The sequence below is a fragment of the Lycium ferocissimum genome, chromosome 11 (assembly GCF_029784015.1).
Source record: "Lycium ferocissimum isolate CSIRO_LF1 chromosome 11, AGI_CSIRO_Lferr_CH_V1, whole genome shotgun sequence".
NCBI classification, from domain to species: Eukaryota; Viridiplantae; Streptophyta; class Magnoliopsida; order Solanales; family Solanaceae; genus Lycium; species Lycium ferocissimum.
Window position 1 is genome coordinate 31,922,152 of NC_081352.1, and position 218,113 is coordinate 32,140,264.

At 35.4% G+C, this 218,113-nt stretch overlaps 17 protein-coding genes, 6 long non-coding RNA genes, 1 other non-coding gene and 2 pseudogenes across 38 annotated transcripts; 13 read left to right on the top strand and 13 right to left on the bottom strand.

The window, feature by feature from the left end:
* Nucleotides 1-601: 601 nt before the first annotated feature.
* Nucleotides 602-4,722, top strand: LOC132035971 (two-pore potassium channel 5-like). Of its 5 annotated transcripts, none has more exons than XM_059426164.1 (3): nt 602-1,808; nt 3,525-3,721; nt 4,301-4,722. In XM_059426164.1, exons 1-2 carry the CDS (start codon nt 877-879, stop codon nt 3,670-3,672), a joined length of 1,080 nt encoding a protein of 359 aa, XP_059282147.1. In that variant the 5' UTR covers nt 602-876; the 3' UTR covers nt 3,673-3,721; nt 4,301-4,722. The 5 variants fall into 5 exon arrangements, with proteins under 5 accessions (XP_059282147.1, XP_059282149.1, XP_059282145.1 ...); XM_059426166.1 differs by having other exon boundaries at nt 4,354-4,722; XM_059426162.1 differs by lacking the exon at nt 4,301-4,722 and adding an exon at nt 4,085-4,291.
* A 20,664-nt stretch (nt 4,723-25,386) lies between these two features.
* Nucleotides 25,387-40,246, bottom strand: LOC132035819 (uncharacterized). The gene is made up of 8 exons (XM_059425959.1): nt 40,046-40,246; nt 39,754-39,970; nt 39,545-39,679; nt 38,994-39,216; nt 37,131-37,317; nt 27,285-27,469; nt 26,506-26,643; nt 25,387-25,706 (listed from the first exon to the last, which is right to left on the bottom strand). The coding sequence occupies exons 1-8, from the start codon at nt 40,119-40,121 to the stop codon at nt 25,578-25,580; spliced, it is 1,290 nt and encodes a 429-aa protein (XP_059281942.1). The 5' UTR covers nt 40,122-40,246; the 3' UTR covers nt 25,387-25,577.
* On the bottom strand, nt 31,681-35,257 carry LOC132035820 (uncharacterized). The gene is made up of 2 exons (XR_009409441.1): nt 34,716-35,257; nt 31,681-32,057 (listed from the first exon to the last, which is right to left on the bottom strand). It is a non-coding gene; the product is annotated as an uncharacterized LOC132035820 (long non-coding RNA).
* Nucleotides 40,247-43,371: 3,125 nt separating the features above from the next.
* Nucleotides 43,372-49,402, top strand: LOC132037922 (ent-kaurene synthase, chloroplastic). Of its 4 annotated transcripts, none has more exons than XM_059428574.1 (15): nt 43,372-43,408; nt 43,478-43,552; nt 43,625-43,671; nt 43,758-44,043; nt 44,115-44,295; nt 44,636-44,853; nt 44,937-45,057; nt 45,191-45,288; nt 45,379-45,593; nt 45,684-45,796; nt 45,896-45,994; nt 46,367-46,582; nt 46,676-46,817; nt 48,505-48,750; nt 48,842-49,402. In XM_059428574.1, exons 1-15 carry the CDS (start codon nt 43,387-43,389, stop codon nt 49,175-49,177), a joined length of 2,415 nt encoding a protein of 804 aa, XP_059284557.1. In that variant the 5' UTR covers nt 43,372-43,386; the 3' UTR covers nt 49,178-49,402. The 4 variants fall into 4 exon arrangements, with proteins under 4 accessions (XP_059284557.1, XP_059284560.1, XP_059284558.1 ...); XM_059428577.1 differs by having other exon boundaries at nt 45,204-45,288; nt 45,525-45,593; XM_059428575.1 differs by having other exon boundaries at nt 43,628-43,671.
* Nucleotides 49,403-49,591: 189 nt separating this feature from the next.
* LOC132037923 (putative cyclin-B3-1) lies at nt 49,592-64,734 on the bottom strand. Of its 2 annotated transcripts, none has more exons than XM_059428579.1 (26): nt 64,595-64,734; nt 64,484-64,523; nt 64,326-64,398; nt 63,523-63,580; nt 62,507-62,555; nt 62,329-62,422; nt 58,955-59,012; nt 56,438-56,495; nt 56,275-56,356; nt 55,783-55,815; nt 55,639-55,696; nt 55,227-55,284; nt 55,066-55,147; nt 54,922-54,954; nt 54,774-54,831; nt 54,612-54,660; nt 54,429-54,525; nt 52,665-52,722; nt 51,633-51,929; nt 51,426-51,539; nt 51,209-51,298; nt 50,955-51,116; nt 50,725-50,784; nt 50,393-50,491; nt 49,981-50,159; nt 49,592-49,899 (listed from the first exon to the last, which is right to left on the bottom strand). In XM_059428579.1, exons 1-26 carry the CDS (start codon nt 64,595-64,597, stop codon nt 49,767-49,769), a joined length of 2,175 nt encoding a protein of 724 aa, XP_059284562.1. In that variant the 5' UTR covers nt 64,598-64,734; the 3' UTR covers nt 49,592-49,766. The 2 variants fall into 2 exon arrangements, with proteins under 2 accessions (XP_059284562.1, XP_059284561.1); XM_059428578.1 differs by having other exon boundaries at nt 51,426-51,548; nt 64,595-64,733.
* On the top strand, nt 52,460-134,590 carry LOC132037924 (peroxisomal 2,4-dienoyl-CoA reductase [(3E)-enoyl-CoA-producing]). Of its 2 annotated transcripts, XM_059428581.1 has the most exons (6): nt 52,460-52,466; nt 129,063-129,246; nt 129,316-129,475; nt 133,052-133,221; nt 133,298-133,520; nt 134,139-134,590. In XM_059428581.1, the coding sequence occupies exons 2-6, from the start codon at nt 129,184-129,186 to the stop codon at nt 134,291-134,293; spliced, it is 771 nt and encodes a 256-aa protein (XP_059284564.1). In that variant the 5' UTR covers nt 52,460-52,466; nt 129,063-129,183; the 3' UTR covers nt 134,294-134,590. The 2 variants fall into 2 exon arrangements, with proteins under 2 accessions (XP_059284564.1, XP_059284563.1); XM_059428580.1 differs by lacking the exon at nt 52,460-52,466 and having other exon boundaries at nt 129,061-129,246.
* On the top strand, nt 76,436-79,179 carry LOC132038246 (zinc transporter 1-like; annotated as a pseudogene).
* Nucleotides 82,697-93,865, top strand: LOC132037308 (uncharacterized). Of its 2 annotated transcripts, none has more exons than XM_059427804.1 (11): nt 82,697-82,860; nt 82,940-83,001; nt 86,292-86,428; nt 88,567-88,625; nt 88,911-88,934; nt 90,882-90,964; nt 91,069-91,136; nt 91,303-91,352; nt 92,988-93,089; nt 93,302-93,361; nt 93,497-93,865. In XM_059427804.1, the coding sequence occupies exons 1-11, from the start codon at nt 82,858-82,860 to the stop codon at nt 93,629-93,631; spliced, it is 783 nt and encodes a 260-aa protein (XP_059283787.1). In that variant the 5' UTR covers nt 82,697-82,857; the 3' UTR covers nt 93,632-93,865. The 2 variants fall into 2 exon arrangements, with proteins under 2 accessions (XP_059283787.1, XP_059283788.1); XM_059427805.1 differs by having other exon boundaries at nt 82,698-82,860; nt 91,072-91,136.
* On the bottom strand, nt 94,680-96,637 carry LOC132037309 (glyceraldehyde-3-phosphate dehydrogenase GAPCP2, chloroplastic-like; annotated as a pseudogene).
* LOC132037310 (uncharacterized) lies at nt 97,622-98,886 on the bottom strand. Its single transcript, XR_009409831.1, has 3 exons — nt 98,153-98,886; nt 97,864-97,919; nt 97,622-97,772 (listed from the first exon to the last, which is right to left on the bottom strand). It is a non-coding gene; the product is annotated as an uncharacterized LOC132037310 (long non-coding RNA).
* LOC132037565 (uncharacterized) lies at nt 99,522-106,102 on the top strand. 3 transcript variants are annotated; one of them, XM_059428091.1, is made up of 13 exons: nt 99,522-99,674; nt 100,163-100,389; nt 100,772-100,822; nt 101,605-101,735; nt 101,857-101,973; nt 102,100-102,219; nt 103,587-103,651; nt 104,104-104,273; nt 104,635-104,688; nt 105,108-105,217; nt 105,502-105,615; nt 105,720-105,845; nt 105,917-106,102. In XM_059428091.1, the coding sequence occupies exons 2-13, from the start codon at nt 100,210-100,212 to the stop codon at nt 105,945-105,947; spliced, it is 1,269 nt and encodes a 422-aa protein (XP_059284074.1). In that variant the 5' UTR covers nt 99,522-99,674; nt 100,163-100,209; the 3' UTR covers nt 105,948-106,102. The 3 variants fall into 3 exon arrangements, with proteins under 3 accessions (XP_059284074.1, XP_059284077.1, XP_059284076.1); XM_059428094.1 differs by having other exon boundaries at nt 99,624-99,674; nt 100,185-100,389; XM_059428093.1 differs by lacking the exon at nt 99,522-99,674 and adding an exon at nt 99,755-100,044.
* LOC132035872 (uncharacterized) lies at nt 110,815-124,355 on the top strand. 2 transcript variants are annotated; one of them, XM_059426022.1, is made up of 10 exons: nt 110,815-110,944; nt 111,507-111,892; nt 111,996-114,214; nt 114,304-114,372; nt 115,247-115,399; nt 115,507-115,670; nt 115,824-115,971; nt 116,136-116,258; nt 117,261-117,348; nt 123,975-124,355. In XM_059426022.1, the coding sequence occupies exons 3-10, from the start codon at nt 112,019-112,021 to the stop codon at nt 124,163-124,165; spliced, it is 3,132 nt and encodes a 1,043-aa protein (XP_059282005.1). In that variant the 5' UTR covers nt 110,815-110,944; nt 111,507-111,892; nt 111,996-112,018; the 3' UTR covers nt 124,166-124,355. The 2 variants fall into 2 exon arrangements, with proteins under 2 accessions (XP_059282005.1, XP_059282004.1); XM_059426021.1 differs by having other exon boundaries at nt 111,507-114,214.
* Nucleotides 124,506-127,086, bottom strand: LOC132035873 (GRAS family protein RAD1-like). Its single transcript, XM_059426023.1, has one exon. It carries the CDS (start codon nt 126,519-126,521, stop codon nt 124,884-124,886), a length of 1,638 nt encoding a protein of 545 aa, XP_059282006.1. The 5' UTR covers nt 126,522-127,086; the 3' UTR covers nt 124,506-124,883.
* A 591-nt stretch (nt 134,591-135,181) lies between the features above and the next one.
* LOC132038247 (uncharacterized) lies at nt 135,182-138,560 on the bottom strand. The gene is made up of 8 exons (XM_059428937.1): nt 138,245-138,560; nt 137,877-137,936; nt 137,467-137,715; nt 137,119-137,195; nt 136,414-136,490; nt 136,062-136,194; nt 135,782-135,983; nt 135,182-135,678 (listed from the first exon to the last, which is right to left on the bottom strand). Exons 1-7 carry the CDS (start codon nt 138,558-138,560, stop codon nt 135,828-135,830), a joined length of 1,068 nt encoding a protein of 355 aa, XP_059284920.1. The 3' UTR covers nt 135,182-135,678; nt 135,782-135,827.
* A 2,485-nt stretch (nt 138,561-141,045) lies between these two features.
* LOC132037786 (phosphoglycerate kinase, chloroplastic) lies at nt 141,046-144,181 on the top strand. Its single transcript, XM_059428404.1, has 6 exons — nt 141,046-141,502; nt 141,887-141,964; nt 142,086-142,346; nt 142,477-142,794; nt 142,958-143,116; nt 143,746-144,181. The coding sequence occupies exons 1-6, from the start codon at nt 141,086-141,088 to the stop codon at nt 143,956-143,958; spliced, it is 1,446 nt and encodes a 481-aa protein (XP_059284387.1). The 5' UTR covers nt 141,046-141,085; the 3' UTR covers nt 143,959-144,181.
* Nucleotides 144,182-150,728: 6,547 nt separating this feature from the next.
* LOC132038001 (phosphoglycerate kinase, cytosolic) lies at nt 150,729-154,056 on the top strand. Its single transcript, XM_059428720.1, has 6 exons — nt 150,729-150,950; nt 152,143-152,220; nt 152,335-152,595; nt 152,782-153,099; nt 153,272-153,430; nt 153,574-154,056. The coding sequence occupies exons 1-6, from the start codon at nt 150,756-150,758 to the stop codon at nt 153,766-153,768; spliced, it is 1,206 nt and encodes a 401-aa protein (XP_059284703.1). The 5' UTR covers nt 150,729-150,755; the 3' UTR covers nt 153,769-154,056.
* Nucleotides 154,057-154,813: 757 nt separating this feature from the next.
* LOC132037289 (uncharacterized) lies at nt 154,814-157,183 on the top strand. Of its 2 annotated transcripts, none has more exons than XR_009409825.1 (3): nt 154,814-155,569; nt 155,678-155,752; nt 156,893-157,183. It is a non-coding gene; the product is annotated as an uncharacterized LOC132037289 (long non-coding RNA). The 2 variants fall into 2 exon arrangements; XR_009409826.1 differs by having other exon boundaries at nt 156,905-157,183.
* Nucleotides 157,184-157,257: 74 nt separating this feature from the next.
* Nucleotides 157,258-159,268, top strand: LOC132037290 (feruloyl CoA ortho-hydroxylase F6H1-3-like). The gene is made up of 2 exons (XM_059427783.1): nt 157,258-158,156; nt 158,639-159,268. Exons 1-2 carry the CDS (start codon nt 157,651-157,653, stop codon nt 159,210-159,212), a joined length of 1,080 nt encoding a protein of 359 aa, XP_059283766.1. The 5' UTR covers nt 157,258-157,650; the 3' UTR covers nt 159,213-159,268.
* A 13,339-nt stretch (nt 159,269-172,607) lies between these two features.
* TRNAR-CCG (transfer RNA arginine (anticodon CCG)) lies at nt 172,608-172,680 on the bottom strand. Its single transcript has one exon. It is a non-coding gene; the product is annotated as a tRNA-Arg (tRNA).
* Nucleotides 172,681-174,218: 1,538 nt separating this feature from the next.
* On the bottom strand, nt 174,219-181,149 carry LOC132036050 (thiosulfate/3-mercaptopyruvate sulfurtransferase 1, mitochondrial-like). The gene is made up of 12 exons (XM_059426277.1): nt 180,978-181,149; nt 180,224-180,412; nt 180,017-180,076; nt 179,713-179,775; nt 179,338-179,462; nt 179,095-179,257; nt 178,033-178,092; nt 175,820-175,878; nt 175,567-175,648; nt 175,207-175,270; nt 174,875-174,942; nt 174,219-174,754 (listed from the first exon to the last, which is right to left on the bottom strand). The coding sequence occupies exons 1-12, from the start codon at nt 181,065-181,067 to the stop codon at nt 174,653-174,655; spliced, it is 1,125 nt and encodes a 374-aa protein (XP_059282260.1). The 5' UTR covers nt 181,068-181,149; the 3' UTR covers nt 174,219-174,652.
* On the bottom strand, nt 176,558-178,023 carry LOC132036052 (uncharacterized). Its single transcript, XR_009409505.1, has 2 exons — nt 176,664-178,023; nt 176,558-176,605 (listed from the first exon to the last, which is right to left on the bottom strand). It is a non-coding gene; the product is annotated as an uncharacterized LOC132036052 (long non-coding RNA).
* Nucleotides 181,150-185,998: 4,849 nt separating the features above from the next.
* Nucleotides 185,999-188,239, bottom strand: LOC132035942 (transcription factor MYB58). Its single transcript, XM_059426121.1, has 3 exons — nt 188,037-188,239; nt 187,198-187,327; nt 185,999-187,077 (listed from the first exon to the last, which is right to left on the bottom strand). The coding sequence occupies exons 1-3, from the start codon at nt 188,173-188,175 to the stop codon at nt 186,495-186,497; spliced, it is 852 nt and encodes a 283-aa protein (XP_059282104.1). The 5' UTR covers nt 188,176-188,239; the 3' UTR covers nt 185,999-186,494.
* Nucleotides 188,240-191,766: 3,527 nt separating this feature from the next.
* Nucleotides 191,767-195,013, bottom strand: LOC132035943 (ubiquitin-NEDD8-like protein RUB2). Its single transcript, XM_059426122.1, has 3 exons — nt 194,809-195,013; nt 192,965-193,224; nt 191,767-192,048 (listed from the first exon to the last, which is right to left on the bottom strand). The coding sequence occupies exons 1-3, from the start codon at nt 194,899-194,901 to the stop codon at nt 191,937-191,939; spliced, it is 465 nt and encodes a 154-aa protein (XP_059282105.1). The 5' UTR covers nt 194,902-195,013; the 3' UTR covers nt 191,767-191,936.
* Nucleotides 192,366-193,173, top strand: LOC132035944 (uncharacterized). Its single transcript, XR_009409492.1, has 2 exons — nt 192,366-192,503; nt 192,742-193,173. It is a non-coding gene; the product is annotated as an uncharacterized LOC132035944 (long non-coding RNA).
* A 6,402-nt stretch (nt 195,014-201,415) lies between the features above and the next one.
* LOC132036953 (protein CURLY FLAG LEAF 2-like) lies at nt 201,416-202,983 on the top strand. Its single transcript, XM_059427370.1, has 2 exons — nt 201,416-201,702; nt 202,317-202,983. The coding sequence occupies exons 1-2, from the start codon at nt 201,529-201,531 to the stop codon at nt 202,809-202,811; spliced, it is 669 nt and encodes a 222-aa protein (XP_059283353.1). The 5' UTR covers nt 201,416-201,528; the 3' UTR covers nt 202,812-202,983.
* Nucleotides 202,984-213,910: 10,927 nt separating this feature from the next.
* LOC132037189 (uncharacterized) lies at nt 213,911-214,318 on the bottom strand. The gene is made up of 2 exons (XR_009409793.1): nt 214,174-214,318; nt 213,911-214,105 (listed from the first exon to the last, which is right to left on the bottom strand). It is a non-coding gene; the product is annotated as an uncharacterized LOC132037189 (long non-coding RNA).
* Between the last annotated feature and the right edge of the window lie 3,795 nt (nt 214,319-218,113).

A 218,113-nucleotide genomic window follows, 5' to 3' on the forward strand; every position in this document is an offset into this window, starting at 1 on the left:
CGGAAAGAGGGAAAAAAGGGCAGTCTTTTTACCATTTCCCAACTAAATTTTGATGGCTTTTTCCCCCTGAGGTAGGCTGGGCCCTCCCCCTTGCTTTGTTCCCCCAGGTTTTTTGAGACTTTTATATTTTGTTTTATCTTCAAGATTAATCTGCATGGTAGCCACATTGATCTTTACTTTTCTTTTCTATTTTTTCTTCAGTCTTATTTTTGTTGTTTTGTTTTTCTTGAAATCTTTTTTAGATTCAAAAGCCAGGTGGCTTTTTTTATTTGGTCAATTTCACCATGCCACTATGCATGTAGTTCATGGTACTAGACTTATTTGCATATATTGTGTGAGGTGCTTAATAGACACACTTTTATTAGGTTAGAGTGTTCAATAGGTACTAATCTTAGTTGAGGTGTTAAAATGAAAAATTCTAACAAGCTCAAGGGGTTGGCTATGTATTTGGCCTTATTATTATTATTTTTTTTTGCTGAACGTGGGACCCAAGATCCACTCGGCAAAATATGAAAGGGGATTCATACAAGTTTTGTTTTGTCTCGCACGTCATTGGTGCATTTCATACAAAATAAAATTTTCCGACAATAACTTATTGCCAACTACGACAGGCCCACTGGCCCAGCCACACCTCGTCCCCATGTTACAGAGTCTGGATATGCAATAATCAAAGTGACTAAACACAAAAACAACTTAAGAAAAGATCAAAGTGTGGTCTCCCAATTATCTTTCATCGAATTACCTATAACAAGTCTTCTTGATTGTGCCTTACTCAAATAGAATTTCTGAATCCAATCCAGTCAGCTAGCGTTGTTCGTCTATTTTCTCAATCCCTAATTACTTTTCTTTCTTCAATTTAGCATAGCAGAGTTCCTAATGGCTGCAGAATCAGCACTTCCAAGAGAGCCTATAACTGAATCAGCACGAGTAGAAGATGATGTCATGGTTGCTCCGTCTTCCACTTCAACTACTGCCTACAACTTACAGAAAAAATTCCGACGATCAAGAACTGCTCCTGCCATGGTGTCCATGAACGACCTACACACTCAATCTGTTTACTTTGGCCCTACTTCTTCTCTCGTCAGACAGGCCGCTTTTCTGCTCATTATTTACCTCTCTCTTGGTGTAGTCGTCTATTCCTTCAACCGTGACCACTTCTCTGGAGTTGAGACCCACCCTGTTGTTGACGCTTTTTACTTCTGTATCGTCACTATGTGTACCATTGGCTACGGTGATATTGCTCCAGTTACTCCTTTCACCAAACTCTTTGCTTGTCTCTTTGTGCTTGTGGGTTTTGGTTTCATCGACATTTTGCTTAGTGGGGTCGTCAATTACGTACTTGACTTGCAGGAGAACTTGATATTGACCGGCAGGCAACGACAATTAGCTAGCCACGTCGACCAGGGGCGTGGCGGATTTATGGATTGCATAGTCGATGTAGCCAAGGGAAGAATGAGAATCAGATTGAAAGTGGGTTTGGCTCTGGGTGCTGTGCTTTTGTGCATCGGGTTGGGGTCACTGGTGTTGTATTTCCAGGAGAATCTGGATTGGATAGATTCAGTTTACTTGTCGGTAATGTCTGTAACGACTGTTGGATATGGTGATAGGGCTTTCAAGACTCTGCCTGGAAGGTTGTTCGCTTCAATTTGGCTTTTATTTTCCACACTTGCGGTGGCACGGGCTTTCTTGTATTTGGCAGAGGCAAGGATTGACAAAAGGCACAGGAGAATTGCCAACTGGGTATTGCAGCGTGAAATCACCATTGAAGATCTGCTTGCCGCTGACCTTAACAACAATGGCTTCCTTAGGTAAACCATTAAATACTACTACTTCTTAGTTTTTTCTGTCAGAACCCCTGAACTTGACGCGTTTTATTCAAATTCCCTGATCCTAATTACCCTGGTACTTGACTTTTTTTTTTTATAATGGCTACCCCTCAAACAATAACTGCTCGTAATTACCCCCTATACTTGATTTTTCTATAATTCAAGTGATTTCAAATGAGTGTAAAAATGACATCCGCATCATATTAATCTGATTTGTAAAAAATCCCTTTTATATTTAGCCATTCCAGCGCCTATTCTCCTACCAATTTTTCTTTCTTTTACCATTTTTCTTTTGAGGGTAACGATTATATAAAAGCCAAAGTAGAGGGGTAGTTAGGACCAGTTTTTTTTTTTTTTTTGGTGGGGGTGGTTGTAGGGGTGGGGGGGGGGGGTTGGTGGTGTAACGATTATAGAAATGCCAAGGAAAAGAGGGTAATTAGGACCAAGTATAGTTTAAGGGGATATAAATAAAATGCGCTAAATTTAGGGGTCTTTAAGTATTCTGTCGTTTTTTCCTCTCTATTTCTTCCAACCCAAAATTCACAAAACAGTATGTTATTACTACAAATGCTGCCTTAACAGTAGTCTGCCATAAATTTGGTCACCTTTGAGTTTATCAACTCATTATTGACTTTTGTCTTCCCTCTGTCAGAACATAGGTGGGATTCTAGACTCAACAATTCATAAACACAGAAACAAAAAGGATGAGAAAATTATGTATCTTGAGTCATAATATTCTTGTGCATTGAGTGAGGACTTGAGATTAGTCATACTTGTTACTACATGTTATGTTAGAGCTTGTGTTCTGAGTTGAGCCTCAATCTTTACTCTCCTCCTCTCTTAATGTTTGTCTAATATGATGTAATACTACAAATTTGGTAAGAGTGGAGAGATGATCAGATCGGACACCTCTTTATGTAATGTTTCTCATGTCTCTTGATATGGCCAGTTCATCAATAGCCATCATAAATTATAAGCCAGTGAATCTTTCCTCTAGATTAAAAAGGGCAGCCCAGTGCACAAAGCATCCCGCGTTAGCAGGGTTCGGGGAAGGGTCGCACCCCAAGGGGTGTGATGTACCATTTTTCCCTCATATTAATTCTTAGTTCAATCACCCTCTTTCAAACTCGTGGTATAGAAACCTCAAGGATAACAGCCAGAGGGAGAAATAACAGTGTACTGATAGTGTGTTGGTTGTCAATGCTTATACTTCCCTTTTAGGTTCTGTCGTTAATTGGTTTGAAACTTAACCACTTAAAAAGAACATTGTGACTCTAAATTTTGGTAACTCTTTGATTTCTTCTTTCTACTTCCCGCAATAGCTCATTGCTGCAAATTAAATTTTGTTTTACTGTTTTACATTAACCATGACTAGGCCATACACCCTGACCTCCAAGGTTTCACTCCTTCATTGACTGATAGGCCACATCATTGGGGGCTACATAAATTTATAATCTTATTATCTGTCCTAATTTATGTGACAGTTATGTTTGTCATTTACATGTTCTATTAGTATTGTAGAAAGTATTGTAGAAAGAAACACTAAAATAGACATTGAGAAGTCATTTTCATTGAAAAAAGACACTTCCTTTAATAACCTAAAATTTTTAAATAAATTTGAATTTGAATATTTGGAGCATATAAAAGACAGTTTGGATGGAGGGATTTAAAAGCCTTTTCTTTTGCAATGCTACGCAGCAAATCAGAATATGTCATCTATAAGCTCAAGGAGATGGGAAAGATCAGTGAGAAAGATGTAATGCAGATATGCAATCAGTTCAACAAGCTTGACGAAAACAACTGTGGAAAGATAACATTACCCAGACTCCTGCAGAGTCATTTATAGCAAAAATTCTTTGGCCACCATGCAGTATCTGCTAATTTTCAAGAAAAAGGTTAGTTGTCACAAACGTCAGTTCACATTTTTCCTATTCGATTTTTCTTTTCTTGGACAGATTATATTTGTGTATGGTACATAAATTTGACCCCAAGGAAAAGGATGCGAACACCCCAAAGAAGGATTCTGAAAGATGTGGTTTGTCGAGGAAACTTTGTTGAAGCTACATGGGTTCCCAATTTCTGTTTTATAGGATAAGAGACTCTCAATGATGAACCCTCAAAGAGTATATATCATTATATTGTTCATACGAAAGAAAATTGTTCAAAATGCAAAAGCCAAGGGGAAGCTTAAACTAGAATAAGAAATTTTATTGCTTTAGCTATTACTTTTTGGTAATCCTTGTATGCTTTTGTTGTAGATTATACTAATATGAGAAGCAAGTAGAGGTTTCCTTTTATTGAAAGAAGCTATATGTCAAAAGATGATAAAGTGACTACTCAAGAATGCACCAAAAAGAAGCACCCATATGGGTTATGATTCCCGTTCAAGCATTCTCATTCAATGTCAATGCTACCTTATCTTTTTCTTTCAAAATTCCTTTCTTTCTACTAGTTCTTACACAAACAATTTGTAGGAAGCAAACGAAGTCTTTCCTTCTGACTATGAGGTCTCATGTTTAAATCCCAGCTGTGGAAAAGCACTAGGGATTTCTTCCCATATGTCTAAGCCTTAGTGAGCAGAGTTACCTGGTACCTGTGCTCAGGAGGTAGCAGGTGTGCAGTGAAATTTGTTGAGGTGCGCAAGTTGGTCCAAACACCACTATTATTTATTAAAAAAAAAAAGAGTAGATAGTTTCCTTATAAATTGGTTGGGTTGTCATGTCCTCTCGTCAAATGAATGTCAGCTGACTGACAACTTGAATGTTGTGGCAAATATTGCATTGGATATGCCCTCTTTTTCATGCTTGTTCTGATCTGTCTATTGAAACTTTTCTTTTAGGTGTAGGATATAACATAGCTGATTTTCAATAACATCTTGTCTCTTTTGCTGCTGGAATGTGGTTTGCCTTCTCATGCTGTAATTCTATTTTTCGCTTTCAAGTCTGGTTTTAAGGCGTTGGTTTTTTACGAGCCTACAGAAAGACTTTCCTTTCACCTCTTAATCAGGCTTCTCATGCTTCTATGTGTCCCCAAAATCATATGCTGTAAACTAATTATTTTCCAATCTGTAACTCTGAAAAGATAAAATAAGTTCATAGACACCTTAAAGTCCTCATTCAAAAGGGCTGGTCTGCGAGAGTTGAAAAATATACAATATTTCTACTTTCCTCGTGTGTTACTCCTGAATTCAAAAGTTTCTCCACTTTAGGCGTAAACATGTATTGTCTGGCACTATTCACCGGTTCTTTTGAAGATTCATAAAGTTACAGTAGATAATAGCTTTTTGCATGCTTTTGTTCGAGGACATAATCTGAACCTGTCCGAATCAAATGCATCACCTTTTTCTGTTTGAACTATGAATCTTTTGCGGTTTCAACTTGTATAACAATGAAATCTCTCCTTTTAAGGCAATCTAATACAGAAAAACTGGCTGTCTTACTTCTCTTCACTATTGTTTCTCTTCCTTTGTTATTAAGTGTATATTTATCTTGGCCCTTGATTGGATACACTCAAGTCACTAGGACAACAATAGTGAAACAGAAGATTATGCTAGTTTACAAGGACATTACTTGTATATTCACTTGTTCCAGAGAAACATAAACAGAAAAGTAACTGCCAAACATATAGTGGTTGATATTCACAGTATCCTGTCAGACGGGAAAGATGAGCGCACAACCACCAGTTTGGAGATAGCACAGACCGAGAGAAATCCATTCATCCCTGCGGGCTGTGTGATAGGACGCTGGCTTATGAAAGTCGGAGTCTATCCCTGTTGTACAGCCCCGCAATGTTCTCATGTATGTGTTTGTGTTGCTCTTCTCTTCATTTGGTTGGGTATATAAGAATAATAATAAATAGGGTGTATTAGTAATGTTGCCATTATTATTTATCGATTGTTTGGTTTGTTGTATTAAATGAATAGGGTGTATTAGAATAGAAATAACATTGGTATTGTTTTTTTTTTTTGGCATTGTTACTGTTAATGCCATGTTTTATTATGTATAAGAATAGTACTGAATAGGGCGTATAACTAATACCTACACGGGTTGAAAACATTACCTAACAAGGAATTAAAGGCCAAACCCATCGATAAACACTGCATGGTCTCTACTTGCTTCACAATGGCACAAGTGATAGCCTTCGTTCCATTTAGACATTAATTTGGGTGGGCCATTCCTATTAGACACTTTTTGCACCGTTATCAAGATAAAACCAACACCAAATCCGTCTCACGTGGATTAAGTGGCCAATTAAATTGTGCCGTACCATTTAAATTGTGTCAACTCAATTAAATCGCGCCAACTCATTTTAATTGTAAATTCACTAATTTGTAAATTGTGGAGTTTTGATCATTAAAAATTGAGGCTTTTGGGTGGTTGGATGTCTGGACAGTGCGCTTTTTTAGGCAAGTTGGTTTTGCTCATAATCTGGTGCAAAAAAGTGTCTAAGTTTTAATGAATAAGAATGACTATACCTTGTTTAAATGGATAAATTGGTCACTTTAGGCCGCGTCGTAGTGAAGAAGTGGATGACAGATTGCGCTGTCACGATGGGTTTGGCCGGAATTAAATAATACCAAAGCTAATGCCAGTTTTATTTTCTCTAATACCTCCTACCAAACGACCCCCAAGAGTTCACTAGAAGTACTTTACATATTCCGTCCCTTTAGGTGGGAAATGTTGGATTATGGATCTAGCTGGTTTTACCCCAATGAATCTGATAGTACGGTAAGTTCTTGTTCCTGTAACGTATGCATCTATGTAGGGTCTAATGTGATGTATGAATGTGCCTTCTAGCGATTAACATATTATTATGTTTGATTAATTAGTTTGCCGTTCGGTCCAGGACCTAGTAACTAGGCAGGCTAGGCAAGCTGTCCGCGCTCCCTGTATTTTATGAGATTGGATTCACAATAAGGTAAAATATAATTTACCAGGAATGGATGAGGCTGCTGCGATTAGGGGTGTACATGGACTGGGTTGGTTCGGATTTTTTAAACACCAAACCAAACCAATCGCGTCGGGTTTTTAAATTTATACACCAAATCAAACCAATAAAATTCGGATTTTTTAACTCGGTTTTAAGTTTTTTTTTCTTTTCTAATAGTCTTGATACAATACATATAACTTTTACTTCAAATATTTCTATCCTAGTAAGATACAACTATATAATTAAGGTGTTTTAAGAAAATAACACAAAAATGAAAAGAGTGATGACATTGTATTAAAATATTCAACAAAAACTAATAAAATCGGTTAAAATAAATATTGCTAATTAACAAGCTATAGAGAAAATAACCATAATCTAAAAATACTAAGTCATGCTAAAATAAGCACGGCTAATAAGTATTAATTACATGACAAAGAAAAAAACTTATGTTATGTATTTTCACTCTCTAAACTAATTATGCAAAACTAAAGAATAGATATCCAACATTATTGTCATTCCTAATGGTAAATTGAATTTCTTTGTTAGCGTTAGTGTTGGTAATTTCTTTTGCTTTGAACTTTATTTGAGTTACAAATATCCATGTGGATATAAAACTTATTGACATTCAAAATTCTAAGTTAAGGTTGAATAATATGATAATAGATAAAAAAAAAGTAAAAAATAAAAGAAATATTTATAAATTCCATTGCAAATAAATATTTTTATGTATAAAATATTTTAAAAATTGAATACATGTAATATCGGGTTGGTTTATTCGGTTTGACTTTTTAGTTAAAACCAAACCAATTATGATCGGAGTTTTTTTTTCAACATCAAGTCAAACCAAACCACTAGTCGGCTTTTTCTCGCTTGACTTCCCGGTTTATTGGTTTGGTGCGGTTTGTCGGTTTACTTTGTACACCCCTAGCTGCGATGCTTTAATGTTTGATTGGAACATTTGGTCTAAAAATGAAGAATACTGCAATGCAAATATAAGATGTTTATGGATTGCTAAAATCTAAGTCATTTTGATGTGCCACAAGATAAGGTTTATCCTGACTTTTAGATGAATATGCGACAGATAGGTTGCATGATGTTGAAAGAGTAAAATAGAGATGACTTAAATGCCTAATAGTCCTGGCATGCAGTTGTGGGTTCACCTTTTAGTAAAACCCAAAAGAATTGAACTGCATTAAGTTTTGTGGTTATCGAATGACTTAAAAATTGAGGTTAAACTGGAAAAACCCAAATAGAGTGATTTTGAAGAACAAGAATACTGCTGTTTTCACCATCTCAGCGGCAGAAGTTAATTCACTGAACTGCAAAGTTCATTTAGAGAGATTATAGATGAAAAACAAATCTAAGTCTAAGATAGCGTTGAAAGCATGGACGTTATCATCGGTTGAGGATATGATTATGCATGGACACAAATATAAAAAAGAAAAGAAAAATATAACAAATAACTGAAACCTATGAACTTTGGAAATTCTCAAAAACATAAAAGTTGCGGTGAGCGTGGATCGAACGCGCGATCTTCAGATCTTCAGTCCGACGCTCTCCCATCTGAGCTGTCCCCGCTTTATGAAAGGTTCTTGTTTTGAATTTAATTGCGTACATCCATTGGTATAATAATTATGCCATACAATATGACGGCACAGGGAAATATAGGACAAGCTTAAGCTACCCCTTTCTTAAAATTCTTTTCCATTTGCAGAGTATCATGGAATTGTTATCTACTGATCTTACTGATAGGAAATAGGCATATATACGCAGCGGAAGCAAACATCCAAAATCATATTCTTACATGTAAACTAGATAAACATAATCAAATACGAGATTGTAACACTAACCTTTTGAAAAGTTGCACAAGTCTTCAATAAGCGTCTGTTCTCCGTGTCTACGATCTTCTACCTATGCGTATCCTGAACTTATGAACGTAATACTTGAGTGGCAAGTATTCAGGCTAAAGAACAATAAAATCACTTAGGGTTTTATGGCTTTTTTTTTTGTATACGCACGTTTTTAGGGTAAACCCAAAAAACGTGTAGCCCTTTCCTAACCCACTAAGGATATTATTTTTTTTTCCTTTTATTTTCCTTGTTAGAATATTCGAGCACGGGACCATGAGATTTTAATAACGAGGCTTCCTATTGTGGTATTAATTCGGAATGTGAATGAATTAATCCTACCACAATAAATTACAATTTATTTCACTAGAAAACTGTAATTGCACTCCTTTGTTTAATTTCGAAATCATTCATTAAAAACTTATTTAACTCCCCATGTTAAGATTACAGACACCAATTAAATAAATTAAATTACTGACAATTTAACTCATCGACTAATTTAATCCTTTATACTTCCGCTTAACTTATTTCATGTGACGGATACAAAATTCACCTGCAGGGTTTTCACATGAAAACTTATAAGCATCCATAAAGGGGTATCATCAATCTCAAGGTCGAGACACGGATTCTATCAACTAATTGTTATTTCACAAATGCACTTTGCCATCATTCAATTTACCAGGAATACATTAACTCGCAGTTGAGCCGTACCTTTTAATAAATCAAAACAATGAACGAAGCACATTGATGATAACAATCATATCAAGATTAAGAGTATAAGAACATTTAATGAGCTAGAGAGGCAGTTTTATATATTCAGCACAAAACACTTATCTCTACTTTCAGTCGATCGTCAATACACACAAAAATGTCTTAGCATAAGAAGTTGGAACATAACCATTCCCATAATCAAGATAGATTATATTTTAATCTCATGCTACAATCATCAAGATACTTTGCCCAGTTTCATCTTTGATTGTGAACATTAACTTTATAACTTATAAGAACCGACGATTTAATCTTCCGCGCATGAGCTAAAACTCCATACACTAAATCGTCTACTATATAAGTAAAGGGCACACATGAACAAATGATCTATTTAAATTAAGACTTTATTGAATTGAATAAATAAATAAACAATTGTTCCAAAAGAAATAAAAAATAATACTATAATCAAACCGCATGGTTAATAGTATATCCTAACACTTACAATATCTAATACTTCCTAGAGGAATTTCGTGCCAAATCAAATTGCAGGATCAATCGGTTTTGCCCCATTACAGTTTTTTTTAAAACACAAGAAACCTTGAGAGGATCCTTTTCTTATATCCAAACTGTAAAGGATTATGTCTAACTATTTCCATTTCCCAGGGACCATTAGCGGTAATCTTTTGCCTGGAACTTTTGACGTATGATTAAATGCAACATATATTTTCTCCTTAGCAATATTATGACATACAAGGCTAGTCTGGCTTTTCATAACACGAGATAAGTAAATACCTCAAATTCTTAATTCTTCATCCTTTACTATTATTACAAAGCCTGCATTAATGTTTATTCCATCCTGCAGCCCATACAAACAACATGAAATCTGAACTCACGAGCGAGCAGCAAAAGACGTAGAGGACGACTAAACTAAACTCTTATTTGTATCTACTATATGTCAATAATTCATCCATAGTACATCATCAAATTCACCCCTTAACTTATCTCCTACTAGTACGCTCCGTTCTGTGTCCCCCGTAGTCATAGGCGCAACAAAGGGATGCCACGCCGGAGTTCCATTCTCATATCCGTTACACGTCACTCGTCGTAATCCACCCCCATCCAACTTCACCAAATATAAGTCACCGTACGGCTGGAACTGGTTCGGCACCGACACCGGTTCTGCTGTCATTCCGCTCAATTTGCCCGTGAACAGGAGCAACTCGCAGTCCTTACTAAAGCAGACATGATTTAAATCTCTCTTTATTCATTTCTTCAGATTCATCCTGCCCTGCCACATGGATCCTCCGGAGACCTGTGCCGTCCGGATGAATAACGTAGATGCTGAAGCAATTGATGTTATCCAGATTGTGCCTGTTGGAAGAAAATGCAATCAGCTTTCTGTCGGGTGACCAGCTTGGCATTGTATCAATCCATGGTCCTTCTGTTAGCTAACAGATTTCTCCCCCCCCCCCCCCCCCCTCTAGCTCTCCCTTAACAGCGTCCATAATATACAGATTTTTGCGCCCGGAACAGCCTAAACGGAATAAAACATGCTTCCGTCCGGCGAGCACGAAGGGAAGGCATTATTTCCAGTCTCCTCTTCCGTGAGAACTTTTATTTCTACTGAATTTCCCCGCAGTCGTCGTTATTAAGGTTTAATGAGTTGAATGAAACTCTTGCAATTTGGACTGTTGCTTTTACAGAGTCGAATACAAGTAGGGGTGGGCATGATACGATAGATACGGATTACCATACCGAAACCAAAATTTTTTATACCGCAGTTTTGGTGTTATGATATTGTTGGGGGTGTTGATGTGCCACGTAATTTCGGCACATTTGATGCTTTTTTACAGCGAGTTTTACTTGTTTTTCAAGCAAGTTTGGGTCATTCGATGTGTTTTGTCATGTTGCAGGTATTTAGTGCGTTTATGGCGAAAGTCAGGGAAAGTCGTGAAAAGAGCTTAAAAAGATGTGCAAAAATAGAAGTGACCAAAGTTGTGACTTTACGGAGCAAAAAGACGGCCCGTATATTATTTACGGCCGGTCAATTGTTAGAAAAATATTATTTTCTATTTAATATCTCAAAAATAAAAAGAATATTTTTAATGTTCTTATTGACTTTAATGCAAAAGACTTGATTCTATTTTATTAGCCTTAATGGCAGAATTCATGTTGAATAAATTTGCCATTGCCAAACGGTATTATTGTATTTAATTTGGTCACTTGATGACACTTTATGATATATAATTATATCTTGAATTCTATCCTAACGTTGCAATGGCAACAGATCATTATGATTTGCCATTATTGGCTTTTACTATATTATATTCAGAATATTGATTGTATTGTAGAAAACGTATTTTGACCATTTGAATGGCCTTCAGTCATCTTTATTCTATCCATAATATCAGGTTCCTATTTCAATCTATATATACTAAAAGTTGTTTTCATTAGTAGAAAAGAAAAAAACATAGGGAAAACTACTTCTTCTCATTTTGTATTGTTGGGTTTTTATGAGATAAATCTTTGTTAGATTCTGGCTCCTAGTTTTGTACTAGAAGAGCTTGTTGAATCCTGGGGATACACCCATACCGGGTGAAATATCCTTAAGGACAGTGCCATTGGCATGCCTCAAGCTACGAAGAATTCTCTACAATTGTTCGTGATCAAGTATTTTCTTCAAGCTTAGAATAAGTTCCTACAAGTGTTCGTGATGAAGGGAAGTCCCTACAAGTGTTCGTGAAAAAGAAAAGTCCCTACACGTGTTCGTGATGAAGTATTTTCCGTAAGATTTCCAACAATCTTAAGGATATTTCATGCTATGTTCTTACGAAAAATTAAAAGAAAATAACTTAGTACAATCTGTCTAAGTTACAGGTATGTTTCTGAATTATAGTATAATGGAAAATATATGATCTAAAAGTAAAGTAGTAATGATTTTGATATGATTAATTTATACTTTTATTTGAGACTTTTAAGTTGTGCTTGGATAGTAGTTTTAGTGATTATCTTCTCTAAGATTTAATATTGAATTGTGGAGCAGACTTCTAGTGTAAAAATTATAAGTGGGTTTAACATGATGTTCTACAAGTTTGAGATTTTGTGGTGAACATTTTTATATTGGATAATGTAGACTCTGAAATTAATCATGTTTTTTTTTGTCTTAGTCATTTGGGTCAACAAAATGCTGAATACAATGAATTTGTGTTGTTGTTATATTATTTTAGGTAGATCTTAAATAATGTCCAAGCCAGTTGTATATTTGTGGGTAATCTATATTTGAGGTGGCAAGATGAGTGCAAAGATATGTATAATAATATGCATCTATATGTTGTGATAATTTTTTGAAAAGTTGGCTTGAAATTGATGCTTATCTTCATAGATTAATTATGTTGCAAGAATTTGTAGACCTATCTTTGAGATCTGTGTTTGTATAAGTTGTGTTCTTTGCACATTGAAGAGATTTGATAAATTTAATTTAGGCTTTAAAATTATCTTGCTTGATGATTTGGATGAAGAAATGTTGAATTATGACAAATTTCTTTTCTACAAATGTGAGATATTTATATGGAAATTTTACTTTGGAAATTTTACTTTGTGTCAAATGATATGGTATTGATCAGATTACGCAACACTAATAAAGAAGGTTTTGATGGAGATAATTATTATTTTGTGTGTGACGAATTATGTCATCATATTCATCAATGTAGACAAGATTCGGAGAATGATAATCCCGCTAATTAAAAATAACTTTGGTTAAGCGGATGATATATTTATTGTAGTCATTTCTCGAGCGAATCTTGTGGCTAATGTAAGATATTGGGTGTTAGATGACTTTGATACTACTAATCATATTTGTGCAAGTAAAGTTAATTTTGAGTTCTACACTCAAGTTGAAGAAGAAGAAAAATGATTTACTTATGTTGGTGATTCAAGAACTACTCAAGTTCTTACAATAAAAAATAAAAAAAAATTAAAAAAAAAAAAAAAAAAAAACTACTTTTGAAAAATATTGGTGTTATCATTGGAGTGAATACTCTATTTGAAGATGATGAGGTTGTTTCCAAATTGTGGACAATAAGTATTGGAATTATGATTTATATGTGCTTACTATTTAAAAAAAAAATACTTTTAATATCGATACTTATTTTTCTCATATTGTTTTTCTTAAAAATATTTATTGATGATGACATATTGTGAGTATAGCTATTTGGGTGAGTTATCTTATTAGCTTGTTATTTATAAGATGAAATGTTTTATGAGAATTAGTAATACTACTTGTGAGGTTATGAAAGTATTGTTCCCCTATTTTAAATACTTTGAAAATGTGGGGGTTACGGTGTTATGAGGTATGAAAGTCCTTACTTTGAAATTTTTGAAATTATGGGGGTCATGATATCTTACTAGAGTTATTTTGAGAGAATGTTTTAAAAGTGATAATATTTCAGTTGGTCTTGTTATTCAAAATGTTTTTGAAAAAAATAAAATAAATTATGGTGTTATTTCTTTTCTCGGTACATGATTTTGAAAACAACCAACTGATGGATAAGTGTTATAGTGAATTAATATTTGATGTACTAGAGAGGATACAATGATGCTAAGTGGATCTCAAAATCCACTAGTGAGTATGTGTTTACCCTTTGTGGGGGTGTAATAATTAATATGAAAATAAGCCAAGTAGACCATAATGAAATATAAGTTTATGGTTTGAAGTTGGCTAGTGGTGAGGTTAAGATACTTCTTAGTGAGTATTGAGGTTGGAATAAAACCAACATGTATATATTGTGGTTGCCAAACAATATTAGTTGTGTGAGAAAATAATTTCTTAATAGCGCTATTGTGAGATGTGATAGTTTTTATAATTGTGTGAAGTCTGAGGTGAATTTGGCCGATTCACAAGACTAAAAGAAACATCGAGGGGAATGAGACTTTTGTCATTTGAGAAGATTAACAATGATGGTATCCCAACCTATGTGATTGGAGATTCCATGAATTAGGTTCATATAGGTAATAACAAGTCATTAGTTGATCAAAAGTGCACTATTAAACTATGTCCCTTCCTATGGTGTGTGAATATAGTGCAAATGCGCAAGACAAAGTGAGGTTGAGCTATAAACTCTTAATCCATTACCATATCCTTTATAAGTGGTGTATTCTTTCTGCGAGAATACACTTGATGGGTGGACCTATATATGAGTGTGGAGTGGTGCCGCTCCTATGAAATTGTGACGGATTTCTAGAGCACTCATGAATACCAGGACACGCGCATGGCCTCTTAGCGCAAAACCGTGATAACGACAAAGATTGTGCGAGTATGATGTGATAGAATAAGACCATGAGCTTACAAAAGAATTTTTGGTTCATAGAAGTTGTAAACTTCACCAACTATTCTATAAGTTTAATCTTATTTTATCTAGGTCTGGTTCATAGTCTACGAGACACCAGATTCGACGCATTGTACTCATATATGTAAACCCAACAAAACTTCTTATTTTATTTATTTTATTATTTTTGAGATATATGGGGGATTGTTAGAAAAATATTATTTTCTATTTAATATCTCAAAAATAAAAAGAATATTTTTAATGTTCTTATTGACTTTAATGCAAAAGACTTGATTCTATTTTATTAGCCTTAATGGCAGAATTCATGTTGAATAAATTTGCCATTGCCAAACGGTATTATTGTATTTAATTTGGTCACTTGATGACACTTTATGATATATAATTATATCTTGAATTCTATCCTAACGTTGCAATGGCAACAGATCATTATGATTTGCCATTATTGGCTTTTACTATATTATATTCAGAATATTGATTGTATTGTAGAAAACGTATTTTGACCATTTGAATGGCCTTCAGTCATCTTTATTCTATCCATAATATCAGGTTACTATTTCAATCTATATATACTAAAAGTTGTTTTCATTAGTAGAAAAGAAAAAACATAGGGAAAACTACTTCTTCTCATTTTGTATTGTTGGGTTTTTATGAGATAAATCTTTGTTAGATTACTCGGCTCCTAGTTTTGTACTAGAAGAGCTTGTTGAATCACTGGGGGATACACGCCATACCGGGTGAAATATCCTTAAGGACAGTGTCATTGGCATGCCTCAAGCTACGAAGAATTCTCTACAATTGTTCGTGATCAAGTATTTTCTTCAAGCTTAGAAGAAGTTCCTACAAGTGTTCGTGAAGAAGGGAAGTCCCTACAAGTGTTCGTGAAAAAGAAAAGTCCCTACACGTGTTCGTGATGAAGTATTTTCCGTAAGATTTCCAACAATTCTATCGTACATCGAAGAAGCTGCTATGTTGAGAAAGAATTCACGTCAGAAAAGTACGAACCATAGATGTTTTTCGGTCCGTAAATGCCACCATAAGTCAGCAACAGCAAGTCCCAAACTGAAGGAAGAATTTACAGTCCAGATCTACGGACCGTATAATATTTACGGTCCGTATGTTGATCCGACGGGGCCAGTTTTGGCACAATGTTTTCCACGACTTGGACCATTATAAATACCTAATGTAGGTTTTTGTAGGATTCTTGGTCAGATATCATTACTATTCTTCTTAGCATTGAATACTTCATAGTTTTTGGAGCTTTTTTGGAGAATAAGACAATTACTTTCATCCCATTTTAATCAATAGTAAGCATTATGAATTCGTTTATATTATGTTTTTTGTTTTTCAATATGAGTAGCTAAACTTAATACTAAGGTTGTGAACCCAATGATGAGTGTTCTGTGATTGGGAATTGGGATTGATATATGCATAATGGGTTGTTAGGGTTTACTTATTCTTTTTTCAATGTTAGTTGATGGTTGCAAACGTTAAGTGATAAACCTTGCTTTATTTGGGAAATAGGTTTGGGTTTGGTAAGAACAAGTAACAAGAACTCGAAACGTTAACGCTCATTTAATAAATTCACTTAGGAATAAGAGGAATTTACTTGGCACATATTAGCTGTTCTTCATATCAACTCTTTTATATTTGGGAAAATCATAAAGAGAAATGGTCCTTAACTATTGGGAAATATTAGGGATTCAATTAGAGGTTAAGTGCATTCTTATAACAATCCATTAGAAGTATATCAAGATCAAGACCCATAGCATTACACTTCATCTAAAAGGGGACACAACCTTGGTTTCTTTAATCCATTCTATTACAACCAAAGCAAAATAGTTAGTAAACAAGTAACCTTTTACAAACTTAATGGAATATGAAATTAGACCGCAAGAAAGTACTCAACTACATTAATAACCTTTTCACACCCAATTTCCTGTGGGATTCGACCCAACCTAGTTGGGTTATTATATTTGACAACGTCAGCGTTATGCCATTTATTAGGTGTAATTTGAGAGTATCATGAATTCATAGTACTCTTGATGTGCTCTGCAGCCGGGAAATGGTAGTGGTTATTATAGAGAAATCTGAACTGCAATTGTAATGATTGACAACGGCGACTAAGCGTAGGTAGGTGCGTTTGCCATGACGTTTGTTTTTTTGTTTTGTTTTGACCCAATGGGAAAGAAAAAGGTTCCTGTTACCGACAAAAGTTTTGTTGCTGGTTGTTACTCCAAAGTCCACGATGACACTCCAGCTTTTAGTAAAGTTGTTGGACCATTGTTCACGTATTATTAATACTAATAATTCAAGCCTATCTGCTCCTTTAGTTTTAGCATTACTACATTAACAGTAGCGGAATTGGATCCGATTTTACCTTTGTCTGCAGCGATGTATTAGTGCTTCTTACACCCGATTCTAAAGCAATATCAACGGAAGGCAAACAAAACCCACCAGCAGCGTCTTGGGCTTCACGCTTATGCTCAGGCAATCAACAAATGGTTGGATGTGGAGATATTTCACATCAGAAGCGGAGCTAAAATTTTTAGTTTAGGAGTTTTGGAGCACAATTATTTTTGCACTACGTTCTTGATAGATTATTTCTACATATTAAATAAAATTTTAACACAAATACAAAATTTAAGCCAAAGCTACCAGGTTCTGCCGACCCCGTAGCCAGTATTGTGGTTACACCCATCTCACCTACTCCCTCCGTCCTAATTTATGTGGCATCATTTAACTTGGCACGGGATTTAAGAAAGAAAGACTTCAAAATTATGGTCCAAAATAAGCATTAGATATTTGTGTGGTACGTAAATCTGTTTAATCTAAAAAGAGAACAGTTAAATTTGTTTGTGGTTTAAAGCATAGTAATTTGTTTTGTTATAAATGAATGAAATAAAGCCAATGATAATTATTAAATTGGTCGAGTAAAAGATATATATGATGGCAAAAAAGCAATAGTAGAATATAAACATCTAGTTAATTAATTACTTAACCAAACATTTATATTAACTAACTAATTCATTTAACGGGAAATTATAATAACTAACTACATCTTTTATGGGAAGTTACATTAATGATGTTCAAATCTAAACTAATTAGGAATTAACTATTACTATTTAACGTGTGCAAAAGGGATTAAACTAATGATTTCTCACCCCTAAACTAATTAACTAAGTTCAAATTTTGTTAACCAATTCACATTAACTATAATTAATAAATGCAAAACGGATTGAACTAATTAAGCTTTTTTTTTATTTTTGTAACTAACAACTAACATGCTGTATTAATCACCAGTGAAACATTACAAGTGCTTTAGCTCAGCTTAAGGACAGCTGGCTAATCTCAAAATAAAACAAACTTCCAAACTAGACCTAAGGAACACTGGGCAATTTTTCCATAGGAACAACTATCAAAGCTAAAATACAAAAGAATGAAGGAGATTACTGATTTCTTGCTTAGCTGTAACAGTACAGGAATAGGCAAGTTCTTTAGCAATGCTATCACAAGATCTTTTCTCTCCGCAAATATTCTTGGATTTCTTTCAATCAAGATGGCGTGAAAGTATTCAGTAAAGACCAGCTTGGAGATCGAGTCTAGCATTTTGGGATCTGCCTTTGGAGTTCTTTACAACCCAATTGATGTATTCTTCCCAAGTAGTCGTTGTACCAACATTTATCTGAATCCATTTTTAACATTCTACTCCCAGATCTTTTGCAAATAGACGATGAAGGAAAAGGTGGTATCCAGTTTCTAGCTGCAGTTGACATAGAGCACATGTAGGTGATAATTTTAGTCCCCACTTGAGTAATCTATCCATAGTTAAACGTCCTTCCATAAAAATGTAACCACATTGTGAATTTGGCTTTCGTTCTCGCATCGTTACTGAACATCAAACAATTCCAAGGTACACTTGGTTCTCCAAGGATGAGCAAATGATAGAATTGTTTGATCAAGCTCTGAGAAGAGGAGAGGGGAGAATGAACCAATTGCTCAACTAACTAGAGAATTAAGATTTTAACTACAGCTAAAAACTAACTAATTAACACTTGCTAATACAATTAAATTAATAATTGAACATAATTAACAATGTAATTAGTGCTTAAGTGATTTTAACTAGTTATTAATGATTATTTAATATTTTCTAATAAACAATTAACAAAGTTTGCATGTTCATCAATTGTTTCACGTAATTGCAATTAACTAAAAAAGGAATTATCAATTAACTAAAATAATGTAATAAATAATTAATAAGTAATAAGACAATTAACAAGTAATTAATAAATTATTTAACCAAATAAGGCCGAAGTGGCAGTCTAGGTAAACGAAGGAAAAAAATTGAAACTAAGGACAAAAAGATGGAAAAGGACAACTATTTCGGATATCGGGGGCTAATAAGCAAATAATCATGCTTTAGAGTAACATATATTAACCATTGAACGAGAAAATTTAGAAACAAAATACCTGATCAAAGATTCTTTTGGGTTTGATTTGAATCGAATCGTACGTCTTTTTTTCGAAATTCGAGCCTTGAATTTTGTTCCTTGGTTCGAACATACTGAGAATCTTGATTTTCCGGTATGAAGTAAAATTAATAATAAAAAGGGTAAATAATAAATTATAGGGATAATTTCAGATATTACGTTTACCTACCTTAATTTTGATTTTCTTGTAATCATTCTTTAAACCTATATATTATAAATATAAATTAAATATGAGTTGACAGATTTGCCTTTTCTTATAATACTAGACGGCTATACATCTAAAAATGCGTATTTTTAATAAACACTTTTGGATTATAGTGTATCTATGTGTATATAGTTGTGTTTGGATAGTGATAATATATGTATATTTTATATTGTTAATAAACATACATAGGTTTGTACTGTTTTTATGCATATAGATATATATACTATGTTCAAAACACGATTAATATAATATTGTAATTTGTGCTCTGTATCTAAAACTTTATTATATTAGTATTTTCTATGAATACAAAATCGGCAAAAATTTATTAATATTTTTTAAAAGAGAAGACTTGTTTAAAAGGAAACTATTTTCCTCTCTTTGAGATAAAACAAAAGCAATATTTAAGCATCAATTGATACTTTCAAAAATAATTCGATTAATTTAAAGGTCTAAAATACTTATTATTTTTTATCAAATTTTGATTTGGATAATTCTAATTCAAATTGTTAAATTAATTTTACATGTTTACAACGAAACAAAGTAGAAATTTGATTTTCTATTTAAACGAAGAACTACTATTTTTTTCATTTTTGGTAAATATTTCCGGTTTAGCTCATTTTACTTGTCATGTTGTTTTTTGCATAATTTTTTTAAGGAAACGTCAATTAAAATTATAATTTGACTAATTTACCTTATTCATTATTTAATCTCCATTTGATATTTTTTTTTTTATGACATTAATCTCTTTTCACATTTATTAGAGTAAGAATAAAAATGAAAAAGTAATTAAATTTTATCTTATTTTAAAATATAAATATTTTAAGTATATTTATTTTAGTAAACATACAATGAATGACATGGCGGAATAGCAAATACAACAGTTCAATAACTAGATTAGATATTGGGCTAATGTGGAAAAAGAAAGAAAATTGTATGATTTGGCTACTTAATCTTTTGAAGAAAAATAATAATATGGGGTCCATATTTTTTGTTGTCCAATAATTTCATTTGCTCCCACTAATAGGTTGATGCGCATGTGGCAATGAATCCATCATTATTGACTTAATGGGATACTTTGAAAATTACATGAATATTGTTTGATTTTTTAATATGGGATGCCCCCTTTTTTTTTGACATTATTAGTTTACCTTTTTTTTATGCATATATATATATAAATACTATGTTCAAAATACGATTAATATAACATTGTAGTTTGTGCTTCGTATCCAAAACTTTATTATATTAGTGTTTGCTATAAATACAAGGTCTACAAAAATTTATTAATACTTTTTAAAAGAGAAGACTTGTTTAAAAGGAAACTATTTTCTTCTCTTTGAGATAAAACAATAGCAATATTTAAGAATCAGTTAATACTTTCAATTTTAATTCGATTAATTTAAAGGTGTAAAATACTTATTATTTTTTATCAAATTTTGATATTCTAATTCAAATTGTTAAATTAATTTTACATGTTTACAACGAAACAAAGTAGAAATTTGATTTTCTATTTAAACGAAGAACTACTATTTTTTTATTTTTGGTAAATATTTTCGGTTTAGCTCATTTTACTTGTCATGTTATTTTTTGCATGATTTTTTTAAGGAAACGTCAATTAAAATTATAATTTGACTAATTTACCTTATTCATTATTTAATCTCCATTTGATATTTTTTTTCTTTTTTACGACATTAATCTCTTTTCACATTTATTAGAGTAAGAATAAAAATGAAAAAGTAATTAAATTTTATCTTATTTTAAAATATAAATATTTTAAGTATATTTATTTTAGTAAACATAACAAATGAATGACATGGCGGAATAGCAAATACAACAGTTCAATAACTAGATTAGATCTCAGGCTAATGTGGAAAAAGAAAGAAAATTGTATGATTTGGCTACTTAATCTTTTGAAGAAAAATAATAATATGGGGTCCATATTTTTTGTTGTACAATAATTTCATTTGCTCCCACTAATAGGTTGATGCGCATGTGGCAATGAATCCATCATTATTGACTTAATGGGATACTTTGAAAATTACATGAATATTGTTTGATTTTTTAATATGGGATGCCCCCTTTTTTTTTGACATTATTAGTTTGCACTGTTTTTATGCATATATATATAAATACTATGTTCAAAACACGATTAATATAACATTGTAGTTTGTGCTTCGTATCCAAAACTTTATTATATTAGTGTTTGCTATGAATACAAGGTCTACAAAAATTTATTAATACTTTTTAAAAGAGAAGACTTGTTTAAAAGGAAACTATTTTCTTCTCTTTGAGATAAAACAATAGCAATATTTAAGAATCGATTAATACTTTCAATTTTAATTCGATTAATTTAAAGGTGTAAAATACTTATTATTTTTTATCAAATTTTGATATTCTAATTCAAATTGTTAAATTAATTTTACGTGTTTACAACGAAACAAAGTAGAAATTTGATTTTCTATTTAAACGAAGAACTACTATTTTTTTTATTTTTGGTAAATATTTTCGGTTTAGCTCATTTTACTTGTCATGTTGTTTTTTGCATGATTTTTTTAAGGAAACGTCAATTAAAATTATAATTTGACTAATTTACCTTATTCATTATTTAATCTCCATTTGATATTATTTTTTCTTTTACGACATTAATCTCTTTTCACATTTATTAGAGTAAGAATAAAAATGAAAAAGTAATTTTTTCCCTTTTTTTTTTGATATTGCTTGATTTTGTTAATATAGGGTCCACTTTTTTTTTTGGCGAGTTTGGAGATGGTAGGTTCCACTTTTTTTTTTATACGGAAAAGGGCCTAAATTACCCTCCAACTATTAGAATTGGTGCAAAAATACCCTCCATCCACCTTTGAGCCCCCAAATACCCCTGTCATTTACCTTTGAGCTCCCAAATACCCCTGACATCCACCTATGGGGTCTAATATATCCTTATTTCTAACAGTCCCATGTTGATGCCCAATTTTATCCATCCTTTTGTCCAATTTACATTGTTAAGCTTCTATTTTAATATTAATTATATTTTTTTTATCACAACCTATAGTTAAATTTCTAGATGATCTCTATTACTAATATTATTATTATTAGTATTACTATTACTATTACTATTACTTCCCTCTACTTTTATTATCATTATGAAAATCTAGAAAATCTATTTGAAATTACTATATTCCCCAAATAAACGAAATGAATTTTTTCACCCATTTCCTAAAGTTTCTACCCAGCCCATAATCCCTTTCCAACTAAAAATCCCCAAAGGCATTAGGTTACCCCCAAAACCAAATATCCATAACTCATTGTTATTTACTCAAAATTCCTAAGACCCCGTCATCTCTAAATTTCCTTAAAATCAAACATTCCCCGATTCTCGTCGAAATCCCCCGGCTACAAAATTCCTTTCTTTGTGCCTTTTATATTCTTTCATTTATTCTAGTTTGATTTTCTCTTCTCTTCTCTTTTCAATTCCACTTTCTTTCCTTAATTCATTCACCTTAATTTCTTACTAGTAATCATAAAAATCATAGCTTAATATCCTCCTTAATTGCGAAATCGAAACTTTCCTCTTTTCATCTAATATGCCAAGAACAAAATGACAGAAGTTTGGACCCGAATCTATTCGAAAAATCCGTCCAAGTTCAAGATTATTATTAATAATAATAATTATAGTAATAATAAAAGTAATAATAGTAATAGAGATCATCAAGAAATTTGACTACAAGTTGTGATAAAAAAAATATAATTAATAATCTAATAAAATAGAAGCTTAACGAAGTAAATTGGATAAAAGGATGGACAAAATTGGGTATCAACATGGGGCTGTTAGAAAATAAGGGTATATTAGACCCCATAGATGGATGGCAGGAGTATTTGGGGGCTCAAAGGTGGATGACATGGATATTTGGGGGCTCAAAGGTGAATGAAGGGTATTTTTGCACCAATTCTAATAGTTCAAGGGTATTTTAGGCCCTTGTCCGTTTTTTATATTGCTTGGTATTTAGTATGGGCCCACTTTTTTTTTTTTTTTTTAATGGACGACGAAACCGGCTCTTCTATAAAGTAGTAAAAATTTCTCCCAATTAAATTAAATGAAAATTATCAAAATAACTTCACAAATTCTTTAAAGATGCACACTACACAAACGCGTTTGCTTATTTGCCATTCATTTGACTATGGACCAGTCTCTTTGCAATAAACAAATTAAATCAATTTCTTTTAAAAGATAACTCTCATCTTTATCTTTCCTTTACCAAACACTTACACCGTCGACTTTATTTTCCGACAACTCAACATTTTCCAGCGGGACCACCTTCAAATTGGAGGAGCAAATGGAATACCCGAAAGAAGAAGCTGATGAGAACGACTAAGAGGATTTTATAGGAATTTGTTGAAGTAGTCATTTGAATAGTGTTCATTAATTGGAAGAAACTAATATTATGGTACATCTAGAGTAGGGGTGTACATAGACCGAATTGGTTCGGATTTTTTAAATACTAAATTAAATCATTTGTGTCGAATTTTTAAATCTATAAACTAAACCAAATCAATAAAAGTCGAATTTTTCAATATCGATTTTTCTCGGGTATTTTTGGATTTTTTCGGGTTTCTCGAGTTTTTCATTGTATTTAATGAAAACACCATACAACAAAATCTGCTTGATAATTTGCAAACTTCCCCCTCAAAACTACTTTCTTTAGATACAAAATATTTTTTAAATCATTCAGGTCATTTGGATTAATATAATATCATATCATATAATAAACTTGAAGCACAAACTTGGCCAGTGGCCTTGTGAAGATTCAAAAAGTAACAACATTGATATGAGCTCTCTGCAACTACTCCCAAGAACTCAACATTTGGCCAAAACACCTTCTCAAGGTGCAGAATAATTTTATTCTCAATCTCTACACCTAGTTCATTGATGGTAGCCTCCTTCCATTCAGATAATCTGAGTTTAAACTTGATCTAATTCGATTTTAAAACACCAAGAGGAACAATAATAACTGGAGCCTTGCAGGGTTGCTGATTTGAGAGGAAAGAGAAGAGGGAAAAAAATGTAAAATGAGAAAGGAAAGGGATTTCTGATTTTAGGAGAAAATGTATTGTAGTCGCAGGGTTTTTTTGTTACATTATATATATTTTCATTTAGTTTTTTATTGGGCTTTACGTATTCTCTATATGGGCTTCAAATATGGATCATTTCACAAAATTAAGTCCAAATCTGAATGTAAAAATACAGAAATTATGAAAAGAAATTAAAAAGTATTACTAAATTACATTCTATTAAGTATTTTTATGTATAAAATAATTTAAAAGTAGTATACATATAACCGAGTCGGTTTGGGCTCGATTTGACTTTTTTTAGTTAAACCCAAACCAACCCTATAATGGTCGGTTATTTTTTTTTTCCAACACCAAACCAAATCAAACTAAGCCACTAGTCGAATTTTTTTTCCCGATTTGATTCGGCTTGTCGGTTTGATGCGATTTGATTTGTACAGCCCTAGATACATCAATGCTAATAACCATCCAAAGAAGCCGTAACCATGGAGCAGAAGCAATTTAAACAAATTACACTTACTCCTGTCGACTAAGTCCAGTAAGATTTTCCACTTGTTTAATCTCTACATCTCCAACTACGTTTTCCTGATGTGTCTTAAATTGGGATAGCTTAGTCTCTAGCCCAACTCGCACTACAACCAAGCCAACTAGGGAGATTACCCTCAAATGGCCTCAATGCACTTAGCCCAAAGTGTAAAGGAAGAACTTCCCTGACGCAATCACGTGTCCTCTGATGCGATGCCGGAATGCAGACAATGCCCAAAAGTAAGTACCTATTGGGAAATTTCAGAGTCCTCACATTTGCATTATCTGCTGTATACTAAAGAGAGTTTCAAGGCGACGATGTGCAAACTATTTATTTCGTTCATTTGGGGCTGTATCTTCGTTTACAATCCGATTAGCGGCAACCAACTTCAACCGTCAACAGGTAAAATAACTAAGAAAAGGTGAGGTGCCAAGGATGAAGAGGTTACGATATGAAGGGAGCCAATACAAATAGGACTAATGCGGAAAAGGGATAAACAAAAAAGAAACAAAAAGGAACGCATTTAATCTCTTTGGAACCGGTAGACCTTGAACTTGCCTAATTCTTTTAGGGATTCGATTAGTCCTAAAATTGATTCAGCCTGTCGTAAACAAGGGGTTTCATTCGATATACAGAACGACATCTACAGCACTCTAAGCAAGATATTCGTGAGATATGCTCCCTCGGGATAGGCAGGATCAATTGGATGGTCACTTGCTGCTCCTGCCTGACGTACAACAGTGATTTTCCTCCCAGCCATTGACGCAGCACCCTAAATGCAAGCAAATCAGAGAACACATCAATCAAGCTATGTTTCTTGAAGGACTGGATCAAGAAATTAATATACAGTTCACTTTGGAATTACAACAGAAAATTAACAGGTTCTCTTTTTGGAAAGAGGCTGCATTTAATTACGACAGAGATCAGATATGAGCTTTCTATAACAGAAAAATATCTCTGCTGCGGAATAGAAGTTTCATTTGGTGGATCAATGTCTTTAATGAGGTGTGTGTGTAGTTCTGTTATTTTACCTGAAAGGTGCTCATGCAGGCACACTTTGCACAATGAGAGAGGATGCTTCATTCAGTGACATGGTTATCAGTAATCTAATGGTCATCATCAAGGAAAACAGGCAGACCAAGAATTGTCAAAGTTGAAATTGACTCACTAAAACCTACTTTTTTTGAAACTGAATAAAAAAAAAAAATTGAAACTGAAAACCTACTGTTCCACTAGATGACATTGTATTTCAACAAAACTGTTAAGCAGACATTAAAATTCGGGGCATCAAATGGAATTTGGGTGCAAAAACTATGCAGTCACTGAATTTGGATCTCTCCTTCTTATAGCTTTGGTACTGCAAGTCTACAACCATAGTCATTCCTCCGAAAATAAAAACAAAATTGCAAATTTTAGGGGAGAAGAATTTCCAAAAACTTTTTTTTCAGAAATAGTTATTCAAAAACAAATTCTTTTGCCAGAAAACTATTCAAAACACTTTTTCATAGGTTCATCAAAAACTCAAATTGTATCTGATATATCTTAGTCCTTAAATAAAAAATCTAACTTGCCTGAAGAATGCGGAAGAACAGTCCACTTTGGGTCATAGCTCCAGAACATGAGCAGGTCATGAGGAGACCACCTCTTTTTGTCAACTGCATGGCCAAATAGTTCAAATTCCTATACATTCCAGACGCACTCTTTAAGACCTGGATTAAGTAACAGAAAAGTGAAAACCACTACAAAATGAAAGAGCTCTAAAACAAATAACATAATGTCATAGAGAAGCTTTTTCCTTCCAATTGGTTGGAATGCACATTGAGACGGAATAAAATTGATGAATCGAATACAACAGAGGGAAAATATGACTTGTCCTCGCAAATGAGGAAGTTAGGAACCAGGATGCTATTTCCAACTATATTCAGAAAGTACAGATGTTCTATGGCATCATTTCTCCTCTCACCATCTCATTGAGATTTTTTTTTTGCCTAGTTTCTTGGGAAGTGACTTACATGTCATATTCTATAATTTCATGAGTTACTTTAAAATAGTTAATGATTGCATGCACTGGTCCTCGATATACAAGTTGATCACCATTCTTTATTAGAAAAGTATTCTTCTAGTCCATTAGCCATGTGATCCAACAACCAATGCTTGAGCTACCACATAACTTTCCAAGACCAATGCGTTACATAATAATTCATTTACCAGAATCGAGAAATCGAGCAATGTCTAAACTCTACACAGCAAATGCAAATCTCTTTTAGAATCTGAATAGAGTTTTTATCACTAAGCTCTCAAGAAACAAGACATCAATACTGAAGTCCATATACAAAACATTTCAAATTACCTTTTTCCGAGGTGCCAATTTAGGAGGATCCAATATAACTATATCCCACGATTCATTTCTAGAAACAGCAGCTTTCATGAACTCAGTTGCGTCTTGCCGCAGAAAAGATATCCTTCCAGGATCCAGGCCATTTAATGCAACATTTTCCTTGGCAAGTTCCAACGCAGGCAATGATGTATCAACACCTTCAAACCAAGGAGTGGAATTAACTCATCATTAGACTAGAGCACCAGATGCAAACTTACAGAGTAGTACCAAGGTTAAAATTGTTACACCCCGTATCTTCGAAGAAGCATTTATCAAATTTGAAACATAAGTACGTTGAGTTATGGTTAAGTAAAACCACTTCGAAATATAAGCAAGCATTATCAAGTACATTTAATGAGTGAAGGATGTATATAAGGTATACCAGAAGGTTTTATAAGGAAATGAGTGGAAGAAATGGAGTAGTACGATTTTGGAGAAAGGATGGGTAAAGTTTCGCGTGAAAATTTTGGTCCAAATTGAGGGACGAATATCTCTTAGCATATGAAGTGTTTTGAAGTAAAACAAAAGCCTAAAATGAAGTTCGTCGAGTCTAGTTTCCAACGCAACAAACCGCTCGTCGATAGGACATCGGAGTAGAGAATTATGGACGTTACAAGTTTGGCTGACAGAGCAGAAACGCGTGCTACAGTACTGCTACAGTAACCGACTTGCTACAGTGAACCCGACCCGAATTTGACCCCTATATAAAGGGTAATAACCCCTTTTTTTCATCAGATTTGCCCAGAAAATTCCAGAAATTTGAAGAGAGAGAGTGAGGGAATCAAAAAGTGAGCAATTTTCAAGTAGCGGAGTAGTGGTTTAGGTCCGGGTAACGCATGGTTGTGATTCTAGTATTGTTTTGCGGTGGATTTTAGCGTGGATATTGAGGATATTGCTGTCTTAACAAGAAAAAAGGTATGAATCTTTCTCTTTTGGTATTATTTAAGGCTTATTCTCGGAGACAAGATCGTTAAATAATTGTGTAGTAAGTTGGTTAGTTATGGAAGTTGAAAAACAGCCTGTGGGCTGTTTTATGGTACATATTGGTGTTGGAAATGATGTTATTGATGTTGGTATTGTTGTTGTTGTTGTTGGTTGCTGAATTGAGATTCCAGGGCATATAAACAGGGAAGATGCTGTCCGATTTTCAGCAGGATATAAAATAGTTTGACTTGAAAGCTTAGCACAAATATACTACGATGAGTCTAACGATTGTGTGAATCCTCTTTAATGTAGACTTGCGAGCTCAGAAGAAAAAGTGTAGATAATTAGAGGCTGAACAGGTATGTTAAGGCTCGTCCCTTTTCTTTCAAAGGCATGATTCCTATGGTATGAGTCCATAAGTGTTTCCATAACCTTCTTGATTTCAAAAGCTAGAAGTTTATGACTCTTAAAGCTTCTTATGATGTTAAAAATGAGAATGTTTATGAGGATTACGTTGAGCATGATTTTATGCTTAAAGGTCTCAAATATGATTTCAACGATGATGTAAAAATGTTAAGCTATTTCATGATTTTCTCGATTAATTTCATTGTTGTTGATCTCACCTTACAAATTGTTCCTTCAAGGTGGGATAGAGCGAGAGTTTTTATTTGAACTCCTATGCATGCCACGAGTATAATATATGTATATAGCTATTTTGTAACATTACAGAGTTCTATTATTTCATTTTGATTATACACTGCACTCATTTTCATTCTCCATGTATATATAAGGCACAGTTGACAGGGGGTGACGCTGTGACCTTTGTTGTATATATATAAGGCACAGTTGACAGGGGGTGACGCTGTGACCTTTGTTGTGTGTATATATGGCACAGTTGACAGGGGTGACGCTGTGACCTTTGTTGTGTGTATATATATAGCACGATTGACGGGGGGTGACGTGTGGCCTTTTTGTTGTGATGTGTACATGTATGCACGCTTGACAAGGGTGACGCCGTGGCTCCTTGTTGTGATGTGTATATGTATGGCACGATGACGACGGGGTGACGTGTGTGGCCTTTGTTGTGATATTTCTATGGATATATGTGTTTCTTTGATATAGTCCATCGATGCATTTATTTTGCCCATTCATCGACATGTCTCAAATGTTTTCTAGGATTTTATGTACATGTTAATTTCATGCCTTACATACTCGGTGGCCATTCGTACCGACCCCTTTCTTCGGGGTCGCGTTTCGTGCCCGCGGTACGACACCTCGCCTTGGTGATCCTCCGGTTTAGGACTTCGGCTCGGTCGGGAGGGCTCTAGTGTTCCCGAGCTCGAGTCGTTTTGGTACGCATCCTTTGACATAGGCGTTGTTATACCCTGTAGAGTCCGTAGACATATGTGGGTTGCGTATATACGGTTTGATCAGCTATGCAGATGTAGTTCGTTTTGGATTTTCCAGTGCATAGTGGCAGCCTTATCGGCTTGCATATTTTGTTATGTTTGGTTAGTTGTGGCTTCTCAAGAAACAGGTTCTTTTTGATGTATGATATGATGAGTTTACAGCTTGCTGTTACAGATTGCCATATTGTTTCCAGTTTCGGTCTGATCATATCGAGCAGGTTCGTATACAGGTGTCCAGTTCGGGCATTGGTCATGGCCCATCGGTTTGGGTCGTGACAAAAATAGCACGTACAATCTAAACAGAGTTCTGATACAAGCCTGTGGAATAAAATAAATATAGCTTGCGTTCTTGAACGAGTCCACAAACTTACTGATTTGAACTATAGCAGTGAGAGTCTATCGTTCTTGCTTTCAATGACGGTGGAAATGTGATTTCGCTCAATGTGAAGTGCAAAGAATGAAACAAATGCATAGTGCGCATAAGAGAGAGCAGTGGGGAAGCGAGAAGCGAGGGTTTCTTTTAATTCTGTTAACTAAGAATTAGTTACTATATGGGTGTATTATCTTCCTGCATGTGAGAAAGAAAACAGAGAAAATAGCAAATGGAACAAGCCAAAATCTTTCTCTGCCTCTTTATTGCAACTTTAGAAGGTTTAGGGTTTTCTACACCGTTCATCAAATACTGATCTCAATTGTTAGACACGTGAGTTGGTCGAATGTCACATGGCTACAGCTTGGCATATTATCTCTGTTATCAATGTAAACAGAGAGGAAATGTGATTTAAGGCAGTGAAGAATCAAAACAGAAATCTCATTCTCTCTCAACTGACTCTGTTCTTCTTCTCAACTATCTCTCTAACTCTTACTCTCTCTTCCCTATTCTTCTCCTTCTAAAGACTGTTAAATCATTCATTATTGCTGCAATCACAGCCTTGACTTAGTTTCTTGGTTTAGATTAGCATTTTAAAATCCAATTTCTTGTACTTTGCACTTTATTTTTGTTGAGAACTACTATAGTTCTGTTGAATCAATTTATAGATTTATAGAAACTTTGCATTGTCCGGCATAAGTTCTGCCTTGTCCAGTATAACTTCTGTAGAAATGAAGTAATGATGGATAACCTAATTTCTACAGAACTATGCCGGACAAGGCATAGTTTCTTTTTTTGCCTTGCGAAATTAGGTCATAGATCCAATTTCTTTTTTTTTTTTCCGATGTCAAGGGTATTTTCGGCCACTTTTTTGTTACTTCAGTGCCGAAGGACAAAAATTAAAGACCAGCGATTTGAGGGGCAAAAATTAAAGACCACCCCAAGATAGGGGCATTCGCGCGAATTGCCCGAATTTGATGGGTCATTCGCACAAATGCCCTATTTCGGGGTGGTCTTTAATTTTTGCGCCGCAAATTTGTGGTCTTTAATCTTGCTCTTCAACACTTTTGGCGCAGCATAACTTAGATTTCGCTCGGCAAAATTTATGTTTAGCTTCGGCATGTGTATCGTAACATCCCACAAGTTATGTTGAACAAGGCAAAACTTTCAACAATCAACATAATGTGAGAAACGGCATAAGTTCAGATTTCGCTCTGCAAAGTTTGCATTGAGCTTCGGCATATGTATCATAGCATCCTACACAAGTTATGCCAGAAAAGACAAAACTTTCAACACTCAACATAATATGAAAAAAACTACATAACTTATGCCGCATAACTTAATTCCTACAGAACTTGTGGCAAGCGAGGCAAAAGTTCCATTTTTGAAGAAAAAAATGTTACAGAACTTATGTCCCTCTCAAAAATTCTGCCCAGTTGAGGTTAGTCTGTTACGAATGGTACCAAAGCCTCTTTCCCGGCAATGCTGCATTTAATGACCACGGTGGAGGTGTGCTTTTGTGGAACATTGTGATAACTGAGTGTTGTAAAATTGGGCGCCTGAGTAAGACCTTGGCGTTGTTTGAGAAAATTCCGGAGCAGAATACAGGGTCTTGGAAAAGAATGTGGTATCTTGGACAGATATGGTTCGTGGGTTAACAACAGTGTTATCAAAAGCGAAAAGCGCAAAAAAGCTCTAAGGTTAGCTGGGGCTTTAAGCGCAAAGCGCAAATAAAGCGTGGGCTTTAATGAAAAAAGGTGCAATGGTGCAAAATACAAATCTATATATGTTTAGTCCAAGACTAATAATAATAATAAGCATGAATAACAAATATATGGACAAAAGAATTGTAAAAATATTACGATAAAGTGAAATATGAATTATCTAGTGTCACCCCTTCAAGGGAGGCTCATTGGCAAGGAAAAGTATGTCTTAGAGCCTTGATGATGACACTGAAGCGCACATAAAGCGAGGCGAAGCGCTCAACATGGTTTGAGCCTCGCTTCAGGGCTTAAGCGCGCTTTAAGCGCACCTTTGACAACGCTGGTTAACAATAAATGGATTGCTAATGTGCCGTAGAATTATGGCACATTTGATGCCTTTTGACAAGAAGTTTTACTTGTTTTTAAGCAAGTGTCGTTTTGATGTGTTTTTGTGTATTTCAGGTAATTGGAGGTTTGAAGGACAAAAATAAGGAAATTGCATATACTGGCATAAAAAGTGGAGAAGTACGAACCGTACATATTTGTACGGGCCGTACTCTTGATCGTATAAAAGTGAGCAAAGGACCAGAGAGTTGAACTTGAAGAACTATGGATACGGTTAAGGAAATACGGACCGCATATATTTATACAGGTCGTATTCCGTTCGTATTTAGCAGAGGCAAGAAACAGACTCAAACTTTGATGATGAGGAATACGTTGAGTTTTACGGACCATATATGTTTATACGGGCCGTATCTTGGCTCGTATTTTGAAGAGTGGAAAACTAGAGGAAGATAGATACGGACTGTACTACAGAATACGGTCCATATAAGTTGCTCGTATATCTTGACCTAGCTGAGGAGTACAGTGATCGCATGTTGATATACGGTCCGTACTTAATTGTACAGACCATATCTTATGCCGTCAGGGGCAATTTTGTCAGTTTGTAATTCTGCGTTGTTTAGAACTTATAAATAGTTTGTCCTGGAGTTTTTTATGTACCATTCATTGTCAGACTTTATTCTTTGACTTCATAGCATTGAATACTTTATTGCTTATAAGCTTTTGAGACAGATTACAACTTCTTCATCTTTATTCAATACGTAAGCATTATGAATTCTTTAATATTTTGTTGTTCGTTCTTCAATATGAGTAGCTAAATTTAATCCTAAGGTCGTAAACCCAATAATGGGTGTTATGTGATTGGGAATTAGGATTGATATATGCATAATGGGTTGTTAGGGTTTACTTATTCTTCATTCTTCAATGCTAGTTGATGGTTGGCTGGTTGCAAACATTAGCCTACGCCATAAACCTTGCTTTATTTGGGAAAATAAGTTAGGGTTGGGCTAGAACAAGTAACAAGAGCTTGGGGCGTTAACCCTCGTTTAATAGATTCACTTAGAAATAAGAGGAATTTAATTAGGAATTCAATTAGAGGTTAAGTGCATTCGTACAACAGTCCATTAGAAGTATATCAAGATCAATACCCATAGCATACACTCCATCTAAAGGGGGACACAACCTTGATTTCTTTAATCCATTCTATTACAAGCAAAGCAAAATAGTTAGTAAACAAACAATCTTTTACAAACTCAACGGAATACAAAAATAGACCGCAAGAAAGTACTCAACTACATTAGTAACCTTTTCACACCCTATTCCCTGTGGGATTCGACCCCAACCTAGCTGGGTTACTATTTGACAACGTCCGCGTTACGTCATTTATTAGGTGTAATTTGAGCGTATCAATGGCCCGAAAAATCCACTATCAGTCGGATATGGTGGCGCTGATTTCGCTTGTTAGTAACTGAAGATTTTGTACCTTATTTAGACTTGTACTATGGTTAGTACTCCTCTACTATATAAAGGGGAGACCCCTTTTATTTTTGGCTGGTTCTGGGGACACGCACAAAACATATGAAGCAATATAATCTGATTCTAAGTGTTCATCAATCTCTCTAATAATTCTTCAATTGTTCATTCATTGACCACTGTAACACGAGCTCCGTTCCGAGGACCCGAGCTTAAGCAAAACTGGGGTACTAGAGCCAGGGAGGAAGATTCACGATAATATTTTGAACAATGGTCTCTATTCGAATGCAGCAGTTGCTAATGCTTTGCTTTATTTGTATGCAGGATATGGCTATATTGAGTCCACGAGCTTGGATTTCAGTGGACTGAAAGAGAAGGATATCCGTAAATGATATGTGATTATGTGGGGTTAGGCAATTCATGGACACAGTGATATAGCTCTGAGGTTTTGAAGACGTGAAACCCATTAAACTTTCTCTGGCTTACAGTTCCTTCAAGTACAGATTGAGCCAGGTGACCACCATTCTTGAGAAATCTCTTTATCGTTGAACTTCTATTTTCCCATCTTAATTCTTTCAGCTTCCATCCTCAAAGGAAATTCAATCAGGAAATATTTATCATTCAGCTCCTTAACCTTGACTTCTACCGGGATTCTCCATTTTTTATTGGCCCATTGTTGTATCTATGTGACATGGAGGCTTCTGCATATAATTCCTTAAGGAACCCACAAAACATCTGCAGTAATATTCTATCCTACTCCTTAAAGAGTTCGTTCCAATTCAAAACTGACTATGATCAAGCAAATCGTCTTTCACCACATTGATCTCATCTTTTGGCCAGTCTTCTATAGCTCCATTCACTATTAATCTTTCGTGGTTCATTTCTCTACTTCACCCTTTCTATAACAAACTTTCTGATTTTTTCAACAAAATCTCGCCCTCCAGCATTTTTACTAATCTCAGGGATAATGATCGTGGCTTTATTGTTGCCCTGCTGTTGCCAACTTCATGCACCTACATAGACCCAAAACATTAAGTCTATTGAATGTAACTCTGTTCATAAAATTCTGTCTTCTTTCTATGATTTCACTCCAGTTGTCACAGATTTCCACTACTTCAAAAGATTTTTCCCAGAGAAAACACAAACTCTACCCATACCTTTTTTGAAAAAAAAAAATGAAAACTCTCTCCATACTTTCTTATTAACTCACCACATCCGCCTTTCTCGTCACCGTAATGTAGGCTTAAGTTACTCAGTGACTGGTGATTAGTCCAGAACCAAGAAATTGTATAGAGTCAGATTAATAGCATCACAGACAAAATGGATAAGTATTAACAAGTAAAAGAATGAGGATTACGTAAAAGAGTGTTGGACAAAGAAAAGAGTACGAAAAACATGTTAGGAAATAGATTGTCGGAGTAATGTTACCGCCCGAGAGCACTATCGGAAGTGGGGAATTGGAAGGGAATCATAAAAGCTACACATTTCCCAAGAGAGAGAAAATAGACCCCATCGAGCATGGTTCTAAATGAAGAATGTCCAACACACTTGAATTAACACTAAAATATAAGGAAGGAGGTTACCTCCCTGTGAATTGGTGGTCGGACATTGATCAACATAAATGTACTAACTTTATGAGGCGTGGAGTTGAGCTTTGAAGCATTTGCTTGCAAACGGGAAATGGGCCAAAAAAACATAAATTCAAGACAACCTAATAAAAGGACTCTACAATAAAATCCAAAATATAGTAAACTTTTAGCCTTTTTTTGCATTTCAGAGTTTTGTTTATGATTACTTCTAATAATTGTAGGTAATAGTCATCTGTTCCTCCATTATAAAGTGACTGATCATCTGTGGCAGCTGTTCTTGACATTGAGGAAGGTGCAATGGGTAAAGCCAAGGAATACAATTGACCTGTTGAGGTGTTGGAATTCAGCAGGGAGCAAAGCAAGGAACAAGAAATGGTAGAAAGCCATTCCAGCTTCTATTTGGTGGACAGTGTGGAAAGAAATAAATGTGAGCTGTTTTGAGGGCAGCCAAAACTCTTTACAGAACATCAAGCTTAATTGTACTTTATCATTGCATCTCTGGTGTAAAGAATATCTTGTAGAGGAGTCTGAGTCAATATTAGAGTTTTTGGAATCCTTGTAAGTAGATACATTTTAGACTCATGGATCTTTTGTGCTGATGAATATACTGTTACCTTTCTCAAAAAAACAATTATAGGTAAGTCCTATAGACTGGTTGTTAGACCAACAACTTTGTATTGGGCAAAGTGTTGGTCAGCCAAAAATTCACACGTTCAAAAAATGAATGTAGCGGAGATGAGGATCCGACACGTACCAGTCAACATTTTTGAAGAGTCCGAGTAACTTAGGGGAGAGGTAATTAGACATGACATAACATGACATAACACGACACATATTCAGCTCACCGAGGACATGACCCTAGATAGGAAAGCATGGAAGTCGAGGATTAGGATAGAGGCTTAGTAGGTAAGTCGAGTGATTTCTCTCTTTCCCGTGGGAGAGCATGGTTCTAGCTTAAAGCACCTTGTTTGCTCCCTCTTCTACTTACTATTTTATTATGATTATTCTATTATTATCTTATTCTTCAATTGTATTATTATTGTTGTTTCTTTACTTGGGTTATCTTTACTATTTTCGTTGCCTAGAGAAGTAGTTCTCTATTGTATTTTCACTATAGCTTTTACTCTTGTATTTGTCAAACCTGTTCTTGAAAACGCTGTTCTTGAGCCGAGGATCTATCCCAAACAACCTCGCTACCTAACGCAAGGTAGGGGTAAGGTCTGCGTACACCCCACCCTTCCCAGACCTTATAATGTTACTTATTTATCTAGAAAAAGATTAGGTATTACAATTTTCATTTCTATGTTAAAGCATAAAACCAAGCAAAGAACAAAATCACTCAATTTTCACTTTATTGCGCCAAAGTTACTATAACTATTTTTTGTAATGAAAAAGTCAATCAACTTGACCTAATTATCACCAAAGTCACTAAACTATTTTTTGTGGCTTTGCGCATATTATCAGTAAGTTATTAGGAGTTAACAAAGCAGAGATGGTGACAATGGACAACTGGACAATTATCTGTATGATATCTAGACTAAATCAAGTGACTTTTTCTTTTACAAAAAAATTGTTTAGCGATTTCCGATGATATTTGGGCAACTATTGTGCAATAAAATAAACGTTGAGCGACCATCTCAGAAATTACCCCAATAATAGTACTCCCTCCATTTCAAAATGCTTGTCTTAGTTTCCTTTTTAGTCCGTTTCAAAAAGAATGTCTCTTTCCTTTTCTGGCAACTCTTAAATTCCAACTTTCCACATGGCATATTTGAGACCGCAAGATTAAAGAGCATTTTGGTACATTCTACATATCTTTAGTTAACAACCACAATATGAAAAAGTCTTCTTTACTTTCTTAGACTCTGTGCCAAGTCAAAACCAGACAAACATTTTGGAACAGAGGGAATAGTAGTTATTGTTGTTACCTTATTGCATGAGTTACACATGCAAAGTAGTAAATTAAATTTGCATATAAGAATTGACAAGACAATGGAAGTAATTAATACCGATAACATCCAAAGCACCACCATATGCTGCACTCAGAGAAAAACCTCCAGTATAGCAACATATGTCAAGAACTCTACGACCATCTGAAATGGTAGATAAGAAGGAACGGTTTTCACGTTGATCGGCATAAAAACCGGTCTTCTGGCCATCCAAGGATATCAAATATGAAATTTGATTCTCCATAACCTCAACCAGAAAAAAGATTAAACCCGTTAACAAATCTTTCAGCAGCATCGATTGATACTTAACAGGAAAGTTCATACAACAACTGAAAAAGGATATCCATATTGCAACCACTTCTTAAATTTTAAGGATATGATACTCTTAATTCTCAAACTCCTTTTTTTCCAGTGCGAGGCATAGCTCGCATATTAAATGCAGATATACAACAAATCATAGAGTCAGTCGCCAAACTATTGCAGAAGTTGTGATTAACTATCTCAACATCACTCTGATGGTCTTTGAATCCATCTCCGGATTGCACATTAACAAGCTCAAAAGCAAAATCTACCCAGTCAGTGCAGTTCCCAACCTAGAAGCTCTGGCAGAGATCTTAAGTTGCAAAACTGATTCTCTACCTACCACTTATCTGGGATTACCACTTGGGGCCAAGTCCAAGTCTATTGAGATCTGGAATGGAGTTATTGAAAGAATGGTGTATCTGGAAAAAAAAAATAGATGCTTTGATGGAAATCAACTCCTACCAGTTCTTTGAAAGGAAATTTCTTAGTTAGTTTGTTTAATTGGCATTTCCGTACTCCTCCAAACAGTGTTGATAACTTTTTGGATTTTGTTGGCTCCTTAGACTCTTATTTAGCAGAGCTTCTAAGGTAGCATAGGTTTTTGACTGTTTGCACAGTTTTTGCTCACCAATCTAGCTTCATGTAGATATATGTTGAAGATTTAGATTTATCTTTTTAACATTGCATCTGCTTGATGCCTATCTAATGTAATTTGTTTATCTTGACCCAAAAAGAAAAACTTTAGGCGCCTTCTTTCTTATGTTTTTAGCAACTTTTTCTTTTGTCCTTATTCTGGTTGTGGATTACCGAGTGACATGAATCAAATGCATTTTAACTGAGGTATTGTTAATTACTGAAATTTTCCAGGCCCAATATATCTTCTTAGAAGTATTTTGATCCTAGATGATTATATATTACAATATTTAATCTGTAAAATTTAGTTTTGGACTGAGTAGGCCACTTTAACAAGATAAGAGAGATTGCACATTATGTTTCAATAAAACTCAATACTTCACTTGACATTTTTATGAATATTTGTTAAATTTTTCTCCATCATATTATACTTTTAGATGCAAAATTCTTATCACATTAATTTTTTCCTCTTATTATGAAGTGTCCTGGTCCTCCACTAAATTCATGTTGGGTTTTTATATATGATTTTCTTATTCAAATTCATATATACTGATTTAAATTGGTTTTTTCATATTTAACCTATAATGTTTCTCATCAAATTCTTTCCATCAAATAATTTCATTATGATGCTATGGTATTAGTATTCAATCATATTTTGATTCTTTTCTTATGACCACACAAAGGCGGGCAAGTACAGAAGTAGCTTAATGAAAAGGAGGACTTGGATGCCTCCTTAACAACACAAGATACCCTCTGAAAGTCAAAGGTCGGATTTCACATTGTACTTTTGCAAATCCTAGCATCTAACGTTTATATGCTAACAGGATTTCATGTCAGATAGGATCATACTGCTTATCTTAGTTTTCCTATTACCTCCATGAGAGCAAAACAAATATTTTTATTGGTTTTAGGCTTTTCGCTCACAAAAAAAAAAAAAAAAAAAACTGATTTCTGAAAGGCACACATCCATATGAATATAGATCTCACCTTAACCATAGTTTGAGGTATGATTAGATCTGGTTTTTTCAAATCAGAAAGATCTAACCCTTCTTCCTTCAAGATTTCAACAGTTGGCCTCCAGCTTATCCTTTTGATATTATTTAATCTACTCAAACAATCCATTATCTGGTGCTGGTATGTCTGCACCCAAGCAGCTGATGAAGCTATTACAGCTAAATCTCCAAAGATATCAACAATAAGGCCTGATAGTCTGTCGTCGGATAATATTTGTAATAAGTAACTATCAAATTTCTTGCAATTGAAGTAACTGAATGACAATTCGAGCACGTAAGATAATTGAACTTATCATTGAAAATAATTCAAGACATTAACAACCTCCATATAAACTTGACATATGTATTTCTAACAGACATCATAAATTGCACATTTTGTCCTAAAAACAGCTACCTGCATCTAGCTGCATGCTCTGGCTCTATGAATTTTAAAAGTTGCACGAAGAGTGACTTATTAGTAACAATAAGGTCCATAAGTAAGAAGTAACAATTCAGTGTAAGGAGAGGGATGAAGGAAATGTATACCTATCTCCTTCGCTATTAACAAGACGATATGCATTTGTATGAGCAGAAGGAAGGCCTAGATTGTGACGCAACTCAACAGCAGCTGCAATTCTTGTTTCGAGTAGCTTTTCTGCATTAAGGGCACAAGAAGGGTCTCTGCATAGACCAATCAAGGTACGTGGTGAGTATATATACAGGAACAAAAAAGGAAGGAAGGGATAGTAATTAACTCGTCTTGTAGCTGCATGAGGCGGACACGGAACATAGATGTAGAATTGTAAAAACCCCAGCCAATTGGTTTCTCGGTGCCATCAGCAACGAGGACAATATCCCCAGTGATGGGTGGTGGTCTACCAATTACTCTATCAACAGCACCACTGTAAACCATCGGACTTCCATCCTTAAATAGTTGTGTCTTTCCCTTTTTAAGCACTACTTTTGCAACACCTATTTATTTAATCACATTATTAGATGCAACAATTGTATAAGTAAGGAACAGGCACATATTGCTCATTTACAGACCTGCGGAGTGGTTAGAGGCAAGGGTAGGGGTCGAGGGAGATAGAGACCTGAGCATGAGGCGTCCACTAACAAGCATAACGGCCCCTCGCTACCTGCTCACTCTCTTCTTTATCCAATACAAGGAATTGCACGGTTTGCCATTCAAATGGCCTGCTCTTTAATTGTTGTCCTTCAAAATCAATAGCTGGCATAAATGGTGTATATTATGATGCCTCTACCAACTCATTTGAAGGACAAATAGGCACACAAGTGCAAATGACCCTATCAAATATGGGCCCCCGACGCAATTAATTAAGGGTCATTTACACTTTTGCCTCTATTTTGTGTTAGTCTTCAATTTTTTCCCCTTTAAGATAAAGCGGGATATAAATTTATATTTTCTTCTCTTTTAAGCTTTAGTTTAATCTTAGCCCGCGAGTTAAAATTAACGGATGACAGAGAGCACATATAGAGCCCGTTTGGATTGGCTTATAAGTTGCCTATAAATTTTTTTTGTTTTTTTTGAGTGTTTATTTGGCTGTAAACAAAGTTTTTGTCTTAAAATAAGGTTCAAAAATTAATTGGGTTTGTTTGACTTAACTTATCTAAAGCGACTTATAAATTTATAAATTTGCTTTTTTGACTTAACTTATCTAAAGAACATTAGTTCTGCTTTTAATTATGTTTCGCTTTTTAAGCCCATCCAAACAGGCTCATAGTCAATTTGAGGGGAGCTATTTAGGATATAATCCAAGTTTATAAGTTTATGTCTTGAGTTTAAATATGAGGATGGAACTAGCATAAGTTCGAACTTCAATGACAATAACGTACTATTCTGTATGAGAAGGGGTTTAGGTTTTAATACAACCATTGTTTGAAACTATCTCCATTCTTGTGTTTATCTTTTATCCTTTGTATCTTAGTGTTTCTTTCCACATTTGATATTATATCACTTGTTTTATAAAGACAAGATTCAAAAGTCTTTCTTTCTTTCTTTCTTAAATTTCATGCTCAGTCAAACAATTTCATATAAATTGGGATGGAGGGAGTACCTTATATATACCGCGTAATTTTTTATCGAGTGTGTTCGAGTGATACCCTCCCGAGCCCTAGATCCGCTCCTGTGGACAAGTAAAAAATGGACAGAGGGAATATGCACTTTCCAAACATATAGATAATTAGATGTGCTCAAGCTTATGTTTCTCTCTGTTGTAATGGAGGTCTAAATCTGAATGGTTCAGACCTTAGACCATTAAGTGTATTTGTTTACAATAAGATTTAAGCACTTATTTGGTCTAAATAGATTTAAATCATTAAGATCTTGAACAAAGTCTTAATATCATTAAGAGGAGGTATTTTGTATGGATAATTTTTACCACTGACTCCACCCCACCCCCAACTCTACCCCCCCCCCTACCACCACCACCAACACCCCCAACCCCTTTACCCCCACCTACCCGCCACCCACCCCCAACCCTACCCCCCCTACACACTCACCACCAACACCACCCTAACCCCCTAACCCCACCACTACCTACCCTTTCCCCACAAACCACCCAACCCCCACCTTATTCACCACTCCCACCCTACCCCCCACCACCCCTAGCCCCTCATCCTCCAATACCCATCATCCACCTCAACCCCCCTCACTCACCACTAACACTAACCCCCAGCCTACAAACTAGCCTCCACCACCCAAACCCTACACATTCACCCCCACCCCACAAACCACCCTCCCACAACCCACCTACCTTATCGCCACCCTACCCCCAGACCCACAAAGACCACCACTACCTACCAACCCCCCTACCCCCTACTCCCAAAAAACCCACCCACCACCACTACAAACATTTTCATTATTGCTAGCAAACATAAATGTTTCATTTTTTTATTAAATAATAGTTTTATTTTATTAAATTTGTATTTATTATTTAATATTTAGTTACTTTTTCATTTGAATTGTATATGTATTATGTTTAAATAAATACATTATGCACATTCAGATGTTGAAAAATAAATAGTCTTAATCATTCAATATTCAGATCTAGAGACAACAACTTAATCATTCAGATGCGTATTTAAATTCAGACGTCTTAATCTTAATGAAAACAAATGAGGCTTGCAACTGTTTGGAAAGCCACCTGGTAATTGTAATTGGTGTAACTAGTAGGGTAGTAATTACACAACCTAATAATTATGCAGTATACTAATTATGAAGTCCTGTTTGTTTGTCATAACATAAGTACATTGTAATTATAAGTGTACTGTTTGATTGTACAAATGTAATTACATAGTTTGATTAAATTTTAGAAATTCAAAGTAGTCATCTTAAAAACTAATATTTGACAAACATGTGCATTTATAAATGCTATTAAATTAGGTATTTGAGTTACTTGTTGTTTCTTGAAAGTATACTAGTTAATGATATAGATGTAAATAATATTGTAAAAAATAATTGATATATATTTCTCAAATTTAATAATATTAAACTTTAATTAATTTATTAAAACTAATAGCAAACATTTTGCAAGAATATCATGGAGGGCATGTCTGAGAAAAAGATTAACATTTATAAATATCCACAATATTATTCAAATGTTTGATAAAAATAATAATCTATCAATTCTAAATGAAAAATGAATGGCATACACTGTGAAATAACAAGTCAATACTACTAAAGTAAATAATTTAGAACCGAAATTATAACACATATTCAAAAACCATTTTTAAAAAAATATAATACTCTTTGTCAAATTCCAATATAAGATAAAATAAACTCCAACAGAACTTAAATAGATATAATTCAAGAAAAGGCAAACATAAGTTTATAACCTCATTCCAACATAACTTAAATAGATATAATTCACTCGTTATTTCACAAGTTTGTTAATGACTAAATTTGAAACGAAATTGTAGTTTCAAAAACTATAATAATGACACACTTATATGCTAAATGAAGGAAAGGAGGAACAATCAGATGAAATAACAAGAAGTAACTATTGGAAGATGACAAGAAAGAAAGAACAGTGCCCATTGTTGATAGAATAGATAATAAAAATCCATTTGGTGGCCGAAATTATTGTTTTTACTTATGCGCAGTATATCACAAATACCGTTAAAAGAATTAATCAATATTTATTAATTCAAATTTCAATATATTGAGATTAAAGATAAATATATTTAAAAATAAAACAATTTAAAAAGTAAAAAAGGAAATTAAACAATAGAGATAAAAATAAATTAAAATAAAAACAAAAAGGAAAGAAAGACAAAATTAAACTTGTAATTACCCGCAATCACTTAATTTTGAGGTATGTGAGAAAGGGACCGGTTGTGTTGATCGGGGCAGGACAGCAAGAATCATGGCTGCCGCCTACCTTTCAGGTTTGCTCTCAACTCACGCTTCCCTTTCCTTTTACTTCCCCACTTAATTTTGGATTTATTTATTTACAGTTCTCAAACCTCATCATACGATTCATGAAACAAATACAAACTTGACCAACAAATTCAAAACTGCTACTCGCCTGGGTAAGTCCCACGACTACTGCAATTTCAATTTCAACTTTTCTCTCTCTCTCAATGTTCATTTCTTTGTTTTAGCAGCTTGCGTAGTTGATGCAGCTCCATCAACTGATTTTGCTCTTCAAGTATGATTCCCACTAATCTATCTTATGGACCTACCCAACACACACACACACTCTCTCTATGATTAATCTTGTAAAACTGAATGCAGTGCAATGAGGCGACCAAAGATAGAATCAGGAAACTGTTCAATAAAGTTGATTTTTCTGTTTCATCCTACGACACCGCGTGGGTCGCAATGGTCCCTTCTCCACAATCTGCTCAAGCCCCATGTTTCCCTGAGTGCCTACACTGGGTGTTGCAAAATCAACTGGAAGATGGATCATGGGGCCTTCCTCATCACCAACCCGCCTTACTTAAAGATGTTCTTTCGTCTACTTTGGCATGTGTGCTTGCCCTTAAAAGATGGGCTATTGGTGAAGAATTGATCACCCGCGGTATGGATTAGAATCTCCTTTACCTAAAACTTCCCTTTATGTTCGTCAAACTGAAGCTGTGCTTCTTGCAGGTTTACGTTTTATCGAGTTAAATTTTGCTTCCGCTACTGACAAGGACCAATATTCTCCTATTGGATTTAATGTCATATTCCCTGGCATGCTTGAATATGCTGAAAACTTATCTTTGATGCTTCATTTAGAATCAAAGGTCTTTAGTGAACTGCTTCATAAAAGGGATATCGAGCTCAGAAGGTATATTCTAGTCATTAAGATGTTCTAGAATTATGTCTAGTTTTCTATATGAGCTAAAAATGGTTTCTAGTTATATAAATCTGATGTAGCTTTTCTGTGTCTGGGCCTAGCTAAGCGTGTTAAAAATGTCGTGCAATTTGAGCGGGTAACTGAACTGTACAAACTTGCCAAAGAGATGGGTATCATATAGATTCTCCTGGCTAACCTACTATGCTTCAATGAGAAAATTAAAGTTCATCAAGAAAGAAAAGCAATTTTGAAGAAAACATTATTGCATTCTGATATTCATAGTGACCTCAGCTTATCCATATTTTCATTGAAGTTTCCTTCTTCATGTTAGATCGTATGACAGCAGCTCATTGGAGCTTAATGCTTACCTCGCTTATGTGTCAGAGGGAATGGGAAAACTTATAGACTGGAAAACGGTTATGAAATATCAGCGGAAGAATGGTTCACTGTTCAATTCACCATCTACTACAGCTGCTTCTCTTATTCGCCGTCATGATTCTGGTTGCCTTGATTACCTTCACTGTGCATTGAAAAAGTTTGGGAATGCTGGTAAAAGTTTTGCACATTTATTTATTTCTGAAAGTTAGCATGGCATGTTGAAGCAACTTATCTAATCTATATCTATCTTTCAGTTCCAACTATCTATCCAGTAAATATACATGCACGCCTTTGTATGGTCGATAATCTCAATAAACTAGGAATTTGTCGGCATTTTGCTGAGGAAATTCAGAATGTATTGGATGAAACGTATAGGTAACCTTCAAAACCACAAGTCCCCTTGGGCTTGTAGAACAAAATTAGTCCTGTTAAATTGACTCTCTCCAAGCCTACATATATGTAAGGTTTTATTTTTACAAGTCGTGACATTAGCCACAAAACAAAAAAGATGCTGGCTGCAGGGGGAGGAAGAAATCTTCACAAATGCTGCCACTTGTGCCATGGCATTCAGGATACTGCGCGGACATGGATATAATGTCACCTCTGGTACCTCACTTTCTTGTAATCATATCAGTTTGTTTCTTATAATATTTTTTGTTGTTCAAATAGTATTGACGAGTTAGGTGTGCATTATAGATCCTGTAGCTCAGTTTCTGGAGCAGGAGCAATGCAATGGACATTTGAATGATATATATACTATGTTGGATTTATATCAAGCATTAGAAATGATTATTGCTACAGATCAATCAGCTCCAAAGAAATTGACCTCATCATCCTTACAGTCATTGAGACAGAGGCTTTCAGGTGAGTTTTATCCTCCAAACAGATTCACCAGACGGATCCATGAACAGGTACTTACCATAAGTTGCATTGTGTTTAGCTCATACTATTGTTATTGTCTCTTTGAGCTAGGGCCAACTGCTACTGTTGCTTACTTTTAGGTGTATGATGTTCTTAAGTTTCCTTCTCATGCGAACATACAACGGGTAGCCAACAGGAGAAATATAGAGCACTGTGATGTAGATAATACAAGAGTCCTAAAAACTTCATATTGGTAACTTCTGTCAAATTTCTTGAGGACTGATTTTGTGATTTTTTGGTTATCATGTGCTCCTTTTCATCAATTACTCTTTTCATCCCATTTTGGGGACAGTTCATCAAATTTTGGCAACAAAGATTTCTTAACACTGGCTGTAGAAGACTTCAACTTTTGCCAATCTATTCACCGCAAAGAATTAAAACAGCTTGAGAGGTTTGTATCTCTTTGAACCTTGATCATCATTTGGAGCCAGTTATCCCTGACTTGTTTTATGATAGCTAGATCAGAGGTGGTATATTTGTTCAACAAAACTGAAAATCTTAAAGCACATACTACTTCTCCCAAATGTTGTTTCTTTTCCCTGTTTGACTTCTTCGCTTTCAACTTCTGTACTTGACAAAAATGGAAGTTGACTTCAACTCAAATGCAACCTTTGGCACATAGGTTTTCTGATTTTGTTTTCCTTATTGCTTGCCAGCGGATGGGTCTCTATCCTGTTGAAAAAGTTATGATATCAAAATGCGAAGAGCTTTCTTCGTGCTATAGCTTTCCTGATGTGCAGATAAAAGTGTTTTTTGATAACAGGTGGGTAATACAAAACAGATTGGACAAACTGTCGTTCGCCAGAGAGAAGTCTGCATACTGCTACTTTTCTGCTGCAGCCACAATTTTTCAACCTGAACTATCTGATGCCCGCTTGTCATGGGCCAAGAATGGTGTACTTACCACAGTGATTGATGATTTCTTTGATATTGGAGGTTCTATGGAAGAATTGAACAACCTAGTTCAGTTGTTTAAGAAGTACATGTTTCCGTTCATATTTTCTTTGTTCTTACTATTCCTTGGTGATTTCAGCTGTGTCTTCTTATTTAAATCCCTTCGTCTTTTTGGCAGGTGGGATGTAGATGTTAGCACTGACTGCTGTTCGGAGAAAGTAGGCATTATATTTTCGGCGCTTCACAGTACTATCCGTGAGATTGGAGACAAAACATTTAAGTGGCAAGCACGTAACGTGACAAGACACATAACTGATATTGTAAGTCTCCTTATCCCAAAAAAAAAAAGGTCACTTTGCCTTTTTTGACAACTAATAGAGATATTGCACTCTGACATTCATATTCCATAATTCTCCCACGTACTCTACACTGTTTGCTGCATGGCATGCCAATCGAGGTTTTTTACTTTTCTGCATAGGGATCGTAGGGAAGAAATTTTACTCTGTGGGGCATGACATGCCAAATTGAAGTGTTAAAACAAAACAAAAAAGTTCAATTACACTGAGCTCCAAATGTTCAGTGCCGTACCCGTGTCCGATCCTCCAAAAATGCACTAATCTTGGAGGATCCGACATGCACCCGTCGACATTTTTAAAGAGTCTGAGCAACATAGTTTCAAATATATATCTACCAGAAGTGGTATGGTTTACTTGGTTAGATTTTGGTCTAGCGTTGGATAAATATTACAAATATAGAACCACATAAAAAACTAACTTAAAACTGATCAAAGGATAATTAAGATCATAAAAGTCAAGGAAGAGTACTGTTGACCCTATGATAGTATTTGGGTCAAGTATTATGGAATAGATGGAGTAATCTTTAGAAGAGTGTAAAATTGAGAAAAAGACTCTTTAACACTTGCAGATTTGATTTACCACTGTATATTTCATAAAGTAAGTTATTAATATGCATATATTTTCACAATGCACGATTGTTTAATAAGTAGCTTTCTTTTGTTTAATTTTAAGAATATATATTTTTAAAAGTTCATTATGTTTATAATTTGTCATGACTCATGAATCAAATGCATCTGACACGATGAGTTGATCCCAAGGTACTAATTTTCAAAATAAATGGCAGAGTTAATCGAATGGGATATAAAGATTAAATAAGGGCAACTGGGTATTTAAAATGGTTGGTCCGATTACTCAAATCCAACAGTCAGACCAACAAGAGATTATTGCAATTTTTAACCTAGAGGGAGATCTCCTGGACTATGTAAATGTAAAAGGGAGGTTAATGTAGTTAACCCTAAGAAAAACTGATAGAAAAAGCAGTGTAAAAGATGAAAGTGCTACTCAATGTAGTATCATTCACTTCGCTTAACATTTACAACTTTACCTGGTTGGTTTTCTACTTGTAAAACTTGGTCTGACTCATGAATTCAACTACTTTTGTATTCGAGGATAAACTATTACCGCCTCTTGCATTTAGAACATGATGACATCAACCTCTTTCCTACAGCACTGAGCTTAACAAGTGGACCTTCATTAATCTATTAGCCATTCTTTATTCTATTTACTCATGCCCCACTACTCGTGCTAAGAAGCGAATTCTTTGATGTCATGTTTATTAGGGATCCACGCTTCCCATTTTCTCCGATTTGCTTGGTCCTGTTCAACAACTCTCTTCGTCTTGATACATGGTTAATGTACCTTTGACATAACCGCCTTGCTGTTCGGAGCATATTTACCTTCAACCTGCATCATCCAGATTTCGTTGACAGCAGTTCTACTGTCACCATAATTTACCATATAGGTCGAATTCAAGATGTTCTTTTTGTCACATAAACAATATCCCTCAGCATTAGAGCTATTGGTCCTTTTTTGTTTGCAAGTGCTTATGTCTAATTTTAAGTTGTGTTTGGAAAATCAAGTAGAAAATTCTTGCAGTTGATTTTTTGATTAGTATTTTTTATTATGAGTAAAGATAAAATTATGTTTGCAGTGGTTGAATCTACTGAATGCTATGTTAAGAGAAGCTGAATGGGCTAGAGATATGTCGGTGCCAACATTGGACGAATATATGGCCAATGGTTATGTGTCATTTGCCATAGGACCGATTGTCCTCCCGGCACTTTATTTTATTGGGCCCAAGCTCCCAGATGATGTTGTGCAACACCCCGAGTACCACAGTTTATTCAAGTTAATGAGCACTTGCGGACGGCTTCTTAATGACATAAGGAGTTTTGAGGTATGTACATGCTTCGTTATTTTGCACTCAAAAATTCCCGTGCTGGTTCATCATTTCCTAAGTTATTTGATCTCTTAATGTGTTTTCGCAGAGAGAGTCGAAGGATGGAAAACTAAATGCTGTGACCTTGAGCGTCATTCATGGGAATGGCAGCATAAGTGAGGAAGCAGCCATTGAAGAATTGAGTCATAGAGTTGAAATGCAGAGGAGAGAACTCCTGAAATTGGTTTTGCAAGGAAAGGGCAGCGTAGTTCCACGTGCTTGCAAGGATTTGTTTTGGAAAATGAGCAAAGTGCTGCATCAATTTTACGTCAAGGATGATGGTTTCAGTTCAATGGGGATGGTCGATACTGTGAACGCAATTATTCACAAGCCTATAACTCTAACGATCTTGGGGCCTCAAAACTGGGAGTGGGAAACGACATAGTTCTCACGAAATGAATGAAAGAAAAAAGATAAAGGAAAAGAGAAGTTATTAACAGGACTGAAAAACTAAGTACTGATTACCGTTACTTGTTTGTTATCTATATTCTGTATGTGTAAGGGACGAATCTATCTTGGTTTTGCACTTCTATCTCAAAGATGAAGTAATTATTGAATTAGTAATGCCAATAACAGAAGTCGGAAAAAGCATTTCTGCACTTGAATACAATATTGTTGTATTGAAAACGCAAGCCGAGCAAATAGGCTACCGCTATCTCAAAAAATTATGACAAATGAATACTAACGCTCTTCCTTGTAAACGTGCAGCATTTGTACCCTCAAAACCTATTCCGGCGCTTTTCACTTTTGACCTTTTCCATTCATAACTGGATAGTCGAATGGAACAGATTGCATAAGCTGAGATCTATATCTTAAATTTTTTCAGAAACAAATGTCGTCGCATGATAAAAATCAACAGATGTAACAGAGACTCAATAAACATTTAATCCATTCTCTTCAACGCGCAAGAATCACGTATCAACTATTCGTTTGCAGCTTAGGCTTCAAAAAATGTCCTTACAATTCATATAGTCTTAAGGGAGACTCTCCAAAGGTCTTATTGATGCAACACTGCTGTTGCTGGAGCACATATATTTCTCATGCGTGACTTTCAAAAGGGCTGTTGTTGCAGCTTTGTGAAACCTCAAGATCATTTCCGCGCAGTGCCTGAACATTCAAAGAATTTATGTATCAGTAGGTCACAATGAGCAAAGAGCAAAGAGTCACAAATACTATGCAGAAATATGCCTGAGTTGGGATTCTTGATAACGTGCATGCATCCCCAGCAGTGGTGTCCAGGCTGGCGTCATTTGCATCGTACATCTTGCCACATAAATAGCTGATGCACAAAGCATAGAGGGCTTGTAGTTCAAAGCCTCGTATTCAACCAAGCACAACTCGATGAGGTAAAACGCCAAATGTTCAAACTAGCAGAAGATTTTCAGAAATTCAGAAACATGTTAGTTGTGTGATTCAGAAGATTTAAAGCGCACACGAGTAACATTCAGCACATCTGCAGAGATATTAAGTGGGATTTGAGAAAAAGCTAGCTGGGGAACAAACAAAAGTCTATACATTTTCAAATATGATTGACACTGAACTGATTACAAACTTGAGATAAGGGGATTTTGTTATTACTCATCCAAAAAGTTTTCCCTACCTGTGTGTCTGCATGAGCAGCCTTAAGAAGCCTTAGCATGAAGACATAAGGAGTTGCTGCATTAAGGCGAAACTTCAATTTCCTTAAGATATCCTTCTCCTGAAAAAGATGATGTGCAAGACTGTCAAACACCAGACTAAAAGCCCATGTTACAATAGCATCTCCCCCCCCCAAGCCCCACCAAAGAAAAATAGCCACAAGAATGAGAGATTTTTAACAAAGTCATCCTGGTTACAGGAAAAAGAAAAACTTTTCTTGAAAACTAACCTTTATTATCTTATGCCTAGGTAAACAAAAGACATTGGTTGAAATTAAAGAAGATGCATGCTCACCGTTTCCAGCATTTGATCTCTAGTATATGACTCTCCAGAGATGCTTACTAAGTCCATGATCTGTAGCAATTGGAATTTTGAGGTGAATGAGTAGTTACATGTTTCAATCAGAACGTTACCCAGTAAATGAGTTGTTCATAGAAAACATTTGAGCCACATATTGATGGCAATGAACTCCTTGATATACCTAAAGAGAAATCCAATAAAGAAGTATATGCATAAACAGTTACCCTCGGATGGCAAAGGTCTTCATACTTTGATGCCAACAACAGTGAAGTAAGGCCAACTAGCTGCAGATCATTCTTCTTGACCCTTGCTAATGATAAGTAGTAGTCCAGGAGTGTAACCATGAGAAACAGAGTTTCTTGCATCAAATCAAATTTCAAATGCACCTAGACAAAACAAGTAAAACCCTGAAAGTGGGATCAAGGAAGTATGCACAAGCAAAACGAAAATGTATAAATGCAGAATAACTAAGACATACTTCAATAAGCCAGTTGATCAATATGCCACGCATTTGGGGTGTTATTTCCTTCTGAATTTCCATGTAGTTTTTGATAGGCTGAGTCTGAGCCTGCAGTTAGAATCGACTTAAGCAATTGAAGGTGAAAAATACAAAAGCATGTCTTTCTTTGGAAGAATAGAGGGTAACTTGTGGTGTTAGTTTAAATAAGCCAGATGAAATTATATTATTAGCTCACCTCTATAACCCAATAATACAGATAGATGTCATCAACATATTCAGTAACTTCAAGATGATTGCAATCATCGTAAATGTTTGACAAATCTTCCAGCTTTACACTTCCACATTGCTCCTTCAGAAGCTGCCTACTCATGTCAGCTGTCTAAAGCTGTATGGATAAAAAAAGAAATGAATGATCTGAAAGAACAGAGATTTTTACACTAACCTTTGACCTTGCCATCAGTAAACACGTAAAAGACTTCCTGCGATCAGATTTTCTCCTGGCAATTGAACATTCAGGTATATCTAAGCTGCCACTACTACTAGAAGCAACTTCCTTTTGATGAGGTCGCTCAGCTGAAATATCTGATGTTGCATATTTTGACAGGGAAGAGGTGCTAACATCCTCTAGCCTTTTATATGGAATCGCAACTCGAGAGGTGCATTTGTGCACACCTGACATGGAGTTCGACTTTGAAGACGTTTGTGAATTGAGACCGCTGGCGGTAATTTTCAGAACTGTCTGGAACATCCAAGAGTAAACAAAGAAATGAGATTATCCTGAAACAGAGACATCAGCTGTTATTTGGGACTTTGAGAGTGAAAAGCTACAGCAGTTATTTTGAAATCATTGCCTCCACTTGTTTTACTTAGAAATTTAACTGATTTTAACATGATACTATGGACTGAAATAACCATTATAGAAAGGGAAAATAAGTAAGTTAAAGACCATAGCTCTCCTGGTGAGGTAAGACTGTCAGGGATGTCTAAGTTTGTATTATAATGATTAATATATTGGGATAAGAAAAGGGAACCACTAAAGTCCGGACAATGTGATTTAATATGTAAACTGCTTCGTTCCAACAGCAGGAATTTGCAATTTATGACCTAATATGTCCTTCCAACACTACTAATATAATGGACAAGCTAAATTGACTTCTTATCCATGTCCTTTCAATAAGGTCATATACAACAAAATGAAAGGATTATTAATTTCTTAAGTTAAAAGTAAATTTTGAAAGATTTAAATAGTATAATTGCTACAAAAAATAATGGAGTCAGAGTCTTTATCAAGTTAGAGTTGGAAAAGTAGCTACCAGAATGCGAGAGAGAAGGACAATTATTTAGTTGGATTGCAAAATTTGGCATTCCAGCTGCTATTCAACAATGACGAACACAATTCACTATTCATGGTACCATTTCCTGCTAGATATAGGGGAAGGAGAAGAGAGTGAAACATGACAAATGCTCCATTTACCTTGACTGATTTTCTTCTCAATGCTCCAATTTCCACCTTAGCTTGACCCTTGGGAGCCCTGATGAGAGATATGCCACAAAGTAATTAAGAACATCGAGTTATTTATGCCAATTCAATTAAAAGAATGTCAAGCTCAGAGCTCAACCCGTGATGACTTGAGAGACCATGCCTTATTAACCTATACTTCTTACTCAAAGGGCTTTAATCAATAAAATTTACAATTTATAACATTTATCCAAGAGCCAACCAGTAAAGCACTATAATCTTTAAGGAGCAAGACAGATATTAAGCGCTAGTATGTTAATATAAATAATGTTGCTGCAGAGAAATTAACAAATAGATCACAGTATTATAGTCACCAGAGTAAGGGCAAGCAGCTGGTTCTTTTGTATTTCATTTTAACTTAATTGCAATTGTATTACTTGTACTTCCAGGTCGACATGTTTAAGCTTTAGATTTAGCAATAATCAACTTTGTTCTTTTGCTAAATTCTGTAAAAGCAAGTAGCTTCACTTGCAACCCTTTGGACTTTCCTACACTACTGTGGCAAGATAGGTATATGTGTTTATTCAAGAGATTACACCCCTAGAATTGCTATTTTTTTAGTGTTTCGGTGGCATAGTTCATGAAATTTTTTGCGGGATAGAATGTCAATTAAGAATACTTGTATTAGCAATGTGCGGATTAAACTACTTAAAGACAACAACAGAAACATTTTAAAGTAATTCATGTATAACAATCTCCTCATTGTCGATCACCACATAACTATTTCTTCATTTTTAATCAGCGCATAAACTATCCCTGCATTATAATCCCCACATAACTAGTATGTGAACCAAACAGACCCTCAGGGTTTAAGGCAAGGGAAGCGGTGGTTTTTTTTTTTTTTATGAAGTAAATAATATCATTAAAGAGCATCAGGATGATGCTAACAGCAAAAGTATACAAAAGAGAGTTAGCTGTACATGAGGACTAAAGTAGGAACAAGGAGCTAACAAAATCCAAACAACTGTCAAATAATCTTAACAAGGAAAGTGGCGGCTTGATACACAAGAAATGAAAACTACGAAGGAGGAAGAGCTTGAACTTGTATATTTTAATTTTTTATTCTCCTCCCAAATTGGCCGAGGGTCTATCGAGAACAACCTCTCTACCTCCAAGGTAGGGGTAAGGTCTGTGTGTACTCTACCCTCGCGACCCCACTTTGTGGGATTACACTGGGTATGTTGTTGTTGTTCTCCTCCCAAATTGCAGTACTGCATTTCTCGGACTTCTATTTTTGCTACGGGCTGTCTCAATTCCTTCATGGAGTAGATTTCTTTGTTGGTACTCGGTGAAGTTTGGTACACATGTTCATATTAATTATTTAATTGCTCAAATAGTATATGCATCACCAAAACATGTATTGGCTTTCATGTTTCCTAGAGACATGATGTCTCCTCAAAGAGTACGCTACTTGCTGCTTAAGTACTTATTCTGTTCCCCTTCCCCATCTTCTCTTCTTGAAGAACATATACCTCACATGGTGCATGCTATAAGCAGATTTCCAATTCTTTCCACCAGAAAGCCAGTAAACCACAACTGCAGAAAAACTTAGATCAACAATCTAACTCGAGATAGGAGAAGACTGTTTTTCTTCTGAAACTTGAGCATCTCTGTCATATATGGATTTTGGTGAGACTAACACCGCATTCAAGTCCAAACTACTAATGGTCAAAAAAGAATTTTAAGTTGTATAGTAAGTTGATCAGTAAAAGAACTTACATTCTTGCCGAGGCATCACTAACTCGATTTCTCCGGATGTTGTTGTGGGTGCTCGGCTGTGGTAAAACATCCCCTGCGGCCTTAGGCTTTGCTGAAACTGAAAGTAGATAAAAAGCATAGCATCAATGAAGTTATGAGAGTTAATCTTACTGAAAATCACATAACCAAAGTAGAGCATCTAACCTGGAACACCACTTACTCCTTTGCCTTTCTCTAACTCTTTGGAATTTTCCTGAACAAATACATAATTTTTACATTGAGAAAACATTTTTCTAATGTCAAAGATTCCAGCCTTGTAGCACATGACAAAAAATTGAGACAAAAGTACAAATATATAATGACAACCTTCTCTTTATTGTGTGTACCCCTGACGTTCACCTGCTCTAGTACCGGTAAAGACCTCCTTCATGAAAATAATATAAATGTGTCAAATAAAAGGCAAGTCGTGAGCTTACAAAACATTAATGAAAGATATACTGGAGATGTTAAAAACCTTGATGGCAGGAGAGCATTCCTTCCAGTTGTCCTCAATAAACCAAACAGAAAGGATTAAACTTTAATACAAATATAGAGAGTTAACATTACTTTCATCATAGAAGTCAGGACCCATACAACTATGTTAAAGATACCAAAATACCTGATTCCAATGGTAACTGATTTACGGCCTTGGGTTTTGGTCTTTGGGCCATCAAAGGGGGCTTTCATATCTTTGAATGGTGCTACCCACACACAAAGGAAACACATTATTTTGTAACTGACAATTCTTTTTCTTAATCCTATTAGTGGAAAAGTTCTCACCCCGTGTCAAGATTTGCTTGTAACCAGTAGCTCCATTCAGGTTTGGCCTCAAGTTTCCCTATTTTGTATAAAAGAAAAACAACAATCTTTTCAGCACCTACTGCTATCTAAGAAACATAGGAACCAAAGCAGAAAGATAGGAACCTAAGCAGAAAAAATTAACACTTAAAATACCTAAGCATCTTTTTAAAGATCTATCATCACAAGCAGGTTAAAAAGATAATGATGGTTGCCTGATAGTCACAAGCATTGACAACTTCAAACAGCCTTTTTACATTACTTAGATTTCTTACTCTTTTCCAGTAAACGACTAAAGCAGTTTACATTCAGAAGACATTTTTCTTATGCCAAAGCTTGCAGCGTCGCAGAACATGACAACAAATTGAGTCAAGTACAAATATATAATAACAACCTTCTCTTTATTGTTCGTACCCTGGATGTTCACCTGCTGTAGTATTGGCAAAGACCTCCTTCATGAAAATATCATAAATGTGTCAAGTAATGAGCTTAGAAAATATTAATGAAAATTGAAAGATATATGGGATACGTGAAACACCTTGATGGCGGTAGAGCATTCCTTCCAGTTGGCCTCAATAAATCAAACAGAAAGGGTTAAAACTTATAAACTACAGAGAGTTAACATTACTTTCATCAAAGAAGTCGGAGCATATTAACTATATTTAAGAACCATCAGAAAGATCTGGAATATGATTCCTGCTGCAATATTTTGGTGTATTTGGATCGAGAGGAATAGAAAATGTTTTGATGGTTCCTCAACTCCCACTCCCATTCATGCACTTAAAGCCAAATGTCTAGTAAACCTTTATTGCTGGACAATGTTGTCCCCAGTGACTAGTACTGATCAGTTTTTGGATTTTATTAGCACCCTAGTTTTAGAGGGAGCCAATGTATAGGGGCTTATAATTCTCTTTTGCTTTTGTCTATTTGCGATTAGCCCCTGTAATTATGCATCTGCTTGATGCCTTTTTTCAATGAAACAACTTACTTCATCAAAAAAAAAAAAACTATATTTAAGATAACAAAGTACCTGATTCCAATGGTAACTGATTTACGGCCTTGAATTTTGGCCTTTGATCCATCAAAGGAGGCTTTCGTATCTTTGAATGGTGCTACCCATACACAAAAAGGCAGCACATTATTTTGTGACTGACAATTCTTTTTCTTTATCCTATTAATACAAAAATTCTCACCCCGTGACAAGATTTGCTTGTCGCCAGTAGCTCCATTCAAGTTTGGCTTCACATTTCCCTAGTTTGTACCAAAAAAAAAAAAACAGTCTATTCAGCACCTAGCCACCCACTGCTATCTAAGAAGATCACAAGAACTTGAGCAGACAAAAAGTTAATAATACTTCAAATACCTAATTATCTTTTTAGAGATCATCACAAGCAGGTTAAAGAGAAAGATGGTCAAGTGATATTCACAAGCATAGACAGGTTCAAACCGACTTTTTACATCTACCTAGACATTTTTTTTTTTGTAGTGAGTATTTACATCTACTTAAACTTCTTGCTTTTCTCTAGTGAAAGACTACACCGTTTTTTCTGCTTTTCTGCCCTTAACGGGGAACGTCTTAAAAATAAAATGGTTTAATTGTTTGGATGGTCTGTAATATCACCAGGACCAGCTTATGCCTGCTACAATATTAGTGATTACAAGTCAAACTGAAAAGAATAAAATTACCCACATACGAGAAATCACTGACCAAACAATTAATATCAAGAGGAATAATCTCGAGAGGTTAGGGTTGGTGGGACTAGACCTTACCACTTGAGCTAGGTCTCATTGTCACAGGAATGAGTGTGCATAAAGAGATCCTAACAACAAAGCTTTGTTCATGTCTAGCTAGCCATAGCTATTATAAAAAGCAAAGAAAAGATAAGGGGATGAGAACAGAGTTCTTGTCCAACAATGCCAGAAGTTTGGACCAGGAGGACCAGGGGTCCAAACTTGTTGCTTTTTTTTTTTTTATTTTTTTTTATACACTTTTTTATATTAGATTTTATTGTTTAAAATTAAAATAAAAACTATTTTTTTGTCCTTCCGATACAACAAAAACAACTATTATGCACTTAATTCCAAGCAAGTTGGGGCTAGCTATATAATATTAGTCTCTCTAATACTAGAAGTTCTCAACATTCTACTGTCATTTCTAGTTAGACTCAAGCACTCCCAGCAGACATTGGACTTAAAGTAAGCACTAGCAAACAAAATTGTGGCCTAGTGGTCAATGAAGTGAGTTGAGATCTGTAAGATATAGCCTTGGGCCTAACTCAAACCCAAAAGCTAGCTCATGACGGGAGGTTTGCCAAGTCCATCTAAGGAGAGCACGAGTCCACACTCCATTCGGTGTGGAACTCTAACATCGCATGCCCAGACCGCCAACTGGAGCCTGAACAATATAACATGGGAGCTCAAACAGGGGTAAACATGGCCCTTGGGCCTAATTCAACCCCAAAAGCTAGCTCGTAAAGGGAGGTTTGCCCAAGTCTGCACAAGGAGACCACCGGTCTATTCCACAACCAACGTGGAACTCTAACTCACTCAATCACATGAGGTCTCACGTTCAAATGCCAATGAAGGCAAAAGCACTCAGTGATTCAAGCCTTGGTGGACAGAGTTACCCGATACCTATAGTGGTGGAGATAGCAGGTACCCCGTGGAATTAGTTTAAGTACGCGCAACCTGGCCCAGACACCACGATTATAAAAAAGAGTAAATGTACTAGCATGTCTAAAACTTATTCCTAACTAATTGGTATTGCTTATATAGATGTTTTCCTTCCATTTTGTCGTGTTGCTCGCAAGGTCTACACGGATTTCAAGAGATTATAGCTCATTCGAGACAACTTCCTTCCATGTGATCTAAGCCTACCTTGTTCTGTTGTAACAACGTTACTTCTCATGGTTTCACACCTATGAAGCGGTACATTTGGAGGTCCACGTAGGACAAGACATGCATCTCGAGAGATACTCTCTCATTTTATCCTATGTGTTGCGTGCACCTTCTGCAGAATGTGGTTATTTTTAATCTTGTACATCTTTGCATCCATATTTCTACAAAACTCATGTGGATATGTTAGGCTATAGAGGCCCAATTATTCACTCTCATACAATATTGTTGGTTTTTTAGCTGTTTAACCTTCCTATTTTGATTATACGGGTAGCATCTTTATCTATCATACGTTTCTCTTGAAACACCGACTCTAGAAATATAAATTGTTCGTATTTGAGCACCGCAACTCATCTATTGTCACCTCAACTTAATTTTTCTTATGCTAGCTAAACTTGCAATGCATATACTTAATCTTACTTTCACTAGTTCTAAAATCCTTACTCTATTGAGTGGTTCAAACTTTTGGTTTACACCTTCGCTACTTTCGTCAATTAACACAATATCATTTATCAATGACATACACCAGGGAACCTCATCCCCTATAAAGTTAATAAGCTCAGAAATAACTAGGAGAAAAACGAAGTGGCTCAATGTCGATCCTTAATGTAAAGCGACAGCATGGAGACCTCTTTTTTATCTCCTATTATTGTTCAAAAAACATTACAAATAAAGATAAAGAGTCCAGTCATAAACTACTTTCCCTACAAGAGTTAATGCTTAAAACTTGATCATTAGAAGAAGACATAATATGACTAATCAAGAAATAGAAGATTCATATAGAATACTATTAAGGTAAGTAGTTGTTTGCATACCATGATAAATTTTCTTGATGAATTGTTTGCTATCCTTGACCATTTAACATTTGAGTCCCTAAGAAGCAAGTGAACAAACTAAGCACATTTTACACAATTGTAACATTACCAATTTCAAAAATAAAGCACATATTAGACAATAGTGTTAAGACAACTTGAGAATCTAGAGACATAAAAGATCTAAAAGAGGAAAAGATAGCCATCATGAAGCACCAACAAAAATGAACGTAAAGAATCAAAACGTCAGTAGATGGAATCAGATCATTCCAAGCTAAGCTCAACCAGGTGGAGGCAATTAAAGATTAAAAACCACAGAAAGTTCAAACTATAATCTTTTTGATATTACCCTTCCTTGACTACAATGGTTAATCAAAAAAGTCCAGGATTACAATTTTTGGGACCAAAAAAACAAAAGATAGCAAGAAAAGAAAATGCTATGAAATAAGAATAACACTATTTAGTTTTTTTTTTTTTTTTTTTTTTTTTTTTTAAAAAAAAATAACACTATTCTCACAAGAGCAAGATGAATTAATCCAACATTTTAAGGAAGATCTTATGAAGTGAGTATTAACCTTGTAAAGCACAAACCAAATTAAAGACATTATGTAAGAGGGAAGCAGTGTGTGAGAGGGGGAAAGTTCTCATTGCTGGATAATTCGATGGAAACTCCGACCACATGTATGTATAGTGGTAAAATTGGCGGGCATTCCAAAATCTAAATTGAAGGAGATGAAGAATTTGAAAAGTATGGCAAAAAGACAAGAATAGCAATGGATAAACGTTCGACATGGAATATAGGTTGAAGTGGTTAGCTAAAACACAAAGGGAAGAACGACAAATAAACTGCATGTGTAGGGTAGGACAAAGAGTCAATGGCTAATCTAGCCAAGTCAAAAACTAAGGAGCATAATTTTAGAGGTGTTGTTATTGATCAAGATGAGACTAGTTGGGTTCAAGGGGGGTGAATCAAGGATGAAGCCTTGATGGGAACACAAAATTAGAATAAGAATAGGGGAAGACAGTTGTTTATACTGAGAAGCAAGAATATTTAGGTGATTTGTTTGAGGGAAAGGAGGACAGAGTCATAGAACTTTTAATTAACATAGAACAAAAGTCTAGAAGAGCAAGCAAACAATGATGGAAACAAGAACAGGATGACAAGGAAGGAAAGAGGTTAGTGGATCTCATGAAGAGGTAGCATTGTGGTGCATGAGAGAAGGTATAGGGGGGAAGAAGGGAAAGATAAAGAGGCAGAGTCGAGAGTCGAGATGGGGGGAAGGATAAAATGATAGTGTATGGATATTAAAATTATATGATGGAACATTAGAGAAATGAATGACTCAAACAAAAGGTTCATTATCAAAGCGGCGGGAAGGATAAAATGATAGTGTATGGATATTAAAATTATATGTTGGAACATTAGAGAAATGAATGACTCAAACAAAAGGTTCATTATCAAAGCGGCGGGAAGGATAAAATGACAGGTTATGAATCTTAAGATTATATTTGGAACATGAAAGGTATGAGGACCAAACTTACAATGTTTCTACAAAACTAAAATGATGGTTATGTCAGATTTTATTGCAAGAAGTTTGTAGGGGAAGAGGTGGCTCATGTAGGATGTTGTTCTAATTTATGAGAATGTTGAGGTCATACTACTTTTGTTGGAAGAGAGAAAAAAAGAAGTAACAGAGGCACGAAAATGAGAATTCATAATAACATCTTGCATTAAAAACGTAGTAAGTGGGGATGTTTGGGGCCTTAGGGGAGTTTATGAGCTAGTGGGAGGAGTCGAATGAGAGACTTTAGGAGATGTCCACTTCTATATGGAATGAGACATTTCGTGGATGTTAGAGGGGGAACTTCAATACAATTGGGTTCTCGAAGCAAACAATGTCAAGGGCAACTAGGAGTTCTCAAAGTGCATTGATAACCATGAGGACAAGATATAGTTTTATGAGGACAAGGCGGAGAACTCAAAATTAAGATTAAGACTTGAAAACATTTTGGTGTCAACCTCTTGGGAGGAAATGGTTGCAAACATACTATAGATTCCCTGCTGAGACTAATTTCGGATGATTCACCCATCCTGCTAGATGGTAGTAAGAAGAAACATGCAAGCTCTGTTCAGATTTGAGAATATGAGGCAGAAGGTATAGACTTCAGAGATAGGGTGGGCGGCTGGTGGTATGGATATGTTGTCACAAGCAAACCATCATGCCGACTCATAAAGAAGTTGAAAATATTGAAAGGGAATATTAGTTATGGAATAGTAAGGTTTATTCGAGTAGAAATGAAGCTGTAAGGGCTTATGATTGGGTTGCAGGAAGTTGATAGGGTGTAAGGGGCGAAGGATTTGGAGGAGAGGGAAAAAAGAGGTGAAAAGAGAGACAGTTGTGTTGGCAATAGTTCAAAGTACTAGTTGGAGGCAAAAATCGAAGCAGAGGATGCTGCCACTAGCACTCATGTGGATCCTGTGGAAGGAAAGAAACATGAGAGCATTTGACAAGATAGATAATGCGTATGTATGCTTTAGGAATAGCCTTTCATTTCCAGTTTCTTTTTGGTGTACTCATGAGGTTCCAACATGCATATGAGATTGGGTGTCGTTCGTAGAGAATAATATTATATCTTAGATTCATATATTTCTATTACTATCTACTGTCTTTTGTTATTCATTTAACGTACTGTTTTGATGTAGTTATTGTTCCTTTTTCCTTTTTGACCTGCTTATTTTTGCTTTATCATGAGCCGAGGGTCTATCGGAAACGGCATCTCTACCTCCCAAGGTAGGGGTAAGGTTTGCGTACACAACACCCTTCCCAGACCCCGCTTGTGGGATTATACTGGGTATATTTTTATTGAATATTTTTTGGTGTGTTCCTTGTATACATGGGATTTCCCCATTATAATACAATTATTTACTTCATCAAGAAAAATAAATTAGACATGCCACGTGAAACTTTTGTATTTTTTTTTTTTTTTTTTTTTTTGCTTTTCTTGATGGTTACAGAACGATGGATACAATTTACCTCACGAAAATTACTCCATCCACTCTAATCATCCTGCCATAAGCTTTTATCTCATTCCATGGTGTCTGCTGATTGGTTAACTGTAGTTATGTGCATGCTTTCAATGGCCTCCTGAAGAAGCACCATTGCCATTTCATATCTAGATCTAATGTGAGAACAGAAAAAGTGAACTAGGAGAACCATTCTCAGATTCCAAGTTCGCAAAAAAGCATATCAATCCATAAGAATTTTAATATGCCCTATTACAAATTTCCCGCAAAAGTATAACTAAGGACTAGGACAAAAAACACTAGAATAACCTCCTTCGGGTGAGACTTGACAGGATGCTAATTAATCACTTACACCAGTTTGGAGCTGTTATATGATTTGGTTCTCAAAGAGTTGCCCCTGATATTGCTGATATCAGTCAATACTTTTCTTTTGACACATATCTTAACTGCAAATACAAAGAGTGTATGCTGAGAACTGTTCTGAAAACATGAAAAATAGCAACCATACAAACAAATTCCACTAAACTTACCAGAAGTACTGCATTTTTCTTTTATCTTCTCTACGTTCTTGATATCACTCTGTTGAAGAAATGGAAATGGATGGACCAAAAGAAAGTATAAAATCAAGATTTTGAGTATGATGAATTGATTTAATTTACCATCGCATGAAATTTGTCAACGAGTTTAGGCAATAATGCTCAAAATTTATGACTTCTGCACTGTCAGACGCATTAAAAAACAAAGTAAAGAGAGGTGAACTCCTACGCATTATTAGAAAAGTCTAAATAGTAAGGTGGCTTGTTTAATGCCAGACACTTATAGAACCTTATGTCGAACCAATGCTTAGCAATATTATCAAAGGAGAAAAACGAGAAAAAAGAAGTGCACAAGTCTGTTGAGGCTTTAAGCTCAAACCGGGGATAAAGTGAAAATGACACAAATGAAAATAGAAGATATACATGTAATTCAAGAATGATAGCTAGAAACCAAAAAAGAAAACTATCCGAAAAAAGGAATTTGAAAATCATAATAAGATATTGTTCAGTGCTACCAATTTCAAGATAAGGCACGAGGTGATAAGATGCACGTCTTAGTGTCTCGCTGACACAACTGAAGAACTGCCTGAGCAAGGCAACCCACTCATCTTGTTTTGAATTTAAGTATGACCAGTGAGCCTTGACAATCAGGCATCTAGGCTATAGGTGCATTTTATGAAGACCACAATCTTTCACCATATGTCACCAGTCACCACAGTCCCTTTTGTTATAATCAGTTGTCACCACAGTAGTCTTTTACCAAAGGTCACCAAGGTTGTTATTTAACAAAGATCACTAAGTTATTTTGGTTTTTTCATAACAAAAATCACCTCGATAATCGCAATTGTCATCTGCACTAACATCCTTTTGGATGTGTTTCTTGAATGGTTGTGAAAATTGTAAACTACCAGATAAAATACAAGTGAATTACTAACAAAATATAACCCCGACTGCCTAGATATGCAGCTTATTTACGAAAAAAAAAAAAAGGAAAACGAAATAGGACCAACCTTTAAGCTCTTCCTGCTGGTCTGCACATCACCCATGTTAAGCGCACCAGACTTTCCCCTACAAACATGAGATGGCCACATGTACGTAAAAACAAAAAAGAAAGTCTAATTTTTTTTTGTCATCTTTCAAGTACTAATTGTAGGGGTGGGCATAAAAACCAAAAAACCGGACTGAATCTAGCTAATTCGGTTCTTCAGTCGATCTTCGGTATTGATTTTAAAATTTCGGCTTCGGCTTTAAGATTTCGGTTTAACCGAAATACTTATTTTTTGTGATTTCAGTGGAGGAAGCAGATTCTCAAATAAGAAATTGCTCATCTTAAGCTCTTAATGCATTTCTCATAGCCGGCTCAGAACCATATATTTTTGCTGTATCTAATTTTGTGTGCCCTGTCTGCTCGAACTATTGAGCCAAATTAAGAAATTTCATGCAAAAATATCATAAACTAGTGAAACCTGAAGAAGAAAGGAGCGGATGATCAGAAAGGTCTTACTTTAACAATTCATGTTTGATAGATTAATATTTAATGCATGAAATCACTGCTTAATGACTTTAGAATAGGAATATATAGTTTGCATTCCGCAACCTTCAAATGTGATACAATTTTGTAATTCCGAAAATAGCCTTTTTTTAAGCGGAGCCCAGCATATTAGGTCCACACCGAAGAACCGAACTGAAGAAACTACGGTTCGGTATTCCGTGTACACTATGGAGAAACCGAAAATGGAATTTCTAAAAACCAAACCGAAGTAAGGAATGGTAATACAAGAGAAGTGTATTGAAGAGAAGATAATAGGCTTACTTGCTAAGAGAATCACGGCTTCGCATGTTTATCTTATCTGCCTCTTCGTATATTTTGAGTTCTCTAACTTCATCTGTAGATGAAGCAGCAGATTCTAAGCCCATTTTGGGAAATAACCAAGTAAAACTCGGGGAGGGGGAAAATGAGAGAAGAAGCACCGTTTTGGATGGATTTATGCTTCTGCGAGTTCAGTTTACCCTAAACACATGAAATTACATAATTAATATCAGTAGTAACAAAACCAAATGACAGAGATTAGTGAAATGTACCATGAAGAATGTCCTCCTTCTCTTTGTATGGCGAGGCTTAGATCTGAGAAGAGTAGTGCTTTGTGCCTACAGGAATCCGAGCGAGTTCTCCACCGTTTTGAATTCCTGAAGTGGCTTTTTACGCTATTGTCCTTTGTTTCTTGCCCGCCCCCCTGCCCACCAACACAATCAAATCACTTGTACCCCCCATTTGAAATGCAAAAGAACAAAATTACGCCCCCCCCCCCGAACTTTCGAAATAGTTTATTTATCCTTTTATACTATCTTATTGGTAGGTGTATTTTTACAGTTATATTATGGGGCAAATATACACTGAACTTTTGGAAATATTTTATTTATACCCTTCATTATACTATTGGTAGGTTGTGTCCTTACCGTTATACTATGGTCCAAGTATACCCTTAAGTTACATGGTCTGCCACATGTCACAATCACAATGGCCCAATCCATTCCCCCTATAATTACACCCAGATTAAATTAATCACCGGATCCGACCCGTCACTTTATTTCACCCAACCCGTTTTGTTTATTTCAAATCCAAATAAAGTACTTATACCCGTTTTGTTTATACTATGGGCCAAGTATACCCTTAAGTTACATGGTCTGGTAGGTCTGTCACATGTCACAATCACAATGGCCCAACCCATTCCCCCTATAATTACACCCAGATCAAATTAATCACCGGATCCGACCCGTCACTTTATTTCACCCAACCCGTTTTGTTTATTTCAAATCCAAATAAAGTACCCGTACCCATTTTGTTTATTTCATTACAGGTTTCGTTTTTGTAAAACATGGTAGTATACAAGATAAAAACTCAAAATGAAGGATCATAAAATTATGGATAACACGATGACTTTTTGGTTTTAACTGTCACATAAATGGTGATTCATGAAACTGCAATTAAGTGATGGCTAGTATGTGTTGGTATTTTCAATAAGCAGGCTACTTGGTTGGTGGTCCATTGATGAATTTAGTCAAGAGGAATAGGCCCGACTATTCCATGATGGATTTCCAGGGATAGAAAGGTTTTTTCTGTTTCTTTTCTCTTCTCCTCTGCCTGAGTTCTTTGTATTGTTTTCATTTCTATGAAGAAAGGATAAATTTGTTTTTGTTACTGTAACGATCCTATTAACGTGGTGAAAATTTTTATTTGGGTTTTCATTTTGTATACTACCATGTTTTACAAAAATGAAACTTGTAATAAAATAAACAAAACGGGTACGGAAACTTTATTTGGGTTTGAAATAAACAAAACGGATTGGGTGAAATAAAGTGACGGGTCGAATCTGGTGATTAATTTAATATGGGTGTAATTATAGGAGGAAGTGGGTTGGGCCATTGTGATTGTGACACGTGGCAGACCGTGTAACTTAAGGGTATATTTGGCCCATAGTATAACGGTAAGGGTATAATTGACCCAATAGTATAACGAAGGGTATAAATAAACTGTTTTCAAAAGCTCAGGGGTATATTTGGGCTATAGTATAACGGTAAGGGCACAATTGGCCCAATAGTGTAACAAAGGGTATAAATAAACTATTTCTGAAAGTTCAGGGGTAATTTTGGCCCTTTTCAGTTTGAAATATTAATCCCTCCGTTCCAGTTCCAATTTAAGCACCTTACTTTCCTTTTTAATCTATCTGAACAATAATGCCTCTTTATATATTTAGTAGATTGATAATTCAAATATTCTACATGTCAAGTTTAATACCAACAAGATTCAAATGACATGTTAGTACATTACAACACATCTTTAATTTAGGATCACAAAATTCAAAAGTCTCACTCTATTTCTTAAACTTTGTGTCCAGTCAAAATAAGACACTTAAATTGAGACGGAGGAAGTATTTATATTTTTAAAATTATTCACCGTTTTAGAAAATTTCAGATTAATGTGTTGCTTCTTCTTTGGACCTTCGAGTATGAGTATGAAGTGAATTCGGTAGCTTCATACTCGAAAGTTTGATATTTTTAAGATTCGTTCAAATTCAGACTTGCGTTTCTGGATTTGAAAACTTTAGAACCGTGATTTTTGCAACTTTTGACCCACATATCTAAAGTTTTAAAGGAGTTAAACTTTAAAAACTTTGTAACTTTTCGCTTTGACTAACTGCAATTAGTTGCCAACCGTTTGGAGCCTATTTGGATTGTGTTGAGTTGATTTCGTAGAAGGTCACTCAACTATCGCAAATGCAACACTAAAGTCACCTAACTTTAGCTTGTAACTAGAAAATTTCTCAACTTTTATCTTTATAACACAAAAGTCAGTTAACTTTGTTTTGTCACTGGAAAGTCACTTAACTTTCATCTTTGTAACGCAAAAGTCATTCAACTCATTTTAGTTAACTTTTGCTGACATGGCATTTTTCAAAAGTCAAATCCTTATTTAATATAAACTCACCCATTTTTACCATTTACTGACCCGCCCCACTATCCTGACTCGCTATCCAAACTCACTCATTCTTGAAAACATATATACCATAACTTAGGGTGTGTTCAGTATGGAAGAAAACATTTTCTGGAAAATGTTTTCCAATTTTCTCATGTCTGTTTGGTCAAAAAATTTGGAAAACATTTTCCTCAAAATTGGAGAAAGTGACTTCCCTAATAAAAGTAGAGAAAATAAGTTTTACAAGTTCATTCCACCAACCACCCAACCCAACCCCAACCACTCCCAACCCCCCACCCACCCTACCCCATCCCTCCCCCCCCCCGAAAAAAAAAATTATTTTTTTTGAAAAAAAAAAGTTTTGAACTTTTTTTTTTGCTCACCACCCCACCCCACCCCACCCTCCCCACCCCTCACCCCTCACCTCCACCCCCATACCCCCACCCCCTCCCCGCACCCCCGCACCTCTTTCCTTCCCCCCTTGCAAAAAAATTAATACTTTTGAAAAAAAAGTTTTGACATGGTTTTTTGCACCCCTAATCCCCTCCCCCCCCCCCCCCCAAAAAAAAAAAAAATTGACATTTGTTTTGGTTTTTGCACCCCACCCCCCAAAAAAATTGAAAAAAAGTTGACAATTATAAAACTTGAATATTTGCGTGGTTAAAAATTAAAACTTTTGGAGGGGATGATGGGGTATTGGGGGGGGGGGCGTGGGGGTGGGTGGTGAAAAGTTTTTTTTTTTTTGGGGGTAGGGGTGTCTAGGTGTAGAAACCCGCAAAAAGACAAAAAAAACTTCAAAAAAAATGTTGGGGTTGGGGGAGGGGGGGGGGGGGTTGTTGATGTGGTATGGGTTCCACGCCGCGGGGGGGGGGGGGGATGTGGTCGTGTAGAAAATAAAAAAAAAAATCAAAAAAAATGTTGTGGGTGCGGGGGTGGGGAGGTAGGGTGCGGGGGAGGGGTGGTGTATGGGTTACGGGAGTGGTTGGGGGGGGGTGGCAAAAAATAAAAAATAAAAAAAATGGAGGGGGTGGGGGTGTAAGCATGGGTAGGTAGGGTATGGGTGGGGGTGTGGGGTTGGGTTGGAGTTGGTGAGGGTTGGGGGTGGGGGTGCGAAAAACAAACAAAAAAAAATCAAAAGAATTTTTTTTATAGGGGGGTGGGGGCTTAGGTGGGTGGTAGGGCTGGGGGTATGGGTTTGGGTTGGAGTTGGTGAGGCTTGGATGAGTATTTTCCGGAAAACGTTTTTTATCAACCAAACGAACATGAGAAAATAAGTAAAAAATTCACTTATTTTCCACTACCCAAACGAACATGAGAAAATAAGTGGAAATTCACTTATTTTATAGGAAAACAATTTCCTCCATACCGAACACACCGTTAATGGAAGAACTCGAAGGGTTCTTTAACATATCTTGAACACCAATATATATAAATATACACACCTATACTCACCATATGATCACATAGAATTTTATGATACATCTTTACCATTTAGTCGGTTTATATGTTAGGACCTACGATATTGGAGTGGTGAGTATGAGTAGAAAATTTATGAAAATCTGTCTGTATTCGTTTGGGACGATCGATAAAACGAGGCATTTTCTTAAAAAATTGTTGGGTTTCTGGTGCCCATTCAATCCTCTCTCTTGAATAGCAAAAGAATGGTAGCGGCGATATCGTTGTATGCTGCACTTGTGCTTGCCTGGTTTAATTATATCTTGGAGTACTTCAATGGCCGGTCAGTCACTCAATCTACGTAAACAATCAAAGTGTTTGGCCCATCCCGTTTGAAGAATGACACCGAGTCATTTGAAGAGGTTTGTATATAGACTATTGCTTATCTATTACTCCATCTGTCCCAATTTGTGTGGCGCCTTTTCCAATTTTGAGAGTCAAATGAATCTTTCTTTGGTCGTAATTTTTTTATATGTCTTTTAAATATTTTGAATTATTAATTATTATGACTTACAGTACCTCTTGTGCGGTTTCCAAATATGTAAAAGTTATTTTTTTTAAAAAAAACTTAAAGATTCTATGTTCATATTCATGGTCAAAATTAAAAAATTTGACTTTCGAAATTCGAACTGGGGCAGAAGGAGTGCATAATAACTCTAATCAGTTTCACTACTATATATAAAGAAAAAATGTTTTACTACTGTTAATTTCAACATTTAGTGTGGGTGCTTCATTACCAATTTCTACATAGTTAATTCTTACATTCATATTGAATCCAATGTAGAGTATTCATATGATCATATCTAATGCATTAAAGAAAAACAAAAAAATGAGTATTATGCTATTAAGTATTACAACTATATAATATGTTAGCAAGATTCATATATTTATTAAAGAAGTTCAAAAACGTCATGAATGCCAATGAACTATAATGGCACGAACTACTAATCTGAAAACTAATAAGGAACACATTTCAAACTCCAATATATTTATTCTCTATGTGCAAACACATCGACGGTGAGTGAAAACTTTTTTCACAGGCACACGAGATGCTTTTGTTTTAGGCTTTCTGTTATTTTGTTGGCTACTTCTAATAAATATGCTTATCTATATATAATATAAAGCTAGGTATAGACAAGGTGATGTGGCACCTTATACATATGGCCTAGAATCATATTTATCTTTTTTCTCCTTTTTTTGCCTATTTCTCATTATTTTTCTGCTTTATCCTAGTTTAAAAAGTCTAAAAATGCCTAAATAATTTCTCAATTAATTAGGGGACGGCAGTTACTCAAAAAATGAAAGAAGAAAATTAAAGGCATTAGTTTTCAAAACTTTTCAGTTTTCAAACTCTTCATATTCTGTAACTCATCTTTTAAATACAAAAGAATCGTGTGTTGATGCACAAAATCGATACAACAATACAGATGAGTTTATCAAAAAGATTTTGAGCTATGGCTGAAGCATTAAGGAGAATCTGTCTTTTAAAATATTTTTCTAGGACATGTGAGATTTAACCCTTTTATGGACGATCTTAGAATTTCATGTTATCAAAGCCTTTGGCATCTTTGCAGCGGTCAGAAGCAGCTTTTCAAGACTAACAAGAAGGTATATCACAAGAAATTACAAAATTAAAATTACCTTGATAACTATTGAAAAGTATGCAGTTTTCTTAGTTGTCCTTTTTTTAACCTTATTTCAAAATATGTTGCTATTTGCCTTACACTCTACTTCTAATAACAGTGTGATCTGGAAGTTGCACTTATGGAAGGAACGTTCGGACAGCTGTAAAGACTCGGAGGAGGAAATATTAGAGTTGAGGTTACTTTTTCTTCAATGTCCTATTTTATGTGTATTTTATTTTACTATTATTTTAAGAAAAATCATAGGTGGAGAATCCAGATACCTCTTTCTCTTCTCTCTTTTAACTTTCATTTCCTATTCAAATAAATTTATGCCCGAAATAATCTTTCTCTTTCCTTTCATTGTCTTATGTTCTATTTCTCTTTGGTTACATTATCTTTTCAAAAAATGTTCTAGGTTTCTTTGGGATGTAATAAAGCAACTAGAAAATTTGCTTCCCTGCAATAATGAAGTAAAGGGGAAAAAAAAAAAAAAAAGGAAAGTGAGAATTATTTTGTGCATAGAGTACCTGGATTCTCTACTTTTGTTTTTTTCTTACATAAATAAAATAAAAGAAAGGTGTTTGGTTAATTGTTTTCTTACATAATTTCTTTTTTGAAAAACTTGATAATGAAAAATTCAGACCACATAACCTCAAATTTCAAGGAAAATATTATCTTTGTTAATTAATCAATATAGACACACACACACTCTGCGCTTGCATATACAAGAAAGTTTCATTTATTTTGTTACGACTAAATTTATAAGAATATTATTTTTAAATTTAATGATATCTTTCATAACAGCGCGAAGCGTGGCTAAATTCACTAGTAATAAAAGTATAGATGAGGTTTTAATGTGATCTTTGGTTTATATTTGAAAACTTAAGTTTTGTAAATGACCTTTTGGTTGAAGTTATAATTTTGTTCCATTTAAATTATCTTTTAGAAGAAAATTAAGAAAATAGGTTTTGCAAAAACATACTCCACTTGTGAGAATATACTGTGGGTATGTTGTTGTTGTAGTAGTAGTAGTAGTAGTATTTTTTGCAAAAACATACTTTCTTTTATGATTTAAGTATTCAATTATTATACAAAAAAAACGGTTCCTAAATTTAGAGAGGTTTTTTATGTCCGCGCGAAGTGCGGATAAATTCCCTAATTACATGAAAAATCAATTAAACATCTTCATTTTCTAGTCGCTTAATTCTAATAGCCGAAAAATTCTAGCAGTGAAAATAGACTCTGGATTCCATCAAAAATCTGTATCGGAATTAATAATTAAGCTTCGAAAAAGCTAACAAGGGGATACATTATCTTGATAGCATCCAAGAACGCAAGCGCATGAGGAAGATGAACTATAAAATGCTTGGAGATACCTTATAACTTTGTAACGTGCTTGTGATGTCTCCGAAGAAAGTTCAGTCAAATGACATTAATCTAAACCTTTTTATAATTACATTTTCTCAATGGCTACCCAAAAAAAAAAAATCAAAAGCATAAAGATTGAGAAATAGAATGCAGACTTTTAGTTCTGTTTTGCTCTTTTTGGAAGCCTCGTATAACAAAGTACGTAGTAATTTAGTTGTGACTTACAGTTAAACTAAATTTATATGATTCTTAGTAAGCTTTAGTGTTTTTGCCCTTGTGTTCGCTCTAACATTTTCGTAGTAACGGATTCATCTGAAACTAGGATTGTAAATTCGAGACACAATTTTATAGGTAAATAAATACCCACTAATATTTCAACAAATATTAAATCGGAATTCATTTCTTAAAAGCATAATGAGTTCACTGCTAAGAAATTAAAGATTGATCATCAACATTTAGGATGTTTGGTTGGTGGGATGGGCTAGACAAAGAGAAAAGGACCAAAACGATACCTTATCTTTGGCGACTTAAAATCATACTTTATCTTTTACATGAGACACTAATAATCTTCCATATTTGAAATATTGTAGCACTTTTAGTCTTACTCCGTCTGTTAAGTTTTTAATGTCTCAGCTCATGTTAACATCACATGCAAATTGTTCCTCAAAATCCAAACAGAGAAATATTTCCCCAAAATCCATACTTGTGTCCCTTCTGTTCATCTTTCTCAATGGCACAATCTCTTCCAATGAAAAGGCACAGAGAAGAATTGGAATAACTGCACATTCCTTTAGATCACCTTCTTCTAAATTGTAGCTAAAGATATAAAACAAAAACTTCTAAAATTCAAATTCCTAATGAGCATTAAAAAAGAAAAGGAAAGAAGAGGCCAGATAGTGCGATAAGCATGGAGCTTTAGCTATTAAACCTTTCTATTTTGGAATCAAACACAATTGTAATGATTATCCAATGCTTATTGCAACTTCACATATGACAATGTTGAGAAAGTGGCTAGTTATGCAAAAGGCCGTTAAGTTAACTAATTGTAATTAGTAAGCTAAATGTAGTTAGTTACTAGATGATTAGTGTCACAACCCAAATTACGGATCCTGCGGGCACCTACCTTATCTCACCTGGTAGGCGAACCCTTCACCACTAACCCGTCAATAAAACATCTCACAAAATTAACTACTAAGTAAAAGCGTAACAGTAAATGAGAGACATGAACAAGACTTCTTATTATTTAAATAACAACTCCCAAAATCGGGTCTAGACTTGTACAAGAGTTTCTACAATACAAGGAAATGAACCAAAATGAAATAATACAGCTTCTGTTTTTAGAATGCAAATATACAGAAAGCTTTATGATGACATCCGCTAACTTCGGTTAACGAGACTTAGAGCAATAACCTGAAACACATCTGCACCCCGAAAGGAGCGTAGTAAGAGTAGTATCAGTACAACATACGTACTGGTAAGTATCATAGACCGACTAAGATTAGTTCACGCATACAAGTATAGAATCAATCAAGATAAACAAGGAGGTACAATCATCCAGACATTCATATTTCATGAAGCAACTCAGGGGGAGGACATTACAATCCAAATGGTGGAGGATATCTTAGCAAAGCACATCTAGTGTGTGATTTTTGTCACTACAAAGGGCATACTAGAGATAACTGCTACAAATTGCATGGTTACCCTGCTGACTTCAAACATAGGAAGAAAGGTAAAGAAGGAAGAAATCCTTCAAACTATGCTAACAATGTTGTCACAGGATCTGAATGCACTGAAGATCCTCAAGCATATACATATCCTTCCTGCGGATCGGTATCGATTTCCGAACAACTCCATATTTCCACCTCGAGCGATGACAATCAAATCATGTCGTTTTCTAAAGGGCAAGCGACCGAGTTGGTAGCCAATGCGGCTTCGGTTGGAGCTACAAAATGCTGACACGCTTTACTATCTAATTTAGTGAAGAATAACTGGATAGTGGACACTGGTGCATCTAATCATATGGTGCACAATTTACATTTGGTAGACACATATATAGCACTGAAAGAACTTCATAGAAACAGAGTTAATCTACCAACTGGAGGACAAGTCCTTATTACTCACATTGGTAAAACATTAATATTCAAGAATTAAACAATTGACAAAGTTTTATACATACTAGAGTTCAAATATAACCTCCTCTCAGTATCTCAGATCACTAAGGAACTAGATTGTATGGCAACTTTCTTCCCTGACTTTTGTATGTTTTATGAAATCTCAAGTGAGAAGGTGCTGAGGATTGGTAGAGAGAATGAAGGGTTGTATATTCTGAAGGTCGAAGGGAGCTTTAGTGAAGAAGAATGCCAATAATAACTCATGTTTTTCTACTACTTCTAGTATCACGAATAAAATTGTGTCTAGTATTACAAATAATTAAGACTGGTTAATGAAAGTTGCAATGTAATTGCTTGTAAAATTGATCTTGCTGTTAAGTTAACTAATTGTAATTAGTAAGCTAAATGTAGTTAGTTACTAGATGAGTAGTTAGAGTCCGTTAGTGATAGTATAAATAGAGGCAGTTACTTCTCTTAGCTATAGCTTTTGTAACAAAATCATTTTTTCATCTTAGCTTGTGAATGAAGTCTTCTTCATTTCCTTTTCTCTTCTCCATTTCCATTAATGTTGAACTCCATTGCTAAGCTTTCATCAACCAAGCACATTGATTTCATCTAGATTGAGTAACTCAAGTTCTAATTACCAGTGTTGCAGAGGTAATTTCCCTGTCAAAGTCAGGAACAATATTACACAAGGACTCAAGGTTTGCCAAGCTTTCTTCGATGACAATTAATGCGATTCAACTGGTAGGACTGTGTTTTCTCCTTCTTATTGAGAACCGTTTCTTCGATTTATAGATAGGGTTGAAATTATTTGGGAAAGGAATAAGAGTTGGGATGATCAGGGTTGAAGGGGAAGGGGTTGGGATTATCTGGTGTTCTATGGAGAAGTTCCTCACATGCACATGAGCTGAAGAATTAAGAATAAACAGACGTTAGGAGTGAGACTAAAGGTGGGTTTGGTGTGATGGAAAATGTTTTCTTATTTTCTCTTGTTTGGTTGCACTTAAAAGCTTGGAAAACATTTTTCTCCAAATTGGAGAAAATGTTTTCCGTAAAAATTTGAGGAAAAACATTTTCCGGATTAACAAATACATACCAACGCATTCCCCAACCCACTCTCCTCACGCCCCATCCCACCACCCCATACCAACAAACCCAACCCCACCTTCCCCCACCCCTTTCCCCACACCACCCTCCCCCACCATTACCCCACCCTAAACCCCCCACCGCCACCCCCACACCGTACCTTCCACTACCACCTTATGAATTTTCTTTTTCATATATTTTATTTTACTTCTAAATTTTTTATAAAAATTAGAAGACAAAAAATTCTTAACATCTACCACCTAACCTCCTTACTACCATCCAAAAAATTTAATTTTCATTTTTTAAAAAAGTTTTTATTTTATTTTTTACCCCCCGTCTCCCAACCGGTACTCCTCACCACCAAAAGTTGCACTCCGAATTCAAAAACTTCATAGTGGTTTTGCTTTGAGTATATGCAAAATTCTTTTAAAATGATATTTTCCAACTTGCGTACCAAACATAAAAAAATGACTAGGATGACTACTTATTTTTCTAGAAAATATTTTCCTGAAAAACATTTTTCTTCGTACCAAACACACCCTGAAAGTGTTCCATTATTTCAAATATGGAGGACTATTAGTGCTCTATGTAAAAGATAAAGGATGATTTTAAGTCTAGGCCAAATATAAGGGATCATTTTGGTCCTTTTCTCGATAGACAAATATCATTAGGGATTTTATCCCGTCTTTTATATGGGACAACTAATCTCATATTTAAATTACAAATGGTGAGAATAAATAATTTTGGGACTAAATAATATTCATAACCAAATGTAGGGTAAAATAATCCCATATTTTATACCCAGATTATTATTCTTATCCCACCAACGACCCCATTAAATCTTGGGGATTGCTAGACCCTTCCTATAATTAGTTTTCAGGATTAAGCATGAACGTTGGTCATTAAAACTTAAACAAAGACACCAAAAAAGTTGTACAACTTTTGCAACAACACTCGTAATTGTTTAATAAATTTGTATGAAGTTGGGATACCATCATAGGCTACTTTTCAAGTGAAAGCTCAAGAAAGGAGAAAGCCTTCTGCCTAGTAATAGTGTTAGCTTAAGATCAAAGTAGCCCGACATAATAACGACATCCCGAGGGCAAGTATGCCAAAATTAATGGAGCAGTGTGCATTTTGCATTGTTTCCGAGGCTAATTGCATTTTTGCATGACAACATTTTGTCTACACCTCCCACCACCCAGCACAACAGTCCACCACCAACTATTAAAGCGTTGTCACTAATCTTAATTTACTCAGTCGGCGTGTTACTACTCAAAGCTGTGGGATTCAATAGCCGTTTTACCAGAAAGTTGATGTCATCTATTATTACCCATCCAATTCTTTCCGTAATTCTAATTGCTGTCTTATATAACTTCTATAAGCAATTGGGCACTTCATGACTCAATTGAACCTCCCCTCCAACAGTCTCACTCTTTAAGTACAAGAGAGAGAGAGAGAGAGAGAGAGAGAGAGAGAGAGAGAGAGAGAGAGAGAGAGAGAGAGATAGAATATCGCTGGTAACTACAACTCGGTGGCCACATCATCCAACTACACCTAAGTATCTATTCCCGACACTATATAAATGAACTCTTTCCTCTGTCTCTCAATGCCAAATATCCTTTCAAATTTTATTTTGTTTAGTTGGACTACGGATTCCCACACCGATTACAGAAAAAAACAAGCATCTGCACTACCTGATCCCCCAACTTACAACCTGGCCCTTGATTTCCTGCACAGGCATATTTTAATTAGCTTCCTTTTCTCCTCGATCCATCTATTTAATTAGCTTCATCTCAACATGGATAACCACAATGTCCAAGTTTATCCTTACTGCCATAAAGTTGTAGTCTTAACATGCCTTGTCGTAGTAGTCTTTCCGCCTGGAATCGCAGGTGAATGCACTTGGAACACCAAAGTTGATCAACAGGGAAACAACAGAAACAGCAGTGAATCCCTTAGATACAGACTTATTTCAATATTTTCAGTTTTGATTGCTGGTGCAATTGGGGTCAGCCTCCCACTTTTGGCAAGGAAAATTGAAGCACTGAGGCCTGAAAATGATATTTTCTTCATGATCAAGGCCTTTCCCGTCTTTTATATGGTGTCAACTTCTATCTAAATTACAAATGGTGAGCATAAACACGAAAATCGAAAAATATACCGAACCGAATTAATTCGGTTTTTATTCGGTTTTTCGATTTTTCGGTTCGGTTTTCGATTTCTTTTAATAACAATTTCGGTGTTCGGTTCGGTGTTCGGTTCCGGTTTACAACTTTCGGTTAAACCGAAGTTTTTTTTTTTTTTTTTAATACAATTTATTTTTGGGAAAAAAAACATAAGTAGACAATAATATTATAATATTTACATACTCTTAGCAACTAAATGTTATTAAACATTACATGACAAGTTAAATGTTTTATAGTAAATCAAATTGCTATATATAAGGAAACCCTTCAGACGTAAATAACTCTAATACCTATTTGTTGTTCATAGTATAACTGCTTTTATACAATTTCATACTTCCTCCTTATTACCGAAGATTTTTTCCCATTTTTTTCTTACTCTCTACTTCCTCCTTATTCTCAACTTCTTTCATTGTTCCATAAAAATAAAATCTCGGTTTTTCATTTAACACTACAAGATATTGAATACAAGTATACTAATAATTTGAGAGTGTTGATTTTTATTATATATAGTATAATAAAAATGTTATACATAGAATAATATTCATATAATTTATTTCACCTATTATAATAAATTAGATATAACTCACATAATTTGATTATACACTATATAAAATTTTATATACCTCGTATGATTTTATTATACGTTGTATAATACATTATATTTTGTATATAGAAGATATTATCTTGTATGTGTGGATGATCACTATGGTTGGATTCTAAAGTCATCAAACCTTCAAACATTTAGTCTAGCGTAAACCTCAGTAACTCGAAACGATCAAGAAGGAAAAATGGAAATAAATGGAGAGATTTGTAATTGCTAAAAAAAAACCGAATTAAAAAACCGAAATCGAACCGAAACGAACTTCAAACCGAACCGAACTAATTCGGTGCGGTGTTCGGTGTCCACTTTCAAAAAACGAAACCGAAAACCGAACAGAACTTTGAAAAAACCAAACCGAAAAACCGAACGCCCACCCCTAATTCTATCCACTGGCTTCATCCACATATTGCCTGACGCATTTCAGATACTGACATCACCTTGCCTGCAAGGCATGGACCCTTGGGGGAAATTTCCTTTTGCAGGTTTTTTTGCCTTGCTCACATCTGTTGGATCTTTGATGATTGATACATTTGCGACTAGTTTTTACCAAAAGAGGCGCTTTCACATACCTAAGCAAGTCAATATTGTAGACGAGGAAGCTGCCTCTGCCATGGATGAACTTGCTGGTAACATACACATTCAAAATCACGGATCAACTTCCATAAGATCGAGAAATGATGAAGCTATCTGAAAATATTCGAAATTGCATCATATCACAGGTAAGCTCAAGTAGATATTTATTGCCACGGAGAGCTAGGTAAAAGTAACCTTTTACCAAACTATATGTATATATATATACATATATATATATATATATATATATATATGTCTATCAATTATAACAACTACACTACAAATAAGCATTTATTATTATGAACTCACGTGATTATGTGATCACCGCTGCTTAGGTCTTAGAGCTAGGAATTCTGGTCCACTCCATAATAATTGGAGTTTCCTTAGGTGCTTCACAAAATACCGGAATGATAAAGCCTCTATTGGTTGCTCTGTCATTCCATCAATTCTTTGAAGGCATGGGGCTTGGAGGCTGCATTTCACAGGTACTATTCTTTAACAAGCATGACAGGATCTCCAGAAGTAGTTTAATTTGGTTATCAAATGAAGTACTTTAATTCGTACCTAGTAAAAAATGTTTCATTTTTCAACAAGATGGTTGATATACTATGGTGTTTGACATAATCAAAGAATATTCAATAACATAAAGCTCACAATTAGTTTATGGTTGGCATATAAATAAGTGACTCGAAAAAGTTTTAATTGTTAGCATCGTCAACTATATATCGCAATACATCTCTCTTAGTTGCATTTCCAGGCAAAATTCAAGTCTATATCAACCACAATCATGGCAGTTCTTTTTTCTCTCACAACTCCAATAGGAGTTGTGATTGGGATTGGAATATCAAGAGTGTATAATGCCCATAGCTCTAGTGCTCTAATAGTAGAAAGGATACTGAATTCTGCTTCTTCTGGGATTTTAATTTACATGGCCCTCGTTGATCTGCTAGCATCAGATTTTATGAATCCAAGGATGCAAAATAATATCAGACTCCAGTGTGGGGCACATATTTCACTTCTTCTTGGAGTTGGGTGCATGTTTGTGATGGCTAAATGGGCATGAATGTCACACTTTCTTCTTGGAGTTAGCAATTTATGGATTTGAAAGAGAAGAAAGGAAAAACAGAGTTCCATAAGTTTTAATGACAGGAAGAGCAATTTATGGTTTTTTTTATTTTTTTTTATTTTTAAAAGTTAGTACATGCATAGTCCTATTTTCCCATATAATCATGTGATCAGATATATCAACAGGAATTTTAACAGCTAATTAATAGCAGTAATTTTTTTTCCAAAGAAAATGCTTATATTTTCATCTTTGAGTAATTGAGTTGAAGCAAAGTCATATAAACCAGCCTATGTCAACATCCTTTTTTTGTTTACAATCTGAAAGCAGCTGGTCAGCCAGGAGACTTGTATTAGGTTCATTCTAGTCATCGCTGAGAGAGCCAATTTTCTTGGCTAAATGAGCTGACTATCAGTTGTTTAAACAACTTTCATCGAGATATAAACTTAAGACTACTAGGTAATGCTTGGTTGTTTAGGATAGAACAAGGAGAATCACTAGTAAAGTATAACAAGCTGCTGGTAGGATATTAGTAATAAGAAAGTGACTAATACTTAAAAGTTACACCACTGAACTTCTGCTGTATTATTCTCCGAACTAATAAATTACTATCCGATAGCCCCTGCCTCAATCAACAATGCCAGCACTGAAAAAAAATTCGACTGCAAATTGTATGTGGTTGTCTGTGAGGCTAAAATCAGAGAATTAGTGGCTGGCGCCACCTCCCTGTATTGTTTTGGCCACCTTCTCTATTTTACCAATCGATTGATCAGTAAACACCCGCTCACAGCATTAGGTATTCCAAATTTTCTCCAAAATAAAATCAAGTGACATAATCCTTGAAGAAGTATTAATAAGGAGTATCAAGAACATTGTTAGACCATAGTTCTTTTGTTTTTTTTGTTTTATTAGGTACATTCATTCAAAGTGTTGAATTACTTATGTTCTTGATATATTTCAGTGCACATTTTTAGTTTGACTCCTTTAGCATTATATACAAGATAAAAGAGTTTAAGTTACAAAGAACACATTGGCGCACAGTAGAAATTTCACACAAGACGCACAAGCAAAGGCGATTTCAAATGAGGGTTTAGATATGGGGCTGAAGGAAGATAAAAAATGACTCATCAATCAGACATGGCTAATAAGCGGGAATTAAAGCACAAAGTTAAAGACTCTACCTGAAAGTAGAGGCAAAGTTCCCTTGTAGTTGTTGGCTCTGAGTGAAGAAACTCCTTGGCTATGTAATCACAAAAAGATCAGGTGACAGCTTAGCAAATGCGAAGATGTGGTTTCATACAAGAGCACCGCCCAACTTGTCCTCTGATTTTCTTACATCTGTTTCTGTTAAAAATCTATAAAAGCTCCCACGAAGCATGTTTTTTTTTTTTTTTTTTAAATGGTTTTAAGTTACATATATCATTATCATTAGGAGGAGAATGTATGTACATAATTAAGTACAAAGGGGCTGCTCTTGTAATTTGCGTGCAAATATCTATAGCCTTGGCTATATTTGTATTTTTTGGTTTAGCACGCGGTACCCAAAGTTCAACTAAGTCAATAAAGGAAGAGAGAGCGTTTTTACTAGTAAATTCTCTATTTCTGACTTTGAAGTACAAACTCGATTATAATTCTTTTACGATATATGTTTGTGTTCACAATTGTCTTGTGTTATCTAATGATTACTGTTGAGTTATTAGCATTTTGATATTAAACATATTATTAAAGTGCCAAAGTTATCAACATTCAGTTGGTGGTCATTTAAGAGGAAGAATGTGGTCATAAGTTCTTTGTAACTCTTTCTCCATTAACTCATTATTCATCTACTTTCTTCTTGTCACTCATATAACCTCCAAATCATAATTTTTCCACTATTTACTCACATTATTATCCCACTACTCATCCCATTCACTCCAATGATGAATTTGTCACCTATAAATAGAAATTGTCCTTAGCTTTTGGTGTGAAGAAAAAATATGAAAGAAATGTTGTGTTGTTGTGTGAGAACATGTTGTGAAGTGAGATTAGTGTCGTGAAAGAGAGAGTTGAGAGTAAGTCTCCAACTAATTCACTACAAAAGAGAGTAATTTCTTATGTTGAGGGAAGGTGTTCTTTTGGCAGAGCTTTGGACTCTTCAATTAGTCTGGAGTTGTTTGAGTCACACGATATTGAGGGGCTTATATCTTGGAGGGGACAAGTCAGAGTATTACTGCTGAACCGGTGAAGATTATACCGCATTGAGCTTGAATCTCCTTAAAGAGAGCGAGATATCCGCACCTCAGCTTGAAGAATATTTATTTACTTTGTTCTTCATTTTTTCATTTTGTTTTTCAACTGTAATTTATTGTAATTTGTGGTATATTTACCAACAATTTCCTATATCTTTCTATAAAGATTGTTATGGTACATTACTTTTGGTTAGTTATAGCACAAAGTCAAGCGTGAGTACAAATTGCCTATGGATTTAATAACGTGAAATGTTATTTATAATTTGTAATATTAATTAAATACTTTTTTATTCTTAAGTTAAAGGTACTGGTCTACCCATCTTCTCAAATTCTTAGAATCGCCATTCTTAAGAAATTTATCAAATTCTAAAATTCTCTTGTGGCGAAATGTATTTGAACATAATATATATTATTCCAGCCAATGCAATAAAAAGTTCAACATTTGCATTTCAATCAAGTTTTTTTTTTTTTTTGTGAATGCAAGGAAAAACAAGTTTATGTAAATGTGGTGATTGAGGTATTTGGTGGATATTAAAAAAGGTCCTCGTTAAAAATGTGGGCTAATAAACTCACATTTGAGTAAAAATGATTTGTGTGGTCATGACGCAGAGAAGAGGTGCGGGTCACTTGAGCGAGAGGGAGGACTGCTCCAAGAGCCCAGCGGATAATGAGGACGAAGGGGACAGGTTAACCATTGGGTTTGCTGCAAAAATTAGAGACACGTCTGGCAATACATAAACCATCCTTTTATTTCCTATGAACTCTTGACATATTACTCACCAACCATACTAAAATTTCAAATATTTCTAGAAAGCTCTAAGAAATAAATTTTAGTTAAAGTATAAAAGAGAGTAATTTTAAAATATAGTAAAAGTTTACCATGTCTAGAAATAGTTTGACGCGGGAAATTTATTGTGCCAAGATTTTGACCAGGTTCAAAGCTCTTGGGTCCATAGTCGTTTGTTAAGGCCAAAGACAAGTATGAGTCGATTTGGTAACAATATTAATGTATTGTATTACATCAGATATGAATTTTTACAATTTTTTTCCTATCTATTTTTTTTTTGAATTAGATTCTCTTGAGTAGGATCTGAATATTCTACTAATGTTCGTAATTGCATTTTTAAAATTTTTGTTTTAGTTGAGATTGATTTGGTCTACTTCTAATAAATGTAAAATCTCAGTCTCATAAAAAAATTGCAATAAAAATTCAACATTGGAGACTTGAGTGAATGCTGCATATGAAATAGATAAAAATGAAAAAAAATTCTCTTGAGAAAAATGCATGAAATCAAATCTCATAAGATGTGTTGTCAAAACACAAAAATCATTTCAGATAGAACAAAATTGTGTTTGGACAAATGCAAATTCAACAACACATTCGAATTATTAATGAAGAAAAACAAAAAGGAAAAAGAGGGTTTGGAGTGGTGGACCCCTTTACTTGAGAGGAAAAGAAAAAGGAAAGTAGGTAGCTAGCGGGGGCGTCGATAGAGGGGGAGATTGACGAAACCCTAGCAACACCAATCTCTCCCAACCACCAAAAAGGATCGTTGCTTTCTCGAAAACATGGTCAGCGCTGCTTATTCAATTCAATTCTCTTCTCTATTTGTATAAAATATATATTTGCTGAGTCTCTGCTTATTTGCAGAACAAGCTAGGAATAGGCCGCCGGGACAAAGTTCAGCAGTTTATCACCATTACTGGCGCAAGGTACCTCAGACAACCTACTTCATTTATTCATCCCGTTTGGGGAAAAACACGTCTAGGTTAACAACTCCCTTGGAAACTGATATGTAAGCATTTATTGTACTAGTTCTCGGCACTACTTTTGTGCTTCATCACGTCTCTTTCCTAAAAGCTGCTTGGCTCTGACTGCCTTGCAGAGCAAACAACAGATACCAATCATATTGCTTGTATCAACAAACAAACTTTGCACAACCGACTTGCATATAACAACAGATTCCATATTCTATGCCAATAACATTAGAAGCTTATCATGGAAATGAATAAATAAATAAAGTGTTGTTCCGTATAAGGGATTCCCACTTTCTCCTTCCTGCTCTAAATAACATGGCCCAGGATTTATGCTCGAAATTAGGTTCTAACAGTACCATTCCATATGAGAAATTATTACTTGATTATCTTCCGGAGATGGGTCAACAATTGGTGGCTAATCTTAACCAAGGTATTCGTCCTCTTAGGTGGCGTTATGCTGAAGGCACAAGACAACTATTAGAATCCGTACAAAACAGATATCGTGGATACAATAACACTGTCATCATAGTTGAAGTATCATAGTTAGTTGCAACTCCTGGTTAGTAAGCTAATTTTATGCTCCTTCATCTGTGGTTGCTTGTGTTACAGACCATTGATTGTATTAAATATCATATAGATGACACAACTATTGTTTGTTTCATTTCTGAAACTTTCCAATAAGAGGGTAACTCGGTAACTCCAATAACTCTAAAGATCCTGAAGCTGGATAAAATCCAGCAAAGTTTTGGCACCCAAGTTTTATAGCAATGGCGTTAATTTTTTAAGAAACATACCGTGTCCTTTTGATGAAGCAATTTCTTTGGTTCTCTTTGGTGCCCATAGCTAGAAAAGTTTTTCTTATTGTTTTTAGTGTTGAAGACATGAGCTTTTAGACAAATATGACTCAGCTAATTAGGCAAGACACAGAAGGGCACACTAACTTTCTGATAAGTTAGATAATTTTATACATGAAAACCAGCATCAAGTTATTGCTGGTGGTGTGAAACAGTTACACCCAAAAGCGGGTCCTCGATGACAGTGAAAAGAGCTGATAAAAATGCAAGCACACTAATTTGAAGTGTTTAGAAAAGTATTTAAATCCTAGTTTGAACATTAATGTATCTAAGAACTGAAGCTAAGTAAAATAAGAGTGCAATTTCATCACCCATTAACCATTCTTAGTACGAAGAAATTGTAAAAGGATTAACTTCACAAACACACACACTGTGTGTGTATATATACACACATTGTGTTGTCCGGACCAAATCGCACGCACTTCGGCTAATTCCACGGGTACCACTACCTTCCATTAGTAAAGGCATCGGGTAACTTTGTTCACCAAGGCTTGAAAATCACCTAGCATTTTTGCAAATACTAGATATAAATTTTGGAATGCCAAGAAAGGTTTAGCATCGTTTAATTGGTCCACATAATAGAAGATAAAGTTCCTTGATGTTATTCTTTTTCGCCCCGGAAGAACTGGGGAAGTGATTAGACACGACATGGCACAACTTCAGGACATGACCCTAGATAGGAAGGTGTGGCGGTCGAGGATTATGGTAGAAGGGTAGTAGGTAGCCGAGTGGTATCACACTTTAGGTGGGAGAGGTAGGGGCTTATTAGTAGTCTTAAATAGTAATTGCGTAATTTCTATTCTTCGATGTGTATTCCTATCGGTTGCGCCTTTGCTTTATATCTTGTTACTTTGCTGTCATATTTTTTGAATCTGCGTCGAATTTCTTTCTTTTATTTTCCTTTCATTTCTTTTCTTTTTTCCTTTTGAGTCGAGGGTCTTTCAGAAATAGCCTCTCTGCCCACAAAGGCAGGGGTAAGGTCTGTGTACATCCTACCCTTCCGAGACTCCACTTGTGGGATTATACTGGGTATGCTGTTGTTGTATTTTATAAGTTATGAATTTCATCCTTCATTTTAGTTTATAAATCTGTGTAACACCCCACTTGAACTATTGAGCTTGTGTGGAAAATCATACGTAGTTTTTAATTTAACTTTAAAGTTTAAAGTGGTTGATTTTTGTTGGAGGATTGTTACTTTCATAATCCTGTCAACTTTAAATATCTAAATTCTGGAAGTGTTTATTCGTCATTTTTTTTTTTGATGAAATAAGATGTTGTATTAGGAAGGCATCAAGTAGATGCAAGTTACACACACAAAAGAATCATGGTTAACTCCTGAGAACAAAAACTTCAATTCTAAATCAGGGAGTTAACCAGAAAGCAAAAATATGGTCTCTAAGCCATATTGATGGAGCTAATGAAGTCTAAAAGGGATAATATGTCATTTACAGGGGATAGATTGCTCCAACTGAAAAGATTAAAAAGACAGAAAGATTTTAAACTACTGCTTGGAGTTGAGATACCATCAAAACATCTGCGATTCCTTTCCTTCCAAATACTCCAAAAGATACATGCAGGAATCATCTGCCAGGTCTTCTTGATGGAACTATTAACTTCTTTTAGGTTCCAACTTTCCACTGCTTCTTTGACATTCTGAGGAATAGACCAGTTGACCAGAGATTGAGATGAACATATTCCATAGAGTTGCTGCCTCTGAACAGTGTAGGAACAAATGATTCGCTGTCTCCAAACTATTGTGACACATGTAGCATCTGTTAACTAGCTCAAACTTCTTCCTATTTAAGTTGTCCGCTGTAAGGATAGCATTTCTGAGGGTAGTCCAGGTGAAACACTTAATCTTAGGAGGCAGTCTAGTCTTCCAAAGTAATTTCCAGGGCCAGAGGTCTGTCCTATCATTAGAGGAGCATAATTTGTTGTAGCCTTCCTTCACTGTGTAGATACCTTTTTCAGACCTGCCCCATTTTATGCTATCTGGTAATTGTGGAGACATTGGGGCCCCTTCCAGAACTCTGGAAAGATCAGTGAGTTCATCAACCTCCCAATGCTGAATGTTCCTCCTAAAGTGAGGTGCCCATATTCCATCTTCTCTATTGAGCCACTGAAGAGTTTGGATCAGAAGCTATTTGGTAGGCAAGAGGATGTGAAATACTAAGTGGTTGATTGTTGAGCCACCTATCCTTCCAAAATTTTACTGAATTTCCATTCCCAATCCTGAAAGACAGTTGCTCGTCACTGGATTCCTTGGGAAACATTGAAGTCATTTATGCTTGAGCAGTTTAAAATTTTTAATTTCCAAAAGTTCTGTGGATTAAGTTGCAATAGTTGTGTACTACATAGTGATAACTCTCCAATCATCCTATTTGTACACAGTGAAAAAGTTGCTCTTCAGGCTTTGAAGGCCAGTGATTGGAATCTTGAAGGAGCATTTGATATATTTTACAGCCAGTCACAAGTCAAGTCATCTGCTGATACAAGGCGGTTGGAGGAGCTTTACAATAGATACAAAGGCAAGCTTAGTATCATACTTCTTTCCTAACTAGATACCACTTTTTGGTTTTGCAATTTATTTGCTTGCTCTTTTGATATCATGAAGTCTTGATATGCGCTGTCAAGAAACAAAAAAGATTTTTGCTATTCTGATTCGACTTTGTTCTTTTATTCAATATTAGTTTTTGTGCACACATGTTGCATGTGTACACTATCATGTCAATGAGTGAAAATATTCACATTAGTTACCAGTTTCCAAAAAAAAAAAAATACTGTAGTCGCATAAATATTATTAAAAATTGTTTGAGTTACAAAATAATAATTAAATGAAAAAGTGTTTGTTATCCCACATCGGTGATAAGGGATCGTTGATCTCTTTATATGGTCTTATGCAACCCCCCCCCCCCCCCCCCCCCGGGGTCTTATATTGTCCACTCTCCAAATGTCCAGTCCCGGGGGGGGGGGGATCCCGCATTGGTGGGATAAGGGATCCTTGGTCTCATTATATGGTCTTGTGCAATCCTCGCCTCATGAACTGGCTTTTGGGGTTGAGTTAGGCCCAATGTCTATTTATCATTCTTGAAAATTAAATGAATGGTGATCCTATTTACCTAACTCAAAAGAAAAAAAAAAAAAAATCCTCCCCATAGAAGTCCTAGGATGCCTTATTATTATTTTGATATGAGGGTTCTGCATTTGTTTTAGAAACCCAGACAAAGTGGCACAAAGTGACATTTAACATAACCATGCTTGCAACCAGGGGTGACAAATTCAGTCCAAACCCATATGACCTGTCCCAACCCCTCCAAGTTTTAATGGGTTGGGCATGGGCTACATTACAAATGGATTATGTTTAGGCACAACCCAATCTTAACCCATGACAACAGCTAGCCCAAACGCAACCCATGAAGCAGCCCAAACTGAACTTGTCACTTTTCAAACTTCAATCCCAATAATTAGAGCTCAACCCAACACATGCATACCAATTTCAATCCCAATAAATGTTATACTTCCTTCCAATCATGTTTGGATATGTTATTCTGTCATCCATCTAGACTATCTAAATATTTACTTGAAGTTTTTGATGTAAAAATTTTTTAGTCGAACATGCATAACATGTAGGCCACCTCTTTAATAACTTTTTTGATCATTACCTCAATAAATTCTAACTTCCTCGTAAATAACGGATATTATACAGATTATAGATTAAAGTATAAAAAATATTTTATGACAATTTGTATCTTACTTTTGAAATAGATCTAGTCCTATTAATGGTAAAATTGGAAAAAAGAAATTAAAAATCGTAACTTAATTATTTTCCTAATTTCTAGCCCATCTTGACCCCGCCCATCTTAGCCCAAGTAGATGTTGGGCAAGGTTGGGTAATCACCCGTTTATTGACCCAACCCATCTTGACCCAAACCGACCATTTGCCACCCCTATTAGTCTTTGAGTAGAAACTTCAATTAAACAATAGCATCCAAAGCACAATATCTAGTTCAATAAGAGTGTAGCAATAAAAATTAGGTGTAAAATTCAGCTGATAGCATTAGCTTTATCTTGATCGGGGGAGAGAACGGAGGAATACCATATGACCCAATATGTCCGACAAGTCGCACTAACAAAGGTATCGAGATAGCCTAGGGGGAAAGAGGAAGTGGGTGTTGGTTTTTGGGGGTGCTTGGGGCTGAAGAAGGGGACAAGGAGCTGATGCTGGTGTCCGGAATAAGAGAAGGGTTTGCACCAAGAAGAAGCGGAGGGGTGTTGGTCAGTGGAAAGATGAGCAGTAATGAGGGATTGGGGTTCTTTTTGTTGGAATGGGTTGCTCCCTTATGTGGATTTTGTATATGTTCCCTAGTGTAGAAATTAAGAGAAAGCAATTTTAGCCTTATAACTACCAATCAAGTACGTAGATTTTGACCTTCACTAAGCATTTTTGAGAATAAATTTGGAAAGCGGACACTATTTGCTAGATATAAAGCTGTATGACTGTAAACAGAACAGCCTAGAGTTTACTAATGTTACTTGAATTTAAAGTAGACTATTTGCATTCACATGCATATTTTACATGTGACTATCATGGAACATGTGGTTTGTGTTTCATGTTGCATTTCTTACTAATTATCATTTTTGTGATGGACATTCTTTTCTTTTGCAGACCCATATTCTGACATGATTTTGGCTGATGGTATTAGCCTCCTCTGCAATGACATTCAGGTGGGTTAGTCTAGTTGGTTAATCTAATGAGTCAAGGGCCGAAGCCTCACACACCACCATCATGATGGACCTTTTGACTGAAACCAAAAAGGCCACTTATTATATTGTTACAGTTTTCAGACAAATTCTATTAAGTGCTTTTTGTGGTTTTAGTTGGTTGTATAATTTTTCCTTTTAAACTTGTTCTAAATTTCAAGTTGTATAACATAATCTCCTACCTATTTTCTGTTAAGTTTATTTCTTATTACGCTTGAGTACATTTTAACTCTTTTGATTTATTGTCAGGTTGATCCTCAGGATATAGTTATGGTATGTGCTATTAACTTTACCCTCTCGTCTAATTTCCTATTTCTATCTCTCCATTCCCTTTTAAGGATTCATTTTGGAGGGAGGATTTGGCTCAAAGAAGATGTTTATCAATAGAATTATTCTGAAGAAGTAATTGCACTGAAGAAACTACCATTTATTATACTTTTACAGTTGTCCATATTGCTATTAAATTTTAAGGTGATACAATTGTCCTTGCCTTAATCAAACCCGATACTTGTTCCCGATTTCTGATGACTTCACAAACAAAAAGATGGTATTGCAGTAAAATTGAAGCCAAACAACCATTTTTTTTTTGAATTAAGATGGTGATCTTTCACTTAATAGATATGTTTTAAATTTCTGTTTTGCTATAATTTATGCAAGTATAAGAGCTTCAAAGACTGAAGATAATAATAGCAATGACAACAACTACAATAGTAATTATAATAACAATTGTAATAATAGTTGTAATAGTGAAGTAATGATAGTATAGTAAATTATAATAACAACAACAAATAATAATCTTAAGAAGAAGAATTACCCCTAGAGTAATTTTCCTCCGATGAATAGGGTGATGCCGGGCACAATGAAAGAGGCTATGCATAGTTGGAATCAGAGGAGGGGGCAGAGAAGATCAAGGGCATGGAGTGTCACCCCTTTAGCAATCATGTGGGTCATTTGGAAAGAGAGAAATAGGAGGGCATTTGAAGGGGTGGAGCAAGATTTTGTAAAGTTGCAAAGTTGTGTGTTATTCTAGCTTCCTTTTAGTGTACTTATGAGGTCCCTATTTGTATAGAGGATTTAGTGGTGTCAATGGTACGGTTCGAGTAGTTATTTTATAAAATTTATTACCATACCAATTTTTCGGTTGGTTTTATTTTGTAAAACCAAAATTAGACTTTTCGAAACTGTCCCATCATCTCGGTTTCTCTTCGGTATAGGCACAGTTCGGTTAATTTTCCGTATTGTTTTTTAGAAAAAGAAGATCGTGTTATATATAATCACTAGTAAAAGTTGAAGCACGATAGACATACTTGTATAGGACTTTGGCAAGAACTCTCTAGGCATTTTTACTGTTTAGAAGTTATTAATCCACGAAAACATGAAAGACGACAAGAATAAAGATTGATTCTACTATTTTACGGTAGTGTAATATTACTGTAAAACAGTGTTAAGCAAAGACAAAAAGTATAATTTAGACCGCACGAGGGGGAAAAAGTCAAGATGAGACTCAAGAACCGAGTCTACTAAGATTTAAGTATTCAATAAGAGAAATTTAAAATCATACGAGAGAAAAGATATCTAATACTTTGTAGCTTTCTATCAAGAACGTTGGAATACCTTGTAGCTTACAACTAGTTACTACTCGAGATGCTAGAACTAACTTAATTTCAATACGAGCATTATAATAGGTTTCAGAGTTGGAACTTTAGGGGCTAATTATGTTGCCGGCTTGTGGTCGTTTTCATCATCCCGAAATTCATCATCCGGAACCCAAGGCAAAATTTTTAATATTTTATTATATTTAAATTTAATATATAAAATATATTTTACACATATAAACTTATTCGGTACGGTTCGGTATTTTTATAAAATTAAAAAGCAACCTAATTATTCGGTACGATTATAAATTTATATAAATACCGTTGGTTTTATTAAAAGAAACCTAAAAATCGGTACGGTTAGGTTGGTTAAGTCGGTTTTTTGAAAACCATTGACACGGATGGGATCTCTTTTGTTGAGAATCATATTTTGGTGTAGATTCTCTTCTTTTGGTATACGGGGACTTCCCATTTGTTAATAAAATACTTACCTTATTAAAAAAAAGTAATTGTCTCGCCTATTCCAAATAAGTAAGAAAAGCAGAGAAAGATAAAAGGGATTTTTTTATTTTTTTTAGGAGTTGCCTGATATTTGATTGACATAAAAGATTGAATTCAATTACAGTTGGTTCTTTCATGGCACATGAAAGCTGCAACTATGTGTGAATTCTCAAAGCAGGAGTTCATTGGTGGATTACAATCTCTCGGGTAAGCCTAGGTTAAGACCTGTGGACTTCTATAATATTATCTTTTTTACTCTCTCAACTACAAATGTTAAATGTTTGATCTAATGAAAGCTGTCTCCTGAATAGCAGAATAGATTCATTGGACAAGCTCAGAGAAAAGTTGCCATTTATGCGTTCAGAGATGAGAGATGAACGTATGTGATGACAAGGAATTCTCCTTGTGTTGTCAAAGAAGTTTTTGCCTCTTTTTAATAATTTCTTTTATCAACTCTAAATCTGGATACAGGCTCTTTGAACATTTGATTTGATTTAATCAGATGAAAAGTTCCTGACTTCTAATTTTTTATTTACTTTGTTCAGATAAATTCCGAGAGATTTACAACTTTGCTTTCAGCTGGGCAAAGGAGAAGGTTTGTCTTCCTGATCACTCACCTTTCCCTCGCTAATTCAAAGGCCTTTTGTGTTTTTGCTTGTTCGAATTGATCAATATGAATTAAGAATATTTAGGCTTCCCCTTCCTTTTTTAGTCCCTCTTTTGTGCATTCATTTCATTTTGTTAAATACCTGTGATACTGATAATGGTGTCTAGGAAACAGCAACTACTCACTTGTTTAATGACCATTTTAAAGTTTTTCCTTTTCTTTTCTTTTTCCTGTTTTCAGTTAAAACCAACATCCAATCTAAGTTTCTTAATTTTGTACCACAATACTGGAGGTATTTAAGCCTGTATACTACTTACTCTAATAAATGAATAGTCGTATTGCAAAAGCTACTTAGGCGTCTTAGCTTGTACCAAGCATCTTTAGGTATGATTGCTTTTAACTCTTGATGCGGGGTCAGAGGCATAAGAGAATCTAAAACGAACCAACCATCTTTTTAAGGCTGTCACAATTCTCCAATGGTTTTGAATTCCAAAGGAAAATTGTCATTAACACACATGGCTTTACTAGTTCTTTATTTTCTTTTTCCTTCTTTTTGTGAGAAAAGTCCCAAAATAAGATCTACTTCTTTGAAAGTGCCTTAAAAGTTTTTTTTTTTGACAATGTACTGCCTTAAAAGTTTTAAATGTTATCAGTGCATGCCAGCCCAAGACAAAGCAACGGCGAAAAATGACTTTTGGTAAAATTTAAAGATCATGTCCTACTAGTAAACCAAGAAAAAGTATAAAGGTTTGGTTACTCAACTATCATTCCCTTAAGCTCTTGGATGAAAAACTCATTAATACTTGGCAGAATTCAGAAGACAGAAACTGATAGTTGTCTTTTTAATGTCATCTGAAGTTAGTAATTGGAGCCCTGGATGGATTATCTGTAAATTCTTTTTCCAATGTTTTTTTGGCAGGAGAAGCTGGATAGGTATCCAAGTTTAGCAGATGTGTCCCATACCTTTTGTCATTTTAACCCACTTTGTTTTTGCTTTGTGAAGATGTTTATTCTACTTAACATATTTCAATTCCGGGTGATGTGATATGCAATGAGGTATATGCTGGCGCATGAGATTTGCAGGTTTAATAGATGAGGAATAGTGCTGCCTGTCTATGAATTTTTCTGTTTATCTTAATGATGATATAGGGGGAAATGGAAAACAACTATTGATCAGTCAAGAGATGCTTACAAAAGTGCTCATGTTTGCAGTCATATGCGTAAAGAAAGAAACTGTATAAAGTTAAAACAACTCTTTACAGATAGCTGAGATGATCAAAACTGCAAAATGAAACTTTTTAAATCCAATTTGCAGCAGCTATTTATGTTTTCTGCTCTTCTTTGCTTTGTATTAGTTATACATACTGCTTTCTTAAACCAGGAAGCTCTCAATATCTAGATAATGTCTAAATTGTTAGTCATGGTTTTGGGAGGAGAAGTTCTGAAGTTTCTCCAGTTTGCCTTTGTAATCTTACTTTTTTTATTGGAAGGGAGTGGAGTACAATTGTCATTTTTAGATATGAACCTCAATGTATTTTTTTGATAATGGTGAGGTATTATTGATGTAACAAAAGCACTAAGAAAGTGATTCAGACACACTTATGTCGTCTTCTTAAATTTCAGGGTCAGAAATCATTGGCCTTGGACACGGCTATTGGGATGTGGCAGTTGCTGTTTGCAGAAAAGCAGTGGCCATTGGTTGATCATTGGTGTCAATTTCTACAGGTTGTTGAAAGAACAAGAAGTGCTGAATTTTGTATATTTCTTCACTGGTTTCTGTTTGCGTCACGTACATGTCTCTAAATGATTTCTCTCTCTTCACCTTTGGTCTTTATTGCCACCAACTTAAACTAATCTGCTCTTAGAAGTGATTATAGGCTTAAAGAGGAAGCTATAACTCATCTCTACTCCTTATTTTGATCTGCCATGTAATTCAGGCAAGGCACAACAAGGCTATTTCACGGGATACTTGGTCTCAGCTACTGGAATTTGCAAGGGTAAGTTACTCTTCATCTACTTTAGAGTTTTACCTTTTGAACTCACCCACTTTCCATCTCTCGCTGCTGTCTTTATGTTAAAAGTTTTACATCAGTATATATTACGTAAATTGACATTTGTGATTATCAATGCAGAATGTGGACCCTGCATTATCAAATTATGATGCTGAAGGAGCTTGGCCATATCTTATAGATGAATTTGTTGAGTACTTGACTGAAAATGGTATTGTCCAAATTGGTCAAATGAGTGATTGGAGCCAGAAATGCTGATGTTTTGCCGCAGTTGCTACCGTCCTTTGTAACATTATTGTTTGGTGTTTGAACTGTTTCCAGTTTTCAAGAACAAATTCATGTACAAAGTATGCGAGGAAAGGACTACTCTAAATGCAAAGTTATTGTTGACTTGATTTGGATTTCTTGGACAAATTAAACACTTGTACATGGGAGCCAATCATTTGAGCCCCAGGAGAAGCAAAAAATGGAGGAGCCTATGTTATTTCCTGACACTTGTCTAACAATGTAAGAATCTCATGCTAACTTCCACAGTCTGTTATTTGTCTCCTCTGGTTGATCATCCAAAAAAGAAAGCAACAAAAAGGAAATGAGTTGCTACCCGATCACTAGGTACCTCTCCAATGCGGAATATGTTGTTTGAATGGTTGAACGACATTACCTGCTTCAAACTCTGCTTAGGAGTTGTGAGTAATGGTCGGCGTTGCCCTTCGGCTTGTTTGACCTTGCGAAGCCCCATGTGTGTCAACTGCCACCTCCTTGGTAAGAATACTTGCCGGTCAAATTCTGAAATACTCTCCAAATATCTCTCTCTTCAAAGTAATGAATGCATATTCTCCCAATAATAATATTCTTGCCATGTGATTCTCCCAATAATAATACCATTTTAATGTTAAATGTTTTAATCTTAAGGACTTGTAAGGTAGATACCAGAATTACCTATACGTGAAATACAAGTTCTTTTTCCCATTTCTAGAACCAGTTGCTTACAATTTGGCGAGGCACCGCCGCTCTCATTGGGCAATCACCACAAGTGCAGGCTGAGAACTCGTTCTACATACAGAGCACCAAAAAGAAGTATATAGAGCAAGTTAAAGTGCCAAAGTTTAGAGATCATCGTAGAATTGAATCTCCTGGTCCCTCTTTTCAGCTGACAGGTACACAAGCAAGCGATGACAACAACAAACGATGTCCAGGAAGAGAAGAATATGCTGTACTGCTTCTTTGGAGCAGAGCCAGTCAGAATGAAAGGGCCACCCAAGGCAATCCTAATAACTAAAAACTTATCAGGTGGAAGGTCGACTCTTTATGAGAGTGGAGGCTAATATGCATGTATTTAACCAATCAACTCTGCATTCTGATGAAACAAAAAGTATAATCAAAATGGATATCCCTATTCAATCATTCACGTATTCTCTTCATTATTTTGAACCCAATTGCACTCTGAATTGAAAGCTATCCTAACCAAGACGGTGCGTTAACACACTTCATAGCTATGTCAAATACAACTGTTGTTTGCACTAAATATTGCGACATCAGCTGGCTTTTATTCCTGTATTTCATTTGGTCGCTGCAACCAATGCCACTTGCTCTATGAGGTCCTATACTCGATTACTGCAGAATAAACATGTCCAGGAGAATAATTTTAACGATTATGTGATACCACAAGATTACAATAAGTTTCTCTGCATTTTTTTATTTCCAACTAATTTTTCTTTCTCGGAATTGGGGATCGCGGCTGCAAGGGAGCGGGGATTTGCTGGTTCAAAGAAAAAGAGCATACATGTAAGCTCAATCATTGTCATACCAGGATACAAGCTTCATGAAGGATTCACTCAGGCCAATGCCAGCTTTGGCATCAAATATGCTTGACAACAACAACAACAACAACATACCCAGTGTAATCCCACAAGTGGGGTCTGGGGAGGTTAAGATGTACGCAAATCTTATCTCAACCTTTATGGGGTGGAGAGGTTGTTTCCGATAGACCCTCGGCTCAAAAGAAACGAAGTCAATCCAGGGTTGCAAGAGAAATAAGACAACAATATACCAAGAGACCAAACAAATGAAGCAACACATCGTACTATACACAAAAGGTTAAAGATTTACACGATACCAAAATAATACTACTAAGGCAAGGAGAGAAGGAGATGGAAAAGCTATACCCCCACACACCCCTCTCCCGGGTCTCTCAACACATCTGACGTCGCTACAAAAAATGTAATACCTAATTCTCGACCTCCAAATCTTCCTATATAAGGATGTCCTCAGTCAGCTGAAGCTGTGCCATATCCTGTCTAATCAAACGCAGCATTTATTCATTCGTACATGGTCCAAAAATTAACTCTATTTGCAACGCACCCTCACAATTAAAATCCTATTAAGAGTGGTTGCCCTCTAGTACTTCTCATACGTTCGTGCTGTCCAAAAGAATGGCAGATTCACAGTAATCTCATTAAATTTTTTCTCCTTGTTCAAGTTCAATATATTTTTTCACATCAACTTGTTCAAGTGTAGATATTTACATAAATTTAACCAAGAACTACTTCGATGCTATTTCAAGTGTGTTTGAGGTTGAGAGAGAACAATGTGCAAATCTACCTGGAGTAACTGACAAAATCATTTGAGGCAACATCCTCATCAGCGTAACCTAAAATGCCCTTCAGTGAACCCTCTGATGGCAAAGAATAAGCACCAAATTAAGACAAAGCAGCCAAGTTAAACTGCAGGCGGAGTCGTAAATTTATAGTACAGCTGTGGAAGGCAGGCATACTTTATGGCTTCTTTCACATCACCTTATGAAACACTCTTCTCTAGCCGACAAGTCCACAACGGAGACATTAGGTGTTGGAACACGAAAAGCCATTCCAGTGAGCTTTCTATTAAGTTCAGGAAGAGCCTTTCCGACAGCCTACCATTCAAATGGCCTGATACTATTACATCACAACTAACATACACCACCCAAAACGAGAGAGAGAGAAAGAGAGCAGCAAATACAGCTCTCCTGTATCTATTTAGTACCTTTGCATCGCCAGTTGAACCAGGGACAATGTTCTGCCCGGCACCACGGCCTCCTCGCCAATCCTTCATGGAAGGACCATCAACAGTCTTTTGTGTTGCTGAAGATAGCAACTTGCATTTTCAGAAAAGGGAAAATGAAAACAAGAAGAGTTATATATGTATAAGAAAGAGAGACAGACCTGTAGTTGCATGCACAGTTGTCATGAAACCCTCAACAATACCAAACTCCTCAGTAATCACAACAGCAACATCCATAAAGATGCAATATTTCCTTTAGAAGGGCAGAACAAAACCTGCTTTAATGCAGAACAAAACTCTGTAGATTCATGTAGTGTATTTTTACCATTTACTTAGCATCAATAAATGGGTCATTAACTGCTACAACATGAATATCATCCCTAGATGTTGCAACTCGTAACACTAGTCTCCCAATGCGGCCAAAACCAGCCAGTTTGAACATGTATATTAGTATAACTATACAATGACTTTCTGACAAGTTGATACAAGATATGTGACTATCCATGATGGGGAATCACATAATCATGACCTTCTACTAAGAATGAAGAAAGTTAAAGAAGCATATGATCACATTAGAAGCCAATAAAAGTTTTAAAAGGGTATGAGATAAGTTAAGGAGTATTAGTTGTGATGATGAGAGAAAGACAAGCAAGAGACTTCACAGCTCACTATACTTTTAAAAGTAATGGGTCCAGAATCTAATATTTTGCTGAAATTTTGTTGTTTTATATTATATGTATTGGGTTTTGTTGAACAAGGATACATCTGCCACGGACAACATTGACTTCCTACTGAGAATGAAGTAAGCGATTCATTCACAAGCAACAACAACAACATACCCAATGAATCCCACAATGTTGGGGTGGGAGAGAAAGAGTGTCTTAGACCACCACACCTTAGGTAGGGAGGCTGTTCCCTAAGACCCTCGGCTCAAGAAAAGGCATAGAAAGATTAGACACGGGCGAAACAATTCAAAGCAATTATGAAAAATGAAAACAACGAAAGTGAATAAGCCATGATAAACCATTCTCGTGCAAATACAATACTCGCAGAAATCAAGGGACAAAAAACTAAAGATCAATGCAATTACTGTAAGAAAGGATAAACGCGACTACCTACTAAACTTTCTACCCCGATACGATGATCCTCCATACCTCCTATCGAAGGTCATGTCCCCGATGCATCGAGATACCCATGTCACAGTAATCACCTCTCCCCAATACTTCTTCGGCCTACCTCTACCTCTTCTGAAACCGTCCATAGCCAGCCTCGCGATTCATTCACAAGAATGAAATTAAAACTAAAGCAGCGTATATACCATTACTTCCGATCCTGGTGTTCCCACTGTCAATCCGTGATTCTGAACAAATTTAAAAATAGGTATGAGCAATGAAATACAAATTTAAAAAGTGAAATCAAGTCTTAGAGGTGGAATTAATAAGGAGACTAACTTGGCAATTGGGTTGCAGTAGCTCTAGTGGGTTGAATGCTGTTATCTCCAGATGTTCTGTGCGGGGGATAATATAGTAATATATATATGGACGTCAGCAGCAACAGAAGAAAAACAAATCTCACAGCTAAGGGAAAAGAAGAAGAAGGGTTTATTGATCATGAAGGAAAACACAGAATCCATAAGAACACATAGTTCTTCCAAGATTCATATATTTGTTTCACTAGTCGACAATATAATCACATGTATAAACACGAAATTAACCGTAAAGTTCCCTGTCTAAGTCGTACCTATTACAAAAGATTATTTCAGTATTCGGTGAAGATTGCTTTTGTCCTTCTGATGAATCTATCACCGTAGTTAGTTCTTCACGGAGAAAGAAGGAGTTTTTTTCTATTTTGGAATAAAGGAAGGAAAGTTTTTTTTTTTTTTCAGAAGTGAGAAGTTCTTTCCTGCAGAACCGGTACTTTCTCTAACAGTTATGTCCTTTCCTTTTTAACTTAAATTAGATATATTTGTTTTTTATATGGATCCGGGTTGGCCGGTGACCCGAATGTAATTCCTTCATATCAAACTGTAGAGAGGAAAAATGGAGTGAGGAGGCAGCATATTCTCCGAAGCTAGACTGGAATTTGAGAGAGTTAGCATTAATGTGATGAAGGCTAGCACATGATGATGATACCTGGAAAAAAAAGAGGATGAAACATCGATCAGACTTGACACAGATATATCAAGTTTTATTGGATCGTAAACAAAAAGGCAATTCAGCAAATAAAAATCTAACTCTTAGAAAGCATAGTTTTGACGAGTACGTACCTGGGACAAAAGGTGGCTTATAGAGACAGTGAAAGGAACAGCAAAGTGTTGTCAATTGTCATACTCATAACGTACTTTGCTCTTTTAAGAAATAGATAGACCAACAAATCATTTTTGTCGTCTTCTAGCTTCAAGGCTCAAGCCAGTGGCCACGTACGCTTTTCCTGTTCCCTTTGAGCACCACCGTTTTCCCTTCTTTTCCACGTCATATGTGGCATTTCATTTCACCCAACTTCTCAAGTTAGATTCTTTATATTATTATCTCTATGCAAGTTTTAAAACAAGTAATAGGCTAAATTAAGGTAAACATTTTATAATATTATTCAAATGCATTTTTAAGTCAAATACTTATATTACTACAATTAAAATCCAATATTATCGTTCTTACTTTTTGAAATCAAGTAGTACATTTGAACTCCTCATGTAACACAAATGCACGTTTGTCTAAATCAGGGGCGGACCTATGTATTTAATTCGTGGTGCTCTAGCACCCGATAAACCCGACGTAGACTAGGTATAGTTATATAAGAAATATATAAAATTTGGGTATAAACATTAAAAAAGCATTTTAGAAACCAATAAACAATGTTTGGTTTAAAATAACTTTAAAGGTTTGACGGCTAGGACGTCCTGTTTCAACCTCTAACCGCTAAGCTAATTTTAGTAATGATAATATTAATTGCAGTATTTTTTAGTGTTGCATTGGCACCCACTACCCTTAAATCCTGGGTCCGCCACTGTGTCTAATTAAATAAATTCGAAATACTTTTGAAGTGGGAGCTATAAAAAATGAAAGGGCGAAATTTGTGTAACATGAAAAATGATAAACGGTGAAGCAGAAAGCGTGTGTAGTACGTGTCACATCAAAGCAACAGCAATCGCAGAGACAAACTAACTAACGACCCCTCTGGTATTCTTTGAGGAAAAGCAAAGAGCATTATCAAATTCCCTTGGGAGACAACAAGGAGGCAAAGAGGCTCTCCTCTTCCTCCGCTGGTATCTTTCATCTTCCTCCCAACTTACTTTTTTTCTTCATTCATCATTTATATATATATTCTCTTTTCTCATGTATTCTAATGTCATTTCATCCAAAGACAGAAGATGGATGAAATATAATTGTAGATGGATAGCCAATTATTATTTGCTGCTCATTGTTGGTTACCTTGTCAAAATTAATCATCCGACTAGTCACAGCTTTTATCTTCTGTTTATTGCAAACTCCTGAAATTGAAAATGCCTTATCTTACATAAGCGCCTTAATCTTACACATAGCATTAAGATTTGTAACCACAAGATCAGATGACTTTGGTAAAAGAAAGAAACAAGATATATACATACTACCTGATCCGACTCATTGCTTCCACAAGTATACATTCCATCACCTAATTGCGTGATAAACTTTTGGAAATGAATGTTTTCCAGCAACACTTAGTGTTATTCAATCTCATGAATGACTAGCTAGTATGTTTCCTTCTTACATGCAGATCTTCCTTGTGTTGGATGCAGTGAAGATATATAATTAACTTCAAAAATGGCTTCGGTTAGCTTCAAATATTGGGATGATTGTGTGGATCCTCATGATCTGGAAGCCATGTGGGTCGATCCAGATGTTAGAGCCGAATGGCTTAACGCTGGAGAAACTAAGGGATCAAAAGTTCACCTCTCACGTGATCCTGATGGTCAGCCTTATCTAACACAAACAGAAATGAAGGTTGAGCTGTTTAGACATTCACTCATAATATGACTACTATTTTCTTTGGTCTTTTCCTTTACAGTCAACGAAATTTTGTACTCAATTACCTTAGTTGGACGGGAGATCTATGAAGAAATCCAGCCATGTCTATGAGTCATAGAGATTGATTTCACCCGCATTGCAAGTCCACGTGTTTCACAAAACTCGTGTCTAGATGCTAATACCATTTCCTCTATATATGTATTAGTCTCTCCAACCAACAATGTCTCAGAATCTGTTCTAGAAGTTGTGTTTAGCTTCTGGATTTGACTGAATACATAGTTTGCCTGCAAAAGCTATTTTTGACAATTATCCCTTCTATTGTTCTTTATGCAAGTTGTGTTGGATTTTGTCTTTACAGGCAGTAGCAGGTATTATTGTCCGAAGGCATTTTGTATCGCATATTGATTCGGTATGATTTCCAAGATCTGGAATGCATTACAATTACATGTTATAGAGAATTTCAGTGGCCAAATTTAGAAAATATTGAATTGTTCAAAAATATTGTTGCCTAAAACGTTCTGTTTTTGTATCACAAAGGGCACTGTATTATTGATGAAGTTGGACGGGTTGGGGGGTGATAGTGATTCAGCACATTCTCTATTTTCAAGGGGTTATGATAGATTAAATGTGGATGAGATAACTTGACGAGTCCATTGTTTTTGTGCATGACAAGGGGCAGTCAGCTAAACCTAGCGTCAAAGTCTCGTTTAATATATCACGGAAGACCTTTTCAATCAACAGCTGAAACATTCAAAGTGTTTTGTTGTTTCAGTTTCCTCTTCAACTGAATGCCTTTTGCTTTTTGTAAATTTTGATCTTGGATAAAATTCATGTTAATTTGTCGATGACCTTGTTTTCTCAACTTCTTGTTCACTACATGGATTTTATATATTTAAAATGATGGATAGTTTAAGATGAACCTTTCATGTAGTTTAAGATGAACCTTTCATTTTTGGGGTATGCTATGTTGCTAATTTTTCTACCATTATATGATTTGCACAAGTTGCATTTCATGAAGTCGAAGCCAGGACTTTTTACAAGTACATGCCTTATCTCCACTAGAATCTTTCATTATCTCAACCTGCAAGTATTGTTAGGTTGCTCAGTCAGAGGATGAATCAATTGAGTTTAGCAATTATCAACATTTTCTCTGTAGTTCACCTATGAGGTGTTTCCTTCCAATATTTTCAGGATATGCTTTGCGCTATTGCTGAGCTTGAAAGTGACCGGCAGCTTCTTGCAACACGGTACAATAAAAAGTCAAAAGAGATTACTATGGGAATTATGCAGATTTTGCCAAAAACTGCAGACTGGTTGGTGAGGTATTTGATTTTCTTTTTCCTTCTTGAGATTACGGGGAATTATGTGAATCTTACCAAAAGCTGCAGACTTGTCTTCTTTTTCTTTTTGATTGAAATGAGCTTAAGATACAATTTGTTTCAGTGATTTGGGTTACCGAACATATGAGGTGGCAACGGATTCAAAACTTCTTTACAAGCCTTTTGTAAATGTATATCTTGGAGCTGCATATCTGAAGTGGCTGTCAAATTATGAACAAAAGTAAGTTCATATGGTTATTTGTTCTTGTAGTATCTTCTTTCTATTTCACGTATCTTACATGTATCAGTGCTAAGGAATCCTAAAGATCTTATACCCAAGTGCCTAACTGTGGAGCTTTATGAGCAGAGAGAGAAGTGAAGAGTTCATGGTGAGAGCTTACAAGGGTGGTACTAAGAAGGCAACTCATAAGTCCACTTTGCCATTTTGGAGAAGTTATCTCTCTGTCAAACAAACCCTGCCATCGAGGTAGTTGTTCACATGCCATGATATCATTTCAGTTTGATCATTATTTTTTCTGAGTTTAATTGGAATTAAGGGCAGGAGAGTTCACCCTGTGTTACAATATGGTTTAACAAAGTGGGGTTATATCATATAAGGAAGTTGTATGTAGAAGAACGCTGCCGTAAGTATATACTTTTCTGAAGACGTGCTTCGAAATAATTAGGGGCTTTATCATCTATTCATCTTCTGTAATTTTGTCGCTTGTGGTTATACTAAATAAATTTGAATATACTATTTACTGAAAAGTTTCACCCTGAACAAATTTCTTGAGTTCAATCACCTGTAGTAGTGTCCACAACTCTACATATGATACCAAACGACCCAACATGATGCTAACTTAGCACTTGGATGCATAAGATAGTATAATTTCATGTGATACTCGGGTATCACTTTAAAAATATTTTATTCCAAAAAGAAATCAAGGTCTACTAGAGACCATAAACTTCCGTACCAGAACAACATCAGGTCGTACTAGACCAGTGGAACACATAGTTGAGAAAATGGCCTGATCAAAATTTCCATTGCTGGATTAATTTGGGAAGGTTACTAGAAATTCTTGTGAATATTTTCAAATGGAGGTCCCTGTATATTGTGACATCCTGATGAGTCCTACACAGAGACTCAATATTCAATTTGGAAGATATACAGAATCTGTTGTGTAAATCAAATAAGGTTGAGTTAGAGACGGGTGGAAATGAGGCTTAGAACTGTTGCAATCTCATCTGACCAGTCTGCTTATCATGTCTAGCTTTTGATAACATGGTATTGGGGAGAGTGCTATTTGAAAATTAGGAGTTAAACTAGCAAGGATGTGATGGGAGCATATCTCTAGTCTCAAGCCTTCATGAGTCATCTCTAGAGTTTTATTACCTGTCGATCCTTGATGAGGATACAATCTTAGAAAAGGGGGCAGCCTGTGATACCATTTTAGTCTCACATTTGGGTGTATTCATTTGTAAAACTAAATCTTCTAGTTGAGATTTTTTATGAATCAGTCCTCGTGATTGATAACACTTCAGTAGGATCTCAGCAAAGGATGATCACCATTTTTGCCGTAGTAAGCAGCAGGGGAAGTCATGCTCATGGTCAAAAGAGTCATCTGGAAACTAGTGACAAAGTGAAGGCATATTTTATTAGGCACCTTAGGTTCATGAGAAGGTTAAATACTACTGTCGGTATATGATTGTGTTAGTATGCAAGATGACTATCGTCTTGTCAATTTACATGAACCACGCATATGCTTTTGATTTGTACATACTGCTATTTTTTAATAAGTAAATGGATGATGTACCTGTTCCTAATATTTGCTATACTATCTATGACTTTTGTAGGAAAATCTTTGACGTCAATCCTTTGCCCCCTTCAGCATCTGCTTCTGGAATTCCTGAAAAGAAAGGTAGTGTGAGCATAACTAATAAAGCATTCATCTTCTCTCTCTCTTGTTCTTGCAAAGTGCATATAACCATCTCTGTGAGAATGTACAGTAGGATAACTTAAATGTGGTGGGAAGGTCGTGAAGCTTGATTACATTCCCTATGTCAGTTCATTTAGTGTCTTAAGCAAATGAAAAATTAGTACATTTGTCCAATTCAGTGTATGTCAATCTCTTAACGGCTATAGAGACTTAAAGAGAAGAAAATTAGCATGTTTGTCATGTACTTCGTATGCTTGGACATTCTACGGCTATAGAGACTTAAAGAGAAGAAATTAGCACGTTCATCATGCTTCAGTATTCCTTGTGTCTCAATTTCTGTAACTGTTATTATCATAATCTGTCTGTCCTGTGTCAGCCAAAAGTAGCACTCAATCTTTTCACAATCTCTTGTATGTTTCTTTCATTTGGTTCAGGTCCAGTGAATACAACGTGGGATTCTAGAACTTGTACAGAAGACATGGAAGAAATGTGGAATCATCTCAGCGTGAGCAAGGAGTGGAGCAAGTCAGGGGAGAAAAGAGGCCATGTACGGTTTTCTCATGATACTGAAAAGAGACCATATCTTTCTCGGGTAGAACTGAGGGTAAGTTAGTATGCATAAAACTGTAAAATCTAGTAAGAGTTGTTGGAATGCTTCTTGTCCTGGAGATGATGCCATTTGACTTTGATGATCTTCAATTGTTAAAACTAGCTGCGTTTTTTCAAAATTGACAAACTTTCAGATCGTTTCTAGTTATATCTTGATTAACTGGAAAGATAGAGAGCTATTTTGCTTCTATTTTGATTATTTTCATTTTGGAACTTTGTATGCCTGTACATCGTTGAAGGGTAAATGTATGACTTTTGAGTTTTTATGGAAACAGGTTCCTTAACCGAGTTGTTTGGATATCAATTTTCTGCAAGTTCTTAATTTCTGAATTTCTGACATACCCATCTTGTTGTAGGCAGTTGCAGAAGTAATTATTTCAAAATACTTCAGCACAAGAGGGCTGAAACCTGTAAGTATTAGGTCCCTGGGTGGCATCTCTTTTGAGCATGAAGCTACTGAAGTGATTAAAGTTCACAAATATTAATATAGTATTATTCATCGTAAAAGATCTGCAGAGAATGAAGAGACATCTATGAATGTAAAAGAGAGTGGTTAAGCTCAATTTTGGACAATTAAACAGGAAAAAATTGAATGTAGATCATCTTTAAACTTCTAAAGAGATTTGTTGATTGAAAGAAGTAGAGGATTTCAAATTTCATGCCACACCTGGCGATTTTAGTATATCGTAATGGTTAGTTTACTATATAAAGGAATTATTTTTTTGACCATCAAATGGGATTGCTAGAAGAGTGCTTGTGTTTTTTCTCTTCTCTTCCACCACTTGGTCGAAAGAGGAAACTTAATGAGGATATTTCTTTTTTATTGCAGACTGTCCTGTGTGCTATTGCTGAGATCGTGACCATGCGTTTTGTTGAGGGAATTGGACAGCGTACTGGATTGATGGGAATTGACTATCCCACATCACGCTGGCTACACAAGTATGTGACCAAAACCTTCTTGTAATAAAATGTCATTTTCGTCTGGTTTGATCTGATCTAGTTTACTTTTTACTTTCTATTTTCTTTATTCTTTAGCAATTTGGTAACCTATTCTTACTTTGGTTAAGTTCTCTGATATTAGACTTCCAAAATCTGTTCTCAGAGTTGCTTAACTAATTTGACAGTTGAAGTAAGAAAAGAAACAGTACAGAAGGCCAATGAGATATACTTACTAATTAATTGCTAATGCGTCTTCCAAACTTGCTGTTTCACATGAAAACTAGGGACTTGGGCTACAAGGCGTACAAAGTGGAGTCAGTTGAGGATCTTACAAAGCCATTTGTTTCCATGTACTTTGGCGCAGCCTATGTGGCTTGGCTATCAGAGTACGAGGGAAGGTAAGTCCTCTATTGTTGCTACCCACTGATTTGGGACTATGAGATACCACGACTATGTGTGATATAGGATTGATTGATTGATTTTGCCAAATATATATTGTTAGAGAAAGGAGTCTCCAGTTTGTTGTCCAGGCATATCTTGCTGGACCCCAGAATGTGAACTTGCAGGAGACCGGTCCTATGTGGCTTAGATTTGAGGAAGCACTAAGCCGTTATGAAGATTCAAGAAGGTAGGCATTAGTTATATATCTGATTGACTAACCTAATGGCCTTGAATTCTGATGAAGGTTTGTATTTTCAGGGAAGCAGCAGGTAGTTGCAATATTTTGTGAAGTTATGGTATAACCAAGTCCCAAGTATTTCACCAAATCATTGAAGGGTTGCTTAACAACAGAGAAAGGAAATATTTGCAACATCACCAGTGCAATGTACACATTTCATGCAGTCTTCTTTGTTCTTACATTATGTAAATTTTCGTTGTATGTATATGGGATCACACCACTGTAAAATATAATTTCATTTACGGAAGTCTTACCAATATGCTGAGAAAATTCGTATAAATTCAATGTTTTCACCATGTGTCTACATTGAAGCAATGACCGAGCTAAATAGCGGGAAGGAGATTAAATTAAATTCCCTTGTTAAAAAATTATATTGTGGCAAAAATATAGTTTTTTGGTTATATATATATATATATTATACACTATTGATGGCCCTTGACGTACCAAGGAAGTCTTGTGAAATGGGAAAGGGAGTTTAAAAATTGCTTTTAAGTCAAATTTTGAAATACAAAACATGATATTTTATTGTTTTTGTCAGTTGGATTGTGTAAATTGGAGTCCGGAACCAAAATGGCCCCAAAAAAATCATTTTGAACCAAAATACCCCAACAAAAAAAAAAGTCACAAAAATACCTTTAGCGTAGTAAAATACTATGCTAAAATAGTTCACGGAGACGGAGCTGTTAACTGCTTTATACTGCTCTAAAGATTTTTTTTTCATAGCGCAAAGATTTTACTGCACTATAGCTAGCACTAAAAAAAAAAAAAATTTGGTAAACTTTTTTTTTTTTTGCAACACTTAGTGTGTTTTTTCATACTTTGATCAACGATTAGTCGTGTGTCAAGACTCCGAAACGTCAATATTTTATATAGAACCTGATATTTTTTTCTGCGTAAAATAATGTAGGCTTAATACATCTAGGATACGTAGACGTTCGGATAGTCATTTTAGGGGTTAACAAGGTGCTCGAAGTAAGTTTTGTTTGAAAAAACTTAGTGTTTTTTTCATACTTTTACCAATGATTAGTCGTGTATCATGACTCCGAAATGTCAATATTTTATATAAAACCTAATTTTTTTTTTTGCGTACAATAATGTAGGCTCAATACATCAAGGATACGTAGACGTTCGGATCGTCATTTTAGGGGTTGAAAAGATGCCCGAAGTAAGTTTTGTTTGAAAAAACTTAGTGTTTTTTTCATACTTTGACCAATGATTAGTCGTGTGTCAAGACTCAAACGTTAATATTTTATATAGAATCTGATATTTTTTTCTACGTACAATAATGTAGGCTCAATACATCAAGGATACGTAGACGTTCGAATTGTCATTTTAGGGGTTGAAAAAGTGCCCGAAGTAAATTTTATTTGAAAAAACTTAGTGTTTTTTTTCATACTTTGACCAATGATTAGTCATGTGTCAAGACTCCGAAACGTCAATATTTTATATAGAACCTGATATTTTTTTCTGTGTACAATAATGTAGACCCAATACATCAAGGATACGTAGACGTTCGGATCGTCATTTTAGGGGTTGAAATGGTGCCCGAAGTATTGTTTGAAAAAACTTAGTGTTTTTTTCATACTTTGACCAACGATTAGTCGTGTGTGAAGACTCCGAAACGTTAACATTTTATATAGAGCCTGATATTTTTTTCTGCGTATAATAATGTAGGCTCAATACATCAATGATATGTAGACGTTCGGATCGTCATTTTAGGGGTTGAAAAGGTGCCTGAAGTAAGTTTTGTTTGAAAAAGTTTTTTCATACTTTGACCAACGATTAGTCGTGTGTGAAGACTCCGAAACGTCAATATTTTATATAGAGCCTGATATTTTTTTCTGCGTACAATAATGTAGGCTCAATACATCAAGGATATGTAGACGTTCGGATCGTCATTTTAGGGGTTGAAAAGGTGCCCAAAGTAAGTTTTGTTTGAAAAAACTTAGTGTTTTTTTCATACTTTGACCAATGATTAGTCGTGTGTCAAGACTCCGAAACGTCAATATTTTATATAGAATCTGATATTTTTTTCTACGTACAATAATGTAGGCTCAATACATCAAGGATACGTAGACGTTCGAATTGTCATTTTAGGGGTTGAAAAAGTGCCCGAAGTAAGTTTTGTTTGAAAAAACTTAGTGTTTTTTCCATACTTTGACCAATGATTAGTCATGTGTCAAGACTCCGAAACGTCAATATTTTATATAGAACCTGATATTTTTTTCTGTGTACAATAATGTAGGCCCAATACATCAAGGATACGTAGACGTTCGGATCGTCATTTTAGGGGTTGAAATGGTGCCCAAAGTAAGTTTTGTTTGAAAAAATTTAGTGTTTTTTTCATACTTTGACCAATGATTAGTCATGTGTCAAGACTCCGAAACGTCAATATTTTATATAGAACTTTGATATTTTTTAACGTGTACAATAATGTAGGCCCAATACATCAAGGATACGTAGACGTTCGGATAATCATTTTAGGGTTGAAAAAGGTGCCGAAGTAAGTTTTGTTTGAAAAAACTTAGTGTTTTTTTCATACTTTGACCAACGATTAGTCGTGTGTGAAGACTCCGAAACGTCAATATTTTATATAGAACACGATATTTTTTTTTCGCGTACAATAATGTAGGCTCAATACATCAAGGATATGTAGACGTTCGGATCGTCATTTTAGGGGTTGAAAAGGTGCCCGAAGTAAGTTTTGTTTGAAAAAATTTAGTGTTTGACTGTAAGACTATTTTAGTCAACTTTATATGTTGAGAAAATTAGTCAGCTTATTTTCAAAAATTGAAACCACAGAAGTGAAATTGACATTCATAGCTACATTACCCCAGAATTTTTACGTTGAAATCTATTGCGTATCATCATATTATAAGTAAATAAAACTGAAAATTTCACGCCAATTTGGGGGAAAATTGAAATTGAATGGGATAAAAGGTGTTTTTTAAAAAAATCGGCTAGACCAAACCGCCTTGTGGCTATTTGTCCACAAAGATCTCGGAAAAATACCCAAAATCAAAAAAAAAAATCGCGTAAATCGGACGTCCGAGCGCAAAGTTATGACCATCTAAAGTTTGACCACTTTACAACTAGTTTTTCTCCCTATATTTTTTAGAATTATATTTATATTCAAGATAAAGTTATGTCTTGATTAAAAAATAACACGCTTAAATCAAAACTTTAAAAAATAAAACACCCTAAAGTTTCCAAACAAAACTTACTTTGGGTACCTTTTCAACCCCTAAAATGACTATCCGAACGTCTACGTATCCTTGATGTATTAAGCCTACATTATTGTACGCAGAAAAAATATCAGGTTCTATATAAAGTATTAACGTTTCGGAATCTTCACACATGACTAATCGTTGGTCAAAGTATGAAAAAACACTAAGTTTTTTCAAATAAAACTTACTTCGGGCACCTTTTCAACCCCTAAAATGACTATCCGAGCGTCTACGTATCCTTGATGTATTGAGCCTACATTATTGTACGCAAAAAATATCGTTCTATATAAAATATTGATGTTTTGAGTCTCGACACACGACTAATCATTGGTCAAGGTATGAAAAAACACTAAGTTTTTTCAAACAAAAACTTACTAAGACTTTTTCAACCCCTAAAATAACGATCCGAACGTCTACGTATCCTTGATGTATTGAGCCTACATTATTGTACGCAGAAAAAAATATCAGGTTTTATATAAAATATTGACATTTTAGAGTCTTGATACACGACTAATCATTGGTCAAAGTATGAAAAAACACACTAAGTGTTGCAAAAAAAAAGTTTACCAAATTTTTTTTTAGTGCTACTATAGCGCAAAGATTTTCTCAAGCGCTTATGCCAAAAAAAAAAAAATCTTTAGTGCACTAAAATAATGTCTTTAAAGCAGAATATTTTAGCGCGCAAGATTTTACCGCTTGAAAGGTAGTTTTGTAACTTTTTTTTGTTGGGATATTTTGATTCACTTGGTTCCGGACTCTGTAAATTGATGACTCCGCTGTCGTACGGAAGAGTGGATATGATCACATGAACCGCAATGATAACACGAAGGGCAAGGGCACAGCAAAAGGCGGATCTAAGAATTAAAAATGCAGTCCAAGTGGGAATTGGGAACGGAGCTAATTAATGAATGATGAGTAAAAATACAGTGAATAATTATGATCGAGGAGGAGATGCACGCATTGCACCACCCAACAAATAAATAGTACTCCCTCTGTTTTCTTTTTTCTTATTGGAAAAAGAACAATAAGGTCTTTTAGCAATTTAGCAACTCTCAAGAAGAACATTATTGTCGTCTGTACATGGACTATAGAAGTAGAAATAAATTGTCCCAAAAAGAAATAGACTTATTTAAGGAGGAGTAAAAAAACAATGGAGAAAAGAAAGAAATAAGTTTAAACAGGGGCAAATATATTATCATATAAAGGGAAAGGGGTCAAAAATACCTCTCTATTTTGGGAAAAGGGCTAAAAATATCCTTTATTACAAATTTGAGTAAAAAATGCCCCTTATGTCATTAAAGTTTTCAAATATATCCCTGTCTTAATGAAAATTCCAACATAATTCGATTTTATTTTTAAATCCGCTTCATTTAAACCTGATCCAATTATATAAAAAACCCACCAACTTATTCTTGAGTACTACATCTGGAGCCGCTAGGCACATGAGCAGGTAGCTCATATGGGTTTTTATTTAGTTGGTCGGGTTTAAATGAAATAGGTTTTAAAATGAAATAGGATTATGTTGGATATTTTTATTAAGACAGGGTATATGTGAAAACTTTAATGGCGAAAAGGGTATCGTTGATTCAAACTTTTAATGAAGGATATTTTTTAGCCCTTATGCCAAAGTATAGAGGGACATTTTTTACCCTTTTCCCTTATATATATTAAAAAAATAAAGAAAAGAGAGGAGCTTAGAGCATAGGGGTGAAGGAAAGAGAAAGGGATCATTGTGCATTGTTTAGATAGAGACGGAAATGAAAGAGATGCATATACCGCTGCTGCTCTAGTTACAATTCAAATGTCAAAATGGCGGTTAAGGTAACTCTCTCTATTTCCTTTCATTGTTTCCCTTTCTTCCGTCTACGTTTTCTTTTGGTTATAAGAAGAAGAAGAAGAAGAAGAATACAACACATTATGAGTTTTCGATCGCCCAGCTCTTTGCTTCTACTTGTTGTTCACCTCAAACCTACGCCATTGCTAATTTGGAACCATACATACATCTCTCACTTTATTTGACCCTGAAAGCTGACAAATGATAGGACAAATTCTTCATTATAGATGCTAAAATGTGATAAAGAGGTGATACTAGATCCAGCTAAGCTTGGAGAATAGGAACACATTTTCAATACTGCACTGCAATGTGAAATTTGAATTAGAGGGCATGGGCGGGCTATGTGTACACTTTGGGATGGATTTGAAGCTCAAGCTAGAGGGGGAATATCTGTATGAGTTATTGTTGAATATGACTCAACTAGCCTATCAAAGAAAAGTCCACTCCTCCTTTGACTTTCCCAAATTTGGTTGATATCTTTTAAATTTTCTTGCACTGTTAATAACTCGAAATCTCCTCATATACATTTTTTTTCTTCTTTTTGTGCAGCATTAATGGTTTAAGAAGTGTACTTGGGAGTGTTTGTGGCTTCAAAGAGAAATTGCCTTTCATGTATTAATTGAGATTCGAATCTTGTTAGAGCAATATCGTATTAGTAGCTAGTAATGTACCTCCTACCGTCCACCGCTTCCAGTGCATATATCTTGGGAAACTTTGGATAAGCTTGTTCTAAGCATAGTGTTTAATATTGCATTTTGGTTCGTGGTGCTCCTTTATAGACATAGCTGAGTATTCTGGCATCCATATCTATCACCATTGAGGTTGAATTTATAGGGGTTGTGGTCTAATTTGCTATGGACCAATCAAACGATGAGAATTGTATTCAGTTCGCTTCTCCTGAATATCCAAATACAGAATTTCGACCTGAACCTCAGGTTTTTACATTGGACCCTCCTGATCATTTACATCATAATTTAAAGGCTCCAAATGATAATCATTCCGAGGCTAAGCCTGTGCTTAATTTCTCTTTACAAACAGGAGAAGAATTTGTACTCGAGTTCATGCGTGATCGTGTTAATCCCGGGAAAAATTATGTTCCCAGTACTTCAGGTGATCCTAGTTTCCCGCAAGGTTACTTGGAGCTAAAAGGCATCTTAGGCATCAGTCATACTGGATCTGAAGGTGGTTCAGACACTTCCATGCCAGCGATGGTTGAAAAAGGTCCCAAAGAATTTGAGAAACAGAACTTTTCTTTACATGATCACAAAAATTACAATGGGTCAGTGCAATCAGTGCAACAAAAGTCATCGGATTACAACAGTTTTGGCCCTCTTTTGTATACCTCATCTGGAACATGTGATGATTCAGTGGCAAAGCTTAAGGCAATGTGTAGCTTCGGTGGTAAGATATTACCTCGGCCTAGTGATGGGAAGCTCAGGTATGTTGGTGGTGAAACACGGGTTATCCGCATCAGGAAGGACATTACATGGAAAGTATTGTGGCAGAAAGCTGTAGCAATATATGATCTAACTCATATTGTAAAATATCAACTACCTGGGGAGGATCTTGATGCTTTAGTTACTGTATCCTGCGATGAGGATTTGCAGAATATGTTGGAGGAGTGCAATGTCCTAGAAGATGGAGATACTTCAAAAAAGCTTAGGATTTTCTTGTTTTCCATCTCTGACTTGGATAATGCTCATTCTAGTTTAACGAATTCAGATGCAGATTCTGAGTTTCAGTATGTAGTAGCCATCAATTCATTGGAAACGGGATCAAGAAATAGCTCAACTTTGCATTGTCTAGGTTCTTCTGCGAACAACTTAGCTGAGTTGGATGGAAATAACATTGAGGACTCAGGTAGATCTGTTATGGGCTTTGTGGGTGCAAATAACTTACCTTCAGCTGGTTTTGATGACTCATCATCGATTGCTAAATCTGCTCAGCCTAATGTACCTGGGGCCTCCAGTGCTTATGATACTGATTTACGCTTTCATTATGGCCAGATGGAAAATTGTTATGACAGTAAGCAGCAGCAGTTCCAATGCGGTTATAATTCTAATTCTCATTTCTCAGCTGCTCAAAGTGCTACTCAGTGGTCCAATGGTGTAGCGGACCCCCATATTGAAGGTCAAGTCTCCCAAACACGAGCAAAACAATATGGACCTGATATGTACAATAAGGCTTTCGTTCCTGAGTCTGTCACCGTAGCGGTTGATTCAACAGATTTAAGCTTCTTTGATCCTGCTCCACCAACTCAGAGGGGTTTCTGTTCTATGCAAATTCCAAGAGGGCAGGTAGAGTTGCTTAACAGGTTATCAAAGTCGGACGATTCACACAATTCACAGTTTCTTGCAACTCATGCACGTACTGATATTGCACAGCCAGAAATTCTTAAAGATTCCATCGACAAAATGCAAAATCTGAACATGAATGAGCAGCTTGTTTCTACTCAGAATTTGAAGCTGGTTATTCCAAATGCTGCAAATATGAAAAATGACGTGCATGTGGATCAGGTTCACGTAGCTAATCAGAAAACAGTATGCACCGACAATAAGTATACAAACTTCTTAGTCAAGCGGATGGAGGATGAAGGATCAAGGCCAAACCCACTGGCACATGTGGATGCTGACAACAACCATGAAGATGTCGGGGGTATTCATCTTGAAATCCATCAGGGTGATAGGGCTGGCAGCAACTCTCAAGAGCAATCTCAACCTCCAGATTGGACGGGAAATTACAAAAAGTGTGTTCTTCAAGGTGAACCATCTGTTGTGTTACCCAGGTCTGAGCAAGGAGATATCTTGATTGATATTAATGACCGGTTCCCTCGTGATATCCTGTCTGATATATTTGCAAAAGCTATACTTTCTAATAGTCCATCCGATATTCCTCTAGTGCAGCAGGATGGAGCTGGTATGAGTTTAAACATGCAAAATGAGGAACCAAAACACTGGTCATATTTTCAAAAATTGGCAGGTGATGGATTTGTTAGGAAAGATATTTCGCTAATTGACCAAGATCACATTGCATTCTCACCTGGTCTCCAAAAAGTTGATGAAGAGCCTTCTTCAACAATCAACTTGGATCCGCAAATAAATAGTGTTGAGGATAGTCCCACAGAGCTGTTTCATGCACTTGGCAAAGTTGATAGTCAATTTCAATTAGGGTTTGGTGCAACCCAAACAGAAGTTAGCGAGGACATGCATGATGATGATATGATGGATAAATCTAGGGCGTTAGACATCGATTCTGAGGTTTGTTTCTCAGCCAATATATGACTTAATAGAGCTTGTCTTACTGTATATTGTTCAGCTAAGAATTCTTTGATCCCTTGTGCTCTTAGGATGGGTTTAAAAATGTTGGACTGCCTCTAGGTCGTACACTTGCGGAAATTGACATCAACTCTCTGCAGGTAATCTTTCAAATTTTGCACTCTTGAATCTAAAGATGAGTCAGGCACATAAGGAATGCCTAATTTATGCAACTTAGGGGTGCGGCCCCTCCCCCTACCCTACATGAATTCGGGATGCTTTGTGCACCGGGCTGCCCTTTTTTGCAACCTGTAGGGTGATTATTGTGATGAAAACTATTAACAGTTGTAAGTTTGGATCTAATTTCTTGTGCACCAGTCTGTTGTAATTTAACTGTTGGTGAATTATGGATTTAGGGAAGCAATTAAATATGTTCCTTGAGTAAAAAGGCTGAGAGATGAAAGATCTCCAGGTGCTCATAAAGGGAGGATAGGTGGGGGACAGCTTACCTTTCTGTTCATTTGCATGCTATTACATGCACGAAGGTGCACTTTAGGAAGGAAATAGATATTGTTACTGAAGTTAAAAGGCTTAGAAAGGAAATGAGTTTATGTTATCCTGTAGGGAGGAAAGGCGGGGGACATTATGGACTTTCCACTGTGGGGAGGGAAGTGATATGTCTAACTACGGATATTCTGTACATTTGCTAGGAGGAAAGTTTGGGTAGTCTGCAGCTGGAAGCTTTTCATATGTTGGAGGGGAAGTTTTCAAATTCATTGAATTTTCATTCCTTTCCTATTGCTCAGATATTGAAGTGACACCCTGTCTCTGAGATATCCTGCCATCACTTTACTAACCCTCTTATTTCCTGCTGTCAAACATACTGCTACAAACTGGGTAGAAGAGTGGGTGTAGGATCTGCTATATTGTACAGCCTGCTATCAAATTCATTTTTAAATAAATTATTTGCTTAAGAAGCGAAGCTTCTCCCAAGTAGTTCCCAATAGTCCTCGTTCTCACGTGGCTTACTTGCAGATCATTAAGAATGAAGACCTTGAGGAACTGAAAGAACTTGGTTCAGGCACATTTGGCACAGTGTATCATGGAAAATGGAGAGGAACAGATGTTGCCATTAAGCGGATAAAGAAAAGTTGCTTCACTGGGCAATTATCGGAACTAGAGAGATTGGTAACCTTTCTTAACTCCTACTGATCCAAGCGGTTCTCCCCCAATTTCTCTTCATAGCTTTGTCTAGTGCCTAAAGCATGTGTATTTATAGTCTTTCCCCTTTCCAGGCCATAGAGTTCTGGAGAGAAGCTGAGATTTTGTCAAAGCTTCACCACCCAAATGTTGTGGCATTTTATGGTGTGGTGCAAGATGGACCAGGAGGTACACTAGCTACTGTGGCAGAATACATGGCTGATGGTTCGCTAAGACATGTTTTGATCCGCAAAGATAGGTAGAACCCAGTAGTATGAGCTCTCAGATGTTTTGCACGCATTCCAAACTAAACAATATCTGGATTATCAGTTTCTCCAAGAACATGAAGAATCTTATTCACTCCTATTTTTAGCCTTGTTCCCTGTTATGATATTATATTCACCTTTTACAGGCATCTCGATCGCCGTAAACGACTCATAATAGCAATGGATGCGGCATTTGGTATGGAGTACTTGCATTCTAAGAATATTGTGCATTTTGATCTAAAATGTGACAATTTGCTGGTGAATTTGAAAGATCCATCACGACCTATCTGCAAGGTCTAATCTTGATACTGTTGGTGTTTGATAGATATTCTTAACTATATATATTGCATGTAGCTTGAGTTTCCTATCAAAAAAAAAAATTCGAGTGAGGTTTCCTAATAAACTATTTGCCAGCAACTGTAAAATCAGTATCTGATATTTTGTGATGGACTTGTTAGGTAGGTGATTTTGGTTTATCAAAGATAAAGCGAAACACCTTGGTTTCTGGTGGTGTGAGAGGAACGCTACCATGGATGGCTCCAGAGTTGCTAAATGGTAGCAGCAGCAAAGTTTCTGAAAAAGTAAGACGCCAACCTCATGTTCCTCTATTTATCTCACTTTAGGAAAGTGAGAATTTCAAGTCTGGCTGGTATGGACCAGGCATTTCTTTTGTAATCTTTAACTTGTACTCCTTTGACTGTGTCTCAATTTATGCAGTACACTTTTCTTTTTAGTCTGTCCAAAAAGAACGTCACCTTTCTATATTTAGAAACAATTTAATTTAAAAATTTCAATGTTACCCTTAGAGATGATTTACAATGATTTATATCCACACTCAAATGTCTAAGGCTGTTTTTGGACCAAAAATTTCAAGTCTTTTTTTTTTTTTCTTAAACTCCGTGCCTAGTCAAACGGTGCCACATAATTGGGACAGAGGGAGTTGTATCTTTTATAATTCTGAGATACCCCTCGTTTCAAGCACAAGGGCCCCTTAAGTTTGAAACTGTCTGTGCTGTACTTTTGCACTTCTTGGTCCTTTAAAAAAAAAACAATCCCTATTCCTTGCAGGAAAACTCTAAAGGACTAGACAAAAATGTTGAGTCAAAAAGGCAATAGTTCCTCTTACTGTGCACGTCAGCCCCCCCCCCCCCCCCCCCCCCCCCCACCCCCGCGCACACACACAAAAAGCACTTATGTTTTGCCTTCGGGCAGTGGCTTGAGCGCAATTTCACAATTTTATTGCTTTATAAAATGAGTTTCATTCTCCCACATTAATTTTTGATATTTCGCTTACCCAATAGAAAATGTTAAAGGCAATAACAGTTTGTCTTGCTTTAAGGATGGAAGTCATTTCTTCCTTAATTTCTCGTAAATCAGAGCATCCTTGTCCCTATTTCAATCTTTATGGATTTGACAGTATCATCAGAAGTTGAAACATTCATTTCGGATGTTTTCTACCTGTTTGATGGATAATTGGAATAGTTATAGAGTTGGGAGTTAGCATCCTATACTCCCTACATTTAGGTACTTATCATGCTTAGGCGAACTGTTAACGATCTTTCTTTCTCTTGACTATTCAACAGGTCGACGTGTTTTCTTTTGGTATTGTCCTGTGGGAGATTCTCACTGGAGAGGAACCTTATGCCAATATGCATTATGGAGCTATTATAGGTCAGCTCTTTACTTTTCCATGTTTTAAGTTTTAGCTGGTATCAAGTTGGCGTGTTATGAGCTAGGATAGGTCTTGAACCAACTTGTATATCAGTGTGGAACTACTTTTCTTTTTGGTTGAAAATCAGCAAGCTAAGTAGGAAGCTGGATCCTGACTATTATGAGTTATAGTGTCCAGTGTTGTCAAAGGGGAGCTTAAGCCCTGAAGCGAGGCTCAAAACATGTTGAGCGCTTCTTCTCGCTTTATGTGCGCTTCAGTGTCATCATCAAGTCTCTAAGATATACTTTTCCTTGCCAGTGAGCCTCTCTTGATGTGGTGACACTAGATAATTGATATTTCACTTTATCGTTATGTTTTTACAATTTCTTTGTCCATATATTTGTTATTCATGCTTATTGTTATTGTCTTGGACTAAACATATACATATTTGTATGTTCGCACCATTGCGCCTTTTTTCATTAAAGCCCACTCTTTATTTGCGCTTTGCGCTTAAAGCCCCGGGTGACCTTAGAGCTTTTTTGCGCTTTTTGCTTTTGATAACACTGATAGTGTCTTGAACCAATTTGTATATCTATTAGTCATCTCCCCGGCAACCATTTATGCATACACTCCTCTCTAGCAGGTGTCGCTTCTCTATTTTAAGATCGTTCTAGTACTACTATCTCTCCGACAAGCAGCGCTACTACTTTCTTCACGACTGACATTTCTTGTTCTGTCAATTCAAGTTGTACTGATAATGTTGGGTAGATTTACAAAACCATGTCTCTTTTCCATGATTAAAAATTTCCTTTTTGTTGTGCAGTTACCAACAACTTTCTCGACGAAAAAATCCAACACCGTTCTTTTTTTATTTTTATGACTGTGCACTATTCCAGCTAGATTTTGGTGTCAACTTTTATGTTTTCAAAATAAGCAAACTCAAGTTGGTTTCTCACTTTGAATTTGAGGAGACCTATTACAATATCAAGAGAATACGTGTCTAGATTAATACCTGTTTAGATTCATTATACTGACTGAGGAAAATCTTGCAGAATATTCTATTTAGTTATAAGATATTTACATACCTTATTTGTCACACCCCAACCTTGGGGGTGTGGCCGGCACCCAAAGGGCCGAGCGAACCAACGGTGATATCTAAACTCTGTAACGTGAATCATAGGCCGACGAGGCCGCTGAATAACAATAGTAAGAAGTATATCGTAACAACCTGCAAGCAGAAAAAGCCCAATAACACATATATGCATTACAAGGGCCAACAAGGCCACAACCAAGAAAGACAACTAGTCAGAAGGCCGGCAAGGCCAAACGCAATACCTGTACACTGACTGATAGTCTGTAAGCCTCTAAGAGCACTAATATGCATCAACTGGTTGGGAGCCATACTCTGTATATATATATATATATATATGCATGCATCCTATTTAATGACTCTGACCAGCAACTCCGGAGAATGGAGTGCGAACATCCCTGCTGGACTTTGGTATCCTACTAAGAAAGGTACAACAATCCGGCCACCGTACAAAAGTGGGGCATGATCACAAATTAAAAACGCGTCAAGAAAGATGTACCGAGTATGTAAAAAGAAGCATAAACATAACATAAGCATAAGAGATACAGATAACTTGGGAAAAGATGTAGAGACAACCTGAAACTCTGAACGAGGCCACTGAGGGCGACCATAATCATGACATAAATGTAAATGCATGCCCGTAAAATCATTCCTCATTGTAGAGGCATATATCATATCATATAACAATAATAAATCCCTCTCGGGTGAGCTCATCATCATAACATCATCTCTCGCCCAACCGATCGTTGACAACGCATACGTGCCTACCCTACCGCCTACAACACGGCTCGGAAAAAGAACATGTCTAGGTGCACCATATAGTTGCCTACCCGCCGACTATAACGCGACTCGGTAATGAAAATAAATACATATATATAAGTGCAATGAAAGACTGACTTCAGAAGAAATATCATGGAAAGAGTCGAAGTGACCTATTGTCGTTATCCTCCGACTATCATTAATGTCACTACGTTTATCATTATTTGATCATTAGGCCAAAGAAGTAAAAGTACAAGGAAATATCTTGTTATGAATTATTCACGAAGCCAAAGTTAGCCAAACTCTTACGAAATATGATCGATGCAACTTTTATCTAAAGAGTGTGCCAACGAGAGGTTCATCACCTCGGAGCAATGACAAGATAAGGATTAACTCAATTAAAGGAAGTACAATCAACTCACTTTGACGCAAGAGTACCATAACTAATATCATTCTTCATTCGATAAACAAGAGGGATACGAAAATGTGAAAGGTACTTCAATACAAGCTATTCATGAAAAGTGGTAAGCTTAACCATTTTGGGACATAATCGACACAAGTTGAACGGAAAGTCTTTTAATCGATAGCCAAAAGGAGACGTGGACCATAATTTGGGACAAGTCATAGATGAAGATGTGTCACCAACTATCATGGACCGCGATCGATCCAAGTTAATGGAACAAATTTTTCAATGAAAGGTCATTTGAAATCTAGTCATGCCACAAAGAGAATAGAAAGCCCTACATACCTTGTCGATGGAGTTATAAATGTTTCCCGAGTCCTTGAATGCCTTACGAACGATCACCTACATCATACGATCAATATGGGATCAATTCCAAGTTCATCGCTTATGGAAATACTCATTGAGGCATTTCATCGAACAACTTGCGGGCGTAAGTTCGTAGGATCATTTGTAGTTGATTTGTTCATTCAAGACTACCATTTTTATTCTCTTTTACTCCTACTCTTCCTTATCAATCCATCCATAACTTCATAGCTCCAAATAATACATTCAAACCACAAGAAACAGCCCCAAACAATCAAGTTCCTCCATAAGAGTTCCTTAGAGTTAATAAAGACTTGTCCTATGGGATTTCTTCTCCAATTTCTAGGTTAAATATTTGTAGAAGCTTAAGAGGACCATGAGAAGGGTAGAACATACCTTAAACTTCAAGAGTCACTCCAAAACAAAGATTACTTCAAGTTGAAGATTTCTTCCGAAAAACGAAACAACGAAGAAACGACGATTCTACGATTACCACGTGATTCCTTACGTTAAAGTTACTTGATTAGCCTTTGGATTTGGTTATGATTGATGGAGAAATGTTTGAGAGAGTATAGGGAGTGTTTAGGGTTTGTTCTTTGAAGAGAAATGAGGTTCCAATCTGATTTGTGGGTCTTTTATATAAAAAGGAATAAGCTGCCACCGACCTAGAGCACTGTTCCCGCGACAGTTTATGTCCCTGAATGGAAATGCGAATATCTCTCTACTCCGATGTCGTATCGACGAACGGTAAAATGCTCTGGAAACTAGACTGGTAGATCTTCGATTTGGTAGGTGGATCACCCCGTAACTCCAAGTAGATTGAGAGAAAAGCTCCGAGACATCTGACCCAAATTTCAGTGAAATTTACAAACTTAACTTGCGACGCCCTTTGTCGACTTTTGTATTACAACTCTTTTGACTTCCAAACTTAACAAGAGACCATTATACAATTCAAATACTTCATATCATTACTTGCTTAGCATGTGGAGCACTCCTAATCTCACCCAAAAGTACAAGTTATCGTATTCCCAACTTGCCGATTTTTGACGAAACTCATGCTTCTTTGATTCATTCACCCTCCAAATCTTCCGCCACTTACTAATATTATTTATAGATTCTTGTAACCATTTTTATTAATAAAATCAATCCCTTTATCCTCAACATAATTTCTTTTTGAACTTACGTCGACTAACTCATGATGCGACTTTAACGTGCGAAAATCCGAGGTGTAACATTATTCTTGTTGAAATTGATTATCTACCATAGTTTACAAGGTTTATGGCTCCTATATATGGAGCAAATCAAGTCAATGAGAAGTTTCTGATGCTAGCGCACCATGTGATCTAACACCTAAGAGTGTGGCCTAGTGGCCAATGACGTGAATGCAAACCTTGGAGACCAGGGAAAGGCAAAAAAAAAAAAAAAAAAAAAAAAAAAAAAAAAACTGGGTGATAGCAGTTACTTGGTACAATTGTCGAGGTGTGCACAAGCTGTGTTGCACGTCATCATTATTTTAAAAAAAGAAAAGTGCAATATGTAATATGTGGTTAGGCGTAAGTCTTGGGTTTGAACCCTGTCGTAGACAAAAAGTGTGGTATTTAAGGGGAGAAGGATGAAGGGATGGACCCATTACCCAACGAGTTTCGAACCATACGTTATTGGGCCCAGAGATTTCTCGATTATAAAGAAAAAGGCCAATGACAAGTTTCTTCAGTTTTTCACATTTAGAAGTGGATTTGCAAGTCAAAAAAGGGGCTTAAGATTAGGAGATCCTGTATCTTCTTTTTGTTCATATTGGTGGTGGAATTTGCAAGTCTTATATTGAGGAAATTAGTTGCAAATGGATGGATCAAAGGCTTTAATATAGAAGGCAGAGATCACAGATGTAGAGAAGTCTCACATGTGCTGTATGCAGATGAAACTTTGCTGTCATGTGAAGCAGAGAAAGAGCAGTTACTACATATAAGAGGGATACCATTGACTTTTGAAGCAGTGTTTGTATTAAAAGCTAACCTGGCAAAAAGCAGCACATTTTCTGTCAATGCAGACAAAAAAAATTGCATAATTGGCTGAAATAATGGGATGCAAATAGAACAATTTCGAACAGTGGATTTGGGTCTAGCTTTGGGAGCAAAGCAGGAAGATCAGGGGGTTTGCCAAGGCACCATTGATAAGTGTGAAAAGAAGTCTTAGCACCTTTGAAAAGGCAATATTTGTCATTTGGTGGGAGATTGACTTTAATAAATATTGTATTGGATGGTATTAAAACATATATTATATATCTAATTGCAATCCCAACAAATGGAGAAGAGATGAAACATGTTGAAGAATGATTTCTTATGGGAAGGAAATTCTGGAAGGGGAAAATTACATTTAGTAGGCGTTTGGCCATAGAAACCAAAAACTTTTTTACTTTTTTTTGGAATTTTGGAGTTGGAGTTGTGTTTGGCCATAATTTTTGCAAATAGTATTTTTTTTTTGTTGAAATGCACTTGTTTTGGTTGTGAAAAACTTGAACAACAAGTTTTTGTATTTGGAATTTTCATGGCCGAACACTAATTTTTGAAAAAAGTGAAAAAAATTTCCCGAAAAAGTGAATAATTCTTATGGCCAAACAGGTCCTTAGTTTAATGGTCCACTATTATGAAAGATGAAGAGAGAGGGTAATGGGAGTAAAGCATCTAAGAATTCACAATAAAAGCTTTTAGTGTATGTGGGTTTTGGAGATATATATTTATGATTAATGGAAGGAAATACAACAACAACAACAACATACCTAGTGTAATCCCACAAGTGGGGTCTGGGGAGGGTAGAGTGTACGCAGACCTTACCTTTACCTGGGGAGGTAGGGAGAGATAGGGAGGCTATTTCCGAAAGACCCTCGATTAATGGAAGGAAGATAATCTCAAATTATGTAAAAGATGGAGACCTTTGTTCCAATCCAGCGATATCCTAATGGTGTTGCAATGTGGAAGCAAATAAGAGGGTTATGGAAAGAGTTTCATGAAAATACTTAATTAAAAGTGGGGCAATGGGAAAAAGATTAAACTGTTGAGTGAAAAGTGGTTGGAGGATATGACACTAAAAGTTCTTTTTCCAGAATCTTCTCTTTGTTAACACAAGGATTGCAGGATTGGTGATTGCTCTTCTGAAAATGGATGAAACCTGCAGTTTAGGAGACATTCTAATGATTGGGAGATTGAAGGTGTGAACCTTCTGCTGCAAAAATTGAGGTGATTGTTGGGGATAGGGAGGACTCACACACGGACTGCCAGTAGAGATGGGAAGTTCTCTGTTAAATCCTGTTATAAATAGCTTCCTTGTTCATAGGTCAAAGCGGATTGAAAGTTGTCTCTCATTTCAAGGTATAACTTGAATCCATGTGCTTCATATTCGCCCAGAGTTCGCTACCAGGAATGTGGCCATCCCTGCCTGAAAATGTTTCATGCTCAAGGAGACAAAGTACATGAACAATGGCCTGCTAAGATGATCGGGGAGACCAAAGTTCCTCCTAAAACGGCATGTTTTGGATGGGTTGCTTGCTTGACTCGAGAAACTACAAAGACTTTGAAGAAACCAGGCAGCTTTTCATGCGTTGCAGTCAAATTTTGGAAATCTGGGGCCCTATGTTCTTGAATTTATTTGGTTTTCATTTGGTGATTCCTGAGGGCCCAAAGCAATTGCTTAAGTGCTGGCAGCATCAGAGGATTACCGAATGGCAAAGGCAAAGCTGCAAGTCAATTCCATTATGCATGATCTTGTTTACAACTTATGTCCTGGTTTAAACATTTTTTTCGTATTATGATGACTCCTAGTGCTATTCACCTGGTCTGTTCTTTTGTCAATTTGCTATTTTAATCAGGCTAGTCACTTTTATACATTCTTCCTTGTGCATAATCTTGTTTGCAACTTATGTCCCCGTTTGAACCTTTTGTATAATGTTGATCCTTAGTGCTATTCAACAGTTTTATTCTTTTGTTGATGTATTTTGATCAGGCTAGTCATTCTGATACATTCTTCCTCGTATGCAGGAGGTATTGTGAACAATACTCTGAGGCCAACAATTCCTGGCTACTGTGATCCAGAATGGAGGTGCTTGATGGAGCAATGCTGGGCCCCAAATCCCGCATCAAGGCCCTCTTTTACAGAAATTGCTAGTCGATTACGGTTATTGTCTTCTGCTTTCCAGCACAAAACTACCGGTCACAAGGCATCTAACTAATAGCTGTCTACCTTCCACTTGTTTATGTGGTAAATTAATTCATTTTGTTGAAACAGCAGGCATTATGCTCAGGCATTTATATAAACAATTGCTCTACATATGAGGATCACTTTTGTATCAGGGAGAGCTACTTATATTTGCATATCCTGTTTGGGAAAAGCAAGAAAACAAGTCTTTTATTCATTCACAATACTCTTTTGGCATGCCAATCATTATACATTTCACAATTGAAAAATTCGCGACCCATTTGCAGTCAATTCTGTTCTGCCTTTTGAGCTGCAGCGTTTCTGCTGAGTTTGCCACCAGTGTCCTTGGAATTTAGCATAAAGTACCATGACCAGTGAAGAAATAATCCTGCTTTTTAGAGTTCGGTAATCTTCTGCTACCGAGGAAAGAATTACTTGATTTATTGCAACTTTTCATACCTGGGAAGATCTATTATTATCAGAAAGCATCTTCTTGGTGCCCTAAGTTTTAGGGATTCCGCACCGGATTTCACATCTTGTAAGTTGGGTATCAAAAAGTGAATCTAATGAAACTCACAATTTGTGGGGCAAAGCACGTGGATGTTAGATGGAAATGTAGAGAGCTCTAAAAATTTAAAGCCATTATTGCTGCTGATGTTCCCGTGAGTAATTGTCAATCAATAGGAACCTTCTTGTCAGTTAGTATTATTTTTCTCAATGAGGCGACTCAAGAGTAAGATTTGTCCAATATCTCAGGAGGATGCAACATTGTTGACTTCCCAAGCAGATGCAAACATTATTGACCTTCCTTTCCATCCCAGCAGAAGGCAGCCCTTGTCACTGGCTAGACTATAACCATCGGAACCATAGACTGAAAGCATCATACGAGCCTGGCTCATACACTTGAGTCCTACTACCTGAAAACCGGCACGTCCAAGTTGTCTGCGCCATTGGTCTGCCCTTTCATGCCTCTTGATTCTATCCGATCCTTCATAGGCGACAATGTTCCGAATCTCCTCCGCGTAATGACACTTCTCTATCATAGTCCTTGTGGCGGAGTCACGTGGGAGGCTAGCCTCAAGCGAATCAAAGATGGCAGAATAATAGTGAAGTGATTCCAAGAATCTTCCCAGAAAGAAAGGGCCATTGTGGTTGGCGTCCTGTTCCACCACAGTAAGCAGTGTAGGGCCTAATTTTTTGATGGCTTGGAGAATGGTCTTGAGGGATCCTCTGCTCTCTTTCACGTACTTGTGTAACTGTATGACGCTATTCACGATTAAAGCCTCCCCTTCTCTTACATGAAGCTTCTCTCTGGTGAAGAGGGACGCTGTTATTGGCTCCTTAATCAACTGGAACTCTAGCCGAATCCCTGAACAAGTAGCAGCAACCTCCTCCATAAGGCTCTTCAATTCCAAAAGATCCTGAGGATCTTCAAGAATGCCCGTGATGCGGACTAATCTGGGAGGAGGTGGATCTGCTTGTGCAGTTAATGTTCTAATTAAGGAAGGCCATTGAAGAACATGGATCATGCCAAGATCAATGATGTGCAAGCATTCCTTCCCTCTGGCAGCATGGCAGATAGCATCATTTGCAGCCATAAAACCAAAAGACATATATGGAGTGGTTTGGTGCAACCAATGATAAGCCTCTAGTTTCTCCGCTCTAGAAGCTGCTAATTGTTGGTCCAATATTAATGTTGCACCTGCTGCATTATTATTATAGTTTCTATGGTGAAGCAACATTAGTCTGGATTGAAGTCCCAAAGCAAAGCAATAGGAGACCCTTTGGAGGGAGTCACCAAAAGGGGTGACAGCAGGCCAGATTTGAGCAAGCAATGAATCAGAAAGTCGAGTGTCCCTACAACCCACAGCCTCAGCACAAGCCAAAAGCAAATGAACAAGCTGAAGCCCCTGATCCACCTCATGGTCATGCCTAATTGTGGCCTTTTCTTCTTTATCTTCATCTTCTTCACTAGGCATTTCAGGCCTCTCTGCTACGATAGGATCATCGCTAGAGCTACAAGCCTCCAGTACACTGTCCCTAGGTTCTTCATCGGTCAGCATTGATAGATCTTCGTAAGAATCATTGAGTTTCATTGATGTGAAGTCTCCAAGCTCTTCATTATCATTATTCATATGCTGCTGATCAAGAGGAAGATTGTCGTCGACGTAACAATCAATGTTGAAGAAACTATCAACAAATTCTTGCTCCTCCCGGGAAGAGGCTAAATGCTCAGGGGGGTTAGTATAAGTGTACAGTTGGGGGAAGTCACCATTTTGTGCATGTTGTTGTTGTTGGTCGATCATTCGGGCGGCAGCACAAAATTGTCGAATGGCAAAATCTTGGTAGTTGTAGCTCTGATCAAAGGAGAGCAACCAATCCGAATTCATTGCTTTGCGCAGAGCAGCAAAATTATTTGAGGGCTTTATATATCTATGTGCAGGTAACACAGCGGGGAGGGGGGGGGGGGGTTATTATGTGTTGGAAAATGGAGCAGGCAAACTTAGGGGCCGGTCCCCTACATTAGAATAATATTCGACAAGAGAATTTTGACAATGGACAACCCCAACAAGATGTGAGGAAAGCTCTTCTTGTTTATTTTAACTCATCAAAAGTTTCTCTCTCTTGTTTACGCATGAAATATTCCAGCATAAGAAGGACCCTCTGGATTTTCTTTTTCTTTTCTTTTTTCCCTTACTATTTCATTGTTGCCAATTGTTAAGATTTGCTATTTAAATGCCAATAACTCAAGACAAGGTTAGCACGGAAAAGGATTCCCCAACGTGATTAACATTGTGCGGAGGCTTCTTGAAGGTATAAATGAAACGGAAAATAATTAGTCAAAATTATGGTTGGAGAAGAATACATTGGGAAGTGGGGTCATCATCTTATGCACAGTTCATGACAAACCCAGCACCGTTGCCGGCAATATTTTTGTGCTCCCTCCATTCATTCCACTTTTACTTTTACACGCCTCTTAAAGAATTAATAAATAAAGTATGTATTTTACTGTAATATTCATATTAATTGATGTATAGTCTTGTTGAAACTTGAAAAATGATTTGAAAATGAGTAATTAAAAATGTTTGTCTTTCCTTGATATGCTAAAACGGACAAATAAAAGTGAAAATTTATTTTTAGTATAGTGGACAAGTAAAAATGAACGGAGGAAGTACAACAGAAGCTCAAATAGGAATGGGCTGCTTGGTAAATATTTATCAGTAGTACCATGTTTATATTAAATTAAATAATTTATTAGTTTGATATAAATATTAGGTGTAGATAAAAAAAATTATTTTAATTTTCAGAGTCCCCATCATTGTTTTGTTTTTTTGTCACAAAGTCATATCTGATTTATTAGTCGGCCACCAAATCATCTGTGAGACGCTACCTTATTCTTAAAGCTGCATGCATTCCCCAACTACGTGTAATTTCAAGCCAAATCCCATTAATTTCCTCAATTTTGGGTATACGTATCACTTATCACCCTTCATTCTGGTTGTGGTGCTTCTTTAATTTCTCTTACGTACGTTGCTTAGCCGTGGGATCACATCCCTTCTTGTTAAGATCTCTTGCAGTAGCTTTCAATTTACAAATTCATTGATTGACAGTCAACACTATAATACTTTAAGTATGCTAAATCTTTTAAATGCTCAAAAGTAAAATGGAACTAATGAATTGAAAGAATTTATATAATCAATCCTAACTAGTTCAGATTGAGAGTAGCTCGAAGCTAAGCTTGTTTTTCCAGAATATTTAAAGTTAATTAGAGTTATTGGTTTAAATGGGGATACGTAATTAAATAGAACACCGAGGTTGCATACAATTTGGTAACGCTATCATTGGGTTGGTTCTGTAATATGGTGTAGCTAGAGAGAGTTGAAAGGAGTGTAATATCGATCTCACCTAATAATGCCAGCCTTTAAATTGCGATAGCATCACTCGAATGGCAGTTCACCTGCTCTACCTTTCTTTACGCTGTTCTTTTCCCTCTCTTTCCTTTTTTGATTATACTGATCTACCACATGCAAAAACAAAAGTTAGTTGATCAGCAAAGTAAAGAAGATATATCATGGAAGAAGGAAGGCAAAACTAAGGCATACGTAGAAATCTGTTACTACTATTATGGAGTCGATCAACTAAACCAGCTATATATATTATCTCGGAGTGCATTAGCCGTTGGCATTTTAAGCTGTGAACGAAAAATGAGTAAAGACACATTTTGGATTACACTTGTTGTCCATGATTCTGACAAAATATATGCTATTAGTTTTTACAATTAATTAAATTAAAATAATTCATTTGAGAAATATATATCAATTATTTTTTTCAATATTAGTTACAAATATATGTTTATTTATTAATATATTTTCCAGAAACAATATGAAACTTCAGTAACTTTGATGACGCTTAGTGAAGGTGAGCCAATGAGTAAGCCCAATTTTATTGGATCTATAATGCTTACTTGTGGACGTTAGAATAAGGCGAAACGAATGACTTTGGATGTCGGTCCAAGTTTAATTGTTTTAATAAATACGACTACCATAGAGGAGTATAATAATATTAAGTAGGCTGGTCATGAAAATCAAATATTTTTCACCTTATTTGAAATTTTAAAGTGAAAATAAGTTTTTAGTTATTTTTTAAATTTCAAAAATAACTTCAAATTATATTTGATATGATCAAATATTAATTTTCAAATAAAGTCAAAATATTTTCCCAAAAAGAAGTGAAAAATTCTTATGGCCAAACGGGTCCTTCGTGTAAATATAAGTTGGAAGTAGTCAAGTGGATTAGGGGTTTGACGTAACAAGTAGGTGGTCCCATAAAATAGAGGAGGATTGTGTTGTGTGATGAGGATCAACTACAGGCCCTAGCTAGTATATAAAAGAAAAAACAGGGAAGCAGCTAATGGGAAAGAGGGGAATAATGGAGTCTCCATTCAAGTCAGACATACTAAAAGGGAAAGTAGCACTATCGACGGGAGGGGGTTCAGGGATCGGGTTAGGGATATCAACTGAGTTCGGGAAACATGGTGCCTCCCTTGCAATCATGGGCCGCCGCAAGTCCGTCCTTGACTCTGCCGTCTCCTATCTCCACTCCCTTGGTATTCCGGTAATTAATTACACATCCTTATGCTCAACTCATTTTTATCTCTTCTTACCTTCCATTGCACATTCCTAGGCCATCGGTCTTGAGGGGGATGTCCGAAAGCAAGACGATGCTAAAAGAGTTGTAGACTTAACTGTCAAGCAATTTGGGAAGCTTGACATTCTTGTTAATGCTGCAGCTGGCAATTTCCTTGTCTCTCCTGAGGATTTGTCTCCTAATGGCTTCAGGACAGGTTTCTTTCTTAAGCATTTTAAATACATTCATTATTCTGCTTTTTATGCATCATCCCTCTTCTAAACACAAATCCACGAAAGGAAAACACACACAAGATTCCCTAACGACTATCTTTTACATTCATAACAACTTTCTTAATCGTAGCCATGCTTAAGTTTTAGCCTTGAGCTTTTCTGTTCCAGTAGGTAACTAGACTTAAAAATCGTTAAAATCAACTCTGTTATTCTCAAATTATTTGTTTGTGTTTATTAAAAAAAGTTGTCTCAAATTATTTGTCGTATTAGAAGTTCAAGACACAGTTAATAGTTTTTTCCCCATTTTACACTTACAAGAAGTTGTCATTAATGGAGAGAGATTATAACTTAGACATAAATAAGGTTAAAGTTAGTAAAATAACCTTCCTAATTAACATTTCTTAAGGGGCGTGTAGAACAAAAAAATGACAAATAATTTGAGATGGAGGGAGTATCTTGATGGCGATTCAAGGTTCAAAGGCTGAGAGGTTGATTACAGACACTGTGGTTATGACTCGTGAATGGGAAAAGTTCCTTTCAAATCTTCTGTGTTGTCAGCTTGTCTTACTCTAATTTCCTATAATAAGAGTAGTTACTTTGAAAAGAGCTTCAATGCTCTACATTTATAGCCTTGATTCCCAAAAAGATGGGAGCCAAAGAGTTGAAGGACTTTAGACCTATTAGCTTAATAGGTAGCATTTACAAAATCATCTCCAAACTACTGACGGAAAGGCTTAAGAAAGTAATGTCCAAACTAGTGGATGCTCAGCAAACGGCATTCATTAAAGGAAGGCAGATCATGGATGCTATCTTGATTGCAAATGAATGTGTGGAGTGAGGAAGATATCCAAGGTTCCTGGGATTGTGTGCAAGTTAGATTTAGAAAAATCTTATGATCACCTTAACTGGGACTATCTATGGACGAATTTGGAGTTGATGGGTTTTGGAAGCATTGAGTTAAGTGGATAAAGTTTTGTACCAGCACAGTTAAGTTCTCAATCTTAATCAATGGCTCACCTTCCGGTTTCTTTTCTTCTGAGAGAGGACCGAGACGACGGGACCCGTTATCCCCCTTTTCTCTTTATTTTGGCAATGGGAGATCTCAGTGATATGTTGAAAACAGCTCAAGCAAACAACCGAATCAGGGGTTTCAAGGTTAATGCTGGAGCCAATCAAGGATTATCAATTTCCCACCTCCAATATGCTGATGATACCCTTGTCTTTTCTGATGCAGAGAGTGAGCAATTGAAGTACCTGAGTATTTTCTTTATTCTATTTGAAGCCATTTCTGGACTACATATCAACTGGGGGAAGAGTTTTGTCTATCCTGTTAATGAAGTTGCCGATATCAACAATTTAGCAAATATTTTGGGTGGTAAAATTGGAGAGTTACCTACTACATATCTTGGAATGCCCCTGGGTGCTAAGAGTAAATCTATGAACATTTGGAATGCTATTTTGGAGAAGTGTGAGAAGAAGCTTGTTAATTGGAAGAGGCAATATCTATCATTGGGAGGTAGATTGACTCTAATTAACAGCGTATTAAAAAGTTGGATACCATCAAAAGAAATTTTCTGTGGCAAGGCAATTGTGAGACAAAGAAAATTCATTTAGTAGACTGGGAAATTGTCATCTCCAGCAAGCAAAGAGGTGGAATGGGAGTTAAGAACCTGTAACAATAAGAGCCTTTTACTGAAATGGCTATGGAGATTTGCATCAGAGGAACACTCTCTGTGGAAAGAAACTATTCTATCTAGATATGGGATGGAAGATCAATGGATTACCAAGTGAAGAGTCCTTATGGTGTTGGCTTGTGGAGATCCATCAGGAATTTGTGGCCCAAAATATGGCATAACTCCAAGATTAGAGAGGAAATGGAGGGAAAACACATTTCTGGCACGATGTTTGGGTTGGTCAATGCTCTTTGAAGCATTTGTTCCCTGAGATTTACAATTTGAACCAACAGAAGATGGCAACTATTTTGGAAGTTAGGGATAATTTTGGTTGGAATCTCAGTTATAGGAGATTGCTCAATGACTGGGAGGTGGAAAGGTTGACAGAATTTTACAACACTATTGAGTAGTTCAAAGATTTTTCCACTAATGTGGACAGTCTAGTTTGGTTGAAGGAAAAGAAGGGGATATTCTCTGTCAAATCAGCCTACAAATGCATTCATATTCTAGCCTTAGAAGTTGATTTGGAAAGTTAAGATTCTTACAAGGTGGCATGTTTCACTTGGTTAGTGGCTAGACAGGCTGTTTTAACTCAAGATAATGTGATGAAGAGGGGTCGTAAACTATGTTCCAGATTTTTTTTATTTTTTTTTGTGAAACTGAAGCAGAGACGATTAATCATCTTTCTTACACTGTAAAGTGGCAGAACAACTTTGGCAGATTTTTCTTAATTTGAAGGGTCTAAAATGGACAATGCCAAGGAGTACAGTTGAAGTTCTAGCTTGCTGGAACAGAGATGGGAATCTGTCAGGACACAGGGATAGCTTGGCCCAGCCTGCATCTGGTGGACAATATGGAAGGAGAGGAATCAGAGATGTTTTGAAAATAAAAGTATCACTTTCTAGAAGTTAAAAATGAACTATCTAGTGTTTTTCTATTTTTGGTGTATTCATGAACTCCCTCAGGAGGCAGAGGACATAGCTAAGATTTTAGATGGCTTATGAAGGAATAGGTGGTAGGTTTTGCTTTTGTGACTATTACTGAAGTACACTATTGGTGTATTTCTATGTTCATAATAGAAAAATAGAAATGTTAACTGTTCAAAAAAAAAAAAAAAAAAGTTTATCATCTGTTTCTCCATTGATCCCTTGGGTTTATGGAAGCTTCTTGAGGATGTACAGAAAGGAGGTTGAGTAAGGGGAGTGCTTGTGTAGTAAAAGAGGATAGCAAGGCACTTTGCTTTCGTTGATTTGAAGCATTGTTGTCAAAGGCACGCTTAAGCCTTGAAGCGAGGCTCAAAACATGTCGAGCGCTTCGCCTCGCTTTATGTGCGCTTCAGTGTCATCATCAAGGCTCTAAAGACATACTTTTCCTTACCAGTGGCAGTGGCACTAGATAATTGATATTTCACTTTATCGTAATGTTTCCACAATTTCTTTGTCCATATATTTGTTATTCATGCTTATTATTATTAGTCTTGGACTAAACATATATATAAAGGGCAGCCCGGTGCACTAAGCTCTCGCTATGCGCGGGTTCCGGGGAAGGGTCGGACCACAAGGGTCTCATTGTGTCGCGGCTCACCTTGCATTTCTGCAAGAGGCTGTTTCCACGGCTCGAACCCGTGACCTCCTGGTCACATGGCAGCAACTTTACTAGTTACGCCAAGGCTCCCCTTCAGGACTAAACATATATATATATATTTGTATTTTTGCGCCGTTGCGCCTTTTTTCATTAAGGCCCACCTTTTATTTGCGCTTAAAGTCCCAGCCAACCTTAGAGTTTTTTTGCGCTTTTCGCTTTAAATAACACTGATTTGAAGTGAAGGGAAGGCTTTCACAGCATTACAAATTGATTCTTTCTGAATGCTCATGATGGCTTTTGCAGTACTAGATATTGACTCTGTTGGTACGTTCACTATGTGCCATGAAGCACTTAACTATATCAAGAAAGGAGGACCTGGGAGGAGTTCGACTTCTGGTGGAATAATACTGAACATCAGTGCTACTTTGCATTACACTGCATCTTGGTATCAAATCCATGTAGCTGCTGCCAAGGTGTGGAACTTTAGCTTCAAACATAATTGTGTTCATTTTTATTTTGTTATTTTAAATTCCCATCATCTCTGTTCAGGCTGCTGTTGATGCAGTCACTAGAAATTTGGCTCTAGAGTGGGGCACAGACTATGATATTAGGGTCAATGGTATTGCACCAGGCCCGATAGGTGATACTGCTGGCATGCGTAAACTTGGACCAGAAGAGATAACCAATAAGAGCAAAGATTACATGCCTCTGTACAAACTTGGGGAGAAATATGATATTGCCATGGCTGCTTTGTACCTTGCATCAGATGCTGGTTGGTATCTGACGCTTTTTAAACTTGCACTGAAGTACTACTCCTATGTGTTAATTTTATTGGTCATATTGATATTTATGATTCTGGATAAATTTTAAGATGTTAAATATAAATTGAGATAGATGCATCGTGTCATTAGTGGGCATGGTTCATATTAGGTGACAGACAGTCTACTCCCTGTTCTTGCCTCACCACCATGTGCATGTCCAAGTTCACTGCTTATATGACCACTTAGTGTCAATTTCTTGCTATGACCAGTTACTGTCAGTTCTTGCGATCCACTTGCGGCGTCTCTCTCTTCCTGTTCCTTATACTGGGTTAAATTTGTAATGAGGACTCACTTTTCCACTCTTTTGCTCTGCACCAGATGTTCAGACTGACCTGATTCCCACTACCACTTCTGCATTGTGCTTTCAGGACATATATGCTACCAATCAGTGCGGGACCTAGTGTATATGCATTGCATATTTCCAGAATCGTGCATTTATTTACTGCCTCAATGTGGAACATCCACTCTACTTGCAGTTTTGGCTAAATCAAGACTTCAAATTAGAGACCCACAATTTGCTTCTTGCTTGTAGTAATCTCCTTTTTTCTTTATGCTTCCTGTGCATGTAGGCAAATATATCAACGGAACCACCATGATTGTCGACGGAGGCCTCTGGCTTAGCAGGCCTCGACATCTACCTAAAGCTGAAGTTAAAGAGCTCTCGCGAACAGTCGAGAAGAAATCAAGAAATGCACCTGTGGGAGTTCCTCCCAGCAAGCTTTGAGTTTATCAACTATAGGCGTTGTGGGTTAAACAGCACATGGGAGCAATTACAGTTTTGCTGCAGCAAGGAACTTGTTAAAAAAACTTTATTATTATTTCTGGCTACTGTCCATTGAAGTACATTTAAATATACAACACGATTGGAAACTAGTATTAGCAGTTTAAGCAATTGGAACCGACTCTCAGCAGGATTATTACTTTAGTTTTTTTTTTGGTGTGTACCAGTCAATAAAGACAGACACCTGACCAGTGCGGGCACGTCTAATCAAAAAAGACTTCCTAGAGGTGTTTTCTTTCATGTCCCAGGCTACGCATTTTGGTTTTCTCCTTACCAAGGACTTCTCTGCTGTTCCTTTTTTCGTTTTGTTGCACCTGTCCCAGACGTGTGCCTTTCCGGGCACATTCAAGCGCTTTCCCCTATGGAACGGCAGCGACATATCTTTCTACCTTTCCTCTTATTCAAAATCCCCTCATCAGGCTTAAGACTCTCTTAATGACAGGAGGCGGAATGATATGACTTATTTTTCGTAGAAATGGAAATTAAAAGTTTAGTTGTAAGAATACATTCCGTAAGAAGACATTTTGGTTTTTACTATTCATTTGATAGGAAGACATTTTTGGTTTTTACTCTCGGTATTATTACGTTACGAAAACCATCACAGCTCATTCCCTAACCCCAACGCCAAAGAGGAGGGTTAAGCAAGAGCTGAAAATATGGGTTGCCAAAGACTATAAACATAAAAACTCCCCAACAGGTATACTATCAGCCATCATTTGGCTGTTGCCTTGAAACTGTGCACAGGCGTTGATAGCAATCCGTTGGCTTGAAAAGATAATTATCTGCACTCCCCAAGCTCTGCCTAAACATCCATGTTCCCTTTTCAACAAATACGAGTTCAAAGAGGTCCTTGCTTGACTGCTTCTGCTTAAAATATTGAGTGAGCTTTACAGTTTACACTGTACAAATCAAAATTACAATAGAACTATATTTTCACCATACCCCTTTTGTTACACAATATTCTCGCCCTTGCAAGAAAAATAAGCTAAATATCTCCATAGAACATCTTTATCATATGATGCTAGATGCAGGATTCTCTCTGTTTCCCCTAACTTTAAGATTCTGCTCCTTAGCTTACAGCAAAAAGCTGCTCACTTTAAAGTAAGAGAAAAATAGCATGTTCCTTTTGAGGAACCATTACCCTGCAAACTCAGACTTATCCACGGGCCCAAGAACCTTCGAACCTTTTCTGCTAACTCCAGTCGAGGCATTTCATAACACAGTATATATGCTTGCACAAGTTAAACACAAAATGAGAACACAAGGAATCTTTTGTGCTCCTTAGTCCTTACAGTTGCAGTCCTTGCAGCTAAATGCCTCAGCACACCCTGCAATTAATTGTCCAAAAATGGATTATTAGCTTAGATTCATATATGAGCAAGTAGTGAGCTAGTATCCTGACTTTGCAGATGAAGAAGGGACAAGAATCACCTCTTCTAGCACGACAGTATGTATCTATCATTCTGCTTTCGAAGCTTCATTTTTTCATAGACATGGCCTCCTCAATTTTTTTAATGACCATACTCAGACTGCATCCACTCTCAATAGCTTTTACTGCAGCTCGATGTGCTTGTTTGTGCCATTTCAGAAGATTATAAGATTGCAGAACCGACCACCTTGCTTGATTTGACATCTGTTTGAAAACATCGAATGTTGCATTATAAAAGCAAAGAGTTACAAGACAAGCAAATAACTTTAACCAGAGAAACACCTGTGCCACAGAGAGTGGGGGTTCTAGAAGAATACTGATGCTTCGGAAGAGATTTTCATCATTTTCTCCACCTTCGGCCTCTCCATATATAAGAGCTTCAGCTGCAATCCCAGCAAATAGAACCATGCAGTACCTAACATTTTTATTTTTTTATTATCTTGGTGCAAGGAACTGCAGCAAACAAAATAGTCAAAAAAGGTTTCTTGATCTCCTTTTTTACGGCGATTGACGGGACTTTGTGCAAAGAAATAGATAATATGGATTACAGAAAGTCCAGAGAGCTGGTTCTAGCATAGAAATGTATTTTGTCCAAGGGACAATTGTAAGCAAAATGACTGGCTAGGACATCCACCTGTCAAATGCAGAACCACTTAACCGGCCTTCAGCAAGCTCATTTTCCATTTTTTCATCCCAAAACTGTGTTCCTGCCTGCATGAAAGAAAAATAGAAGAGAAACCAACTGTTCAAATAGTTCTCAAAATGGGTTCACAACCTTATGTGTGGAAGACAACTTTGACTTCCAAGAAAATAAGAAACTAAAGATCTCACTATTTAATTGTAAATTCTTCTCATGGAACAAGGACAGCCACTACTGGGGATAAAGAAAAAATGAGGAATGCCTACATAATTGTGTTGCACTGTGCCATGTAGAAAAGAATATATTTTTACGCCATTCAACCAGTATTCTTCAATAGACAAATACTGACTAGGTAACAGCAAGAGTCTATGCTGACACATAGCCGATACTTGTTCTTCAACTGGTCCACCAAAGGGTATAAATTTGGAAACTTCTAGAAGACAATAAGAATAGGTTGTATCAAGTCGTGGATTAAATTGCTGTACAGTGTGCGGCATCTAATGGATGCTGTTTGTGGATGTTTGGTCAGAAATAACTGTCTTGAATTCCCATCTGTACGGTGAGGTACACGGTTCGCCTTAAAGACTTAATTAAAAACGAAGGGGAGGAGCAGATATCTATGTAATTACAGTCTTTGTTGGCCGTTAGTTCAACAATTGGTCCAGCAAGAGACAATTAGAAGGATCTACACCAAATTACCTGTCCTTGAATGCCCATCTGCATTGCGATAATTGGGTCTAAAATTACACCACGAATAGGACAACCCATCAGGTATGCTGCAGTGATATCAGTGGACGAATGAATTATTATAAGAGTTAGGTTTACATTCCTTCGAATGTTATAGAAAATAACGAATGATAGTAATAGAAAGGCCAAGACTGATAGGTCTTGGGAGAACAAGCTGATAATATCTATGGCATGTCATCGTATCGAAACTTAAATCTCCAGAAGTACATATCATCTCTGAAAGATGGATGAGTCTATATCTGAAGTTCTTTCATTCTATTGCAGTAAATACCGTCAAGTGTTGTTAGAAACATGGTTTACCAACAAGGAGATGGCCTGCTTCGTGAACACAAATTCGACGCTTATAGGGAGGCCAGAAGCTGGAGATTTGTGCTAAGCAGGAACCACCAAGAAATATAGCATCTACCATGGCAAGCCCCAAGACTGCAGCAATGTTAGGCCTAATATCTATTCCTTGATTCAGCAGAAATGAGACTCCAGCAAACAATGTAGCCAAAAGAAAGCTAGACGTTCCAGAAAGGCCCCACTTCTTTGGCGAAAGTTTGGTCACTGAACTACAGAAGAGTTAAAAAGCATGTTACTAAATCAGTACATTTTCTGATCCTAAAAGAAAAAGTCAGAAAAAGCAAAAACCAATTTTTTTCTCCATGTAAACATGCAAGTGCAAAGAATTTAAGTGTTTCGGAGAGGTGGTATGGATTAGCACTGACCATCTAAACCAGTTGAAGACTTTAAGACGGTTGGCGTGACATCACGCGGCCCTTCCAGAACTGCAGATATAGGCAATGTTGTCTGAGTTTTGTGACAAAGAATATTGCAAAATGGTGATATTAAAGTGAAAACTCTTTCGGAATGTGGGAACAGAATTATTTGACAGCAAAAATAAAAAAAACTTTCTTTTAGAATATCGCAACCAAGAGGAATTGAAAACTGAAGTGATACTTAAATTATAGATATTCAACATTGTGCAAAATAAAATTGTTTGCAACAAGGGGACAGTCTTTAGCTGATAAGGATTCGAGTGAAGATATATTTAAAGTTGGGGTTGGATTGTATTAGTAATTAATAATTGGGTTACCAATAGTGCGGTATTTGCCGAAATTGGGCAAGAGGCGTTTGTCGTTGAGGAAAGCATAAGCAGCGGCAACAAGCCTCATATCATCGGCATTCAAGCATGTATCCAAAACCTGCCAGTCTCTTTCCAACTCAACCGAAGGTGAAATGGGGATGTCCCTGAGGAAGCGGAGAGCTCGAGACAGGTCTTTATCCTTAACTGCTTCCTCGTATTCTTGCCACTCCCTCCTTAAACCCCTAATTTTTGAGCTCTCTCTTCTTCTCTGATACAATTCAAAAGGATTTCGGTGGTGCAGAGTACAAAAACCAATTGACGTCATCGTATTCATGCTTTTCCGATCAACTGCAACCCTATCCGCCTGCCTAACCCTTCAAACTAGGTACGTAATTGAACACGTAATACGCAAAAACTAAAAACTACCTTTACTCTTCTAATCTATAATTTTTTTCAACTCTTAAAAATCAGGACATTGTCTCCCTCGTTTGCAACACAAATTACACTTGACCAATTACGCAAAAATCATTTTACACTCACCAATTTATTTAGTTTATTATAATTTGTGTATGAACGAACTAATGTCACGTGACTCAAATCACATAGCTTTAACAAAATAAGGATAAGAAATGAAATAAGCAAGGGCTAGTAAATAATATTAAGACTAGATAATTTCAATTAACCCACTCGTGAAACAAGCATTGTTCAATAACATTTTGTCTTACAATTCAAAAGCTAGAAACGAACAATCACAAGCACATCTTAGTAGCTCTCATCAACGAATCAACATCAATCACTCATACTGAATAGAGGGAATGCGTACCTAAATACCAATTACCTCCATTAAATACCAGCTATAAATAATAAATAGATAAATTATACTCCCTTCATTTTATAATAAGTGACTCTTTTAGCTCATGCAATCCCTTTAAGACAGGAAAAATAACGTCTATAACCTCATTCATAACGAAGTTACACAGCCTAGTAACTACAAAAGTATTGTAATTACAATGACCTGTTTATTTATCTTAATGTAATTACAAGCGTGTTGTTTGGTTGCATAAGTATAATTTATCCAGTTTATTTAATATAAAAATAAAATTTAATTATCAAAAATTTAAAATTAATATTAAAAAATATATGCCTTTATAAATGATATTTAATTAGTTATTTAATAACACATTGTTTATTGAAAATATATTAATTAATAATTATATATTTGTAACTAATATTGTAAAAAATAATTGATATATAATTTTCAAATTAATAATATTTTAATTTTAATTAATTATAAAATTTAAAAGCGGACTTTTTTTGTGAGAACATCATGGATGGAATGTTTGACCAAAAAAATATATTTATAAATATAATGCCATAATATTATTCAAATGTTTGACAAAAAAAAACTATCAACTGTAAGTGAAAAATAAACTACATACGCATGTGAAATAACGAACAATAAGTATTAAAGCAAATAAATTAAAATCGAAAATATAACCTAAATTCAAAATTCAAAAGAAAAAGTTTGACATAATACTCTTATCTCAAATTTCAACATTACATAAGTAAGTTCAACGTGACTTAAGTAAATATAATTCAAAAGAAAGGAAAAATAACGTCTATAACCTCATTCATAACGAAATTTTACTTTAATGACGTCACTCATTATATGTCAAGTTTGTTAATGACTCGTTCTTTCTAGTATTAAGAGTTGTAGTTTCAAAATTAGAATAAAAGCACGATTATGCTAAATTAATAAAAATTTAAAAAATAAAAATACGAGTAATTACATGAAACCACAAGAAGTAAAGGTTAGGATTGAGAAGAAAGGAAATGAAAGATAAATAATATAAAAAGAAAAAATATATTTTAAAATAAAAATAATTTAAAAGTAAAAATAAAAACAATTTAAAATAATAGAAATTAAAATAAAACAAAAAAGAAAGAAACTAAAAAGTAACCCTGAAATTACAGGGTGTAATTACACCTAATTGATCTTTGAGAACCTCCCCTTAAGAATTGGAGAGTGTAATTACACCCTCTCACCTAATTCCACCCAATCGTATGTAATTACTTACCAAACAAACAATACCAAATCGTTGTGTGTTAACGAGTCAAAAACAAACAAGACTAAATGTGTAATTACACTCAATTCCAATTGCGTTATGTGCAGCGTTATGTGCATTCTTGAGTAAATACATGTAATTCAATGAGCCTTTAAAAAACCTTGCATCTGATTTTATTATGATTAATTATTTAACTCATTCTTGACGAAATTTTATGATTGTAGAATGATGGTTACACCTCTTTGTAGGAATATTTGTTATACTTCATTTGAGATTAAGAGCGGTCAAATACTCATGTATTCTAGATCTATGAATGTCCGACTTAGAAAAGTCTTGTTATTGCTTTCATCGATTTGCTTGTCCAAGTATAAATAAAGTCAAGTTACAATACGAGATACTTACTAAAAAATCAAGCAAGCACTAAAATTGTTCATTCCACTTGATTGTTTTGTTACTGTGCAGCAATTGTGCTTGAAAATTGCATTTGTGTTGGACCAATCTGTTCATAGTTGAATTTAAGGAGTAAAATCGTCATTTCAATTTAGTGGTGGGAAGGTAAAGAAGAAAACGAAAGGCCAATGAGTGCAGATATGTTTGGGCCAAACAAATAACAAAAGGAGGCTGAGCCTGGACGAAAATAATCGTTGAACCTCAACCTCAACTCAACGATAAGAAAAATCCACTCGACGTCCACATATACACTCTCTTTTAATTATTTCCCTGTCAAAGTCCTCTCCTCTCTGTCTTCAGTCTCTCTGCTTTTGCCGTAACACAGAAGAGCAAAATGGCATCAGCTACTGCTTCCCACACTTTGTGCGGCATCCCCGCCACGTCATCCTCTACCACCACCAGGGCTTCCCCTTCCCCTTCTCCTCGGTTCCTCCTCAAAACCCCTCTCCGCCGCCTCAGTTTCGCCGGCTCTGCTGCTGATTCAGTCTTCACCAGCCACGTGGCGACCAAGCTCCGATCCCTCAAGGGCTCATCCAAGCCTGTTAGGGCTGTTGTCTCCATGGCCAAGAAGAGCGTTGGAGACCTGACCGCTGCTGATTTGAAGGGAAAGAAAGTGTTCGTGAGGGCAGATTTGAATGTGCCACTTGATGATAGTCAGAACATTACTGATGACACTAGGATTAGAGCTGCCATCCCTACCATCAAGCACTTGATGGCCAATGGTGCTAAAGTTATTCTCTCCAGTCACCTGGTCACTACTACTTCTTCAATTTCTTCTCCTTATTTTCACTCTAGTCTTCTCTTGTTACTGCCATTATAATCTTAAGTATGCCCTTTGTTACTGCCCTTTCCCAAGCTGGATCTTTATTTTGCTTTCTAAACAGATTTTTCCGTCAAAATTTGTGCCTTTTCTTTTAATTGTAAATAATGCAGCAACAGCTTGGAACTAAAATTCAACTTATTTAGCCACTGGTTATCATAGGAATTGCGTGTTTTGAAATTCTAATAGCCTTTTACAACTCACTCACTGTATTCAATGTTGTCCTCCTATCTTGTTTGCTTTCTCTTCTTCCACATTTTGTTGAAGTAGTGAGGCTATGTCAACTTTTAATTATCTTGGTTATTGAAATTTCAGGGAAGGCCAAAAGGAGTCACTCCTAAATACAGCTTGGCACCGCTTGTCCCCAGGCTATCTGAACTGCTTGGAATCCAGGTACATTCTGTTACCATTTTAATACTTTTCTTATACAAGAAGATAAAAATAAAGAGTTAAGGATCAAAAGGTGACTATCTAATTGATTGTGCTATTGACTCCTCGTATGCTTTACCAACAGGTTGTGAAGGCCGATGACTGCGTTGGTCCGGAGGTTGAGAAGTTGGTTGCTTCACTTCCCGAGGGAGGAGTTCTTCTTCTTGAGAATGTAAGATTCTACAAGGAGGAAGAGAAGAATGAACCTGAGTTTGCAAAGAAACTTGCATCATTGGCAGATCTCTACGTGAATGATGCCTTTGGTACAGCTCACAGAGCACATGCCTCTACAGAGGGAGTTACTAAATTTTTGAAGCCTTCTGTTGCAGGTTTCCTTTTACAAAAGGTTAGCTTACTCGATTGTCACTTCCTTTCATATTGTTTTCTTTGACAAACTGATGGCCGGTGGCCCATCATATGGCAAATTGCACTCTTTAGCAAATTTATTTGTCTCACTGTTCTTTTATCTGTTTCAGGAATTGGACTATTTAGTCGGGGCAGTTTCAACTCCAAAGAGGCCATTTGCTGCTATTGTGGGTGGCTCAAAGGTTTCGTCCAAGATTGGAGTGATCGAATCACTTCTGGAGAAATGTGATATATTGCTTTTGGGTGGAGGCATGATCTTTACCTTCTACAAGGCTCAAGGTCTTTCAGTTGGTTCCTCCTTGGTTGAGGAAGACAAACTAGAGCTTGCTACATCACTCATGGAAAAGGCCAAGGCGAAAGGAGTCAGTCTCTTGTTACCATCTGATGTTGTGATTGCAGATAAATTTGCTCCTGATGCTAACAGCCAGGTCTGCATGTTAAGCTTTTCTCATATAAACCTATCTGACCTGAGAACTTTTTGCGCTTGAGATTCTTTGGACTTTGATCTTGCATCTGTACTGTTATTGGCACTTAATATCAGATTCTGTTATGGATTGTGTTGAACTGACAATTTTGTTTTGGTTACTATAGACTGTGCCGGCATCTGCTATCCCCGATGGTTGGATGGGGTTAGACATTGGACCAGACTCTATCAAGACTTTCAATGAGGCCTTGGATACCACAAAAACAGTGATCTGGAATGGACCTATGGGGGTGTTTGAATTTGACAAGTTTGCTGCTGGAACAGAGGTACCGATTACCATTCTTCTCATATTTATTTTACCATATGCTGAGTTTTATAAAGGAAATGGAAAGGGAATAAAGCTGGTTTTACATTGGTTTTTAAAATTTAAAGTAAGAGGTAAGCTGATTTGGTATGTCACTTAGGGGTTGTTTGGTAGGGTGTACAAACAACAACAACAACATACCTAGTATAGTCCCACAAGTGGGGTGTATTAGGTAGAATAATGCTGATAAAAAATTTAGTACAATGTTTGGTTGCAAATCTCACTTATATACAATTAATACCAGTATGACTTATACACCCTATTCAGTACAATTCTTATACATAGTAAACCATGACATTAACAATACCGGTACTATACGCCCTATTCAGTACTATTCTTGATAATGCAATGCATGTTATCTTTTACAGCAAACAAAACAGTCGACAAGAAATAATGGTAATCCCAGCATAACTTTTGTTCGAACCAAACAACACCTAGAGTGTTAACTTATCATTTACTTATTGTTCTAATTTTTTGGTGACGGTGCAATTATGCTTTTTGTATATGTTGTCAGTGTTTACCTTCGATTTCGATAGAGTTGCTTCTGTAACTGAAGAGTAAATAGTAAAAAGCATGTTGTTTTGGTAATAGGCGATTGCAAAGAAGCTAGCAGACCTAAGTGGGAAAGGAGTGACCACAATCATCGGAGGTGGAGACTCTGTTGCAGCTGTTGAGAAAGTTGGAGTTGCAAGCGTTATGAGCCACATATCCACTGGTGGTGGTGCCAGTTTGGAGCTACTGGAAGGAAAGGAGCTCCCTGGTGTCATAGCTCTAGATGAAGCAGGCGCCCCTGTCACTGTGTAAAAAAATTTGCTCTAATTTTTTTTCCGGTCAACTTAAATCAGTGGTGATTTCCAGTTGGGAAACATTGAGTTGATGTTGTAGATTTTTCAGGTGATACTTGCAATATAAGAGTCCGTTTTTTCACCCGTGTTCTTTTGTCTAAATAAAGGGCGAGTATGTATATCAGTTATAGACAGCTACAAGCTTTGATGTGTTCAACAAACTCTATCCTTGATTTGGTTCATTTTGGAGGAACTTCTTTAGACGTAAGAACTTTGTTATCTGAACAAACTCATGTTGTGCGTTAAAATTCACCTTTGCATTAAACGACACCGTATATGGCTCATGACATATATTGGTTGTGCAAGGATGTGCTACCGTATTATGCTTGGTGATCTATGGTAAAGCATATACCAACCAATCGTTTTATTGTTGGAACATGAACATTAATTTCCGAGAAGAAATAAAAAAGGTAACACAAAAGAAAGGAGTAGCTCACGAGGAATTTGTGATGAAAGAATGAGTATTTCTGCACTTAAAAAGCCCAGAAAAGGCAAAAACACAAGTTTTATCCTTGGCTTTCATCGGTCCGGGGACTTTTCATGTGACAATTTTTCAACTTGAAATCGAATTGATCCATAGTAAAAAGGAGAAAAAGAAATCAAATTTGGATTTATATTACTGCGATTTTTTTTCCAAATTCTGAATGAAGCTCGAGCGGTTATTGTTGAGAAGAAAGTTGCAGATATATAACTTCCAATGATAAAATGTTATTGAGTTGGAATTAAGAAATTGAATTCCTTGTTGAGCTCAATTAACTTGGTCCTAGGGCCAAAGGGTATAAAAATACAACGTAAACTAAAAGGGCGGCCAAAAATTTACATACCAAAAGGGGTATAACGTGGGCTGATCCACGTTATACCCCAACATTTTTTTTTCAATTGTCAGAATGTTGAACCGAAAATATATATATATATATATATATATATTTTAGTAAAACGTGGAGGGATCTACGTTTTACAAATATATATTTGTAAACGCGGATCCCTCCCCGACTCTCATTCAGTGTTGCCCTAAATAATATCATCTTCTCTTCCGCCTCTTCCTCCATCTTCAACTTACAGAGAATTTTGATCTCCTTCTCCTTTTCCTTCTCCTCCATTTATTTTCTTTTAAAACCTTGCGGTTACAGTCTAATTTTTGGAGTAACTTGTTCATCCTTATCTTTTGTTGCTATCTAAATTAAGGTATTTTTTCTAACTCATATAATTGTATATTTCTAGTAGATGTAGAATATTTGTTTGTCTTATATATCTTAATTGTTATTTTTTATTTGTGTTATTTTAATGCGTATAAGATATATGTTTGTCTTATTTGTGTTATTTTAATTTGAACTTAAGATATGATTGTTAGAAGCATTATTATATAAAAGGTCTGATTTGTTTAGTAGCACTTTTGAAGAAATTTGTTGTTATGTTATTGTTATTTTTGTGGATTGGTATATAAAATTTGGCTGATTTGGTGACACTCTTATCTGATAATACATGTGTTTCCTTTTCAATGGTCAACTGAATACTTGTTTTCTCCAATTAAAAATTAGTGCGCTTAGATTACTGCCTCAGTAGCCCAAAATAAAGATACTTAAAATGTCATGATAATGCTTTATTATATAGGACCTAAGTCTAAGTGGTGGATAATTATTTTGTCTATACCTTATAGGCATTAATGTGGTCCACTATCAGTGGTTTCTAAATAAGGCAAATGGAAGTCGACTTTATCTAGCCAGTGCATATTTGTTCTGCTAAAATTGAAATAATAATTTTTTTTAATAGTAAATTACTCCAAATAGCTTGCTCTGGACTTTAACTTCTTTTTTTTTTTTATCTAAGGTATGGAGCTTCCACGGGTGTATGATGTGTTAACACTCCGGGAGAAGCATCGATCACGAGTCAGGTGTGGATGGTACCTTGACAGAACGCGAGGATGCCTATTTCCACGCCGCGCGGATACCGAATTTTGGAAGCACGTGAAGCGTCATCCTTTGCATCCTCGCATCCTTGACTACTTTGGCTTTGTGTGGATTTAGGGGAGTAGTAGAGGTAGGATGTGTATCATATGATTGGGCAGGATGTATATTTTTTCAACATAAGCATTATCACAATCAAAGGTCCGTGAATCATTTGTTTTATATACCACTTCTCTCTTGCATTCACCAATAATTTTTACATTTGTATTCTCGCATTTCTCTACGAATTCTCCACTTCTTCCTTGCATTCTCCACTTTTCTTAAACATTTGTATTCGTTGAAAATAATATGGCGGAAAATTATGTAAGAGTTAACTTATATTGGGGTGGTGAAGTTGTGTACGAAGATGGTTCAGTGAGATATAACCGTCGTGCGCAAGCCGTACAAAGGTTTCCAATTTCCCTCAAATACGATCGCCACAACGTGTTTCGAAGCAAAATGGCCATAACTGATTCTAACCTTTCAGTGGTTATCACTAGACGATATCCAACATCAATTACGGCTAGGGGATTTCCCATTTACGAGGAAACTCTTATTTCGGACGATGACTCCTTATCGTTATTTTTTCGAAGTCCTGCTATATTTAGCAATCATATCAGTATAGCGACACTTAACATGTATGCAACTGTTGAACGCTCTACTAATATTGAAGCACCCACTGACGATGAGTTTGATATTCGGGATACTACGTATCTTCCCGCTATGAATATTGGGCTTCAAAGAGGTACACTTCAACAACAAACAATGATAGGAGTTGGTAACCAATCACATAACTTTGGTTGGACTATGCAGAGCTGTGATATTCCTGGACCGAGTAGTGCTCCAGATTCAAGTGAATTAGGTGGCGGGAGTATAGTTCGATATCGCCCTACTCAAGTAGAGTCATTTACGAAAGGTAAATATAACGATGTTTTTTTCGCTAAACTAGGAGACTTCTAGCTAGTTGTTTACAGATTTGAACCCTTGAATTTTTCTATGTTTGTAGGTGTAACGATTTTGAAGAAAATCCCGTATTAACTCGGCTTTCACACAAATTGTTAGCAATAATGATGTAGCTAATGATCACTCGGCGAGTCGGATAGTGATATCCCATTAGATCACGCGAAACATTTATGATCACTCATCGGTTAACATGGTCATTCTTATGAAGACATTATCGTCAAGTGGTAACGTTAGCTACCATTCTAATGCGATTCCGTATTTGGATAACACGAAGAAGAAGGCCGATGATTTTGCTTTCATGAGAGATGACGGTCCGCTTCGATCCGCACCGTGGGATTGTAAAAAAACCCGAATTTATCGATCAAAGTTAGTATGGCGGCGATGAATATTCTTTTTTTTGTTGGCCCATTTTTACGGGGTTGATAATTTTCCTTGTATTATGCAATTAGGTATGTTATTTCAGAACAAGAAGGAAATGAAAGGCGCAGTGAGACAATATTGTCTGAAAGAAAAGAAAGAGTTCATTTGTGATCAGTCCAAAGGTAAATTTTGGAGGGTTATTTGCAAGCGTCATATGTTGGGATGTGAGTGGACGATCCGCTTTAGAGAAATTTCAAGTGGTATGGAAGGCGTGGCAAAGCGGATCTCCACCACGCTTGTCTCACTGATGATTACGAAAGATCATTTCAATTTGAACGATACCTAATTCTTTACTACGTTGATACCATATATTATGGTCGATCCATACATCGGTATTAAGTCGGCTTCGGAAAAAATAAAAGGATTGCATTTGTTTACTCCTAGTTATAGAAAAGCACAAAAGGGGCGTAAGAAAGCTATTGAAATGGTATTTGGTGATTTTGAAACCTCTTTCAAGACATTGCCCCGATACACGGGGTCGCCTTAAAATATTTCAATCAGGACCGTTGTTGGTGGGAGCACGAATCAACTACAACGCAAGGTGAACACATCTTCAAGTTTCTTTTCGGGCTTATAAACCAAGCATCGATGGATTCAAAAGTTGCGGGCTTTGTCATCTCAATAGACGGTACTCATCCGTACGGTAAGTATGAGATGAAATCATGCTAGTTGCCGTTGGAATTGATGCGAACAATAACATTTTTCCACTTGCATATGCTATTGTTGCACGTGAGAGCTTTGAGTCTTGGACGTGGTTCCTTGTGTTGTTGTGGAGACATATTGTTCGTGAGAGGCAAGGAATGGACTTATTTCTCGACCGTATCGTGGCATCTTGCAATGTGTCCAAACACATGATTGGTTATAACCACCATCCACACACCATAGGTTTGCATTCGGCATTTGAAAAGCAACTCTCAATAAAAAGTTCCTCGACGCCGACCTTGAGAACCTAATGTGGTTGGCGCTGCAGCACCGAAGAAGATATAAAATGAGGATGGAACAAATCAAAACAATGTCACCTCCGGCGTATACGTGGTTAAAATCTCTTCGGAGGAGAAATGGACATTGCATAAGGACAACGGTCATAGGTGGGAGGCTATGACAACGAATGTCGCTGAGTCTTACAACGGATTATTGAAGAAAGCTCGTGGTGCCCGCCTTTCGCCATGGTCCGTTATACGTTTAAAAATTTTGTTGATCGGTTTGTTGAGAGAAGCACCCTTGCGATTTGTTGATTGCGGATAAAAAGTTTTGGCCGCTGTTACGTTGAAAAGAAGTTTGATGAATACGAGAGATCCATAAAGCATACCGATACGCAAAGAATACAATGCAATCAAGGGGTCTTTGAGATTCGACATTTGCACACGACGGTAGTGGCGGAAATATCCATAAAGTCTCTGCGAAGGAAAAAGTGCTCGTGTGGGAAATGGAGAAACTACCACATGCCATGTTCACACGCAATTAAATTTTGTGATATCCGCGGAATTCAACCAAAGGACTATGTTAGCAAGTTACTACGGTTGCGTTTTACAAGCAAACGTACGATGAAATTTTTCACCGTTGGGTGATGAGGCATATTGCCACCTTTCTCCTTCAGTTTAATTGCAAACATTGAATACGAGCGAACTTCGAACGCGGACTACAACTAGAAGGAGGATGAAATGGATATAGCTCCTGCTCGTATGGCTAGAAAGTGAAGTACGTGGCTACAAACAGAGCATAACAAGAATCGCCGCCCAATAAATCAGTAGTTATTGTTGTTTGTTGGTTTTTATGTTTTTTCTTAACTTGTACGATTGTTGTTTCCTTATGTAATCTTCCAAGAATATATAACATGTCTTGTGCCGTTTAATAGTTATCACTTAGTTAATGTGTGACGTTTGTTTAACTTATATTTTATTTTTTATTTCTGTTTGCATATATAACACATATTTAATTATTATATGTGTTAAAATATTTATTGGAGTTATTCACTAAAATTAACTATATGCTTTAAAAATTAAAAAAATCAATAATTTTTTTTATTAAAAACATAGCCGAATATGATTTAAATAGAGGTAACGTCAAACAAAACCCTAAACCGTGCGGGAAAAAATATATTTTGTAAAACGTGGATCCCTCCACGTTTTACTATTTTTTTTTTTTTTTTCGGTTCAACATTCTGACAATTGAAAAAAAAATGTTAGGGTATAACGTGGATCAGCCCACGTTATACCCCTTTTGGTATGTAAATTTTTGGCCGCCCCCTTTTAGTTTATACCGTGTATTTTTATACCCTTTTGGCTCCGAACCCTCAATTAACGTAAAAACTCATTAATTTTCTCTTTTTAATTAATGAGGAACAATTTGCACGTAACAATGGCCTCCGCTTGAGGACCAATGACTCGTTGGTCACGATTGGCATCCCTCTTGGGTCCAGACCATCATTCCAAATTGGCTGATGCCCTCCTGAGTGCATTCCACCATCTTAATACATAAAAAAGGAGAGCGTAATCTAGTCTGTTAGGTCGGAGAGCCCATTTAACCTATATATTTGTTAGTACTTCACTTTTTAATCACATAATAATAATAATAATAATAATAATAATAAATGAATGCCGTTAATATGATATAGCTATGCATATGATAACATTCATACTTACATTGATTGGCAGCTCAGTAGCAATCATAGTAAGAGAATCAAATGGAGAAGCAATTTCATGACATGAATTAGTCTGTCTTCAAATATTCACAACAGCTATTTTATTTATTATAATATTGGTGAAGTGGCTCAATCTTCGACCCAACGACCAATAAGGAATATTCTAATAAATATGCCTGGATCTGGATGTTTCATGCTTCGTTTTCAAAATAACACAACCAAAACAAATACTCCATCTGTTTCAATTTATTTGAACCTATTTCTTTTTAATCCGTATCAAAATGAGTGATGTCTTTCCTAATTTGAAAATAAATTCACTTTAAGAATGATTTACCACACAAATTTTGTTTTATTTTCTAACCACAAGTTTTAAAAGTTTTCCTCTTTCTTAAACGCTTCATGGCCCAATCAAAACGCTCATATAAATTGAAACGTGGGAGTACTATATTATTTGCATAAATGAATTAGAAAAAGAGAATCTGAAGTTGAAACTTCTGCTTTTATTAGATTTTATTAATTAATAATTCATTAATTTGGTGGATCAGGAAATGTAGAAGGATGGTTTTGGGAAGCCAGTCAGTGGTGGCGTGGCCCAAGCCCACTATTTTGGCTAAACAATGTACGCCACGGAAAATAAAATGCGCCCCAATATCAGGACTTTCCCTATTTAACACATCCATCCTCAACTTTTCCAGACATCGCAACCGATTATCACATTGGTTTCTCCGACGAAAGATCTGTAAGTATCTGATCAAGTAATTCTTCCGATCTGTTTGTGTTATATAGAGGATGGCGGTGAAGAAGAGTGTGGGATCACTGAAAGAAGCAGATCTGAAGGGGAAGAGAGTATTCGTGAGAGTTGATCTGAACGTTCCATTGGATGATACCTTCAACATCACCGATGATACCAGAATCAGAGCTGCTGTACCTACCATCAACTACTTGATGCAAAATGGTGCTCGTGTCATCCTTGCCTCTCATCTTGTAAGCGCAACTCTCTCTTTAACTCTTTGAATGACGCTTCCATGCTATAGATTCGGTCTCTGCTATTTCGTCAACTCCTACACACAGATTTTGTTTCACCTTCGGATTTAATCTAAACATGCATTTGTTCTGCTCTTGTGCATTTTTCGTTGTGTGCCTAGCAACTTATGATCAATGGCTCTTTCTACTATGCTTTTTTTCTTTTTCAAGATGTAGCTACTAGGTTTAGCGAAAAAGGATGAGCATATGTAAGGTTAGAGTAAGACACTATAACTCTAGCCCAATCAACATCTGGAGCTTAAGTTTTCTGGCTTCATATATAGTGTGCTACATGAACAAATTTGGTCAAGGACATTAGTGATCAAAACAAAGTTCAAATATCAATTTTTTCTACTTTCTTGCCAGCTTTTCATTTAGCTGTGATAGTAGTCACATATAAGAATATCCAAATAGAAAGGTTCTGTCCTTCTTGGCAGCAACACTGCCTCACCTCTTGGGTTTGTGCCCGGTCAAATTTTGTTGTGCTTTTCTCTTTTGGATGACATTGGTGTCTCAACGGATTTTCTTGCACCTTGACTAGTCCACCGGCTATCTGGTACTTTCCAGTAGGACATGTACCGCGTAACTTTGTCCAACAAAAATAAGACTTAGACAGATGAGAAGACATCACCTAATATTTTTGCCCAACGGACTCGTTCTCTCATGGTGCATTCTAACTTCATTGACCACACACCTTTGGTTTCCCTCTTTCTTCTTGTCTTTCATTCTTTGGGTGCGGTGGATGAGTTGGAAGGGGTTGGGGGGGATCTGTCTGAGTATACAAAGTGGAACTATAAACATAAATATTGAGGAGAGATGCTGCACGGCACAATACCAAGCATAACTGGTTCTTTGGATGTCTTTCCTAGTGTGATGAGGATATCTGATAACTTCGGCAGATTGTGAGATGACTGTTTTTTATGTTCTCTTTGTTCCTATCTTTGGTTTGTGATGGTAACTTCTTTTTTCATTCAGCTCTGGAATTTTCACTGATTGAAAGTTCTATTTAGGCTTTGATACTCGTGGTCTTTGCATGGCTGATGAAATTCTGTACCATATTCTCTGTTTTTTTTTTTTTTGGCGGGGGGGGGGGGGGGGGGGTTGTTTTTTCTTGTCCTCTCTATGTGTTCTCTGATTGTCTGCTTTTTATCAGGGTCGCCCTAAAGGTGTCACTCCAAAGTACAGCTTAAAGCCACTTGTGCCTAGACTTTCAGAACTGTTGGGAGTTGAGGTTTGTATGCTTTTCTGTTTTTATTCTTGGTTGAATTTCTGTTTTTATTCTTGGTTGACTCTTCCTTTCTTCTAGTCCAGTTTAAGAAGGTTTCTATTTGCTAATTCTGCTCAGGTAAAGATGGCAAATGATTCAGTTGGCCCAGAAGTTGAGAAATTGGTTACTGAACTACCGGAAGGAGGAGTTTTGCTTCTGGAGAATGTGAGATTCTATAAAGAAGAGGAGAAGAATGAGCCTGAGTTTGCCAAGAAGTTGGCTTCTCTTGCAGATTTGTACGTCAATGATGCATTTGGGACTGCTCATAGAGCCCATGCTTCCACAGAAGGGGTTGCCAAGGTCTTGAAACCAGCTGTTGCTGGATTCCTTATGCAGAAGGTACTAATCTAAGATTTCAGGCTGTCAAATAGAGGAAAGCATTTTTAAAAAGTAGAGGAATTATGCATAGTTCTAGGAGGAATTATTAATTTGAGAGTTTCTCAATTGTGTTGCAAGTAGTTGGATGGTTAATTGCGATTCAGCAGTTACTATTTTCGCATAACCCTTGATCGTCAATGCTTGTAGGAACTTGACTATTTAGTAGGAGCTGTGTCAAATCCACAGAAACCATTTGCTGCCATTGTTGGTGGTTCAAAAGTATCAAGTAAGATTGGTGTTATAGAGTCACTCTTGGAGAAGGTTGACGTGTTATTGCTTGGTGGAGGAATGATCTTCACTTTCTACAAGGCCCAAGGGTACGCTGTTGGATCATCACTAGTGGAGGAGGACAAGCTTGACTTGGCAACATCTCTCATGGAGAAGGCAAAGACAAAAGGAGTATCTCTATTGCTTCCCACTGATGTAGTGATTGCGGACAAGTTTGCTCCTGACGCAAACAGCAAGGTAAGATCCCTCGTCTGTATAAACTGCTTTATTAGGTCAATTTTATCTTGAAAAGTAAGAACTAACTGCTGTCATATATGTTAACTGCTTTCTTGAGTTGGAAGATGAATACTTTTTTCAGCAGTACCTGTTTTAGAGTCTTGGCTGACTTGATTTTCTTTGGTATTTTTAGATTGTTCCAGCTTCTGAAATTCCTGATGGCTGGATGGGATTAGATATTGGACCTGATGCAATCAAGTCCTTTGGCAGTGCCTTGGATACCACCAAGACTATCATCTGGAATGGACCAATGGGTGTGTTTGAGTTTGAAAAGTTTGCTGCTGGAACGGAGGTATAAAATGGAGATTTTTTTTTAAAAAAAAGTTGTGCTGGCAGATTTGTGCCTTTAGGATTTAGGAGTTGTTATTCTACTTGGAATATTATGCTTCGAGATTATTGGAGATTACTTGCATCTGATGTTATTTTTGTTGCCAGGCCATTGCGCATAAACTGGCAGAGCTTAGTGGAAAGGGAGTGACAACCATCATAGGTGGTGGTGATTCTGTAGCTGCAGTTGAGAAGGTAGGACTTGCAGAGAAGATGAGCCACATATCAACTGGTGGGGGTGCTAGCTTGGAGCTTCTGGAGGGGAAACAACTTCCTGGGGTGCTCGCCCTAGATGATGCCTAAGCAATATATGCTCATGCTTGCTCCTTTTTTTTTTTTTTTTGGGCACATTCTGTTAGCTTTCATGTCTGGATTTTAATCTAGAGCGGATTTGGATCCGTAGAGTCTTGTATGGTGGTGGATCAAACTGTAATAAGTACTTTCTGCGCCTCCGTTATGTGCACTGCAGTATGCAGGGCACTGAGGTACTTTCTCTTTTGATTAGAGAATCTTCCATGGTTGATAACTTGAAATAACTAATGAGTTACTGTTAGTTATCAAACCCTTTTTTGGGGATTGGAGTTTTACTTGCACCGAGCTTTCTTTTAGTATTGTTTATTTTGCCTTTTCTCTAAAGTTTGTTCAGACTTGCAAGAAAAAGTATGGCATTCTTATTCTAAGATTTACAGGGTCGAAAACAGAAATCCCTTCTTAAATGTTCAAATGATAGTTACTAAAGATGAAGGGGGTTTATTTGCAGTAGCCAATGGGAAGTTTTTGTTTCTTTTACTGTATTTATTTATTTACTAGATTAGTCAAGTGTCTTGTGTGCATTGACAAGTAACTTTCTCTTCTAATGCTTTAATATTTGAAAATAGTAGTTGAATTCAAAATCGTTAAAAGTTGAATGTGATAATACATACATTTAAAGGACACTTGGGAGTTGCGGCCGTGCAGAAAGGAGTCGAACTATTTTTAGATGGAGGAAAATTGTTTCAATTGATATCGTTGGTTATCTTCGGTTCTGTCACAGCGATCCTACCGCCGAAAGAATCCTAGCTACTGTTATTGTTCTCTCAATAGTCTTTAGGGCCTAGGCATGTATAGTCTTTGTTTTTAAACTATTAATAAGTGGAAGTTCAATGGTGCGACGAATGGCACATTCGTCATAATATCACTTTTTGTGGGCATTTTGGCATTTGAAGTTTCAACCCTTTATTCCTTTTCTCATGACACGTGTTTTACCACTTCAATTTGTGGGATACACCGAATTTACTACGGTCCACTTTTATTTGTTTTCCGAATTTTTCTCGCCCCTTCTCTTCCACTGCTTGGCTCTCAGGTGAGTTCTTTTTTAATTTTCTTTGTGTTTTTTTCTACTTTCTCCATTATGCATGTATTATGGTCTTGTTTAAATCAAAATTTTAGGGTGTGATTTTCATTGAGTTATTTTCTATTCTTGCATGTGTTAGCTAGGGCTTTAGATAGTTTGTTGAAGTTAAGGTATCGCTCTGTTCTATGTTATATATCTCAAACTGCAATATGTTATACATTTCATAATGCAGATATTTACTAATAATCGAGATGATCCGATTGCTACTCTTTTTAAGGGGAAAAAAAAAAAGGTTTCATTGTCAAATTCATCTTTGAAGGAAACTGTTGCGTTAATTCCTAACTGTACCATTTTTTACTAGATTATAAATACAATGGGTTTTACTCTTTTAAGCTGCAGCTTCAGTTAGAAATGTTGGCAAGGTAACAATTGCCGGTTCTTCCTAAGCAATGTATTCACTCACTAGATTTCAAAAATTAACCTAACTTTACTTTTCAGTTGGAAAGATTGTGCCTCTTCCTGTTCCAGATCAACTAAATTGAATGACTGAAAAGAGAATTTGGAATTGTTTTAGAATAAGAATAGTTTTGGACAGGGGTGTATTGAAGAAGCTCAACCTGGGCATTTTTGTGAAGAAAGATGATAAAATGGAGCATCTAACAATGCATTTTCACATACCAAGAACTACGAGATCGAGGGTCAGTTATTCAGGGATTTCACAAAGACCTTGGTAGATGCATGTCTCCATCCATGTTTGGTAGAGGTATTCAGGTATTTTATATCACTATTAAGGCCTGGTAATTTCAATTTGACTATCCCAGCATTCATTTTGATTATAGGTCTAACGGGAATATACTTTTGAATTTTCTGCAATTGCAGGTTTATTTCATCATATTCCCTCTGTAAGACGGCAAGATGCTTTAATTGCGTGCAAATGATCTCACATGTATAATGGTATACATATTTTTGGGAGGTATGACTTATGATGAGTGAGATGGTACTCTATGATGATTTTAACACGATTTTATGTTCAACCAGTGTGATGATTCGTAGATCTTTCACCTTATTTTGCAATGTGTGCATTTGCAGTACGGGTTGTGGGCTATGGAAGCGAGGAGACAAAAACTTACATTGGATAAGATAAGGCTAATTGGTGGCATGGCTCGAGACTTTAAATGAAAATGAAAACGGACTGATTAACCTCCGATTGAACTTCAAAATACTATAAACAGAGAAAGGGAGGAAAATAACATAATTATAAGAGAATAAATGAATAGTGCTTCAGTGAAAACACCCTTTAACAAATTTAACTTTCTTGGCTTCATATACTCAAAAAGGCATATTATTAGTGTCTTACGATCATGTTTCTTTCACCTAATAAGTTAAGTGAACATATTGTTCCAATAGGTTGAAGTTGCAAATCCATATAAACATAAGGTTTAAAACCTGAAATGTGAAGTATTATCATTCAGTATATATTTATCTTGTATTACTTAGTACAAATATTGTATATTCTGGGTATGTTGTTGTTGTTGTTGTTGTTGTTGCAACGCGTTTCCAGAAAGAGTCCCTACCAATTCAAGATGACAAAGTGTTTAGAATCCAACTGAAAACATCGTTTGCATGCAATTCTCTAATATCATCAGAAAAATTGTTATTCTGTCATTTGTTGAATAACAATTTTTCTCTCCTCAAGAAAACACGCTTCGTTCTCTCCTCAATAGTGGTTCCATGATCAGATGAACTCCCTCTTTGTTCAAGCGAAGAGTTAGGTTGGTGAGATGGAGTTGGTACATAATGACATTAGAATAAACGATTCTGTTCATTTATCCATGGTATTAATTTCTTGTGCAATGATACGTAGAAATGTTGCAGGTTTTTACATTACCGTGCAATAAAAATGGTATCCTTGGTTGGTTTGGTTTACTTTCTCCTGTTCTTTTATCAGGCCAACAATAAAGATTACAAGCACTATATGATTAGAACTGTTCACAGTCACATTAGTCAAGCACTCTTTATGATTTCTGTTATTTTTGTTGAATTCTAATAGTTAGTCATAATTTTACCAACTTAGCTTTATTATCTTATTTGTAGGAACATTTGCAGGTGAAAGAAGACTCAACAACTAGCTTCTTTATTACTTCTACATGCATGCTTCAGTGTGCACTACATGGAAGATGGAACAAAAGTAACTCAAATTCCTTAATTGTTTTATGAGTCTGTGCATAAAGATGTCATAACAAATTATCTTAATCATTTGTTTATAGTAGACTTTCCTGGTGCAACACTATTTCTAAGGAGTTTTGTCAGTGTCATATTTTTTGCATTACTTGGAAACAAAAATGGCATCCTTACCATATATTCTTAACTTTCTCATATTTTTTATCTAGTATTACCATAAACAAAGTAATCATTTTATAAAGAGTTTATAGAAACAAACACAAATAAATAAAATGGAGGTATGTTCTCCAACAACCCATTGCAAGACCAAGATTGCCAATTTGTCAAAAAGGCAGAAACCATCATTATTATCATTGAAATTTAAACAGTAATTCTCATTGCTAATAGACTTTAGAAAGTTTGATTAGGACTTGGAATTCCAACAAAAAGGCGCCATTCAAGGACTGCAATGTGATTAATTAGGCCAGAAAGCAAAATTTTACAGTTCAAATTTGACTTTCACATCTCAATAGTTGACTAAATCTTTCCCACAAACCCTATAAATTGAGTGACTCAATTACAAATTTCAGTCAGGACAACAAGCTTTTAGATCATATATCATCTCCTTTTCTTCCCATACATCAATTTTTAAAGTTATTTCGTTAGTTTTCCTTTATATATAACTTGTAACAATGGCTGCACACTTGTCCAAAATTCTTTCAGACTCCGAAAAAGTCTTTGATTTTGTTGTCAACGAAGGGAATGGAGTTAAGGGCCTTTGTGATATGGGAATTCAAGAACTTCCTAACCAATATATTCAACCACTTGAAGAACGAATCACTACGAGCACTGTGATAACCGATGATTCAATCCCAATAATCGACGCGTCCAATTGGGATGATCCAAAGGTGGCTGATCAGATTTGCAAAGCAGCACAAAACTGGGGTTTCTTTCAAGTTATCAATCATGGAGTTCCTATTCAAGTTCTTGATAATATAAAGGAGACGAGTCATCGTTTCTTCAGTTTACCAGCTGAGGAAAAGAAGAAGTATACGAAAGAGAATTCAGTTTCGCGTAATGTGAGGTATGGAACAAGTTTTACGCCTGAAGCTGAGAAGACATTGGGTTGGAGAGATTACCTTTCGCTTGTTCATGTTTCTCATGATGAAGCTTCTTTATTTTGGCCTACTTCTTGCAGGTTCGCCTTCTTTCTCACCACGTAAAAAAGAAATCTATTCTATCAAGTCATCTAAAAAGTGATTATAGATTACCAGTCATGATAAGTGAGATTAGTATCTTGAAAAATAAAGTTGTATACATGAATAACTTATAATACATTGTAATGTAAAAAGGATCTCCATACTGTCAGTGTATAAGTTTATCTTTTATGAAATACTCTCTCTGTTTCAATTTATGTGAACCTATTACTATTTGACGAGTCTATGAGGTGCTTCTTTGACCATGTTTTCCTTACATTTTTTCTAAGTTATTTGAATTATGAATTATCACGACTTATAGTACTTTTTATGTAGTTTCTAAATATATAAATTTTATTTTTGTAAATTTGAAAAATCTATGTCAAAATTTAGGGTCAAAGTTTCACATAAATTGAAACGGAGAGAGTATTAGGTAAAATATACTTTGAGTACTAATTAGTAGTTATTGTGAATATTCTTTCAGGGAAGAAGCACTTGAATACTTGAAGAGGTGTGATACTGTTATAAGGAAGATTTTGAAATCGCTAATTGCAGGATTGAATGTAAAAGCAATTGATGAAGAGAAAGAGCAACTTTTAATGGGTTCAAAGAGAATAAACTTTAACTACTATCCAAAATGTCCCAACCCTGAGCTTTCGGTTGGAGTAGGACGTCACTCAGATATCTCAACAATTACTGTTCTCCTTCAAGATGATATTGGCGGGCTCTACGTGAAAAAAATTGAAACTAATGATTGGATTCATGTCCCTCCGGTCAACGGGGCTCTGGTAATCAACATTGGAGATGCACTTCAAATAATGAGCAATGACAAATACAAGAGTGTTGAACATCGTGTAATTGCTAATGGGAGCAAGAATAGGGTTTCTGTGCCCATTTTCTTGCATCCAAAGCCTACAAGTGTTATTGGTCCTTTGCAAGAAACGCTAAAGAATGGGGAGAAACCAATTTACAAGCAAATTCTTTATTCTGATTACACCAACATCTTCTTCAGCAAAGGTCATGACAGGAAGGACACAATAGAATTTGCAAAGATATAGACGCATTTTGTGGTCACAATATCTAATTATATTGTTATATATAGAGTACATGCATTTCTCCATAAGAATTGTTATACCCCATTTAGACCGACTAAATTAGGTACAACATATTGGAGATTCCTATTTTGTTTTGTTTTAAGGAGTCGCCACCTAATTAATTCTACGGTGAATTAGGGCACCTATTTTATTAACTAAGGTAAAACCTAACTAAACCTCCGTTAATGGTGCCTTAATCTTAATTCTAGGTAAGGGTTCTAGATTATCCTAAAGGGAAGGGGTTAGGCATCCTTTAGAATCCGTTTAACTACGGTTTACCGGTCAAACTTAGGTTAATTAATTAGATTAAATATAAGGCTTAAATTTTAAGAAAATAGCTTACGAATATCACTAAAGTTTAAAGGAAAATAATATTAGCTAAAATAAACTTGAAGAAAATAATAATTTATGAAAAAGGACTTTAAAGGCTAATAGGACTTATAAAAGTTATCAAGAATTTAAAGGAAGAATATGATGATGCCATTTAGATAATATTTCATAAATATTGCTAGGGCCTTAAATGCTATTTAAAATAAAGCTTGTACCAAAGGAAATTTCAAATGCCATGTAAAATAAAACTTATAAATATTACTAAAGCTTTAGCTAAAAAATGCTGTGTAAAATAAGATTTAAATAAAATATATAAGTAGAAGATAGTGAGGTTTATGCACGTTTAATAAATGTTTGATATAATTTAAGTGGCGAGGTGTTAATTGGTTTTGTGCATTTTTTTTTAAAAAAAAGTACAAAATGAAATACAAAATAGCTTACGAATTTTCTTTATCCTTTTATTATTTTATATAAACTATACTTTGCTAAGAGTTTGCGTGATTGATTCAAGCTTGCAAAGTTATTTACAAAATATACTTGAGTTTATACTTGAAATTAAGATGATAAGAATATGACTCCTTTAATTTTAAAATATGGATTATGCTATTGAAAATCAATCATTCTAAAATAAATATTATAGATACTATAAATAACTTTAATAACAAAGAGAGGTGAAAGTTTATGAGGTTAATTATTAATTTTCCTTGAACTAGCTACCCATTACTAAACTAAATTCCACTAATTCATCTAAGGATTTATCCAAACAAGACAAACAAAGAGTTAGTTGCATAATCCAATACAAAAAAAAAATAAGTAGAGAAGTAGAAGAGTTCGGATGGGTTCAGCCCATTTGAAAAAGAGACTGCTGCCATATGGGCTTTGGCCCAGAAAATTGCATCTGCTGCTACTGTTGGGCTTCGGCCCAACTGATTTTCGATTCTGTTTTTTTTTGCTGCGGACTGGTCTGATAGGGAAATGGTCCGAGAATGTTATGTTGGGCTTTTAGCCCAACACCGAATGCGGGGAGGAACGAGTCCCTCGGACTCGTATGCGATAGTCATGCAAAAAAATGAAAAGGAAAAGGATTAGTATACGTCTAAATAATTTATACTAAGGCATAAACAATTTATATTTAATCTGAGCAGGCACACAAGTTGGACAGATAAATCACTAAACATAATATTTAAGAAAAAAAAAAGTTAAAGCCTAAAGAATAGCGGAAAGAGAAGCCCCAAAATCTATAGGGGTCACTTATGAAAATTCGGCCCAGGGACAAATAAGTTTTAGCATGTAAAAGGAAGATCAATAAAAGAAAAATATCGAACAAAAGGTCAAACTGGCAGAATACACAATTTAAGTTCAAACAGGACAGACAATAGAGTCTAAAAGGGGTGGACATTTTCTAACAGAACCGATACTCGAGCAAACAATAAGTGTGTCCCCTGTAAACTGATAAAGAAGGTGGATTTGAACTCACAAAGGGCCAAAATCCATTAAATCGCTTCAGCTTAAAGTAGAAAAGAAAGAAGACGATGACTTACTCTGGTTGAAATCTGATGGGGAAAGGACGAGTCATTAATTCCTTTCCCCGAAATGGCCGTGCATGGTCTGTATGATCGAAAAGAACTCTGCAATCTTTCCGTTTACGACGAAGAAGAGAACGGAAAGGGGGAAGGGAGAAAGGAGGCGCAGCTGAGGAAAAGCAAAGAACCCTAGTGGTTTCATTATTTTGAAGGACAGTCGGGTCGGGTCGTGGGGTTAGTGGGCTGGGCTGATGAATTAAACGTGGGCTGGGTAGGTTGCTGATTTAAAAATATGGGCTGGTCATTAATGGACTGGCCCAAAACATTTGTAAATTGCTTGGGACGGATGGTCCCCAATGTTACACCCCTTTTTAACCGGGTTAAATTAGGTACAACATATTGGAGATTCCTATTCTTTGCTTTATTTTAGGAGTCGCCACCTAATTGATTTTAAGGTGAATTAGGGCACCTAATTATTAACTAAGGTAAAGCTATCTAAACCTCCGTTAATGGTACAAATTTCAATTCTAGGTAAGGATTCTAATTATCCTAAAGGGAAGGGGTTAGGCATCTCTAGGATCCGTTAACTACATTCAAACTTAGGTTAATTAATTAAAGTTAAACAAGATGCTTCAGATTTTAAGAAAAAAAGGGTAAGTGTTGCTAAGATTTTAAGAAAATATAAGAATGTTGCTTAAAATAAGCTTTAGAGAAAATATAAGAGAAAAGACATGTTTTAACCCCTGAACTTGGCATGAAAACTCACTTTAGCAACTAAACTTAACTTCTATTTTTTTACCCCTTAACAACTTACGTTTTAATTATTTTCCACCCTAAAAAAATAATACCACTCTCACATAATGGGAGGTGTATTACACACTGCCATGTCATTGCCACTTCAATGCCACATCATTGCCACGTCGTTGCCATGTCATTGCCATGTCAAAATTACCAACATATCATTTTTATTTTTCTGTTATTATTTTTTTCTTTCTCTTTCTTCTTCTTTCTCCTCATCCTCACCCTATTTTTATCAACCACCATGCAGTCGCCACCTAAAAAAATTTGATTTTAAAAAAAATCATCACCATCATCTTTAACCCACACCCACCACCACCACCATCATCCCCCACCAATTTCATCAAATTCCTTAAAAGAAAAAAAAATCACCACCACCGTATCTTTAACTCCACATCCACAACCATTTCTAGCAAACCCATTTCTTCCACCACCATTATTAGCAAACCCATTTCTTCCACCACCATTATTAGCAAACCCATTTTCTTCCATAACTTTATTTTTGAAAGAGAATCAAAATACCCACATCACAACCACCACCATTTCTAGCAAACCCATTTCTTCCACCACCAAGTCCCACTTACACTTAAATTCGTTCAAATTAGTTGTTTTGGTTGTTATTATTGGCCATTATTAGTATTATTATTAACAAACCCATTTCTTCCATAACTTTATTTTTGAAAGAAAACAAAAATCTAAATCAAGAAACAAAAAAATGGTGAAAATGAAAAGAAAAAAATGATGAGAATATAGAGAGAAAAAGGGATTTGTGAAGAAGAAGAAGGATGGAGGATGGGGGGGCGGGGGGGCGGGGCGGGTGGGGTGGGGTTGGAAAAAGAAGAAGGGGGGGGGGGGGGGGGGGGGGGGGGAAAAAAAGTCGTAAACAAGGGGGGGGGGGGGGGGGGGGGGGAGGGGGGAGTTGTGAAGAAGAAGAAACTGGAAACCAACCAAGAAGCCATGGAAATCCACCCTCTCTCCCTTTCTTCTTCAATCACATTAACACATCAATGATGAAAAGAAACCAACCGAAGGAAATTTTAGCTACGGTGCAAGTCCACTTTTTTTATTTTTCACTCTCTTAATTTTTTATTTTTTTATTTTTTGCCACGTCGGCATTTGGGGTGGAAAATAATTGAAACGTAAGTTGTTAAGGGGGGTAAAAAAATAGAAGTTAAGTTTAGTTGCTAAAGTGAGTTTTCGTGCCAAGTTCAGGGGTTAAAACATGTCTTTTCCCAAAATATAATAATTTACATAAAAAGGAAGATTTTAAATGCCATTTAAAAATAAAACTTACAAAAGTTGCTAGGCTTTAGATAAAATACTATTTAGAATGAGATTTTGTAAAAAATATAATAAAAAGGAAACTTCAAATGCCATTTAGAATAAACTTATAACTGTTGTAAAGACTTTAAATAATAATGCTAATCGCAAAATTTGGATAAACCTTAAAAGATGTCTACAGAATATTCTTTGATAGTTTGATCCCTATTTGCGTGTTAGTGGTGTTGAAATTCCCAAGATAATATGATTCCTTTAACTCAAAAATATCAATTTACACTATTGAAAATCCATTGTTCTAAGAGTGAATATTATAAATACTATAAGTAATTTTAATATAAAAGAAGAAAAATGAAACTTATGGAACTGATTATTAGTTTTCCTTAAATTAACTATCCATTACTAAACTAAACCCCACTAAATTCTCCTATAATTCATCTAAACTAAGAAACAAATAAAATAAAGTGTTAGTCAAACAACACAAGTTAGATGCAATAAACAAAGAAAGATAAAATAAAAATAGAGGCACAAGAAATATAAATAAATGGGCTCGACCCGTTTTGAAATTTCAACTGCGGTCATGCGCGGCTGTGAGCTTAGCCCAGAAACTCTTTTATTTTTGCTGCGAATGGGTTGACACGGGAATGACTCGACAATATTATGTTGGACTCTTAGCCCAACATCGAATGTGGAAGAGGAACGAGTCCCTCGGACTCGTATGCGAGGTTCATGCAAAGAAACGAAAAGAAAAGATTAGTGTACAATCAACAATGTTAAACATATGCAATGTAAACTCGGCTTAAACTTCACTAAACATATCAACGACTTATATACATCTTGTGCATATTGGAGTATTACTTTAACACCATATTATTTTTGCAATGCGGAAATGACTAATGGTATAGGTACTATCGGTTCATACAAGACGAAATATGGCATTAGCGGGGAAATATGAGTGTATATTTATCGAACATGACACCATACTCAAAGGCCAATCCTGGACTATTTTTTACACAAAAACCAACCTCAACCAACCTTATCGAGTATCTTTTAAAGAGGAGAAGCATCACATATCATAGAATTGTAGATACTCATACTAGCGTATTATCCCTTATTAAGTCGAGACATATTCCATACTAAGTTCGAATCAGTTGAAAGCAAACGAGTTTGTTCATTATAAGATCACGCGGAGGCACTCCAACTCCGGGGTAATAGGCTTGCATGAACTTAACAACTTTGTGTGAAAGCAATGCGACTAGGACGAGGAATCAAAACCAAACAAAACACCTTGTGAATCAGGCCAGTTTCTTGACATGCGAGGTTTCATTTTAGACATGTTTAGGTTAACAGATGACACTTGAATACTTTAAAGCCACACAGAACCCACACTCAACACAATTTCTAGCAAAAACATTGGCCAAATAAAACAGGGTTCCGTTGAAAGTTACTTAGTTTTAAGGCAATCTTTGATAAAGAACAGGGGCAGAAAACACTCAAAACAGCTTAATGCACAAGGCTTTAGTAGCTACCAAACAAGCATATGGGAGGAGTACATCAACTCAACATAATTTTCAAAGAAATTATCAACTTGCCAAGATTGACCGTATAGAACAAAACATCAGGCCTAAAAGATTATGATAACAAAGGGAAAAACACACTCAAGAAATATACATTCCAGGAGAACAATGGTCAAAACACACGTTAGAGTACAAGATAGGCTATTTACATTGTCCAAATATCAAACGGCGGCCACATAATCCCAACGGTTCAAACCAATGTTACAAATTAAACACGGATCGCATGTCTAAAATAGGATTGAAACATGGATAAGTATGTCTAAACTAGTGACTAATGGATAATAGTTGAACTACTACCGAAAGCACGTAAGATCTAAACCCAAAAGACCAGAAGGTAATGATCACACTTTTGACCTCAAAAAAAATGCTAACCACATGCTAGTATATTCAAACGGCATAACGAGGACCAAATTATCCACTAAAGAGTGAAACATACTAAACTTAAACTAGACAAGAACTAAACCAAATTAATCTAAACCGAACGGGAATTACATCTATCAGCATTATCACACTGCCTAACTAACAAGCGCGCAAAGCATATAAAACACATAACACAAAGAAGAAAGTGCTCAATTCATGGATAAATAAATAAAAGGGTGTTTGGTGACGCTTAACCGGGTGCGGCGAAGTGAGGCGAAGGTCTCGATATATCACTCGAACGCCACGCTCGAGGTCGTATAGGTCCAAATCAATACCCAGGGCAAAAAAACGGACAGAAATCATGTAGTATATTTCTTCAACCACCAAATATATGACTACTACAAACTGATATCTTTTAGGGAAACTTTCGCCGCTGAAAAACTTGTTCTTGAGTATAAGAAGGACTAGTATTTATAGGACGCAATTAGGGTTTTTAGGCTGGGATTTGAAATTTTGGGCGGGGTTTTCTTGGTCAACAACGTTACACTCCAGGTACAAACGTTCAGATCTTGTCCATACCTCAGACTTTAATCAGAAAGGGAAGAAATAGACAAAAACCATTAAAAACCCTCGTACCCGAAAATAAAAGGAACTGATAATCAAAATTGATTTGAAATCGCAACAGACAAAACTCATCAAAGTTGTTTAGATCGAAAACAGAAAAAGAAGGAGAAGACAAAAATTTAACCTCCTTCAAAGGTTTGAATCTGGATGGGGGGTACAGGGTATTAAATGCCTTCCCCGAAATGGCCATGCACGGCCTGGGGAAGGTGAAAGTTGCCTGTGACTTTGCCATTTTCGTTGAAGAAGAAGAGGGTGAAGAGAGAGAGAGGCGATGGGGGTGGGGCGGCTGAAGGAGAATGAAAAAAGGAACCTAGGGTTTTCATTTGTTTTGAACGAGAATTGGGCGTCGGGTCGGGTGCAAATTTGGACCGGGTAATTAAAATATTGGGTGGTTATATTAAAATATTGGGTTGATAGTTGTTTTAAGTTATAGTGGGCTAGTCGAAAATGATATTGTTGATCTGGGGTTTTGATTAGGGTCTGATGAATTAAAAACGCGGACTGAGTGAAAGGAGTAATTGGTTTCTAAATTTAAATAAAAGACCCATTTTAAATAATTATATACTAAGTGTGCTAAAATATCCACTAATATAAAAAGTATGTATTTATTAGTACTCCGATGAAAATAGAATGACGCCGTAATGATCGTGCGATAATATATATTTAAAATTCAATAGTAAGTAAACACTATTATTAAAATACGCGAAGATAATGGCAATGTGCGTGCATAAGCTGGTAAAATGCTAAAATGATTATAATGCAGGTTATAATAATAAAATAATAAAAATAACAATAATAATAATAATGATGATAATAATAATACTGGTAAAAAATGGCAATAATAATAATAACGATAATAGTAATATTAGTGACGGTAATAAAATAACAATAGTATTTTTAAACGGGATAATGAACGCCAGTATTAATAAAAGCTAATAATTATAGTAAAATATAAATAATTGTTGCTTAAATTACCAAAAATAGTAGAAATGTAAATAAATATTTAGGGAAGACGGGACAAAATCGGGTGTCAACACCCAAAATATATTTTCTTATACTGCTTTGGCCTCTAATTTAAATAAAAGATCCCTTTTAATTAACTCTATACTAACGTGTGCTAAATATTATATAATAAAAAAGTATGTAATTATTAGTGCTCAGATGATAGAATTACATGACGTTGTAATAGCCGTGCAATAATATTTTAAAAGTCAATAGTAAACAAACGCTATTATTTGATTTGGCGAAAACAAATGCGATGCGTGTGCATAATGCGGTAAAAATGCTGAAATGATTATAATGCAAATTATGATAATGCTGGTAATGAAATAATAATAATAATAATAATAATAATAATAATAATAATAATAACAATAATAATAATAATAATAATATTAATAATAATAATAATTGGTGACAAAATAATGACAACTAGTGACGGCAACAAAATAATAAAAACGCCGGTATTAATAGAAGCTAATAATTTAGTAAAAAATATAAATAATTATTTCTTAAATTGCTAAAAATGTGAATAAGTATTTTGGGGGAAACGGGACAAAATCGGGTGTCAACAAGAATGTTACAGCATTCTTGTTATTAGATTATATGCTAAAAACAAATATACTATGAATATTGTACTTAATTTTAGAGGTATATTTCAGAATAATTTGACATCATCCTACGTCAGTCGTTCACATTCCAGAAACTATCCAATGAATATACTATTTGAGTCGAATGAGAAGAAAATAATTTCTGATGTATAAGGGTGATGATATATTACCTAGTATACATAGAGGGAGGAGTTTGTGAAGATTGATTGTTTGGAACTGTCGCAAATACAAATGAGTATGTGTGTGTCTATATATGCTAGTTTTATGAAGCCCGGGCTTACTTTTAATATTTTAACTTGGGTCATTTGCACAGGTTTGCCCTTTAAATGGACTGGTCTTTAATTTTTGCTCTTCAAATGGATTGATCTTTAAATTTTGCCTTTCAAAATTGAACTTATGTCATATCTATAAGTGATGTGAGCGCCCTTAAAGAATTTATGCTCCTATAGACATAAGTTTGATTTTGAAGGGCGGCAATTAAAGATCAGCCCATTTAAAGGGCAAACCATGCAATTACTTGTTTTAACTTTCATTGTTAATTATTAGTGAAATTATATACCTCAATTCAGAAAGGTGCCATGATTTGGAGTTTACGGGTGCTGAATTTTAATTTTTTAATTTATTTGGTACTAATAATCTATAGACAAATACAAAGTTTGTGAACCAAGCTACTGGATTCGATCGAAATCATCACCGGCACTCTAGCTCCACCCTGCTTCAAACTCATTTTGCGATTATCTTGAATTCATTTAAGATTTTGATAATGTGTTGTATTTTACCTGTATTACCAAAATTCATGTTTTCATCTTCTAGAATCATCGAACACAAGAAAAAAATTCCAATAACTTCAAATCTATACTACAATATTTATAACCTTAGCTTAGAATATTTATACAAATTAACCTAATGATCCTACAATTAGTAAATAATAATAAAGTAAAAGATTTTAAAATTATATTCCAAATAATTTTAGGACAGCTCTTTATAAGCATATATGAGCTCACTAAAAAGAAGCTAAGATATAGGAAGTTTAAGGATAAAAGATATTATAATACCTAATAAATTATTCGGTTATAAACGAAAATTTGGCTCCAAAGCTGTCAAAATTTTACCAGAACGTATGAGGATAAATAATATATTCTCTCCATCCCAAAATATAAAAGCAATTTGATTAGTTTCGAGCTAAATTGAGTTAGATTAATTCAATCTTTTAAAATTAAAATTTAGATATTCAAAAAATATACAGAAAAAAACTATAAATTGCAATTTTCCTATCAACACAATGTAAAGATTCTTAAAATATTTGTTAAAGCTTAAATAATTTAACTCTCAAAAAATGAAATGTGATAAATATTTTGAGATAAAGGAGAAAAAAAAATAACAAAAAGTTACTATAATAAAATTAAGGCAAAAGTCATAGATAGCCCCCTAAACTTTGCCACATTTTCCTCTGAGGTACCTAAACCGAGGGTTGTACCTATTGGGGTATCTAAACCCCTCTGAATTTGTACCACATAAATACTTTTTGCTGATGTGGCAAAAAAAATGAACCACACTTTCCTTAGGCGCGTGACCCACTCAGAAATGTTAATTTTCTTTTTCTTTATTTGATTAAAAACTTACCTCTTTGACTTTAATTAAATTTAAGAAAACAAAATATTGGGCCCACTCTTCAGTCCCCTACCCCTTGCGTCAGTCATCTCCCCTCCTTCCCACTTCGTCTTCTCCACTTCTGTCTTCTTCAGTTCTTCTTCTTCTTCTTCTTCTTTTTTTTTTTTTAATTTCTTTATATTTTGTTTATAAAAATTAACTTAAAAAAAGGAGGAAGACAACTGGACCGGTCTTCTTCCTCAATTCTTCCATCCAACTATTTTCCCACCCTCTATTTCCGGCGAAGCTCCATTTCTTCCTTCCTTCCTTTTTTTTTTTTTCCCTCTTCTTCTTCTTCATTATAACACTTCATTTCTTTTAATTATTTATAAAAAAATTAATTTGTGAATTGGATGTTATTTCTTACCACCATTTTTTTGCCCTTTTTAGATCTAAAAAGTAGCATTACCATCTTGTTCACCCGAAAAAATGGGGATTTACCATTACTATGACTCTTTTTTTATCTCACCTTTCATTAAAAGTTGGTGGGTCTTGTAAAGACATTGATAGATCTAAATAAGAGAAGAAAAGGGGAATAAATTATTGGTGAAGTGGGAGGACGGCGGTTGGGGGTGGTGGTGCGGCGGCCAGTGGTGGGGGAGCGGCAGCTGGTTACAGTTGGGTGGGGGGGGGGGAGGAGATGAAAATTGGGGGCGGGGGATGTATAATTTATTTTTTAATTATTATGATGGACCCCCCCCCCCCCACCGCCACGTGTCATGTTTTCATTTGACAAAGTTATCACGTCATGGAGAGTGTAATACACTCTTCTAATTTTACTGATTATTATGAAAAAGATACCCAATAAAATTAAATTTAGACTGATTTAGATATCTAATAGATATAACTCTCAGTTTAGGTACTTCAGATAAAAATGTGATAACGTTTAGGGGCCATCTATGACTTTTGCGTAAAATTAATTACCAAGGCCCAAGTGGAAGAATGATGGTAAATGCAATAGAAACTACCACGGGTCCACGTGAGACCAAATTATAAAGGCCAGTGAAATGGTCTCAAAAAGTGAATGAGTGCAAATCAGAATAAGGGGAAAAGACAAACCACGTGTAGAACATTTATAGCTCAAGTTGAATGTTAGGACGACAAATTTTGTTGATTGTCCCTTATTATATATGCTAGTTGCTGAGGCTCGGGCTTCAAAATATAAAAGTAAATATTTTAAATAAAAAATATAATTTATGTTATATCTTTTTATTATATAATAATTAAAATCTTAAATAAGTATATTTTCAATATATAAAAATAAAACTTTCATTTCACTTGTTTAACATATTAACTTTCATTTTTGATGAAGTTATTTATTTCAAATAAAATGCAATGTCAGAATTTGAAGTTTATGGATTCTGAATCCTAATCATTTTAGATTATTTATTTCTAAATTAATAATATATACATACTCAATGAATTTTTAAGATAAATAAAAAGTTTGAACCAAACGCTACAGAATCTGACTAAACAATTAGCTGACACTCTAACTCCGCGATGCTTCAAGCTCAATTTGTGTTTATCTGGAACTCATTTAAGATTTTAATAATGTATTTCATTTTCACTCGTATTAGACAATCTCGTATTTTCATCTTCTAGAATCATCTAACACAACAAATTTTTTAGTGACTCCAAATCTATACAACAATTTTTATAATCTTAGTTTTTAGTTTTTACACAGATTAACCTAATGATCTTACAAAAATTTCAATAAATAATAATTAAAGTACATTAATAAAGTAAAGATTTTAAAGCTATACCTAAAATTAATTTTAGGACGGATCTTTATAAGCACATATGAGCTCACTAAAAAAATAAAATTTTGGTGGTTTAATAAAAGATTTAGTAAGACCAAATAAATGCTCCAGTTGTAAAAGACAGTTTGGCACAAAAGTTGCTTTAGCAGAACGTATAAAGACAAATAATATATCCCCTCCGTCTCAGAATATATGTCACGTTTCTTTTTTCGAAAGGCAATTGGATTAATGCTAAATTGGATTAGATTAACTCAATATTCTAAAATTAAAATTTGGATATTAAAAAATTTACAAAAAATACTATAAATTGCTATTCTCCTATTAATATAGTACATTTATTTTTGAAAAATATTGTTAAATATTTATATAATCTGACCCTCAAGAACTGAAACGTGATAAATATTTTGAGATGAAGAAGTAAAAATTAATTTAAAAAGGAGCAAAATGAGATTAACAAAAAGTTACTATGATATCACTGTTGACCGATTACAAAGGCCCATAATGCCTTAAGAAAGAGAAACGTACAGGGGAAAAGCAACAGCAAGTCATCAACAGAGAAATTTACTTTTGTGGCTCCCCATAGAGCTGTGAGGACGATAAAAGTTTAAGATCCTTGCTTATATAAAGTACTAATATAGTTATGTGAGTCAAGATATAAAAGTAGATATTTTAATTAAAGCAATATAATTTGTGTTAGTACAATTGTACAACAACAACAATAATTATATACCCATTGTAGTCCCACAAGTGGGTAATTACGTTAGTAATAATTAAATTTCATATAAATATATCTTCAATATATGAAAGCAAAACTTCCATTCCACTCCTTTAATATTTTAACTTCCATTTTGATGAAATTATTTACTTCAAATTAAATGCGGAGCCAGAACTTGACATTTATAAGTTATGTATCCTAATTTTCTGAAGTTATTTAGTTCTAAATAAATAATCTATATATAGTTAATGAACTTTTAAGATAAATATATAATTTAACTTATGCAACGGATGAAACTGCTCCTCTCTTAATTAGGGATTAGGGGTTCGAACATGGATATGAAAAAAATCTTTGGAGGGAGCGCTTTCCATGAATGAGCATGATACAAACGAATTATTTGGATTAATTGGGCTCAAATGCGGATATCGAGCACCAAACATAAAATCAAAGAACATGAAAAATGAGGTAAGAGGTTCGACAGCTTTTGAAAAGTAGACCTTAAAAATAAAAAATAAAAATTTGATTTAAATAAATAAGATTAGGACCTAAAAATAATTAGTTAAAAAATTTTAAAAAAAATTTGAAAATTCAAAGTCCCTAAGTTTGCCCTTATATCTAAGTGGTTGGTTGTTCTTGACGGAATTAAGATATTCATAATTTTCTGTTGACATTATCAGAAAAAGAGGAGTTCATATTGTTTGCAGAAACTTCTAACACACTATATATACTGGTACAGTATAAGGAGGGACCTTTTTTAATCCACAGCCTTAGCAGGACGTACTGGTTTTTCTAAAATATATGCTATTTGTAAGAGAGAAGCAAACTCTCCAACTTAGTGGTGTTGGTCTTGTTTTATTTGTCGTGGTCAGGTTGAAATAAGGAGAGTGTAGATATGCCTTGGGAAATGGAAAGGTTATCACTGTATAATGCATCCGTCGTGGAGTAGAGCATTTGAAGAGCAGAGTGGGTTTGTATAATGTCTGCAACCTTGCCAGGGATAGAGAAACCAGCTAAATGTAGGTTTAGTTCTGTTACTTACTCCTCTTGCATATATAGCCCTTTACAAGGCTGGATAAGTACATGGATATAGATTCGTACAGCAAAAAAGAGAAGCAGGGACAAAATAGGATGCAGCGATCGCGATGGGACTCGAACCCACAATCTCCCGCTCCGGAGGCGAGCGCCTTATCCATTAGGCCACGCGATCACAAGTTGTTGTCTTTTTACCCATTATTAAACAAATTAAATAACGGACCTTTGAAATACAACAACATATACTATAATACTAGCCAGTAGTAGTTACATTCCAGAATAACAATGCAGTTTTAACGGGGGCAAAGGGGGTGGGGGAATAAAAAACATATGATAATATTACATAGGAGGAGGAGGTTTCCTGACAAGGTGTTGTCTCCAAAGACGATAAAACAATAATAAGGTGGAGCGACCTCGACATCTCAAGTTATTGAGTAGTAGCACGGGCTTCTTCGCTTCTTTTTTCCCCAGAGTAGGTAATTCCCCAATGTGAAGGTTTGATATAAGCTCTTCCATTGCTATGGCTTCCTCCTCATTCATCTCCTTCACGTCATCATCACCCATAAAAGTATCTCCGTTTCCATGCATATTCATATCATCACATGTTGACACTGGCGTAGTCTGATTCTTCTTGTCATCTTCATCCGAGTGCTCCTTCCTTTCGTCAGCCTCCGTATTCCCTACTCCTGTTTTGGATGGTTCATCGCTGCTTTGTGCCTCATGGATTTCTCCATTAACTTCTTCGAGAATATTGGCCTTTGAATCATCATCATTGCCGTTGACATCCTTCTGTATCTTATCATCAGGTTCCAGCAGGTTTGCATTGGCGGCGGCCATTCCTGTTTTCCTCCTAGTATATATACTTTTGCTGAAGGTGACGGTTATTAATTCTACAATCTGAAGTGCTACGTATTTATGATGATATGATACTAGCGCATAGCACACTAATATATATAAGTGTCAAAGGGACGTTGGAAGCAGTTAACGAAACGGTGGCACCTTTTGGTTTTGAAAGAAAGCTTCTCTTTGCTTCAAACGTTACGTTATGACCAACGCTCACTAGTGACTAGTCGCAACCCATGAAATACGAAACACCCTTTCTGCTCTAAACCCATGAATATTTGTCTCCTACTCGTATGCGTATTATGACTAATTACTCCATGCTCGTCTTTCATTTCCTTAGAGAAAATCTGCACTTTAATCCGTTTAAAATGCACTTTATATTCATTCACATGAAGCTATTACTCTTTCTTGGGAGTTAATATTAACATATCATCCTACACACTTTATAAAGGTACCTACTTTGTTTATCATCAAATTGCATGTGCGAGTGAAGGGACAATTAACTTTGAGCAAGGGAGTCCAAGACACACGCATGGAAACGGCACGTTTCTAAATCCAAAAACTCTTTATTGGTTAACGTCAATGTGCTTAATAACTTAGTTCTTGTTGAAGACTCACGTGCATCTCATCCAGTTTACACAACAGATAATGAGACATGCATATGCACAAGTCCCAACTGCGCAACATCTTAAAAATGAGTTGTGGGTTACCCAAAAAGAAAAAGTTGAAAAGAAAGAGAATTCTTTGTTGTCTGAAAAACACACAATCCATTGATCGTCCACTTTGTTATTGGTGCTCGTGTGAAACGGAGCACAGGCTTGTTGCTTATTAAATATCAGAAAAAACTGGACTCTTGATCAGATAGTCCGAATGAATTCAACTTAACCCACTTAACCATTAATATTTTGAATACAATACCCCCTCCACCTTGTGAATGGGCTGATAATCCTTTGAACAACATTTTCCGGCGAGCTTGCACTCTCTTTCAAAAACAGGTCTGATTTCCCCTGCCTACTAGATCCATACTACTAGCATCCAAATCCTACCACAACAGTGTAGCATAAAAGCAATAATAAGTTCTGACAGGATTAGAATCCATTGGCAACTCGTCTCCAGACCCTCTTTTGGCTTCCCACCCTAGGAGACTGTTGACATATTTATGTGCCACAACTATCTTTGAATATAATACTATTCATTATTCCATGATACAACCGCTGCTGTCATATTCACCAATAAGAAATTAAACGGACAAGGTAGACCTTGTAAAGTCATATGTAGATGCACTTCTTGAAAGCATGTAGAATCTACACTTCAGATGTGGAAACTGGTGCATCTGGATGTCCTCCCCATTCTGTCCATGAACCATCATAGACTGGAACATCAGTCTTTCCAAGTCGATGGAGGCCCTACAAAGATGAAAAGACTTTGAAAATCTCCTTGTGCCAACAGTAAATCAAAAGCAGGATACCGGACATTGATTATACAAGGAGATCATTGAAGAGAGAGAGAGAGAGAGTTCAACTAACCAAGGCAAGTATGCAAGCTGTTACCCCAGTGCCACAGGAAGTTACTATAGGTTTGTCTAAAGAGACACCTATAGAAGAAAATGTTGATCATACATGCAACAGAAAAAGTATGGACAATTTATAGTATGGCCAAAGAGGACAAGATGCAAAGATGATTAAATTACGAGTTTGGATGATATATGACCAACTCTTTATTTCAAAGGGAACGCCTTTTCAAATTTACCACTACATTGAAATTTGAGACAGTATTACATACAATTTTGTACATATGAAAATGCATTAACATTTTACTACCAATGCTAGTCCATCAAGCAACAGGAAGCTGTTCTTACCTTCCTGATCAAATTTTTTCTTGAGCTCTTCATTAGATAATAGTGTCTGAGAGCCATCCAGCATCTGCATGCAATCACCAAAATGAGCCAGATATGCATACATGACTACAGAGCTTAATCCAAGAATTAGTCGGCAGGGATCACTATTTAGAAACTGCTCTAGCACAAATTTCATGCGCTAGATAATCTGGATTACCAGTGATTAAAGTCAACTTCCACAATTAGATCGAAAGGTATCAAATGCTTCAGCAAATAATCTAACCAATTATCGAACCCTATTCCATTCCTCCACTGCAGACAATGGCTTTTAGTAGAGAAGAAGTTTGAAAAATCACATCTCTTTGACTAATAGACCTTCACCTGTGTAAAAGGAATGCACTTGCTCCCAGGTACATGACCACTTCTTATTCCTTTTCGAGGCTCTGGTGCAACACCATCAAACCTGAAAAGGGGCAAGCCAAATCAGAACTATAGTGGATGCTTTAGGAGCCACAACATAAATGACACAAAAGACCCATGTGTCATCTCATCCGAACATAATTGGGAAAAAAAAAATAGCTTAGCTACTAGTGCATTATATATTAAGTAGTAGTTCTCCCACAAACTAAAGTACCTAGCTTTGGATCGAGCATCTATATGCTGATATGTTGTCCCTTCAACGTTCTTCCAAACCTGAAAGTATAAACATTACAACTCCACATCAAAAAGTTAGAAGTATGATCACATATTCAATTACTCCCTCCGTTCCCTCCGTCCCATTTTATATGAAGGTATTTGATTTGGCACAAAGTTTAAGAAATAAAAGAAGACTTTTGAAACTTGTGATCTAAAACAAACCATAGAATTTTGAGTGGCTAGAAATCATTTCATTAAGGGTGAACAGGTAAAATTAAAGTTGAATTGTTACTAATATATAAAGTTGTCATTCATTTTTGGGACTGACTAAAAAAGAAAGAGAGTCATATAAATTAGGACGGAGGGAGAACTAACTAAGGGAAGTATATTGAAAGAACTACTGACAACAAAATACTGCATTCATTTACTTTTAAAAGTATATCAAAAAACTTCAAACTGCTTGACATGTCTAGCAGAAGGACGAAGAATTTGTTATTTGGACTACCACTCACATATAAAAACATTAGACCTAAGTGCTGATACAGGATCCACCAAAGAAAAAGCTCCAAAATTCATGGCCCAGATTTACTTCCAACTTTGAGGAGTTTTACGTCTCACTCAAGGGAAGTAGACAGAGGTGGAGCCAGGGATTTTAATTTATGGGTTCTGAGCTAGAATATTTTTTGTTTACTGGGTTCTGAATACATTATTTGTACATATTAAATGAATTTTTCCACACAAAAATACAAGGGTTTGAGCCAACGTTAGGGTTCTGCCGAACCCACTACTATGGCTCCAGCCCTGGAGTAGATTTTTTTTTTTTTTGCCGAGTATAGATGTACAAAAGATCCAAGGACGAATGAGCCCGCTTGCAATTTGAAACACACTACATTGCAATTTTTAAGTTTTGTGCATGATCTATCTGCTCCTAGACCTACCATCAGTTTTAAATTGCAGAGTGATAGGAAGTAGGGAAAAGGGTCAAATTTACCCTCCAACTATTGTTTATAGTTTATATTTGCCCTCCGTTAGAGTTTTGGTTCATATTTACCCCTCCCTTTGTGAAACTTGTTACATTTACCCTTATCACTAACGGATTGCTGACTAGGAGCCCTTATCTACCACATAGATGCCATGTGTATATATAATTTTTCTTTTACTTTATATCATACCAATGAAATTTTGCCATGTAATTTTCTTTTTCTATTAAAAAAAAAAAATTACAATACCTAATCTTCTTTTCCATCAAACCACTTCACCTTCTTCTTCACCGCCACTGTCACCGCTGTCCACTGCCCTCCACCGCCGCCGGTTAAATTACTAAAAATTAAATTCCCACCCAACCAGACCTTGTTTGTAGTTACTGTTAAATTCCAAATGGGTCTTGTTTATTTTTATTTTTTTGAAATTCAAATGGGTCTTGTTTATTTTGATAACTAGTTGCTAAAAATTTAGAGAAAACAAATACGGGTCTCTAAAAGTAATAAAGCTTGATTTTTTTTGCATCTGGAGTTTGTAGTTACTGTTTAATTTCACTTTTTTTTTTTTTTTCAATTGGTGAAGTGGAGTTCTGTTGATATTTGTAGCTGTTCCCAACTAGTACTTTGATGGGGTTTGTAGTTACTGTTGGATTACAAATGGGTCTTCCCTATGTTGTTGAGTCTAGAGCTGTTTCCTTGCTGCTGAGCCAAGTTTCTTGTTGGTGGCAGCTAGATGGAGAAGTAATGGTTTGGGTAAAAAAGTGGGAAAGTGATGGGTTAATTTTTAGTAATTTAACCGGCGGCGGTGGACGGCGGGGCGGGGATGGCGGAGAAGAAGAAGGGGAAGTGGTGGTTTGATGGAGAAGAAGATCAGGTATTGTAAATTTTTTTAATAGAAAAAGAAAATTACATGACAAAATTTCATTGGTATGATGTAAAGTAAAAGAAAAATTATATATACACATGGCGTCTATGTGGATAGTTAAGGGCTCCTAGTCAGCAATCCGTTAGTGATAAGAGTAAATGTCACAAGTTTCTTAATGGGAGGGGTAATGTGAACCAAAACTCTCACGGAGGGCAAATCTAAACTATAAACGATAGTTGGAGGGTAAATTTGACCCTTTTCCCAAGGAAGTAACGTGATTGAGTGCATATCCATGCCATTAGAACCAGTTCAATAGCGTACTGTTACAAAGCTCCAGACAAGAGCTGCAGGAGAAAGCATACAAACCTGATCAAGGGTCCAGACGAGATGTGGCTGAAACTTGGTCTGATAGGTAATAGGTGCAACCTGCAAACAAGAAGTTCTTAGGGTAATATTAAGTAATGTACATTAGAAGCAGAATTCCAGTAGCTAGAAGGATTGTGGATATAAAAATTAATAAAAGGACGCTCTTAATTTCCTCCTTGAAAAAAGTACTTGAAAAGACATTTGTAGTGTGGCATGCCCAATTAAAAGATACCTCAATCCCTCACTTTCTCAGCCCACCTCTCCAGGAAAAAAGAAAGCATTCAAGTCGGAGGAAACTCTCAATCATCAAATTGTTTACTCTTCAGAAAAGAATAAAGCATTCAGGAAAGAGGTAACTGTCAAATATCAAATTGTTTATTTCCTTTGATGCTTCACCTAATAATTAAACCTTTAGTTCCTTAAACTCCCTTTGGCATTGTGGCCCACAAACATGAGAGAAGAAGGAATTATTAAGCTTTTACCACATGATCCCTGATGTTAGAATTACACCGATGGACTACTAGAGAACGAGTAGCCGCTTTTATCCTGTGTTGAGACTTTTCTCTCAGCATATCTATATTTAGTAACAAATCTTTCTTTAAATTTATCATGCGAGCTCACTTAACAAGTGGATAACTACCTCCGAATTTTCAAATTCAATTGTTCTCGTGTAAAGGAAGTCATGACCCCTGTCTACTTGGATTTCTCCTCGTCAACATAGACCCTATTTAACAAAACAGTTATCTCATTAAAGTTGCACAAGAAGGAATTGAATTTTTCTCAGAGACATTAGCTTTTAAACCCGAGAAAATCTCCAAGGGTAGTGGCCAACAATTCGAACTCGTGACATACGCCTAACTCACGCATCCAGCTCTGTGCTCGTACCACCGAACCAAATCCCTGGAGGCATTTTTGCACAGAGAGAATGCCACCACTAAATTCTAGTCCCATTGCTTCAATTGTGCCATCTATCAGGGTTAAAGACAGATTCTTTGTTGTACCAATTTCGGTTTTAAGATACACGAGAATAATGCAGCTCACAGGAAATAAGCTTTTACTTACCGTCTGTCCTTGATATACTTTCTCTATTGCTTCACTGGCAGCGCTAGCTTTCAAAATTGCGTCGCCAGACGCGCTGGATTCGACATCATATCCAGAAGCACGCCATCTTGGCAAGCCACCATCTAAAACCCAAACTCTGTCATGTCCAAAAACTCGAAACATCCTGATTATCCATTTTGTAATTTGTTAGTCATTTCGTACAAAATGAGCTTATCTGCCTTTCGCAATAATCAGTTAACTCACCACCATACACGAGCTGCACTAAAAATGCCCTTCCCATCATAGACAACAACCCCGTCTTTGTTCTCAATTCCAAGAGAAGATACAGCAGCTGCAAATGCTTCTTCAGATGGCAGCATATGTGGCAACTGATAACATCAACAGAGAAATAAAGCTTTCTATATGATAAAAAGATGATATGATCTACCTCACAAGCATGTTGAATGGTTAGATGAAACATCTGTAAGGTATAGATTCTATAGAACAGATGATTTCAATGAGAAGGACGGAAGAATGATAGACTGACGCCAGCGAAGATGTTCCATACTGTGAAAGATTACATTATGAAGCAAAATATTCTCAAAAGGAAGAAATAAAATTTGGACAAGTATGTCTTACATTTGTTGTACGATCTGATATACCATCTACATCAAAGAAGAGTGCTCCCGGAATGTGTGCCACCTGTTCAAATAGAATACACCAAAACACAAAAAAAATATATATATATTAACAAAAATAGGAAGGAGAGAGAGTTGAACAAATAGACCACACAGGGTTCTAGTATAGGATGAAGATTTTCCGTCTATGAATATATTCAACAAAAGCAACGCAGGCATTTGAATCAAGAAAAAGTAGTTCCATTTTTTTTTTTTTCTAATCAAGTAAGAATAAAGTAGTTCCATTAATATGCAGGGGTCAGCACCTGGTACTCTTGAAAAGGGTTTCTCTGCTCGTTTGGCATGTACCAAGATGCATCTAACACCTATATGAAAAAAGAAAAAGAAAATTCTCTAAGTTCTCTAAGCATAGGGAAAGAATCAAAAGAGAAATGCTTTGCCCAGCATCACTGTCTTAAATGACCATGAATCCCTGGAGGAAGGGACAGCAAGTAAAAAGTTCAATCACAGACCTTCACATCAGGCTCTTTGAGGTTTGCATGGAGCCAATCAACTGAAACTACAGGTTCATTGTTGGAGACAGCTTGTATTGTGAATGTCGCCTGTGTTCCTATTCTTGATGAAGCCACACGACAAGTAACAGAACCCCCTACCTTGTTAGAGAAATAGGTTGGTGCAGCTTGGGAGAAGAATGGTTTCTTCTGACAGGATTAAGCAAATGAGGAACATTTCTTTTAATAAATTAAGCAAAGCAGAAACATAATGGTCATGTTTCAATGGCAAATGAATACAAGAAACTGAAAATCTAGAGGCAAAGCAAGGTCATAACGCTAACATAATTTAAAAGAAACCACAATTTTTCTCATGGAGTTGAAAGTAATAAATTCCTTCGATCAAGTGCTTATTTGTTGACAGGTTAACTAAGCAAGTACACTTAAAACGTTTCCATTACAAGTTATCAATTAAAAAAAAGATGCACTAGTAAGACTGTAATTATTTTTTCAGATAGCAAAGGATCAATAACAGTATGTAAGACTCTGCATTCGTGTGCCCCGAAAAATATTTCTTGATAAGGTGACTCCATTTTGAAAGTCAGGTAGAGCACAAATACATAAACATATGAATTTCGCCTTAAACATGATGCAACTGGAAACGTAAGAGATTCTTGTCGAATAAGTTAGCTACTGAATAAAAAGAGTCGTAGAAGAAAAAGCATTTAAAATGAAATTGCACAAAAAATGGATTAATGGAAAAAGGGCAACTTACAAAGAAATTGGGGCTGGTGGAGATTGAGAAAGTGGAAGACTTAAGAAGGCGGTGAGCAAAGAGAGTCCTGGATAATAGCCCCGACGCCATAATAAGACAATTACAATTGAATCGTAGCTCAAACCCTATTCCAGTAGTCACTGATGGGTCATCAACGACCTCCTCTGTTAACCGCCGGCATCCTAAAAGGACATATTCGCCAATTTGTCCCCCATCTTTTTTTTCGGTCACACACTTTTACCTTTTTCTACTAAACTTTTTTTAGTGACAAAAAAGTACTAACTCTATTTTCCTCAACTTCACAACAACTATTTTTTGTAACTAAAAAAATCAATCAATTTCATTTTAAGTATCATAAAAAATCATTAAACAAAAACAAAAGATATATTTTATATGTTATTTAAATAAAATTATATGATCCTTTCGCTACAATCTTAGATAACATGATAGCCGTTCTTAATTCCTTGCTTTACTATTGACGGAGTTTGTATAATTGAGTCAATTAGACGTGCCCCCCACCGACAATATGAAACTTTAGATTGATGAACTTCACAAAGAGTTGAACTACACGGGTGACGGGACAAACAAATTAGGTCATTACTTGGGTTAGTTTGTTGAACGATGATAGGCATAATCTATATAGTATAATATACAGTTAGGTATAGGCTTATTATTTTTAACACCGGAATGACTTAAATTAACCATTTCATTTACTCCTAAATTGTTAGTTGATATATGTACATAAACACAGAAAATCTACCTTACATATATACTATAATTTTTTATCGATGGTGTTCGGTTGAACACCCTCAGATACCTCTAAATCCGCCCCTGCTCTGTATCTATTACTACCATAGGTTGGCCTCTTCAGCTATCAAAATCAGTTACTAAACTATTTCATCTTTTTCGGTAATTGCTTACGTGTTACCCGTTCTTTGCAAAAAGTTAAATGTACCTTAGTTATGGCATTTCTTATTGTTAGCATTTATTTCCTTCATAACTACACCCACGTTTCTTTCTTTATCTATAAGTATTTCTCCCCTCCTGATAGTGATAAGTATCACACACTTCTTAATTATTTCTCCTTTCTATACCCATGTCCATTTAGCCATTAAAACCCATTACTTTGATCATTGATTATGTAAATATAGTTGTAGCTTGCATCAAACCTATAAATATTACTTCAACAACGCTTGATTTAAGCATATACCCTCTTTCATTTCAAATCTCACCTCTTTTTCTTGTGGATCTGACCTTCAAAAGATTAGCAAGAAGATAGGAAAAGAATTTAATATCAGAGGATTCGCTATTATTTTTCAGAAGTCGGCCTTCGCGTCAACGTTATTTGATGAATATGAGGATGGAAATGAGATTGGGTAGCGGAGCATAATGTATTTAAGATTTCATAGACATTTTTTTTTCTTCTTTTTTTGTACTAAAGAAGCAATAAGGATAACAAAGTATTAATGGGAGTTCTATTATCCTTCTCTTCTTTTTTTTTTTTGGGGGTGGGGGGGGGGGGGGGGGGGCTCCTTTATATATTACATGTGATGAATTTATAGGATGATTATGAAGTATTGTGATGGTAAATATAATATAAAAGTACGAGGAGGAATTTCGGGGATTCTGCATAAAATTTGGAGTGAAACGAGAAAATCAGGTGGCCAAAAATGGAAAAGGAAAGGGAGAAAAAATCGACGCCGATTTGTGGCCAAGATTTGTGCATGAATTTATAGGATGATTATGAAGTATTGTGATGGTAAATATAATTCCCTTTGCTCATATTTTGTGCAGGAAAAGTAATATTACCACACCAATTCAACTTCCCAGATGAGTAGATATATATAAAGTTGTAATTTATTCTTCACATAATTACTTATTTTTAACCTTCCCTTTCCTACAGGTTTTTCCCTAATTTTTAAATTAATGTTAATTAGAAGACACTAATACATCTGGAATTTCATATCATGCATGAAGTTTTATTATATATATATATATATATATATATATATATATATATATATATATATATATATATATTGATGGTATAATAAATTGATGATGACTATGCAGGTACAGTGCAATAAAAGAATACATTTGCATAAGTTAATAAGGCATAAAATTACAAGTCGATTGGATCAAGATGGTTTCTAAGAAATTTTGGCAGGCTCCTAAATGATCATACATCATAGTCGTTTCTTAGAGTAAAATTATTTTCTGTTTTTTTTTTTTTCTTCTTTTTTCCATTTTTGTTTTGTTAATGCCAGGTTGTTGGGTCATTTATGTATTTTATTTTTAATTTTGAGAAATCAAAATCTCAAAATTTTCCCCCAAATTTGTTGACGGACTCCGTCAAAGTATCCGTATGTGGTTGACCGTATCCGGAACGTTTGCCATTCCCTTTTCCGCACCCGTCCGTATCCGGCAGAGGGCACCTAAAATAATGAAAAAATTGTAACTTAGCTTAAATCTGTTTTATTTTTTTAATTTTGAAAATCAAAATCTCAAATTTCCCCCAAATTTGTCGATGGACTCAGGTCGAAGTATCCGTATGTAATTGACCGTATCCCGGACGTTTGCCGTCCCCACACACTTTTGACCGTATCCGGACGGGGACGCACACCTAAATGGCGATCAGTGTAACTTAGTGTACGAGACCTGTGATTAGAGACACGAAACACTTTATCTAGTTTTAAAATAAAGAGGTTCAAGACTAACAAAAATGTATTATATTCTTATTCAGACGATGTACCGTTTCAAATGTTTGTTATAGTTTTTGAGCATTTACATTGTAAAAATCCATTTTCTTGATAGAAACAAAAGATTTAAATTACATGTAAATATTAATGTGTATGCCTTCATTTTACTTATCTACAATAATTTTCTTTGCATGTAATTTTTAATTTTACTTATCTACAATAATTTTCTTTGTATGTCATTTTTATATTTGTAAGCAAAAATATTCGTAGTGCCCAAGACATATACAAATAAGACTAATTTTGCTTAGGCATGTATGCAATTCTAAAGATACTAGCAAACTATGCTTGTGCGATGCTGCAGGGGCCCAACATGATTAATTTGGTTACTCAATTTATTTAGTCTTTATGATTTGTATATTTTGCAAAGGATACAGCGATTCTCGTTAGTGAGTCTCCATATTTTTTTTCTTTTCGTCTTATTTTTCCCCTTAATTTCTCAATTGTTGTTAAAATTTGTCTTATTTTGGTTATGTCCACCTCTTTTTATATCTAGTAAGTTGACAATTCAAATATCCTATATGTCAAGTTTATAATCACAAGATTCAAAGGATATTTTATTATATTATACACATTTTTAATTTAGAACCACAAGATAGTCTATCTTTATTTCTTAAACTAAATGTCAGTCAAACTTAACACTTAAATTGAATGAGAAGTATATCTTCCAAATGAAAGAAATGAAAAGGACAATTGAGACAACTGAGACACGTGGGGACTTAAAAGTAAACACACGAGAGTAGTATTAATGTTAAACTTTCCCGAAATGTACACATGTTAGTCCTGGCTTAGAGTACAATTTCAGTTGTTTTTTATACAACTTATTGTTGCTATGTTCGTCCACTTGGGCGTTTGTTGTTAAAAAAAAATTATCTTATTTTGGTTATGCCCGCCTCTTTTTATATTTAGTAAGTTGACAATTCAAATATCCTACATGTCAAGTTTATAATCACAAGATTCAAAGGATATTTTATTATATTATACACATTTTTAATTTAGAACCACAAGATTTGAAAGTCTATCTTTATTTCTTAAGCTACGTATACAGTCAAATGTAGACACTTAAATTGAGACAGAGGGAGTATATGCCAAATAAAGAAAATGAAAGGACAATTAAGACACTGCGGACCTGTGGGGACCTAAAAAGTAAACACACAAGAGGTAGAATTAATGTTCAACTTCTGAAATGTACACATGTTAGTCCCTGCTTAGAGTACAATTTTAATTGCTTTTTGTACAGCTTATTGTTGTTGTGTTCGTCCACCTTGGGCGTTTATATATAAAAAGAAAAATATAGAATAGAAAAATAGACATATATTTTAGTAATGTGGCAAAGTAATATGGGACAAAGGGAGTACTTCATTTATTAATTCTTAAAGAACGTGAAAATTCAAGTATAGTAATGTTGGTCAAGTAATATGGGACGAATGAAGTATTTCATTTATTAATTCTTAAAGAACGTGAAAAGTCAAGTACTGTGGTCAAGTAATATGAGACGGAGGGAGTACTTCATTTATTAATTCTTAAATAACGTGAAAAGTGAACAAGTAAAAGTTCACGGAGGAAATAAATGTATCGGAGAATTAAAATTGAACTGCATACGTCTATACATGAGAAGAGAATAAATATTAAGTACTATGATATATGTCCACGTGAGATAAAAAAATAGTTGGGTAAAGTGTACAAGTTACATAGCTTATGGTACAAGTATTCATTGCGTGTACAATTTGTAAAGTTTTCGGTACAAGTATTTGATGCTGTGTTGGTCCTCTTTAGAGGCTTATATATAATAGAAATAGAAATATACATGTTGCGCCCAAGGTCAATATTTAATCCATTGAAGATAAGGGTTAAGAATGGTGTATTGATCAATGAAATTGAAGACTTGAAGTGTTAGGATGATCATATAACCGATTGACGTGTGGGAAATTTTACTTTAATTTGTATGATGTTAATATCGATTTGCTATATATTGCTCGTCTGTTCACCAAGTGAAAGTACTTGTGCAATTAGCGTTTAGCTATTCGTAACTTCCTATGGAGATGAATGACCACGATCACTTGTGTGTACGTAGGTGTAACAAGTTTTTAGTGTGATTGCCAAAAAATTGTGCGTTAATCACTCTTATTACTATTGCGAGTTGCGACCATGCAACTTTGGTTTGTGTTAGATATCGATGTTGCAAGTATACGTTTGCTTTTTTTTCTTAGTTTCTGCAGTTTTCTTTGTACATAGAAACTAAGAAAAGGCGACAAATTCCTCCACTGAGTTCGTCAAATTAAGCTTTACTTGGAACAGTTTTATTCTAATTAATCATATCATGCTATTACATATAAACAAGTATAGAATTCTTAATGTATTACTCAAAAAATAGAAAGAGATGGAGTTCCACGCCACTTCCTGGTGTGGAGACGCACACATTCAAATTACATTATTTTTTCTGTAGTATACACTATACAAGTACTTTTACATTTGAACCTAAATCTTGAATTCTGAACTTCTATATGCTTCTATATAAGGACTCTTAGTTTTCTTTAAAATTATAAAAATCTCTAACTAGCTGATAGATGGTAGTAGTGTCAATATTTGAAGGACCAAAGTTAAATAATTGCATGGAAGTTGTGGGCGGAAATTTTTATTTTGTGCCTCACACTACTGTCACAATCAAGTTGTGTGCGTAGTAGAAGGTTGGGCTTTCTTAGTAGAAGTAATAGTGTCACTGCACTCAGTAATAATTAATTGGATGTAGTAGTAGTCTGGCTCAGACACCCAACTCATTTTCAAAGTATCTGAACCACTTTTGGTATTCAAATTCTGATAAGCCTTGGCAAATTGGCTGAGACGCTTCGGATTGATTGTCCAGTTTGGACTCTGAATTAGGAGAAGAAGGGCCCATAATATCTAACATGTCCCAAAAATCAATATCAGGTTCCAATGGGATTTCAATTACACCATCATCATCATGCACCTTTCCCGTGGTGCTACTTGGAATCTCCTCATTGAATTGAAATATCCAATCCATATCCACATTATTTGGACTTGAAATATCGACTTGGCTCAAATTGGAGAGATTTGAGGCATAGGAAGAAGTAGGAGAGCAAGATTTTGATGCTTCTTTCTCAGTTATCATATTGCCATTTACGTTCTTGGTCAATTCTCCCTCGTTGGCAGTTTTATGTGATAATACTGAAGTTGATGAAGAAGAAGGTGAATCAGCACATGAACCATCTAATTTTGCTTCACCGTGTAATCTTTTCATGAGTCGTTTCTTCAAGTGTGTATTCCATACATTTTTAATCTCGTTATCAGTTCTTCCGGGCAAATGCGATGCAATCTTTGACCACCTACCAATTAATTAATAATGACGTTCAATTAGGGAATAAAATCGAAAAAATATGTTCAAGTTGAAAGGGAAATATATGTGTGTGTGTGTGTTTGACCAGCTAGCTTGCTAATATTCATACTTGTTTCCAAAAGATTGGTGCAATTTGATGATTGTGTCCTCTTCTTGTGGGGTGAAATTTCCTCGCTTTACGTCAGGTCTTAGGTAATTAATCCATCTCAAACGGCAACTCTTTCCACACCTCAGTAGACCTTCAAATTTCAACAAACACGTTCAAGATATTTTTAATTAATTAAGCAAGTTGGTCATATATTGGAAAGTTTTTGCTAGCTAGCTAGCTGCAAGTAACTTAATTCGTATTTGTCTTCTCGGTGGACCCTATCTGATGACTTTTTACCAGTAATTACCTGCCTTACCTTCTCCAACCGCTTTTTGAAAATGAAATTTCATTAGCTATGTATAGTCTATTGATCTACAGTTAGTTGATTATTCTGATTGGGAAGTCTCAGCACCATTATTAAATGAGTTTAAGCTATATACACATTTAGTTTAAAAAAATTATACCATCAAGTTAATTTTTATCTATTATAATAGATAACTTATCTTATTTTTAAGATTACAAATTCACATTTTAATATTGTCAGGGAATGCACCTCTAGTAGTATGCAACAATCCATTATACTCATTTTTAGTGAAAAAAATTCTAATTCCCAAAAAAAAAAAAATGATGTTATACTTCATAATGACCCGAACTTTGTAAAGATTAAATGGTTGCGTTAGTAACTAGCAGTACTACAAATTAATTTCCATATATTTATTTTTCCAATAATGAATATTGCAAAACTAGGATACCACCGATCAATGTCAACTTAATATCATATACGGCAACAGATGCAAGCAAGAAGAGATATGAGAGTCATAAAGATGAAGAATGATATATAGACATATATGGCATATTACCAGCTTGTTTAGGGAGGGATCGCCAGTTTTGGTGACCATGCTTCTGAATGAAAGTAATGAGCCTGAGATCCTCTTCACTACTCCATGGTCCCTTCTTCACCTTACTCTTGTCACAGCATGGTGCTCTCCCTTTTCCCATCTAGCAATATTAGACACCAATTTCTAAGTTCAGAAGTATATATGGAGTGGTCCTACGATCTCAGTTTGTCTAATTAGTGAGTGCACATGGTGGTTTCTTCTTCACTAATTCTGTTCCCCTTATATATACAACACAATGACACATGTTTATGTTTGGTGCCCCCACCCTCGTTTGGTTTGGGAGGGGGTGGGAGAGGGTTTTGAAGATTTGTCTAAGACTTACTAGTACTATACAAGGAGAGGTGCAAATATGTATGGTATTTTCTATGTGATGTGATATGTAGGTACAAATTTATTTTCTAAGTCATGCTAATTCAATTCCCCCTTTCTCAATATATACGCAAAAGAATATTAAATAGAACGACAGTAATATTCTATATAAATTAATAAGTACTGACCACTAAAGAATTTACAATTAAAGATGCTTATACGTATCATTTTCCAATTAAGTATATATCAGCCCATTATTGTCAGTATCAAGTTTGGAAAATAATTTCGTGCATATATATGCATCACATGAACAGAAAATAGATACGAAAAACTATGAGTAGATGCAACTTGCAAGGTAATACTCATCTATAGGACTTAGAAACATAGTAATAAGCTTAACGCGAAGAGTTAATTCGTGTACAAAAATATAGTTTAATGCATGTACGACACTTAGCACGCATATGTCAAAAATATATGTCAAACGGGAGAAATTGCAGCAGACCCGTTGATTATTGCTTTGAAATCCATATAGCTAGAATTAAGTCGTCGTGGTGCAAAATAAAAAGAAGAACACGTCATATTATGTTGATTACTACTTCTCAAGAAAAGTCTTTGTTACCCTACCTACATTAGACCAAGAGTAGACACCAATTATTAAACAATACTTTTATTTCAGCGTAAATAAAGACTTTTCATTCTTTGCCTTTGGAGGTCACAAGTTAGTTTGGTAGGATCGATTTCCCACTGCATATATTGCCAATTTCGTCCTATTCAAAGTGCCTAACAATTAACTTGACAGATTCTAGTCACCTATTCCTTTACTTGTTGGTTCAATTAACTGTTAACTGTTAAGTTGGATTTATAACAACTTCTGCTGTTTCAGCTTTTCGTGGACATACACAACTTCTTGGTCTTTCTTCGTTTTTAAATAAAAATGGCAATAAAAAATAATATTGTAACTCCATTTGTTTGTTAGCTGCATGAGGAATGCATTTCAACTAGTATAAGGAAGGTGCATGTTGCATTCCCTTTGTGGAAGCTGATATAAGAAGATTTATTTTATATATATTGGTCACTATTTGTCCGTCCTAGGATGACGAGGAAGCACATTTATATAATTTGAAGGGATCAGGATGCAGGACCACTCTCTCTTGGAAACTTATGTATGTACTTAATTTAGAACCTCTGCTAATACTTGGGAAATAAATTTATTATACTACGAGTATACCGGGTTTATCACATTAATTTTTTCTTTTGTGAAATAAATTAAACAAATAAAACGTCGCCAAGTTGCTGAGATTGAGCGTTAGCAGTTTAGGTCACCAGCTTGCTGACGTGAGTGGCTTTCTCACTATTAGTAATTTTAGTATAATATACTATACCTTCTTGTTCTTAATTATATATTGCATGCTTTATCCGATTAACATGCTAAACTAATATGTGACTAGTGACCACTGGACATTATTACTACTCGTGGTAGAGCCAGAAATTTTAATAAGAAGATTAAAAAAAAATAAAAAGTGCAATTTAGATAATTCTTAAATTTATTTGACATGTTATTGAAAACTTCTTTTATGCTAATTAAGGGATTCAAAAGTGTATTCTATTTATACAAAAAAGTTGTTTTTGCTCAGGAAGCGCAATATATTTTTCAATGAAGGTGATTCAGTTGACCCTTTCATTAGTTGTGAGTTGTGACTCCGCGGGCCATTAGTCTAAACCATTTTTGTTGAGATGAAAGTCATGAGGGGGATGCCGACTCATTAAATTCTTATTTTAGTTTTGGCAACCTAATATTATTGAAAAAGAATTCCTCATTCTTGAAAAAGAATTCATATTCTGGGTTAGTCATCTTCTGCTATACAAAGTATTTGGACTTTCTTTGTCTTACCAAGTCTTAATAAGAAGTGACAGATTCTGAAAAAAATGTAAAGTAATCCTTTTGAGATTTCGCAAGTATGACGAGTGCATTATGCAAGTGTGACAGAAAGCCAGGTGCCATGCAATCTCTCTCTCAGAGTCCCTTTTAGCAGTCAGTTCTTGATATATAAATACTACAAGATCTGAAGGATGCAAGAATAGACATTTGGAGGGTTTCAAATGGTGACACACACGAGTGAATCTATGGATTTTGGTAAGGTGCGCGTGAGTCCGTCTTTGTCAAAAAGGGATTTCAAATTCAGACACGCATCAACCTTCTGCTATCCACAAAAGGGATTTCAAATTCAGACACGCATCAACCTTCTGCTATCCACATTCTATATAATTATAGTACTCCTATTATTAGATTAGATGCGTCTGAATATTGTTTGTACAAATAACAAGTGTAACAAGTTTATTATTTTTATTTTTATAAAGAAGTTTAAGTCTTATACTTCAAAAACCATGCCCATCAATTCAAAGAAGTTTAAGTCTTATACTTCAAAAACCATGCCCATCAATTCCTTTTACTATTAGTTATCAACTACTCCCAATTGTTATCAATGCCTTATAGGCTTCCCAACACACACCATTTTTTGGCGTTACCCAATCTCGTCTCTATTAGCTCAATAAAATAATATTTTGTGGCATGCCCACCCTTGCTTTTACATATGTTCATATCTCTTTCTTTTCCTTTGTTATCTCTACAGGATATAGTTTTACGAAAAAAAGACGATGAAAGTGGACAAGGATCCTTTTGTAGTTGAGCTCATATCATTCTCCGAAAATATCCAATCATGTAGCCCGCATAGTGTCATGAAATTAAAATCCAAGAAATTTTAGTACCAATTGAGTGTACGACAATAGCAGTTTAACAGACATAAATTTGGCAGGCAACAAAATGTACTGAATCAGGATTGTTGCATTTTGATTAATTGGATGTGCCTCATACGCTACAAGTATCTAACAACTTCGTTGGAGAGTCACTCAATCTATTAGGTCGGTAGGTAGGATGAGAATGCAGCCCCCAGGGTCCAAACACTTCAAGGAGGGTGGTTGTACTTTTTTATTGGGTTCACACTAGATGTACTCTGATACTGCGTCGTTCTTACTTGTTAAATTAGGAAATTACTGCCAAAAAAGCCAAGTCTATTTCAAGGACTGGTGGACAAAATAAGGAGGAGACTATTTCATTCTCTTTACGGACCATGATAGCGACTGTAAAAGGTGGTTCTTTCCTGAATCCTTTTGGATTCAAAGGCCTTGTACGCATAAGTGAGATCAATATAGTTTCAAGATAAAAATATCGCAGAAGCCCGTCCTCAATTATCAAATCACAAAAGACAAGGGGGGTCATAGTAAATGATATCTATAGTGAATAAGGGCTACATGGCTCACTTATTGCCTATAGGGGACTCAACATCTCAATAATTGGTGCAACCAGTTCCGTGGGAGCTAGAAATAAGCAAGCAAGCACCATTCCACATAAATAAGGAAATCAATCTCAGCTTTAGCCGAGTTTCACATTTCTTCCAAAAGTACAACAGAAAAGGTAAAAAGAAAACAAAAAGGGAACTGCCATGATAAATTCATGGATAATGGTTGGCCATTTTTAACCCAATTTGGTGCGATCTAAAGACTACCACCCCTCAATGCAAGAACAAGATGAAGAACAGAACCGCCTTCAATATTGTAATCCTTAGCTGTCTTGTCATCCGCTAGCTGCTTTCCAGCATAAATAAGTCTGCAATAAACCAATATGACTGGTATAACAATTGCTTCAAATGGCTAAAAGGTGAACCAATGTAACTAGTACTACAATGACCATAGAACCAGTTAGCTAGCAGTGCAGTTAAATTAAGAGGCTGGCATGGATATTTATGCCGAATCAACAGACAGTTGTTAGCTTTTTACCATATAACTGAAATAACTAGATAGATGCCAAATCTGGTCAAAATTTCAAATAGGGTCCCACGGATTTCTATTTTTAAAATAGGTCATACGGTACCATGGATTTCTATAAAACAAGAATATGGCATTTCCCAGACCATAAAGTACTAGATAATGACAAGTTATACAAAAGTTGTCGAAGATATTATTCATGATAGTTTCTGGCCATCATTGTTTTTTGGCAAATGAAGTGGTCAATGATGAAAATTTGCCTGTCGGGACATGGCTGAAGGTATAAAGAAAATGCAGGTAACCCGCAAGGGTGGCTCAGTTGGTTGAACATGGGGCTTTCATAATGGAGGTCTCGTTGAAACCCCTTCTACGACACTGCAGAGATTTATCCGGGTCGAGCTCATCGCACCGGGCTTCCCTAGTGCGGGTTACCTCTCTTGCGTGATTTGCGGCCTATTGCACGAGCTAAGGTTCCTACGCGCACCCAAAGGGTAACGGCTGCGGGTTGCCATGTCAATAAAAAAAAAAAATGCAGGTACATAACTTCAAGTAGCAGATGGAGCATTGCAACAATTACTGTTAAGGGATGCAAGAAATACCAGAGAAAACACTTCACCCTTGGAACGAACTCTACCAACAAACTTCTAGGCCAGGGATACAGTATCAGACAAACACCAAATATTTTTCTTTTTGGCCACAAGTTTAAGAGGAGCAAACCAAGACAACAACTCTACAGTGAAAAAGGACGAGAAGCAAACCTTTGCTGCACAGGAGGTATTCCTTCTTTCTCCTCAACCCGTTCCTTAATTCGATCAATGGTGTCTGTGGGTTCAATATCAATCTCAATTTCCTTTCCAGTGAGAGTTTTCACCTTAATCATAGTTCCTCCCATGAGCCTCAATACCAGGTGAAGTGTTGATTCTTTCTGGATATTGTAATCAGCCAGAGTCCGACCATCTTCCAACTGTTTGCCAGCAAAAATTAGTCTCTGCTGGTCAGGAGGTATCCCTTCTTTGTCCTGGTAAGCAACAAATCCAGTAACTCATCAGCTAATATTACAAGACGTACTGCTTGAAGCAAGCATCAACAACGTAACAGATATTAAATAACGATATAGAGGACAAATTGATAAGCCCGTGGAAGAGGGGAGGAGGGGAGAGGAGTAGGGAAGTCTACGGCAATACTTTTTCCCCCCCTTTTTTGGGTCTAAGCCTAAGCCAACAATTCACCATCACTATATGTATCAAATACCTCCGATAAAGGAGGCTCCAATTCTACCCAGAAGGAAGACACTTCCCCACTGGATTACATGTCCAGTATTTTGTTCGTTTCTCCAAGTAAGTGGAACTATTTAGCGAACATTCTTAATCCTTATTAGAGTTGAATGCATCACTAAACTATGTTTGTAGAAGAAAAAGTTAAATGCTTTTTTTTAGTAACCGATAAATCACCGATGGCCAATGGTGTATGGTTCTAAACTCCATGGATAATGGACCTCCTCTACCCTTCTAAACTTAAAAATCCGGCTTTTGTCTGCACCAAGGTTCGAACCCCTAAAATGCGCCTAACCCACATATCACACTTTGAGATCTTACCATGAGAGCAAAGCCCCCAGGTGAAGTTATTAATGTCTTTATTGGCAAGTAGAATTATTTTGGTAGATTAAAAGGCCTGTATAGTCTTTTTTTTTTTACTCAGTACCAGTTTCTCGAAAAAAAAAAAAAAGGCATGTATAGTTTTACTTGGACCATTGGATGTGTGCTTGTTGATTTCAAAAATTTCATGTCTTACGTCCAAATACGATATCAATGGTCATTCTCATGCTACACAAGCATAAATGAGAAAAGACAAGAGAAATCAGTAGTCTCAACAAAATGCACATCTACTGCAGTGCCATCAATGGAAGAACATAAAGGATAAGACTGAGTAAAAAGAACCTCAGAAAGAAAAGTAAAAGGGCCCTTTTTTACAGAGACAGGAAATAAAAGCTCCAAAGAAAATAGTACCACAAGATTTGTGAGAATTAAAGTATTAAGGCTTACTTAGATAGAACATCAAAAAGTAAAAAAAGAGCAATAAAGATGTAAATTCATGGCATCATCAAGCATGCAAAAGACTTTGAAGACATGTACAGTTTAAAAGCTGGTGTCTTTGCCAATCCACTCTTGTTAGTGTATCAATTTCTACCTTAGCTCACTTGAACACCCAATCCTATCCTGCACCTCGCGTTCAACTGTGCCCCAAAGACACAGTCCCAGTGTGCTTCTTTCATGACATGGTATAGTCTTGTTGTCAATACCCAATCGTATGATTACAAGAGCAAAATTTAAAGTTGCAGGATTGAGGGATTTAGTTAGGAAGAGCGAATCAGGGGCAACAGAAAAATCCATATTTTTAAACAAAAGCTTCGACTTTTTAAGGAATAAAATCCCGAGTGCATTTTCATGAGCTCCGTCTTCTTTCTAGAGATTGTAAGCTATTAGCAGAACCACTAGCTCAGGAAAGAAATCCATAACCCTAAATCAGAGCAGATTTATGGGGCAATGATAGCAAGAAAGAGACATCAAAATAAAAGTAAAATCCATAAGACAGAAAGAGGAACCTGAATTTTGGCCTTGACATTGTCGATGGTGTCGCTGCTCTCAACTTCGAGGGTGATGGTCTTCCCTGTTAGGGTTTTCACGAAGATCTGCATGATTGATTGCTGCTTCACACACAGTGTGACCAAACAAAGTTAAGACTTGGTTTTACCCGTATGCCGCACTTCTCTGAATCCAATCTCTTTTGGGAATTTTGGGGCTATTTTCCCAAATAATGGACCCTCACAAAAATAATATTTGTTTTATTTTTAGGCCTCCAAAAGAAAGTCCAAAGAGTAAATAATGGAAGATAATAGGCACAGAAAAGTACTCGTAATACCTTATACAAAGTTAATTTGGATTTTCTCACCTTCTTTCTGTACTACCACAAGTTAAAACTAATACTACTACTTAAAAAATTATGATGAAAAATATGAAATAGTGGCTTCTTTTATACAAGTGTTTGACTTCTCCTTCTATATGGATTCATGAATAAAAAAAGGTCTAAATTGCGTAGAACTCAAATTTTTTTACACGTTGAGTATAGTTCGGATAGGAAAAAGAAAAAAAAAAAGATAAAAAATCAAGTGCGTCAAAAGCACTCGTTAGAGATAATATGATGGTATCCTTTTACATATGTGAACTCAAATTTGTTCCATGTTGACTATAGTTTTTTCAAATACAAGAGGAAAAGAAATTCAAGTACAATAAGGGATTGTGTCAGAATTTGTATGATTGAAGGACATATTTTATACATTTACGGCTGGATTTTTTAATCCTTCTGAATCTAATGTTAATCTAAACATCAACAAATTGTAGACATAATTCTATTTTTTAATTGTGATTCTATCATTGAATTCTAATCCCGCTAAACGTTTCACTATTATGAATTTGTGATTCTACCATTGAACTCCAATTTAATATTTCTACCATTGAACTCCAATTTAATATTACATTCACAATAGTTATTCTTTTTCCAACTAGATTCTTGAACTCAAATTCATATATTCCCCTTATGATTCTAGTAAAATAATGAAATTATTATAAATTATTTAAGTTACAATTTTATCTAACATGAAATGCTTAGGAAGTGTAAAAAAGTTAAAAACATGTTATGTTCAAATTTTGAGCTTTTGTAGTAGTATAAATATATATTAGCTTGAAATTCTCCTTCCCAAAAGTAATGTTAGAGTACATAATTTGAGGGCCAGAACATATATATTTCTTGTAAATCCTAAATAGAGGTTTCAGATTCGTTGAGTAAGTCAAATTCACAAAAAGAGAGTGTTAAAATACAATTTAATATGTTTGATTGGTTATCCTTTTCTCACTTTGGAGAATAAACTTTTTTTTATCTTTGGGCCGAAGTCCATTTAGTGTAACAACCCAAATCAATACAGTTCGGTAGAAGTACAAAGTGCCAAAGTGGTGGAAAGGGAGGTAAAAGTTAGCCTAACGCTCCTTATTGATCTAATAATACTAACAGAGTCTAAACTTTTTCCCCTTAATATAGCAAATGTTATTTACCTGAATTTGATTGACTTGGACCTAAACAATGAACAAGGAAAAGGGAAAAAAACCCACAAGAAAAGGTCCATTTGATAAAACATTTGGGGGTGAGGCTACTAGGAACTTTGATTCCAAAGTAATATCGGCTAAAATTAACATCCCAAAATACTATCGATGTGGTGTAATTCATATATTAGGTCAAATTCAGACTGTTTCCTCCGAAAGGTCTCTTACCACTAACAGCCTGTTTGGAAAGCCACTCAGTTAATTGGAATTGGATGTAATTGGGTGTAATTACGCGAGTTTGATTTTGTTTGACGGTCAATTACACAATTAGGTAGGTAATTGACGGTGTAATTACACTCTCCAATTCCTGAGGGGGGGGGTGGGGGGGGGGGGGGGTGAGGACCGGGTAATTACACACTGTAATTACAGAGTTGTTTTTTAGTTTATTTCTTTTTTTATTTTATTTTATTTCTTTTCTTTTTTAGTTTATTTTTAATTTATATTATTTATTTATTTTTATTTTTTTTAATTTCTTTGCTTTTCTAATTTATTCTATCAATTAATTTATTTTTATTTTTACTTTTTAATTATTTTTATTTTTTTAAAATATATTTTTCTTTTTATATTATTTATATTTCATTTCCTTTCTTCTCATTCCCAACCTTTACTTCTTGTGGTTCCATGTAATTGCTCGCATTTTTTTTTATTATTTATTTAGCATAACCATATTATTATTCTAATTTTTGAAACTACATCTCTTAATATTAGAAAGAATGAGTCATTAACAATCTTGGCATATAATGAGTGACGTTATTAAAGTAGAATTTCGTTGTGAATGTGGTTATAGACTTATATTTTTCCTTTCTTTTGAATTATAGGAAAGATTTACTTATGTTACGTTGGAACTTACTTATGTAATATTGGAATTTGACATAAGATTATTATGCTAAAAAAATTTCTTTTGGATTTTAAATTTAGGTTATATTTTCGACTTTAATTTATTTGCTTTAGTACTATTGACTTGTTATTTCACATTGCTTATTGTTTATTTTTCACTTATAATTGATAGAATTTTTGTTAAACATTTGAATAATATTGTGACATTATATTTATAAATATTCTTTTTTTTTCAAACATCAAATCCCATGATGTTCTCACAAAAAAAGTATGCTTTTAAGTTTTATAATCAATTAAAATAAAAATATTATTAATTTGAAATTATATATCAACTATTTTTTACAATATTAGTTACAAATATATGATTATTAATTAACATATTTTCAAGAAACAATGTGTTATTAAATAACTAATTTAATATCATTTATAAAGCACATATTTTTTAAATATTAATTTTAAATTTTTTATAGTTAAGTTTTATTTTTAAATTAAAATAACTGTGTAATTACACTTGTGCAACCAAACAGCACTCTTGTAATTACACTGTAATTACATTATGACAAACAAACAAGTCATTGTAATTACAATACTGTGTAATTACTAGGGTAGTAATTACACCAATTTCAATCACCAGGTGGCTTTCCAAACAGACCCTAAAAGTATAGTTATATTGTATATGCACTTTACTTATTTTTAAGCTATTAATGTGGGGTTTTGATTGCACAAAAACAATCTCCCCACAAACTAAGCTTCACATGTCCATTACCAAGAGTCATCAATTAATTTGGAGATTCATGATGTGTCACCCACATCATGAGCAAAACTCATCCCAATTATTGTTTCTCGATAGTGGGTCCATATTAAAAATTGTCCACACACCATATGTTCAGCCCCGAGCATGAGGTGGCGTGTTAAAATATCCTATTTCAGTGGTTGAAGGGATAGGTGGACTCCTTAGATGGACTTGAGCAATCCTCCCCTCACGAGCTAGCTTTTGGGGTTGGGTTAGACCCAACATGAATTTCTTTACAGTTATTGTGCCGAAACAAGCGGAAGATACTTTTAACCTGGTGTGATACTGTTCGACCCGCACAATTTTTTCTTAAAAAATCTCATATCATTAAGAGTACTATATTTTAGCTATAACTTACAAATATGAGACTTTATTTGCACACCCAAATAATAATACACACTGTGGAGTTAAGAAACACGTCTTGAATGGTCTATGATTCCTTCTGAATTAAAATTACAAGAAATGGTAACAAAATTTTGTACGCGAAGGGTGTGGCCCCTAATGATTGCAACAATTCATATAGACACAAAACACTTGCGGAAGTTAGATTGAACAAAGACTTTACGACTTCATATAGCAATATAAAATTGAGCTGCATTAAGTATAGGCATTCAAAATGGGATTAAACTAGTTTCTTCCATCGAGTTATAAAATGGTAGTGGGAGAGAGCAGTAAAATCCTGAATACATATCGAATCATAAATGCAGAAATTAATAGCCATTAAATGCAAATCTTAAAGAGTCCTCAGTACTACTCAATATATTAATTCAATTGATCCGTAGACGTAATGGGAGAAGAAGAGGCAGTGTACAGTTTTGTACACCAAAATTAGCTCCCAGCATTCAATTTGCTGATTTATTGAGACAACAGAAGGAAGGTGAAGCTGCATTTTCATACCTGCTAATGCATTCATGCGTGTCTTCCTTCCAAATTTTTGTTCTTCGGCTACTTGACTCTATGACTATTCAAAGTTCAGTCTATTTAACATTCTGCAACCTCCCTTTTAAAAAATAAAATATCGCTGATCAATGAGTGATAGATCATGCTTTATCATTAATCAGCTAATCGAGGAGTCTAAGCTAAAATCTTTTCCAGTGTCAAAGTTAATACTAGCTTTTAATCACAAAAAACAAAATTGAAACGTACACTTGTACTAGAATAATATACTTTACTTCATACTCAAGGATGTAGATGAAGAGAAGTGCAAACTTTTAAAGACCGAATCTCAAATTTACATTAACTTATTCTGAAAGGTCTTTCGGCCAAGACTGATGTTGGCCACAATGGCCCAAATGAGAGTAGCATAGTAAATTTACACCGGTATCTAAGATAAATTTAATACTTTATATTTAGTTAATGTCATTCCTATCATTTCCTCCTAAAATTCATCTTAATTCAAAATTGTACATGTAAAGGTTATGAAGATCTTTTCGAGTGTGGTCAAATTTAGGCCAAATTGATGTGAAAGTTTAGCAGCTCTCTAAGTTATTTTTGCGAATTCAGTTAAAATATTACATCGGACATAGTTACCGATAAATGTGAAAAAAGGACATGCAGACACACCGACGATCTTTAAAGCGTTCAACTTTGTGAGTGTACATTTTTGTCACATGTTCAACATAAAATTTGGTGACCTCCGCCAGTTACGTCCATTTGGTAGTGAGTCCCGTTTAATTAATTGTTTGCATCTTCTTTCATTTATTATTTATATTATTCACGTTTTTGTTACGTGCAACCACTTTTTAGGATCTTAATTTTGGTAATCATAAATCTTAGGCCCCGTTTGTCCATAGATACTAAAAAAAAATTCTTTTTTTTTTTTTTGGAATTTTGGAGTTGGAGTTGGAGTTGGAGTTGGAGTTGGAGTTGCGTTTGGCCATAGTTTTTGAAATTATAGTTTTTGGTGAAATGTAGTTGTAAAAAAGTGAAAAAAGTGAAAAACAAGTTTTTTGAGTTTTTGGTATTGCGGAAGTTGTATTTGGAATTTTCATGGCCAAACGCTGGTTCCGGAAAAAAGTGAAAAAAAATTCGGAAATAAAGTGAATAATTTTTATGGCCAAACGGGGGCTTAAATATAAATTCACATCCAATAAAAACTACTCCTATAAATCTGTCTAACGTTTTTATCTAGTATATGCAGCTCTTTCTGATAGTTCTGCATACATATTCCTTGGTTTTATGATGAAGACGTACCACCTTAAATATTTATAGGAAAAAGATCAAAATAGCAATTAGTTGGAATTGACAAAGAGAGTCACATGCAGAGACGGATAGGGATTTGAAGTTTGTGGGTTTGGGATGCTAATTCGTTTAAGTTACTGGATTCTAAAGTAACAATTTATACCTATTCAATAAATTTTTCAAGACAAATACAGAATTTGAACCAAAGTTACTGGGTTCGGCCGAACCCGCAAGCCATATGCTGGCTTCGCCCCTGGTCACATGTTTTTCTTTTTCTTCATTATGAGGTAAGCACTATAAGTTGGAAGGACCATTGAAGGAGGACATGCCCAAGGAAAGCTGCGCGAATTTGAGTTTAAAGTTTATGAATTTTTATAATGATCACAAATTATTATTATACTAATAACTAGGTTCACAATAAAATACTACTCCCTAAAATTACATATACTGATAACCAACAATGTAAATTTGCCCATGATATTGGTGACTGGTGAATGAAGCCAGAAGTACATTTTTGTCAAAAAAAACAAAAGAAGAAGAAAAAAAGAAGAAGAGGGAAGTCAAAAGTACATTAGTATAGTAGGGTACTATTAATGCCCACTCCATATTAAGGACTTCATTTAGCGAAATGGAAAACATTAGCGATTAAGTTGAGACATGTGTACAACTTTGGGGGACTTGCAATCGTGTTTTATTGAATGGAATTTTCATCGTCTCATTGATGTAGAATGATTAGTTTTGTGTAGTGTTAATTTAGTATGAATTGATGATGTCGTACTTAACTAATTTAAAATCATGATGACATATGGATCTAAATTATTGAAATATCTAATGAATTGATTTTACATATTTGTGAAATTAAAAAAGAAAAGAAAAGGGGAATAAGGAAGTGAAAGGGAAGACGTAACATGTAAGGAAAAAAACAAAAAGCTAATAAAAGAGAGATTTGAGAGCAATTAATGAAGGGGAAGAACTAAAAAGGGGGATAGGAGTATTAATAGAAAAATGTAGGCAATAAAAGCACAGCTGGTGGTAGAGTCCCATTTTTGCATTTATTGCTGCCATTACTGACTGTGACGGCCCTTTCCTTCACTCCAAATTCCATTTATTACTAATCCACATAATGCCAAATCACAATTATTATTATTATTATTATTATTTTCAATTTCAATTACTACTATCCCCCTTTAATTTATTTATTATTTATTTATACTTGGTACTCACTTGTTGGCCATTTATAAAAGGCCCAGTTCCAAGTTAACATTTCTTCTGCCTTTGAGAATTTAACAGAGTGGTTTCTTTTTCTCTATCTATTCTCCCCATATATATATATATATATATTTTTAAGGATCTATCGATGACGGCAGAAGTTAGTTCTGTGGTTAGGATTATGAATGAATCATCATCAGGGAATAAATCAACGGCTTTAATGACAAGGGACTTGTTGGGAGAATGCAGGTCCCTTGATTCTAAGGAATTGGACCTTGATTTGCAGGTTCCTTCTGGCTGGGAAAAACGCCTCGACTTGATGGTACCAATCCTATGCCTAAAATCTCTGTTTACATTTTCTTATTCTAGAAGAAAAATCATAATTTTGTATTTTTGATTGGTTTTTGCTGATAACTGTTGATTTCCCCTGCTTTTGTCTTATAGAATCTGTCGTTTGTTTAATTTGCTGCTAGCTAGTTCCATGATTATTTAAAGAAGAATTTATATCTCGTATCAATTAGTTGCAGTATTATTAGCTTACTAATTAATGGAATTGATTAGGGCATTCAGATCGTTCACCAGATGAATAGTTTCTGTCCGATCCTAACTGTCTTAACGTTTATCTTGATAATGCTCTAGTATACGTTACACGGTTGCAGTATTTAGTACTCCACATTTTTTATGCAACATACAGAGAATTATGCCCATTTTTGTTGGCTGTGAAAAAGACTTGGTTAGACCTTAACTGTTTTATCATTACTCCATTGGAAGTAAATAAGTTTTAGGTGGGGTTGACACTTGTTCTTGAGAAATCGAAAGCGAATCATTCAATATGTACTAGACTATTTAGCTTGATTTTCTGTTTTCTCTTCTGCTGATTTTATCGCGGCAATGGTTTTAAATACTAATAATTGAAATATTGTTCATTTGCAACAGTCAGGAAAAGTGTATCTACAGAGGTGCAATTCTTCATCGACGAATTTGGAACAGAAGCAACAAAACTATCAAACAGTTGGAAAGCTTCAAGACCTTAATTTCCCTCCTTCATCAAAGCAACCGCTCAATCTCTTTGACGAACCAAACTTAGACTTAAAGCTGCTTCCTTCATCGTCCTCATCATCGAGTTATCACAGTGTATGCACCCTTGAAAAAGTAAAATCTGCTCTTGAAAGGGCAGAGAAGGAAACAACGCGCAAACGCTCAATATCAGTGTCAATGTCATCATCTCCAAGGTCGAATTCCTCGTCCTCAATCAAGGATACAGATATTGATCAAGAGAATCTATGCTCTTCTATCGCTGCTGGTTGTCCTGGTTGCCTGCTTTACGTGCTAATATCAAAGAACGATCCTAAATGCCCTCGATGCCATACCATCGTTCCATTACCTGTGGCAATGAAGAAGCCTAGGATTGATCTTAACATATCCATCTAAGAGTGAAGAACCAAGAAATCATTTTGATTTTTTCTTTTTTTTTGTAAAGATAGAAGATATAATCTTGTAAGTTATAGAATGGTATATACAAGTTTCAAACTATTGAGTTCCTTCTTGGCAGAGTAGCATATGATTGCACCTTTTTAGTGGATAAATGCATGCTTCAACATTATTCAGTCTTTTGACGATATGCATGTACTGATACGTATTTGGGGCTCATGTTGCAACAGCTATTGTGACAATGTAATTTAGGCATGGTAATGGCCTTTAATTCTGGTGGCAGGACAGTCAAGTCATGAATGGAATGAGCAAAAATTGCTTGACAATTGGTTGATGTTTGTGGTTGAATGTTTCTTCTTTGTTTTGTGTTTTTTTTTTTTAAGATCCTGAAATTTTTGCAGTCATGTTCGATTGTGACATTACAAAGCTGAACATACAGTGAACTGCATATTAACTTGGTACTCTTCTAATGACACTGCCATGAGGTTCTTCGTAATTCAATCTGCCAAGCATTAATTCAGTCAAATAGCGGTCCTTAGGCTTAAGTTGGTCAATTTTTTTTTTTTAATCTAAACGGTCTTCTTTATTTGCTCAACAAATTTCGAATTACAGAGAGAATCTCCTATTTTATTCTTATTTCTACACTATAGTAGAAAAATGGTGATACAGAACGAACTTGAAACTATTCTCACAGTTTGTTCAGTTTTTTAATGTTTGTTAAATAAGGTGGATAACAGAAAGTCGAGGGTCGTAAAAATTGAATATCGACATATCTTCGCAATAAGTGTGTAGTACTTGTTGCTTTTCATTGCATGGGCTAAATTGAAATTTATTGTTAATTTAAATAAGATTTGTACTTTAGTTTATTGAAAGAGTATAAATGCTGATGAAGGCTTCAATGGTCTATTGTTTAATCAATGCTACTAATATTTCCATTTCATGCTTTAAATACAAATACCTAATTCCTTAGAAACAACTCCTATTTCTTCAACTAAACTCGTTATTGATTTTTTCTCACTTTATTTGAATGAGGTTGCTTCGCATGAACGAATGAAGCGGCTTTGAATTTTCTCTCTTAGTAGCTTTCATACGCTCATAATTTTCTAGTTTCAATGTCTTCCTTAATTTGTTGAAATAAATGTGAATATGCCATAAAGCGACAATGAGGAAAAACAAGAGACTTGTGGCTGTCGGAAACGAATATTATTTTTATTATGGTACTTTTGTATGGTTAAATTATGTTGTTGATGATATCATGATAAGAAAACACTGGTAAAAAGCGAGTTTTATGTATATATGCTTAGATCATCAAGAAATGTAGTGGGATGAATAAAATTTCTTCATTCTTAATTAGAAGTTTCGAGTTCAAGTTCTGAAAGTGGATACATTTCTGATATGAAGTGTTTTGCTCTAAAAAGAGTCAGTACGACGAGAATCCAATTAGTAGATTCTGGATACTAGATGATTAAATAAAAGTATATTTGCGCATAGAGTGAGTTTGTTGAGTTTCACAGAGTTGGAGTGTAAAGAAAGGTAAACAATATTAACAGTGGATGAATCTTAAAGTGGCATACATTAATGGAGTTGCAATTTATGTGGGAGGCTGCATATAATAAAAGCATTCTGCTTCAAAAATTAAATGGGTTGAATGGGGTATCCAACTACATTTAGAGCTGATGACTTGCTTCTTTGATTCAACTTAATTGCTACATTTACTATACTTTTTCAATTTTGCACCTAACTTCCATTTAATACCTATCGTATGTTACGTCTTTTAAAACCTCACACCTACTGCCTACCTTCTTTCTCATGATGTCAGTCTTTCTTCATATTTTTCACAATTTTATTTACAATTTCTTTCAACTGTACAAATTGGTGCATTTATTGATTTGCCAAATGAAATTTGGTCGCCAGTCAAATCTTTTAAATACTTCGTGAATTTCTGCATTTATTATAGAGTAAATCCTAATGAATCCCTTTGACTTTTTAGAGTTAAGATAAGCATACTCCTTCACTTTTTAGAGTTACCGCAATGAAGAATCCCATGATGCGATAACGTTACTTCGTCCGTCTCAAATTATTTATCGTGGTTATTAAAAATATTTATCTCAAATTATTTTTCATTTTACGATTTCAAAGCACAACTAATTACTTTTTTTCAAATTGCCCTTAGTGTAGTTTTTGTCAATTAATGAGGATGAAACATAAATGGGGTATAATAAAGAGAGATTATAAATTAGACATAAATAAGGTTAAAGTTAGTCAAATATCCCCTAATTAATATTTCTTAATGGGTGTGTAAAACAAAATGAATGACAAATAGTTTGTGACGGAGGAATTATTTCAATACTTATATTTACTGCTACTATTTATCTTTTTGTTTTCTTACAAATATGTGAGGAAAACGTGAAATAAGAAAAAGGAAAAATTTTGGTTCACAAAGGTGACTTTGATACACGGTTCTGTTTACAATTGTTTTTATTGTTTGGTGAAGCTTCGCAAAATATCCATTTTGTTTATACCTAATTAACAGAAATGAGAGAGCACATATAATATGTCAATTTATTGTTGAGTTTTTATTTCACAGGCTAGATTATAGAACCTGCAACCGACGCGTGGAACACTGGATATGTAGGCTAATTAATGAAACGTCCCCTTTTTGGGTGACGTTTGGATTTTATTTTTATTTTAAAAGTTGTGCAAATTAAATATAATATAATCATTTGGAAATTACCCTTCCAACAACAATAGACTTAGGCCTGATGTTTGCTTACATACTGCTTAATCTTATAAATAAAAGATTAGATTTTTGTCTAAAGTGTGTGATAAGATCGTGATCTTACGTTTACTGGTAAGATTTTCAGTTGCTCAATTTGAATATTTAGACCATGTTTTAAAAGTTTCTATAAATTGCTGGAAAATTAAAAAAATGATCAATTTACTGAACAGCTGTCCCAAAAACAAATCATTTTTTTGCGCGGATTGCCCTTTTTTTCGGGTGGTCTTTAAATTTTGCCCCTCAAATTGGTGATCTTTAAGTTTTGCCCTTCGCTTGAAAAGGTGGCCGAAAATACTGAGGTTTTGGGTTTGAAATCCCTGCTTAGGCATAAAAGTAAAAATAATTTTGCAAGACAAGGCTTTGAGAAAAGTCTGTCTTATGCGGCATAGGTTGTCTTAAGGCATAACTAAAGTTATGGCGGATCCGGCTTAGATTGCCTTAAGGCATAACTAAAAGCTTGTCTTATAAGGCAACCTATGTTGGATCCGGCATAACTTTAGTTATTCCTTAAGACAATCTATGTTGTCTCCGACAGAGGTTGCCTTGAGGCATAACTAAGTCTCAAGACATAACTAAAAGTCTGCCTTATAAGGCAACCTCTGCCGGATCCGGCAGAACTTTAGTTATGCCTTAAAGCAACCTATGCCGCATAAGGCATACTTTTCCAAAAGCCTTGCCTTGCGATTTTTTTCAATTTTTATGCCTGAGCCGGGATTCGAACCCAAAAAAACCTCATGATATTCTAGGCGAAAAGACAAAGATTAAAGATCAACAATTTGAGGGGTAAAAATTAAAGACCACCCCGAATAAGGGGCATTCCTGCGGATTGCCCAAAACAAACAATCACCGGAAACTTCACACGTGTATGGTGCCATTTTCCTAGTGCATGTGTAATAATTAAAATCAAGAGAGCTTGAACCAGTGTGAAAACATAGAGGTTTGTCCAAAATAGAAGTCATTCATAGTTAGGAGTTTCGTGTCCAATTTTACTTAAAATCTTTTTTTAAAGGTTAACGTCAGTCAAAATGATACTACATCATTAATGACGGGGAATTAAATGCGATAGTTAGTTTATTTCCTTAGTTGGACCAAAGTGTAAGCCTTACCAAAAAAAAAACAAAAAAAAACTTGGAAGACTATTAAACCATTCAAATTACTCTGCCGCCTTATTTAATGCATACTCATCCCTATACATTAAATCATCCAACTAGGCAACTATTCATGACAAAAACCAGGAACGTCCCTAATTTAATCCCATCCTTAACCATCGACATTTTTTTTTTTTTTTTTAAAAAATTATTTTTATTACATAGGGGGTAGGGGAAGGGAAAATGGGAGGATTACAATGTGGGATTCCTCACCAACAAGCGAAAGCTAACCAACTCGATCCCTACAACCATCGACATTCTAATTGCTTATATTGAGTATTTTAAGTCAATAACATAATAATACTTTACTATTAGGATTTTTTTTCTTCAAATATTTTTTGTAATGATGATGAGTTTAGACTTAATATAAATATATAGACTTCAAAATATTTTTAGCTATGAAATACGGAGTATAGTTTTAAGTCTGATACAGTGGGAAATGGATTCATCTGCAAGCAGCCAGTGGCGGAAGAGAATTCAGGATTTGAAAGTATTAATTTTGGATTCTAGGAAGACAACTTCACGTGCTAATTATTGGGTTCTAAATTTGAATTTCAATTTATTGAACTTCTCAGCGCATATATGATTTTGGCCAAGATTATTGGGTTCGGCCGAACCCCTATCCTGAAGGTTTCCTTCAGCCTTGGCCATTGGAGTCATATAGACCGTAGGATGTCTGTTGAACACCTGTTACCGGATAATCATGTTGTATATTTAGAAAATTATACTGTATAAATAGGTCAAAATTTACTTTTATGCGTGTATATATAAATTAAATCATGAACTCTTTTGACGATAATCCTGGCTTAGTCACAACATGCAACCGCTTGCAGATTGCCAAATATGTAGTTGGATGCGCACCTAAATAGAGTTTTTATGCATGGTTTGAAATTTAACTAACGTTTGTCAATTATTCATGCAGTTAGTAAAGAGTTTGATATGTAGGTAGAGAATTGTTGCAATCATATCAATTTTCAATTCTTGGTGAGATATCTAACGCTATTGCTTTCGAAAGTTTAATGTGGCGTCAAGGAAGAGCAAATTAACTACCTGAGGAATCCAAGAAGCTTACGCATTGGAATAATTGGGAAGCTTGAATAGATGTATAGAAAGGATTGAAAATGCTGTTTACCTAAGACCTTAATTAAGATGCTCTATATATCTGGGGACTTTGATTACTTCAAGGTGCTTATTATGGCAATTAATACTGCATTCATTTTGTACCTAACTTACACAAACTTAAATTAATCTACTTCAAGGTGCTTATTATGGCAATTAATACTGCATTCATTTTGTACCTAACTTACACAAACTTAAATTAATTATTACGACTGCTCTAGCATACATTAAATGAGTAGTTTATTTTGAATTGAAGTTGCTCACCCACTTGCTTCCGCGAGAATGCCTTGACATATTTGTATATACTACATATTGAAATTAAAAAGTTCTACAAGTCAAAACTTTGAAATAGTTCGTATGGTTTGACTAGAAATTGTATATATGTATGTATGCCGATTGTTAATAAGATAGTGCTGGAATTTGGCTGATTCATCCAAATGTCCCTTTTAGGCAATTATTTAGATTTTACGGAAAGGTATTTGTGGCACACTCATTTTGGCCACTATGACTCAAATGAGGGTAGTTTAATAAATTCACATGGGTATCCAAGCTACATTTAATAATTTATGCTTAGTTTATATTATTTCTACCATTTTCTCTCAAAGTTCATTAAGTCAAAATTTACATGGAATCCTTTCTTATTAATGCAATTTTGGGGTTTTTCCCAATACGTTGAGAATCTCAAAAGTTTTGGCGCACACATACTTGTCTTTCTTAATTATTAAAAAACAATAAATTCTATACCTTATTTTTAAAAAAAAAACTTTAAAATTTTTTCTACATGGATTACTTAGTTACTTTTAACTTAAAATTAATTCAAAGTTATAGCTTTAAAATAATGACATATGTTAGTCATTTTTCCTCTAAAAAAAAATTAATAGAAATTTCAAGAGTTTAAGCTATAAGTTAAACTTTTTCAGATGTAACTTTATTGCTCCTTCACCGCCATTGCATAGGAGAATTCAAAATTTGACAATCACGGGTTGACTATTACATTTATAGTAAATGGGTCAGTAGTGTAAAAATGATAATAACACTTATATTCATACGGTTCGAGATAGATTCAATTATAATAATAAATATTCGTTTATAAATATGCAAGCAATCAAGAAACCGAATTTTGTTGAATTTATTAGAAAATTCTCTCCCATTTTTTTTCTAATGAATAAAATTTGAAGATAAATGGTAAATAAATTCTTTATATTTTTAAAATAGTGCATATTAATTAGACAAGTAGATGAAAAATCTATAGCTTTATTTTGATATTTTTTGTTAGATTTAATTGATTACTTTATTATGTTTCATAGTTTATGGTATTAATCTCTTTTTGTTAATATTATATTTTAAAAATATTAAGATTACTAGAAAGTACTCAAAGGCATTTTTCATAGCTATCACATTTCTACATAATCAAATCAGAAGAAAATAAATGCACGTTAACTAATTAAACTCATTAGAACTATTAACAAATTCAATTAAACTTTCAACTCTTATTCTAAATTAAGGGTGAAAGATAAATTGTAGTATAAAAGAATAGAAGAACAAGAGGAAAAATAACATTATGGGAAAAAATAAAAATAATATTGTAAATGAATAAAAATGTAAACAAAATAAAAATAAAAATAAAATATGAAGGAGTGAGAGGTTAGAAAGCCTGATACATAAAAAAATAAAATTATATTTGTTGACACACCAATTTTAAACCTCTTTTATTTAATTAATTTCACTATGCTTAGCTCGGTCGTGAAAATTACAAATGAGTTTGGGATATTTTAGCCATTTTATTACACTATTTTTTCGAGATATATTTCGCTAAAATTAAGAACATTCTTATTGTCTCTTAAAAATGACCAAACATCATATTTTATAATTAAAAGGACTAAGAATTTCTTTTATATATAAAATCATTCGGAAAAAATAACAATAATAGTAATGTTGATATTCGTATTGGCATTGACATTTTTCCTTTAATCTTACTTATTACCGTATTAATCATCTTTTACACTATTTTTAAAACCAAACGCGTATATTAAATTACTTGTGTCATAATTTATATAGGTATACATTTGTAAATTAGTCAAGACAAAGAAGCATATTTTAATTAATTGATTGAAATAGAGGGGATTAGAAATTAAAAGATCTACCCATAATATTGGGCCAAATCCTACTCCTACTCCTAAAATCAAAATCTGTGGCCCAAAACGCACCAGCCCAATACCCGACTGCCCCAGCCCAGTTCCCCGCCTACCCGACCCGGACCAAAACCCCCCTAAACTAAAATCCCCTAAGTCCCAAAATCAGCCATTTCATCTCTAACCTAACCTCAACAAACGACCATCTCTCTCTCCAAACCAAACAAACCTAACCATGGCTGCCACCCCAACGTCACCATCGCCGCCACCCCGTCACTTCCATCACTTCACCACCACCACAACAACATCCCACAAAATCCGCTACCTACACCCTCTTCTCTTTTCCCACACTCCTTCTCTGAAATTCGCAGGCTCCATGTGCCATTTCAGCTGATTTTAGGGTAAGTCTACCCATTGGCATCATCTTATCTCTTGAAAAACGTTTCCCAAAATTTCCCCCTTTTCCCTTATTTTTAAATTTCGAATTCTTGCTTCTTTGGGGAGTTGTTGAAACCCCCTCAGTGTTTTGCCTATAAATATGGCCTTCTTGGGCCGTTCTGAAGAAGGTTTTTAAAAAGGCTGAAAATCCCCTTTGAAACAGGCTTGGAATTTTGAGAGAAAATTTATATTTACTCTAAAGTTGAATTGAAAAAATCCCCTTCTTTTTCATAAGTCTTCATAACCGAAAATCCATAGTTCAAAGTTCTCAGAAAATCCTCTTTTAACTTTAAGTTTCTTTTTTTTGGCTGTCGAAATCTCTTTTCAAGTTCTCGGCTGAAACGACAAACTTTTCGAGCGGATTCGGAGACTCGACGACGACAAATAGCCTCAGTTCGCTGTCCCGAAGAAGGTAATCGTACTCGTCTTCTCTTCGTCTTCAATAGAAATGTAGTCGTTCAATTATTTCCCGTGGGTTGTATGGTTTGGCTGGCTGGAATGAGTTCGTTCTTCATGTGTTGCGAGCTGGTGTAAAATGACTAATCGCACTTACTAGAATTAGTAGTTAATCCAAAAAAAAAAAAAGTGTTTAACTATGTTGCCGTTGTGTATATCTCTGTTTGACGTGTTCAGCCGAATTTGTTTTACCTCTTTCGTTTAAAATGGTGAACGCACTGAAGAGCTTAGAGGAAAGCCATTCATTCGTTAAAAATAAAGAAATAAGAATAAAAAGGCAAATAAGCGGCAGGTTTAAATGGCTGTTTATTCCTACTCTCTGCATAATCATTATCATGCCGAGAAGGTTGTCCACTTCATATAGTTCAGATCATGAGTTTGTGCAGGTTGAAGTATGTGCTGGTTCGGCCTTTTTTTTAATGAAAACTACTAGTTTAATATGTGTTCTAGAAGTACAGATTCGCTACATGATGATTTGGAATTCAAACTGAATGGTTTATGCATATACAGCAAAGTGTACTTTCATTTTGTTCTGTGAGTTATACTTTAGCATGACTTGGAATGTGACCTGTTTCCTTTGGAACCAAAAATGCACTCGGTTTACCAAATGGTTAGCATAGTTTGTCATCCTACTGATTGTTGTTTGAAAAAAAAAAATATATATACTTTGTTTGTGTTACTAAGGAAAAGGGGATTAGAGATCATTGGTTCTAGGAGCGTTATCTCATGTCGTTTGAATGAAAAAAAAAATTATTTGGTTCAGTTTTGGTCTTTTGTTGTGTGCTCTACTGTATACTTATACTAGAAAGATTTGACTTGGGGATTGAAGTTTCACTAAAACTATATTTCCATCTCTAAGGTATTTCTTTGCAAAAACTCTATCTTTAGTCTGGTTGGAGATTATTTGAAGCTTGTGTTAAAGATCCTCCCCAATTATTTTTTTTTATATTTAGCCTTTCTTTATTTTCTCGCTAAAGGTCAGTTGGTTTATTAGTCAAATAGTGTGTGTTAAAAATCTGAGTGTTTAAGTTCTTGTTTGAGCAGAAATTCTCTTTCTTCTTTCTTAATTTTTCCGTTTCTGTTTGGCTGTGTCGTTTTAGCTATTTTCCTAGTTAAGTTTTCTGCCTATTTCAATTATGTGTGAGTATGAGTTAGTGAACTCGATTTCATGTTTGTTAGCGTTGTTTTGATTTTTGTAGGAATTCAGCATGATTAAGTGTTCCGGTTTAGATGTTTAGCTTCCTTTAAATTCGAATGAAAAGCATGAGTTTGTTTTTTTTTTTTTTTTTTTTTTTTTTTTCTTCAGTGTGCTCAACTCGACAGAAAATGTTTGTTTGGTTAAATACCAGCTTTGTAATCATACTCGTACTCTCTTCGTGTCTCATTTTGTAAGAAGTAGAAATATAGCCGTCCAAATATTTCTCGTCGTTTGTTTGGTTTAGCTAACTGAAATGGGGCCTTTTCAATAAAGTCTTGTTGTCTGTTTTCTTTTCTGCCTGTTGGAATCTGTTATGACTGCTATGTTTCGCTTTAAAGCTATGAAATGGTTAATAAAAAAATTAAGTGCACCTAGAGGAGCTATCAATTTACCTATAGAATATATGAGTAATCACCCTTGTCTCTCATTTCGTTTCGGTTTGCCGAATTAAGATATAATCATTTTTAGAGTATTTTTCGACTTCTTACTCAAGACTCTGCTAAGTGCATGCACAAATCGGTTATTTTGCCTCTATCTTTTATGAGTTGGTTTGTAAAGACTAATACAAACTAAGGGCGTTTGGGAAGGAAACCACTGACTTATATAAATTTGTATTAGTTGAAATTTCTAGTCGTCGAAGTAACTTTATCGCTTTTGTATATCTTCTTTCTTTAAATACTCTTAAAAACTATTTTGTCATGACTCCATGTAGAACCCATATGTGAATTTATGAGGCCTTATAACTAGAAAAGAAAAGGTTACTAAGTTCGATCAAATAAGAGAGGTGATGTTTTGTTCAAGAGAAAAGTTATTCTTTTAAGGAAAAGTGTTGTTTTGATATAAAAGAAAGCTACTGTGTTTTAACTAAACAGCTACTGTTTTTTTGGTTGAAAAGTTACTGTTTGGTTGGGAAAAACTACTGGTTTTAATTAAAAAAAAAAAAAGAGTTCATATCCGAAAGCTAATTGATCTATGGTTAGAGATAAGTAGATAGCTGTTGGTGTAGCCTTCACTCTGTTTGTTGGTGTTTCTGCTGAACTTAAAAGGAATAAATCCTACACTTGACTTGACTAAAAATGGTTGTCGTTATGGTATTTGAGCTGAATTTTGGCCAGATTTATAGTAAAAATGGCTGCTGCATTTTTGCTTAAGTTTAGAGGCCATGACTGCTGCCTTTAGCTTAAGCTTTGAGGTCCATTATGCTACTAAAATAGCAGCTACTGTGCTTGATTGGCTGAGCCTCCGTTATGCTCAAAGTGCCCTCTATGATATACTGTTTTATTGTCGTTTGTTGTGGCTGTCTTTGGCCGTGGTTTGTTGCTGCAATATGTGACTTATACCACACATGGGGGCTAATTAAGCTTGGTTAGGATTCCCATATAACAGTTTAGATAGGATTGGTATTTGATTCTTTATCTTGTGATTGGTCCCAAAATGGTTTAAGGAAGAGTTAATCCTGCATTACAGATCTGTCCATGTTTTAACCTCAGGAATAGTTGTTTGAACATGGCTTTAGCAGGTCTGCCGTTATGAGTCGGTTCCTCTTCATATATTGTTTGTAGGCAAGTATTCTCTCCTGTGTTAATAGGTGCTGCTTTAGGCTTCAAAGGTTTAAAATGTTCTGTGAAGTGTGTCTAGATATCTTGGCATCCTAATAGGCATATGAGTTATTTTAAACTCACATCGTAAAATTCTGTTCCGCTTGGCTGTCTGATTTGCTACTACATTTGCCATCTCTCATCGCTGCATTTTTTGGCAACTTTCTACTGCATTTTGGGAGCTGATTGCTGCATTTTTTGTGTGAAAGCCTGAAAATGCCACATTGTTGAGAGACACATTTAGAACCAAACAGTTACTGTAATTTATACCTAGTGTGGCTGCACTTTTGGGGACTGATTTAAGCCAAACAGTGGCTGTATTTACTGCTGCATTTTTCATGAAGTTGCTGCCATAAACATGGGGGAAAATGCCACATTTTTTGAAGCATTTTGGGGGAAAAATGCTGCTGCAATTTGAGGCCAACGCTACTGCATTTTTGGCCATTTTCTACCGTGTTTTAGGCCATTCTCACTTCATTTTGGGACTGATTTACCGCCTGCGTTTTTTGGCCATTTTCTACTGTGTTTTAGGCCATTTTCACCTCATTTTGGGACTGATTTACTGCCTGCACTTTGGCCAACTGATTGCTGTGTTTTTGAGGGTGAAAGTGCCACATTTTGAAACATTTTGGGGGTAAAAAAAAAAAAAAAGCTGCCGCATTTGCTGCAGCACTTTTGAGCCAAATTATGGCTGCATTTTAAATAAAAAATAGCATACCTTAAGGCAGTTTGAAGCCAAACAGTGGCTGCATTTAAAGAACAGTTGCTGCACTTGAGATTTGAGGTTGCTGCATCTATATAAGCTGCTGCCTTAAAAGGAAACAGTCTGCTCACTTTAGCACTATATTACTATGACTAAGCTGCTGTACTTTGAGCATTTCATGAGGGTGCTTGATATGCTGCTGCTCTGTGAATTGCCTCATTTTGATGCTTCAGTTGAGTTTGTTATTTGATAGGGGCTTTTGTTTAACTTGAGGCCTCACTTTTAAAAGAACGGATTTTCATAATTTGATTGAAAGTTTACTGATTTGAACACTTAAAACTTGCATAAAAAGGAGTGGGGCTGCTATACTCAAGTTCGGGTGCAATTAATATGCTAAATTATTTTTCCTTATATGTTATTTTTTTAATTACATTTGATTCTTTTATCTAGCTCTTAATAATTAAAGTTATATAGACCTTTTTCCTTGTTGAGAATTGTTCCTAATCCTTATCTTTATTATTATTTTTTCTTCTTTTTCATGAGGAACCTTGGGAGCATTTGAAGTTATGGCAACTCCCGGTGCCTATATCGAGAACAACCGGTTGCAAGATTTTATTGCTCGGTCTAGTGTCCCCGCTCTTCCTCCTCTCTTTAAATTTCGTGCCTTTCGCGTTATCATGTTTATACTGTTTATATTTTGACTAACATTTTTATGGATTGTAATTGTAGCACATTTGTTTCTCGCTTGTGTAGGAACTTATGGAAAAATAGTTAAGTATGATGGTAAATTTAGTCACTACTTTTCCTCTCCCCTTGGATAATTAATCTTGGCTTAGGCATGTTAGAAATGATAATTGCCCAAGTTTTTTTTTTTCTCTTAATCTTTTGTCTATGCATTGCCAGGTTAAAATGATTTCCGACTAAAGGAAATTAACTGAAAAAAATGAAGAAATAAAAAATCCTTTTTGAGTTAATTGCTCAACAAACTAACGTTTCTATTTAAATCCGTTTTAACAAAATTAGCAATCTAAATCGGGGGTTTCAAAAAGGGTAAGATTATATTTCATGGACAATCATTCTTTATTTGATGCTAACATATGGGGCGAGTCAAATTCTTTGAGTTTAATTAAAATGTCATGTTAAGCTTATGTATAGCGGCCAAGTTATTTTACAAGAACTACAAGGTACGTATTTATTATAATACACATATACTATCTTATTTTTTTAACCAATCTTTTCATTATGCGTGTACTTACCTATATCACGATTACTTATGCATTATTATTATATTTTTCATGGCTATTTCCAAAAGTATACCTTTTACACTATATTTGTTTTTATACGATTAATATATTTCATGATATATATTATTTTCTCATAAAAAATATACATTTTCATACTCTACATTATATATCTTGTCCTTATATACAACAATCATATTATACCTCATCTTCTAAAATACACATACGTACTCTTTTGAAAACTATATATATATATATATATATATATATATATATATATTCCTAATACATATAATTTTACATCTTGTCTTAATTGCTTTCCTTTATTATGGGTGTACCGACATACTATTTTCATACGCGCATACCATACCCGTACTATCTTATTTTTATTAATTCCCTTAGTCTCATTTTCATTATATGTACACATATAGTATTCTTTGTGTCGTCATAACTATTTTTTTAGCATTCACCTAGGATATACTATCACATATGTAGATTATTTTCGTATAAAAATAAACATCTCCTTATTCTATATTATACATGTTATTCTTAGATAAAATAAAATGTCATACATATATTTTCATCACACATTAGCATTAACTATCTCCTTTATGTATATGCATTTATTCACATAATTACGATTACATTAAAAACCCCTTTTTTCTATACAAATAATTTCGAGAGAGTAGTTCCTTCCCGCAATTCTTAAATAGGTGATAATAAATAAGAAATAATAATCCCCCTCTAGTATTAATTAAACTAAGTTTAAAGGAAATTTTGTCCTCGGACGAGGCTGCGAGGGATGCTGTCATGCGCCGGGGTAAATAAAAGCACTTCACTGAATCTCACGGGTTTAAAACTAAAAATGGAGTTTACTTTTACGAATGGTTTCCTAATATTTTCCTAAAATTGAGGTGGCGACTGCGAAAATTTACAAAACGGAGAAACATGGTAATAAGTTGTGAGAAGCTGGATTTTAATCGGATTAAAAATAGGGCACGACAATATTAGCCTTACAAGGTTAAATTTGTAGCTCACTAATGGAGAGATACTTTTTTCAAAATTTAAGGCATCGGTAACCCCACATCGTTACACATGAGTCCGTCTTTGTGTTAACAACGCTTAGTTTATTTTTTCTTAATTAGTATCTTTTTAATTATATGTATCTTATTTTCAAGAATATTTTATAAGATTTGAGTTGTTTTTTTTAAGATAAATAGCTTTGCTTATATAGCAATAACAGAATGACAAGAAACTTACTTTTATTATTTTTCTGTTTTTTTTTTCAATCTGTAGTAAATGTAATTCTACATAATTGATGTATTGTCTATTATTAAAATTTTCAAACAAAACGATGAGTCTTTTTTATGTTTTCTCCTCTATCTGTTCTTAAAATGTTGACTTGTCAATTTTTAAAACTTTAAGCTTTGGTGAGTGATTGACTTAACGACATTTAAGTGTGAAATAAAAAATAATCATAATGTTCTAATTAAAAGCCATACGATGCTTAACTAGTTGAATTACATATTTAAATTCTTTTTTCAAGACGTATTCAAGTATTTTTGTAAATATATTAAATTAATTTTTGTTTTGATAAATTATTTATACGTATTCAACAGATTTTATAACACAGATATAATGAAAGAATTGTTGTATTACAACAAATAGTCCTTCTTTATACAAATTTTCGAATAAAGTTTTTAAGCAAAACTTCAATCGGCGAGATGTGATATTGAACAAAACTATATATATAACCTGCCCAAATTTATAGTTAAAACACTAATTCCGCTTTTTGCAAAGAAAATATTGGTGTAGTAATAATTTCTTTCTTTGGTGGGAGAATGCTGAGTAATTTTAATGACGATATATTTAACAGTATAATTGATCATATTTTCATCATTGTTTTAATATAATTCACTTGATATTAGTTAGTCTTATAAGATAATTATTACCATCATAATTAATAAAGGAAACAATCTAAATTTCAAACAAATATCGGGATTTAATTACTTAAATCCTTTATTAAATCATAGAGGACCTACATTAGCTTCTGAGTTTCATTTCTCTAGAAGTAACTACTGTGTATTGGATTAATAATTAGAAACATAGCACGTGGAATGCCAGATACAACAGTTTTAACTGGTTTCTTTATTCTTTGTATCTAGAATAGTGTGAGTTATTAACAATTGAACTTGGTTAAGCATCTCAATCTTGTCACGGGACTCAATTTATTTACTATTATCAAGGTGGCAATTTGTGTCAAAAAAGTTGGATCCTAATTTTCTCTTGTAAATAATGATTAAAAAAATATTTGACTATACCCGTAGTCAATTATTTTGTACTTGATTGTTAAAATTTACTTATTTTGGGGAAAAAGGTTATGTTGAGAAGTTGCACTATTCTTCGAGTTCGACATAATAGAAAGCGATTTGGTATATTAGAGATAGTAGTATTTTGGAATTATTTTCTTAGAACCAAAACGTAATTTTT

What these genes read in the sequence shown, in the direction of transcription:
- LOC132037923 (XM_059428578.1), bottom strand. An exon ending in CATCAAGAAAATTTATCATG is followed by an intron (nt 56,496 to 58,954) that starts GTATGCAAACAA and finishes GGTACAAACTAG; the next exon opens with GGAAATGTGAAGCCAAACTT. An exon ending in TGATCAACTGGCTTATTGAA is followed by an intron (nt 51,117 to 51,208) that starts GTATGTCTTAGT and finishes TGTTTTGTCTAG; the next exon opens with GTGCATTTGAAATTTGATTT.
- LOC132037565 (XM_059428091.1), top strand. Translation starts at nt 100,210, where the DNA reads ATGGCTTCGGTTAGCTTCAAATATTGGGATGATTGTGTGGATCCTCAT. An exon ending in TGGAATTCCTGAAAAGAAAG is followed by an intron (nt 103,652 to 104,103) that starts GTAGTGTGAGCA and finishes CATTTGGTTCAG; the next exon opens with GTCCAGTGAATACAACGTGG. An exon ending in CGTTATGAAGATTCAAGAAG is followed by an intron (nt 105,846 to 105,916) that starts GTAGGCATTAGT and finishes TTGTATTTTCAG; the next exon opens with GGAAGCAGCAGGTAGTTGCA.
- LOC132037922 (XM_059428574.1), top strand. Translation starts at nt 43,387, where the DNA reads ATGGCTGCCGCCTACCTTTCAG. An exon ending in AGGGATATCGAGCTCAGAAG is followed by an intron (nt 44,296 to 44,635) that starts GTATATTCTAGT and finishes TCTTCATGTTAG; the next exon opens with ATCGTATGACAGCAGCTCAT. An exon ending in CAAGACACATAACTGATATT is followed by an intron (nt 46,818 to 48,504) that starts GTAAGTCTCCTT and finishes TTATGTTTGCAG; the next exon opens with TGGTTGAATCTACTGAATGC.
- LOC132037786 (XM_059428404.1), top strand. Translation starts at nt 141,086, where the DNA reads ATGGCATCAGCTACTGCTTCCCACACTTTGTGCGGCATCCCCGCCACG. An exon ending in TTATTCTCTCCAGTCACCTG is followed by an intron (nt 141,503 to 141,886) that starts GTCACTACTACT and finishes TTGAAATTTCAG; the next exon opens with GGAAGGCCAAAAGGAGTCAC. An exon ending in CTCCTGATGCTAACAGCCAG is followed by an intron (nt 142,795 to 142,957) that starts GTCTGCATGTTA and finishes TGGTTACTATAG; the next exon opens with ACTGTGCCGGCATCTGCTAT.
- LOC132035873 (XM_059426023.1), bottom strand. Translation starts at nt 126,521, where the DNA reads ATGAATTCGGATTGGTTGCTCTCCTTTGATCAGAGCTACAACTACCAA.
- LOC132036050 (XM_059426277.1), bottom strand. Translation starts at nt 181,067, where the DNA reads ATGGCGTCGGGGCTATTATCCAGGACTCTCTTTGCTCACCGCCTTCTT. An exon ending in AGTGCAGCTCGTGTATGGTG is followed by an intron (nt 179,258 to 179,337) that starts GTGAGTTAACTG and finishes ATGGATAATCAG; the next exon opens with GATGTTTCGAGTTTTTGGAC. An exon ending in AGTGCATTCCTTTTACACAG is followed by an intron (nt 175,271 to 175,566) that starts GTGAAGGTCTAT and finishes GATTGCATGCAG; the next exon opens with ATGCTGGATGGCTCTCAGAC.
- LOC132035943 (XM_059426122.1), bottom strand. Translation starts at nt 194,901, where the DNA reads ATGCAGATCTTCGTGAAAACCCTAACAGGGAAGACCATCACCCTCGAA. An exon ending in ATGTCAAGGCCAAAATTCAG is followed by an intron (nt 193,225 to 194,808) that starts GTTCCTCTTTCT and finishes GTTGCTTACCAG; the next exon opens with GACAAAGAAGGGATACCTCC. An exon ending in ATACCTCCTGTGCAGCAAAG is followed by an intron (nt 192,049 to 192,964) that starts GTTTGCTTCTCG and finishes GGTTTATTGCAG; the next exon opens with ACTTATTTATGCTGGAAAGC.
- LOC132038247 (XM_059428937.1), bottom strand. Translation starts at nt 138,560, where the DNA reads ATGACGTCAATTGGTTTTTGTACTCTGCACCACCGAAATCCTTTTGAA. An exon ending in CGGCAAATACCGCACTATTG is followed by an intron (nt 137,937 to 138,244) that starts GTAACCCAATTA and finishes CTATATCTGCAG; the next exon opens with TTCTGGAAGGGCCGCGTGAT. An exon ending in AGTGGTTCTGCATTTGACAG is followed by an intron (nt 136,195 to 136,413) that starts GTGGATGTCCTA and finishes TAAAAATGTTAG; the next exon opens with GTACTGCATGGTTCTATTTG.
- LOC132036953 (XM_059427370.1), top strand. Translation starts at nt 201,529, where the DNA reads ATGACGGCAGAAGTTAGTTCTGTGGTTAGGATTATGAATGAATCATCA. An exon ending in AAAAACGCCTCGACTTGATG is followed by an intron (nt 201,703 to 202,316) that starts GTACCAATCCTA and finishes CATTTGCAACAG; the next exon opens with TCAGGAAAAGTGTATCTACA.
- LOC132038001 (XM_059428720.1), top strand. Translation starts at nt 150,756, where the DNA reads ATGGCGGTGAAGAAGAGTGTGGGATCACTGAAAGAAGCAGATCTGAAG. An exon ending in TCATCCTTGCCTCTCATCTT is followed by an intron (nt 150,951 to 152,142) that starts GTAAGCGCAACT and finishes GCTTTTTATCAG; the next exon opens with GGTCGCCCTAAAGGTGTCAC. An exon ending in AGTTTGCTGCTGGAACGGAG is followed by an intron (nt 153,431 to 153,573) that starts GTATAAAATGGA and finishes TTTTGTTGCCAG; the next exon opens with GCCATTGCGCATAAACTGGC.
- LOC132035942 (XM_059426121.1), bottom strand. Translation starts at nt 188,175, where the DNA reads ATGGGAAAAGGGAGAGCACCATGCTGTGACAAGAGTAAGGTGAAGAAG. An exon ending in ATCCCTCCCTAAACAAGCTG is followed by an intron (nt 187,328 to 188,036) that starts GTAATATGCCAT and finishes TGAAATTTGAAG; the next exon opens with GTCTACTGAGGTGTGGAAAG. An exon ending in CACCAATCTTTTGGAAACAA is followed by an intron (nt 187,078 to 187,197) that starts GTATGAATATTA and finishes ATTAATTGGTAG; the next exon opens with GTGGTCAAAGATTGCATCGC.
- LOC132037924 (XM_059428580.1), top strand. Translation starts at nt 129,061, where the DNA reads ATGGAGTCTCCATTCAAGTCAGACATACTAAAAGGGAAAGTAGCACTA. An exon ending in TCCACTCCCTTGGTATTCCG is followed by an intron (nt 129,247 to 129,315) that starts GTAATTAATTAC and finishes GCACATTCCTAG; the next exon opens with GCCATCGGTCTTGAGGGGGA. An exon ending in TCCTAATGGCTTCAGGACAG is followed by an intron (nt 129,476 to 133,051) that starts GTTTCTTTCTTA and finishes TGGCTTTTGCAG; the next exon opens with TACTAGATATTGACTCTGTT.
- LOC132035872 (XM_059426021.1), top strand. Translation starts at nt 111,812, where the DNA reads ATGGACCAATCAAACGATGAGAATTGTATTCAGTTCGCTTCTCCTGAA. An exon ending in CGTTAGACATCGATTCTGAG is followed by an intron (nt 114,215 to 114,303) that starts GTTTGTTTCTCA and finishes TTGTGCTCTTAG; the next exon opens with GATGGGTTTAAAAATGTTGG. An exon ending in TATCGGAACTAGAGAGATTG is followed by an intron (nt 115,400 to 115,506) that starts GTAACCTTTCTT and finishes TCCCCTTTCCAG; the next exon opens with GCCATAGAGTTCTGGAGAGA.
- LOC132035971 (XM_059426164.1), top strand. Translation starts at nt 877, where the DNA reads ATGGCTGCAGAATCAGCACTTCCAAGAGAGCCTATAACTGAATCAGCA. An exon ending in AACAACAATGGCTTCCTTAG is followed by an intron (nt 1,809 to 3,524) that starts GTAAACCATTAA and finishes AATGCTACGCAG; the next exon opens with CAAATCAGAATATGTCATCT.
- LOC132035819 (XM_059425959.1), bottom strand. Translation starts at nt 40,121, where the DNA reads ATGCTTGTTAGTGGACGCCTCATGCTCAGGTCTCTATCTCCCTCGACC. An exon ending in TACCTCAAACTATGGTTAAG is followed by an intron (nt 37,318 to 38,993) that starts GTGAGATCTATA and finishes TTTCTGGTTGAG; the next exon opens with GTTATGGAGAATCAAATTTC. An exon ending in TGTTCTTCCGCATTCTTCAG is followed by an intron (nt 25,707 to 26,505) that starts GCAAGTTAGATT and finishes GCTTGCATTTAG; the next exon opens with GGTGCTGCGTCAATGGCTGG.
- LOC132037290 (XM_059427783.1), top strand. Translation starts at nt 157,651, where the DNA reads ATGGCTGCACACTTGTCCAAAATTCTTTCAGACTCCGAAAAAGTCTTT. An exon ending in TTTTGGCCTACTTCTTGCAG is followed by an intron (nt 158,157 to 158,638) that starts GTTCGCCTTCTT and finishes ATATTCTTTCAG; the next exon opens with GGAAGAAGCACTTGAATACT.
- LOC132037308 (XM_059427804.1), top strand. An exon ending in TCAGCTGGGCAAAGGAGAAG is followed by an intron (nt 91,353 to 92,987) that starts GTTTGTCTTCCT and finishes CTTAAATTTCAG; the next exon opens with GGTCAGAAATCATTGGCCTT. An exon ending in AGCTACTGGAATTTGCAAGG is followed by an intron (nt 93,362 to 93,496) that starts GTAAGTTACTCT and finishes TTATCAATGCAG; the next exon opens with AATGTGGACCCTGCATTATC.